Raw genomic sequence first — 287,739 nt, 5'->3', positions numbered from 1 at the left:
CTCCCAGGCCAAAGTTTGTCTGGGAGACTTGGGCTCCTGGTGAGATTCCTTTGTAACAAGGGCTTTCAGCCCTTTTAGAATCCTTGCAGTTTCCAGGTGTCATCAATGGTATTTATTGAGTGGTTACAGTGTGCAGAGCACAGTGAGAGACGGTACAGTACGTCACTAAGACTGTGAGCTCCATGCGGGACAGGGACTGTGCTTGACCTAATTGACTTGTACCTACCCCAGCGTTTAGAACAGGGTCTGACACATAGTATGTGCTTAACAGATGCCATTAAAAACAAACCCAGAATTGGCAGACACTTTCCCTGCCCACAGCAGTCATCTGAAGTCACCTATTTTTCCCACACATACCACCTTCTTTGACCCCCTATACAAGCAGATACAACCAGACTTTTAGTGAAAACTAGAGGAAGAGTAGGAAGGATCAGAGTTAGGCTGGGTTAATCTGGGAAGGCTTCAAGGGGATTATGCTTCTGGGGAAAGTTGAGGTTTGGCAAAGAGAAGTGGGAGGGCGTTCTGGGTTGGCCTAAAAGCATGAGTAATAGAACTGTGGTGACAGCATGTAAGTGCTCAACAAATACCATTGATTGATTGATTAATTGATTTGTAAACTATGCTCACGGAAAGGACGTTGTGGGGTAAGTTAAGGGAAGATGTGCCCAGGAAAGGAGAGCGGGGGGATTTTATTTGGCAAAGGGCCTGGAAGCCTAAGATCAGGAGCTTTAAATGGATTCAAAAGTGAATGCACTCACCTACTTTGGGTGCTTAATAAATACTACTGTAGCAGCTATTACTTCATCGGGATAGAACACGGGCCTGGGAGTCAGAAGGGCATGAGTTCTAATCCTGCCTCCACCACTTGTCTTAAATACATGTGCAAATGACTTGTGTGCAAATCACTGCCCTTCTCCGTGCTTCCTTACCTCATCTGTAAAATGGGGATTAAGACTGTGAGCCCGATGTGAGACAGTGACCGTGTCCAACCCAATTTGCTTGTGTCCCCCGCAGTGCTTAGTACAGTGCCTGGCACATAGTAAGTGCTTAGCAAATACCACGATTATTACTATTACTGTATCCCTATCCACATTTTCTTGAGGATTCTTGTGGATTACAGAGCAGTCTCCCGTCACAGTCTATAAACATCACTGATTGATGTGTTCCATTTTAAAGAGAGAGATCCCAAACCTTCCTCTGAGTCCTTGCTATGCTAGGCTATGTAACCACCCCACCTCCCTCTCAGAGGGATTTGGAGAGGCTTATGAATTTTCCACCAGCATCCTAGCCCTTCCGGACATAAAAAAACCAAGTCTTTCCTCCCAAGGGAACATTCTTGCGCTCACCAATCATCGTCCAGTTTGCTGGATAGCTCAGCTTTCTAAATATGCAAATATTGGAATAACCTCCAATCCTTGTGTCTCAATGTCATTTTTAACTGATCAAATTCAATGCTCAGTTCTACTGATTTTGTGACAAATGAATTACTCTTCTTGGTCTTTTAACAAATCCCCCCTGCATGACATTTTGCTTTCTCACTCCTACCAGTTTTTAGGTTAAAAAAGGTGGCTTAATGAAATGATCTCCCTCCTGCTATCTTTCCTGCCTGCTCGCAAGCTTGAAACTAAAGCAACTTTGTCACTTATAATCTAGGACACTGTATTCTGCTCTTTCCCCTCCAACAGAGCAGTCTCCTGTCACAAATCACTCTTTGTGGTCTGGCAGAAATTACACCCCAAACTCCCAGTTTGGCTATTAATGCCAATAATAGGCTATTAATAGTTTTCTATCAATTGAATGTTTACATGCTGGGCTGAGAGGGATGCTCTGTGTGTCTTTGCAGGTCTGTTTCAGAGCTGGCTTCTGAAGATGGAGAGGTTTGTGATTTGACCCAGAGCCAGACTGCTGATAAATGACTTACTGGACATTCAACTCTCCATCTTCATAAACAAACCCATTTCCACTGACTGCATGTTGATATCTCATAAAAGTACTTTAAGCATAAAAGTGAGAAACTGTGTATTTCACCAGAATAGAGCAGTAAAATGTTTAGAGTTGATGAATAAGACTGAAGTGTCTTCATCTTCAAAATAGCTCTAAAGGAACCCAGATTCAATGCATTTTGCCAGAGGCCACTTTGGAGGGCTTTATTAATTTTCTGAGAAATGCACAAGGAACCTTTTTAGAAAGAGAAATATTTCTTTTTTTCTCCAGGAGTGACAAAGGTGAAGCTAAAAGTACTCTGGAAATATGGGGAAAATATAAGCACCAGTTGAGCTAATTAGCCCCTCTGATTACGATTTTTTAAAATGCTTTGAATTTTTCTTTCCTTTCCTCTCAAGAATTCTGCATCAGATTTAATGACGTATTCTTAGTTCCCTCTAGCATCTCAATCCCTGCACGTTTTTACTCCCGGGATGACTGCTTATCAGCTTCAGTAATTACCAATAAATCTCTCAGTGCCAGAAATAATAGGTCTGAACTGCTCTGTGATGAGTAAAGAGGGTCATTGGCTCTTCTTCATTCATCTTGATAATCTTCATTGCTACGCAAACAGAATTATGACGTATTATCATAATTCAAGTACACGGCACACCCGGACTCCAGAAAAGCGTCTATCAAAATCAACTAAATGATTGGGGTGAACCAGGAAAGCAATAATACATTTTGTCTCTAAGAATAAGACGTGCTGATTCTGACCTAAGTGTGCCCTGAGAATGTGAGAAATAGAAAATGTATGTGCAAGTGTAAGTGTGTGTGTGTGTGTGAATGGTAATGAATCCCATTGTGGTCAGACAAGTTTAGCAGCATGTATAATCAGCAGTTATTTTTAATTGTTAACAGTACGTGTTAGCACAGAAGTTAATTGAGACCAGGAATCAAGAGTATATTTTAGCACGAATGATTTAAGTTCTCCTGATTTCTCCCTGTCTGGAATTTATGAACCTGTCTCAACACTCAAATCAACAAGATCCATTCGGGTGATAGAACCGTGGCGGAAATACTTCAGAATCGAGAGGACCTAGTTTCCAGACACTTTGAGTGTTTTTCATCTTGGTCTGGTTGGCGTGATGTTCTCATGGAAGGAAAATAAATGGCAGGCACCAGGAAGGTTTGCTGACTGCCAAAAACCTGACCGTGCCCCCTCTCCCCATCCAAAGTACATGGCACTGACTGATTTTGAAGAATATCTTATCTGTGAGAAAGCCAACCAGTGCAAACAATCTCTGTGGATATCCCTCCCAAACCCAAGGGAAACAAAACTCCTGAAGACTGGTTTCCCTGAGGATTACGTCAGCCTGCTAGGCTGCAGTTATTTTCAAAACCGAGCCATCTTAAAATCCAACCTAACAATTAAAGTCTTTCGATAGCATGACAGTTGGCCAGTTTTTCTAGAGATTGCTCAAAAGAGCTAGTTCCAAAAACATTTTTGCTTCTGATGAACCCCTCTTTTTCTCTTTAACACAAGCTATTATATTTTCTGGATTTCTTTAACTGTGTCTACAGTTCTTCCGTTCTGAACTTCTTTTGATTCTAGACTTCATAAGGTTCTGTAAGGTGTGTTGAGCATGTAGCCAGTTCTCAACAGTCACGGCAGTCACTGTTATTACTATTATTATCAGAATTATTACTACAGAGACTACTACTGTCCCTCTCCCCTGCCTGACCCGACTCCTTGGTTAAGGGGGCACTGGAAAAAGTGATAGAGAGATAGCTGGGCAATGCTTTTGGGGTACAAGCCGAGAAACAGCATGCATGGCTTCGTGGCAAGAGCCGGGCTTGGGCATCGGAGGAGGTGGGGTCTAATCCCAGCTCCTCCTCTTGCCTGCTGTGTGATCTTGGGCAAGCCACTTAACTTCTCTGGGCCTCCGATTTCTCATCTGCAAAATGGAGATTAAGACTGTGAGCAATAGGTGGGACAGGGTCCGTGTCCAACCTGATTATCTTGGATCTATCCCAGAGCTTTGTGCAGGCCCTGGGACATAGTAAGTGCAGTCCCGTATCTGCCACTTGTCAGCTGTGTGACTGTGGGCAAGACACTTCACTTCTCTGTGCCTCAGTTCCCTCATCTGTAAAATGGGGATTAAGACTGTGAGCCTCACGTGGGACAACCTGATTACCCTGTATCTACCCCAGTGCTTAGAACAGTGCTGTGCACATGGTAAGCACATAACAAATACCAACATTGGGAAGCAGCATGGCTCAGTGGAAAGAGCCCAGGTTTGGGAGTCAGAGGTCATGGGTTCGAATCCCGGCTCTGCCACTTGTCAGCTGGGTGACTGTGGGCAAGTCACTTAACTTCTCTGTGCCTCAGTTACCTCATCTGTAAAATGGGGATTAACTGTGAGCCTCACATGGGACAACCTGATTACCCTGTATCTACCCCAGCGCTTAGAACAGTGCTCTGCACATAGTAAGCACTAAACAAATACCAACATTATTATTAACACATACCATTTGAGAAAAAAGTTGTAATCATCAAACTTTGAGATTCCCCATTTTTTCCTTTCCTGTCTCATTCCATCCAAAGGTGAAGGTCTTAAAGATTGTAAGATAGCTAAAAGATAAAGAGGAGAAGGGAAAGCAAAATTCTGGATAATCCATGTTTCCCTACTCCTCAGGAATCTACCCATCTACCTCCGCATCAAGCAGAAGCTACTAATAATCTGCTTTAAAGCAATCAACTTGTCTCCTCCTATGTCACCTTTCTTAACTCCTACTACAGCCCAGCCCACACACTTCACTCCTCTAATGCTAACCTACTCATTGTATCTCGATCTCATCTATCTCGCCACCGACCTCTCGCCCACATCCTGCCTCTCGCCTGGAAGGTCCTCCCCCTTCCTAGACATATAATTACTCTCCCCACTTTCAAGGCTTTATTGAAGGCACATCTCATTCATTCAATCGTATTTATTGAATGATTACTGTCTGCAGAGCACTGTTCTAAGCACTTGGGAGAGTATGAGCCTTCCCTGAGTAAACCCTCATTTCCTCTTTTTCCACTCCCTTCTGTGTCGCCCTGATTTGCTCCCTTTATTCACCCTCCCTCAGCCCCTCAGCGTACGTATCCGGAATTTATTTATTTATAATAATGTCTGTCTCCCCCTTTAGACTGTAAGCCCGTCGTGGGCAGGGAATGGGTCTGTTATATTTTTGTGTTGTACTCCCCCAAGCACTTAGTACAGTGCTGTGCACATAGTAAGCACTCAATAAATATGACTGACTGATGGATTGATTAATCCACCAATTGAAATACGATTAGTAGTAGTCGTCGCCGTAATAGTATAATTTATTAAGTGCTTATTATGTAAAATGGGATTAAATACCTGTCTACTCTCCTGCTTAGACTGTGAGCCCCAGGTGGGACAGGCACTGTGTCCAATCTGATTATCCCATATCTACCTTAATGCTTAGAACAGTGCTTGACACAGAGTAACACTGGACAAATGCAAGGATAATAATAAAAATAGCAATAATAATGTGCAAAGCACCAGACTAAGAGTGGGGAAAAATATAAAGGTTGAAAAGCAGTGTGTCTAGTGGAAAGGGCACATGCCCGCTGTGTTACTTTGGGCAAGGATCTTAGCTTCTCTGTGCCTCAGTTTCCTCATCTGTAAAATGGTGATTCAATTCCCCCTCCTGCTTATACGGCGAGTCTCATACAAGACAGGGACTGTGTCCCACCTGATTATCTTGTATCTGCCCCGGCACTTGGTATATAACAAACGTTTCACAAATACCACAATTCTAATTATTACTCAGAATTCCCTCCACCTGGCAAATCCAGTCAGCCTTGTGGTCAGGTCACACTGGATCCAACTTGACTTCTGAGAAGGTAAGGGTGGGTGGTAGCGCTTGTACGTGGCGTTGCGTGTGCTGCTGAGACTTGTATGCTAGTGGGAGGGCTCAGGCTTTGACTCGTACGCACAGTCATGTGGGCTTGAGTGTGCAACGATACCACAGTTTGCCGCTCCTGCCTAGGCCAAACCGTTCCTCTCTGAAGAAGCTCAACTCAGGCAAAAGTTAGGAGATGGTAGCAAGGGGGGAGCCGATGGTTGGGAGGTCAGAGGGCTCATCCACATGGATGTTGAAGTCCCCGAGAATTACGATGGGAAAAAAGAAGGAGTAGGAAGTCAAAGAGAACATCAAAATCGGCAAGAAATGTGGAGGGGTGACCAGGAGGAGGGTAGATGATGGTCACTAGTATCTGTAGAAGGTGGTGGTCGGATGATGTGGGATTCAACAGAAGAAAAGGAGAGAGAAGGAAGGCTCCGCGATAAAACCAAAATGACACGGCATTTTTGTATACATCTGTTATTTATTTATTTATTTATTTATTTATTTATTTATTTATTTATGTATATTAATGTCTGTCTCCCCCTCTAGACTGTGAGCTCATGGTGGGCAGGGAATATGTCTGTTTATTGTTATATTGTACTCTCTCAACTTAGTACAGTCCTTTACACACAGTAAGTGCTCAATAAATACGATTGAATGAATAAATAAATGAACTGGAGAGGGAAGGGCAGAACGACTCCTTCCTTGCCTCCAGGATATGGGGGAGTGAGGGAAGGTGCCCACCCCCATCAAGAGAGAGAGGGAGGGGAGACAACGTCATCAGGCTAGAACCAGGTCTCAGTGGGGGTGAGGAGGAGAAGTCAGCATGCCAGTTTGGATGTTTATGGGCATCTCTGGAGACCAGAGAACAGATCGTTCTGGATTTGGGATTCGGCTGTTGCTCTCTTCTCAACGTACTAAAGGTTAGGAAGACTTCCAAGTCCCCAGCTCCGATCCAGGAAGGGAGGGGTGTGCAAATGAGGTGTTTGGGGTGCAGCTATGGTCTCGATGTGACTTGGGGTGGGGGGGTGGGGGGGCTCCAGCATTTTTTATGGTATTTAAGTGCTTATTATATGACAGGCACTGTACTAAGCGCTGGGGTAGATACAACTTAATCAGGTTGGTCACAGTCCATGTCCCACATGGGGCTCACAGTTTTAATCCCCATTTTACAGATAAGGAAACTGAGGCCCAGAGAAGTTAAGTGACTTCCAAGGCCACACAACAGAAAAGTGGTGGAGCTGGGATTAGAACCCAGGTCCTTCTGACTCCCAGGCCCGTGATCTATCCACTAGGCCATGCTGCCTCTCTGCACAACTTTCTTGTGCAGACTCCCCAGATCCTTCCATGGTTCAGAGTGATTCATTTGGTTCCTAGGCACTTTATGACCAAATTATATTGTCCTTCCTGTGCCCTCCAGGTGGTAGCTGGGATAGCCTAGAGAGGCTAGCAGGCCTTAACCCCCACCTAGAGATTGGGCGTGGGGGGGGACCCCAGAAGTTTCAGTACCCTCCCACTAAGGGAAAGCTAATTTTCAATGTCACTCACTCTCCTAGTAACATCAGCTGGGCCGCAGCCAATTGCAGGAGAAGATTTGGGACCAGGAGGAGGGGGCTGGTTAAGAAGAAGATTCCACGAATCCCAAGGAAGTAGAATCCCCATCTTGGGATCCGGAGGAAATGCCCAAGGCGTGGGGGGCTTCTTCAAAGAATCCTTGGGGAGCGAGCTGGGAGGCCTGGGGTAATAACTGTAGTATTTGTTAAATGCTTACTATGCGCCATGCACTGGGGTAGACAAAAGGTATAAGATTATCAGGTCTCATGAGGGGCTCACAGTCTAAGCAGGAAGGAGAAAAGTATTGAGTCTCCATTTTGCAGATGAGAGAACTGAGGCCCAGAGAAGTTAAGTGACTTGCCCAAGGTCACACAGCAGGTAAGTGGCAGAGCAGACTCCCAAGCCCTCGCTCTTTCCACTGAGTCACGCTGCTTCTGGGGAGTCACAGGACCTGGGTTCTAATCCCCCCTCTGCCACTTATCAGCTGTGTGACCTTGGGTAAGTCACTTAACTTCTCTGTACCTCAGTTACCTCATCTGTAAAATGGGGATTAAGACTGTGAACCCCACCTGAGACAACCTGATTACCTTGTACCCCTCCCCCCCCTGCTTAGAACACTGCTTGGCACATAGTAAGTGCTTAACAAATGCCATAATTATTATTATTATTCTCCAGAAGCAAGGTCTCCTGAGAAGGCAGTGATCAGCAGGGCAAACTGCCCAGGAAACCCTGTGGGTGTGGCAAACCACAGAAGAGTTAATATAAACTCCTTGTGGGCAGGAAGTACTCAGTTGTATTCTATTCTCCCAAACGCTCAGTACATGACTGGGCAACAGAAAGCACTCAGTGAATACCACCGATCGATTTCAAGGAAGTGGATTGGTTTTGGAAGGAGACTGCCCCTCCGATGAAGTTACAGTTTAGGGAAAGGTGATTGATCCCAGCTTCAGTCTAAGATAAGTTGTGCAACTAATGTTAATGTTAATTCTTTAAATAATTAAATATCGGTGATCTGGTCAAAGCCAGTGGTACCAATGGAATTCTGTGTGTGCTTATGTGTCTTTGTAACTCCTGAGCTTGGAAGAGATAGCCATCTCAGTCAGTCAATCGTATTTATTGAGCATTTACCGTGTGCCGAACACTGTACTGAGCGCTTGGAAGAGTACGATATAACAATGTAACAGACACATTTCCCTGCCCACGACGAGCTTACAGTCTAGAGGCTATGTTGGAGCTGAATGGGTGTTCACCTCTCCCTGAGCCACAGGAACCAACCCTGAGGGGTAAGGACTGCCTAGCTGGACTCCAGAGGCCGCCCCTCCTGCCTGGAGAGGGAAAGTCTGAGAGTTCCCATAGCTGCTGGGGGCAGCTACCTACCCGGACAGTCTCCGAGTCCTACCGAGCACGGGTCTCTTAGAAGATCTCTGCCTCTGCCGTTAAAAAGCTGAGGGCACTAGATCTGGTCTTTAAGGATCCGTGCTCACTGAGTCGCAGTAAAATGAATGCCCTCTGTGTTCTTGGGTTGGGAGGAGCGGCAAAACTCAGAAAGGAGAGTTTATTCTGCCAAAATACTTCTGTGTGTTCCCATTACCCGACTGCCGCCTGGGTTTCAGTGCATGATGTTTCTTGCACCTTCGTTTTCCCTCTCCTAAAGTAGCTTTGGGTTCTGCCATTCTGCCTTTTGATATTTGAGTTTCACTTTGTGCCCACTGGAAAACCGCTTGGACTACCAAAAGCCTCGGTGTTATCCACTGCCACCTTCTCACCCTGTTCTGTTAGCCAGGTGACCAGTTGGTTCAGGCCAGAGCCCTCCCACTCACTCCACCGTTATTTGGCATAATCTTGGAGGGGCTGGCTTCGGGCCAATAGGGAGGAGAGCACCACCCCCACCCTCTACTTCCAGAGGAGGCTGAGTAGGAGAAGCTTAGCCCTTTTGGAGTTGGCAAAGAACAAGTCAGGCAGGCCTGACTCCTGCCCTTGGAGACCAGCCAGGGCAAATTATGCTCCCTACCTTCTTTCTCTCCCTCCAAACTACCTGTGGGATCCAAAGGAAGGTTGGTGGGGGGTAATTTGGTCATGAACGTAATCCTGGATAATTTCAGCCTATCTCTGGGCTCCCCAAATAGCCAAACCAGGCCTACCACATGGTCTGCTGATCAGACTGACTTCTAGGTAGGTGGTCTGTTAATCAGTCTTGAAAACCACCAGGAGCTGTAAATAGTTACCTTGAAAACCTCTCCTTGGTATTTTAGGTTGTGATCTCTCCATTTGTGCTATTAATTAAATCCTGATTGTGTATCTCTCCTGTTTGGGGGTGTAATCGAAGTTTAATCATGGCCACCGGGGCTTGAAACTGCCCGATTAATGGGACTCTGGGATGAGTTTGTGAGTCCATACTTTCCCTTCGTACTTCTAAATACGAGAACGGCTGATCTCGGTTGTGGCTTACGGGTATGAGACAATACGATAATGATGACTGTAGCATTTGTTAAGCACCCACTATATGTCCAATTGCTGAACTGTCTTAATTGCCGAGCTAGATACAAGATGTTCAGGTCCCACTTGGGGCTCACGGTCTAAGCAGGAAGGGAGAACAGGCATTGAATCCCCATTTTGCGGATGAGGAAACTGAGTCACCGAGAAGTTAAGTGACTTGCTCAAGGTTCATTCAGTAGTATTTATTGAGTGCTTACTATGTGCAGAGCACTGTACTAAGCGCTTGGAATGTACAAGTCGGCAACAGATAGAGACAGTCCCTGCCGTTTGACGGGCTTACAGTCTAATCGGGGGAGACAGGCAGACAAGAACAATGGCAATAAATAGAGTCAAGGGGAAGAATATCTCATAAAAACAATGGCAACTAAATAGAATCAGGGTGATGTACATCTCATTAAACAAAATAAACAAAATAAATAGGGTGATAAAGATATATACAGTCGAATGGACAAGTACAGTGCTGAGGGGGTGGGAGGGGAGAGGAGGAGTAGGAGAGGGAAAGCAGGGAGAAGAGGGTTTAGCTGCGGAGAGGTGAAGGGGGGGGAGAGGGAGCAGAGGGACAAAGGGGGGGGCTCAGTCTGGGAAGGCCTCTTGGAGGAGGTGAGTTTTAAGTAGGGATTTGAAGAGGGGAAGAGAATTAGATTGTCTGAGGTGAGGAGGGAGGGCGTTCCAGGACCGCGGGAGGACGTGGCCCGGCGGTCGACGGCGGGATAGGCGAGACTGAGGGACGGTGAGGAGGTGAGCGGCAGAGGAGCGGAGCATGTGGGATGGGCAGTGGAAAGAGAGAAGGGAGGAGAGGTAGGAAGGGGCAAGGTGATGGAGAGCCTTGAAGCCTAGAATGAGGAGTTTTTGTTTGGAGCGGAGGTTGATAGGCAACCACTGGAGGTGTTTAAGAAGGGGAGTGATGTGCCCCGATCGTTTCTGCAGGAAGATGAGCCGGGCAGCGGAGTGAAGAATAGACCAGAGCGGGGCGAGAGAGGAGGAAGGGAGATCAGAGAGAAGGCTGACACAGTAGTCTAGCAGGGATATAACAAGAGCCCGTAGCAGTAAGGTAGCCGTTTGGGTGGAGAGGAAAGGATGGATCTTGGCAATATTGTAAAGGTGAAACCGGCAAGTCTCGATAACGGATAGGATGCGTGGGGTGAACGAGAGAGACGAGTCAAAGATGACACCGAGATTGCAGGCCCGAGAGACGGGAGGGATGGTCGTACCATCCACGGTGATAGGGAAGTCTGGGAGAGGACCGGGCTTGGGAGGGAAGATGAGGAGCTCAGTCTTGCTCATGTTGAGCTTTAGGTGGCGGGTCGACATCCAGGTGGAGACATCCCGGAGGCGGGAGGAGATGCGAGCCTGAAGGGAAGGGGAGAGGACCGGGGCAGAGATGTAGATCTGCGTGTCATCTGCGTAGAGATGGTAGTCAAAGCCGTGAGAGCGAATGAGTCATAAGACAGACGAATGGTGGAGGTGGAATTAGAACCTAGGTCCCGTATTCAGTCCAGACAGGGGAACCCTACTTCCTTGGGTTCTATCCAACACCTCCTCCTTAGCAGTATCTGGATGAGCCTGTGCCCGGACCCCAAGCCCTAAAAGGTCCCACACTTCCTGACCTACAGTATTTGGGATTGCTGCTGCTGCATAGGTCACTGAGGGGAGTGCTAGTGATCTGAACTCAGGCCGCAACAATCAATCAGTGGCATTTATCAATCATGTGCACAGCCCTGTGCTAAGCGCTTGGAAGAGTCAACTACAACAGAGTCGGTAGATACCTTCATTCCCTGTCGGCACGGTCTAGAGCAGGAGACCGACATTAAAATAAATTATGGCTATGGACATAAGGGCTGTAGGTGGGGCTGGGGAAAATCAAATAATAATCAATAATCCCAGCAGTGGTGAGGTGTATTGGGTAGATTGGTTGGGGTAATGGACAGTTCCTTGATTTGGTGTTTAAGACATTTAGATTTCGTTCCCACTTCCATGATTGATTCACTGAGTGGCTCTGCCTATCCGTTCTGTCTTCACTATCTGTGGCGAATCCATTCATCATCTCTGAAGACCCCGACACCGACAGGGGTTCATTTTCTCCTTGTGTCTGTGGATGAAAAGACCAAGAAGCAGTACCAGCCTCCCCCATACTGTGCCAACTCTGCCTGCTGAGCTGTTTTAGGAAGATGTTGACAGAGATAAAGCTGCCAGTCAACCCAGAAATGAAGCAGACAATGAAGTCTGATGTCTTAGCCAATTATTCATTTTTAAGCCACAAGAGCAAAGGAAAAAAAAATATTCACAAGATTCTCTGTGTCATTCTTCACTCTGGTTGGATCATCCGGCGACGGAGAGCAGTAATGGTATTTATTAAACGCTTCATGCACATCAAGCATTGTGCTAAACTCTGGAATAGATAAAATGCAGTCAGATCAGACAGAGCCCCTGTCCCTCATGGGGCTCACAGTCTGAGGAGGAGAGGGAATAGGTATTGAATCCCCATTTTACAGAGCAGGGAACTGAGGCATGGAAAATTTAAGTGACTTGCCCAAGGTCACACGTCAGGCAAGAGGCAGAGAGAGGTTTGCTAACAATAATAATAATAATATTTGTTAAATGCTTTCTACGTGCCAGGCACTGTACTAAATAATCAAGTTAGAGATGGTCCCTAACCCTCATTAGGCTCACGGTCTTAGGTAGAGGGAGCACAGGTAACGATTCCCCATTTTACAGATGAGGAAACTGAGGTCCTGAGAAGTTAAGTGACTTGCCCAAGTCACACAGCAGGCAAGTGGCAGAGCTGGGATTTCATTTAATACGGAGAGAAACGGGGAACCATTCTTTAGGAAGAATGGATATGAATGCCTGCCTGCCCATTGGAGGGAGGGTGAGGGGTGGTGGGAAGTTCACGCCGCTGAGAGTGCTGTGGTGGAGAGTGCTGTGGTGCTTGCAGTAATTCCATCATTTCAAATTATGATAATGCCTTACTTCCAGGAAGTGTGGGATTTTGAAAACTACCCTGAAGGCTTAACTCTATCTAGCCGAGGTCCCAGATTACCTTGGCAAAACTAGACCAGGGAAGGACCAATGGGAACTCGGAATAAAACTCGTCAAATCAGTTATTTCCATGCTGGCAGGCTAAAAATTTTCCAAGACGTAATGTGCCACATTTGAAAAATTTCATGCCTGAGTTGAAACAAGGAAAATTGCAACATTCAAATTCTTGATTCTGGAAGTCCTCTGCTTCATATGAATTTATAGCATTACTATATGAAAAACCCTTAGATGCATTTACTTCAAGACTGTGCAATGGAGCTGTCTTTTGGAACGGCATGTGTTGGCTCAGCGATGGCATCTCCATCTAATTTTCCTAAAGATAAATGGCTTTTTAAGATGCTATTAAACTTTGTCAGTGTTTTTTTCTAGTGTGACAGTGGGGTGGCAATGATTAAAAGAGATTGGAAAGCGGCTAGGAATTGCGATCCGGAGATTTGTTCAGATGTTCTCTAGTTTGGAAGCTAATGTGATCTGAGAGCATAGGGAAGCGATGTGGCCTAGTGGAAAGAACATGGGCCTGGGAATCAGGAAGCTTGGGTTCTAATTCCAGCTCTACCGTTTGCCTGCTGTGTGACCTTGGGCAAATCACTGAACTTTTATTTGTCTCAGCCTCCTCCTTTGTAAAATGGGGATGAGATACCTTCTCTCCTTCCTACTTTGATTGGGATCCATGAGACAGGAACTGGATCCAATCTGCTTATATTGTATCTACCCCAACACTTAGTGGATCAATCATATTTATTGTGTGTGCAGAGCACTGTACTAAGCGCTTGGGCGAGTATAATATAACAACAAACAGACACATTCCCTGCCCACAATGAGTTTACAGTCTAGAGAGGAAGACAGGCATTAATATACATAAATAAATTACAGATATGTATATAAGTGCTGCGGGGCTGGGGGGGGGGGGGGAATAGAGGGAGCAAGTCAGGGCGACGCAGAAGGGAGTGGGAGAAGAGGAAAGGAGGGCTTAGTCAGGGAAGGCCTCTTGGAGGAGATGTGCCTTCGATAAGGCTCTGAAGGGAGGGAGGGTCGTTGTCTGGCGGATATGAGGAGAGGGCGCTCCAGACCCGAGGTGGGACTTGGGCAAGAGGTCGGCGGCCAGATAGACGAGATGGGCCTTCAGGGAGGGGGTTAGCATTAGAAGAGTGAAGTGTGTGGGCTGGGTTGTAGTAGGAGAGTAGTGAGGTGAGGTAGGAGGAGGTGAGGTGATCGCTTTAAAGCCAATGTTGAGGAGTTTCTGTTCGATGTGGAGATGGATGAGCAATCACTGGAGGTTCTTGAGCAGTGAGTCCTTGGAGCATAGCGAGCATCTAACCACTACCATAGTATTATTACTATTAGGGCTACTAACGGGACCAAGGCAGTGATTACTGCACATTTAATAGTGAAATCTGAATCCAAGGAATTGTTCCAACTGCCCCCTCGGCCTGCCTCCGTTCCCGCTTACCCATCCCAACGGGGCAGTGGAAAGGAAGACTTCAGATCTGATTAACTCATATCTTTCACAGTGCTCAGAACAGTGCTTGGCACATAGTAAGCACTTAGAAAGCACCATGCCAAGAGCCAGGGCAGAGGGATTGATTGTAGGGGTGACGTGTTTGGTCCCACTCGCACTCTGGCATCTGACCAGCATGGTGAGTGGATAGAAAAAAAGGTCTGGGAGTCAGAAGGTCATAGGTTCGAATCATGGCTCTGCCACTTGTCTGCTGTGTGACCTTGAGCAAGTCATTCCACTTCTCTGTGCCTCAGTTACTTCATCTGTAAAATGGGAATAAAGACTGTAAGCCCCTGGTGGGACAGGGACTGTGTCCAACCTGATTTGCTTGTATCCACCTCAGTGCTTAATACAGTGCCTGGCACATAGTAAGCGCTTACAAATACCATTATTATTATTATGTCTGAGCAGGGGCACAGACAGCAATAAGTCAATAGATGAGCAGGAGGGCGGGAGCATGCACTGCCAAGTGACTAGCTAATAATTCTGGTATTTGTTAAGCACTTAGTATGTGCCAGTCACCGCTGAGGTAGGTACAAGACACAGTCCCTGTGCCACCTGGAGCTCACAGCCTAACTAGGAGGGGAAAACAGGTATTGAATCCCTGTTTTCCAGTTGAGGAAACAGGCCCAGAGAAGTGAAGTGACTTGCCCAAGGTCAGAGCAGTTTGAGGGTCTGAGGGTTTGTTTCATTGTGCCTTTAAAGCAGTTCTTTCGTCCACCTCTTCTGCCGTGACCCCATTTTGGCTCACCACAACTGACGGCTACTAAAAAAGTTCAGTCAACAGAAATCTCCCAGCTCGTAACATGGCTTCAGATCACAACAGAGCACAGCAGACATGAACCTTGATGCAAGACAGATAGAGGCCAGATGCAGGGAAAACAGCACCAACACCTCTGTGGTGTTTTCACTGACCTTCCAAAGTCATTTGATCCTTTAAGCACCCTCAGCCCCACAGCACTTAGATATGTATTTGCCATTTATAATAATCGTGGTATGTGTTTAACACTTACTGTGTGGCAAGCACTTTACAAAGCACTGAGGCTGATATAAGATAATCAGATCCCGCGTGGGGTTCACAGTCTAAGAAGGAGGGAGAACAGGTATTGAATCCCCATTTTGCAGATAAGGGAACTGAGTCACAGAGAACTTAAGTGACTTGCCCAAGGTCACACAGCAGGCAACTAGCAGAGTCGGGATTAGAACCCAGGTCATCTGACTCCTAGGCCTGTGCTCTTTCCACTAAGCCATGCTGCTTCTTCTGATGTCTGTCTTCCCCTCAAGACTGTAAGTTCTTTGTGGGCAGAGAAGGTGTCTACCAAATGCTTAGTACAATGCTCTGCACACAGTAAGAGCTCAATAAATTCCATTGATTTGAATCCAACATTAGAAATGGACTCTAGAAATTATTTAGCAAATTTACATTTATTTCATTTTCCCCTACTCTTACTACTACCAATTTATGGGTATTATTTCTCCTTCTCTCATTCTATGGATACACTTTATATCTGCCTATTTCATCCAGTATAGTTTATTCTCCTTGAAAGCAGGGATCATGGCTTTTACCTTGAGTATACTCTCCCAAGCTCCACACAGTAAGTGCCCTTTAGAATGGATGAGAGAACTCTCAATTTTCCTTAGATCTCTAAAATCAGTAGTCACAGCAACCCGAGAAAGTCTGGAATATCTATTTTTATTTAGAATATCCCAAGTGGCAGCCATCTTGGGAAGGGTGCTCTGCTCTCCGCTGCTCACCGCCATGAGACAATCGCTTACCTCACTGGCCATGTGAAGCCGGCCCTCCCTGTTGACAGGTACAGAGGAATCGCATCCATCCGCTCCAAATAAACTGGTGCTCATCTATTTCCCAAAGGGATACACAAATGGAGAAGAAAAATAGATGATTTTTTGTGAGGGAATTATGTCATCCTTTACATCTGACTGGACACCAGATAAGTCATAACTGTGGCCACATTTCTCATAAGATAGCTGAGGGTAATAGGTCAGGTGAGAGAAAAAGAAAGGAGGAGATTAATGGCATATGTTTGAGTTATTTCTCTCAATAATAGCAGCTCCTTTTCATCACTTGTCACATTTTTCTCTTCTGTCTTGAAGGGATTTTATTTCACTCAAGAAGGCACTTACAAAGGGCCCCATGCCAGGGGGATCAACCTCTCACTTGAAACCTGGGAACAGACTTGGGGCAGAGCTTTGAGACGGTGGAGCTTTGAGGGGATGCTCTGTGGGTCCAGATTTCCCAGCAGATTCCTCGCCTGGATCAGGGATGAGAGGAGTCTCAATCCAGCCCTGGAGCCCATCTGAGGTGAGAGGAGATCTCTGGGCTCTGAAGCTCGGCTAGGGCACTGCGGTCCGATGGCAGGGGACCAATTAAGAAGTGGCGCAGCCATCTTGACTCCACTCTCCGTTCTCGTCCGTCTCCGAGGGGAAGGGCCCCTAGCTTAGGCTGCCCCAGAAGCTGTCTCAGTGCCAATCCCCTGGGAACAATGGTCCTTCTCTTCCCTTTGGGGCTGGCACGTCTTGCTCCAAATGTGCAGCTTCGCTAGGAGTTGTAGATGAAAACACAACCTCCCATGCTACTGATACTAATAAGGGGCACTGGGGATTACTGAAACCAGAGACGTTCGAAAATCCTCATTTTAGTCATCTGTTTCAATCTTCTCCCCAGACGCCTCCCACTGACCTTTTCTGTTGTTGCTAACGGACCTTAAACTAGACTGATTTGAGTTTCAGCTGCTGCCAATAATTTCCTTAGCTACCCCTCAGTGAAGGAGGAGGTGAGCAGGAAGTGAAGAAACAGGCCTAAACCTACTCTAGATCAGGGTTTCTAAAATTTGGCCATCAAAACTGAAAAATTTCTATGTAGCCACTGGGAGACAAAGAAAAACCAGTAGTAATAATAGCAATAACGGTATTTGTCAAGTGCTTACTATGTTGCCGGGCACTGTACTAAGCGCTGGGGTGGATACAAACAAATTGGGTTGGACAAAGTCTCTGGCCCATGTGGGGCTCACGGTCTCAATCCCCATTTTACAGATGAGGGAACTGTGGCACAGAGAAGTACAGGCACAGAGACTTGCCCAAGGTCACACAGCAGACAGGTGGCAGAGCCGGCATTAGAACCCATGACCTTCTGACTCCCAGGCCCGGGCTCCATCCACTATGTAATAGAAGTAGTAGGTAGTAGTCGCAGCCGTCATTGACGCAGTCGTAGTAATTGTAATTGTAGTAATATTTATTCATGTTAATGTCTGTCTCCCCCCTAGACTGTAAACTCATTATGGGCAGGGAATGTGTCTATTAATTCTGTTGTACTGTACTCTCCTAAGCGCTTAGTACAGTGCCTTGCACATAGTTAAGTGCTCAATAAATACCATTGATCGATATCAATAGCATTTATTGAACATCCACTTGGTGAGGTGCTGCGTCTTCTTATGTGTCTGCACATAGTAAGCGCTCAATAAATACTACTGAATGAATGAATGAATAGTAGTAATATTTTTTTAATAATAATAATTGTGGTATTTGTTAAGTGCTTACTATGTGCTGAGCACTGTACTAAGCACTAGGGTGGATACTAGCCAATCGAGTTGGACACAGTCCCTGCCCCACGTGGGGTGCACAGCCTTGATCCCCATTTTACAGATGAGGGAACGGAGGCCCGGAGAAGTGAAGCCATTGCCCAAGGTCACACAGCAAACAAGTGGCGGAGCCGGGATTAGAACCCACAACCTTCTGACTCCCAGGCCCGAGCTCTATCCACTATGTCATGCGGTTCTTGTGGGGGATGCTGAACTAAGCACTGGGAAGAATAGGCAGGTGGGAATTAGACACAGTCCACAGCAGAATTGCAGCAGGGTACAGCGGCAGAAATGTGTAGTCAGGGCGTTCAACCTCCCCGCTTCTTCCAGCCCCAATTCCAGGAATCTTCCTTCTTCTTGGTCCAGCTGAAGGCCTGGTGCCGGATGCCTGTTGACAACTGAAAATTCACACAGGCCGCCAACACTAACAGCTACCAACTGCAACTCCGGAGAAGGAGCCGATTCTTTAAGCTGAGGAAGACCGATCTTGGGGAAATTGCTGTAAAGCACTTAAAATGATACTGAATTTCATGCTTTGGGGAAGGATATTTCAAACATTAATTATTTAGCATTTCCGAAAGTCTTGAGACAGGCAATTGGGAAACATTCAAGAACACCTTAAAATGTTGAGGATGAACGATAACCCTGGTAGTGATGGTTAAATAACGAATGAAAATAGCAGTCTGAATTCAATCGTGGTCAAATCCAAGTGTTAACATCTGGTTGGACTAATTCAGGCAGACAACTACGTGTTTGTTTTTCAGGTGCAGATAATCTGACAAACCGAAAGCAGACCCAGAAGACAAAAGGAAGGCCATGAGTGTCTATGTGATTTATCCAGTTTCCCCAGTGTGAGCCTGCAGCACTGGGTGGACTGATACTAATACTAAGAATAATAATAATTGTTCTTGTTAAGCACCTACTATATGCCAAGCACTGGGATAGGTACAAGCTAATCGGGTTGGACACAGTCCCTGACCCACATGAGGCTCACAGTCTGAGTAGGAGGGAGTGTATATCAATGATATTTACATAGCGCTTACTGTGTGCAGAGCGCTGTACTAAGCGCTTGGGAGAATACAGTACAACAGAGACGGTAGACGTGTTCTCTGCCCTCAGTGAGCTTTCAGTCTAGAGAATAATTTAACTTCCAATTTACAGATATGGAAACCGAGGCACAGAGAGTTAAGTGACTTCCTCAAAATCACTTAAGTGGCAGAACCGGAATTAGAGCCCAAGGTCTCTGACTCCCAGGCCCGTGCTCTTTCCACTTGGCCGTGCCGCCTCAGCTTTTCTCTGTCCATCCAGATCACCGGATCACCTCTGTCTTAGAAGCTTCTAACCTTTAATGGATTGGAAGAAAAGCAGAGGTAGGGAAGCAAGAATTCCCAGCACCGAGGTGGTCGTTCTCTTGCGGCAAATCAATGAGCCAGCCAGCGGTACGACCGCTCACATCACCCACCCGGACCCGTCACGTGCTCCAGCCAAGAATGACCGCTGTGGAGCCTGGAGCCGGTGGAATTCCAGCGGAGGAGCAGGTGGACAGCAACGGTTTCAATTATGCAGCAAAGCCTGTGTTCGAACTGAAAATGGGAAATGGCCTTGGCAGGCTCTGTGAGCGCACGGCCTCTGGCAAAGTCTAAAACGGCTCTATAATCACAGAGGAAGCAGGGCCGAAATGGGCCACGGGGGAGAATCGGTCGAGCTCTGTTCTACCCGCAGGGAACTCGTGAACTGCAGAAGTCATGGGAAAGACCTTGCCTTGCTGCAGATAAATGAAGTTCTATTTTTGTCAATCCCAGCGGGACCCGAGTATTGAAACAAAGGAGCTACGGGGGGCTCGTGCACAGAAGCCTGGTGGGCCAGATTGCTCCGTGTAATTTCCTGCTGCAGGAAAGAAGCAGAAGACGAGAGAGATGAGCTGCGTCAAGTCGACCTCCAGATGGGCCACCGTCTCCCAGCTGAAGAACAAGAGCGGGGCAGAGAGGACTCTTTGTGGGAGGAACAATGTGGAAACTGAGGCACAGAGAAGTGAAGTGACCTGCCGAATGTCACCCAGCAGGCAAGTAGCGGAACAGGGATTAGAACCCAGATCCTTCTGACTCCTGGGCCCGTGCTCTATCCACTAGGCCATGCTGCTTCTCCTTTTCTACCTCCCAACCAATCAGTGGTATTTATTGAGTGCTTACTCTGCTCAGAACATTGTGCTGAACACTTGGGAGAGTACAATACAATAGAGTAAGTCAGCAAGATCCTTGCCTTCAAGGAGTTTACAATCTAGAGGGGGAGATGGGCATTAAAATGGATTCCAGAGAGGGGAAGTAGCTCAAGGATGCCGAGAGGGTGAATGAAATAACCAACTATAAATGATGTTCTTTGAACTGTGCCTGCGACTGGCAAGCGAAACGATGCCCCACCTGCCTTTGCTGAGAGTTGAGTGTGTGTGTCTGTGTATGTGTGCGTGTTTGTGTGTGGTGGGTCGGTGTGTGTGCTTGTGGTTGGGGGGAGAGAATGGGTGTGCGGGAGGAAGTGGGGGCCCCAGAAATCATCCCACACCCGGTTTCTCAGCTCCGCCTATGTTCTGCTAGCGAGGCCGCTCTGCTCTAAACCAAGTGGCTGACAGAAGGAAATGTGAAGCATAATCAGGGTCTACAACAGGGGCCAGCCCACCCTCCTGGACTAATCAACAGCCCTCAGAATTCCGTCAGCCCATCCGCTGTCTCTGATTTATTTATTCTCTTCCTTTGCATCTGTATAAGTATATTTGATCACAGTCAAAGCAAACGTATTTGTTCTAACGACACTACTTGTCAATATTTTTTGTGTCTATCTCCCCTGTTAGTTTAAGCTCCCTGTGTGCTTCTGTTGTATATTCCAAGTGCTGAGTACAGTACATTTCATTCATTAGGCACTCCCCCTCCTCTTTCTCTTCTTTTTTTCAAATGGTATTTGTTAAAAAGCTTACTATGTGCCAGGCACCGTTCGGAGCTCCGGGTTAAGATGCAGCCTAATCACATTGGACACGGTCCATGTCCCACGTGGGGGTCACAGTCTTAATCCCCATTTTGCAGATGAGATAAGTGAGGGACAGATAAGCCAAGTGACTTGTTCAAGGTCACACAGCAGACAGGCAAATGGGGAGCTGGGATTAGAACCCAGTTTCTTTGACTCCCAAGCCTGGGCTCTTTCCACTAGGTCACGCTGCTTCTCTTCCTCTTTCTCTTCCTCTTCTTCCTCTTTTACCTCCTCTTCCTTCCCCTTCTGCTTCTCCTTCTTTTTTTCTACCTCCTCTTCCACCTTTTCTATGTGGTCCTCCTCCTCCAACTTCTCCCTCTCTTCCTCCTCTTCAAAATCATCTTTCTTCTGCTCCTTCCCCTCATTGCCCTCCACCTCCTCCTATCTCCTTTTTGACCTCCACTTCCCTCTCCTCCTGCTTTTCCTCCTTTCCTTCCTTCTCTTCCAGGTCTTCTTCCTCCTTCATATGCTCCTCCTTCTTCTCCTCCACTTCTCCCTCCTCTTCAATCAGTCAATCAATCATGTCACGGGGAAGACAGGATTTGGGTGGGAATATAAGGCGTTTAAGTTTGGGGTGTCAGTGGGACATCCGAGTAAAGATGGCCCCAAAGCAGGAGGAAATATGAGACTGCAGAAAACTTCCTTCTCTTCTTCTTTCCCTTCCTCATCCTCTTCCTCCCCCCTTATCTCTTCCTCTTCCTCCTCCTTTTCCTTTCCTCCTCTTACTTTCTTCCTCCAAATGAAAGAGGATGACAATGCATGGGTAAAACAATACCTTAAATAGTAAATTCAACCATCTGGGTATTCCTGAATAAGGCACACACAGGCACACACACACACACACACACACACACACACACACACACACACACACACACACACACACACACACACACACACACACACACACACACACACACACACACACACCCCCTTATAAACCATTTAATTCTTTGACCGGGGGATCCGAGGAAATGCGTTAGCTCCTTACTGCTGCAGTGAAGAGAATAGTAGAAGCTAATCCTGGGGTTTGGAAACTGTGCAAGAAATGCTTTTTCTTGAAGAAATTAACTCAAAAGTACATCCTTTGGATGGGAATAAAATAGGTTTCATATCTAAGGCCTATTTCCACTGCATCTACTCAACCAACCAGTTGGCCCAGGGGAGAGGTAAATGGCCCAGTCTAGCGGTAACAGCAGCAGCGTGGATTAGCGGGTAACTTGGGCAAGGCTCTCCCCTGGGCACTGGGGGGATGTCCAGGGAGAGGGAGTCAGCCCCGGCCCGGGGCCCACAAGGGACTCACCAGCGAAGGGATAGGGAGGGAGGACTAAAGGCAAGACGCACTGGGAAAGGTCAACAATTGGAATGAGTCAGACCAGGGAAAACAAATCAAGTGGAACAAATGACCGGCTCGAGAAACGGTGGTGTAACAACTCCTATTCAGTCTTTGGGTTCCTCCCAGCTTTGAGCAAACAGTTCTGCGTGAAAGTTGCCCACACTCTCCCCAGAGGTCAGAGTTTGGGGAGCTTCTCAAAGAACTGACAGGGAAACAAAGGGCCCTGTGATCCCAGCCCTATTTTTTTTATGGTATTTGTTAAGAGCTTACTATGGGCTAAGCACTGTTCTAAGTGCTGGGTTAGATACAAGGTAGCCAAGTTGTCCCATGCGGGGCTGACAGTCTTAATCCCCATTTTACAAATGAGGTAACTGAGGCCCAGTGACCTGCCCAAGGTCACACAGCAGACGAGTGGTGGAGCAGAGATTAGAACCCATGACTGTCTAACTCCCAGGCCCCTGTTCTATCCACTATGCCATGCACTTCCCTAATGATACCATCCATTGACTAGAAAGACCCAGTGTACTGGAAGAGCTGGATTGGTATAGTTTGATATAAAAATAATAATAATAATATTTAAGTATGTGCCAAACACTGTACTAAGCGCTGGAGTAGATACAAGAGAATAGGGTCCCAAGTGTGGATCACAGTCTAAATAGGAGGAAGACTAGGTACCCCATTTTGCAGATGAGGGAAGTGAGGCACAGAGAAATTGAGTGACTTGCCTAGGGTCACACAGCAGACAAGTGGTGGAGCTGGGATTAGAACCCAGGTCTTCTGACTCCCAGGCCCATATTCTTTCCATTAGGCCACAATGTTTTTGGTGGGTTTGAAATGTCATTACATTGGCCTTTCCCTTTATGGCCTGGATATCTTCTGTTGAGGTCCCCTTCCTTCGAATAAGAATTGTGGTATTTGTTGATTGCTTGCTATATAACAAGCCCTGTACTATAAACACTGGTGTAGATACAGGATATTCAGGTATCCTCATAGCCCAAGAAGAAAGGTAGTGAATCCCCATTTTGCAGATGAGGGAATTGAGGCAGTGATGAGAATGTTGGTATTTGTTAAGCGCTTACTATGTGCCGAGCACTGTTCTAAGCGCTGGGGTAGACACAGGGGAATCAGGATGTCCCACGTGGGGCTCACACTCTTCATCCCCATTTTACAGATGAGGTAACTGAGGCACAGAGAAGTTAAGTGACTTGCCCACAGTCACACAGCTGACAAGTGGCAGAGCTGGGATTTGAGCTCATGACCTCTGACTCCAAAGCCCGGGCTCTTTCCACTGAGCCACGCTGCTCCTCTAAAGTTAAGTGCCTTGCTGGTGGTCACACAGAGTGTATATGGCAGAGCAGGGATTAGAAGAATCCCTGCCACAACGGGTTTACAATCTAGAAGCGAGGAGACAGACATCAAAACAAGTAAACAGGCATCAATATAAATGAATAGAATGATAGATATGCACATATATACACAAGTGCTGTGGGGCGGGGGGCGGTGGTGGAGCAAAGGGAGTGAGTCGGGGTGACGCGGAGGAGAGGGGGAGCTGAGGAAAAGGGGGACTCAGTCTGGGAAGGCCTCTAGGAGGAGGTGAGCCTTCAGTAGGGCTTTGAAGGGGGGAAGTGTGATTGGCAGATTTGAGGAGGGATGTGGTTCCAGGCCAGAGGTAGGATGAGGCCCAGTGAGGAGGTTAGCGGCAGAGGAGAGGAGTGTGCGGGATGGGATGTAGATGGAGAGAAGGGAGGTGAGGTAAGAAGGGGCAAGGTGATGGAGAGCTTTGAAGCCCATAGTGAGGTGTTTTTGTTTGATACGGAGGTTGATAGGCAACCACTGGAGATTTTTGAGGCGGGGGGTGACATGCCCAGAACGTTTTTGTAGAAAGATAATTCGAGCACTAGAGTGAAGTATGGACCGAAGTGGGGAGAGACAGAAAGTTGGGAGGTCAGAAAGGAGGCTGATGCAGTAATCCAGTCGGGATAGGGTGAGTGATTGTGTACTAGCATTTTATTTTTCGGGGTCCATTAAAATGTGGATGGCATTGGATTGCCCATTGGCAATCTTGCCTGAGTTTTACGTGATCCTTGAAACCTTTAGGAGCCCTCTAAACTCACGACTGGGGGGCTTGCCAAGACGATATCCAACATCTCCTCTGCTAGGCTATAAACTCCTTGAGGGCAGGGATCGTGTCAATTTAACTCTATTGTACTCTGCCAATCTTGATCCTAGCCTATCTGGTATTGAACTTTGGACTAATGAACCTTGTTTGGTGAGGTGCGTTTGGGTTTTCATTAAATGCAATCACTTTTTAATGATAATAATAATTATGGTATTTGTTAAGCGCTTACTATGTGCTAAGCAGTGTTCTAAATGCAGGGGTAAATACAAGGTAATCAGGTTGTCCCATGTGGGGCTCACAGTTTTAATCCCCATTTTACAGATGAGGTAACTGAGGCACAGAGAAGTTAAGTGGCTTACCCACAGTCACACAGCAGACGAGTGGCAGAGTCAGGATTAGAACCTACTTCCTCTGACTTCCACGCCCGTGCTCTTTCCACTAAGCCATGCAGCTTCTTTTAAATGAGAGTCCCCACCCCTATATTTCTCTTCCCCTCTCCCTCTCTCTCTCTCTCCCCCTGTTCTGGCTTTTTCTCTCGGCTAAGAAGAGAAGAGTTTATTTACACTGAAGTGGAAAAAAGCAACAGAACATTGAGCTATCATTTGTTGGCTTTTGAAAAGTAATTTTCCATTGGAAAATTCTACTTTGGGCTCAAAACTATGTAGGGCAAACCAGCTTAAAGTGGCAGGGAAATGTTTGAAGGGTGGGCTGGCGAAGGCCAAACTTGAGTTTGGGGAGTATCGAGCCCCCAGTCCCACCTCATGACAGATAGCCTACAGGCTTTTCCAACTTCGTAGCTATGAATTATAGACTATAAATTATTTATTTATACATCTGTCTCCCCCTAGAGACTGGAAGCTCGTTGTGGGTAGGGAATGTGTCTACCAACTCTGTTGTACTCTTCCGAGTGTTTATTACAGTGCACATCGTAAGTACTCAGTAAATAGCACTGATTGATCGATTGACCCTCCCCATCCTCCTCCTCCTCTCCCCCTTGCTGCCCTCCCCATATCTGCAACCTGGTAGCCTCAAGCGAGCCATACAGTCCAGCCAGCATTCAAGGGGGCTCAAGGTGAGAAGGGCAGCAAAAGGTTACTGCAATCCCAGTCAGCAACTGTCAATCAAAAAGTTTCCTGGATTTCTCAGGCATCACCCAGAAAATATAATCTGCATGAACCCTGGCTGTGGTAGTTTACTGTTGTTTTCAGACCTATAATGGAAAGACACAAAAGACTAGCAACATACCCAGTTCTCAGAAGACCAAGAGTTTCGGGGCAGCATGGTCTAGTGGAAAGAGCACCAGTCTGGGATTCAGAAGACCAGAGTTCTAATCCCGGCTCCACCACTTGTCTGCTGTGTGACCTTGGGCAAGTCACTTAAATTCTCTGTGCCTCCGTTCCCTCTTCTGCAAAATGGGGATTCTTAGACTTAGACTCTGAGACTTGATTATCTTGTACCTACCCCAGTGCTTAGTACAGGGCTTGACACTTAGTAAGAGCTGAACAAATATCACAATTATTACCGTTATTATAATTATTATTATTATTATTCAAGATGCTAGCTCTCCACCAGGCAAACATGTTGAAGTCAGGGGAGCTGAGGGCAGTGACTTCACAGACGCTGGGTTGTCTGCCTGCTACTCACCCCTCAAGTGCTAGTTTGGAATCCAGGGTGAGGGTTGCCCAGGCTGATTTAGGACCCCAGAGGTATTTTCCACTCAAAAAAATCCTCTTCCAAAATGTCCCTTGTCCCTCACAGGCCCAGTCAGGAAAGTTCCTCCTCAGATCTCAACTTCAGAATCCTCGGCGGTGGTGATTCTACCCGGAATGAAACACGATGGCAGAAGAATTAAAGTTTAGTTCTTCAGAACTGGCTGTAGATCTTTCTGGAAGATCATTTTCAAACAGCTTGTTTCTCGTTATTTGGTTATGAACCAAAGTAGACTTGAATTATCATAAAGTTCCATTCAACAAAGACATTTCTATTGTTGTTGATAAGATTCAACTTCAGACTTTGGTACAGTGTGACTGTACGGATAGGAGATTGCCAAGAAATGGAAAAGAGAATATAAAGCTAAAAAATGATACTGGGTCTGATTCTTCTATGATATAAAACTTTTCCTAGTATAAATGATGTGTGTGTGTAAGAGGGTGGGATATTTGTAGGTTGATTAAGTCAAGAGACACAAGGAAAGCAGTGTGTTCCCCACATTCTGCAGTTAGGTTGACAAGATGCCCCAATTTGGATGGATTGTCTTGGAATTTCAGGCCACAATCTCTACTGGCCCCATCCTCATGACATTAAAGCACCTGTGCCACTGGTCAACTTTTGGGGAGGACCATGTGGCCTTCTGGAAAGAGCACTGACCTGGGTTCTAATCCCAGTTCCTCCACGTAACCTGCCATGTGACTTTGGGCAAGTCACTTAACTTCTTTGTGCCTCAGTTGCCTCAGCTACAAAAAGGGGATTCAATACCTGTTCTCCCTCCTACTTAAACTGTGAGCCCCATATGGGACCCGATTCTTCGGTATCTACCCCAGCGCTTAGTACCGTGCTTGGCTTGATGTTAAGCAGAATTAACATTAAAGACTTAATTTAGAAAAGACTTAACAAATACCAGTTATTACGTCAGCGGGGAGCCTGTGAAGCCTCGTCTCTGGAGTTTTAAGCACAGTATGTTGGGGAACTAGATGACTGCTGCTGGACCCTTCCTCCCCGCCCCCCTGTTTGGATGAGGGGGTGAAGCCCCCTCGAAAGGAAGCAGGGAGACACTACCCATCCTGCAACCTGAGGCTCTTGTCAACTGGCAGAGAGCATTCTGGGTATACAAGGTGACCTAGTTGGGCCGATACCCTGCCAACCAGCTTGCCTCGTCCATTCTATCTCTGCTCTGAACTGAAGCCAACTGGCTAGCTTCTCTAATGATAATAATAATGATAATTATGGTATTTGTTAAGAGCTTACTATGGGCCAGGCACTGGACTAAACGCTGGGGTGGATACAAACAAATCGGGTTGGACACAGTCCCTGTCTCCCATAGGGCTCACAGATTCAATCACCATTTTACAGATGAGGTAACTGAGGCCCCGAGAAGTGAAGTGACTTGCCCAAGGTCACACAGCAGACAACTGGCAGTGTAGGGATTAGAACTCATGATCTTACAGCAAAAAAGTGGCAGAGTCAGGATTAGAACCCATGACCTTCTGACTCTCAGGCCCGGGCCCTATCTACTACACAATGCTGCTTTTCTTCTTTTTTGGCAACAAAAACTTAGAAGCAGTCAGTTAGTTCCAACTTTGTGGAGAGCTGTTGAGTGGGGAGGCTGGGGGAACAGGGAGGAAGAGGAGCTGTGGTGGACTGATCACCAAAATTGTATTTATTGAGAACTTTCTGTGTGCAGGGCTTGGGAGGTTACAGTACAACAACGAGCCTACAATGAGCTTACAGTTTAGAGGGTCACCCTAAAAAGCACCGAGTAAAGCTCCCCTTTTTCTCCATTTCCACTCTCAGCTCTCACCGAACAGGTGGCTCTGTGGATACAAGGCCACCACCTTGCAAACCAAGGGCTGGCTTTTCCGTGGCTTCTCCGTTTGGGCAGGAAACAAGCGAGGCAATTGACCTCACCCTCTCTCTCGGGGTGCTGTCATTGGAAAAACCTGCTTCCTTTTCTTCCGGGACTGCTGCCCGAGGGAGCCAGGTGCTGACATCCCCCAAAGGAGAAGAGTCTAAGACGCTCCAACTGGTCCCTAAATGAATTAGCTCCTCTCTGCTTAAGGCAGAATTGGCTGATATCCAATAACAAAAGTCTCGGTACAAGAGGCAGGGTGCTCTCTTTCAGAGGAAAGCGACGTGGATTTTTGGAAAGGAAAGCTCACCCTGAGATTTGACTTTGCCCGGGGGTTCCACCCAGTGCAGGCAGATGGTCAAAACGTCTAATCAAGTACAAAGATCAAACTGGTTCTGGACGAATACAGCATGAAACTTCCCCCCGGGATATTTCTCCTCGCGTCGAGAATCACTTGCTCTCAATAACTCATGAGTGAAATCTGGGGCAGGTTGCCTCTCTTAATCTTCTTAATTTAGGAAAGTGGGAAATGGCTGGAGATAAAGCTTCTTAATTGAGAAGCAGCGTGGCTTAGTGGAAAGAGCATGGGCTTGGGAGTCAGAGATCTTGGGTTCTGATCCCGGCTCCACCACTTGTCAACTGTGCGACTTTGGACTTAACTTCTCTGTGCCTCATCTGTAAAATGGGGATTAAGACTGTGAGCTCCACGTGGGACAACCTGATTACCTTGTATCTACCCCAGCGCTTAGAACAGTGCTTGGCACATAGTAAGCGCTTAACAATTACCATCATCATTATTCTTATTACTGTCCTCGAAGAGAGACCTGATACAGAACATTTCTGGAACTCCCATTCTCTGTGTCTTTTAGAAAGCTGCTTCAAGCCAGCTCATTTCTTCAGCTTGCTTTTGGGACTCTCTGGGTTAATAATTATAATAATAATGATAATGTTATTTGTTAAGCACTTGCCTTGTGCCAAGCGCTGCTCTAAGCACTGAGCACTGTTCTAAGCGCTGGAGATTCAGTATCTGTGCTTCCTCCCATTTATAATATAAGTCCCATGTGGGACAAGGGGCCATATTCAACTTGATTATCGTGTACCTACTGTAGCACTTAGAAGAGTGCTTGCCACATAGTAAGCGCTTAACAAATACTAAAGTTATTAAGACTAAGCTCTTTCTTAGATAAAAGGGAGAAGCCTGTTAATCTCTGAGTTCAGTGAATCTCTGTTTGCAGAAAAACCTGACCTCTCCTAATGGGACTCCTGACTTTAGAAATGTAAGTCAGAAAACAGGACAGCTTTAGGGACTGAACAGCTTTAGGGACTCCTCCGGAGTCAATGATCCGTCAGATACATGAACCTCCCTGCTTTGTCACTTAGGCATTGCCCTGTTGGTCTAGACACAGAACATGGGCCTGGAAGTCAGAAGGACCTGGGTTCTAATCCGGCTCTGCCATTTGCATGGCATGTGACCTTGGTCACTTAACTTCTCTGTGCCTTGGTTCCCTCATCTGTAAAATGGGGATTAAGACTGTGAGCCCCATGTGGGACATGGACTGTGTCCAACCCTATTACCTTGAATCTACCCCAGGGCTTAGTACAGTGCCTGGCACATAGTAAGCGCTTAACAAATACCATTTAAAAAACTCAAAACAAAAACAACAACAAAAAAGTGTGAGCTCGTGGTGGGCAGGGAATGTGTCTGTTACATTGTTCTATTGTCCTCTCCCAAGCGCTTAGAACAGTGCTCGGCACAGAGTAAACTCTTGAAAAATACGAGTGAGTGATTGATCGATTTGTCTTGGCCTGGGCGCCCCTGGGTGACTGAAAGCTCCCGATTGCTCGCCGCTGACTCGGGCTGCTCTGCTCATCCACCGGATGAGGAGGAGACAAGTCCCTGGGGGAGATAGAGCTGTAGCCTTGCGTTCTGGTCCCATAGACGAGGCTCACAGGGCAAATGTTTCTTAATGTTCTCTACTGCTTGTAGCCCTGTCAGCTGAGCAGAATCAGGTCATCATCATCGACATCATCATCGTCCTCATCCTCGTCATCATCATCGCAATCATTATTATTTCTTCCATTTACTATCTTCTTAGTTTTTACAAAGGCCTGTTTTGGGGAAAGGGTCAAATCAGCTCTTTTAGACACCCTCCCTGGTCCATGGGGAGCTCACATTCTTTAGGTTTTTCTGACATGAATGTGTCCCTAAGATCCTAAAAATAATAATAGTAATGGTATCTGTTAAGCTCTTACTACGGACCAAGCATGGTAGTAAGCATTGGGTTAGAGACAAGAAAATTGTGTTGGACACAGTCCTCATCCCACATGGGACTCACAGTCTAAGGGGCAGGAGGAAGAACAGGTGTTTAATCTCCATTTTACAGATGAAGTAACCAAGGCACAGAGAAGGTAAATGGCTTGCCCAAGATGACAAGGCAGGTTAGTGGAAGAGCCAAAATTACAACCCAGGTTCTCTGGCTCCAAGGCTTGTGCTCTTTCCACTAGGCCAAGCTGTTTCTCTGTACTGTCCTGCCAAAATCAAGATGATTCCTCATTTGACTTTCACTCCACTTCCAAGCAAGGTTCTGGACTGCTTTTTGGACTTTCATGCCTTTTAGAGGTACAGGCTCCTGCAGGCTCTATGCTCCAACATAGAGTTCCAGATAAGTATTTTCTGCAGGAAAAACATACTGCAAAATGTTGAAAATGTATAATTTGATCAAGCTGTTATTTGAATCCAAATATTTGTTTATAGTTAGCTATGTCACTATGCCTTTGAGCTCAATATTTAGAAAATAAATGAAAACATTTAATCTGGCTATGCCTGTGAGAAAACCACAGCAAGGGAGTAATAATTCCCAGAACAGTTTGTGATTATCCCCTAAACCCTTAAAGATAATTTTCCCTTTCAATCTGCAGCACTGCTTTGGAGACATATTGCTTACCTTATATTCACTAAACTCCACTCATGCTGGTAAGAGATTATGTTATCTACAGCATAGCTCACCATTCCTCTTCGTTTAGCAGAACAATCCTGCACATTTGTAGACTGTTTAGTGAAATTAAAAAAAAAATCCTATAATAAAGATTGTCTTTGCTAAATTGATCTATCAGTTATTAAATGTAGGAGGAGAAAGAGGAGGCAAAGGAGAAGGAAAAGAAGAAGGAGAGGGAGGAGGAGGAGGAGATGGAGAAAGAGAAGGAGGAGGAGGAGTTGAAGGAAGAGGAGGAGGAGGATAGTGGTATTTTTCAAGTGCTTACTATGTGCCAAGCACTGTACTAAGTTCTGGGGTAATCAGGTCTCACATAGGGCTCACTCTCTAAATAGGAGGGAGAACAGGTATTGAATCCCCATTTTGCAGATGGGGAAAATGAGGCAGAGAGAAGGTAAGTGACTTGCCCTAGGTCACACAGCAGACAAGTGGCCACGCAGGATTAGAACCCAGATCCTCTGACTCTCAGACCCATGCTCTTTCCATTAGGCCATACTGCTTCTCGATGTTTAATATTTGCAGGGCACTGTACTAGGTGCTTGGAAAATTAAAGTACAATAGACTTGGTAGACGTGCTCCTTGCCCACACTCTAGGCGGGGAGACAGCCATTAAAATAAATTACAGATAGGGGAAATGGCAGAATATAAGGATATGTACATGAGTGTCATGGGGTGGAGGTAGGGTGAGTATCAAAGTATTTTAAGGGTTACAGACCCAAGTGAATCGGTGATACAGAAAGGAAGGTGAATAGGGTGGAGAAATGAGAGGTTAGTGTTAGGGAAAGCTTCCTGGAGGAGATATGCTTCTAACAGGACTTTGAAGATGAGGAGAGTGGCGATCCATCAGATATGAAGGGGGAGGGAGTTCGGGCCAGAGGGATCAGGCCTGAGCGAGGTACAGTGAGTAGGTTGGTGTTAGAGGAGCGAAGCGGGCAGGCTGGCTTGTAGTCGGAGATTAGGATGGAGAAAGCTGCAGGACGGGGACGGCTGATTGAGTGCCTTAAGGCAGATGGTAAGGAGTTTCCGTTTGATGTGGCGGTGGATGGGCAGCCACTGGAGGCTCTTGAGGAGTGGGGAGATGTCTATTTTTAGAAAAATGATACAGGCAGCAGAGTGATGTGGGGAGAGACAGGAGTCAGGGAGGTCAACAAGGAAGCTGATGCAATAGTCAAGGAGGAATATGATAAGTGCTTGGGTCGGCGGGGTAGCGGTTTGGATGGGGAGGAAGGGGGAAATTCTAGAGATGTTGTGAAGGTACAGCCGACAGAAGAAGGAAATGTGAGGCTGGAGAGAAGGAGAGAGATCAGGGCTGGAGATGCAGATTTGGGAATCATCCGAGTAGGGATGGCAGTTGAAGCCATGGGAGCAGATGAGTTCTCCAAAGGAGTGGATGTAGATGGAGAATAGAAGGGGACCCAAAACTGAGCCTTAAGGGACTTTCACAGTTAAAGGGTGGGAGACAGAGGAGGAGCCCGCAAAGGAGACTGAGGACGAGAGGCCAGGGGCTTAGGCGGAGAAGCAGGAGAGGCCAGCCTCAGTGAAGCTAAGGTTAGATCGTATTCTCAGGGTAAGGGGGCGGTTCACAGTGTCAAAGGCAGCTGAGAGTTCAAGAAGGATAAGCATGGAATAGTTCTAGCTAGCTAGCTTTTAGTAACCACATCAGCACAATTGAGTGCCTGCACTGCACTGCACTGCAGAGCACTGCACTGGGCACCTCCTGTCAGTAGAGCATTTCTGGATACTTATTAGGCACCGTGGAAACATGAAAAAGAAGTAAAATACATCATCCCCGCTCTCAAGGTTCTTGCAACCCAGTACGTGTCAGTAGTCACTAGATGGTGAGCTCCACTCGATCATTAATAAGCTCTCAAGAAATACCGTTGATTAACTGATTGAGTAGACGTACATATTCCATAGTTAAAAGGGAGAAAATAGATAAAAATAAGTGCAAGTAAATAAAGCATAGGACAAAGGAGGTCTAGAAACACTTAATTGAAACACCCGCTAATTCCAAACCGTTGCCCATGGAAACAGAAACAAAAAGTGGTTGGTTAACGAAACTTGCATGAACTGGATCCCACTTTCATTACAGTTTTGCAAGAGGAACACGTAGCACCTTATCCAATGAAACCAAGCTATTTTGTGGACAATGACAACTTAGGTCTCACACGGGTTACCGATAGGATTCCTCCTTCAAAGTGGTCTGTTGGATAAAGAACATTCAGTTCTGCCATAATACATATTTCCAATGCATGTTTTAGCTGATCAATCAATAGGATTTATCGAGTGTTTACTCTGGGCAGAGCGCTGTACTGAACGCATGGGAGAGTACAATGAAATTGAGTTGGCAGGCGCTATCCCTGCCCACAAGGAACTTACAGTCTAGAGGCTAGAATGCAATTGGAGAATTAGAGAATCTTCTCCTTGCAGCACAAGCTTGTTTGGGCTCTGCATGCTGTGTTATTGAAGAAAACATCTTTGCACACGCACATGGAACGATGAGAACTACAGTGTGAATTTCCCTTAATGTGAAGTTTAGTAAGCACACAAAGTTCTCATTAAAGGAGAATTGGTTTTATCCCACATGAGCCCTCATTTCCTGATCTGCTGCTTAGATTTTTTTAATTGAATTCGTTAAACTTCCACTGTTCCAGCTAACCCTACCACTAAACTATAGGACTGTAAACTACAACCCAATTAGGTTAGGTCGCATTTGACGTTAAACGTCTCTAATGCTTTACGTTCCGACGCATGCAATTTGTGCCCTGCTTGTGGGTTTATGTTTTTCCTGTAACTGTAAGCTTCTTGATCCATCATTGTATTTCCTGAGCGCTATACAAAGTGCTTGGGAGGGTACAATGTTGTCACAAGGAGTAGACAGTCTAGTAGGGGGAAAAGATAATACAATAAATTACAGACAGAGGAAGCAACAGAGCATAAGAATATGAATATAAGTGCTCTGGAGGTAAGGATAGAGTGTCAGAGTGCTTGAGGCTACGAATGCAAGTGCATAGGTGAAGCAGAAGGGAGGGAGAATGGGGTGGAGAAATGAGAGGTTAGGCAAGGAAGGCTTCCTGGTGGAGGAGTGATTTTAGTAAGGTTTTGAAGATGGAGAAAGTGGTGGTCTGTCAGATATGGTGTGGAAGGGAGCTCGTGGTAGGTAAGGAGAGCTTAAGCAAGGATTTGAGGTGAGAGAGAGAGAGAGAGAGAGATGAGATCAAGGCATGGTAAGTAGGTTGGTGTTCGAGGAGCAAATTGTACTGTCTGGGTTGAAGTGGGAGAGGAGTTTGGAGAAGCAGTTACCACCCAAACCCTGCCTGCCCCCTGACTTTCCCATCACTATAGACACAGCCATCATCTTTCCTGTCTCACAGTCCCTCAACTTTGGCATTATCTTTGACTCCTCTCTCTCACTCAATCCACATATTCAATCTATCACTAAATTCTGTCAGTTCAACCTTCACTACATCCCTAACATTCATCCTTTCCTCCACATCCAAACTGCTACCATGTTAATCCAAGCATTTATCCTAACCCACCTTGATTACTGTATCAGCCTCCTTGCTGACCTTCCTGCCTTCTATCTCTCCCTACTCCAGTCCATAATTCATTCTGCTGCCTGGATGATTTTTCTACAGAGACATTCAGTCCATCTTTCCCCACTCCTCAAGAACCTCCAGTGGTTGCCCATCCACCTCTGCATCAAACAGAAACTCCTTTTCATTGACTTTAAAGCACTCAATCGCTTTGCCCCCACTTACCTCAACTCCTACTCTCCTGCTACAACCTAGCCCTCACACTGCACTTCTCTAACGCCAACCTACTCGCTGTACCTCGATCTCATCTATCTTGCCACTGATCTCTTGCCCACATCCTGACTCTAGCCTGGAATGCCCTCCCTCTTCATATCTGACAGACATTTCCTCTCCCCACCTTCAAAGCCTTATTGAAGGCTTATCTCCTCCAAGAGGCCTTCCCTGACTAAACCGTCATTTCCTCTTCTCCCATTCCCTTTTGCATTGCCCTGATTTGTTCCCCTTATTCACTGCGCCCTCAGCCCCATAGCCCTTATGTATATGTCTGCAATTTATTCATTTGCATTAATGTCTGTCTCTCACATTAGACTGTAAACTCATCGTGGGCAGGGAATGCATCCTGTTATAGTGTTGCATCGTACTCTCCCAAGTGCTTAGTACAGTGTTCTGAACACAGCAAGTACTCAATAAATACAATTGATCGATTTATTGATAGGTGATGGTGGAGGTGATGATGGAGGTGATGATGGAGATGATTATCCTTCTCCCCTTGATTCCAGTGGTTTCACTTCCTGTTGCTCCCCTCCCAACTTTTCTCCTACCCATTTTGTATACTAGCTACTTTCCTCTTTCTCTTCCTCCATGCAAATCCCCCTTCCAGTTCCCTCTTTCAAATCCGGTCAAAGAACTCTCTCCTTTTAAAAAATCAAGAGCACAAGACCAACTAAAAGAGATTAATAGGGGGAAAAGGTCCACAAAAGTGTGTACCTCTGAAAATCAATTCTTTCTTGTCTAAAATAAAGTTTGGCTTGTTTGGAATTGCACGGATGACTGAGACACAGCCCTCAAAGGCTCAGTGTCATGTACTGAGACTTACTCAACGGGATCAAAATCACTTTGAGGTTGAGTTCACGAGCTAATGCTCAATTTTTTTATGGTATTAGTTAAGCGCTTACTATGTGCCAGGCATTGTACTAAGGGCTGGGGTAGATATAAGCTAGTCATGTTGGACACAATCTCCATCCCATATAGGGCTTACAGTCTTTATCCCCATTTCACAGATGAGGTAACTGAGGCACAGAGAAGTAAAGTGCCTTGCCCAAGGTCACCCAGCAGACAGGTGGCGAGTCGGGATTAGAAGCCAGGTCCTTCTGACTTCTAGGCCCGTGTGCTATCCACTAAGCTTCTCTATATAAATGAATAACTAAAATCTGGTTGGAGCTGAATGAAGACTTGGGGAAGTCAGCTTAGAATGGGTATCATTCTCTAATTGTACCCCATTCTGATGATGAAGATGATGACAATAGTAGTAGTATTTGATAATAATAATGTTGGTACTTGCTAAGCACTTACTATGTGCCAAACATTGTTCTAAGAGGGGGGAGATACAGCGTAATCAAGTTGTCCCTTGTGGGGCTCACAGTCTTAATCCCTATTTTACAGATGTGGGAACTGAGGCCCAGAGAAGTGAAGTGACTTGCTCAAAGTCACACAGCTGATAAGTGGCAGAGAACCCATGACCTCTGACTCCCATGCCCATGCTCTTTCCACTAAGCCACGCTGCTTCTTACTATGCACCGAGCACTTAGCTAAAACCAGGAGTAGATACAAGATAATCATATAAGACACAGTCCCAGGCACACATAGGTCTCTAGGTCTGGAGGACAGGTATTTAATTCTCATTTCACCGATTAGGAAACTGAGGTACAGACAGCAGGCAAATGACGGGATTAGAACCCAGCTCTCTTGACTCCCTTCTACCAGGTCACACTATACTTAATCAGTCAATCAATCAATCCTTGATCCCCTGATCAATGCTCAATCAATTCTTAATCAATGCTGGAACCCTCCCGTCCTCACCCTGCCCACCTTTCTCTTTACTTCTAATCCAGATTTTCTGTCTCCACTCCCCGGCAACTCTGTCTTTGCTTCTTAACTGAACCTCGGTCCCTGTCTCAGGACCCAGGGAGAGGCTAAAAAGGACATCCCAGGGAAAGGCTCAGCTGAAGAGACTGGGCCTACGTTTCAGAAATCCATTAGTAAGTTCTGCTCTGAGTCAGATCAAAGATCCATCAGCCCAGAACATTGACTCCAAAATTGCCGGCAGGCTGCTGAAATGGCTTGGCTATGATTACCTTGCTATCAACTCTAATAGCTATGATTGTACCCTCACTTTCCCCTCGTAGGTCTCCTGTCTGTGAATTTATCCAAACCTCTTTTGAACCTACTAATATTTTCTATCTGCACAACTTCCCATCGGAAAAAATATGCTTTTCCCTCACCTTGTAGAGTGCTTTCCTGTGTTTTTTTAAGCCTACTGCTCTCAAGCTTCAAAGAATGTTCCTTATCCCATGGTTTATTATTATTGTTGTTGTTGTTGTTGTTATTGTTATGGTATTTATTAACCTCCAGTGGTTGCCTATCAACCTCAGCACAAAACAAAAACTTCTCACTCTAGGCTTCGAGGCTCTCCATCACCTTGCCCCTTCCTACCTCTCCTCCCTTCTCTCTTTCCACTGCCCACCCCGCACGCTCCGCTCCTCTGCCGCCCACCTCCTCACCGTCCCCCGTTCTCGCCTATCCCGCCGTCGACCCCTGGGCCACATTCTCCCGCGGTCCTGGAACGCCCTCCCTCCTCACCTCCGCCAAACTAATTCTCTTCCCCTCTTCAAAACCCTACTTAAAGCTCACCTCCTCCAAGAGGCCTTCCCAGACTAAGCTCCCCTTTTCCCTCTGCTCCCTCTACCCCACCCCCTTCACCTCTCCTCAGCTAAGCCCTCTTTTCCCCCCTTTCCCTCTGCTCCTCCCCCTCTCCCTTCCCCTCCCCTCAGCACTGTACTCATCCGCTCAACTGTATATATTTTCATTACCCTATTTATTTTGTTAATGAGATGTACATCACCTTGATTCTGTTTATTTGCTATTGTTTTAATGAGATGTTCATCCCCTCGATTCTATTTATTGCTATCGTTCTTGTCTGTCCGTCTCCCCCGATTAGACTGTAAGCCCGTCAAAGGGCAGGGACTGTATCTGTTACCGATTTGTACATTCCAAGCGCTTAGTACAGTGCTCTGCACATAGTAAGCGCTCAATAAATACTATTGAATGAATGGATGAATGAATGAATGAATGAATGAATATTAAGTACTTACTCTGTGTCAAGCACTGTTGTAGCCACATGGGGCTCCCAATCTAAGTAGGAGGGAAAACAGGTACGGAATCTCCATTTTGCAGATGAGGGAACCTCTGTCACAGAGCTGTCAAGTGACTCGCCCAAGGTCACCCCACCCAGCAGGCAGATAGTGGCAGAGCTGGGACTCAAACCCAGGACCTCTGGTTCCCAGGACTGTACTCTTTCCACTAGGCCGTGCCACTCCTCCTCCTGTGGTTGTGAAATTTGGGAAACAATTCCTCATCGGCTCTGCCCACGGCTTCTAGGAATGCCTTTTACTATTCTAATCCAGTACTGAAACTAATATGACCAGAGCCCTCGTGCTCTCTTGTCTGCCCTGCCATGTTCTTTAGGCTTTTTCTTCTACGACTGATATGCCTGACCTTGAGAAATGTTTGGGTTAGGGTGGTCCGAGTAGATTCAGAGTTGGTTGGTGGGTTCAGAGTGTTGGTTTCACGGCCCGAAGCCTTTGACTTTTGAGTCGCCATTTACATTCTGGTCAGCAGTGACCCAAATCCAGTATATGACAATTCCACTTAATGACCTATAGTTCTTAACAGAAAATAGGCAAACCAGAAAAGATCCGTCAAGCGAACACTGTTGGAATCAAGCCTCACTGACGGAAAATAGAACATTCTCTTGCTGCCAGTTTGGGAGCTTTCAAATTACTCTTTAATGGAAGGAACTTGGTCACCATATTGTATAAGATGCATCTGTTTGAAATTCAGATCTAACTTTAAAATAGGTTGAACTGTACATACTGGAATAGATGCAGAGCATGATTACCCACCATGGATCTCTACTAAGTTCACAGTGACGGAACACTCTCTCCCCTCCAAGATTAAAAGTTTTTTTAATGGTATTTGTTAAGCGCTTACTACAGCGTGGCTCAGTGGAAGGAGTCCGGCCTTGGGAGTCAGTGGTCACGGGTTCGAATCCTGGCTCTGCCACTTGTCAGCTGAGTGACTGTGGGCAAGTCACTTAACTTTTCTGTGCCTCAGTGACCTCATCTGTAAAATGGGGATTAACTGTGAGCCTCACGTGGGACAACCTGATTACCCTGTTTCTCCCCCAGCACTTAGAACAGTGCTCTGCACATAGTAAGCGCTTAACAACTACCAACATTATTATTATTATTAACCAGGAACTATACTAAGTGCTGGGGTAGATACAAAATAATCAGGTTGGACACAGTCCCTGTCCCACATAGGGCTCCTGGTTTTAATCCCCATTATACAGATGAGAAAACTGAAGTACAGAGAAGTAAAGTGACTTGCCCAAGATCACACAGGAGACAAGCGGTGGAGCTGGGTTTAGAACCCAGGTCTCTGATTCTCAGATCCGTGCTCTTTCCATTAGGTTCATTCATTCATTCAATAGTATTTATTGAGCACTTACTATGTGCAGAGCACTGTACTCAGCGCTTGGAATGTACAAACCGGTAACAGATAGAGACAGTCCCTGCCCTTTGACGGGCTTACAGTCTAATCGGGGGAGACAGACAGACAAGAACAATAGCAATAAATAGAATCAAGGGGATGAATATCTCATTAAAACAATAGCAAATAAATGGAATCAAGACGATGTTTATTTCATTAACAAAATAAATAGGGTAATGAAAATATATACAGTTGAGTGGACGAGTACAGTGCTGAGGGGATGGGAAGGGAGAGGGGGAGGAGCAGAAGGAAATGGGGGGAAAAGAGGGTTTAGCTGCAGAGAGGTGAAGGGGTGGGGTAGAGGGAGCAGAGGGAAAAGGGGAGCTCAGTCTGGGAAGGCCTCTTGGAGGAGGTGAGCTTTAAGTAGGGTTTTGAAGAGGGGAAGAGAATTAGTTTGGCGGAGGTGAGGAGGGAGGGCGTTCCAGGACTGCGGGAGGACGTGGCCCAGGGGTCAATGGTGGGATAGGCGAGAACGGGGGACGATGAGGAGGTGGGCGGCAGAGGAGCGGAGCGTGCGGGGTGGGCAGTGGAAAGAGATAAGGGAGGAGAGGTAGGAGGGGGCAAGGTGAACAGCCACTGATCTGGCAAACACATCCCATCTCAGGGCCCTGGCTCCAGGGACTTCCAGTAACTCTGACTACTGGCTTCCAAGTGCTGCTTCCAGCTGGGTCCCCATTACTCAAAATTCACCTTTTGACTCTTGTTTACTTATTCAAATGAACACTGACGCAACCAACTTTTGACTGATTATCCAACTTGGGAATGACCTCGCTCTAGCGGAAGAAGCAGCAGAATTTAGCGGAAAAAGTCCTGGGAATCAGGAGATCTGGGTTCTAATCCAATTTGATTCCCATCCTCTCTCCTCTGTAGAACGGGAAGGGCACAGTGTCTGATTTCTATCTGTCCCAGCGCTTAGTACAGTGTTTGGCACATGATTAGTGCTTAACAAATGCTACAGTTTTTAGCACTTATGTGCTCAGCACATAGTAAGCGCTTAACAAATACCAACATTATTATTATTACTAGATCCTTTGCTCCTCATCTGTATGCCTTTACATCTTTTTATTGCTCATTAGCACCTTCAGAAGAAGGGCAGGGCGGGGTCCTCTAGACTGTAAACTCCTTATGGACATTCATTCATTCAATCATATATATTGAGCACTTACTGTGAGCAGAGCACTGTACTAAGCATTTAGGAGCATACAATATGGCAATAAATAGACACATTCCCTACCCACAACGAGTTTACAGTCTAGAGGAGGGATGTATCTATCAGGTCAGTGCTGCACACAGTACGTGCTCAATAAATGTCACTGATTGATTGACTGATTGAAATACGAGACGAAACTCCAACCTGTCCATTTGGCTCTTGCTAGCAGTTCTCTCCAGAAGTTTCAGTCTGGGTAGTTTGTAAATTTCTTTCTCCAAATTACTTCAAACCACTTTGTGTTCATGCTATCAAAAGGATTGAGAGCGGTCAAGGTCAACCAAGCCTGGACTGGGGATAAAGTTAGCCCTATTTTAGTTTTGTTCAATTTGGCCATTAGATGACCTAATCCATTCCAAATTCAGTGCCTTTCAAAGTAATCTCATCTCTATCAGAAGCCTTTTCTTGACTTGGTCTTTTTAGTGGAATGTGATTTTTTTTTATCATCTCTCATCAAAAACAGTCTCTGCATGGTATTTATTCAAAAAAAAACTCGACCCTCCTCTAGACCATGAGCTCATTGTGAGCAGGTAACGTGTCTGCTAATTCTGTGGTGTTGAACTCTCCCAAACACTTAGAACAGTGCTCTGCACATAATAAGCGCTCGATAAATAGCATTGATTGATTGATTGATTGATCTCTCCTCTACTCCTCTGAATGGCAGTATTTGAACTCATGACTCTGGGGGCAGTCTCCATCAACCAAGCTACCCAGACTTTGATTCAAGCCCAGGGAGTTTCACAACCACTAACTAGTTTGCATCCTGATAAGGAGAGTTCCAAGAATGCACCAGAAAACTATGGAGAACTGTGAACTAATAACTCATCAAAGATTCTCAGAGCCTTTCAAGAATTTGAGATTAAATTGGGAATTGTTGACTTCATAATGAATGACCACACGAACTTTGTTAAAGTCTTTCCTGCAAAATGAAAAGTAAATAATCAATCTGTTAATCATATTTTTGAGCACTTACTGTCTGCAGAGCTCTGTACTAAGCACTGGGGAGAGTACAGTGCAACAATATAACAGACTCATTCCCTGCCCACCATGAGTTTACAGTCTAGAGAGTGAGATAGACATTAATATAAATAAATAAAATTACAGGTACGTACATAAGGGCTGTGGGGCCGGTAGGGAGGATGAATAAAGGAAACGAGTCAAGGAGTCACAGAAGGGAGCGGGAAAAGAGTGCAATTTAATGGTTGAAAAGATGCAACTGGAGAGATCATAAATTGTGACGGAGTTTATGCTTTGTTGCTCCTGATTCAAGTGCTTAGTACAGTGCTCTGAACACAGTAAGTGCTCAATAAATATGACTGAATAAATGAATGAAAGGAGGGATCAGTCAAGGAAGGCCTCTTGGAGGAGATATGCCTTCAGTGAGGCTTTGAAGGTGGGGAGAATAATTGTCAGATATGAAGGGCTGGGGGGGGGGGGGGGGTGTTCCAGGCCAGAGGCCGGATGTGGGCGGAGGTGGGCAGTGAGAAGGACGAGATCAAGATACTGTGAGTAGGTTGGCATTAGAGAAGTCCAATGTGCAGGCTGGATTGTAGTAGGAGAGTAGTAAAATGGCAAAGTGATTGACTGCTTTAAAGCCAATAGTAAGGAGTTCTGTTTGAGGCCGAGGTGGATGGGGCAACCACTAGAAGTTCTTGCAGAGTGGGGAAACATGTCCTGAACAGTTTTGTAGAAAAGCGATATCCAGGCAGCAGACTGGAGTGGGGAGTTCTTGATCTGAGCTCGTCTCTAGACTGAGTTTATTGTGGTCAGGAAATGTGTCTGATGTTATATTGTATTCTCCCAAGCTCTTAGTAAAGTGCTTTGCACATGGTAGGCGCTCAATAAATACAATTGTATGAAGACATATTCCTTACCCACAGGAAGCTTACAGTCTGGAGGATAGCAAGAAGATTCAGAATTCTCTTTTTTCTCTCTGCCCTAATCTCAGTCCCCCAGGCAGTGGAATAACTAGATGTTTTTGACACCTGACCACTATGAACTGTCCCTTCTCTCCTGCCATATTATAAACTCTAAGCAAAAGCAGCTTGAGCTAAAGCTCTGCTGTCTCTCAGCCTGTACCCAAGGCATTCCTCCCTAGTTGTGTCACTGCTTTCAGGGATTCCCTATAGATTCACTAATTAATGATCATGTCTGAGGAGCCGCAGACTGTGAAATGTCAGGGGAGTTTCCATTGCAAACACAAATCCTGGCTCTGAACCAATTAGCTGAGGATGGGGTGAACTCCTCCTACTCTAATCATTAATGTAATCATGGCTATTATTGAGCTTTCAATCAATCATCAAACAATGGTATTTATTGAGTGCTTACTATGTATAGAGTATTGTACTAGGTGCTGGGGAGAGTATAAGACAATAGAGTTGGTAGAAACGTTCCCTGCCCATACAGTCTAAATTATGGATATATACATCAGTGCCCTGGGGCTGAGAGTGGGGTGAATATCAAGTGCTTAAAGGGTACAGATCCAGGTGTAGAGGCCATGCAAAAGGGAGAAGGAGGAGGGGAAATTGAGGGTTAGTCACACCTTGAAGGAGAAGCGATTTAATAAGAGTCTGAAGGTGGGAGAGAGTGGTGGTATGTCATATATACGAAGGGGGAGAGAGTTCCAGGCCAGGGTCAGGACGTGGGTGAGCGGTTAGTGGTGAGATTAGACAAGATCGAGGTGGAGCGAGTAGGTTGGCATTAGAGGAGCACAGTGGGCTGAGTTACAGTAGGAAATCAGTGAGGTAAAGTAGGAGGGGGAGAGCTCCTTGAGTGCTTTAAATTGAGTTGCTAATTGAGTTTTGGTCATTTATAGCCAGTGAAACTAGAGCAAAATTCTAGACTGATGAGGTTCGGGTGCTTGGTAAAATTAGGATCACACTTCAATGGCGAATAAAGTCTGAAACTTAATCAACAAAAGATTCTTTAAAGGGCATGATCAAATCAGTACTGAAAGTCTCCATTGTTTCATTTTGAAAAGTTCAATTCCTTTGCACACCCACTTAGCAAAACTTAATATCTAGGAAGACAGTATTGTCAATCTAAATTATGCTTTTCATTTGTTCAAATTTGTAAAATATCTTCTTTTTATGGTATTCATTAAGCGCTTACTACGTGCCAGGTATTTATAAACCCCATGGTGAAGAGTTTCTCTTTGATACAGAGGTGGATGGGCAACCCCTGGAGGTTATTGAGGAGTGGGGAAACATGGACTAAAAGGTTTTGTAGAAAAATGAATGGCACAACAGAGTGAAGTATGGAGTGGAGTGGGGAGAGACAAGATGCAGGGAGGTGAGCAAGAAGGCTGATGCAGTAATCAAAGTGGGTTAGGATAGTGCTTGGATTAATGTGATAGCAGTTTGGTTGGAGAGGATAAGGCTAATTTTATCTATGTTGTGAAGGTTGAACTGGTGGGATTTAGTGATAGTTTGAATATGTGAGTTGAATGAGAGAGAGGAGTCAAGGATAACGCCAAAATTACGGGCTTATGAGACAGGAAGGATGGTGGTGCTGTCTACAGTCATGGAAAAGTCACGGGGAGGACAGGGTTTGGGTGGGATGATAAGGAGCTCTGTTTTGGACATGTTAAGCTTGAGGTGACAGGAGCATATCCAGGTAGAGATGTCTTGAAGGCAGGAGGAAATATGGGACTGAGGAGAGAAAGAACAAAGGCCCAGGAGTCAGGGACCTGAGTTCTAATCCCAGCTCAGCCACTTGCCTGAAGAAGCAGCATGGCTCAGTGGAATGAGCACGGGCTTGGGAGTCAGAAGTCATGGGTTCGAATCCTGCCTCCGCCACTTGGCAGCTGTGTGGCTGTGGGCAAGTAATTTCTCCATGCCTCAGATACCTCATCTGTAAAATGAGGATGAAGACTGTGAGCCTCACGTGGGACAATCCGATCACCCTGTATCTCTCCCAGTGCTTAGAACAGTGCTCTGCACATAGTAAGTGCTTAAATACCAACATTATTATTATTATTATTAATAAACAGTATGGCATAGTGGACAGAGCACTGGCCTAGGAGTCAGAAGGTCATGGGTTCTAATCCCAGCTCTGCCACTTGTCTGCTGTGTGGCCTTGGTCAAGTCGCTTCACTTCCCTGTGCCTAAATTCCCTCATCTGTAAAGTGGGGATTAAGACTGTGAGCCCTATGCGAGACAGGGACTGTGTCCAACCCGATTCACTCGTATCCATCCCAGCGCTTAGTCCTGATTCTATTTATTTGCTATTGTTTTAATGAGATGTTCTTCCCCTTGATTCTATTTATTGCCATTGTTCTTGTCTGTCTCCCCCGATTAGACTGTAAACCCGTCAAAGGGCAGGGACTGTCTCTATCTGCTATCGATTTGTACATTTCAAGCGCTTAGTACGGTGCTCTGCACATAGTAAGTGCTCAATAAATACTATTGAATGAATGAATGAATGAATACAGTGCCTGGCACATAGCAAGCGCTTAATCAATACCGTAATTATTACTTAACTTCTCTGAGCTTCCGTTTCCTCATCTGTAAAATGGGGATTCAACACCTGTTCTTCTGTTTAGACCATGAGCCCCATGGTAGGACAGGGACTGTGTTGTACCTCATCACCTTATGTCTACTCCGACACTCAGTGCTTGGCACAAAGTAAGCACTTTACAGATAGCATTAAGATCTGTAGTAGTAATATAAATAATAATAACAAATGGTTTATGTGCTTATATGCCTGTGCCCAGTGTTGTATCTGATCAATCAATCAATCATATATACTGAACAGTTACTGTGTGCAGAGCACTGCACAAACTACAACTTGAGTTTTCCTTCACATGAGATTTTGAAAGACTACAACCCCTGTCTTAGGGGAGAAATGGGGCGGGGGTGGGGGGGGGAACTACTTCCATTCATTCCCTGAACTGCTCCAACATCTCTTGAAAATTTTTCTCGTCTTTGGAAAGTAACCATATATTTCTTTTATATGAAGCAGCGTGGCTCAGTGGAAAGAGCCTGGGTTTTGGAGTCAGAGGTCATGGGTTCGAATTCCACTTATGCCACTTAGCTGTGTGACTGTGGGCGAGTCACTTAACTTCTCTGTGCCTCAGTTACCTCATCTGTAAAATGGGGATTAACTGTGAACCTCACGTGGGACAACCTGATTACCCTGTATCTACCCCAGCGCTTAGAACATAGTAAGCGCTTAACAAATACCAACATTATTTTATGAACAGAAAAGGGGGGGTGGGGGCGTAGGAAATGAAAGACGTGCCCGAGAAGGGGAGAAAACTCAACCGAGCAAAGCGGTAAGTTGGTAGGTGCTTTCTGTTGAGAGAGAAGTGCAAGTATCGATCGCTTTGCGTAGGCTTCAAGGCTCTCCATCACCTCACCCCTTCCTACCTCTCCTCCCTTCTCTCTTTCCACTGCCCACCCCGCACGCTCCGCTCCTCTGCCACCCACCTCCTCACCGTCCCCCGGTCTCACCTATCCTGCCGTCGACCCCTGGGCCGCGTCCTCCCGCGGTCCCGGAACGCCCTCCCTCCTCACCTCCACCAAACTGATTCTCTTCCCCTCTTCAAATCCCTACTTAAAGCTCACCTCCTCCAAGAGGCCTTCCCAGACTGAGCTCCCCCCCTTTTTATCTCTGCTCCTTCTACTCCCCCCTTCACCTCTCCGCAGCTAAACCCTCTTCTCCCCCCTTTCCCTCTCTCGTCCCACCCCCTCAGCACTGTACTCGTCCGCTCAACTGTATATATCTTCATCACCCTATTTATTTTGTTTATTTTGTTCAGTGTGATGTACTTCACCCTGATTCTATTTATTTGCCATCGTTTTTATGAGATGTTCTTCCCCTTGACTCTATTTATCGCCATTGTTCTTGTCTGCCCGTCTCTCCCGATTAGACTGTAAGCCCGTCAAAGGGCAGGGACTGTCTCTATCTGTTGCCGACTTGTATATTCCAAGCGCTTAGTACAGTGCTCTGCACATAGTAAGCGCTCAATAAATACTATTGAATGAATGAATGCGTATTTCTGCGGACCAAAGAGGATGAAATACACGGTAATGGCCACACTGCTTCACTGGGTGGCGGCAGAGGGATTTCTGGGGCTTCTTGTGCACTCATTTGGCTCGCAAGGGTCTGGCGAGAAGTTGGGAAATTCAGCCCAGCCAAAGCATGACCTTGAAAGATTAACCTGACCCCAGGATGGAATTGCAGATTTGTTCGTTTGGCGCAAGGGTTTTTTAAATCCTGTGCTGGGCGTACGGCCCACACCGACATTTTCAACCGTGACTGTTAGGATCACCTGCTTCAGAAGGCCGGGCCGAGTCTGAAATGGCTTTTGCAGCACGGGGAGTAGATCGACTGCCGCTAATCCCCTAGGAATGCTCCCCCCTCCATTCAGTAGCCCCGAGAATTTGGAAGATCTAGAATCCCAGAATCCTTAGGTAAGAGCTAACAGCCCCGACTTAGCTAGCCTCAGGAGAGGCGAAACCCTAAATGACGATAAGAATGATAATAAATGGTATTTGTAAACAGTTTACTCTGTGCCAAGCGCTGTACTAAGCACTGGGGTAGACGCATGACGATCTGCTCAGACAAAGGCCCTCTCCCACGTGGGGTTCACAGCCTAAAATGGGAGGGAGAACAGATAAAGAGCAAAGAAAGAAGAGAGAAATTTGAAATCGCCTATGTGTCTGCACATCTCCTTCTCCTCAAGGAACTAAAAATAATGAATGTTCTTTTGCCTCCAGGGATCCCAGAAAGAAAATCGATATTAGCAGGGGAAGAGGGTAGGCGAGTCATTTTGAATTCCCCACCCTCAAAACCCCGGTTCATCGCAGACTGAAGGAGAGCGGTAGAAAAGACAAGGTGAAAAGAAGCAGCTCGTCTATTGTGCACAGTCCTAAGGAAAAGGAATATTATAAACATTATCCTCAACACTTTTCTGACCGCCCCCAGACTGCCTCTGCTGCAGGGTGAGGAACCCACTGCCGGGAATTACCTTGGCCCAATCTAAATTACCAATCTAAATTACCTAATGGACCTCCTAGTGAGATTGGGGGAAGCAGCAAGGAATCAAAGCAAAGCTGCGCAGTCATTTCCAGTGTATTTTCATCCAAGGCCCTTCCGTTTTGGGGTACGCTTGGGGAAAGAAGAGAAGCAGCGTGGCATGTATTTTCATGGAAGCCCATTCCATTTGCGGGAACGCTTAGGGAAAGAAGAGAAGCAGGGAGGTCTAGTGGAAAGCGCTTTGAGCACAGTAAGCTCTCAATAAATAGGATTGAATGAATGAATGAAAGAGCAAGGGCCAGCGTCAGAAATCCTGGGATTTCAGGCCAGAAATGCTGCTTGTTTGCCCGGGACCTTGTGCAAGTCACTAACTTCTCTGTGCCTTAGTTTCATCATCTGGAAAATAGGGGATGAAATATTTGTTCTCCCTCCCCCTTAGATTGTGGGTCTCATTCGGGACCGGGGCTGTGTCTAACCTGATCACCTTGTATCTATCTCAGTGCTTGGCACATTGCAAGAGCTTAACAAATATCACAGTTATTTTTATTAAGGAGCCATAAAGCCCTCTTTCTCTTCACTGGTCATAATGTAGCCCTTCAAGCCCAGCTTTCTGCACATCGACACCAAAGCTATTGTCCTATATTACGGGAGCAATTAGACACAACCTGGATCATAAGAGAATGTTTCCTTGTGTTTTAAAGATGGATATTGGAAGTAAATTATGCGGCACGTAAATAAGAGCAAGATAATAAGGTCCCACGTGGGGGCTCTAACTAGGAAGGAGCATAGATGAGGGAGCTGAAGCACAGAGAAGTTAAGTGTCTAGCCAAGGTCGTACAGCAGGTAAGTAACAGAGCCGGGACTGGAAGAACCCAGGTCCTCTGATTCCCACGTCCTTGCTCGTTCCACTAGTCATGCTGCTTCCCTAATTCTGTTAGGTTCTCGTCGATCAAATGACATTTGCTGTGAAAAAAAACCAACTGGATGGTTGATCTCACTTTTTATTTAATGAAAGAAAAAAATTAACTCTAAAAATATTTAGTGCTCCTGAAAAATATGTTCCCAGTGAATCTAAAGTATTCAGTTCATTATGGTCGGTCACAGGATGGCATTTTGGAAAAACTGAGTCAAAGCAAAGCAGGGAAGAGGAACAATTATTAACTACTCTGGACCGCTAATCATTTAATGGCGGACTTGTACCATTCAGTAGTTTAAAAGAGCTTGGTGGGACACTGATTCACAGATACTTTAGTGCTTCCCCAACCTCATGAGGGTCAAAGCCAAAGCAAATGAATAATCATGGTGGTACTTTCTGAGCACTGACTATGTGCCATGCATTGTACGAAGCGCTGGGGCTGTTGCTGTTGTTGTCTTATGCTGTCGAGTCATGTCCGACCCATAGCGACGCCATAGACACAGCTCTCCCGTAAGGCCCCACTTCCATCTGCAATCTTTCTGGTAGTGTATACGTAGAGTTTTCTTGATAAAAATATGGAAGTGGTTTACCACTGCCTCCTTCCGCACGGTAAAAGAGTCTCTGCCCTGGACTCTCTCCCGTGCCTCTGCTGCCCAGCACGGTGGAGTTCCGACTTGTAGCAGATTGGCTTCCACTCACTAGCCACTGCCCAAGCTAAGAATGGAATGGGTAGGCCTCTGCTTGACTCTCCCTCGTCACGACTACAGGTGCGACCCTGAGAGGGAAGCGCTGGGGTAGATACGAGATAATCATCTAGGACACCGTCCCTGTCCCACACGTGGCTCACAGTCTAAGAGGGAAGGAGATCAGGTATTGAACACTAATTTTACAGAGAAGTTAGGTGACTTGCCCAAGGTCACTCACCTCAGCAGGCCAATGGTGTCTTCGAGGAGGGTTGGGTGTTAGCCATCTTTGTAAAGCCCCAGGCAGCTCTTACGTACCCCCACACACCCCATCCCCACCACCCCCATCACGTGGCTCCCCGAGGTGACCACTTGCCCTGCAGACTGTCCAAAGGCAGCTCTGATTCTGTGGTTGCCCCGTGACCTAACCTAGTCACCTTTCTCAGCCTGCTTCACGAGGCTGTCCAGACCTGGCTGTGTGTGTTTAAAATTTTCTTCTCATGGTATCTGTTAAGTGTTTACTACGTATCAGGCATTGTATCAAGCACCGGGGTTGGTACAATAACGGGGTTGGACACAGTCCATGTGCCCCATTTACTTTTTTTTAGAGTATTTATTAAATGCTTACTATGTGTCTGGCACTTTTCTAAGGGTAGATATAAGGTAATCAGGTTGGTCACAGTCCCTGTCCCACATAAGGCTCACCGTCTTAATCCCCATTTTACAGATGAGGTGACTGAGGCACAGAGAAGTGAAGTGACCTGCCCAAGCTCACAGAGCACACAAACGGCAGAGTCGGAATTAGAAGAACCCAGTTCCTCTGAGTCCCAGACCCGGGCTCTAGCCGCTAGGCCACCCTGCTTCTCACGGTACTTTACTTTAGATGCCTAGTTAATGTGAATTTACTGCCTGATTATTGTTTAAAATAAGGTTGTGAGTCTTCTAAAGATGGATGTTGAGCATTATGGGTTTCATTTAGTTACAATAGAAGCTATGTCACCTGACTCCTTTCCAAATTTTAGAACAGTGCCCAGCACTTAGAACAATGCTTGGCACATAGTAAGCGCTTAACAAATACCATTATTATCATTATTTCCTCCTATTTAATGTCTGTCTCTCCTGAGAGACTGTGAGCTTCTTGAGGGCAGGGATCACTTCTGCAATCTCTATTCTGTTCTCCCAGGCAATTAGCACAGTGTCCTGCACATGGTAAGCACTCAGTAAGTATGATTGAATGAATGAATGAATGAAAGAGTAAGTGCTCAGTACAATCTACCGATTGACCAACTGATAAACACATGCTGAATTCCCATTCAGAATAACATCTCAGTTCTCTGGTTTGGAGTTCTTTAAATGAAAATCGTACCAATTTCCATTCCTATTTGCAGTGCCAGCCCCTGCCTAGTTTTGTGTAGGTAGCAAGGCTTGGCAGGACAGATTGGTCTGTTGTGTGTGTTTCTCAAGTCAACATTCTCTACCACGAAACCAAGTAGGGAAAAAAAAACAACTTTCAGTACCATCAGGGATTTTTCTTGGACAATTTGAATGAGATGAAAGTCTCTCTGCTGGCTTATGTAAAAAAAAAATTGGTTGGGATGGGCCAGCAGGAATTATCCAAAATCACAAGTCTGCCAATATCAGACAGACCACGGTTTGAGGAAGAGCCCTGATCTGAGTGGATTCTCCCAACATTAGACAGGCAGTGTTTTGGCTTCCAGTGACATTTCTGTCCCAACTTCATTCCCACAATGACCTCCTCCAGCTGCGAATTGCTTTAAGAAATATAGCCCCGGATGAACTGAGAAGTTATATACACGATCAATCAGTCGATCCAAGGCATTTATTGAGCACTTTCTGCGTGCAGAGCACTGTACTGAGTTCTTGGGAGAGTACAACAGAGAAAGAATACAGTTCCTACCTTTGAGGATCTTACAAATCTAGTGGGAGAGACAGACATTAAACTAAGTTACAGGTAGAGGGAGCAGCCCAGTATAATAGATTACAACTGTATGGAGGATATTCATGCATTCATTCATCCACTCAATCGTATTTACTGAGCACTTGTTGTGTGCAAAGCACTGTACTAAGCGCCTGGGAGAGCACACTATAACAACACACAGACACATTCCCTGCCCACAAGGAGCTCACAGTCTAGATGGGGAGAGGGAGAGGGAGAGGTTAAGAGCCCATTCTGGCATGGGAGGGAGTTCAATGAGTGAAGCAGTAGGGAGGGAAAAGAGTGTGAGGAGATGAGATTAGTCAGAGGGGTGATGTGATTTGAATAAGGCTTTGAAGGTGGGCAGAGTGGTGAACTGTTGGATATGAATGGGTAGGGAGTTCCAGGCCAGCGGGAGGATGTGGGTGAGGGGTCAGTGGTGCAAGAAGAGATCTAGGCACAATGAGTAAATTTGTTTTAGGGGAGTAAAGTGGGTGGGCTGGGTGGTAGTGAGAGAGGAATGAGGAATAGGTAGTCAAGTGCACTGTACTAAGTGCTTGGGAGAATACCAGACACATTCCCTGCCCACAATGAGCTTATAGACCAGAGGAGACTGTGGTTAGTAGGGAGAGAGCTGGGAGAGAGTCTTAAAGCTAATGGTAAGGAGTTTCTGCTCACATACCAGGCAAGGTGAAGAGTGTAGGAATGAGCCATTGAAAATTCAAAGTTTACAAATTAAATACAAACTACCGTGTGCGCTGAGGTGTGCTTTATGAATCTTTAGAGGTAATTAGCTAGATTTCTCTGAGACCATCCAGAGCCATCCTGGACAGAAACTAGACCGATACTTGTAGAGACCTATAATTACGCATGTGAAAACTAATTGGAGGCCTGTTCGTTCTGGCAGCATGAAACCTTCCAGCCCTGACAGTCTATTTTACTTATTTCATCTCAGGCATTAAACTTCAAGTCTAGTTGTAGTTACTTTCTGATAATCCTAAACTCCGTGCCCTTCGTTTCCTGCTTTCCCTCCCTCCAAAACTTAGATATAATAATTGAGCCCAACACCGTATTAAATGTTGGGGTAGAGACAAGAGAATCAGGTTGGATACAGTGCGTGTCCCACATTGCATTCACAGTCTAAAAGGGAGGAAGAACACGTAGGTCATCTCCATTTTACAGATGAGGCAACTGAGGCACAGAGAGGTTAAGTGACTTGTATGAGGTCACACGGCAGTCAATTGGCAGAGTCAGGATTAGAACCCAGGTCCTCTGACTCCCAGGCCTGGACTCTTTCCACTAGGCCACGCTGCTTCTCAGCTTCTCAGCTTCCCAGACTGAGCTCCTCTTCTCCCTCTACTCCCTCTACCACCCCCCCTTTACCTCTCTGCAGCTAAACCCTCTTTTCCCCCTTTCCCTCTGCTCCTCCACCTCTCCCTTCCCATCCCCACAGCACTGTACTCGTCCGCTCAACTGTATATATTTCCATTACCCTATTTATTTTGTTAATGAATTGTACATTGCCTTGATTCTATTTAGTTGCCATTGTTTTTACGAGATGTTCTTCCCCTTGACTCTATTTATTGCCATTGTTCTCGTCTGTCCGTCTCCCCCGATTAGACCGTAAGCCCGTCAAACGGCAGGGACTGTCTCTATCTGTTGCCGACCTGTTCATTCCAAGCGCTTAGTACAGTGCTCTGCACATAGTAAGCGCTCAATAAATACTATTGAATGAATGAATTCTCCAAGGATGGATTCCCGAAGCGCTGAAGTGACTGAGGACTGCCCCTGTTCATCTACTGCTTATCTACTTATTCAGTGCTCTTAATTTTTGATTGTTGAGTTTCAATTGCTCCCAATATTTGTAATTCATTTATCATCCTTGTGCCTACTTCCCCTCACTTAGATTGTTCGTTCACCCCCACTCCCCCGTGTTTGAATTGTCTATTTTGTATTTCTGCCAGTAGTTAGCACAGTGCCTGGCCTGAAGTAATAAAGCGATGATAATAATAATAATAATGCACTAATAAATAATAACAACAATAATATACATCCTTAGAGAAGCAGCATGGCGTAGCGGATAGAGCCCGGGCCTGGGAGTCAGAAGGTCATGGGTTCTAATTCTGACTCTGCCACCTGTCTGCTGTGTGACCTTGGGCAAATCATTTCACTTCTCTCAGCCTCAGTTACCTCATTTGTAAAATGGGGATCGAGACTGTGAGCCCCAGGTGGGACAGGGACTGTGTCCAAAACAATTCGCTTGTATCCACCCCGGCGCCAGGAACAATGCATGGCACATAGTAAGCACTTACTAAGTACCATAATTATTATCATTATCCTTCATATAAAGAAGCGGTGTGTCCTTGTGGAAAGAGCATGGTTCTGGGAGTCAGAGACTCTAACCCAGGCTCTGTCACTTGTCTGCCATGTGACCTTAGGCAAGTCACTTAACTTCTCTGTGCCTCAGTTCCCTCGTCTTCAAAATGGGAACTCAATAGCTGTTCTCCCGCTAACTTAGGCCGTGAGCCCCATGTGGGACCTGATTATCTTGTATCTACCCAGCACTTATTAAAGTGCTTGGTACATAATAAGTGCTTTACAAATATCACAATTATTGTTATTATTCTTTCTAGAAAATAAAACTACTGTCAGTGAAGTTCCCCAGTGGATACTCTATGTGGCTGAAGAAGTCCCTGGCAGCTCTGCTCTAATACCCTGACTTACATCCTTCTGTCATAATAATGATAATTATAATAATAATGATAATAATGGTATTAAGCATTTCTCATGTGCCAAATACTTAGATAAGAAGGTGTTTGGTTTATCTGTAAAATAGCATTTTCCAATTTCACCATGTTATTGAGCAGTCTCCTGTTATTTACATGATGGGAATGGACCAGGGGAGAGAGCTGGTGGATTTGGTGTGACAGGGGATGAGCTGGAGAAGAAGCCAAGGGAAAGGGAAAGGAGGAGGAGGAGGAGGAGGAGGAGAAGCAGTATGGCCTAATGGAAAGAGCATGGATCTGGGAGTCAGGAGGACCTGGATGCTGATCCCAGCTCTGCCACTTGTCTGCTGTGTGACCTTGGGGAAGTCGCTTCACTTCTCTGGGCCTCAGTTACCTCATCTACAAAATGGGAATTAATATTGCGAGCCCTTTGTGGGACGAGGACTGTATCCAACCTGATTAGCTTGTATAGTAATTCTGGTATTCATTAAACACTTACTGTGTACCAGATACTGTATTAAAAGCTGGGGTGGATACAAGCTCAGGGGGCTCACAATCTAAGAGTATTAATAGAAGTAGATGTAGTCATAGCAGCAGTGGTCTTTACAGGGCTCTTGAGAAATACAGAATAAAAAAGTGACATATCCCCTCCCCATAGGGAGCCTGTGCTATCAATTACCCTGTTCGCATTAGCAAACTGCTTATTTGAAAAAGGCATATGAAGAAATTGATTATGTCAATTCCCATAAAAACTACCCCAGAAAATTGAATGAAAGAAAACTCGAGGGAAAAATAAAGGCCAAAAGGGAGATTATACAGAATGGACCCAACATAATTAATTCCCATATCATTCTCACACCTCTAGGAAAGGATTACAGATAGCCATTTATGTGAGTTTGGGAACAGAGCAGATGCCTGAGCCTCCAATCCTAACTTCCTGCTCGGCCTTTTTGGTATTAGTTAAGTGTTTGCCGTGTGCTAAGCACTCGGATAGATGCCTGGGCATCAGGGGACCTGAGTTCTAACTTCGGTTCCGCCACTTGCCTGCTGTGGGATCTTGGGCAAGTCACTTGATTTTTGGGTGCCTCAGTTTTCTCATCTGTGAAAAGGGGAGTTAATTCCTGTTTTCCCTCCTCCTTACACTGTGAGTCTCATGTGGAACACACGTCGTATCCGGCCTGATTATCTTGTATTTGCCCCAAGACTTAGTACAGTGTGTGGCATATAATAAGTTCTTAACAAATACCATGATTATTATTATACAAGATAATCAGGTCAGACACAGTCCCTGTCCCACAGGGGGTTCGTAGACTAAGTAGGAGGAGGAGGTATTTAATCCCCATTTTACAGATGAGGAAACTGATGCCCAGAGAAGTTAAGTGACTTGCCCACAGTCACACAACAGACAAGCAGGAGAGTCAGGATTAGAATCCAGCTCCTCTAACTCCCAGGCCTGTGCTCTTTCCTCTAGGCCCCACTCCTTCCCATGGCCCACGGCTTGCCAGATATTAGTTCCGCTGTAATAGGTCTGTCCATATTCTTGACAGTGATAAGAAATTATTATTGAAGGGGGGCACGAATGCAATAGTGACAGTGTTTTTGCCTGAGGAGTCCTTTAATTGGTCACTTATGCCTTTGGATAAGTTGCAGACCCTAGCTTGTAATAGTTTGCAAATCCAATGACTGAAAACTGCCATTCTCCGGAATAAGTTTCCTCCAGCACTATTTACCGATGTATTACCCTTCATTCAATCAATCAATCAATTAATGGTGTTTATTATTTTATTTTAATTTATTTGTAATTTTTTATGTTAATGTCTGTCTCCGCACCTCTAGACTGTAAGCTCTTTGTGGGCAGGGAATGTGTCCATTTATTGTTGTACTGTACTCTCCCAAGCAGTTAGTACAGTGCTCTGCACACAGTAAGTGCTCAATGAATACGATCGAATGAATGTATCTACCCCCGCATTGGAACATAATAAGCTGTAAACAAATGCCACAATTATTATTACTAACCCAGTAACAGGGAAACCACGTGTATTGAACTTGGGAGTAGAGGAACAATGGAAAATTGGTATGTAACAGCTAAGGAGTACTCAAAGATGAGATCACTAGAATGCACCTTTTTATTCATTCGTTCATTTATTCAATCGTATTTACTGAGCACTTACTGTACGCAAAGCACCGTACTAAGCGTTTGGGAGAATACAATATAACAATAGACAGACACATTCCCTGCCCATAGTGAGCTCATAGTCTAAATGTGGGGTCTGTCCCCTTTCGCTAGCCATTTGGCTCACTTTCCAAGGGCTAGCTCTATAGCCTGTGGGGAAGGAAAGGAGGGGTCCTTTAACCTAGAAACCTTAAAAAGCGCAAGAAAAGACAAAGAGGGGGGAAACACACATTTCTTGATCCAGCTCCAGCCCAGCCCCCTCAGGGAGCAAGGCCAAACTCCGGATTCACCTGCAAAGGTCTCGCCTCAGCCTCCCAGCCTCTCAATTGCGGCATCTGCAACTCATTGAGAAGGCTCCGTTCCAAGGACGGAGTGTCCTTCCAATGCTTTTTTCAAATCCAAAAATAACGTATCAGTGATTTGATTTGGCTCCGGGTCTAAGGCCCCATTATGCAATTCCCTAACTTTTCGCCTCCCCTGCCCCCACCTTTGTGTATCTCTTTGCTGCCTTTTGCCTCCTTCCCTCCCTTCTCCTGGGGCTAGTGCCCCCTCTAGCTTTTTTTATTTTCCACAAAAGGATTCTGTGCTTCACACTGCCCTGCTAAAGGAGAAAAGGGCAGAGGGGGAAGGGGATCACAGGGCTCAGGGAGGAAATTCTCTGCCTGAGCCTCTGTGTACACACACACACTCACACACACAACCGGGGCGAAAGGATACATTCAGAAATGGAAGGAGAAATGTCAAGTGGAGAAGCAGCAGGGCCTAGAGAAAAAAGCATGAGCTTGGGAGTCAGAGGACCTGGGCTCTGATCCCAGCTTCCCAACTTGCCGGCTGGGTGACCTTGAACAAGTCATTTAATTTATCTGTGTCTCAGTTTCCCCATCTGTAAAATGGGGATTAAATGTTTGTTACCTCTTTGGATCGGGAGCCCCATGTGGTAAAGGGGCTATGTCCTATCTGATTATCTTAACTAATAATAATAATTGTAGTTATTTGTTAAGTGCCAAGCACTGTACTTAGCATGGAGGTAGATGCAAGATAATAAGGTTGCACACAACAATCTTCGTAAAAGGGAGAACAGCTATTGAATCCCCATTTTGCAGATGAGGTAACTGAAGCACCGAGAAACTAAGTGACTTGCACAAGTTCGCACAGCGGACACGTGGTGGAACCAGGATTAGAACCCAGGTCCTCTGACTCCCAGGCCCATGCTCTATCCACTAGGCCGTGTTGCTTCTCTAAACTTACTGCACTGCGGGACCAACTACCCCCTTGGCTAGTTTCAATCAAACATCAATTAACAGTAGTTGCCAACTGAGGGCAAATGTATCATACACACATTCCCTGCCCTCCAGGAGCTTACCCTTTAATTTGGAAGACAGACAAAAAAACATTCACAGACAGGAAAAGCAAGAGATAGAACAAGGATAAAGCTGGAAGTGTGAAAAGTGAATGTTGGGCTGACATGACTGGGGGGCTTGTGAACTAGTCCAGGGAGGTTTCTTGAAGAAGGTGGGATTTAGGAAGGACTTTGGGAATGGGGAAAGCTGGAATCTGTGGGGAGGGAATTCTAGGTTGGGGGAGCAGCATGAGTGGGAGGTCAGAGGCAGGAGAGGGGACAAGAAGATACAGTGAGAAGGATGTCTTTCATTCATTCACTCATTCATTCAATCATATTTATTGAGCACTTGCTGTATGCAGAGCACTGTACTAAGCGCTTGGGTTAGTGCAATACAACAATAAACGGACACATTCCCTGCCCACAATGAGCTTACAGTCTAGAGGAGGGGAGACAGACATCAATAAAAATAAATAAAATGACAGATATGTACATAAGTGCCGTGGGGCCGGGAGGGGAGAAGAGCAAAAGGAAGTCAGGGCGATGTGGAAGGGAGGGGAAGATGAGGAAAAGTGGGGCTTAACCTGGGAAAGCCTCTTGGAGGAGGCGTGTCTTCAATAAGTCTTTGAAGAGGGAGAGAGGCATTGTCGGACTTGAGGAGCGAGGGCATTCCAGGCCAGAGACAGGACGTGGGCTAGGGGTCGGCGGCGAGATCGGCGAGATGGAGGCACTTTGAGAAGGTTAGCATTAGAGAAGCGAAGTGTGGGGCCTGGGTTGTAGAAGGAGAAAAGTGAAGTGAAGTAGGGTTACCCGAACTAGCTGCTTTGTTTGTTTTTAGACTTCCTGGCAGCCAACTGTGCCGGACCTCCAGAATTCTGACTTCCAGATGAAATCCGAGAGCTGGAGAAATGGGTTGGACTCTTCCTAGAGCTTCAGTGGTAAGTCAGATTGGCAAGAGTGCCTCATTAACCAGGAAAACAAACAGGTGTCACTGTTATCGAGCCCAACAGATTTCTCCTGGCCAGACCGGTAAAAACTCACAGACCCATCCAATGTCCTATGCTATTTTTATTTCTGTCCAAATTCTCTATGACCATGAATTTATTTTGGACAGCACCGGGTTAGGCCAGATCCACGTTATTAATAGCTCACCAGGTCTCTTAGACGCCTTATTTCAGGGAGACAGCTTTTTACGGAAATGTTCACATCTGTTTTAGAAATAGTAGTAGTAATAGTATTTATTGAGCACTCACTGCATGCAATGTACTGTACTAAGTGCTCGGGAAAAAATAATAAAAGCACAAGACTCCTTTCCTGCCCACATTGAGTTTACTCTGATAAAAGACTAAGCTTTGTAGACAACACCATTAACCTCCCTGTCTCACGAGCCCATAACTTTGGCATTATCCTTGACTCGTTCCTCTCATCCAAACCACACATTCCATCTGTCACCAAATCCTGTCAGTTCTAGCTTCACGATATCTCCAGATCCGCCCTTCCCTCTCCATCTCAACTGCTACTATGGGATCCAAGCACTCATCATTTCCCGCCTTGATTACTGCATCAGCCTCCTCACCGACCTTCTTGCTTCCTGTTTCTCCCCTCTCCAGTCCACACTTCACTCTGCTGCCTGAATCATTTTTCTGAAAAACCAGATCTCCCCATTCCTCGAAAATCTCCAGTGGTTGCCTGTCCACCTCGGCATCAAACAGAAATTCCTTAACCTCGGCTTTAAGGCGCTCGATCAGCTATCCCCCTCCTGCCTAACCTCACTGATTTCCAATTATGACCTAACCCACATCCTGCCTTTGAACCCTTGACTAAGTTCTCCCTCAGACCTGGAACTCCCTCCCCCTTCATATCTGACAGTTCGCTACTCACTTTCTACACCCTCGTAAAATCGCATCTCCTCCAAGAGACCTTACCAGAATATGCCCTTTATTTCCCCTAGCTGTACTTCCCTTTGTGTCAACTATATATTTGAGTGGGTACCCCTTAAACACTTTGATACTCACCCCAGCCCTACAGTACTTATGTACATTATTACCCTATTTATTTTGTTAATGAGATGTACATCCCCTTGATTTTATTTATCTTGATAATGTTGTCTTGTTTTTGTTTTGTTCTGTTTTGCTCTGCTGTCTGTCTCCCCCTTCTAGACTGTGAGCCCGTTGTTGGGCAGGGATTGTCTCTATCTGTTGCCGAATTGTACATTCCAAGCACTTAGTACAGTGCTCAGCACACAGGAAGCGCTCAGTAAATACAATGGAATGAATTAATGAAATGAATGAATACCCCAGTGCTTAGAACAGTGCCTGGTACATACTAAGTGCTTAACAAATGCTATTAAAAAACAAAACCAAAAAAAAAAACCCAAACAAAAAACCTTTCTCTTCTCTACAGTTTTCTCCCAGGATTTGGTGCTCTTTCTAGGATTCTCCCTTTTACTTCATCTGCAGCTCTAACCCATTCCTCCCCCTCCCTCCTACCCCCAGGATAGCTCTCTGCCAGCTTTCTCCAGCTTTCTGGTCTCAACCCTTTCTCAAAGGCCCTAGACTTCCTGTTAATGCAACTTTGACCAATTTCCTGTCTTCTTCCCCTCGCTGTCCTGATTCCCACTGCCCACTCCTCCACAATTCACCCTAAAACCCTTAGACTGTGAGCCCTCTGAAGGACAGGGTCAGTGTTTAATTCCCCCCTGTATTCTCTCTGTCGGAGTTGAGTACAGTGATCTACACATAGTTCTGTGCTTAATAAATATTACTACACCTTGTCACACCTCCTAGATCATTTATCTTATTCTTAACTTCTTTTTTCCCCCCGTACCCTAGAGATCAATCAATATTTATTATACAATTATTATATGTGGAGCACTGTACTAACAACTTGGGATAATTCAATATAACAGAGATGACAGACATACTCCCCCATTGGGGGTTACAGTCGAGAGGAGGAGACAGTCAATGGTACAAATAAATAAATTATGGATTCATTCATTCAATCATTCAATCGTTTTTATTGAATGCTTACTGTGTGCAAAGCACTGTATTAAGCACTGGGAGAGTACAATGTAGCACATTCCTGCCCACAGCGAGCTCACAGTCTAGAGGATATGTACATAAGTGCTGTTGGGCTGAAAGTGGGGTGAATAACAAGTGCTTAAAGGGTACAGATCTAAATGCATAGGAGAGGTGGGGGCTGGGCGTGGGGGGGTAGGGGGCTTACTCAGGGAAGGCTTCTTGGAGGAGATGTGATTTTTAATATGGCTTTGAAGGTGGGGCGAATAGTTGTCTGTCGGATACGAAGAGGGAGGGAGTTCCAAGTCAGAAGGAGGATGTGGGAAGATGTGGGTGGTGAGATAGATGGGACGAAGTCCTTGAAACGGTCCTTTACTCTAACCCGGCTCTTCCTCCCCACTGCTCCTCCCCACCCCCACCGCCCCCTCCCACCAGCTCTCACCGGTCTCAGAACAGTGTCACCCCGTGGGAATGTTTGGGTTTGGGTGAAGTTTAAGTTGGCTTCATTTTCAGTTTCTGCACTTCAAACGTTTTACCCCACAAAACAGGCCTGTCCGGCTGAGGGGAAGACAGGCTGTGGCTCCCCAGCTAGCTACCAGACCGGGTCGCTTCATTTATTTTATAATAGGAACAGATTGTGTTGGATTAACTAGGACCTGAATCCTGTAAGAAAAATGCTCGATTCTCGTGATCGTGCCAAAAAATGTACTTTCGACAAGCACGTTCAGGTCCCAAACTGTATGGGATGGTGCATGTAAAAGCTATGTGGTATTTATAGACTGCCCTTTATTTTTAGTGTCTTGGGGAGCACAGTGACCTCCAGCCGCTTGGGGTAAATCAATCATCAATCAATCACTGGGTCCTTAGCAACTTTTGCATTAGAGGAGAGGGGAGGAGGTGAGGCTTGGTTGGAAATCAGCAATCTCCATGCAGAGAGTCTCCTTAACATAGGTTAGATTGCTACTCACTGTCTATAGCCTAGTTGCTATGCTAATATTACTCACTGGAGGAGGCAATATCACCAGGGCACTTGCTTTTTTAAAAAATAAATAATTTGATTGCCTGCTGTGGTTCTGAACTAATTCGGGGATGGTGTTTTAAGGGAGATCATTGGGAGATTGGAGAAAAAAAGTGAAAATAGAAAGGGAGAGAGAAAGAGATCCATCCAAATTCAAAGTCCATCCTACTGACAGTGAGATTTCATCACTGGGTGGGTGAAAAAACAGTCTCTTTCACTCTGAATACACAGAAGGGAATAAGATACCTTTCCCCTGGACCAATTAATAATAATAAGCGGTGGGGTGGAAACAAGCAGATCGGGTTGGACACAGTCCCTATTCCAGGTGGGGCTCACAGTCTCAATCCCCATTTTACAGATGAGGTAACTGAGGCACAGAGAAGGTAAGTGACTTGCCCAAGGTCACAAAGCAGACAAGTGGCAGGGGCAGCATTAGAAGGCATGACCTTCCGATTCCCAGGCCCGTGCTCTATCCACTACGTCATGCTGCTTCTAGATCAACCTATTATTATAAGAAGAAGAAGAATGGTGGCATTTCTTAGGCACTTACTATGTGCCAAGCACTGTTCTAAGTACTAGGGAATATGCCAAAACTGGCAAAAGAAAAACAAAACAACAGTTACATCAAGTCAGTGACATTCAATTATTTATTCAGCTCTTTAATCCTAACACGTTGGCATTGTCCCCTATTATGTCCTTGTTCTTCCTCCTGCATCCGCGGTCTGTAAATGATTCTCCCTCTGCTTGATTCCCCAGTTGCTAGTAAACCACTTGCGGAGAGGAGATGTGTATCTTGTTTCTGTTGTCCACTCCCAATCACTTACAGGGCTCTGTATTCAACAGGCACTCTAGAAATTTCACTGACTGATAGACTGTACTTTTCTGAGACAAAAGCAAAAACCCCACCTGCACTGCCTTTTCTCTAATGCTAAATCTCCAGAGTAACAGGAGGCTGTAAACACGGTACCATATCCTTGCAGGTGATCCAGAAGGATGAGATTCTCAGCATGGAACCCCTCATCAATCCAGGTGATTTTGTCTGTTTTCCAAACGCAGCCTGTCTTTTGTTCCTCTTGCTCAAGGGGTAGGGTGAAAGGTAACATACTGAGGCCTAATAGATGTTGGATCATATTCTCATTGATCTTGAAGTCTGTTCTTCCCCTCTTAGACTGTCAGTCCCTTGGGAACCAGCACCTGTTTTAATTCATTCATTCAATCGTATTTATTGGGCGCTTACTGTGTGCAGAGCACTGTGCTAAGCCCTTGGAAAGTACAACTCAGCAACAAATGGAGACAATCCCTGCCCACAACGGGCTCACAGTCTAGAAGATAATGATGGTATTTGTTAAGCGTTTACTATGCGCCAAGCACTGTTAATAATGTTGGTATTTGTTAAGCGCTTACTATGTGCAGAGCACTGTTCTAAGCGCTGGGGTAGACACAAGGGAATCAGGTTGTCCCACTTGGGGCTCACGGTCTTAATCCCCATTTTACAGATGAGGTTACTGAGGCACAGAGAAGTTAAGTGACTTGCCCACAGTCACACAGCTGACAAGTGGCAGAGCCGGGATTCGAACCCATGACCTCAGACTCCAAAGCCCGTGCTCTTTCCACTGAGCCACGCTGCTTCCTAAACGCTGGGGCAGATACAAGGTTATCAGGTTGTCCCACGTGGGGCTCACACTCTTAATCCCCATTTTACAGATGAGGTAACTGAGGCCCAGAGAAGTGAAGTGACTTGCCCAAAGTGGCACAGTTGACACGCGGCGGAGCCGGGATTAGAACCCACGACCTCTGACTCCCAAGCCCGTGCTCGTGCCACTATGCCACGCTGAGGAGTGTTCTTGTTTTGAATATACTTATCCCTGAACTTGGTAGAGTGCTTTGAACACTGAAAAACCTTTAATAAGTGTTAACTAATAATAATGAAAATGGGTGGAGAGGTCTGTCAGTGTGGGTCCACAGCTATTTGCTTCCATTAACTCCAGCCCATCTCCATGACTGTTAAAGTGAACATCTGAGGGAATTTCTCTCCCAAGCAGCGAGCAGTGTGACCTAGTGGAAAGCGCATGGGTCGGAGAGTCAGAGGACCTGGGTTCTAATCCCGGTTCTGTCAGTTGCTTGCTGTGTGACCTCAGGCAAGTCATGTAACTTCTCTGGACCCCAGTTATCTCAACTGTAAAATGGGGATTAAATCCTCCTCCTTCCAACTTAGATTGGGAGCTCCATATGGAACAGGAATTGTGTCCAACCTGATAAACTTGTATCTACCCATGCTTAGAACAGTGCTCGACACATGGTGAGCACCTAACAGATACCATAAATTTTTTTGTTTTAAAGAGGGGTGGGTGAAATGTGCTTCTGTGAAAAATGGCAAAATTGTTTCAATTGGATCGTAACTTGAAAAGCCATCAGTGATGACACTTACTTGAAAGTCCTTTTGCAAAGGATTACAAACATCCCAGTGCCCGAACTGTGAAGAGATAAAATAAATTGAATGTTTGGGGCCGAAACTTTTCTCTACAAAATGGTACCAGCTGGAAACGACTAGGATCCTTCCAGTGATGGATAACTTGTTCCAGAGCTTGTTTCTAATTTCATTAGGCAGAACAATTTATGATGACTGTGTAGGAAAATGACAAAAGGCTTAGCTGGAATAAAATGAATGTCCCCTGTCACAGAAAACACAATGATGGAATAGGGCTTCTTTAACCACTCTCCATACTGAGGGAGCAAGGGAAAGTTATAATTTGAAAAATAAAATATAGATTAGCCAAACAAAAGAGATAGATATTGTTTTGGGGGTGACTATCTTGTTAAATTGTAGATCTAGAAATAGAAGCCAGAGTGTTGAGCCATCTGTGCTTTCACTAAGATTAAATGCTCCCTCTAGCTGATTCAGTATTTAATGCTTCTCTCTTTTTCAATTTCCCTGTGCAAGGTAAAATCAAAGCTGAGCAGAGGAATGCTCTGAGCATCAACCTTCCATCTCGACTAAGCTCCCAGGTTCTCCTCTACTCAGACTATGCAACTTGCCTGCTGTGTGACCTTGGGCAAGTCGCTGAACTTCTCTGTGCCTCGGTTTCCTCATCTGTAAAGTAGGGATTCGATCCCTGTTCTCCCTCCTACTTAGCGAGTCCCGTGTTGGGTAGGGACTGTGTCAGACATGATTACCTGGAAGCAGCGTGGCTCAGTGGAAAGAGCACAGGCTTTGGGGTCAGAGATCATGAGTTCGAATCCCAGCTCTGCCACTTGTCAGCTGTGTGACTGTGGGCAAGTCACTTAACTTCTCTGTGCCTCAGTGACCTCATCTGTAAAATGGGGATTAAGACTGTGAGCCCCACGTGGGACAACCTGATTCCCCTGTGTCTACCCCAGCGCTTAGAACAGTGCTCTGCACATAGTAAGCACTTAACAAATACCAACATAATTATTATTATTATTATTATTACCCCAGCAGTTCCACCAAGCTGGCTGAGGCCTCATGCATTGCTGGAGCTGATTTTGGGGTGACATTCTGGAAGACCAGACCAGCTGGAAGTGGAGTCGGGTTGAGACTCACGACCTTCGAGCCTGACTACGGCCCTCTAAGCCCCTGTTTCCCAGTATCTGCTATCTCGACCTGCAATTATAAATCGATCTACGCTTGCGAAAGGTCTACGTCCTCTAATGCCTGACTCACTACCCTGAGCCCTAAGAGGCTCACAGGAGGTTCCCAAAAGGTTCCTCTTCCTCTTTGTGTTGCCGCTTAGAACACAGAGACTCCACTGAAGTGTACCGTACACCCGTTTGCCCATCTTCTTCTACCTACTGTTGCTGACATTAACTCTGGTGAGTTTGGGGGATTCTCCCCCGACCCCCGATGGGTCCCTGACAGAGTGCGTGTGTGTCTGCACGTCTGTGTCTGGAGAGTGGGAACGTACGGTGTATCTGAGACCGACTAAGGGGAAGGGGCCCTTAGCAGTGAGGGTTTGTGGCCAAAGAGCCCCCCCGGCAGGAGTTTTCTAAGGAGGGTTGGAAAGCCCCTGGGGGCAACTGTTGTGACTTATCTGGCCCCTGCCTGGTGGTCAGTGAAGCTACTGCATAGGATCAGCCTGATGCTGCTGTCACGCCGTCTGGCTGTAATTGTGTTTTATCCATGATTCCCGTCGGAATTTAGCAAGGCGCTGCACCCCTGCCTGTCTATGAGTGGCACGGGGCATGCGCTTACTGCGTGCCGAGTACTTTTCTAAGCGCTGGGGTCCTTCTGTCATCTTACGCCGTCGAGTCGTGTCCGACCCACAGCGACGCCGTAGACACACGGGAGTCAATCGGCTCGCCCCCTCCCTCCTTTCTCACTTTGCTAACTTCCTACTTCAACCCAGTCTGCGCACTTCACTCCTCCGATGCCGACCTACTCACTCTACCTCAATTTTGTCCATCTCACTACCGATCCCTTGCCCGTGTCCTGCCATTTTGGGAACTCACCTTTAAAGCCTTATTTAAAATCACGTCTCCAAGAGGCCTTCCCCAACCTAAGCCCTCTTCTCCCCAGCTCCCTCTCCGTCTGTGTCGTCTATGCACTTGGATCTGTACTATTTCAGCATTCGATATTCACTTCACCCTCAACCCCGCAGCACTTATATACACATATTTTTTATATTAATGTCTGTCTTCCCTTGTAGACAGTAAACTCGTCGTGGGCGAGAGACACGTCTACCAACTCCGTTATAACGTACTCTCCCAAATGCTCGATACGGTGTTCGGCACACCGTAAGCGCTCGATAAATACCACCGATAGACCGATCGATTCCAAAAAATAAGCAAAATCTCAACACGTGTCAGTTACCCCAGGAAACATAAGACTCTACAGAATGGGGAGAAGGGAAATCCTCCAATTATAAAAGAAAAAAAAGTAGATGACAAAATTTTAAATGCCCTCGCTTTGCATCTATCTCATTCCAAAATGCCTATCAAGTATTTTGGCATCGGAGTTTGAACTGACACTTCATTTCACAGATTTTCAAAATCAAATAAAGTGTCAGAATCAGATTGAATTCAAACATCCGACTCCAGCGGAGGGTGAAGTGGTTGGCTCCGGAAGCAGCACGGATTAGTGGATGGAGTACAGGCCTGGAAGTCCAAAGGACCCCTGCTCTAAATCCACCCCTGCCACAGACCTGCTGTGTGGCCTTGGGAAAGTCAGTTGACTTCTCTGGGCCTCAGTTACCTCATCTGTAAAATGGAGCTTAAGACTGCGAGCCCCATGTGGGACAGGGGCTGCGTCCGACCCGATCAACCTGTATCTACCCCAGCGCTTAGAACGGCGCTTGGCAAATAGTCAGCGCTTGACAAGTACCATAATTATAATTAAGCCCGTCAAAGGGCAGGGACTGTCTCTATCTGTTACCGATTTGTCCATTCCAAGCGCTTAGTACAGTGCTCTGCACATAGTAAGCGCTCAATAAATATTATTGAATGAATAATGAGAAGCAGCGTGGCTCAGTGGAAAGAGCCCGGGCTTGGGAGTCAGAGGTCATGGGCTCGAATCCCACCTCTGCCACTTGTCAGCTGTGCGACTGTGGGCCAGTCACTTCTCTGGGCCTCAGTTCCCTCATCTGTAAAATGGGGGTGAAGACTGGGAGCCTCATATGGGACAACCTGATTACCCTGTATACCCCAGCGCTTAGAACAGTGCTCTGCACATAATAAGTGCCTAACGAATACCAACATTATAGAGAAGCAGCGTGGCTCAGTGAAAAGAGCCCGGGCTTGGGAGTCAGAGGTCATGGGTTCGACTCCCGGCTCTGCCACTTGTCAGCTGTGCGACTTTGGGCAAGTCACTTCACTTCTCCGTGCCTCAGTTCCCTCATCTGTAAAATGGGGATGAAGACTGGGAGCCTCACGTGGGGTAACCTGATTAGCCTGTATCTACCCCAGCGCTCACCACATAGTAAGCGCTTAACGAATACCAACATTATTATTATTATTCTAGGCGGAGTTTATCTTAGCGGGGCCCGTCCCCGAAGGTGCGGGGTTGGCGTGGGTGGGGTTTGGCTCCGGGAGGTTCTGGGCGGGGCCGGGCAGTCCCGTGAGGGGAGAGGTGGGGGGTTGGAGGCTCCGGCAGCGATGACGGCGGTGGGGGCGGTCGCTCGGCGCGGGTGGCGGCGGCTGCTGCTGCTGCACCGGAGCCCCGGGAGGAGGTAAGCGCCGGAGCCGATCACCTCCGGGAACCCCCCTCTCCCCCGGCCCGCCGCTCCCATCGGTCGATCGATCGATGGGGGGCGAGTCCGAGTGGGAGTGGCGAGAGCAGGAAGCCCTCCGAGAGTTTCCGTTGGCGCCGGGGAATGGCCGCGGGCCGGAACTGGCCCTCCCTCAGCCTGGCTCCTAATTTCGGCCTAGTCACTTGTTGGCTGGGAAACCTTGGGTAAGTCACTTCCCCGGGCCTCCGTCGCCTCATCCCTTTCCTTGGAGAAGCCGCGGGGCTCAATGGAAAGAGCCCGGGCTTGGCAGCCAGAGGTCGTGGGTTCAATCATTCATAGTATTTATTGAGCGCTTACTATGTGCAGAGCACTGGACTGAGCGCTCGGAATGGACAAAGTACATCACCTTGATTCTGTTTATTGCTAGTGTTTTAATGAGATGTACATCCCCTCGATTCTATTTATTGCTATTGTTTTTGTCCGTCTCCCCCGATTAGACTGTGAGCCCGTCAGTGGGCAGGGACTCTCTGTCTGTTGCCGATTTGTATTCATTCATTCAATAGTATTCATTGAGCGCTTACTGTGTGCAGAGCACTGTACTAAGCTCTTGGAATGGACAGTTGCTATTGTTTTTGTCTGTCTCCCCCGATTAGACTGTAAGCCCGTCAATGGGCAGGGACTGTCTCTGTTGCCGATTTGTATTCATTCATTCATTCAATAGTATTTATTGAGCGCTTACTATGTGCAGAGTACTGTACTGAGCGCTTGGAATGTACAAATCGGCTTGTATTCATTTGGATTTGGATTTGTATTCATTCATTCAATAGGATTTATTGAGCGCTTACTATGTGCAGAGCACTGTACTAAGAGCTTGAAATGTACAAATCGGCAACAGATAGAGACAGTCCCTGCCCATTGACGGGCTTACAGTCTAATCGGGAGAGACAGACAAAAACAATAGCAATAAATAGAATCGAGGGGATGTGCATCTCATTAACAAAATAAATAGGGTAATAAAAATATATACAAATGAGCGGACGAGCACAGTGCCGAGGGGAGGGGAAGGGAGAGGGGGAGGAGCAGAGGGAAAAGGGAGGAAAAGGGGGCTTAGCTGAGGAGAGGTGGGGGGGGGAAGAGAGGGAGCAGAGGGAAAAGGGGAAGCTCAGTCTGGGAAGGCCTCTTGGAGGAGGTGAGCTCTCAGTAGAGCTTTGAAGATGGGTTCGAATCCCCACTCTGCCACCTGTCAGCTGTGTGACGGTGGGCAAGTCACTTCACTGGGCCTCAATGACCTCATCTGTCAAATGGGGATGAAGACTGTGAGCCTCACGTGGGACAACCTGATGACCCTGTATCTACCCCCGCGCTTAGAACAGTGCTCTGCACATAGTAAGTGCTTAATAAATGCCAACATTATTATTATTACAATTACAGCAAGTTCCCCATTTTCCGTGCCAGCGTTTCGGGATTGCCCTACGGCTGTTTCTGCCATTGAGCCCGTCATTGGGCAGGAATGGTCTCTATCTGTTGCTGAATTGTACATTCCAAGTGCTTAGTACAGTGCTCTGCACATAGTAAGCGCTCAAATACTATTGAATGAATGAATGAAAATTATCAAGGTCACATTAACTTCTAACCCTGTCTTCTGAGACAGCACCTCCCAATCCAGTGCCCTAGGCAAACTTAATATCCTCAATTTCTTCATTATTTTCTTCTGTTCTCCATCTACAACCACTCCCTCAAAGAAGTCATTTGCTCCTGTGGCTTCAGCTACCATCTGTGTGGATGATTCCCAAATCTACAGATCCAGCCTTGATCTCTGTCCTTTTCTGCAGTCTTACATCTCCTCTTGCTTTCAGGGCATCTCTACTTGGCTGTCCCCCTGAAACCTCACCTTTAAACATGTTCAAAGCAGAACTCCTCATCTTCCCACCCAGACCCTGTTCTCCCTGCCAATTTCCTATCGCTGCAGACAGCACCATTATCATCCCTGTCTCACAAGACCACAACCTTAGGGTTATCCTCGACTCATCCCCCTCCTTCGACCCACATACTCAATCTGTCACAAAGTCCTGTCATTTCCACCTTCAATAAGATTGCTAAAATCCACCCTTTCCTCTTCATCCAGACTGCTGCCATGCTGATCGAAACACTTACTGTATCCTACCTTGACTACTGCATCAGCCTCCTTGCTGACCCCCTGCCTCCTTTCCCCTCTAGTTCTTGCTTCATTCTCCTGCCCAGGTCATTTTTTGAAAAGGCCCTTCAGTTCACATTCCCCTTTTCCTCAAGAGCCCATCCACCTCCACATCAAACAAAAACTCCTTACAATCGGTCAGTGGTATTTATTGAGCACTTATGTGTGGAGCACTGTACTAAGCTTCTAGGAGAGTACAGTACAACAGAATTAGCAGATACCTTCCCTGTCCCTAACGATCATCTTTAAGGCACTCAATCATCTATCTTCTCCCATTTTACCTTGCTGATTTCCTCATACAACACGGCCTGGACATTTTGCTCCTCTAATGCCAGTCTCCTCACTGTACCTCCATTTCCTCTATTTTCACTGCCAATCCTCCTTGCCCATATCTGGGCTGGGAGTCAGAAGATCGTGGGTTCTAATCCCCGCTCCGCCACTTGTCTGCTGTGTGACTTTGGGCAAGTCATTTTACTTCTCTGTGCCTCAGTTACCGCATCTGTAAAATGGGGATTGGGACTGTGAGCCCTACATGGTACAGGGATTGTATCCAACCTGATTTGCTTGTATCGCCGCCCCCCCCCCCCCCAGCACTTAGTACAGTGCCTGGCACATAGTAAGCGCTTAACAAATACCATAATTATTACTATTATATCTTCTCTGGAGCGTGGAACCCCCTCCCCCTTCATATACAGCAGACCATCACTCTCCCGGCTTTCACAGCCCTCATAAAATCACATCTCTTCGGAGAGACCTTCCCTGATTAGCACTCATTTCCCCTACCCGCCCTGTCCTCGAATGACCTGTGCACTTGGCCGTGTACCCCTTAACCACTTTGATACTCACCTTGTCTCCATGGTACTTATGTACATATTCTTATACTCTGCGATTTCCCCTGTCTGTGATTTATTTCAATGTCTATCTGCCCCTAAAGAGTCTAAGCCTCTTGTGGGCAGGGAGTGTGTCTACCAACTCTATTGTATTGCACGTTTCCAAGCGCTCAATAAATGCCCTCGATTGACTGATCGATTGTATTTAGTCCCGGGAGGTTGGCAACCAGCCACAGAGATCAAAAAGTCAGGCATATGTGACAGCAGATAGTTTTGCTCAGCTCAGAACACAAAATCGTGATGATTTACCCTGGAGACCCTCTGACTCGCAAGTCTTCTCCTCTTCCCCAGTTATCTTTTTTGTACCTCTCTGGTCTAACCGAGCGGCACGACTCGGGGAACTCTCCGGGCAGTTGCAACTTCCTGAAACTGGGCAGCCCTTTAGCTGGAACCTCTCTTTATCAGTCTGTTTTCAGCCTTGCCACTTGGACCTTGCCCTGCCCCTGCTAAGTCTATCTGCCTGTCAGCCTTGGCCGGGCGGGGGGAGGGGTTAAGTAAAGTTTAGATTTGCGCTGCCAGGCCCACCGTGGGGTCCTTGGTTCAAAAACCTGGTGCTAGGGCTCCCGACCGAGCCGTCATCCCCTTTCTGAACTTTCTGGCCTTGGGGACTCCAGCAGGACGGGGGCCTGGACCAGTAGGGCTGAGCCTCTGGCTCACAGTAGCCAGGCAGCCGAGCCCCATTACACACCCTCGCTTGCCAGCCCGACCTGTTTCCTATGAGCAAAGTAAACTTAGTTTAAAACAAAGTCAGTTGTATTTATTGAGCACTTACTGTGGGCAGAGCACTCTACTAAGCACTTGGGAGAGTACGCTATAACAATATAGTCATCTTGAGCAAGCTGCCAAGAGCCCGCCAGGCATCCCATTTGGCCTTGTTGACAGAATCAAGCATCTCTGGCTTTGGGGAATTGAAGGATCCTTCATCAGCGTAAGGCACTTAATCGCTTATGACTGCGATTCAGGTAATAATAATATTTTATGTGCAAAGACCATGGGTGAAGTCAGTCCATACTTTTCCTCTCTCTTCCCCACTCCCACATCCACGCGCTCATTCTTTTTGACCGTTCTCAGCCTTTTTTCAAAATCTACCCCTCCCCACACCAGTGCCTCTGATCCTATCCCCTTCGTACCTTCTGAAAACACCTGGTCCGACTCTTGACTCTACTTGGCCCTCGTGACCAGCTGCTCACTGCTCACTCTCTTGTGGCCCTTTGCCCTCTGCCTTCAAACACACTCACGTCTCCCAAATCCCAAAAAATGTCTCAATCTCACTGCACCTCCCAGCCATCACCCAGTAAATAGGAGGGAGAACAGGGAGAACATCCCATTTTGCAGATGAGGGAACTGAGGCACAGAGAAATTAAGTTGACTTGCCCAAGATCACACAGCAGGCAAGCAGCCGAGCTGGAATTAGGACCCAGGTCCTCTGATTCCCAGGCCCGTGCTTTTCCCACTAAGCCTCGCTGCTCCTCTCCAAAGCTTCTCAATGTCCTAAAACGTGCCGAGGCCGTGGCTGCCGCTGCTTAAATCCGCCGCCGTGGCCCCACGTGCCCAGGTTGGACCGGGATTTTGCCATGGGAAGGCGACTGCACTTCTCAGTAGTTTCACATGGCAGGCCGATGGAAATCAAGATTTTTAAAAACTCCGTGTGAAGAGTTCCTTTGTAGAGACACCACACTGTAGTATGCTGTGGGATGTGGACACTGTGGATAGAGCCCGGGCCTGGGAATCAGAAAGACCTGGGTTCTAATTCCGTCTCCGCCACCTACCTGTCTGCCATGTGACCTTGGACGAGTCACATCATTCATTCATTCATTCATTCAGCCGCATTTATTGAGCGCTTACTGTATGCAGAGAACTGTACTGAGCGCTTGGAAAGATTCGGCAACAGATAGAGACAATCCCTACCCAACAATGGGCTCTTTGTCTGTGCCGCAGTAAAATGGGGATTAAGACTGTGAGCCCCACATGAGACGAGGACTCTGTCCAACCTGATTAACTTCTATCTACCCCAGCACTTAGTAAAGTGCCTGCTACATAGTAAGTTCTTAACAAATACCATTTAAAAAAAAAACCCAACAACAAAAAGTGTGGTTAGGGGAGGGGGCAGGGGAAGCCGGGAATGTAGGCCCAGAACTTGTAAATTTTTGTTTTGTTTTTTTCTGTGCCCTTTGTTCTCTTCTTGGCCAACTCTGAGGCCATGGGTTTGCTTGATGGCTTTGGAATGAATAGCTCCATCAGCATTTTGGAGTTAGTGCCAAATTCTCTTAAAGGTTAATCTCCATTTGTTTTAATTACCCACCTACAGAAGCAGAAACCTGCAGTTTTTCCTTTTCTCTTCATACTTCTGTTCAGGCAGTTCTCAGATTCACAATTCCATTTTAAATGGAAATAATGAGGGATTGAGTAATAATAATTTTGGTATTTGTTAAGCCCTTACTGTGTGCCAGTCACTCTACTAACTGCTGGGGTAGATACAAATTTATCAGGTTGGACACAGACCCTGCCCCAAGTAGGGCTCCCAGTCTTAATCCCCATTTTACAGGTAAGGTAACTGAGGCACAGAAAAATGAAGTGACTTGCCCAAGGTCACACAGCTGAGAAATGGCAGAGCTGGGATTAGAACCCAGGTCCTTCTGACTCCCGGGCCCGTGTTCTATCCACTTGGCCATGCTGCTTTTTCAATCAAAGCCGAATACCCGATTTTTACCCAGAGGAGATAATCAATTATAGAAGACTGTAACCACACTAATGTATTGTATCTATATGGTAAAGAGTAATCATTCTGATTTAAAAATTACATAAAAAGTTAAAAACAGAGTAAAGAACTGCAGTACAGCAAAATTACATTCATTCATTCATTCATTCAATAGTATTTATTGAGCGCTTACTATGTGCAGAGCACTGTACTAAGCGCTTGGGATGAACAAGTCGGCAACAGATAGAGACAGTCCCTGCCGTTTGACGGGCTTACGGTCTAATCGGGGGAGACGGACGGACAAGAACAATGGCACTAAACAGCGTCAAGGGGAAGAACATCTCATAAAAACAATGGCAACTAAATAGAATCAAGGCGATGTACAATTCATTAACAAAATAAATAGGGTAACGAAAATATATACAGTTGAGCGGACGGGTACAGTGCTGTGGGGATGGGAAGGGAGAGGTGGAGGAGCAGAGGGAAAAGGGGAAAATGAGGCTTGTACATCAACCTATCTACAATAAAGCTGAAAATCTTTTTTTAACCCAAAAATGGACTACAGGATGCCTCTGTGTGGATATGACTTCCTCCTTAAATGTCCCTTTATTTCTCCTCACAGATTGTTTCCCCACAGCTCCCGTGTGTCCCCCCGCACCTCCCACACCCCACTGAATCCACTATCTTTGCTCTTTCCTCACAGCTTCCTCTCTCCTCACCCTCCTGGCAAGACTTCTTTTGAGTTGCACACAGTTGTACACAACCAGCCTCCCTCCTGCGCAAGATCGCCACAGAAATCAGCCCCCGGCTGGGCCGAAGGGAGGGAGCCATGGCGGAAGGGGCAGGACCATGAGCAGAGGGGAATGTGTTCAGATGTTCAGTGGGGGAGAGATGGTGGGAAAGTTTAAAGAGTGCGGGAGGGAACAGAATTGGTTATGGGGGGTTACGATCCCCAGGTGGGGTCCGCCAGGGTGGGTGGTCAGGTCCACCCTTCCTCCGATGAAGTCCTACACTGCCATAGGCAACAGATGGACCTAATGTCTTGTTGGAGGCCAGGGCTGTAAAGAACTGCGTGTGAAGCCAAAACAAGATATTTAGAGACGTCAGAGGTACAATTCATCAGAACTCCTCAAAAAAAGAAAAAGGGCCACCCAATTGGTTTCCGTATCGATTGATAATCTCGTTGTGGGCAGGGAACGTGTCTGCTAAATCTGTTGTTTTGTACTCTCTCCCAAGCGCTCAGTAGAGTGCTTTACATACGGTAAGCCCTCAGTAAATATCACCGATTGATCGATAATCTACAAACTAGATTGGCATCATCCAATTGACAGTATGTTTTTCAGAGCAGTAACGAAGTGGATGCATATTATCCATAAGCAAATGGCATTTTTAAAGAATATTGAGTAGTAATTAGAAACCCTTCTGAAAATTGTTTTGTCTCCGTGTTTGCAGGTCTCTTCAGGCTGCCTGTTTTCCAATACGTCAAATGCATACAAGTGGAACCGCGATGCAGGTCAGTCAAGAAGACTTTGAAAAGGCCAAAGATCAAGTAAAGCTCTTGAAGAAGGACCCTGGAAGTGAAGTGAAGCTGAAACTCTACGCATTGTTTAAGCAGGTACAGGCAAACCCCCTGGCTCCTAATGACCACAGTATATACAGTGCTACTTGCTGATGTACTAATAATAATGATACTCGTAAGTGCTTACTGTGTGCCAAGCACTGTACTAAGCTTTGGGGCAGATATAAGATAATCAGGTTTGGACAGAGTCCCTGTCCCACATGAGGCTCACAGTCTAAGCAGAAGAGAGAACAGGTATAGAATCCCCATTTTACAAATGAGGAAACAGGTCCAGAGAAGTTGTGACTTGCCCAAGATCCCACAGTAGGCAAGTGCCAGAGCTGGGATTAGAACCATGCTCTTTCTACTAGGCCACCCTGCCGTGAAACTTGCCCAACATTATGCCCAATCGCTGTGGAAAAATCACATTTCTCTCCACTCTCTCCCCGTCTCGTGCCATTCCGTTCCACCTCTGCCCAGTTCTCAGTAGTTCAAGACTACTGACTTGGCACCCGTCTTCCTCCATCTTCCCCCCTGCACTTTTTGTTTTTTTGTTTTCTGCGGTTTCTTTGTTGTTTTTTCATAAAAACCCGTGACGCGGTACCTTAATCAGGCTGCTGTGATAAGCAGCCGTTCCCCTCCCTCCCAGGTTTTGTGCTCAGTATTCATTCGTTTAGTCGTATTTATTGAGCGCTTACTGGGTGCAGAGCACTGTACTAAGTGCTTGAGAGAGTACAGGGTAACAGTAAACGGATACGTTCCCTGCCCGCGATGAGATTGCAGTCTACAGTCATCACTGAGATGGGAGTTCGGTCCATTCCTTCAGCTGCAGTCGGGGGGGTCGGGGGGAACCAAGCGGGGACCTTCAGGGTAGCCGCAGAGGCGACAGACACCGGGCACTGAAGGCTAGGGATCGCAGCTGGGCAGTGAGGGAGGAGGGTCAAGCAGAGCCACCAAGCAGGCCCCTGAAGTAAGCAGGCAGGGCCGGGATCCAAGAGTCCGGCCACCCGGAGGTTGTGATTACAGCTGTGCTCGGATAGTGCTGAAGTTGCAGTCGGGGAATAGAAGGCATGGACATTTTACAAATTAAGAGCGAAGGGCTCCTGCAGAGGGTGCGGTTTCAGAGCAGCTTCAAAGCCCGGGAGAGCTGTTCTGTCAGATTCAGAGTTGGAAGGGAGTGTCAGGCAGGAGAAAGGGCGTGAGCCAGAGATCAGCAGCAGTCCAGGGGACAAGAACGAGGCATGTTAGCTTGAGAAGAACAAAGAGCACAAGCTGGGGGGTTGTGGGAGAAGAAAGTGGATAGGTAGAGCCAATCAGTCAATGGTATTTATTGAGCGTTTACCGTGTGCAGAGCACTGTACTAAGCGCTTGGGAAGTACAATATAACTGAGTTGGCAGACGTGTTCCCTGCCCACAAGGAGCTTACAGATAATGATGATGGTGTGTGATAATACTATGTGTCAGGCACTGTTCTAAACGCTGGGATAGATACAAGATAATTGGGTTGGACACAGTCCCCGTCCCACCCAGGGTTCACAGTCTTTCTCCCCATTTTACAGATGAGGGAACTGAGAAGTGAAGTGACTTGCTCAGGGTCACACAGAAGACCAGTGGCGGAGCAGGGATTAGAACCCATGACCTTCTGACTCCTAGGCCTGTGCTCTATCCACTAGGCACTTACAGCCAGTGTTCAGGAGTTTGGGCTCAGTGGGATGGGTGGTCATTAGGGGTTTTGGAGGAGTAGGGAAATGTGCAAAAGCAATTTTAGAAAAATCACCTGGGTAGCAGAGTAAAGTATAACCTGGAGAGAGGAGAGAATGGAGGCAGCGGCCAATCAATCAGTGGCATTTATTGAGCGCTTACTGTATGCAGAGCACTATACAGAGCACTTGGGAGAGTGCAGTATCACAGAGTTGGTAGACACGTTCCTCGCCCATAACGAGCTTGCAGTCTGGAGGGAGGCTGATGCAGGAGTCCGGCTGGGCCTGACGAGGGCCTGGGTCAGCACGGTGGCAGTTGGAATGGAGAGAAGGGGCAGATCCTGGAAATGTTTTCGAGGGAAAATCCACAGGATTTGGCAACAAACCGAATATGGAAGTGGAACAAGAGGGCAGTGCCACAGTAGCGGGCTTCAGAAATGGGAAGGAGGGTAGTGTTATCAGCTGGGATGGGGAAGTCAGGTGGAGGAGAGGATTTGGGAGGGAAGATGAGGAGTTCAGCCTTGGACAGATGGATCTTGAGGTGATGCCAGAGCGTCCACGCAGAGATCAATCAATCAATTGTATTTATTAAGCGCTTACTGTGTGTGGAGCACTGTATTAAGAGTTCAGTATAAAGCAGAGTTGGTAGGCATGTTCCCCGCCCACAGCGAGTTTACAGTGTAGAGAGGGAGACAGGCATTAATATAAATTCAATAAATTACTGAGAGGTACATAAGTGCTGTGGGGCTGAGGGAGGGGTGAATAAAGGGTGAAAATTCAAGTTCAAAGACGACACAGAATGAGTGGGAGAAGAGGAAATGAGAGTTTAGTCGGGGAAGGCTTCTTGGAGGAGAAGTGCTTTTAATAAGCTTTGGAAGGTGGGGGATTCATTCAGTCCCATTTACTGAGTGCTTACTGTGTTCAGAGCACTGTACTAAGCGCTTGGAAGGTACAGTTCAGCAACAAAGAGAGACAATCCCTGCCCACAACGGGCTCACAGCCTAGAAAGCTGTAGGAGGTGAGGAGGGAGGGCATTCCAGGCCAGAGGCAGGTCATGGACAAGAGGTCGGTGGCGCGATGGACGAGATCGAGGTACGGGGAGTAGGTCCTTGGTGACCTTAGGGAGAGCGGTCAGAGGGGAGTGAAAAGGGCTGAAACCAGGTCACAGAGGGTCCAGAAGAGAGATGGAGGAGAGGAAGTGGGAGCAGTGGAGGTATACAACCCATTCCAGGAGTTTGGGTGGCAGAGGGACAGGGGAAATTGAGCGATAGCTGGAAGGTGCAGTGGGATTGAGGTTTTTTGTTTCTTTTTTTTTAAGAAATGGGAGCCGTGAGTGTGTTTGAAGGCAGGGGGCGAAGAGCCACGAGAGAGTGAGCAGCTGGTCACGAGGGCCAAGTGCAGTCAAGAGAGGGAACAAATGTTTTCAGAACATACGGAGGGACGGGATCAGAGGCACCGGTGGGGGAGGGGGTAGACTTTGAGAGGCGGCCAAGGGCGAGAGCGAGGATGTGGGGGTAGGGAGGAGAGAGGAAGAATGTTGATTGAATTCATCCTCGTTCTTTGCACGTATCTGAATTGACGGTCACAGGTAACTAACTGCCTTGGGCTTCTTACAGGCTACCGAAGGGTCCTGCAATACCCCAAAGCCAGGAATGCTCGACTTTGTCAACAAGGCCAAATGGGATGCTTGGCGTGCTCTTGGCAGCTTGCCCAAGGTGAATATAACTTTACTGAACTCATAGTCATGCCCGGCTGTATTTTAAGCTCAAGAAGTTAATAGGTGAGGATTCTGTTGTAGCTCTCCTTGCTAACTGACCACTTCCCTTCAGTCTCCTTGGCTGGCTCCTACCTGTCTCCTCGCCAGTTAGCTATGGGGGTCCCTGAAGCGGGAGGGAGTGCAGTGCTTCCTCTCTGCTGTTGTGCCACCACTGCGACACACGGTCATCGGGGTCCAGGGGGCGGAGGGGGGTGGGAGAACCAAGAGAAGCTCCAGCTTGCCCTACCATTGAGTGGAGATGGCGGAGACCCCCATCCAGCCCATAGAGGCCGAGGAGTGGAGCCGCCATCTTGACTCCTCCCTCGGCCCACTTCTGGCTCAAAGGGGCAGGGTTGGTGAACAAGCTACTTCTTGCCCAGAAAGCAGCATGGCCTAGTGGATAGAGCACGGCCCTGGGAAGAGGAAGACCAGATTAACTGTTAACTCCTCACCATTGGCTTTAAAGTTCTTAATCACCTTGCTATTATTATCATCTCTACCTCACCTCGCTACTCTCCTAATCCAACCCAGCCCACACACTTCACTCCTCTAACGCTAACTCTCTCACTGTACCTCGATCTCGTCTATCTCACCACCCACCCCTTGCCTACATCCTGCCTCTGGCCTGGAATGCCCTCCCTCCTCATATCCGATAGACAATTACTCTCCCCTCCTTTCAAAGCCTTACTGAAGGCACACCTCCTCCAAGAGGCCTTCCCTGACTGAGCCCTCCTTTCCCCTTCTCCCACTCCCTTCTGCGTTGCCCTGACTCGCTCCCTTTATTCATCCCCCCTCCGAGCCCCAGAGCACATGTGCTCATATCCATAATTTATATGTTTACATTAATATCTGTCTCCCCCTCTAGACGGTGAGCTCATTGTGGGCGGGGAGTGTTTCTGTTCATTGTTAGATCGTACTCTCCCAAGCACTTTGTACAGTGCTTTGCACACAGTAAGCACTCAATAAATACAATCGAATGAATGAATGGGTTCTAATCCCAGCTCTGCTACATGTCTGCTGTGTGACCATGGGTAAGTCTCTTAACTTCTCTGTGCCTCAGTTTCCTCATCTGTAAAATGAGGATTGAGACTGTGAGCCCTATGTGGCACAGGGACTGCATCCAACCTTATTAGCTTGTATCTACCCCAGCATTGCCCACATGGAGCTGTGTCCACCCACAGAGAAATAATAATAACAGAGATATTTGTTAAGCACTTACTATATGCCAAGCCCTGTGCTAAGGGCTGTGCTAGATACAATACAATCACATCAGACACAGCCACTATCTCACATAAGGGTCCCAGCCTAAGGGGGATGGAGAAGAAGAATTGAATCCCCATTTTGCAGATGAGAGAACTGAGGCCCAGGAAAGTTAAGGGACTTACCCAAGGTCACACAGCAAGCAAAGTGGCAGAGCCGGAAAGAGAACTCAAGTCTCCTGACTCCCAGCCCTGTGCTCTTTTTTCCCAGCTCTGTGCCACGCTCCTTCTCCACGTAGAGAGTGGAGAACCACCCTTGATCCAGTGCTCTGTACACAGAAAGCATGCAGTAAATACCATTGATTGGTCTGGTAGCATATGACCAGTGAGATATGGCTCTCAAGCTATAAAACTCCCAACCTCTGCTTTTGGGGAAATCTAAATGCCAGTTTGCCGGGCTTGTCATGCTGCTGGTTTGGCTCCTAGGAGTCGGCCTGTTGATCTGCCGATCTTTGCCACTGGAGCGGTTCTTCCAGCCCCAGGCAACTGGAGAGCGGGATTGGGGGAGCCTGTCAAGCCTTTGGCTGCAAGTCTCCCGAGTAGCTCTGCCTTCTGATCTTCCCGACAGTGACATCCCTGGGAGAAGCTGGGGGGGGGTGGTAGGAGTAATGGAGTGAGAGGTTAAAGGTGAGCAGAACTCATGGAATGAGAGAAGCCAGGGTTGAAGGTGGGTTCCAAGTGCTTAGTAATAATACTAATAATAACGATGGTATTGGTTAAGTACTTACTATGTGCCAGTCACTGTTCCATGCGCTGGGGTAGATACAAGATAATCGGGGTGGACAAAGTCCATGCCCCACATAGAGCTCACAGTCTTAATCCCCATTTTACAGATGAGGGAACCGAGGCACAGAGAGGTTAAGTGACTTGCCCAAAGTCACACAGCAGAGTCGTGGAGGATCTGGGATTAGAACCCATGACCTTCTGACTCCCAGGCCCTTGCTCTATCCTCTAGGCCATGCTGCTTCTCAACACTGCTTAGTATAGCGTGGCTGTGCCGCACAGTAAATGTTCAATAAATACCCTTGATTGATTGGAAACAAATTCTCCTTTCCCACATGCCTGTTAATTCTGGGCTTAAACACATGTCAACCCATTTGTATTAATAATAATAACAAAAATTGTGGGATTTAAGATCTTACTATGTGCCAAGCACTGTACTAAGCACTGGGGTAGATATAAAGTAATCAGCTCCCACTGAGGCTCACAGTTTAAGTAGGAGGAAGAACAGGTATTGAATCCCCATTTTGCAGATTAGGGAAGTGAGGCACAGAGAATTAAGCGACCTGCCCAAGGTCACACAGCAGAGTAATGGCGGAGCTGGGATTAGAACCCAGGCCCTCCGACTCCCAGGCTCATGGTCTTTCCTCTAGGCCACGCTGCTTCCATAGAGGTTTAGAAATCTCTGTGAAAAGTTTGAGACCTCGAGAATTTGAACCCCTACCTCTCTTTCACGCATGAGTTCCGCAGAAGCAACTTCATGATTCACGGTGTCTTCCATGAATGAACGTAGCTACTGCATTACGTGAGGTTTCATTGTACTGGGGAAAAGTAAATTAGCAGTTGAGTGAATTTGTGCTTTGTTGCTGTGTGGCAGGCTGGAGCTTCAAATTACCTGCGTTGGCTTCTGCCTGTTGCAGTTACCTTTTAAAATCTATCACCTCGTACGCTGGTACAATGATGGGGCAAACAGGCCCTCTCTCCCGTATCAGTATTCAAGGAACACTAAGTACATTGAGGACATTGTTTAGTGATTAATCCCTATAATGTTTCCGTGAAGAAATTGGAGATAGGTATTAAAGGGGGAGGAAATGGCCCAAGTTCCCAGAAACCAGGTCGTCTTGCCCTTAAACCAGTGATTCTGACATGTTCTCATTCTACAAATCCTCTCCTCTGTCCCCGCCACCTGTTGAACCTTCTCAGCCACGCTAGGAAGGGGCCGAGGTTTCCGTGCTTACGACAGAATGGAAGGAGGCTTAAAGGGTAGGAATGCTGCGGGGTGGGTGGGAGAGTTGAGAAAGAGGAGCCGGACGAGGGCAGAGAGTATCCGGGGGAGATTGATCAGCTGGCAAGAAGCAACTGGAGCAGCGACCGTAGTGTCTTGCAGTGACGATGTATTGAGCGGTTCCCTAATACTCTGAAGGAGGGATTGCCCCCTCCGATGTGGCTAAAATCGCCGCCGGGAAGATGTACAGGAAAATCGGTGATGGAGCTTCCCGCTGTAACCTCTGGACGAGGCTTGACTCAAGAATAATAATAATTATCGTATTTGTTAAGCACTTACTAGGTGCCAGTTACTGTACTAAGCACTGGGTTAGATACAAGCTAATCAGTTTGGACACAGTTCGTGTCCTACATGGGGCTCACAGTCTTAATCCCCATTTTACAGGTGAGGTGATGAGGCACAGAGAAGCTATGAGATTTGCCCAAGGCCGCACAGCGGACATGTGGCGGAGCCGGGATTAGAACCCAGGTCCTTCTGACTCCCTGCCCCCTGCTCTATCCACTAGGCCGTGCTGCTTCCCATTCAACCCCAACATTCAATCTTTCACCAAATCCTGTCAATTCAACCTTCACAGCATGGCTTAAATCCCCTTTTCTCTCCAACCACATTAATCCAGGGACCTATCCTATTCCTCCCGGATTACCGCATCAACCTCTTTGCTGACCTCCCTGCCTCCTGTCTCTCCCCACTCCAGTCCATTCTTCACTCTGCTGCCCAGCTCATTTTTCTACAGAACCTTTCAGTTCATGTTTCCCTCCTCCTCAAGAACCTCCAGTGGTTGCCCATCCTCCTCCTCATCAAACAGAAACTCCTTTCCGTCAGCTTTAAAACACTCAGCCACCTTCCCTCTCCCACCTTTACCTCACCGCTCTTCCGACTACAATCCAGCCCGCACATTTCGCTCCTCTAATGCCAACCTACTCACTGTACCTCGATCGTGTCTATCTCGCCACCAACCCCTCTCCCACATCCTGCCTCGGATCTGGAACCCCCTCCCTCTTCATCTCTGACAGGCATTCACCCCATCCATCTTCAAAGCCTTATTAAAAGCATATCTCCTCCAAGAGGCCTTCTTCGACTCAACCCTCATTTCCTCTTCTCCCACTCCTTTCTGCTTCACCCTTGGATTTGCACCCTTTATTCACCCCTCCCTCAACCCCGTAACACTTATATATGTATCCCTAGTTCACTTATTAGGGATTCACCGTAATCCTTAATTCATGTCTGTTTCTCCCTCTAGACTATAAGCTCGCTGTGGGCAGTGAACACGTCTACCGACTCTGCTATATTATACTTTTCCCAGTGCTTGGTACAGTGCCATGCGCACAGTAAGCACTCAGTAAATATGCTTGCTTGATTGATTCTTTGGTCTTCCTCTCTTCAGGAGAATGCCAGGCAAAATTATGTCGATTTAGTATCCAGTCTGGTGTCTTCAGAGTCCCCGCAGCAGGCGAAGCAACCATCCGGAGGTGAACATCAGCAGTATGAGACCTTAAGGGTCACCACCGAAAACAATATCACCAAGATCATTTTAAACCGCCCTGAGAGGAAAAACGCTATCAGCACTCAGGTAAGCAGGTGATGTCTGACTGGAAAGGTGGTCTTTCTTCCACCAAGCAAGTTCTTCACCATCTTCAAATAGCCAGATGCTATGGCCTTATAAGACGTCGCTTTGTTCCCACTATGGAAAGTGCCGTTTCTGGAGGGAAGCGTCTCCTTGGTACCCGGTGGTAACCGACCAAACCTGGTAACAGTTGTGGAGGTGCAATTTTGGTTCAGTGCACAGAGCCTGCCTGATCTAAACGGGTCATAGAGTTTCAGACAGCGTTTCTTCCTTCGCAAAATAAGATGACTCCAGACCTCCAGGGACTCTGGATTATTGTTGGTGGGGGCCAGAAGGAAAGTGGCCTTATGGAAGTTCCTGGAATCTAGACCAAGTGCTAAGAAGGCGCCACACAGTCAGTAGCCTTTGACCCAGCCTCAAGAATCACTTGGTTCCCACCCTGAGAATGCCTTTCACTTCCCCATCACCAGAAAAGCTGGAGCGTATGAGCAGTCTTACAGTCAGGGGCTCCCATTTGAGCCTGGTCAGGTCCGACAGAAATGCTGGGGAAATGCATTAGCTCTTTCAGATCACTTCTCTAGAACATTCCAAGGGGCAGAGGGCTGTCTTCCATCCCAGGGATAGTCGATGAATCGATCAGTGGTATTTATTGAGCACTTACTGGGTGCAGAATCAATCAGTCGATGGTATTTATTGAACACTTACTGTGTGCAGAGCAATGTGCTAAGCACTTGGGACAGTATGATATAACAGAGTTGATAGACACGTTCCATGCCCACAATGAGCTTATAGTCTGAGGGGAGAGCACTTTACTAAGTGTTTGGAAGAGTACAGTGCTATTGAGTTGGTAATAATAATAATTAGAATAATTATGGTATTTGCTAAGGGCTTACTATATGCCAGGCACTGTACTCAAAACTGGGATGGATACAAGCAAATCGGGTTGGACACAGTCCCTGTCCCAGGTGGGGCTCACAATCTCAATCCCCATTTTACGGATGAGGTAACTGAGGCACCAGAGAAGTTAAGTGACTTGCCTAAGGTGACACAGCAGACAAGTAGCGGAGCCGGGATTAGAACCCATGACCTTCTGACCCCCAGGCCCATGCTGATCTCTGCCCCCATGGAGTTTACAGTCTACAGGGGGAGACCGACATTATTAAAATCAATTACAGATAGAGGCTACGGTAGAGTATATGTCCGTATGCTCTGTGGGGGAGGGGTATCGATGATAGCCATTTTGGGGAGTTCCAAGAGGTTGTGCCTGGCTTGGGTTGAGCTGGGCTGTTTCTCGAATGCTGCCTTAGTCTCTCAAATCTCATATCATGAGAGCAAACCCCAAATGGCTTTTAGCAGTTATTGGATGTCAGCTCAGTGCTTGGGGGTTTATGGACCCTAACATCAGTTTAGGGCTCCAGCCCATTGGGCTCACGACCTTCATTTCAGCAGTCAGGGGCACAAGCGAAGGGGATATTTGGAATGCCCTGGGGAAGACACAAAAAACAAATGTGCTTTGAGTGCTTTGACTTTAGATTCTCTATGTGATTTGGTCGTGGTCTCCCTTAAACCTAGATCGACTCCAAAAACACTTCACAAAATGAGCCTACTCCTTTATCTAGTTTGTTAAAACTGACATATTAGTTTCGAAAGTTGCCCATTCAGCACCCTTATAGATAGCTTCCCTCTCGGGTCTGGCCCAGGGCCACGTGACGTTAATCACCGAATAAATGTTTCTTGAAAGTGTTCATCATTAGGAGTGTGATTCTCAATGATGTTTCCCATTGTTTCTCTTAGAACATGAGTCTGTTTCTCAGTAGTTCTTACTGAGTGTCCGTTGTGTGCGGAACACTATACTAGGCGCTTGAGTTAGAAGACACGGTCCCGGCCCTCAAAGAGCTTGCATTCAGGGGGGAGAGACAGACACAAAATAAGTGAGGAAGAGGAGAATGGGAAGAGGGGTATGTGGAGGGGTAGAGGCTGTAAATTTATATTTTCTATTTACCCTCTCATTCAGATGTATGAAGAACTAATATTAGCCCTTGAAGCTGCAGGCAAGGATGACTCGGCCATTGCTGTTTTAACAGGTAGACCCTGTATTCTGTGGAGGTCCTTAATCGTGAATTTTAAATGAGCCGTGAGAATAATTTGAACTGTTACTTGCTGATAGGCCTTTCCTGCTTCCCACTGGTGGGCAGATGCAGTCAGACCGTTTCCTCTCTAAGAGATCACCCATCTGCCAATCGGCACATCTGATTTGTAAATTGTCAACTCGGATCTTCCTTTTCAGCAGATTCCACCACCACCACCACCCTACAGGGACTGCCCGGTTCAGAGAGGGGGCTCTGTGTGAGGTGAAAAGGTATTGACTCTGAGGGATTCGGTAGACATTACGGCAAAAATCTTGGCTCAGTGTGAGTTAGGTAACTCCAGTTGTGCCGTACCTATGTAAACATAGAAAAGTGAAATCTAGAATCTCTTCCGGCCCTGCTTTTGGCACAGTGGAAAGGTACTGCTCTGGGGATTGGGTCACCTGAGTTCTAATCCCCAGTTGGACCTGGACATTTTGCAGCACGCTCATGACACCCCTGCCTGCTTCTTTGCTTGTTGCCCTCCGTGCCCCTTGCGAGAACGTGACCGGCTGGGCCGAAAGAAGTTGAGGTCAGCCTCCTTGATGACCGCCTAGCCTCCTGCCTCTCCCCACTCCAGTCCATACTTCACTCTGCTGCCCAGATCATTTTTCTACAAAAATGTTCAGTACGTGTCACCCCACTCCTCAAAAAACTCCAGTGGCTGCCCATCCACCTCCACATCAAACAAAAACTCCTCACCATTGTCTTGAAAGCAGTCCTTCACCTTGCCCCCTCCTACCTCACCTCGCTACTCTTCCTACAACCTAGCCCACACACTTTGCTCTTCTAATGCTAACCTTCTCACTGTGCCTCGATCTCCCCTATCTCAACGCCAAGCCCTCGCCCACATCCCACCTGGAGCACCCTCCTTCCTCAAACCCGACAGACAATTACTCTCCTCCGTTTCAAAGCCTTATTGAAGGTGCATTTTCTCCAGGCGGCCTTCCCTGACTAAGCCCCCCTGACTATGCACAAATCTCCATCACCAACACCAGGCTCTTTGCAGCTCTGCAATCTTCTATTTCCTCTGGTCTCCAGGGAGTTAAGTTCTGGACGAACCCTAGGTTAAGGAAAACAGGCCTTGACAGAGGCCACGAGTATAACCTTAAACCCTGTCTTCCCGTATTATATTCTTGTTCTTCTCTTGTTCCTGCTGCTTGTAGATCATTCATGTCTGCCCGTCTTCCCCCATTGGACTGTAAACTCCTCAAAGGCCGAATAGATGGGTCTTGTTCCTGCAGTACTCCTCCGAGCACTTATTAGTCCTGTGCTCGATGCTCAGGCACCCCATTGATCGATTGATTGTGCGACTTTTGTGTGTGTGATATTTACTGTCTTTCTATTTTAATGCTATAGGATTTTTTGATTTTATGACTTTTAACAAAATTCAAGGTAATTGGATATTTTGCCTACATCAGATGATATTAGTCCACAAAAAGGGAAATGAAGCATCAAATTTCTTTTGGAGAAGGAACCCGTAAGCTGCAGGGACGATGTTTTACTACATAGAGAATTCCCCTAGAGATCATTTTATTTATTTTATATTGTGCCACTCTGCCAAAGAGTTAAAGACTGTAATCGATAAAATGGATGCCACAGCTTTGTTTTGGGTCCTGAAATAATTTTGCGGTAAAGGTAGTTTTCATGGGTTGCAGGAAATGGTGACTACTACAGCAGTGGGAATGACCTGAATAATTTTATGAACGTTTCACCGGACAAAATTGAGCAGAAGGCTAAAGACGGCGCTGTCCTGCTCAAGTAAGACTTTGACATTTACTGATTTTATGCCCGTGAACTCGCTTCTAATCACCAGTTACGTAACTGCACAAAAGTTCAGTATCGTATTTTCTCTGGCAGTAAAATTTTGTGGGGAGGTTTGGGGATGACTCTTGCTTCTTCCACCTCATAATTTGAACTTCTGGGGCATCAGATTGCATGGGTAGATTATATGACTGAAAGTTAGAGGACCTGGGTTCTAATACCGGTCACCACTTGCCTCTTGTGTGATCATGGCCAAGTCATTTAACTTCTCCATGCCTCAGTTTCCTCATCTATAAAATGAAGGATTACATACCTGTTCCCGCTTCCCCTTAGACCATGAGCCCTATGTGAGACAGGGACCGTGTCCAATCAGATTAAACAGAATCTACCTCAGAGTTTAGCACAGTACTTGGCATATAATAATCACGTAAGTGCCATTATTTTTTTTATTCATTATCTTTATCATATTCGTGGTGGCCGCACTTTATCTTTGAGAACTATTAATTGCTTTGGGCACATTACCGATGCGATTTGAAAATTGTGGTGGGTGTGGCCAGACCATCGCCACGCCTCAAGGTCAGAGACGATGGAATTTAGAAAATCCTCATCCAAGCTGATGAAACTGTGAGCTGTGTTGCCTCGTAAGGAACTGTGTAGGTTCCTAAACTCAGCCAGGTCTGATGTTCCTTTAAACTGTCGGGCCAGGTAATTTTGATCTACCGCTCATCCTGATCGACGCATGACCATTTCCTAGCTCAGTGGAAGTAAAATGTACTTGAGATCGAATTTTTCAATCAAAAGACTTTAGTCAAAACAAAACCACCACCCCCCAGTCCCCGCCCAACAATCAAGAAGAAGAACCAGAGGGACGTAGGTTCAAAACCAGAGCACCAGCCGAGCCGTTGGCCGGATTACCGGAGCCAGGCACCTCCGAGATGAGGGTTGAGTCCCGTCGAGCTTTGCGCTGGGAGGCTCGCACGGTATACCGCTCCAGAGCCGAAGGACAGAAAACCCTTCCTTCACTCCACTCTAGGGTCCTCTGGCTTAAGGCTCAGGATGATCCAACTGAAGCATAACCCCTAAGCCAGAGTGGGACCTGATTAGGGGTGGAACTTCCAACATCTCCAACTTTTCCCTCCAGTAACCCATTTTGGACTTAGTTTCCATGAATTTTACTAAATTGTCCTTGAACTGATTGACAGGGTTCCTCGCTATGACATTTGCTTGCAAAGGGTACTCACTCGTAAAAATAGTATTCATAATAAAAATAATGATAATTGCGGTATTTGTTAAGTGCCTACTAGCTGCCAAACGTTGAGGCGTAGACACTAAAATCAGATCAGAGACCCTGTCCCACATGGGGCTCACCCTATAAGAGGGAAAGATTCATTCATTCAATCAATCATATTTATTGAACACTTACTGTGTGGAAAGTACTGTTCTAAGCACTTGGGAGAATACAATATAACAAACAGAGGCATTCCCTGCCCACAACGAGCTCACAGTCTAGAGTTGGGGAGACAGACATGAATATACATACATGAAGTAAATAAATTACAGATATATACAGATATATACATATGTGCTGTAGGGATGGAACGGAGAATGAAAGAATGGAGCAAGTCAGGGCAACGCAAAAAGGAGTGGGAGAAGAACAGTCTTAATCCCCATTTTATACAAGAGTAAACGGAGGCACTGAGAAGTTAAGTGGTGTGCCCAAGCGGGCAACTAGCAAAGCTGGGATTAGAACCAGGTTCTTTGCAACAAGTTTGCATTCACGAAGCCCTTTCCAGGGGACTGTGGACAGACTGGTAAGCATGCAAATACTGGGGTGGAGAGCTCAATCAATCAAGCAGTTTGAGCACTTACTCTGTGCAGAACATTGTATTTAGCACTTGGGAGAGCTCAATAGGGTTAGTAGACGTGATCCCTGCCCTCAAGAAGTTTTCAGTGTAATGGGGGAGACAGACATTAAAATAAACCGCAGGTAGTGGAGAGCAACAGAGTATAAAGCTATTTAGATAAGTGCTATGAGATGTCAGAGGTGGAAGATAATCTGCCTGCTTTTGGTAATGGGAGAGAGAGAGAGGGAAAATTGGCTCACATACTTAGCACCTGTGTGTCTCCCAAATGCTAGTTTGTTTTTTTTAAGCAGTAAACTCAGTAACAAAGGGACTGAGATACAATAGTATATTCATTTTTTTCTCTCTCTTTCTTTAGGAATTTTGTGGGCCATTTTATCGATTTCCCAAAGCCACTGATTGCAGTGGTGAATGGTCCAGCCGTGGGAATCCCGGTTACCCTTCTGGGGCTGTTTGACATCGTATATGCCACTGACAGGGTAAGTTCAACTACAGGTAGGAGAAAGAAGAATGATGACACATAGATGGTGGGCTCGAAGTAGACCAAACTGGAACACCTCAAAAGAGTGAATCTGTGTGGAAATGTGCCAGATATTTTATGGCCTCTCGATATAAACCAGGGAAAGGTCTGGAAAAGGGAACTGTTAGTGACCGTATGCTAAGCAGATGGTGTAAGGGCATTTGATTCGATCAACAAATCAATCAGTGGTATTTACTGAGTGTTTACTATATGCAGAGCACTGTATTAAGTGCTTGGGAGAGTACGGTACAACAGAATTAGCAGACACGTTCCCTGCCCGTGACGAACTTACAGTCTACAGGGGGAGACAGACATTAATATAAATAAATAATGTATAAGTGCAGGACCTATCAATCAGTCATATTTATTAAGTGCTTCCTGTGTGCAGGGCACTGTACTAAGTACTTTTAGAACAGTGCTTGGCACATAGTGCTTAAATACCAACATTATTATTATTACTTGGGAGAGTACAATATAACAGAGTTGGTAGACACGTTCCCTGTCCACAAGGAGCTTACAGTCTACAGTAATTACAGTTTACGTGAAAATCGCTTTGGCACACTTTCACCAAATTTCCCGAAGAAAGGACCGTGTGGCGGTGTGGTGCCTGAAAACAATTGAGTTTGCTGCTTACCAAGGGCTCCAAGAGACCGTTTGGTCTGTCATTCATTCATTCATTCAATAGTATTTATTGAGCGCTTACTATGTGCAGAGCACTGTACTAAGCGCTTGGAATGAACAAGTCGTCAACAGATAGAGACAGTCCCTGCCGTTTGACGGGCTTACAGTCTAATCGGGGGAGACGGACAGACAAGAACAATGGCAATAAACAGCGTCAAGGGGAAGAACATCTCGTAAAAACAATGGCAACTAAATAGAATCAAGGCGATGTACAATTCATTAACAAAATAAATAGGGTAACGAAAATATATACAGTTGAGCGGACGAGTACAGTGCTGTGGGGATGGGAAGGGAGAGGTGGAGGAGTAGAGGGAAAAGGGGAAAATGAGGCTTTAGCTGCGGAGAGGTAAAGGGGGGATGGCAGAGGGAGTAGAGGGGGAAGAGGAGCTCAGTCTGGGAACGCCTCTTGGAGGAGGTGATTTTTAAGTAGGGTTTTGAAGAGGGAAAGAGAATCAGTTTGGCGGAGGTGAGGAGGGAGGGCGTTCCGGGTCCGCGGGAGGACGTGACCCAGGGGTCGACGGCGGGATAGGCGAGACCGAGGGACGGTGAGGAGGTGGGCGGCAGAGGAGCGGAGCGTGCAGAGTGGGCGGTAGAAAGAGAGAAGGGAGGAGAGGTAGGAAGGGGCAAGGTGATGTAGAGCCTTGAAGCCTAGAGTGAGGAGTTTTTGTTTGGAGCGGAGGTCGATAGGCAACCACTGGAGTTGTTTAAGAAGGGGAGTGACATGCCCAGATCGTTTCTGCAGGAAGATGAGCCGGGCAACAGAGTGAAGAATAGACCGGAGCGGGGCGAGAGAGGAGGAAGGGAGGTCAGAGAGAAGGCTGACACAGTAGTCTAGCCGGGATATAACGAGAGCCCGTAATAGTAAGGTAGCCGTTTGGGTGGAGAGGAAAGGGCGGATCTTGGGGTCTTCTCTTTCCTCCAGGGAACTAAATGATTACCTTGTGTCATTCAGAGAGTTAGTTTATAAGTTGGCACTTTGTTCCAAGAGACTATTTTATTCTACCTAACCATTTCAGGATCCGGCCCTGAATGTATTCTGTATTGCGGTAATCTATTTCTCCAGTGTATTGCGAGGTGCTTTACTGGTCCTAAATAATGGGAGTAGTTCAGGACTCGCCGTCATTTAGGAACGATAAAACACCTCCGGGAAGGTAGGGTCATATATCAGCTTCTGGACTAATGGCCTGATGGCTAATGTGCAGCAATCCTTTATTGGAGATTATTTCAGTAGTTCCCTATGCACACTCCCTGTGGGTCGTGTAAGAATACTCCCATAAAGGGAATATTAAGACGAAAATCCGACTGAACATCTCCAATGTGGAATCAGCCTAATTGTAGAAACTTCAGTCGATTCAATTCAATCAATTCAGTCGTATTTATTGAGCACTTACTGTGTGCAAAGCACTGTGCTAAGTGCTTGGGAGAATACAATATGACAATAAACAGACACATTCCCTGCCCACAACGAGCGTACAGTCTAGAGGGGGAGACAGACATTAATATAAATAAATGACAGATAGGTACATTAGTCCTGTGGGGCTGGGAGGGGGGATGAATAAAGGGAGCAAGTCAGGGCAACGCAGAAGGGAGTGGGAGAAGAGGAAAGGAGGGCTTAGTCAGGGAAGGCCTCATGGAGGAGATGGGCCTTCAATAAGGCTTTGAAGTCGTGGGGAGACTAATTGTTGGAACTCCAGAAACTTAGTATTGCTTGAAGATCATTTTAAAATATAGTGTTGCAGCATGTGGAATGCAAAATCGTCCCATAATTGCACCTTCTTTCCCCCCTCCAGTTCTGTATAATTCAGCAACACATCGCCTCCCTCCAGGTTTTAGTTATTTTGTTCATTTTATTCTCTAGCTGGCTTTTTCAATGGCTTCCAACCCTTTTGTATTGTACTCTCCCAACCGCTTAGTACAGTGCTCTACATGCAGTAAAGCATGCAATAAATAACCTGTACTTGATTCTCAGTGGAGTTTGGGGGGGTAAAAAAATGGGCTTAGAGGAAACCTCGATTTTTTTAAATGTTGCAAACTTTTAGGAATAAAGGTAGGTATTTGCCAAAATATCTACATATTTTGACCGCTGATCAGAAGGCAGCCTCTAAGTGCATCATCAGAACGCAGGGCAAGGGAGATTCTTGGGATTGCAGCATCCAGAGGGCAGGCCATTTTACGGGATTAAATATATCGATTATGTGGTAACTGTAGAAAAATAATCTTCAGGGAACAATGAACACTCACTGCCCGTGGCTTCAAATATAATCAGTCTAGAATAACTGCCAGGCTGGTCACAACCACTAAGAAAATATTGTCCCCCACAGCAAACGCCCTCTGGTTATGTTCATATCCAACCACTGTGGTTAGAAACAACTAACGGGATCTTCCGCTTATCCTGCCAGTAGGTTCTAGTAATAGAGCATTTATTGAGCACCCGCTTGGTGTGGTTCCCTGTACTAGGCGCTTGGGAAGTACAGAATAACGACGTGTCACGTTCCCTGCCCACAAGGAACACATACTTGGGAGAGGTGGTATATTTCCTAGTGCCTTCTCCCTGTACCCTTCAGAAAGGGAACACTGTCTTCTCTAAAAAGACCCAGAAAAGAAACCATCCAGTTAGAGTTGTTGTATGTCACTGAAAGTGAATTTTCATTTTTATCCTCAGAAGCACCAGCCTACCTGCATTTCAAGCACTTTTTGACCTAAGATTTTTATATGCAGCACAAACGAGAGATAGTTTGTAAATTATTTTTTGACTTTTGTGGACTAAATTCTAATGGAAAACAGCACTTAGAACAGTGCTTGGAACATAATAAGCACTTAACAAATACCATCATTATTATTTAAAAATAGTCCTTTAAGAAACAATTTGGAGAAATCTGGTGTAGTAGAAATTGAAATGTAAGAATTTTTTTTGAAGTACAATTTAGGGAGGGGCTGAAGAAATCCAGTGATTTCCAAGAATATGCTTCTCTGTCAAGAATATCTATTAAACTCCCATGTGCACAACTTGGGAGAATACGATATAAATAAAAAAAAAAAAACCACGGTCCCTGCCCTTAAGGAATTTACCATCTAATGAGAGAGGGGTTGCAGCAGGCAGGCTCAATTATTTCAGAAATCCCGGGAGCAAGAGGGGAAAGATTCCTAAGAGCAAGGGTCTGGAAAGATTCATAAATGAGTGGACTGTTAGCTGAAATAACTGTATCCTTCAGTTCTGAGAGGGGGTAGCTGGGGATGGACATGACCAAGAAGCACCTGGTATTTGAAACCAAATTTTCAAAATCCCTATTCATTTCTTAGAATGATGTGGTTTTGTTTTGGCAGGCCACATTTCACACCCCATTTAGTGCCCTGGGCCAGAGTCCAGAAGGATGCTCTTCCTACACCTTTCCTAAGATCATGGGCTCAGCCAAGGTAGGTGTTACGGCCTATGGAGAAATCAAACATCAAGAAACACCCACCCATCCCAAAAGAACTCTTGCCCGCGGTCAGTATGCCGGGCGAAGTGGCAGGGAGATCCAGGGAATTGGCGATTTCCATTCCAGAGCTCCAGACCTCCTGGGGTAGATATTCTCAGGTCTCCAGGACGCGGCTTGAGAAACTCTTCCGAGCTCCCCACCCCCGTCCCAAGCCCTTGGTTTCCAGTGTGGGCTCCCGGGATTCTGCTTGGTAGCCCCACTTGTCAAAAGAAGGGCTCTCCCTTTCAAAGCCGTGGCTTCCTACTTGTTCCAGGCCTCCAGCTGGATTCTCCAGGAGCCCAGCAGTCCACCCTGGCCAGCTCCATTGCTTTTCCGGTTAGCCAGGGGTGAGCTCACCGACCCACTTCCTCAGGAAAGCAACACACGGAGCCTAGTGAGGTGGTCGCTGATGCCCCTCCCCAGTTGCGGGGAGGGGGCGGGGAGGGTCTCACCCTGTGGGCCGCTAGGCCAGGCTGAGGAGCATCGTGGCGTAGTGGAAAGAGCACGGGCCTGGGAGTTCTAATCCCGGCTCTGCCACTTGTCTGCTGTGTGACCTCAGGCAAGTTAGTTCACTTCTCTGGGCCTCAGTTACCTCATCTAAAATGGGGATTAAGACTGGGAACCCAGTGTGTCCAACCCGATTACCTTGTAGCTACCCCAGCGCTTAGAACAGCACTTGACACAAAGTGTTTAACAAATGCCATCATCGTCACGTCTAAATTCCTTCTTGGGTCGTCCAACCCCGCGGCATAACGAAGCTTTGCATTTCATCGAGCCGACGACTCATTCTTGCTTTTTGGTTCAGGCAAAAGAAATGCTGATTTTCGGCAAGAAGTTGACTGCCCAGGAAGCGTGGGCTAACGGACTTGTAACGGAAGTATTTCCCGACAGCACGTTTAAGGAAGAGGTCTGGGCCAGACTGAAGGCCTTCGCCAGCCTCCCCAGAAACGTGAGTATTCCTGGTTTGGCTTGTAAGGGTCAGTGAAGAAAATGTACTAGTAATGGTATTTATTAAGGTATTTATTTAATAGTATTTATTAGAGAAGCAGCGTGGCCTAGCGGAGAGAGCACGAGGCTGGGAGTAAGAAGTACTTCTCTGTGCCTCAGTCACCTCATCTGTGAAATGGGATTAAGATTGTGAGCCCCATGTGGGACGTGGACTGTGTCCAACCTGATTGGCTTGTATCTACTCCAGCACTTACTAAAGTGTCGGGCACATAGTAAGCACTAAAACTGTTTAAAAAAAAACCAAAGTGCTTACTGTGTACATGTATGCAGGGAACTGTACTGAGCACTACCCTAAGAAGGAAGAAGTGAGCTTAAGGAAGTAAGTAGGGTTTAGGTTGATGTGAAACCCTTAAGTGTTAGACTAGGAGCCTTATGGGGGCCAGGGACTGTGTATGACCTGATTAACTTGTATCTATCCCAGTGCTTAGAACGGTGCTTATCACATAGTAAGTGCTTAACAAATACCATAATAATAGATGGAACTAAGGGTTCCAGGCTTGAATTGCCTATGAGAATCAAGATATCTGCTCTCAAGGACCGTTCAGAACTAGGGAACAGGTTACTCCCAAAATAATAATAATAATGTTGGTATTTGTTAAGCACTTACTACTACTTATACTTTGTGTGCATTTGAAAATGACCTTAGAGTATACCCATTCTTCCCTCATCGATTCTCAGGTAAGGAAAATAATAATAATAATAATGTTGGTATTTGTTAAGCGCTTACTATGTGCAGAGCACTGTTCTAAGCACTGGGGTAGATACAGGGTAATCAGGTTGTCCCACGTGAGGTTCACAGTCTTAATCCCCATTTTACAGATGAGGTAACTGAGGCACAGAGAAGTGAAGTGACTTGCCCATAGTCACACAGCTGACAAGTGGCAGAGCTGGGATTCGAACTCACGACCTCTGACTCCCAAGCCCGTTCTCTTTCCACTGAGCCACTGCTTCTCTTGGAAAACCTGCTTCTCAAGGAAAACCTTGAGTGAATATAGAAGAACGGGGTAGAGGATCTGCAGTTGGCATATCTCATCTGAGAGGAAGGTGGGGAAAGTAACGGCATAAACCCTGATATCAGCTCTTAAATCCCGCTTTCCTTTTTGTATCCACCCTGATTGTAACAGCCCTAAAGGACAGTTTTATATTGTGCTTGACCTTCACTCTAATTCTGCATGGGCTGTGCATTCTAGTGTGAGGTGGGACCTGCTTAGAAAGTCAGTCAGTCAATCAGTGATATTTATTGATTGCTTACTAGGTGAAGAGCACTGTATAAGGCATTGGGAGAGTAATAGAAATAATAACAACTGGTATTTGTTAAGCACTTACTGTGTGCCAGGCACTGTACTAAGCGCTGGGATGGATACCAGCAAATCGGGTTGGACAAACTGCCCCACGTGGGGCTCACAGTCTCAATCCCCATTTTACAGACGAGGTAACTGAGGCACAGAGAAGTGAAGTGACTTGCCCAAGGTCACACAGCGGACAAGTGCAACAGAGTTGGCAGACACGTTCCCTGCCCACAATGAGCTTACAGTGTAGAAAGGGAGACAGACATTAATTTAAATGAATAATTCATTATATAATAATAATTATGGTACTTGTTAAGCACTTACTATGTGCCAAGCACTGTCCTAAACCCTGAGGTTTAAGCAAGGTGGACACAGTCCCTGTCCCGTATTGGGCTCACATTCTTAATCCCCATTTTTTAGAGATGAGGTAATTGAGGCCCAGAGAAGTTAAGTGACTTGCCCAAGGTCACAAAGCAGACAAATAGTGGAGCCAGGACTAGAACCCATGACCTTCTGACTCGCAGGCCCGGGCTCTATCTACTACGCCATGCTGCTGCTTATCTTTTATACATAAATATTTAATACATAATTTCAAGATGCATACATAAATTTTGTGGGGTTGAGGGTGGGGCAGATACCAACTGTCACAGATCCAAGTGCAAGAAAATCCAAAGTAAACATTATATAACATCTCAACTAATAATCAGTGTCATTCGGTAGAATTTGTAGAGTACTTACCCTGTGCAAAGCACTGCACTAGGTGCAAAGGAGAGTAAAACACAATCCCTGCCCTCAAGGACTTTACCTAAATGTTGGAATTAGCTTACTATGGGCTTTTGCTTGGAACATTTAAAATCAGAATTATTGGTAAGCAGCGTGGCCTAGAGGAAGAAGCACGGGCCTGGGAGTCAGAGGACCTGAGTTCTAATCTCTGCTCTCCCACTTGCTTCCTGGGTGACCTCGGGTAAGTCGCTTATCTCCCCTGTGCCTCAGTTTCCTCAGCTCTTAAAATGGGAATTCAGTACCTGTTCTCCCTCATACCGACTGTGAGCCCCATGTGGGGCAGGGATTGTGTCCAACCTGATTAACTTCAAATGTTTCCTAACCAGAGGGGTGATACGCACCAGCCCACAAATTGGCCTGCTCAAACTGGCGTCCCAGGGCCAGTGTAAGTGGAAGCTCAAATCCTGAACAAAGTTAAATTCTTCAATAGAATTCCCATTTTGGAGTAAATTCCTTTTTTTTTTTTTCCCTGAGGCTTTTGCAGAATACGGTATTAAACATAACAAATACATTGTACTTTTTTTTTTCTTTACTGGTATTTGCTAAGCGCTTGCTATGTGCCAGGCATTGTACTATCTTGTACTGTAGATACAAGATACAGTCCCTATCCCACATAGGGCTCACAGTCCTAATCCCCATTTGACAAATAAGGTAACTGAGGCATGGATAAGTGAAGTTGTGACTTGCCCAAGGTCGCACGGCAGACAAGTGGCGAAGCCGGGATTAGAGCCCAGGTCCTCTGACTCCCAGGCCTGTGCTCTTTCCTCGAGGTCACGCAGTTCCTTCAGTGTGTTGGTGTTCCCCCCCCCCCCCCCGGGGAGCCACATTAAGGTGACGAAATGCAGGGCAGTGACTTGGAGAGAGTGACAGTGAGAGGTGAGTGATGAGCCACGGGCTCCATAAGCATACTCAAAGGGAGGTGCATTTGCCTAAATCCTAAAAGAGAGGTAACTCAGCTTGCTTTCTCTTCCTGGAGGCTCATCCAGGCCCCGTGTATTTGCGATGAGGCATTGAGGCTAGCTTGGGGTCAACAAAGAAGCAGGAGACGAGGAAATTATGGCACACACCTGTCCTCACTAGATGTTATTTTGGGTTTTGTTTTCACCAGGCCATGAGAATTTCTAAACAGCTGATGCGAAGTGTGGACAGAGAGAAGCTTCACGCTGTTAATAGCCAAGAGTGCCAGATCCTTGAGGAAAGGTGGCTGTCGGATGAATGCATGACCGCGATTATGAACTTCTTCTCAAAAAGCTCAAAACTCTAATTTTTGGCGTAATGAATACGAAATCTTCCAGAAACTACAGTTGATTGCTCCTGTTGGTAAATCCCAGTGGTCTTTTTGTCAGTGTTATGAATTTGTTACAGCTACTGTATTAACTCCGGACCCAGATAAATAATTACCTAACAGTCTTCAGGAGTAAATTGAAGGTTTGGATTCTCTGGGCTAATGACGAAGAATTTTGTATCGGTTCATGAATTTGTGGTGCCAGGAACACTGCAAACTCTTGCCTAGGATATTTGCCGGAAAGGTGGACACGGCTTTACACGCTGAAACCAGCTCCTTGAACACAACTAGAGCTGTGTGCTGCCCCAAGATGGTTATCGACTCTACTGGTCCAAATTTAGACAGTTCCCAGATAACCGTATGCTGGTCCTGTCTGGGCATCAGGTTCCTTGTCGGCCATCTACCGTGGAGGGAAGGAAGGAGACGACACCAAAAAAATATATAAGAAAAAGCTTTAGATGTTATATATTCAATTAAACTGTTTGACTTTCCATGCGTTGAGGGAAGGGGAAGATAAGAGACCACAGTATTTCTGGCCACCCGGTGCCAGGGTCTGGCACTGACCATATCGCTCAGTCGATAGTTTGCTGAGCACCTACTGGTTATAGAGCACTGCACTGAGAGTTTAGGAGCATACAACTGAGAGTAAGAGAGTCTCTACCCTCAAGAATTTCCAGCCTAATGGGGATGACAGATGGACCGTTCAGAAAACGCTAAGGTTGATGATAAAAGTATGGAAGGGTCAATAAATAACAGTAAGTTAATATTATAACAACAATGGTACTTGTGAAGCGTTTACTATGTGCCAAGCACTGTTATAAGCGCTGGAGTAGATACAAGTCAATCAGGTTAGACACAGACCCTGTCTGTCTGCTGTGTTACCCTGGGCAAGTCACTTCACTTCTCTGGGCCTCAGTTACCTCATTTGTAAAATGGGAATTAAGACCGTGAGCCCCAACGCGATTTGCCGGTATCCACCCCAGCCTGGCACACAGTAAGTGCTTAAATACCACAGTTATTATCATTATTGTTGCTATTCCCACATGGGGCTCACTCTTAATCCTAGTTCCAACTCTGTCACGTGCCTACTGAGTGACTTGGGGCCGGTCACTTAACTTCTCAATGCCTCAGTCTCCTCAACTGTAAAATGGGAATAAGGTACCCGCTCTCCCTCCCGCTCAGAGTGTGAGCCCCACGTGGGACGGGGCTGTGTCCGATCTGCTTATGTTGTCTCTCCCCTGTGCTCGGTACAGTGCTTGGCATATAATAAGCATGTTAACAAATTGCTTCAATTACAGTGTTGCAAATATACCTAAGTGCGAATCATACCGATCAATCAGTGGTATTTATCGAGTGCTTGATATGCACAGAGCGCTGTACCACGTGCTCGGGAGAGTACAATATAAAAAGCAGCGTGGGCTAGGGGGAAGGACATGGGCCTGAGAACCGAGGAGCTGCATTCTAACCCCAGCTCTGCCACTTGCCTGCTGCGTGACCTTGGGCAAGCGTCTCCTGGCCCACTGTTCACCTCTGGACTCAAAATGGCGGAGAGGAGAGGAGCCCATCCTCACCCTCCCCGTCAGGACCCGTGCTGAGCGACCACCTTCCGAGTCACAAAACGGGGCCTCCTCTCCCTTCCACCAGGCTTCCAGCAGGCATTCGTGCAACGAAACGAGTTGTGGAAATCAAACCGCAGGAGCTGCGGAGAGTCTCGTGCCTGCCCCACTTCATCCCTTGCCTTGCCCTACCTTTCTGCAGAGACAAACAAGTGGGCCCTAAAGCCAACGCAAATCATAACTGATAAACATATTTAGCCAATAAATACAATTTACGACTAATTATATTTTACATGTGGCACCCTTTGGGAATCTGTAGTGCTGTAAAACCTGGGCTTGAGCGCCTGCCAAATTCTCCAGAAGAGATATACTCAACCATCTGGAACTCTACACCCTCAGAAAATCTGTTCACAGCACGGTCTCGGGCTGGATCCTGGCTTTTGTGCTTCCTGATTTATTTATTTAGCACAGAATTTGGAGGGAACCTGCCAAGAGCCAGCGGTTCTAATACCGGATCTTACCGTTGTGTTTCATCCCTTTGCGCCTGCCCGTTTGTCTCTGATTGACGTAGAGCGGTCCCCTGGGAGGTGGCCGTATCGAAAGTGAATGAAGGCCACCTGCCCGTGGGCTGGCTACCACAGAACTGAAATGAGTATCGTTGGCTAAATCCAGGATTATCACCCCCTCTTCTAATTGGAACACAAACATAGTCAAAATCAACATTGATTTCCAGCTTGCGCCGATAATCATTTCCATCCAAAAGTTCGAATGTCTCTTGGAAGGTAGTTAAAAGTACTCTCAACACAATCCCCTGTAATATAATACCACGTGCAATTGCCTATTGACCTAACCAATCAATCGGTGGTACTTAGCAAGTGCTTACTATCCTCAGAGCCCTCTTACTAAGCGCTTGGGAGAGTACAGTACAACAATTAGCAGACAAGATCCCTGCCCGTAACAATCTTACTGTCTAGAATCAATCAATGGTATTTACTGAGTGCTTACGCTATGCCGAACGCTGTACTAAGCGCTTGGGAAAGTACGATACGATAAACTTGGTAGACAACCCTGCTGGCAAAGACCTTACAGATTAGAGGGAAATCCACTAGCTCCCTTAAAACAGCTTACTTTCTCCTAAAGCCCAACCCAATTAGCTTGTATCTATCCCAGCGTTTAGTACAGTGCCTGACACATGGTAAGCGCTTAACAAATACAATTATTATTAAAGGCTTGTGATTTAAAAAAAAAAAAAGTCCAGAGGATGGGAATTTGATGACCATCACGTCACATTGCCGCTGCTCTCCGATGAGCCGAGTGTTTGTGGGTCACCGTCGCCGGTCATTAAGATCCAGTTTGGGGATCCTACTTTCCCTCTCGCTACGAGCCGGGGTTAAACACACCAGCCACATCTGGCCGTTTACAATGCAAGTTTCTCTATTCGGTCATTCGTGTTCACAGTATCAGAGAAGCGGGAACGTACACAGAAGGACAGGATCGCTAATACTCAACACACAGGCTCGTTAAAGCCGCTCATAGCCACTTCCTTTATCAGGAAGACACTCGTAAGAACACGACCCAGTGGCCCAACTCACCTAGTTATCTAGTAGGCTAGCATCGTGTTGTGGTATTTAAGCGCTTTCTATGTGCCAGGCACTGTACAAATTGGGTCGGACACAGTCCTTGTCCCATGTGGGGCTCATAGTCTCAATCCCCATTTTACAGATGAGGTAACTGAGAAGCGAAGTGACTTGCCCAAGGTCACACAGCAGACAAGTGGTGGAGTGGGGATTAGAACCCAAGACCTTCTGACTCCCAGGCCCATGCTCTATCCATTAGGCCACGCTGCTTCTCTAGTTTTCAGAATAAAAGTCATGACTATCAGGCCCAAGCCGCCAGGCTCTTCTAGGTCCAAACGCGCTAATCGCGGAAACAATTTTATCAGGGAGCACCGGGTCCTTGGGGGACATAGCTCTGCATGCTCCGGCCCAAAGAGGGACACTTAGTTCTATTCTAGGCTAACGGCGGGAGATGGCCAGGGTCCTAGTGGGTTCCTCATGGCGTTCCCAGCCTTGGCCATCACAGAGCTGGCGTCCCACACTCGGGGTAGGGGTGAACGTCGGCACTCCGACCCGCTACCAAGAGCTGTCCCCTGGGTGCCGATCTTTATAGGCTGTCTGGCCCATCTAGACTCTTCAGTTGGGTGACGTGCCATAGGGGCGTGCTCGACTAATCAGGACGGGCGTAGTCGAATACCACCTTTTTGGGGACCCTCTCTCTCATTATCAGCACTGCCAGCCTAATGTCACCCACCTCCCTCCCCCCGGCTCTGTCGACAACACATCACTTTCCATTTTCTGGGGATCCTGTATTTCTGTCAGCAATACGCTACCAGTCGAGCCCGGCCCAATACATCCACCTTGTGGGAACTGAGATTCAAAACAAGGGAAATAAGCCGTTGGAAATGAGCTGATGAGAAAACTACAGAAAGGGAGGAAAATGAGCAATACAAAAAGCTACAGGTGAGCATTCGTTCTTGAAGCAACTGGAATTCAGAAGAAAATGGAGGCGAAATGAAAAGAAGAATGATCAAGTGTTTAGAATAAACCAATACTGACCTAGCTGCTGGTAAAATTAACTTCCCTAATGGTGGATTTCCTATGTTCTTTCAGGAAAAGAATGCCTGATCAACAGAAAGCTGGAAGTAAGTCATCTTTTGAGATGACGGAGCAAAAATCCAGTGCTTAGAACAGTGCTGGAGTAAGTGCTTAAGAAATACGATCATCATCATCAGAGACATTAATCAGATCTCAAGGGCTACCCTAATTAGATTCTCAACAGAGAACTCAAGCTCTGGGACTGCCAATAATAAATACCATTGATTGATTGGTTGCCATAAGAAGTCAGGACTCAGCACTCATGAAGCTGGGGCATTTTGATTGGGCTTTTTTAACTTGGTGTCCCGTAGGAAGAAGCCTGGCAGAATACACAAATTAAAAACAGAGATGAGAGGGTTTCCTCCTGTCTTCTCTTGGGTTGAAGGGTAGAAGAACTGTTTCGTCTAGCTTTATAGCCCTCATTTGATGATTTGTCTAAGTGACCTGCCAAATTCCCCAGTGTCCCAGCCTCCAAATCACTCCATCCATCACTCGGTGATGCTTATTGAGTGCTTACTGTATGCAGAGCTTAATAAATACGGTGAATGGAGCAAGCACACTCTTACTTCAGTGAGTCTGCCAATTCTCCTCCTCCAGAATCCCCAGTGGTTACCCATCCACCTCCATAACAAGCAAAAGCTCCTCTCCGTTGGCTTTAAAGCAGTCCATCACCTCGCTCCCTCCTACCTCACCTCGCTTCTCTCCTCCTACAACCCAGCCCCCATACTTTGCTCCTCTGGTGGTAACCTTCTCACTGGCCCCTCATCTCACCTGTCTCGCCGCCGACCCCTCGCCCGCATCCTGCCTCTGGCCTGGAACGCCCTCCCTCCTCAAATCCGACAATGACTCTCCCCCCGTTCAAAGCCTTATTGAAGGCCCATCTCCTCCAAGAGGCCTTCCCAGACTAAGCCCCACCTTTCCCCATCTCCCACTCCCTTCCGTGTCGCCCTGACTAGCAAGTCAAATGGCAGAGGCAGGATTAGAACCCACACTTGCTGTGTGCAGAGTCCTGCACTAAATCATTCATTCATATCACCCCTTGGATTTCAAAGGCTTCAGTGACTTAAGGGTTTCTCACCATACTGCTCTAGAACAGGAAGGGGCAGATATGATTTATACCCATTTCACAAGTGCTAAAACAGCTGTGAAAACTGAACTGGGGGCAGAGCAGGATCGAGAACTAGGTTTCTTTACTCCTGGCCAAGTGTTTTTATGTCAGACGATGCCAAACAGAGCGGGAATAAGTTTCCATATCTCCCTACCAACACTCGAAGAAAAACATCTAGAGTCCTGCTATTCCCCGCTGATTCCAGAAACCAACAGTGGCCCACAAGCCTCTCTCCTCAGGCCCACCCCCAACAAAGGGCAATCCAACGATTCTAACTAGGCAGGCAAAAATTTCATCCTTATCTAGATTGAAAACAGCCGGCCCCTCGGGCTCCATCAAGACAGAAACCATCCTGATTTTAGTGATGACTCCTACCGCCGAGAACACAACTTTTTTTTTTTTTGCTTATTTCAAGGAAGTTTATGCTAAATTGGCAGGCGGTTGCCCTGGTGAAGTTAAGAGAAGGAAATCAAATGCCAGGGATGCGCAAGGATTGCAAGAATAAGGGGCTTTTCCCTTTCGACAGAGCCAAGGACAGGAACTGGGCTTTTTCCCACAGTCCCTTTCACCAGCAAAAAACACGTCCTTTCTTTAACCCTAGCCCTGAGCCTGGACGACTTGAGACTTTACTTCCCTGAAGAGAGGGAGCTGGACCAGACGACCTCTCCGCTGTCCCTTTCAGTTCTATAAGTCTATGGAAAGTGTCACGGATCCTCCGAAAGAAAGGAAATCTTACTTGACAACTAGAGTTGACATGGGAGTTTCCTTTATCTGTTTCATCTCCAACTTGATTTCTCTCTTCTCCTCAGACGTGTTGTCAGAAGGGGCTCTTTGCCAGAGGGCCAACTGACTTGGCAGTGGAGTTAGATAAATGTCACTTGGCAGCTGCTCTTTTATTAGAAGTTTTTCCAAGGAAGGGTACATAAAACCTAAACGAAAGGATTGAAGAAACATGAAGCTAACGGTCTTATGTGTTGTCTATGAATACAAATGGTCGGGTTGCAAATTGCAGGTGAGTTGTTAAAAGAAATCATCTGGGGACATTCATGGAGTGTGAATGTTGTGGAGGAAGAATCGATAGGATTTGGAGACAGACCGATTACGGGGCTGGAAAGAGAGGCCGGAGTCAAGGATAATGCCTAATCCATTTCGGAGGGATACAGTAAATGCGTCAGAAGGTCACGGGTTCTAATCCCAACTCCGCCACTTGCCTGCTATTTGACCTTGGGCAAATCACTAAACTTGTCTCTGCCTCAGTTACCTCATCTCTAAAATGGGGATTAAGACCGTGAGCCCCATAGGGGACGGGGACTGTGTCCAACCTGATTGCCTAATATCTTACCCCCAGCACTTAGAACAGTGCTTGGCACATAGTAAGCGCTTAACAAATACCGGTATTATTACTGTCATTATTATTATTATTGACCAAACTGACTCTCCAACCATCCTTGTGTGGAAGTAGAGGGCAGGTAATAAAGAATCAAACAATCATATTTACTGAGTGCTTACTGTGCCAAGCTCTGTCTTAAATGCTTGGGAGAGTATAATATAACAGAGCTGATAGAGATGTTCCCTGCACACAAGGAGTTTACAGGCTAGAGGAATGACAGCATGGCCTAGTGGAAAGAGCACGGGACTGGGAGTCGGAGGATCTGTGTTTTAATCCCAGCTCTTCCAATTTCTTGCTGTGTGACCTTCGGCAAGTTCCTTAACTTCTCTGCACCTCAGTTACCTCATATGTAAAATGAGGATTATGTTCCTCCCTTCCAATTTTACTGTGAGCCCCATGTGGTACAGGGACTGTATCCAACCTGATAAACGTGTATCTATCCCAGTACTTAGAACACTGCTTGGCACATAGTAAACACTTAACAAATCCTATGAAAAAATTAAAAAGGCAGGAGCATCACCGTTTTATCAGCCCCCATCCCTTGAAGGCTTTTAAGGGATTCCTTGGCCTCAAGCTCTCCCCACTCACCATCAAACCCCACCCCCTGCAGGAGCAGAGGGTTGGCAAAAAAGGAGAAATAGAAAAAGGGAGAAATTTCTGGATGGACATTTTCCATCTAATGAATGTGAGGGGGTGAGGGGAGGGAAAAGAAAAGGAGGAGGTGGGCCGCTCCGCTCCGCTGAATATTTAACGGAAAAGTGTCCGTGCGTCTTTTCCCTGTCTGGATCGTGAGCTCCTTGTGGGTAGGGACTGTCCGTTACTCGATATTCTCTGTAGATCTCCAAACATTCAGTTCAGAGTTGACGCTTTCTAAGTGCTCAGATGAGAACTGGTAGTGATGACGGTGACAAGCATGATGAGAGTTAGGCCTCAAACCAGGACTCCCCTAGCCAAAACACAAAGGCAGAGCATGAACAAAGACAGACCACATATAATGCACTTATTTTTCCCACTCATTTATTCACCTATTCGTCTTCCGTATCAGGTTCTTCTTGGAGTCAAATACTGTGCTTGAGTGTTGGCATCGACCCACGAGCTTGACGCCGGGAGGGCGATACCAGTAACTTCGTCTCCGCTCTCCGGCCCCATACCAGGGCTGAGCTATTTAAAGCAATCAATGGTATTTATCAATCGATCAATCGATCGATCAATTCATCAAGCTCTTGCTGTGTGCACTAAGAGCTTATTTAAAGCCCGGTGTCCCCTTTAACAAAACAATAATAATAATAATGGCATTTGTTTAAGCGCTTATGTGCCAGGCACTGTACTAAGCCCTGGGGTGGGTACAGACCAGTTGGGTTGGACACAGTCCCTGTCCCACATGGGGCTCAGAGTCTTAATCCCCATTTTACAGATGAGGTAAATGAGGCACAGAGAAGTGAAGCCCAAGGTCACCCAGCAGACAAGTGTCAGAACTGGAATTAGAACCCATGACCTTCTGACTACCAGTTCCATGCTCTATCCACTACCATCACAATGGCGAAGGCCGAGCAATCACATTTATTAAGCACTTAATGTGTGCAGAGCACACATCGATCGATCTTGTCTATCTAGCTGCTGAACTTTCGCCCACATCCTGCCTCTGGCTTCTTCATATCTGAAAGACAATTACTCTCCCCACCTTCAAAGCCTTATTAAAGGCACATCTCCTCCAAGAGGCCTTCCCTCACTAAGCCCTCCTTTCCTCTTCTCCCACTCCCTTCTGGGTCACCCTGACTTGCTCCCTTTATTCACCCCTCCCCTCAGCCCCACGGAACTTATGTACATATCCGTAATTTATTTATTTATATTAATGTCTGTCTCCCCCTCTAGACTACAGGCTCTCTGTGGGCAGGGAATGTGTCTACCAACTCTGTTATATCGTTATATTGCACTCTCCCAAACACTTAGTACAGTGCTCTGCACACAGTAAGCACTCAGTTAATATAACTGATTGAGGAGAGGTGGGCTCGAGTCCCAACTCTGCCACTGTCCTTGGGCATGTCACTTAACCTCACCAGGCCTCAGTTTCCTCATCTGTAAAATGGTGATCCCTGCATGGAATAGGGACTGTGTCTGATCTCATAACCTTGTGTCTATCTCAGCACTTGGCCTATAGTTAAGAGCTTAATAAACGCTAAAAATATCATAAATGAACATCCAAGAATCGTGGCCTAGTGGTAAGAGCACGGACTTAGGGGTCAGAAGACCTGGATTCTAATCCCGACTCCGCTACATGTCTTCTGTGTGACCTTGGGTAAGTCACTTAACCGCTCTGTGCTTCAATTTCCCTATTTGTAAAATGGGAACTTTTCATTCTCTATAGATGGTGAGCCCCGTGTGGGACAGGGACTGATTAACCTGATTATCTTGTATCTACCGCAGTGCTTGACACATAGTAATAATAATATGTTGGTATTTGTTAAGCGCTTACTATGTGCAGAGCACTGTTCTAAGCGCTGGGGTAGATACAGGGTAATCAGTTTGTCCCACGTGAGGCTCACAGTTAATCCCCATTTTACAGATGAGGTGACTGAGGCACAGAGAAGTGAAGTGACTTGCCCACAGTCACACAGCTGACAAGTGGCAGATCCGGGAGTCGAACCCATGATCTCTGACTCCGAAGCCCAGGCTCTTTCCACAGAGCCATGCTGCTAAATGCTTGAGTTCGAATCCCAGCTCTGCCACTTGTCAGCTGTGTGACTGTGGGCAAGTCACTTAACTTCTCTATGCCTCAGTTACCTCATCTGTCAAATGGGGATTAACTGTGAGCCTCACGTGGGAGAACCTGATTACCCTGTATCTACCCCAACCTACCAATCTACCGCTTAAATACCAACATTATTATTATTAACAGATACACGTTATGATTGTTATTATTATAGGGGGGAGCAAACCCCTCAAAACAGGTAAAACTCCCCTCAAAGAGAAAAGCATCATCCTCCGTTCTCAAGTTCTTAATGACTTCCGCTCTGAGTCTGTGATTTAGTCTAAGAGTGTCAGAGGCCGGCAGTTCTCAGCAATGAGGCTTCAAGTAAATGCTTCACCGGAGGATCCCAAAACTAGCTGCACAGCCAACATGGACCAGGACCAGATAGAGACCAAAATCTCTAGGCGGGCAGCCTCTGTCTTCTGCCCAGGGTCCTAGAAACTTTTGCTAACATCATTCATCTCAGCCACCCGATTCACTTTATAAACTGGCTTCAAAACTCAGTCAACATTTCTGAAAAGCAAGGATTCTGGCAACAAGACTCAGAAGACTTTTCCAGCACAGTTAAAGGAAAAACAAAGAGTGTGACCTGATTACCTAGTAATTACCTCAGTGCTTAGAAAAGTGCCTGACACATAATAAGCGCTTAACATATACCATAAAAAGCCTCCTTTCCCCTTCAAATCTGACGGACCACCGCTTTCTCCATCTGCAAAGCCCTACTAAAATCCTCGTCTCCTCCGGGAAGCCCTCCCTGATTCATCTCTCATTTCCTCACCCTTTTTTCCCTCTCCCCCTTTCACTTTACCTATGTGCTTGCGCCTGTACCACTTTGATACCCTACTCCATTCCTAGATCACTAATATAAATATTCTAAAAAACTGCTGCTTCTCCTATCTGTAATTGATTTTATCATCTGTCTCCCCCACTAGATTGTAAGCTCCTCCAGGGCAGGGATCACATCTACCGACTCTATTGTATTCCCTCAAGCGCTTAGTATACTGTCCTCTGCATACAGTAAGCCTCAATAAATTCCCCTGATTGACTGACTGTTTGAGGGCAAATAAGGGATAGGGTACGAGGGGAAGCTTCGGACCATGGGTTGAAGGGGTGTCATTCTTACTAAGCACATTGTGAACCTCAAACCTCTAAACCTCAAACCTTTCACAGCATCCTCTTTGCTAATGTAGGTAGAGAGTTCACTCTTCAGAGGATCACGCAGGTGTCCTTGAAACAGGGAGAGCTCCTTGTAGATGTGACGCATCTCTTCATCCCGCTCATAGCTGTTCAATTTCTGATACAAGGATATTGGCGGCAAGTCTAGAGCGGCTCTGACGTCCACGCCCATGATTTTGGCCCATTGAGTCATGGGGGATTCAGCAGGCAGAAATTGGAATAAGCAGCCCTCATTGTTCATCCCCCTACACTCCCTTCCTCCCCTGTTCTGACCAAAGCGAGGAAAGAAGAGCTTGCTCTGCTTTTGCAGCATTCCAAGAGTCACAATGGGGCAGGTCAAGGAGGGGAATCCAGCCCCTTCCGTCCCCCACGCCCCCTCAAGCACTTCTCTGAAGACTAGCGCGAGTCCAGTGATCAGCCGATCGATCGATAGGATCTATGGAGCACCTACGGAGGACTGTACTAAGCCCTTGGGAGGGGACAATACCAATAGAGTTGGTTGACACAATCTCTGCGCGAGTTCCAGTTCACAGTTAACCTTCCAGGCATTATGTATAGTTGCTCTTCACTCTAGAAGGAGATGGTGAAACTCACATAGCATCGTGAACTTCATTGTGAAATTCACAGTGCTGAATCCGCAGTCCTGGCTATATCGCCTACACAGAAAAGCTGAAAGTCGATGACCCGCTTGGTTGCAGCACGTAATATTGTTCCCTTTTACCTCCATGTCTCTTGATCCTTGCAAAACCTCCTCTCAAAAAGAGCGGCTCTTTTCTCGGTGCATATTGGTCTCGCCTTTTTTTTTTCTTATGACATTTGTTACGTGCTTACTAATAATCATAATGTTGGTATTTGTTAAGCGCTTACTATGTGCCAAGCACTGTTCCGCTATGTGGCGGGCACTGTACTAAGCACTGGAATAGATACAGGATAATCATGTTGGACACAGGTCTCGCAATCTAAATCCCCATTTGACAGAGGAGGGAACTGAGGAGCAGAGAGGTTAAGCGATTTGCCCGAGGTCACGCAGCAGGCGAGTGGCAGAGACGGGATCAGGACCCAGGTCCTCTGACTCCCAGGCCCGTGCTATTTCTGTTAGACCGTGCTGCTACAGTCATTAGCAAGTCTTCTCGGGCACGAGCCTCTAGGACGCCATCGTGGCTCAGCGGCAAGAGCACGAGCTTGGGACTCAGAGGTCATGGGTTCGAATCCCAGCTCTGCCACTTGTCAACTGTGTGACTGTGGGCAAGTCGCTTAACTTCTCTGTGCCTCAGTACCTCATCTGTAAAATGGAGATTAAGACTGTGAGCCCCACCTGGGACAACCTGATTACCTTGTATCCACCCCAAGGTTTAGAACAGTGCTTGGCATATAGTAAGCGCTTAACAAATACCATCATCATCATCATCACTTGCATTCAGGTCTCTTCTTGCATCATCCATCACGGTTGTGAGAAATCAACTGAGTGGGCCTACTCCCACTACACATCCCTGTTTGACTGCCACGCGGGGGCGGGGAATGGATCGGACAGGGCGCCCTCGGCTCTGAAGTGGCCAGTCAGGTCATCGTGAGCTAGTTTCAGAACTACGATGAAGTTTTTCGAGTCAGTCACAATGAATAAGCAATTTTCAGTCATGCCAAATAGAGAGAAGCAGTGTGGCCTAGTGGAAAAAGCACGGGCTCGGGAGTCAGAAGGACCTGGGATCTAATCCCAGCTCCGCCGCTCGTTTGCTGTGTGACCTTGGACACGTCGCTTCACCTCTTTGGGCCTCAGTTTATCTCAGTTATAAGCTAATCCTCACCTATGAATCGACGTCTTATCGCGGCAGGAGTTTACGTACGCTGATGAAGCTTACAGTTATACCTTAATGGAAAGGTCTAAGCCGAAGCAGCAGACAAAACCGATCCACCTGTTGATTCACCTGTGATGAAGTCAATTCACCTATGCTGGGCAGCAGCGGCATGGGAAAGAGTTAAAGGCGAATGACCGAGTGGTCAAAATGTTGATCAAAGACAACGGCAGAGCCTCGGATTTTACTGCGCAGAAGAAGGCCGTGGTAAACCACTTCCATGCTTTTACCAAGAAAACTCTACGGATACAACAGAACGACTTTTTGACAGCAGATGGGACGTTCCCAAGACGGCGTGTCCGTGGAGTCGCTGGGGTCGGAAACGACTCGACGGCATTTGAAGAGAAAACTAATCGGGTTGGACAGTCCCTGTTCCACATGGGGCTCACAGTCTCAATCCCTGCTTTATTAAGTGCTGTGGGGGCGAGATAATAGTAATAATAATTATGGTATGTGTTAAGTGCCCAGCACCGTTCTAAGAGCCGGGGTAGGTACTCGGTAATCAGGTTGGACACAGTCCCTGTCCCACATGGGCTCACAGTCTTTATCCCCATTTTACAGATGAGGTAACTGAGGCACAGATAAGTTAAGTGACTTGCCCAAGATCACCAAGCAGACAAGTGGCGGAGCCAGGATTAGAACCCATGACCTCTGAGTCCCAAGCCCGTGAGCAAGGAGCAAGGGTTTGCCTTCAAGAAAGATCACTTCTCTGCAGATAACCACTCATACACACTAAAAAATATAATCTACTTAGCTGGCCCCACCGTCAACTCTGCTCAGGGTGCCTGCAGATCAGTCAGGTAAACTAGAGGCTTTGCAGGTCTCTCCTCGTAGGGCGGCCGCCTCACTATCTCCTCGGGGGGACCGTTCCTTACTGTGTGCGAGGCGCTGTACTAAGCCCTGGGGTGGATCCAAGCAAATCGGGTTGGACACGGTCCCTGTCTCACGTGGGGCTCCCGGTCTCAATCCCCATTTGACAGGTGAGGTGACTGAGGCACAGAGAAGTAAAGTGACTCACCCAAGGTCACGCAGAAGACTAGTGACAAAGCCAGCATTAGAAACCAAGACCTCTGACTCCCAAGCCCGGGCTTTCCACTACACCATGCTGCTTTTCACGGTGAGGCCCTGATAGCTGTTCTCTGTTTCTTGCTTACTTTACAAACCAACAGTACCCAGAAGACTCACCCGCACACACATCATATGTTGTCCGTCCCCCCCCCCCCCAAAAAAAACCCCACCACACACGCTGTGCTAAATACATCTTTTTGATGACATTCTAGATGGACTCAAGAAGAGGGCAGCACAGCCAACTAGGAATGGTAAGTGGAAAGAACTGTTTCAAGTAGCCAGCTCAGTCTAGGGGAACAAATGGGAGTTTCTTAGAAGATGTAATTACGGTTGATAAATCTCTGAGGAGAATGCTCGGGAACCCGGAGTCTAGTCTTCCCCGGCAACAAAAGAGGAGAAAGCACAGGTGGAGGAACTGAGGAAAAGAGGGTCTTGCCGACGAAAATATCTTTTCCTTTCCATAGTTATTGAGATAATAATATTAATGGTATTTGTTTAGACCGTGAGCCCATCGTTGGGCAGGGCTTGTCTCTATCTGTTGCTGAATTGTACATTCCAAGTGCTTAGTACGGTGCCCTGCACATAGTAAGCGCTCAATAAATATGACGAATTTGTTGAGCGCTATGTGCCAAGCACTGTTCTAAGTAAGGTAAGGTAATCAGGTTGTCAGGGCTCAGTCTTAATCCCCATTTGACAGGTGAGGTAACGGAGGCACAGAGAAGTTAAGTGACTTGCCCAAAGTCACACAGCTGATAAGCGGCAGAGCTGGGATTAGAACACACGACCTCTGACTCCCAAGCCTATATTCTTGCCACTAAGGCACTCTGCGTCCCATAATATAACATCTGATAGAAATTACATCCCTGTGACTTGAAGAGGAGAGCCATAGGGAGCGACTACAAATCTAAACGACTGTAAATAGAAATATCAATAACACTTTGAGATACCCTTATTAGAAACAAGCACCTGAAGCGGCTAATGTGTGTTAGATTTAAATTCGTACCTTCCCATTTCTTGGGAATTAAAACAAAAACTAGAAAAAGAAATGTTTCCATCCAAACATTTATTTTATAATGGAATAATTCCCCCTGATATTAGGACAGCCTGGAAAGCTTGAATCTTTATGAAATCTGGCTAATTGAAACAGCATTTCTCCCATAGAAATTGCCCCTTAGTATTTATCCATGTCCCCTCTCAGGATGGCATCTGGAGAGTTTCCAGTCCTCTACCAGCCTCGGCTACGGGAGAGAGAGTCAAGCAGAGGCCTGTCCATCCCATTCCTAGCTTGGGCAGTGGCTAGCGAGCGGAAGGCCATCTGCTACAAGTCAAAACTCACCCGTGCCGGGCAGCAGCGGCACAGGAGAGAGTCGAGGGCGGAGTCTCGAGTTTACTGCGCGGAAGGCGGCAACGGTAAACCACTTCCATATCTTTACCAAGAAAACTCTAGGGATCCACTACCAGAACGATTGCAGATGGAGAGCGGGGCGTTCTGGGAGACATGTGTCCATGGTCTCGCTACGGGTCAGAAACGACTCGACGGCATAAGACAATTTGTCCATGTGAATTCGAACTTTTTGTTTACAAAGAAAATGATCTGGAATAGAAAAAAGAAAATTAGATTTCCATATCTTAGATCTTCTGCATCTAATAATGGCAATAATAATAGTATTTACTAAGCACATACAATCAATGGTATTTATTTAGCACTTACTAAGTACAGAGAGCTGCATTAAGTGCTTAGGAGACTCCTCAAGGAGTTTTCCAAGCACTGCATTAAATAGTGGAGTAGATTCATTGCCATTGGATGGAACACGATCCCTATCCTGAATGAGGTTCACAGCCTAAGGTGACTCCATTTAGCAGGAAATTTGGGCCAACGGTCTAGTTCTTTTGGCCACTCTCTATCAGGCCTTCCTCCTAAGGCCAGAAAGGGAGGGGCCGGCCACGAGGGACATCCTACCTCATGGAGGGTGAACCTGCCATACCCCCAACTTCTTCGGGGGTCCTCCCCACCTGTGCCAACCAAAAACCAGACTTTCCCATATGACTTCTTTTTTTATGGTCTTTGTTAAGCACTTACTATGGTCCAGGCACTCTTCTAAATACTGGAAATCCAACCTTATTAACTTGCATCTACCCCAAGGCTTGGAACAGTGTTTGGCACATAAAAAGTGCTTCATAAATACCATTTTAAAAAAATACCTAGTTCCACTCTTCAAGACCACAAAGCCAGTGTCGCTAAAAGCGACAGATGGTAGGGTTTAGGAAATAAAGTGCTCTTTGATTCCAGATAACAGGACCATTCTAAATGACCCCACCCTAATTTTCAATAAGAGGTTGGAGGATTAGCGGGGAGGAGAGTTTAGCAAGAACGAGATGCATATGAACAAGCAACCCTAAAAAATGAAAATTCGGAAACCAGGCGTATTTCTGTAAATTGCTTCGATAGTGTTTTCAGATTCAAGGTTGACGTTCTTATCAACAGTTCATGGAGAATGTTTTAAATCTATGGCACAGGGAAAGAGCAAGCTTTTAATGAAGACTGTGAGCCCCATGTGACAGGGATTGTGCTCGGTAATAAAATTATGGTATTTGTTAAGCGTTTACTAGGTGCCAAGCACTGTACTAAGATAATCAGGTTGGACGCAGTCCCTGGCCCCCATAAGGCTTTATCTTGTAGTACCTAGTAAGCGCTCACTAAATAGCAAAACAGCTCACAGTATTCCAATTCAGGAACATTAAAATTACTAGTTCATTTTTTATTAAATAACCAATTAGCATTTGGCTCATCTCAACGATACAGGAAATCACTTTGGTTTGAAAGTAAAAAACTGCATTTTTTGAAGTTTTTCCTACAGGTTTTTACTGGCCTGCTCTTCACCCCCGGCATCGACTAACCATTACTCGGAGCGGTAGTTAGTAATAGTATTTATGAAGCACTTCTTTGCACAGAGAACACAATGTACCTAAGGGCTGGGAAAGAATACACAGGTGGGACTTCCACACAGGCCTATCCAAGGGGCTCACAATCTATGGATATAAATGAGGGGAGAGGAGGCTGGAAAAAGACACATCAGGAGCGGTGAAATAATAAAAGACTCAAGCCCCAAAGAAGACAAAGGCATTGAGGTGGTGGGGCATTTTAAGAGTGAGATTTGTGGGGAGAGGGCAGGGCGAAGACGGACATGAGAGGGAGCGGGGGGTGAGGAGAAAGGGGGAGAGAATTTGGCCGTTGGTGGTCGCAGAGCCTGGAGGCTCTGGGCTGGGAAACCACATGGAGCTCCACCTCACCCCCAGAGGGACCCCAACTTCCGTGCAGATCGAGAGTGAGGCAAGGGGATGACATCCCCTTATGGGGACCCAGGGCGAGAGGTGCCGCTAGCCCGACCACCGATCCTGGAGAGTTGACGGGGACCCTCCAGGCACCGTATGCGCTTCTCATGGATTAGTTCCAGAATCCACCGTGAATCAACCACCAAGTAAAAACCACACCTTAGTGTCTTCCTGGTGCCCCTCTTCCCTTCCCTTAGGGGCCTCTTGGCCCCTGGAGAACACTCCGGACACGGGCCCCTTCCACCCCACCCAGCATTCGGGGTGAGGAGCCGACGCAGCCCACCACTCAAGCCCTATGCCGCTGCCGTCAGGCGGGGGATAGGAATACGTCACCGGGCCTCAGCTTTGACCCCAACAGCCTGCTAGAGGACCGGATCCCGGCCCCTAACGGAGGGAGCCGGCCTGCTTTGACTTGGCCAAGTCCCCTCTCGCCAGCATGGCGCCTTCCCTCCCGTGGGTACCTCCGTCCCCGTACCAGTTACCTGTCTGCCCTCATCGCTGAGAGGAGGCACGGCTTCGGGCCGGACGCCTGTGCAGTCTGAGAGGACAGTCTGAGAGGTTGAATCCAGGAGTCCACAGGAGGAGGGGTGGGACGGGTCAGAGCCAAACGGAAGCAAGGGACACCTCCCCTCCCACTCCCGGACTGCAACCCAACGTCTTCCCCATTCAGAAGGTGGGCTTCGAGTCGCTGACCGAAAAGCAGCGGTGGGTGGGCAGGGACCGAAGAAGGCAGGAGCAGCTGAGGGAGAAATTCTCTGTTTTGGCGGGAGGTAGGACAGAATCGGGGTGGGGGATGAGGAAAGCAGCTTAAAACCGAGGCCCCTTCCATCGCACCTTCTCTGCTCTGACTCCCTCCATCCCCAAGTTCCAACCCAAACTCAAACCGGCAGGCCGGGAAACAACCTCATCAAATAAAACGATAAGTCAGAACACCAATCCGATGTGAAGGAAGAAACAGGCCGGCAGATGGGTACAAGAAAGATTTTATTAAGAGATCCTTTAACCACGCAGGGACTTCTTCTACACCTTACAATTTACGGATGCCACGAAAGAGCTCAAGTTATGTCTTCTGTATTCTCAGATACATCAGGCTCCCATGTCGATCAAAAAATGTGAAAAGTCCTTCAGGAGCAGACACTTACCCTGGGGTAAGGGAAAAAGATGGAGAAATCTAAAGATAACATAGCGACAAAGTCGAACAGAGTGATCGCAAAGATGCTTGCAAAAAAAAAAAAAAAAAAAAAAAGGTCACTCATTCAGCACGTTACGGCATGACATACAAACACGTGAACGAACTTTTAGCTACGATTTCCAGGAAACAAATTACTAAGGAAAAATACATTTCACTCAGAGAACAGCCAGGTGTGAAATTCGGGACTCTGGCCGGTTGCGTGTGCACGTGTATCATCCGGACGGTAGAATTTACATATCGCGGGCTCAACTCTCATAAAAACGCATCTCCACTTTTACATATAACATTCCTGTTTACGAACAAGAACCCCGTGGACCGTGGAGGAGTGAGGTGAACATCTCGGGCGCCTCGCGCTTAACATTTTTCACCCGGAGAGCCTTCACTGCTGTTCTAAATTAGATCTCGTAGTCAGTTGCTTTGTTTTATTCCGAAGATAGCTTCTTCAGCATCTACAAAGCAACTGAACCGCTAAGTCAGTGTTCTGGGTATGAAGTCATAGTAATTGTAGGGGGGAAAAGGCTCCGGAGAGCAAACTGGCCTAAGTCAAGTCCAACGCCAGATCTCCCACCCTCCTCTGCCACGAACTGCCCCAAGTCAGTACTGCCAAAATGTTGCAGGCTTGGAGAATTCTCTACGCTTCCTTTATCATTTTTATCTCAGGGCCGTTGAGACGGTGTGGCACTGTGAGAGGTCATCTTGGAGACGGGCGGAGGGGGAGGAAGGTGCAGAGAAGAGGCAAAGGGGATCGACCAGACTGGCGCGGGCTTAAAGAGGGGCCCGCCCTCACGAAGCCAAGAGCGCCGTGCCAGATACGCACACCTCTGCTTCCCAGTCACTCGGTGACAACACCCTCTCTTGGCCGGGGTCCTGTAGGGCCCTCGTCCGGGCGGCGGTAGAGGAACGAAAACAGGTGGCGCTCTTCAAGCTTCGGACAGCGTGAAGATGCCGACGAGGCACGACCTCGAAGGGGCGGTGTCGAAGAATATGGCGAAAAAGGCCAATTGGAGGAGGGAGCGTTGACTGGACACGGTAGTTCTGCCAGCCGCCATTCCCTCAAACAACACTGAGCCAAAGGAGAATTTAAATTCAAGGCTATTCGCGTTGGTTTTGGTGGGCGCCGTTTCCTTATCCGCTCTGACACGGCTGACCGCTCCCGAATTCCTTCTAGTGTACTCTTTAAGCCCCCGAATGGCCCGTTTCCATTTTAAAAGGAAAAAAAAAACTTCTTTAACCAAAAAATCACCAAGAACGCCCTCCTGCTACAATTTACTGAAAGCAGAAACTCCATAACCATAACACATGACTACCACGGTGACAGTATTCTCACGTGTCATCGATATTACCAACACATCAACGAGATCTAAAATCTAAGTGCTGTAGACCAAGAGATTAGACTTAACTAAATGACTATTTCATATCTTTTATAGAGTAGAAACCTGAGCTTATGTCTTCTGGAGGTCATCATCTTCTTTTCAGCTGCACCTACAACACAAAGAACAAGTAAACGAGCAACTTTATGCCATTTTAAAACAGTTTACAAAGCTCTGTAGGCATTAGATGAATCGTTCTAGTGAAGTGGATGTTACTGCATTACAGTATTCTTATATCATGATGTAAAAAATGGCGCCACAAACTAGCAGAAGCAGTAATTACTAAATCTGAAGAAAATCCCCCCGAAACCAAAACCCAGCCCCTAAAACTGAGGTATGCTAGTGTCAACGTGCGGCAAACTCCAGAGGGGAAGTTTATGAACTATTACTCGCTTTTTGAGAGTATACAAGCTGCATTCCTGTTGGCTCTACGTAATAGAGGTATTACTTGGAAGTAATGTATTCATATTGTTTAAAAGAGAAAAATCCTTAGGAGACAGGTTGAAGGGATGTTAAAACATCGCCCGTGCCCTGCCTGTTTGCGGTTTATTCATTTCATCTCCTTGATAGGGCCCTCCCCATCAGCAAAATGCCTGCTATTCTCATTTTCCATCCATGACTGCATCAAGTGTGCATGCTTGTTGCAATTATGTGCCTAGACGAACGGAAAAAAATCCCATTGACTATTTTAAGTCTCTCTAAACCAGAAAAACACAGCCTTTTAAAAAAAAAAAAATATTTAAAAAAAAAAGTGAGAGATTCGATATACCTGCCGGGCCAAACAAATAATGTTTCATTGTACTGCCCGGCAGAAGCAAAATGACTGCGACCTTTGGCTCTCATCCTTTATGTTACTATACGAACGCAGAAATGAACATTTCCGGTTTCCTCATGTTGCAAAAAAATCAAACCAATTCAAATGATCGTTTTAACTTGTTTATCTACACATGCTGTCAGAAATAACCTTGTGAGGAAGGTGAAGGTGGTGTCTCAGCAATCAGACCCCCAGGAGAAGGCGGTGAGTGGCCTGTGCCCAGCTTTCCTTTTTCTCTTTCAGCACCATCAAAAGGAAAAGTGAGAGAACAGCACAAACATTAGTTAAACTCTGAATTCACTTCTACATAACCTATAGGAATAACTGCACTACAACGAAAGCAGACAGTAGCTGTAGGGCTTTACGATGAAATATCTGGGGGGAAGGAGGGGGAGGTCATCTAAATTAACATAGCCTGACATCAATCTGTGGCATCATTTACATCCTTAATAATCCGTTTAGCTAAAGGATATCTCAGAGAAAAAAAAAGTGAAAGGTTGCTTTCAACCCTTTATTGGATTACCTGACTTACCAGCACTGAAGACAAAAACTTTTAAAGATGGCTACAAATGCCTTGTTCACAAAAGACTTTATTATCTAATGATGCATACTGAAAACATACAGAAATCTGCATGGTCCACTTTACATGCAGCAGAACAATCTTCACTTTACAATAAGTGAGTGTCAACTGTTTTATGCAATAGACAACACTTTCAAGTCACATTTCTTATTAAAGAAAAAGCTTCATTTACAAAAGAAATAAAAGGTAAAGAAGCAATTACCGCTTTTAAAAAGCAGCTGCTTTGTTCAAGAGTGGAAGGTTTATGCCTGTATTGAAAGACAACATGATCACAAATAATGAAAACAATGAACAAATGAAAACACTCTTTCCGTAAAGCAGTACATTTTCAAAATGACATACAAAGAGTTAAAAACTTAATGTCGTCTAGCTAACTTTTTAGACAGGAGGACTTTCAGAAGGAGGAGGTCCTGACATTCGTAATTAGTAAATGAAAATCCCGTAAGCATTTACGTATTAGTTGGGAACCGGAGGTAACAAAACGTATCCAAAGTCTATATAGCCGGTCGATTTAAAAAAATTTAAAGTAAGAAGAAACAGTACACTGAAGGTGCTCTAGATCCACCAAGTGTGCCCTCTCCCCAATCTTAAACATGATTAACAAGAACCGAGGTTGTAACCACGCCACAGTTGCAATGGCAAAGAATAAAAAAACAGAAAAATGAAAGAAAAGGTGGGGGCGCGGGGGGGGGGGGGGGGGAAGGGGAAAAAAAAGAAAGATAATAAAACAGAGGATTCAGCTATCCGACATGCAGGGAGTTCTGCCGCCAAACTACCGTCCCTCATTGTGCCAGCTGTTCCGGTAAAATAACATCTTAAAACATCAGTGATGTGGATGGTTTAGCTTACCTTCAGTGTACTGAAAGTTGTACACAACCTGCTTTAAAAGGAGACCATCCCTGCGGGCAGAGCAAGAAGGAACAGGCCCCCTTCGGCACTGACTACACCAAGGGCACGCTGCTGTGGCCTGCGCGCACACACACACCTAGGAAAATGTGAATATAAACAGCATTTATGCTGGCCATTTTCTCAGAGACCAAACTGAAGCCGTGTCGGCTCAAAACAAATCAACCACCCGGTATTACTGTTCTTTGCATCACAGAGCCTTGGTTTTCATGGGAACTGCGACCATACACGGTAGCATTGCACTTTGTGCGGTCTTGGCAATTAAAACAGTTCTACAGGGAAACTCTCACACAGAGACACAAACGGAGCGACTGACATTTCGAAAAGAAATGTCAGCCTGCGGGTTAATTCGACTAGATCATGCTTCCTCAATTGGCAGGGAAAAAATATTTATAGGTTTATATACATTAATAAACGGCTGGGACATCATCGCTTCAGTCTTTGAACTTTAATTTACTCAAACCCTTGGAGCTTCTTCATCTCATTTAAATTTTTTCCTGGATGAAGGCATGCTGCAGAGCCTGGTTGATGCTGATCCGTTTAGCCGGGTCCAACATTAGGATCTGGTCCAACAAGTCCTTGAGCTGGTGTACTTTTTTACGCTGGTCTTCGGGGAGCCGCTGGCACCCGATCAGGTCAGCCAACAGGTCCTTGGTTGGATTAATGGTGCTCATGACAGTCACTTTCTCCTAAAAGACACGTTTCAGAGCGCCACCGTCATTTACGGCCCGATCTACCGCTGGAATACAAACACACAAATCCGGTGCCGATCTTTCGCTGGCTAAAGCACGAAGACTTGCCTAAAATCTCTCCTGGATGCCTACTTCCTGCAAACTCAACCTGGGCTTCCGGGGCACAAGTGCTTCATTTGGCATACGGAAAAGCCGAACCGAGGGTTTTAGGATAATATAAAAGATTATCACTCAACCTCGCTCAGCAGGCTTTCTGTCCTGCTTCACCCATCTATCGACTGAAATACGAGAAGATACTCTAAAAGACTTTTACAAGTCAGAGTGGCCTACGACAATCCCTCCTCGGAAATAATTTTCTAGGATTCATAACCCTAACGCAAGAAGCAGCGTGGTCTAGTGGATAGGGCACAGCTCTGGGAGTCAGAATGACCCGGGTTCTGATCCCAGCTCCGCCACTCGTCGGCTGGGTGACCTTGGGCAAGTCACTTAACTTCGCTGTGCCTCAGTTATCTCATCTCTAAAGTGGGGATCAAGACTGTGAGCCCCACATGAGACATGGACCGTGCCCCATCTGATGAGCTTGTTCCTTACCCCAGCGTTCGGTACAGTGCCTAGCATATAGTAAGCACTTAAATACCATTCACAGAAAAACAAGAACATGAAAAACTCACCTCGCCAAAAATGCTGTTTGTCTCTACCTCCAACTTAATTTCAAACACCACACCACATAATTCTCTAGAGAGGATTTGTGTATCGTTCTCTCCGGTAAATAACAGAATCCCTGTTTGCACAAACACTAGACTCAAATCATAATGGAGCTAAAACGATGAGTTAGGGAAGTGATGGTTTTATTACTCTCCAGTCTCGGCTCCTATAAACTGCCATCGTTTATACACAAATCACAGAACGCGGATTTAAACTTGGCTAGCCCCGTGCATTTAAAATACTTACCCTTTCTGTCACTTTATCTACTTCTATATACATGAAGTTGAGATTTTGATCAAAATGCTGATCTTTGAACACCCCTTTACGTATCATCTGAAAGAGAAAGGAAAATCCTCTTATTTTAAAAGAAGGTAGGCTTAGCCTGGCCATTTCAAGCGTCTGCCGGCCGTACGCATACCAACGCTGAGGCGGGCAGCTTGCCAACCGCCAAGTAGGAAGGCCGCCGCGAGAGCAAATGGCGACAGGCTGGATTCGCTAGGGCAGACTGGGCCGTGAGGGAGCGCGAGCTTAGTTTAGCAGCTAGAGCTCCTTTCCCTTATCTCCTCCTCCTACCGCTACGACCCTGCCTAAGCACTTGGACCTATTCCACCTTATAAAGCTGGTCCTCACCGCCCCCAGGTATGTACATATCCTTACGCTCTCTCGTTCCCCCTATCAGTAACTCATTTTACTCTCCCTCTCCAGCCCAGACAGGAAGCACCTTGTGGGCAGGGACTGTCTACTGACTCTAGTGGCTTGTTCTCTCCCAAGTGCCTAGATCAGTGCTCAGCACCCAGTAAGAGCTCGATAAACGACACTGACCGTCTTGTTTCCGGGGTCCCCAGATTTCTCACCTTTGCCGGAAGCTCCGCAAGAAAAGGAGCAGCAGTAGCAAGTAAGAATAGAAACCAGGGCCACCTCACGGATGGTTCCAGCCACAGCAGCTGGGATAACCGAAACGGAAGCTGACGACGCACCGCTGCTGCTTCTTTCCATGCAAGGAAATCATCTACGGGGATGACTGATCTGCTCCTCTCCCAGAAGTAGCACAGACAATCCCGTTCGTTGTGAAATAAAAACCCTTCAAAAAAGCCACTGCAAGTGCTGCATCTAGACCAGCTTAGTGAACACAATGGTTTTTGCAGCCTCTCATTCGCTGATGCCACTGAGTGAACGGATTTTTATTTTAGAAAGGTCAATGTGGGCGTTCACCTCTGTATTCAGAAATCAGTAAGGCAACTAATCCAAGAGATTTTAGACAGTAGGAGAATTTTTCAAGGGAAAAAAAAGTTTACACTTTAAGAGTTCTTCTCCAGACTTTAGGGAGCTTTATGAAATCTTAAAGTATAGTCGCAACAAACCTGTACGAATGCAAAACCTTTCAACCTAATCTTTCAAAAATCTAATGAACTGGTCCTGCTTAACAGACTTCAGGAAATCAGCCTGTACACACCCATTTGTTTCCCTCCTCAAATCTGCTGACACTGAGACCGAGCAGTTTCTAGCTGTTCTAGCTGCGTGAAGCTGGTAGCGCCAGCAGGGATGGCAAGCCCCAGGGTAAAGAAGCCAATGGGTACCGGTAACCTCCAGTCAATTTTAACCCATTTAAATGCCGGCATGCCCCGTACCTTTTAGCAGGATGGGAGGCCACCTGGACCTGGATCAGCTTGGTACCAACCCCTCAAAACCCACAAGAGGGGCTGAACCCACGCACAGCTTGGCTATACACCTCGACACCCTCCCCAACAATCGCATCTGCCTCCGTTGTAGCTATTCCGTCGTCTATCCCTCTTTCAGCTCTCTTTCCCCAAAACTCATTACCCAGTTTCAGAAACGTATTCGCCACAAGGGCTCTACCCTCCTCATGGTGCTGATCAACCCCTGGGAGACCATAAGGGAAGAGGAGGAAGGAATCCAGCAATGGGAGAATCAGGTTATACACGCACACACAGTGCTGAATCTAAGCCGCCCTCATGTCGAGTAAAACCCAGGCCTCGTACTGCTGTTTCTGCCTTTCAGTTTGACTTTTCCCCAGAGGAAGGGCTGAAGGTGCAAATTTAAATGGCATAAGGGAAGAGAGGGAGGGGAAGAAATTTCAAGGGGGTGGGGGTGAGGGGGGAGACTGTGGACTAGTTAGGTCCCCGGTGGAAACTGCTACTTGAAGATTAGGGGTTCAGTAGTGACAGAAGGAACCTACAGCCACACTCCTTGCACCGAGGTTGGGGCGGGGGTCTAATTTCTTCTGACAACTACTGGCAGGGTCCTTCATCTGTAGGCTCGTTCTGCTGGCCCTACACATCATGAAGAAGCTGCGCGCGCAGATTTCTTACCTTATTCGGCATTTTCCCCTTCAGGTCCATGGCAAGTTTCAACATATGATTATTTGTTTTGCCAGGAAATAGTATTTTTCCAGTATAAAGTTCATAAAGGGTGCAGCCTACAGACCACATATCTATACCATAGTCATAGCTTTTACCTATAACTGAAATCAGAAAGAGAACGTGATCAGTTTCTACCCTCAAAGAATGATTCAGATCAAACCAGTACGCCTAAACTCACTTAAGATCATGCAGCAGAAAGAACGGATAACAAAATCGCTCCGTGCTGTTGATCTCTTTTCCCATTTCCCACGTTTGGTCGAGGTGCTAACGGGCAGAGATCGGCGAGGGAAACCAAAATACCAGTTTGTAATGAGACCGTATATCACCGAGAGTCGGGTATTAAGGTTGCAGGTTGTCCCACACTTGTTGCAGTCCCCCTATTTGGGGCTGAGTGGTGAAGGGAAGAAAAAAGAGGGCAAGTAAAGTGGGGTCGTACGGGAGGGGAAGGAGTAGAGGGAATAGCCGGTAGCAGTGGTGTGGATTCTGCTGACCGTCTGGTCCCACGGGGAATACGCTCCTGCCTCAACCTCGTCACTCCAGCTTCCATGGATCTCCGGGGCTATCTCGGGGGGACCGGGACAAGGAGAGCTAGGCGCTTGGCAAGGAGGAGACAGGCACTGGCTATGGTGTCACCTCTTGTCCCCCGTCGGCAGGACGCCTAATGCCCACTCTTAAGCCTCAGAGCTCCTTAGGGGACAGGGACTATGTCTTACCTGATTCCTTTGTGCTTAACCCAGCATTCAGCACAGTGCTTCAGCAGAGTGAATACTTAAGTCTATAATTATAATTATGATTACTTTGGGTGATAGCTGGTAAAAGCCACCCACCTTGCCTAAAAAGTGTTGAAGGCAAAGCCAGTAGCTTCCCTCCCCACTGACTAGAGATTTCTCACCAGTTATGAGAATTGGCCCTTTCTTCATTAAAAAGCCAGGACAGTTGATGAATCTCCAAAGAATGCTGCTTCTACAGTATCTACGGACAGTAACTTCTCCTCTTCCCTCCCAAATCCTCTCCTCCAATTTTCCCATTGCAGCTGACGACCCATTTCCCCCATTTCTCAAACTCATAACCATGGTGTTACCCTGGGCTCCTCTCTCTCTTTCAACTCCCATATTCAGTCTGTCACCAAACCCTGTCGTTTTTTTCCCCCACAACAGTCACACTCCACTTTCCCCGCCACCCCTCCAAAGTTTGCTCATTTCCCTCCACAACCTATCTGGTGATCTTAAGGCCCTCGATCAAGTCTCGCATGACTACTCAGTCCACTTTCCCCTCTCCACTTCCCAGGTCGCGCAGTGATCTCCTCTGGAGCCAATCTACTCACAGTGCTTCACTCTTCTCTCTCTCTCACATCTGAATCCTTGCTCAAGTCTGCCCTCCTCAACTCCGGCCCTTCTCACCACTGATCTCCCCCCATCTTGCTGAAATCATCTCTCCTCCTCCAGGAAGCCTTCCCAGTTTAATTGAAATCTCTCCACTCAAGTGCCACTTTAGCGTTTCTTCACCACCCAGCACTCCCCTGTAGAGTCCCACCTTCATATGCCACTAACTCCTATCTGTAATTTATCTTTGAGCTACCTCCCTGTTAGTTCCTTGAGGCTAGGGATCATGTCTACTAATTCTACTATACTCTCCCAGCTGCTTAATTCAGAGTTGTGCACAAAGCAGGGGACCGATGCTTCCGAAAGAACATTTTATGATACTCACTTATTTCAGGAGCACGATAAAATCTACTGACGAGATATGGAGTAATGTCATTATCTGCAACATGTGAGGCCGACCCAAAATCACAGAGCTTTAAAATGGTTTTTGATTCATTCACCTACAAAATATTAAAGAGATTGCACTGAGCACATGGAAAGTTTAAGATCACCAGTACGGTGAAGTTACCCAGGCTAGCAAAACAACTAGCTTACGAAAAGTGTCAGTTTTCAGGCAACTTTTGATTCTGCCTCTACAATTCTGACACTTCCATCTGGTCTACAGCCTACACTACTCTGCCTGTTTAAAATGAAGAAAACCTTCATTGAGGCGAAATAGGCTTTTTGAAGAACACTTCTCACAAGATGCTGCCTTCCTAATTAGAAGAAAACTCTGTAACAATCATAAACTTTAAAACGTTGAATAGTTTAACTGACGTGAATATGCATTACTAAATCAGATTCCACATATCTTGTGATGGCGGCAGAAGGATGGTTTCCACCAAAAGATGCTGATAATTTACCAAATGCAGCAAGGGCAACGATGGACCAAATCAGGGAAAGTGAAACCTCTCACACGGATGCCAGATATTAAGGAAAAAAATATTCAAATTACACATGACCAAAAGAGACCGATAAAAACGTTTATCGTTGGTACTCTTTTAAATAGTTTTTCAACTCATACAGCAATGACGATATCGGCTGATAAAGGCTACAAATTACTCCCAATTACAAGCCATTCCACAGGCAGCACTTTGTGCAAGATGTAACATGAGCTTTAAAATTCCAGGGCCCCTTCCCCTCTGCAAAAGAGATTCACTCACTCACTCTGAGTTGGGATTTGAGGCTACTCTTCGTACCTCACCAAAGAGTAACAGCTACATCATTATCTCAGCTAACACTGGTCTATCAATCGTTCCTTGTCACATCAGAATTGGTCAAAAACTAGTCAAGGTTAATCCTGGAAAAAAAAGATTTTTTATTCTCAAGCACCCTCCCACCCCCATTTTGCACTTTTGAACGAATGGAAAGTGGAGACAAAGCTCAAACCAGATATACAGCAAAACCTCTCACAGCACAACACGCTCTCAGGTAGAATTCCGTCAAGACAGACATAAACTATCAATCCCCAGGAAATCAAAGAGGTTGCCTGGATAAAAGAGTAGGAATAGTAATGGAAGTCGCAGTAATTCTGAGTGCAAAGCACCGTACCAGGTGCTGGGAAAGAATACACCAGTGGCTATTAGAAACGGTCCCTGGCTGTCAAGAGGCTCACAGTGTGTAAGAATATAAGCTAAGGATGGGGGGCCGGGGACGGCCGCTTAAGGAGAAATGAAACAATGAATACGGAAACGTCAAAGACGAATAGACAAAACAAAAAGAGAGCAGTGGAGGTACTTTGGCTGGAGGAGAATTCCAGGTTTTGGGTCTCAGAGTCACACCTATGGCCACAGTGCAACACAACACATTTTGTTTTTCACTTACCAAGATGTTGTCCGGTTTGATATCGGCATGAAGGATGTTGCATCTTTTAAGGAGTTTCAATGCCAGGAATAACTGCTGACTGTAGGACCGTACGGCTTTTATGTGGAGCCCAACATCCTTACCATACTTCTTCAGTACCTCTCGTAAATTCATGCTTTTAGACAAGAGGGGATGAAATTAGCAGAGGAAAGGTGCGTTGTAAACACAGGATGGAATACTTTCTAAACGAACATTCCAACACGTTGGCAAGAGCCTTATCAGAATTAAGAAATCATTAGTAGTGAATTAGAGATTTTCCACCTTAGTGCCCTCAAAAACGCTCTAATTATTACAAAATAGGCAAATTACGATTCTTAGTCTGATGTCCTGAGGTTTAAATCCAGTCCGGCACAAGTTGAATATTCATTCTTTTGTATTTACTGAGTACTTACTGTGTTGCAAAGCACCGTACTAAGCGTTTGGGAGAGTACACTATAACAATAAACAGACATCCCCCACCCGCAAGCTTACAGTCTAGAAACGAGTTTGCAGTCTAGAACACACACTAAACCAAAAACTTGGGGATCACATAAATATTCTCCCGTCTCAAGACTAAGACTCAGTGTCTTAGCCTATTCCAGCACCAGTTCCTCTACCCTCATCCTCCACTCTATGTTAAAGAGAACAAGTGTGCACCTGCAGCCAAATTAAAGAAAAAACCAAAAAAACCTGTAGGTGTGGTTAAGACCGCACACATGTGCTTCCCTCACTGAAGTGTAGTGCAGTTAAAATAAAAGCATGAAATGACTTAGGGAATAACGTAGAAAATGGGAAATTTTAGTACTATGTCACTCGAAAGAGCACCCAATAAAACACTGTCATTTCCCACCTCTCCCCGTTCGTCACCTTACCTGAGAGGCTCAAATACAAGACAGAGATGCTGCTTGTGGTAAAAGTGACGGAAGAGACGCAGGCAATGAAACTTATCGTCAGGGTCGGCGTCATTAAGCTTTTTCAAAAACTCCAGTTCTTTCAAACCAGTTTTCTGCCTAGAAACGAAAAGGACAATTTAGGCCAAACAGTGACGTAGCGAGAATTTACACAGTACTTCTCATTAAATAAAAAAAAAAACAAAAAACAAAACTGGCTTCTGAATTAATAAACACTGGGCTCTAGACAGAGAAGAGACCCTTCCAGATAGTCCACACGTAGAGAAACTGAGGTTTACTTGAACCTGAAATGCCTCTATTTGAATCACGTGAAGTCAAATTAACGCTATTTAGGCATACTTGTACACGCCGGTTCAGAAATTTGTTCTGTGGCATGGCTTACATTAGCTCATTATTTCTGATGATTTTTACTGCGACTTCTTGATTGGCTCTCGCCATATCTCTGGCTCGCACTACGTTACTGAAGACGCCCTGCCCGGTGTAACCATAGACGTTGTAACGCTTATCGAGGACTTCGCCGATGTTCACACCTGAAGGAGGAAAGGAAGAGATTACAAAACTGAATCCCGAACTTGATGTCAGAGAACCAGAATATTAATGAGAGATAGTTTTCAAATCGCCTAAGCCAGTAAGAAATGAGCAAACACAGTGCAGTCACTTAAAAATTGTGTCAAATCTCTGCCACGTGCCCAGCTGGGGGAATCGCGGAGCATCAACACCCGGCTGCCTTTGTCACTATCTCTTTCATAAATGAAGTTAGAAGTCGCATGCCCACTTCAGCCCATTACATGAAATGTTTCTGCTGCTCTATCACTGCTGATGACTTTAACATTGAGTAGGGAAGAAATGTGCTCACTGAAGTGCTTCCAAATGGAGTCTTGCATGACATATACTGCACGAATGGCATCCAAGTTCCTTGCACGCTGTTTTTCTTGGTTTCAGATCAAGGCGAGCATGTGGACGTACCCCTTCCTTCCTTCTGGAGGAAGATCATGGCTGAAAATAACTTTGGATAGGTTTTAATTTTACATCAAGAGTTTAATCCGTTTTGTTTCTGTGACACCACTGGGCAGCTCAATCAGATATTACAGTGTGGGATCATGCAGCCGCTGGATGTGCCACACTTTTTAAGTGATGGCACTGTGGTATAACGCTACTGTAGCTCTTTCCGACCAGGTCCTCTAACTTCAGATGGAACTGCAAATTAGTAAGAAAGACACACTTACGATAGTAGCCTTCTGCATCAGTCCAATTATCCCTAAGGTTAGGATTCTCTTTGAAATCCTTTCCAATGCCAGCCGCCCGAAGTCGAGCACTCTGAAAGAGAACGTCATAGAAAACATGATTGCCCAAATCCCTCGCGAGCCTGGCCCACTCCCACTCCCGGCCCATTTCCTGGTCGTGTACCTCCTCAGATTTCACACCCGCATTTCCAGGCCCCTCTGCTTTGGGGGCGGGGGAACGTGTCGGTCGACTCGGCTGTATCGTACTCTCCCGACCGCTTAGTACGGTACTCCGCACACAGTAAGAGCTCAATAAGTGCCGTTGATTAATACTGCATTCTGCAGCCCCTTACACAACGCCTGGCGGGGCTACATTTTCAGGGTTAGAGAGGGGAGAGTTTTCTGCTAGGTCTGTTCCAATCGATATTCAAAAATGCCACTTTCCGGGACGAAAGGATCAAAGAAACTTACGTCAAAGTACGCAGCAAACATGTCGTCAGATTCTGTGAACATGTCAGGAGCCAAGAGTTTCTTCTGAGCCGAACCTTTAAAAAAAAAAAGTCACGTTAGACTCAGTTTCTCCTGCGACATCAGGGTTGCATTCTTGATGAAACACGTGGTAGGGAAAGCTAGTTTATGATATGCCTGTCTTGTCTAATGCTGCGAGGGGGTACACTACTTTTTCCAACATCACATCGCATTCTAATGGAATGCATTATTAATAATAGTGGTCTTCGTTAAGGATTTACTATGTACCGAGCACTGTCCTATGCATCGTTGTAGGTACAAGATTATCAAATCAGACATTATCCTGGCTTCACATAGGGCTGGCTCACAGTCTGAGGACAGGTATTCCATCTCCTTTTTATAGCTGAAGAAACTGAGACACAGAGAAGTTAAATATCTTGCCCAAGGCCATGGGGAAGACAAGTGGTCAGGCTAGAATTGGAACTGGGTTTTCTGACTCCCAGCCCTGAACTCTTGTCAGACCTGTTATTGGTAGTAGTGAGGAGTGAAAACACGAGGGAATTTCACATTTACTCATTTTCTGAGGGGAGATTTAATATATTGCAAATGTCCTGAGGACAAAAAGAAAAAAATGTTCTTTTCTGTTAGATATGAAAAATTTAAACCGTTGGTGAAAATGATAGGGAATATTATACAAAACCATCTCCCACACAGCCCTAAAAATTGGAAGTCCCATTATATTTTAAATACTTTCTTGCCGATTTCCCAAGAACTTTCCCCAATATTAATCCTTCTATTGGATGGAAGACAATAGCAGTGAATTTAGAGTTCACACTGACATTTAGAAACAGTCTCCAGATACAGGAGATGGGGGAAATTTTATTTCATGAGTATTAACTGCTAATAATGACTACATCTTCCAATCACCCCAAGAATCCCTTCCCTCCTACATTGTTTTTTTTTTTTAAAAAAAAAGGATGCAGAATCTAAATAGAGCCACACAGCGAAAACATATTTCACTTTACCATTGTTCTGTTCGACGGTCATGAGATTGTGCTTGGCTTTTACAGAGTCCTCAAAGGTGTCGACGTTCTCCCGTTCGTATTCTTTAACATCAGCAGCTACACGTTCCAGAATGTCGTCTGGGGAGGGTGAACGTGTTCGGGTGCTGCTCTGTGGGCTGCTTGGCTCAGACGGCATAGACAGATTGCTATCCTCAGCAAGGTATTTATATTTCTGCAAAGATAAACCAGTACATTTTTCTCAGTATAACAGATGTTTGCCTGCCGATTCCTCTGTCCGCCTTCTCCTCAAATCACCGAAGCTCTTCTGGGACGTGGCGCTTGCCTCGGCCACGGCAGGGGGAAATTGCCAGGACTACAGTAAACCACTGGATGGGAGCTTGGCTGTAGCTCGCAAGGCCATCGACTGTGGCTGGCGGCGCGGGGTGGGAAGGCCGGAGGAAAACGCCGGTTCTTTCTGCTTTCATCACTGGGTATCCCCCGCTGTCACGTATATGTCGTTTCTACTCAAAAAGCTTGAAAAATTATCTTTTTATACTTGTATTTATAATTGTACTTACCTGTACAATTGCTTGCCTCTGCATTCTTCTTTGCTCTATTACAGCCTCCTCATCTTCTTCCTCCACATCGAAGTCTTCAAGGCTGCAAGATTTTACAATTTTGTGGTTGTGATTTCAATCAACCATATTTATTCATTCATTCAATAGTATTTAGTGAGCGCTTACTGAGCGCAAAGCACTGTACTAAGCGCTTGGGAGAGGACGAATACCAGTTGGTAGACTTATTTCTTGCTTACAGTGAGCTTAAAGTCTGGAGCAATTTCATAATTTTACAGTCCTTAAAGCAAGCACTTTAATAAACACATTAAATAAAAGCTGGCTGAGTTTATGCTTATCCACTGAATTCCAATTTTCGGTGGACAAAGAGGAAAACGTTCATTCTCTACTTCACTCTTATACCTTCTGACTACCTATAAAACTCCAGGGGATAGTCAGGAAGCTTAACCCCAAGTGTGCCCATCTGAAAACTATTCTAGGAAAGATAGATGAAGAGGCAAACACCACAAGCGTGCATACTAAGACTTTTGCTAATTGAGTCTTACAGTATCCTTCTGTAATACCTAAACTCCTTGCAGGCAGGGATCACGTCTACCAACTCTATTATAGTGTACTTTCCCCCCCAAGCACTTTCTACAGTGCTCTGCACGCAGTAAGGATTCAATAAATACTATTAATTGATTGATCGACTGATTCTGCTTCAATTATATGCCTGAAAGACCATGGAATTTAGAGTCAGGACAACTAGGCTCTAGTCCCGGCTCTGCCAGTGACCTGCAGGATGACCCTGGGGAATCTCTCCGGTATTCAGGTGTATCACCGAATTTCAAGGTACCAGCTAACTACATTTGTACATAAATAATAATAATGTTGGTATTTGTTAAGCGCTTACTATGTGCAGAGCACTGTTCTAAGCGCTGGGGTAGATACAGGGTAATCAGGTTGTCCCACGTGAGGCTCACAGTCTTCATCCCCATTTTACAGATGAGGTCACTGAGGCACAGAGAAGTGAAGTGACTTGCCCACAGTCACCCAGCTGACAAGTGGCAGAGCCGGGATTTGAAACCATGACCTCTGACTCCCAAGCCCGGGCTCTTTCCACTGAGCCATGCTGCTTCTCCTAAATACCAGTCAACCAACCACATTTATTGAGTGCTTACTCTGTGCAGAGCACTGTACTAAAGCACTTGGGAGAGTACAATGTAACAGGGTTGGTAGACATGCTCCCTGGCCATAACGACCTTAGTCTAGAGGGATTAATTAATTGGAATAATTTAAGTGGAATAACTCCTAATCAAATCAGAGCTTCCTTGGAGTTTGAATTGACTCTTAGAAAAGTATTCTTACTTCTCATCAGATGAAGATTCTTGCTCCGCTTTCATTCCCTCAGAAAGGCTTCCTTTAAATTTGTCTTCTTTTACTTTGCTTCTACTTCTTCGTCTTCGCCCGCCCCGTGAGCGAGACCTCCTCCTCAGACGAGATCTACTCCTACGACTTCTGTCCCTGTTGAGGGAAAAGTATGTCCGGTTATGAAAAGGAAACAGACAGATGACATTAAATTGGGACCTCTAGCAACTGCAGTGAGTTTTTCCCACCCTCCCTTTGTAATCTCCAATTCGACGCCAACACGGAATACTTGTGAAAGGACGAAGAATCTTCAGAGTGCGGAATAAGGTTTGTTACTAATGAATCAAACGACTTTTTCCAATTGAGAAACATCTGTTCCAGTTAACACTTCATTAAGAAAAGACGATTTAAAGCGACGCAGTTATACCTTCGCCGAGGAGATCTGCTTCTCCTTCTTGGAGACCTGCTGCGCCTGAGTGGGGATCGAGATCGTCTTCGGATGGGCGATCTACTGACTCTTCTTCTGGTTGGAGACCATCTACTGATTGGGCTGACATCTTTTGATCTTTCTCGTCTACTGAGGATATCCTCTCTCGGTCGAGTTCTTAAAAAATGACCCAGTGAAAAGTCAACACCCACATGAAACTAATTAAATTCAACTCCCCCTGAAAGCTTACAGTAAATTGCTCAAGAAAACGGCCTCCTCTTATGAAAACTTATGCGTGTGTAAAACGTAAGCAGAATTAAGATAGGTTAATATCGTGCTGATGCATTCACGTGCTTCAGTTAATGCATCCACATTCATTCAATAGTATTTATTGAGCGCTTACTATGTGCAGAGCACTGTACTAAGCGCTTGGACATCATACGTCTGAAAATTCAGATAAATAAATTCTCAGTTTTGCCAGCGCATGTGCTTTCACTACGTGTTGGGATAAAACAGCAGAATTAAAGAGCATCCTTCCTACACTCCTTGAATCTGGACACAGCACAGTGTGATGCTTATGTGTGCAGAGCACTGTACTAAGTGCTTGGGAGAGTATGAAACAAAAGAATTAAGAAATACAAGGGGAGCCGCATGGCTTAGTAGAAAGACCATGGACCTACGAGTCAGAGGACCTGAGTTCTAATCCTGGCTCCACCCCAAACCTATGTGACCTTGAGCAAACCACTTAACTTCTCCACGCCTCAATTCCCTCATCCGCACAGTGTGGATTCGATATCCGTTCTGAGAGTCACGTGTGATCTGATTACCTTGTATCTACTTCAGTGCTTAATACAGTGCTTGGCACATAGTAAGCTCTTAAATTTCATAATTATCACTATTACTACAACTCAAGTTTTCCTTAAACTGGGGCTCTACGAAAACTCGATCACAGCATTATAAAATGGACAATAAAATCCTAGTACTCCAGAACTCCTCCTTCCAGAAACATCCCTTCTCTCAAATATGTAGGGCGACAGGTGGGGAGAGAGAGCCCTGGTTTTCTGGATTTATTCAATTTAGTGTTTTATTTTGAGCGGGCCAAAAATGAGAAGGATAGAGAGGAAGAGAGGCTTTAAGGATTCACAGGCAACAGAGCAAAAGACTCTGAGAAGCAACACGGCCTAGTGGAAAGAGCATGGGCTTGGGATTCAGAGGACCTGGGTTCCAATCGCAGCTCTGCCAACTGCTTGCTATGTGACCTTGGGCGAGTCACTGAATTTCCTCTGTGCCCGAGTTCTCCCTCCTATTTAGACCGTGAGCCCCACGTGGGACAGGGACTGTGTCCAACCTAATTGACCTACAACGGCATTTAACATGCAGTAAGTGCTCAACAAACGCTATTTTAAAAAAAAGCGTTCAAGCACCTTCTGGACTTCTGTTCTTTGGGAAGACTGTACATCTAGAAGGTACTTTCTGCTGAAGATTTACTTATAAAATATTAATTCGGCATGTAAGGGCTGTCTGTTCTGAGGCGGTTAGGGTTAAAGCACACCAATTGGCTGGGTGGCAAGCTGTCCCCCAAGATCTGCCCGGCCCACAGAAGCACACTCCGGGCCTCGCAGGGGAGAGGCCGCTACCAAGCAATCCACGGAAGGGGGCTGATTCTCAAGCTAACCAATTCACTGCGCCTCATTCTCATCTTTCTCCAACCCAGATCTTACTCACCTCCCCGCCGCCTGGAATTCCCTCCTGCTTCAGCCCATCAATAGGTGGTATTTGCCGAGCACAACAAAACAGAGTTGAGAGACACAATCCTGGCCCCCAGGACCACTGCACCCTCCATTTTCAGAGCACTTGTGAAACTGCACCACCTCCAGGAGGCTTTCTCTGGTTGATTTTCAATTTCCCCACCTGCCACTTCAGCACACTTGCACCACCTAAGTATCCCCTCCCTGCGATACTTATCTAAACACACACTCCTTCCTTCTCGCTGCATCGTATTTTAGCGTCTCCTATTTTGTTAGACTATAAACTCCTTAATGGCAGCATTCTGCCCACCACCCGTTCGTCCAGTGCTCTACACACAGTAGGTGCTCAACTAATACTTCAGATAGATCGATTCCTTCCAGACACCCCACGGGAGCAGGAAGGTGGCCGAAAGTCAGGCCACTCTCCCCAGCTACCCTCCTTTGCGGCTACCGTTCAGTGAGCAAGAGCCTCGCCCGTGGTTGGGCTTACTCCCACTTCTTTCTGCTGTTGTCCTTTGGGACCCCTCTAGACTGAAGGCTTGGTGTGGGCAGGGAACATGTCTACCAACTCTGTTGTACTGTATTCCCAAGAGCTTAGCAGAGGGCTCTGCCAGCAGTAAGTGCTCAATAAATAGCACTGACTGACTAGGATGACAAATTCCTGGTGAAGACCTTAACCAATTGGTCAGCCGCTAAAGCTCTCGGTCGGGGGAGGGAAAGAGGGAAAAACAGAAGAGGAAAACGGAAATGAAAAGGAAGGAAGAACAGACAATAGGAGGTAGAGGGGGAAAGAGAAGAGATTTCAAGGCAGTAAAAAGAACAGATGAGAGGGACCTAGGGAGGACCACAGAAAAAAGACAAAGCAGAAAGGAGAGTGGATAAGTGAGCAACAAGGAGAAGATGAAGGGGAAATGAGAGACAAATTGATACAGGAGTAGATGGACAGAGACTGAGCAACACAGAAAGGAAAAGACAGAAGAATCAGAGGAGGGAAAAGGGAGAATAGTAAAGGGAAATGAGAGTGATGAGAGTGATGCAATGGGAGAAAAAGGAAAGATGACAAAAGTTAAAAGGATCAGAGTACCGTGCTCTATTTGAGTTCAGATAGATTTCTGCCAGTTGTTTTTTAAACAGTTTAGCAATTAATCCACTCATGAATATATTTCAAGTATAACTAAGAGGGGAAGAAGCCTTGATTAGAGTAGGCTCAGAACCTTAATCTCCAACATGACCTAGTGGAAAGAGCATGAGACTGGGAGTCAGAGGATCTGGGTCCTAATCTTGGCTCTGGCACTGGCCCTCTGTGTGACCTTGGACAAGTTTAGTTCTCTGTGTGCCTGTTTCCCCAACTGTAAAATGGGGATTCAGTGCTTGTTCTCCCTCCCCCATAGACTGCGAGCCTCGAGTGGGCCTAAGACTGTGTCTGACCTGATTATACGCTATCTACCCCAGCGCTTAATACAGTGCTCGGCACAGTGCTTAACAAGCACCATTACCGTCCTTAGTGTGAATCCCTTAGAAATGAAAATTCAACAGAAAACTAGTTCTTGAGTGCAGGACCTGCCAGCTGTCAGATCAAAAGCACAGCACTTGTGTATATTTGGACATGTCTATCATTCTATTTACTTATATCGATGCCTGTTTACTTGTTTTGATGTCTGTCTCTCCCCCCCCCCCCCCAGGTCTAGACTGTAAACCCGGTGTGGGCAGGGATTGTCCCTCTCTATTGCTGAACTGTTCTTTCCAAGCTCTTAGTACAATGCTCTGCACACAGTAAGCGCTCAATAAATACGACTGAATGAATGAACATCAGTCTCCAGAGGCCAAACTTTGATAGTTATTACATGAGTGGAGAATCTTTTTAAATGCAATTAGCAATTACTGACTAAATAATAAAAAAGGGTGTGAACTAAGCTTCAACACGATACATACTGTATGATAAACTCAATAAGCACGTAGAGCCAACGGAAAAAAAAAATCCAGGATAAGGCCGAGAAAGACACTCGGTGATGCATGTGGAATAAGAGGAGCTAGGAGGGATGAAAAAGGTAAACTGAAATCTGCTATTCTAAAATTGGAGGGCTGCATTCTGGCACAACCTTACGCTAAGGCAAACTGGCACCGAATTGCCCGTGGTCCCGATGCCATGGGTACAAGTGGTTTCCTCTGACACTGCAGCAGCTTGGATCCCCACAGGCTCACGCCGTCTGACAGATCTTCCCCAACTCCCCAGCAACTTCCTGCAAGCTTTCTCGCAGGCTCGGTGGGAACGTTTTGTACTTTTGAGAGTTAGACCGGTGGCATGGCCTAGTGGAAAGAGCCCAGGCCTGGGAATCGGAGGACCCAAGATCTAAACCCAGCTCTACTACTTGCCTGCTGCGTGACCTTGGGCACGTCCCTTAACTTCTCTAGGCCTCAGTTACTTCTTCTGTTCTCCCTCCCACTTAGACCTTGAGTCCCGGGTAGGGACTGTGTCCGACGTGATTATCTTGCATCTTGTCCCGGACTTAATAGAGGGCTCCTTTCAAAAAAAAAAAAAAAGGTATTTCTTAACCCTTACTATGTGCCAAGCACTGTACTAAGCACTGGAGTGAATACAAGCAAATCGGGTCAGGGACAGTCCCTGTCCCACGTGGGACTTGCAGTCTCAATCCCCATGTGACAGATGAGGTAACTGAGGCACAGAGAAGTGAAGCGACTTGCCCAAGGTCACAGAGCAGACACGTGGCGGAGCTGGGATTAGGACCCAGGTCCTCCCGCCTTCCAGGCCCACGCTCCGTCCCACATAGTAAGTGCTCAACAGATACCACACTTAAAATTACCTTGGGGAAGAAAGGCGCTTCCTCTCTGGTTCTCGGCGTTTTCTTTCTAACGAGCGACTCCTGACTCTTCTTCCGGGAGACTGGGTTCGAGAAGGCGATTTGCTCTGTTTCGACCTGCGATCGTTTAAGAGAGGGGACCGGCTTCGTCTCAATTTGTCACGCTGTTTCGGCGATGAACTTCTTCCTTTAGGACTGCGACCTGGCCTTCTACTAGGGGACCGGTTTTCCTTCCCCGAAGAGGCATCCTTAGAGGGCGATTTCAGCGGCTTCTTTTCCTTCTCCGTCTCAGACCTCTTGGATTTTCGGTCTTTGGATCGTGACCGCCTATCTTTGGATTTGCTTCTTAATTCTGTTGGGGATTTGGATTTTTTGCCACGATCTCGAGTCTTGCTTTCGTTTACAACTGGGGATTTTTTGCGATCTTTTGACTTTGCTTTGTCTTCTGTTTTAAGTTTTTCTTCCATGGGAGATTTGGCTTTTCCAATTTTCTCTTGCGATCGCCTTTTAAGTAGAGGAGATTTGGATTTACTCGTCTGATCTAGAGACTTGCTTCTTTTGGATGGACTTTTTGACTTTTTCCTTTCCTTAGACTTACTTCGCGTAGTTTTTTCTTTGATTCCTTCCACACTGCCCTTACTTTTCTTTTTATCAGATCTGTGTCTAGTCCGTTCTTTTGACCTACTTTTACTTCGTTTTTTGGAGCCCGTTTTATTGTCCACAAGTTCAAGTTTCCCCTTAACGTTTGATGACCTAGTGGTGGGTCTATTTCCATTTCTTGCCTTTTCGTGGATTTCTCCCTCCTCTTCTGAACCTGATTCGTAACCCTGTAAAATCAGTCCCATCCCAGATTGGACCTTGCCTTCCATTAATTCATTATCAAGCTCAGCTTTGATTAGAGCTCTTTGTTTCTCTAAATCTTCTAGCAAAGCTAAGTCATCAATTTTAGTTCTTTTTACTGCTGGCGATATACCTTCTTTGTCAGAGGCATCAATAGCCTCTTTCCGTTTATGTTTCTTGTGTTTATGCTTGTGTTTGTGTTTTTTGTCCTTATCTTCTTCTGAAGAATGTTTATGTTTCTTATGTTTACTTCGGTGTTTGTGCTTCTTTTTTTTGTGACGGCTATGTTTGTTTTGCGATTGCTCCTCCTCTGATATTTCTCCATTTTCTTCATTGATACTTTTTTCTGAAGTGTCGGCATCTTCGGTCCTGCAAATTAATCAAAACACACTTTTTTTACAACTAAGTTGGGCATGAAAGACAGCTCGAAGCACAACGCAAAAGGTGGTAACGCCAACCACTTTCAGGCCAAAGGGAATTTACTACTGGAGGTGAGTCCACGGATCTACGGCGCTTACTGGGTGCCTGAAGAGAAAGCATTTACAAGTCCTCTTTGTACCATCAGTGAAAGGCCTGGTCCCCCTGCCCCGGAGTTTACGTTCAACACACCCTACAAGTGCCCCCCCCCCCCCCCCCAAAATCCTTTAAATCAGTTTATTCTGGGGTATGCGATTTGAAGTAAATCCCTAGGAGTACTTCAGAGTAGAATAAGGGGTATAACTAAGAGATCAGCAGCAGCAGCTTCCATGACTGAGCTGCTTTTGTTGGTCTCCCTCAAAGGGAAAGAAGATGGGAAGCCAAAGCAGGTAGTGAAACAACCAGAATAATTTCTCTCTTCACCTGCTCCACACATTTGACTATGGAAAACAAATTTCTTTTCAGAAAGTCCACACATCTAAAACAGCCCTAGGTAAAGAAAATTTAGAGATGAGTAATACAGCCAAGATACTGAAGTTGGGGAAACTAAACTGCCGATACTGATAAACATTCTAATATTACAGATCTGGGGCAGCAACTTCTCATTTTGCTTCCTACAGGTGGCCAAAATATGCACTGGGTCACTTGCAAAATAACCCTTCCACGGGAAATCTGATTAAGGTAATAGGCGAAAGAGTAAAAAATACTTGATTTCAATACACCTATTTCTTAAATCGCACATACTTAACAACTAAATGCAATCAAATATTTGGAAACTACTACATTTTCTTTAAAAAAGATTCCAATTTTCCATTATTTCTACTTTTCTTCTTTTACCACTAGAACAATCTATAGATCAGTCGTATTTATTGAGCACCAACTGTGTGCAGAACACTGTACTAAGCGCTTGGGAGAGTACAGAGACGGTAGACACATTCCCGCCCTACAAGCTCACAGTTTAGAGGACAGAAGAACCAATTTTGAGGGGTAAGTATTGATTTCAACCCTTCATTTGGTTCAAGAACTGTATTTTTCACAGGAAAAAGCACTTAAAACATTCCCTCACTTTAGTTAGAGAAGCAATACGGCCTAGTGGAAAGGGCAAGGGCCTGGGAGCCAAAGGACCTGGGTTCTAATCCTGGCTCTGCAGTGTGACCTTGGGCAAGTCGCTTAAGATCTTCATGTGTAAAATAGGAACAGGGCGCCCAGTCTTAACACCTTGTATCTGCCCTTAGCACAGTAATGGCACATAGTTAAGGGCTTAACAAATAGCACAAGACTAAAATATCTCCAAATACCGCATACAGATTCAAAAATAAAACAAAAAAACACCTCTTTTATAAAGTTCCTTCAAAGCACTGACTGGAAAATAGCTGCTTAAAAAAAAATACACAAAACTCAGAACTTTCCAAAAATAGAATGTTCTCAATTATCTTCAATAATGTAGGGGCAAGGATCATGTGGAAAAAAAAAATCATCTCCATAGATAATCCACTAGTTGCCTTCCTCCTGAACTATTCTCGGACACAGGAGCTTTAGAAGAAAATTTAAGTAGCATGACGTTCATCTCTCCCGAAGTCGTGGAAGGGAAAAATAAACAAATTACCAAAAGATCATTCGTTCAGCCGTATTTAATGAGCACTTACTGCGTGCAGAGTGCCGTAATAAGTGCTTGGAAAGTACAATTCAGCAAAAAAAGAGAATCCCTGCCCACACCGGGTTTACAGTCTGGGGGGGGGTGGGGTGGAGACAGACATGGACACAAGTAAACAAGCATCAACATAAATAAATAGAAGTTTAGATCTATACATATATACACAAGTGCTGTAGGGCCGGGAGAGGGGAAGAAGAGCAAAGGGAGCGAGTCGGGGTGACGCAGAAGGGAGGGGGAGCTATAAGAGGAAGGATAAGATGCCTATGAAAATCACACGTCAGACAAGTCGTAAACAAAATCTACAGAACAGAAAGGACAATCTTAGAAACCAATACGTGTCTGTAAGTCTGCAGTCTCACATTTCTTAGACACTGAGCCCTGTGAGGGACCAAGACAGTGTCTGATCTGACTCTTGTAGCTAAAATCTTTGACAGATAAGTACTTGAAAACTCCATAAGCCACAAAGAAATTAAAGAAAAATTAAGCATCGCTAAATGGCGTTTTTGAGGGCTTGAAAAATAAACTGCTTAAAAAAAAGTTTCCTTTCCAAACTATTTTGTATTACAGAGATAGCTGGAAAGTTTTGGCCACGTAGAGCAGTCCATATCAAGTAGACACAATGTCATTCATCTTGCTAATTCGGAAACAAATTTTTAGATGCAACTCATGCAAAGCATTTTGTAACATAAAGCAGCATGTCCTAGTGGAAGGAGCATGGGCCTAGAAGTCAGAGGATGTGGGTTCTAATACCAGCTCCTCCACGTGTCTGCTGACTTGACCTTGAGCAAGTCATCACTTCATCTCTCTGGGCCTGTTACCTCATCTGTAAAATGAGGATTGAGACTAAGTCCCATGAGGGACAAGGGCTGTGTCCAACCCAATTTGTTTGCATCCACTCCAACACTTAGTACAGTGCCTGGCGCATAGTAAGAGCTTAAACACCACAATTATTACGCAGCATCCACTCTAGCATTTAGTACAGTGCTTAGCACATAATAAGTGCCTAAATACCTCAGTTGTTCCTTTTTCTTCGAGACTAAGTTCGCTGTGGGCAGGGAATGTGTCTGTTTATTGCTGTATTGTACTCTCCCAAGCGCTTGGTACAGTACTCTGCACACAGTAAGCACTCAATAAATACGACTGGTGAATGCACTTGAGCTATAATTGATCAAAGACCCAGCTTTACAAGGATATTCTATTTAGAGAGAGGATTAAGACACTGAAGAGGATTTTGAAAACACTAGACAAGACTAGAAATTAATCCTCACTTTCTTCAGGGTTTAGAGTGGGGGGAAAAAAAAGGGGGACCAGGATAACAGATCAAGGTTAATAGCATGGAAAAGGTAATGCTGAAAAACCAACTGCAGGCTCCTGAACATTTTCACAGATTCTGTGTGAAAAAGGAGAACATCCCATTTGAAGTACAGTTGTAATCCTTTCATTAAATACTCAGCTATTCAGAAGAAAGGCATGCCCTACATCCAAGATATATTAATTTAAAGGATAACTTCCCAACTGCATGCGATGACAGGCTTTTGTCATCTGCGGTAATTCTAGGGAATGGGTCATTTCTTGAAGTGCAATCCTCTCTGTCCCTCTGACCAGAAACGTGTCTGTTACATTGTACTGTCACGAGTGCTAAATACAGTGCTCTGCACCCAGTAAGCATTCAATAAATACAACTGGACTTGACCGGCCCTCATCCTCGATGCAGAGAAAATAAGGACAGGTTGGGATGAAACTTTTCCCCAGCAAACGAGGATGTGAAAACTGCCAAAACACCGTCAGTTCAGCGTTCCCACATCCGCTTGCTTTTTCTACTTCTGATTCCATTTATATGTTACCTCTGACCCGGTGAGCGCGAACGGTGCTTTCTTTTACTGAATATGCATCTGTCCCTCAGATTTGAAGACAGCTCTGACAGCGAAGTGCGCGCCTGCTCATGCATGTGAGCCTAAAAAAGGGCAATAAGGGATCCACAGTTCCAGGGGTACTGGGCACCCAAAAGTTTCTGCTCTGTGCTGTGTTACTTTAACGTTCTTCGTTCACAGTGACTTGGGCGGTTTTATCTTTCGCCTCGCTGCCTCTCTTTCCAGAAGAATCGTTGGCACAGAGAGCCCCGCCCTTCTGGATGGCAATACGCCCACCTTTTCTTGACCGGGGAGACCTAAGTGCAAGTCAGGAAATCTGGGTTCTAGCCCTAGCTCTGCCACCGGTTTGCCGTGCGACCTTGGGCAAGTCGTTTAACCTTTCGGGATCTCCATTTTCCTCCTTGCCAAGTGGCAGAAAATTCCCGCTCTCCCACCTCGGACCGTGCGTCCAATCTGATCATCTCGTCTCCACCCCATTGTTCGCCGCAGAGTCGGGGCCTAAATTCCATAATGGCTTCGTTATCGGTATTACACGGAGATTCTCCGGACGATTGGCCTCGGACCTGCGACCCGGCATCGGGAAGATCAAACGCTCGGGGGAAAGGGGGGACTTGAAAGAATACCCCCTTCGGCCCTGGAGTTCACCCGAACGGGACGGAAAGGCAGCCAAAGGGGGCCTTTTGCCAACGCGGTGACGAAAGCCGCACTCGGAAACGAGCGGCTCCGGGGGTGGGGGGGGGGGTGGGGGGCTACGATGGAGTTCCCGGCCAACTGGACCTCGGTGAGAGTGTTCGAACTTCCACCGAGACGCTGTGCGGTTCCTAGGCCCTCCCGATGTTTTCAACACTTCGGCCGAGTGGAGGTGAAGCTACGTTTCCAAGAGACACGGTCGACTGCCCACGTCTGCCTTTTAACGGGTCCGGACACCTGTTGTTTTTAGACCGCTTTAGCCCACCCCGCCCACCCACGCGGCTGCCTCGATTTCTTCTTTCTTTCCCTCCATCTCTCTCTCTCTCTCTCTCCCTGGCGGCTTTCGGGGCTCAGCTGCCTGGACGGGGGCGGCTTCGGCGAGGTTTCCGGGCGGCGAAGGACGAGGGCCTCGGACGGCGCGCGGCCCGACACACACACGCGCGCGCGCGCCGCCACCCCGCACCTCGAGGAGGCCGCCCGCGCCTGCGCCTCGCACTTCCCCGGGCACCGGCGCACGTCAGGCCCGGCGGCCTCCGGGCCCCAGGCGCCTCGCGCTCCGGCTGCGGGCGGAAGGAGAGCCGCCGAGCCGCCCCGGCCCACCTCCCCGCCCCACAGCGGATCCCGGGCCGGTGCGGGAGGCGGTCTTAAGTTCTTCCCCCGCGCTGGGGCCGATGTCCCACATCGGGGGGCGCCGTCCGCCCCCTCTCTCCCCACAGGGCCCGCCGCCCGCCGCTGGAATCACTTACTCGGGAGGTTCCCGCGGCTGCTGGGGCTCTGCGGCGGCCATTTTGAACTTCCCGACTCCTCGTTGGCGGCGGCGGCGGCGACTGCCGGGATGGGGTCGGCGGCGCGCATGCGCCGTGGCAGAGGCGGGGAGTCCGCTCCGGAGTCCGGATATACCTTTCCTCCGGGAGCGGGGCGGGGGGCGAGGCAGCAACCCGGCACTTCCGGCGGTCTTCGTCGCTGCCGGGCGCTCACCTGTGCGGTGCCTGCTGCAAACCTAGCTCCGGGCCGAGGCCCCAGCGCGGGAGGGTCCACCTCTCCCTTCTGAATCACTGTTACCTCACAGGCGCCCCGCCCAGATCGATTATGCCATAGAGACCGTTGACTGGCTGAGGGCCCCTCGTTATTTTCAGGGAGAGAACGTGCAGGAGATTCTGTTCCAGAGACACACTGTCGTCGTCAGCAGTAAGAGCAGCTCGGAACTGAAGGGCAACGTGTTGTTTAGGCAACAGAAGGTTGAGGTTAAGGAAAGAAGCACTTGGCCAACCCCGCCTCCGTGACCCTATCAGCCTCCCTGCTGACCTCTCCGTCTCCTGTCTCTCCGCGCTCCAGTCCATAGTGGGCATTCTCCCGTCCGGATCGTTTTTCTACAGAAACGTTCGGCCCGTGTTTCTCTCCTGCCCTCCCCGCCCCCCCCAGATCTGGTCCGCCTCACCGCGGACATCTCGCCCAGGTCCCGCCTCTGACCTGGGACGCCCTTCACCTTCATTTCCCCAACTTCAAAGCCTTCACGAAGGTACATCTCCAAGAGGCCTTCCCCGACTAAGATTTCCTTTCCTTTTCTTCCTCGCCTTTCTTCATCCCTTGCCCCACAGCACCGATGTACCTGTCATTTATTTTTACTAATGTCCTTCTTCCCCTCTAGACTGTAAGCTCACTGTGGGCAGGGCATGCGTCTGTTATTACCCCGTATTCTCTCCAGCACTTAGCACAATACTCTGCACACAGAAAGCACTCAATAAATATGATCGATTGAGTCGGTGCCTGCATTAGGAATACCAGATGGAGGTTCTGGTTTTAAACAGGCCGGGTGGGAGAGGGTTGCTTACCTTACTTACCGCTCTTCAGCTTTACTTAAGGACATGACCTCCATGCCCTTCTGCCAGCTTCCAGTCCAGGAAAATGGGGGAGAGGGCAGAGGGGCAATTATTGGGGAAGTCTAGTTAACTCCCTGCCCTGCCACTCCTGGAGTCCCCTGGGTGCAGATTCCACACATTTTACATTTCCGTTTCTCTCTGAAACCAGCACCTCGGTGAAAGTGAAATTGCCATTATTTCGCACTCACTTAGGATCGTGGTAGGACATTCCTTCCCCTTCTTAATCATTATGAGAAGCAACGTGGCTCAGTGGAAAGAGCCCGGGCTTGGGAGTCGGAGGTCCTGGGTTCGAATCCCAGCTCTGCCATTTGTCAGCTGTGTGACTGTGGGTAAGTCACTTAACTTCTCTGTGCCTCAGTGACCTCATCTGTAAAATGGGAATTAACTGTGAGCCTCACGTGGGACAACCTGATTACCCTGGATCTACCCCAGCGCTTAGAACAGTGCTCTGCACATAGTAAGCGCTTAACAAATACCAACATTATTATTTCTACCTGAGCAGTCTTTCGCCCAAATCGTAAAGGGAGGAAAGCACCCGCGTAACTACTCGAGAGACCCTCGATCGATCGATCGCCCTACTGTAGCATCATGGAGAAAATGTGCAGGCGATTCTGTTCCACAGCCACACTGTCAACAGCAGTGAGGGTCTCACGTGACAGTAGGGTACGAACTGGATCCAGGCAATGGGAGGGTAAAAGTGTAGTAAGCCATTTCCCCTTTTATGGATTCCTCCACTGGCCTAAGGCTCAGAAAGGAGGGCTTTGGGGGAATCATAGCTCCTGGCTGGTGCGATGAAGAGTCTGAGTACTTAACATTTTTCACCATATTCCTTTTTTCAGCGGTACCTGACAAGCGCTTACTATGGCGCAGGCACTGGACACAAATCAGGTTGGACACAGTCTCTGTTCCACCTGGGGTCCACAGTCTCACGAGGGAGAACCGGGGTTGATTTACAGTTTACAGTTGAGGAAGTTGAGGCGCAGAGGAGTTAAGGGACTCGCCCAAGGTCACACTGGAGGTAAGTGGCGGAGATGGGATTAAAACCCAGGTCGTCTACCTCCCAGGCCCATGCTCTCTTTCTTCTAGGCCATGCTGCTCCCTTCATGAGCTACAAGTGTCACTCTTATTTGGCACCTACTCTCCCTAGGGGCCTTTGTGATTGTATTTGGTAAACACTAACCATGTACCGGCAGGGTGTGGCGGATAAGACACGGGAGCCAGGTCATGGGTTCTGATCCAGGCTCTGCCTCTTCCGTGTGAACTTGGGCAAGTCGCCTCACTTCTCTGTGCCTCAGTTACCTCCTGTGTAAAATGGGGATTGAGACTGAGCCCCACGTGGGGCGGGGACCGCGTCCAACCCGATCGGCTTGTATCCGCCCCAGTGCTCGGCACACAGTAAGCACTTAACGAATCGCGGTATTATGATTATCATTATCGCCAGGCACTAGACTAAGCTCTGGGGTGGGTGCAAGTTAATGAGGTTGGACTCAGTCCATGCCCCTCGTGGGGCTCACAGGTGATTTTACAGGTGAGGATATGGAGGTGTGGAGCAGTGAAATGACTCTGCCCGGGGTCTCAGGCGGGCACGTGGTGGAGCAGTGATTTGAACCCAGATCCTCAGGCTCCCGGCCCTGTGCTCTTTCCACTAAGCCACAGTGTTTCTCCCTACCCTTGCATCATCTCTACGATCTACCCGTGCCTCCCCATCCAAAGCGGCTATCAGAGGGAGCCAAGCACTCATCCTCTCCCGCCTGGAATACCGGACCATTCATTCAATAGTATTTACTGAGTGCTATGTGCAAAGCACTGTACTAAACGCTCGGAATGTACAATCGGCAACCGACAGAGACCATCCCTGCCCACTGACGGGCTCACTGCCTCCTGCCTCTCCCCACTCCAAGCCCACCTTTCTCACTCTGCCGCCCCGATCGTTTCTCGACCAAAACATCGAGGGCTCGTCTCCCCACTCCTCGGGCAACTCCGTCTCAAAAGAAAAACTCGTCATCCTTGACTTTAAAGCCCTCCGTCACCTTCCCCCCTGCCATCTCCTCTACAGAAGCGGCGTGGCTCAGTGGAAAGAGCCCGGGCTTGGGAGTCGGAGGTCTTGGGTTCGAATCCCAGCTCTGCCACTTGTCAGCTGTGTGACTGTGGACAAGTCACTTCACTTCTCTGGGCCTCAGTGACCTCATCTGTCAAATGGGGATGAAGACTGTGAGCCTCACATGGGACAACCTAATTACCCTGTATCCACCCCAGCACTTAGAACAGTGCTCTGCACATGGTAAGCGCTTAACAAATACCAACATTATTATCTCCTCTAGAGAAGCAGTGTGGCTCAGTGGAAAGAGCCCGGGCTTTGGAGTCAGAGGTCATGGGTTCGAATCCCGGCTCTGCCACTTAGATGTGTGACTGTGGGCGAGTCACTTCACTTCTCTGTGTCTCAGTTCCCTCATCTGTCAAATGGGGATGAAGACTGTGGGCCTCACGCGGGACAACCTGATGACCCCGTATCTACCCCAGCGCTTAGAAATAGTAAGCGCTTAAACAAATACCAACATTACTATCATCTCACCTTGCCACTCTTCCTACCTCAACCCGGCCCGCCCACTCGGCTCCTCTAATGCCCCCCCTCCCCACCGGGCCTGCGGCTCGTCCGTCAGGCCGCCGACCCCTCGCCCACGTCCCGCCTCTGGCCTGGAACGACCGCTCTCCGCACTTTCGAAGCCCATCTCGTCTAGGTTGCCTCAGACCCAGCCCCCCCTTGGCCGACCTGCCGTCTCCTCGCCCCCCCTCCTCCCCTCCGCCCCGCCGCTGCTGAACGTATCCTTCCCCCGCCATCTTCTCCTCTCCGGGCCGTATCTTAATGTCCGCCTACGGAGTGGGTCGCGCGAACACGCGCAGCGCGCGAGGAAAGGCGTGGTCGGGGCGGGACTGAGGAGCAGGGCGACTTCCGGTGGGCGCCGCGAGGGCCGAGCGGAAGTAGAAGCGGCGAGGGGCGGGGGGCGGGCTGAGGTGAGGTAAGGTGGGGGCGGGCGGGCGGCCTTCCAGCGGCCGGGGTCGGCGGCCCTTGCCGCCGCGCGTCCGAGCGAGTCCGGCCCGGTGCTTCCCCCTCCGCGCTTGGGGAAACCGAGGCAAGTGAAGGCAGCAGGCCCGGGGGCCCGCTTCCTGCGCCGCGCGCCGACTGGCCTCGCCCCCGAACTCCGAGTGTTCCTTAGAATACACTTTGAGAAGAGAAGCTGAGAGGGCTTGCGACACGGTTAGTGCCAAAGAATAATGAGCATGATAACCACCATTATCCTCGTTATTATTATTATTAAAGGCAGGCTCTTTTCCTGGCCCCCACTTGCAAAATACTAAGAGCAGCGGGCACGTGAAGGGAACCTAAAGCGAGACCCCGGCACCGTTCGGGTTTTCGTGTCTGTGTGTGTTGGGCTTGTTTGTTTAACCGGTCCTCCTTTTGTTGACGTTCTAGAATTTCCTCTGAGGCTTCTTTTAGTGCTCTGTGTTAGCGTGGCTCAGTGGAAAGAGCCCGGCCTTGAGAGTCAGAGGTCGTGGGTTCGAATCCCGACCCCGCCGCTTGCCAGCTGCGTGACTTTGGGCAAGTCTCTTCACTTCTCTGGGCCGCAGTTCCCTCATCTGTAAAATGGGGATTAAAACTGTGAGCCCCACGTGGGACAACCTGATCACCTTGTATATCCCAACGCTCAGAACAGTGTTTGGCACATAGTAAGCGCTTAACAAATGCCACTGTTTATTTTATTTATGTATTTTAGGGGCGATTTTTGCCTTTCCGTTAACCGGTCAGTTGAAGTACTATTTCAGCACAAGGTAACGCGTTACCTGTTGGGGGAGTATTTCGAAAGCCTCCCCCACTCCGATAAACTCTGTTGTATGTTAATCCGATTCCCCCGAACGGCTGATAGAGTAGGAGGGAAAACCCACTCAAAGGTAATGGGAAAATGCTGAATTCTCACCGTGGGTAGGGAACGCGCCTACCAACTCTGTTATGTTGTACTCTCCCGAGTGCTTAACGCAGTGCTCCGCACACGGTTAAGCACTCAATAAGTACCGTTGCTAGATTGTCCGTTTGAAGGGGGTAAAAGGCGATTTGCATTTATGGTTGGTAGGAATTGGAAAGCAGGAAAATGCAGGCTTGCGAAAGCAGGGCCTGGAATCAAGGTAGACTGTAAAGATGTTGTGGGCAGGGAACGTGTCTACTCCCGTTGTCATCAATCAGTCATATTTATCGAGCACTTACTGCGTGCAGGGTTCATCTGTAAAATGGGGATTAACTGTGAGCCTCACATGGGACAACCTGATTACCCTGCATCTCCCCCAGCGCTTAGAACAATGCTCTGCACATAGTAAGTGCTTAACAAATACCCACATTGTTATTACTCTCCCAAGAGCCTTGTACAGTGCCCTCAATAAACGCTCAGTAAATACGATCGATTGATGAAAGCGGGAAAGACAGCAACAGAGTGGCTCTTCAACAACTGACAGTGAAAGTTCCGATTTCTTTTTCAAATTTTTGGCAGGGAACCCTGCACTGACTGTTTCAGACCAAAGACATGCTCTTTCAACTCCTCTGAGACAGTTTCGGTACAACCATTTCCAAATGATCACATATTTATAGTTGTTGAATGCCTGCAAAGCATTAGTTTCCTGTATTGCAAGAAGATAGGAGGAAAAAGCCGAGGATCGATGTGATCATTTGCTATAAGGGCTTAGGAATTCATTCAGTCGTATTTATTAAGCACTTACCGTGTGCAGAGCGCTGCACTAAGCGCTGGGAATCTGGCGGCGATCTAGTAATGGAAGGAGCCCGGGCTAGGGAGTCAGAGGTTGTGGGTTCTAATCCCGGCTCTGTCACTTATCAGCCATGTGACTTGGGGCAAGTCACTTAACTTCTCTAGGCCTCAGTTCCCTCGCCTGTAAAATGGGGATGAAGTCTGTGGGCCCTACGTGGGACACCCTGATTACCTTGTACTACCGTAGCACTTAGTGCTTTGCACATAGTAAGCGTTTAAAAAATGCCATCATTATTATTACTATTATTTTCATCAACCAAAGCGGATGTCTTTTTCTCCTTTATTCAGAATGTCCAGGAACACCAGCGCTGGTCTTACTGCAGAACCTTCCTGGGGCATTTATTCTAAAAGTTATCGAACCTTTTGTAACTCTGTCCTTTCCGCTCGGAGGCCTGCACAGCCGAACTTGAAAATGAATGAACTCAAAGGCAAATCCCAGTACATTCCGCCGGTGACCTTACATTTGCGTGAGGAAATCACGACTTCCAAACTCTATTCTTCAGCAGCCGAAGGGTTTGAAGCCCAAATTGCCAGCCTGGTGGAGATGTTCCTGGTGGAAGTGTACAGGTGCAAGCTCTGCCAGTTCACCAGCAGCATAAAGAAGAAAATCCGGACTCATATGGCTAACATTCACGAACGGGACGGGATCCATCCGAGCTCGGAAATAAGCACGGATCCCGAGGAAAACGACTCCTTCGGCGTTGGCGATGACGAGGTCGGCCAAGAAAACAAGGAGAACGAAGAGACCCTGGAGAAAATGTCTTTCCTTCTGCCGATGTACAGAATGCTTCGGAACATGAGTCCCAAGTGCTGTGCCGTGAACCTGGAGAGCCCCCCCGGCAGCCCCCCGGGACCCCCGGCTTGTCAGGCCGACCCCCTGTTCGAAGAAGACGCTGGGAAATTTCAACTCGTCGAGTCCTGCCCCGTGGCCTCGGACCCTAGCCCCTTCTCCGAGGGCCTCGCTGACTCTGCCGAAAGTAAGGAAGATGAGGAAGCCCAGTCTGAGCATCTCATGTCTCTCGGTTTGTGCCGCATTTCTCGGGTCAAGTCTCAAGCCTCAGGGGTGGGGCTGAAAGGGCCTGGCCTGGGCTCGAGGCAGGAAGCTGGTAAAGGTCTGAAACCAAGTAGAGCCGATGGCAGTGCCTCAGCTCAGCCTCTGAAAGACATTTACCCTTTCAAAGGCGGAGAGGAAAGGCGACTGCTCCATTTGTGCTCCTCCTGTGACTGTGAATTCAAATCCAAAGCCGCACTTAAAATCCACGTGAAATGTCATAACAGAGACCGAGGCTTCAATTGCGTTCATTGTAATTGCTACGTGACCGAATGGAACTTAATGGAAAAGCATCTACAAACGCACAAGCAGATCAAAGGGAGCTATCGGTGCCCGGCCTGTGAAAAAGTTTTCGTCACACAGAGCGCCCGGAGGATGCACAAGGATTGTCACGGGAGAAAGCCCGATCTTTTTCAGTGCACGAAGTGTTCCTGTTTTTACGAAACAGAGCATTTGCGAAATCTCCACATGTCTTGTCATTACGATGACGTATTTAAGTGCCCGCACTGTGAGTTCACCGGTGAGTGTTCCATCTTAGCGTTCGCACCTTCCTCGTAAACATTTCGGTGACCTCGTACTCTAGGAGTTATTAAAACGAAAGGCCATCCTTCACACACGTGGATGGGTGAGCGTCTGGAATTCGTTCTCACAGACCATCGGCCCAAAATGCCAGGAACTGTTAGAGGGGCTTGCGTTGTCCAGAGTGGGTAGCTGTTGGGAAAGTTAGAGAGAGAGAGAAAAGTTAGAGAAGGTAGATGGTGGGTCCTTAACTGTGAGGTTTGAAGGCAACTACCAACAAATGGTTCCTTTGAGAATTCCAGTGCCACTGTTGAAGAGAAAATACTGGGCTGGGAGAACTCAGATCAGACTCAGTGGTGGCATTTCTTAGATGCTTTTGACTCTCAGCGGTGTTCCCTAGTAGGATTATTTATGAGAGACAGTATGGCTTGGGAGATTAGGGCACAGGACTGAGCGTCTCGATCCCGTCTGTCACACCGCCGACCCCTTGCCCGCGTCCAGCCTCTGGCCTGGAACGCCCTCCCTCCTCAAATCTGACAGACAATTTACTCTCCCTTCCTTACCTCATCTGTAAAATGGGGAGTTGAGACTGTGAGCCCCACGTGGGTCAGGGACTGTGTCTAACCCAATTTGCTCGTATCCGCTCCAGTGCCCTAGTACAGTACCTGGCACATAGTAAGCGCTTAACAGATACCACAAGTATTATTATTATCTCCTCCAGGAGGTCTTCCGTGACGCAGCCCCCTTTGCCTCTTCTCCAACTCCTTTCTGCGTCACCCTGACCTGATCCAATTGTTCATCCCCCCGTTCCCAGCCCCACAGGACTTATGTACATATCTGTCATTTACTTACATTGTCTTTCTCCCTCCACTCCCCCCCAGAATGTAAGCTTGCAGGCAGAGAATGTGTCTTTATAGGGATATGGGACTCTCCCAGGTGCTTAGTACAGTACTCTGCACACAGTAAGCGCTCAGTAAATATGAAAGAATAGGCCTGGCTCTGCCACCATCCTGCTGTGTGACCATGGGCAAGTCACTTAATCTCTCTCTGCCATAGTTTCTTCATCTGTAAAATGGGGGAAATAAGCAGGTTTCCTTCACTCTAGACTGTGAACACCATGTTGGACGGGGACTGTGTCCAATCTGATTATTTCGTGCCCATAAATGATTAATGAATCCAATAAAAATAGCAGTCACCCTCTCCAGGCTTCTTATTACCAGAAGCCGTAGATGTGGGAAATCCGGTTTTCAGTACCCATTTTGCAGCCTATTGCAGTAATTTTTTTCTATTTTTCATTTTGAAGATAGTATGAACTTAGAACGTCTATAGTTTCGCTTAAATCAACTGGCGAGGTCGACTCAGCGAGAATTCCCAGAAGGAGATTAGGCGAATGTTCTGCGGAAGCCTCTCTGATGTCCGTTCCTTACCGTTGCCTCCGATTCAGAACACCGTATGGGCTAAATCGGGCCTGCCGGTCCAAAGTCAAATCTCAGGACTCCCAGCCTGAAGGGTCGGGACAACCTTTGGGAACTGGACTCTCTGTTCATGGACCTCCCTTCCAGAGGTTTGACTTTGGGCCCTGGGGAGTGAATTTACCGCCCAATCCAGCCCTCCCTCGGTCAGAGGGCTGCTGCTCTGTTTGTTGGGTGAAACCAGATGTTCCTTTAGGTAGTCAGCTCTGGAAGGACAGAGTCTCCCCTCTAGACCGTAAGCTCCTTACGGGCAGGGAATATGTCTGCCAACTCTGTACCGTACGCTCCCAAGTGCTTAGTACAGTGCTCTGCACCCAGCAGGTGCTCAATCGATGCCAATGATTGATCAGTTGACAGAAAGGAAGGGCAACTCAAATCTGACTGATGGGAAGACGGAGGGGAAGACCGAGGCTGATCTGTGCTCTGCGCATAGAAAGTGCTCAATAAATACCATTCGTGGTCTAGAATGAGGTTATGCAACAGAGTTCAATTTCATATCTTGGAGCCATTAATTCCGTCTGTGAGTTCTGTGGTTAAACTACGAAAGCTTCGGTCTTGTGGTTTGTGAGCAGCAGAAGTCTAGATGTGTAGTAAGTGAGGACCCACTTAATTCAGTGGTCTGTTATTCTACAAATATATACACAGTGCCAGATGCTATAAAAGGAAACTTTCTGGTTGTCATTAAGCAAAAACGTTTAGAAAATGTATCAAATGACTCCTCATTCTGAAAGGTTGTAATCATGAGAGTTTTCCTTTCAACTCATAGTATTATCGATTCTAGACAATAATGCATCCTTCTGATTGCTCTTTCAAACAGATAAAGAGTGGACCAGGGTTCACAAGCATCTGAATACCCATGACCCCAATGCAAAACTACATTCGTGCACCGATGGTGAAATGAAATTCTTCCGAATGTGAGTGACCTTGATATTTGCAATAATTTTGCGTGGTTTTCATTTAATTTTATGCAAAACCAAATTTCATCCACATCGTGTATGCTGGAAGGGATCCAAGAGCAAATCTGTTCTGGTAGTTATTGGTTTGGGGTTATTTCTGTGGAAACTTTAGGATTAAAATCAGGGTCCATCATCAGTAGTAGAAAAAGAAGCCAATTCTCTCCTGCTTTGGGAGGATTATGTGTCCCATCACAGAGCAGAGAAGTTACGTTGTTAGGATGCTTGTCTTTTCTGGAACCATTCTTTTTGCTGAAAATCCTAGAAAAGAAATAGGAGAAGTAGCATGGCCTAGCGGGAAGAGCCCGCTACTCCTTGGTTTTGTTTTTTCTCTTTAATGGGAAGACACCTGCATTTACCAAGTCACTTTAAAGCACAGGAAAATGAAACTAAAACCGAACAAGAGTTCCCTTTCAGAACCATCTAGACTGTAAGCTTCTCAAGGGCAGGAAACACATCTACTAACTCGGTTATATTGAACTGTCTTAATCACTTAATTCGGTGCTCTGCAGAGAGTAAGCCCTCAACAAATACAAGCGATTGAGTCCAGGCCTGGGAGTCAGAGGACCTGGGTTCTAATCCTGGCTCTGCCACTTGCGTGCTGTGACTTGCTGTCATCTAACTTCCTGGTGCCACAGTCTCTTCATCTGTAAAGTGGGGATTAAATACCTCTTCTCCCCGCTACTTAGACTGTGAATCCCATATGGGACAGAGACTGTGTCCAGCCTGATTATCTCGTGACTTCCCCAGCGCTTAGTACAGTGTTGGCCACGTAGTAAGCGCTTAATAAATGCCACAATAATAATAATTATTATCAATACTAAGTCATCTGGTCATCTGGTTTCTCTTATGTGAAGATAGATGTCCATTTTTTTTCCTTACCATTTGCCACATTCCCTGCAAGGGAACTCTTGGTTCCCATCATTCCACACGTTTCCTTTTTGCTTTTCATTTCCTCTTAAAAATGCGATTTCTCCCAGAATCAAATTCTGGGTTACAGAAAGAGTACCGTGAATTAGAACTCCCTTGGTTCTAGCCCTTTTTTAATCTTATTTCAAGAGGCTGTGAAGCTCCTCCATGACTCAGTTCCATATCCATGAATTTGATAGATCAGACATTTGAACTTTATTCCAGTTCTTAAAACAATATATAGCTTTTGCACAAAATTTCCTTTTCCCTGATCTAATTATTTTGTATTCTCTGGATTTGGGCACTCTTCAGGAGAAAGTCCTCAAAGCCAAAAGGAACTCTCCGCTGCTTGAGTCGAAAAAGAAAGGCTACTGGATTGAAGGGTGGGGAGGGGCGGAGACCGAAGAAACAGAAACTGGATTATCCTCTTAAACATATAAAATTCCATCAGTAACGGACACTTTCATTTTGGGGGGTTTTTAGCCCCGTCTGGTTTATTAAATTCACATTTGATGAAAGTGGCACTCCTCAGACTCTCAGAACTGTTCCCGGCAGGAATTTGCAGAGAAATGGATCCCAATATCTATTCTGGTCTTTTTTTTTTTTCTCCTCAGTTTGTCATCTCTCTCAAAGGAAGAAAAAGATTCAGCTGATTATTTTCCGAAGCCTAGATTTAGATTGTAATTTCCAATTCTTCCGCCGGGGCCGAAACATTTGATCAGGTGTGGGGATGTATAATTGGTGAAGAGAGCTGAGATTCAGATCTTTCCCCGTTTTCATCGGTGTCTTCCTTGGTCAGGTTATTTAACTTGTCTAGTCAATCCATCAGTGGAATTTACTGAACGCCTACTGAGTCCCTAGACGGGTTTCCAGCATCTTGTTAGTATCATCACAGCGTTTCCGTGTGGCCTCCTGGAGAATCTTTGATTAAATCTGAGTCTCTGGGCCGCGTGAACGGCCCAGCCCCATTGTCGTCGACGCGAGACGTGTTTCGCGTCCAAAACGTATGCTTCTGATGTTCATGGCCCGAACGTTTGGACTGAATCATGCCTTTCGGGTCCTGTCTGTTTCCTTCCCATCCATTCAGGACGGAGCAAAAGGAGCCCATGTCCAAACCCAAGGACGGACGGCCCTTTCTTTGTTCCCTGTGCGGGCAGGCGTTCAAGGGCAGACGTCAGCTGAGCAGGCATCACAAACGTGCACATCAAAAGCCAAGTGTAAAGGAAAGGAAAAAAAGAAGGAAAGCTGAGGGTGGCCTCATTTTTTCAGCCCCAGAAGCCACAGCCAGAAGCAGGACAAACGCCGAAGAATATGTCTGCAACATTTGTAACAGGTATCGTGGGTTTTTACGGCTAATCATCGTCTGGGTTGTTTTAGGTTCTTTTTTTTCTGCTTGGCACTGGATCCGTCCTAATGATTTAGGGAGGTGGGCTAGTTTTAGTCATCATTCACTGGAGGCCCAAAATCGCCTGGGTTATTTTAGGGCCAAAGTGGACTTTACCCTGTAATCCTTTAGGTTTTTCAGTCGAAGGACGTAGTTGTGATGCTTCGGTTCTCCCAGGGGACGAGTATCTGCATCGTAGATGGAGTCTTAGAAACAGCGGATCCTGCGTGCAGTCGAGATTACCGATCTGGGTCAAGATAATGCACCATTAAGATAATGCAGTCCTCAATTCCTTCTCCACTTGTCCACTGCATAAAAGCGGATCTAGAGAAGCAGCGGGGCCCAGTGGAAAGAGCCCGGGCCTGGGAGTCAGAGTTCCTGGGTTCTAATCCCGGCTCTGTCACTTGCCTGCTCTGTGACCTTGAACAAGTCACTTCCCTTCTTTGTGCTTCAGTGTCCTCATCTGGACATAATGCCTGTTCTCCCTCACCCATAGACAGTGAGCCCCTGCGTGGCTTAGTGGAAAGAGCAAGGGCTCGGGAGTCAGAGGTTGTGGGTTCTAATCCCGGCTCCGCCACTTGTCAGCTCTGTGACTTTGGGCAAGTCACTTAACTTCTGTGTGACTCAGTGACCTGGACCTACATCAGCTCAGCCCAACCGTGAGTGACGTGTGGATCGCTGGGTTCCGTGTGACAGCCGGGAATCCCCAGCTTGGCCCTCCTTCTTCCTCCCTGCCGCTTCAAGCCCCATAACGAGAAGGGCAGAGGAGCGTACGTCTTGGCGAGGCTTTTAGAATAAGTCTCAGGAGCTCTCCTTCCCACCTCATACCTTCCGGAAGAGGCTGGGAACTGGAGATGAGCTTGGCTCGGGTGGGCGAGGGCGCCTTGATTCCTTCCCTCCCTGACCCTGGACTTGGAGCCGGAGACGGCCCATCCATTCGTGGGGTGGAAGGCCTTATCCTGGAACTCTTCCCGCATTGGATTTTAGCCTTAAGTAGAACCTCTGTGGGGTTTGTCCACAAGCCCAATTGTTTCTTAAAATTCGAGGCTGTCACTCCAAAATCTCAACTAGAAATTCCCGACCAAACTCCGCACTTGACCGGGACTCGATCCGAGGCTGCCTTAGCCATTTTGGAAATCCCGTTGTGAATTTTGGACGAGAGAAGTACCACCTCACATCCTTAATCGAGAGCTAAGAAGCTCAGTTTTTCCTATGCTCTGTTATTGTGGAATTGTAGCTTTGGAGCTGGGCTTCCAGTTGGTTGCCCCAGAAGTTATTTCTGATCTTTATTATGGCAATTTAGCCTCTTTTTCGGGGGCGTCCTTAGCATATGTCTGCAGTGGGAAACGGATGGAGAAGTGCAAGCCAAAAAAAAAAAAAGAGAAAATGTCATCTTTCATCCAAGGACTTGAAAGCGTTTGCAGAGGATGAGCACCGCCCTCCCCACCTCAGAGGAAGGGTTATGGAGCGTTCAGCCTGGACCCTGACTGAGCCCACCTTTCCTCTTCTCCCACTCCCTTCTGCGTCACCCTGACTTGCTGCCTTTATTCATCCCCCCCTCCCAGCCCCGCAACACTTATGTACTTATCTGTAATGAATTTATATAAATGCCCGTCTACCCCTCTAGACTGTAAGCTCACTGTGGGCAGGGAATGTCTGTTTACTGTTGTATTGGACTCTCCCAAGTGCTTAGTACAGTGCTCTGCACACAGTAAGTGCTCAGTCAATACAATTGACTGACCGAAGAGCACTCCCCACTCCTCACTGAACTTTTCCTTCTGCGGGCCAGGATCTTTCCCCTCCCCCGGCCACTCTGGAGTAGGACCGGGCGGCTGCTTGAATAGGTGATGGTCTCCCCGCCAAAGCGGTCACCAGGGTGAGCCCCTGGCTGCCATTTCCAGGTCACCTCTTGGAGACACGTTAGAAGTGATTCATAGGCAGTCAGAGGGAATCAGGTGCACGTAAAAGAGGAATAAATGGAATCCTCTTCCCTTAGCCTTCCCTCCTCCCCTGGAAAGTAATATTTTGGGACATGAGCTGGCTGTATCTACCCCAGCACTTAAAATGGTACCTGACACACAGTAATAATCGCTTAAAAATACTATAATAATAAAATATTACATTGCAGATGGGGAAACAGGAAAGTGTATCTTCTCCCACAACATAAAAGACCCCATAATCCTTTCCCCTCCTAGTTTGCCCCTTGAATCCTCTCAAGTAACATATTCACTGGGCCTCGTTCTCGCGTCCCGCGACTGACTTTCCTCATGCCCTCCCACAGGTTGGAACTCCCTCCTCCATCACATCCGGCAGACCCCCTGCTCCCTTCATTTTCTAATCACATCTCCTCCAGGAAGCCCTCCCTGGTTGATCCCTTACCTTCTCACTCTCTATCCCCTCCAACTGCCATATTTCTGAATCACCCGAGTATTTGGGTGACCCGTCACCTCCCACCTGCCCATATACAGTCTCCTGTACGTATCGTTGCAGTCTACTGCTTCGCACCGTCTGTAATTTATCTTCATGTCCGTCTCCCCCATTAGTCTGTAAGCTTCTCGAAGGCAGGAATCATGTCTGTTGTACTCTCCCAACTGTTTGGTCCGGCACACCGTTCAGTGCTCTGCACGAGAAGCAACATGGGCCCGGGAGTCGGAAGGACCTGGGTTCTAATTCCGGCTCTGCCCCTTGTCTGCTGGGTGTCCTTGGGCAAGTCACTTCACTTCTTTGTGCCTCAGTTACCTTCATCTGTAAAATGGGGATTGAGTCTGCGAGCCCTGTGTGGAACAGGGACTGTGTCTGATCAATTCATTTTTTCTTCCCCTGCTTGACACACAGTAACCATTTAGCAAATTAAAAAAAAAAGGATTAGTCACTCAATAAGTACTCTTGATTGACTAGGCCATTCTCCCCCCCCCCCCCTTTTTTTTTTTGTTCAAGTGATACATGTGAAGTGCTTAGTATGTGTCAGGCACTGTTTTAAGCCCTGGGGTAGATATACTGTTATCAGGTTGGACACAATCCATGTCCCAAATGGGTCTCGCAGTCTTCATCCCCGTTTTACAGAGGAGGTAACTGAGGCCCGGGGAAGTGAAATGACTTGCCCGAGGTCAACAAAAGAGAATTGGCTGAGCGGGGACTAGCTCTGCCACTTGTCAGCTGTGTGACTTTGGGCAAGTCACTTCACTTCCCTGGGCCTAAATTCCCTCATCTGTCAAATGGGGATGAAGATTGTGTGCCCCGCGGGGGACAGCCTGGTGACCTTGTGTCCCCCCAGCGCTTAGAGCAGTGCTCGGCACGTAGTAAGCGCTTAACAAATGCCATCGTTATTATTATTCTGTCTCCTGGATCCGTGCTCCGTGCAGCTCCACGTACCCTGTAAGCTGTTGAGCTGAACGCTACTCACGTAGCTGACTTCCCCCTTCTTTCTTTTTGAGATCCAGAAGGTGGCAGCAGATGGTCAATAAAATTATTTCTCCCTCCTTCTGTGTGCTCACTTTATAAGTTAAATCTTTTATTATTATTATTATTATTATTCAGAGACCCCTGTTAATTTAAATACATTTTTATAATGGAATAGAAGAAAATGACAAAGAAAGACGATCCCCTCGTTTTTCTAAGTGTCTTTTAAGGTCTTCTGGGGTTTAGCAGCATGGCCTAGTAGAAAGAACAGGACATCAGGATGGGCAGCAACACCCCTTGGGCGGGGTTTTCTACCTTGTTCTTTAGGTGATTAAACCCACTCACCCCACTAAAGGAGTAGCTTTATCTTGTTTTCAGGTACTCCTGGAGAACAAAGTGAGTACAAACTCAAAAGGCATTGAAGATGCCCCCTGTTCTCTGCAGTGCTATCTGTGAAGGACTTTGGTAGAGTAGCCGGTCACTGGAATCTGAAAGGAATTCTTTGCCGGCTTTTGTTCCTCCCGAAATCACTCCTTTGTGCAAGTCGCTGTCCATCTCTGTGCAGTTCACTTTCTAATAATTTGCTTACCTAAGCGCCTTAGCGCAGCGTGGCTCAGTGGAAAGAGCACGGGTTTGGGAGTCCGAGGTCGTGGGTTCTAATCCCGGCTCCGCCACTTGTCAGCTGTGTGACTTTGGGCAAGAGATTTAACGCCTCAGTTACCTCGCCTGTAAAATGGGGATTGAGACTGTGAGCCCCACGTGGGACACCCTGATTACCTTGTATCTACTCCAGCGTTTAGAACAGTGCTTGGCATATAGTAAGCGCTTAACAAATACCATTATTATTATTATCCTTATTATTTAGAAAACAGGTTTGAAAGAGCCGAACTTTAACATCTTCTGTTGAAGAAATAAACTGCATAGCCCATTTCTTTGGTAAAGTTTTTCAGAATATTTGAATTAAAAGGAATTTAAATTATTTGTATAGCGAGAACCACTAGATTGCGCAAGGTTTATCTGTTCATCATTGGAATGTAACAAAACTATTTGGGAGTCCAAGGAAACTCTTGCCTTACAATTAAGCTTATCGAAGGAGATTTATGTGTAGGGAAACGTTTTTGATTAAAAAGAACACTTTGAATTCATAATGTTTTTCTGTTTAAAATTCAACCTAATTTCCATATAATTTCATTTACTCCGTGAGGTAGTGAGGAACCAATCTTGTTCTCTTCATTTTTGGCGAAGGGAGGGCGGAGACAAGCTCGTTATTAGCACAGTGGGAGAAGGAGGTAGAGCCACGAACCCAGAACCTTCTGTGACCTTGTTTGCTGAGGGAGCTATTCATACGGCACTGGGGATGGGTGACCCAGTACCCTGTTTTGGTTGTCTAAACCCTATGTCCCAGGTTCTAGGAACAACTCAACTGATCACCCGAGACCTCAGCAGCTCCCCGCCCCACCCCCACCCCAAAACACACACCAAGCTGCTCTCAGAGATGGCTTTGAAGCTTCAGAATTTTTTTAAAAAATACGAATGTTTACATAAGTGCTGTGGGGATGAGAGTGGGTTGAATATTAAACGCTTAAAGGGTATAAATCCAAGCGCAACAGTGAGGCAGAAGGGAGAGGGAGTAGGGGAAATGAGAGCTTAATCGGGAAAGATCTCTTGGAGAAGATGTGATCTTAATAAGGCTCATTTGAAGATGGGGAGAGTAGCGCTTAGTACAGTGTTTGGCACATAATAAGCCCTTAACAAACACCATTATTATTGTTATGTGAAAAGGGAGGGAGTTCTAGACCAGTGGGAGGATGTGGGTGAGGGGTCGGTGGCAAGATAGACAAGGTCAAGCCACACTGAGGTAAATTGACATTAGAGGATCGAAGCGAGTGGGATATAAGGCAGTGAGGTAAGACGGGGCACGGTAAGTTTGAAATGTCAGTGGAATGTCCACGTAGAAATGTCCTGAAGGCAGGAGGAAATTTGAGATTGCAGAGGAGAGAGGTCGGGGCTGGAGATGCAGCTTTGGGAATCATCCGCAAAGAGATGTTAATTGAACATGGGAGCGAGGGAACTCTCTAAGGGAGTGGGTGGAGATGGAGAATAAAAAGGGGACCCAGAACTGAACCTTGAGGGAATCCCAAAGTTAGAGGGTGGAAGGCAGTGAAGAAGACCGAGAATGAACAGGCAGAGAGGAGGAGAACCAGGAGAGGATGGTGTCCTTCAAGCCAATGTTAGGTAGTGTTTCCAGGGCAAGGGACGGTCCACAGATTATTTTTTTTTATGGCATTTGTTAAGCACTTAGTATGAGCCAAGCACTGGTTTTCCCAGAAGGAAGTCATTGGTGACTGTAGAGAGGGCAGTTTCTGTGGAGTGAAGCTGCCCCATCTCATCCTCTTCCAAAAAGGGAAAAAACTCACCAGGCACAGGGGAACTACAGGACTCTTGCAGGAGTGGGAGAGGACAGGAAACGTGGCTAAGAGGGTTGAATCTACCAGGCTCTCCTTACCAGAGAGCAGGGCCTGCATGGAGGTGGATGGTAAGGCGGGTCCGGTGAGGAGAAGAGGGTAGATCAACCATCTAGCTGCCCTCTGATGATCCCGCTGCCGTGCACTGCCTCCAATAACGCCTGTGGATGGCATTCTGTTGTGGACCCAGGGAGGGGGTGATTCCAACCCGATTTATGCAGCAAGATGGTGACTGATGATTCTCCGTAGCTGTTCTGTGCATTTTTTTTTACGGTATTTGTCCAGCGCTTCCTATGTTCTGAGCGCCAGGGTAGGTACAAGTTAATCAGGTCAGACACTGCCCGTCCCACATGGGGCTCTCAGTCCAAGTAAGAGGGAGAACAGGGATTGAATTCCCATTTGCAGATGAGGAAACTGAGGCACAGAGAAGGTAAGTGACTTGTCCATGGTCACAGAGTAGCCGAGTGGTGGAGCCAAGTGGTTATTATTAATAATATGAATAATAACCAGGTCCTCTGCTTCCCAGCCCCCAACTTTATCCACTAGGCCACGCTGCTTCCCCATTCATATTCTAAATAAGCTTCATCGGTACCTAAGGTGGATAACAGCTCCTGGAGCACAGTTGGAAATTCTTAGTCACTCCTCTCCCTCACACTGTATTGGTCTTTGAAATAGCTACCTCGAAGTCAGTAAGGAATCAAAGCACTCTAACTTTCTGATTCTATAAAGGAGAGAAGTTACCCTCCCAGAAAAGTGTCTGTGGTTAAACAGCTGACTGTCACTAGACCGTGTTAAAGCCTGTTTCCTCTCTGGCAGGAAATGCTCCTCTAAATTGGCCCTACAGAGACATATGGGAATACATGCAGGAGTCAAGCCCTTTCATTGCCATCACTGTGACTACAAAACCAGATTAAAGGCTTCTCTGATACAGCACATGCGGGTCCACACTGGTAAGTGTACCGCCTCCGCCCGTTCTTTCGGACCGGCCTTTGGCCGGAACCTGGTCCCGTGGCATCCGTCTCCCACTGGGTCCACCGTGATTACGTGACTTGGTGAGCCGGGTTTGTCGACCCTCGTGGCCGAGGTGGGCCCCGGACCCCTGAGGAACGGCCCAGCCCCGGAACGGCCGAGGAAGCCCGGCCGTCCCGCCGGCCGCCCCGTGATGTGTGGCAGAGCACTGGCCGTTGAGAGCACGGTACCAGTTTCCCGTTACTTGGTCTCCAGGGACTGGGGTGGCTTGAGGGACGAAGGATGGGGGACGGAGGAGTGGCCTCAGGAGGATAGGAAATAATAATGATGATGATACTTGTTAAGCATTTAGTGTGTAACAAGCACTGTTCTAAGCACTGGAGTAGATACATGTTGATCAGGTCGGACACGGTCCCTGTCCTACGTGGGGCTCACACTCTTAATCCCATTTTACAGATGAGGTAACTGAGGCACAGAGAAGTTAAGTGACTTACCGAAGGTCACGCAGCAGACCTGCGGCGGAGCCGACCTTAGAACCCAGGTCCCTCTGATTCCCAGGCCTAGAGATTGGAGTTCACTGGAAGGAAGGAGGGATCTGGAGTGTGTTTGGGGGGTTGGGAGGGAAGCTTAAGGGAAGCAGCGTGGCCTCACGAATAGAACCCGAGCCTGGGGGTCTGAGGACCTGGGTTCCAATCCCAGCTCCGCCACTTACCTGCTGCGTGACCCTGGGCAAGTCACTTGACGTCTCTGGACCAGAGTTTCCTCATCAGTATAATGGAGCTTAAATTCCTGTTCTGCCTCCCTCTTGGCCCGCCAGCCCCAAATGGACAGGGACTGTCCAATCTGCTTACGTCATAGCAGTCCCGTTGCTTAGTACATCTGCGTTACACATCGTAAGAGCTTCACAAATTTGACACTAATCATTTGTTTGTAAATATGAAAGGGAATGTTTCAGGAAGAGTTGAGAAACTATTTGGAGTCATGTTTGTCGATCTCTCTTTCGCATCTGTCATTCACTCGTATTTGAGCGCTTACTGTGTGCGGGGCACTGTGCTAAGTGCTTGGGAGAATACAGTTCAACAATATAACAGACACATTCCCTGCCCACAATGAGCTTAAAGTCTAGAGGGAGAGAGAGACATTACTGGCTTAACAAATGTCACAATTACTATTATTATTATTTCAACAATAAGGAGTGAGGTTCCGTACCCACAATGAACTCACAGTCTGGGGTGGGGGGAGATAAATAAAATTACATATCTGTACATATCCTCCTATACGTACCTATCTTCCAATATATACATAGGAGGTGAAGATAGAGCCCTCTCGCCCCCCCCCCCCCCACCAACCTTCCTCTTTACCACCACTCACCCTGGCACAAGAGAGCGTTGACACTATCCAGATTTGCCTGGCATTCAGCTATTGTTTCAAACCAGGTTGAGCCCCAACTAAGTCACTTCCCCATGACACCTAACCGAAGAAGAGTGCTCAGTTTGGCCTCACACTCCGGGATTGAATTGTCCGGTTTTTCAACCCAGCAACTAATCGATCGGTGGTATTTATCGTCGACCTGCTGCATGCAGATCACTGTACCAACTACCTGGGAGAGTCCAGTGCATAGAGTTGGTAGACACAGTCCCAGCCCACAAGGAGCTTACAGTCTAGAGGACTGTACCCCACCAAAAACCAGCCTCTGAGTAATGGCCAACAGTCGACTCTCTAATAACACCCAGGAGTTTCGTTCTTGGCATCGTGAGAAGGAAAGGTCGTGTCGAAGTGAGCTCACATGACTGTTTCTTCGGACATCTTGTTGTGTTTTATCCGGACAGACTGGCCTTGTTGAAAGAACTTTCCCCAATTCCCCAGCTGTATCCTTTCCAAAACGTGTAGGAAAAATCCGCATTAGAAAGATGATTGTACTTAAAAATTAAACTCAATTTTTTTATTTCTAAGGTAGCTCGAAAGTGTCTTCATAAAATAAGTTTTGCATGGTGGAAAAAATGTAGCATTTCCTATTTCGGAGCTTTTTTTCCATCGTCTTCATGTCTGTGGAAAGCTAGAGTTACTTAGGTCTGGTTCATTCATTCATTTAATCGTATTTGTTGAGTGCTTACTGTGTGCAGAGCACTGTTCTTACAGTGACATTCCCTTCCCACAATGAGCTCATAGTCTAGAGCTGGTTCAGTCCAGCTCTTGGGCTTTTTAATTTTGTTTGAGGTCTGAGTATAGAAGCCACATTTCCATGGTTGCAGCTGGATTCCTTTCCTTACTGTGCACCCCCCCCCCAAAAAAAAAAACCCAAAACAAACAAACCCCCAAAACACCCCTCCCCCAAAAACCCCCACAAAGGACTCTGAATCATAATTCCTGGATTACCACACAGATGTCTTGTGGGCGTATCTGCATATGGGACTGTTGGATGTGATCCACGTATGATGCATTTAATTCCTTGACTAAATTTCAGATTTTTTTTTAACAGGGTTGATTTGCTGTAGAAGAATAAGGATTAGTTAATGGTCTTCCTGGAGCCCAGAGCGACTTATTTATGTAGTGGTATAGTAATGGAAGAAACAGGAATATCAGGGTAACATACTAGCAGCTTCAGACAGCACTTGCCTACCTGAGCGAATGGAGAATTGGTGATTTATTCTGAAGGGATTGACATGCACTTGGCTGCAGCAGTGGGCCTTCCATCAACTGGGAAAACTAGCGTGTTTTCCCTTGCGACAGCCACTCGGTTATTAGTGGTTGATTCAGTGAGATGGGGGTGGTTTTGCCTATAAGAGATATGAATATTGCAACTTTCCCTTTAAGGGACGCAGCGTGGCCTAGTGGATAGAGCACGGACCTGGGAATCAGAAGGACCTGGGTTCTAATCCCAGCTTTGCCACTTGTCTGCTGTGTGTCCTTGTACAAGTTCGTTCATTCAGTCGTGTTTATTGAGCGCTTAATGTGTGCAAAGCACTGTAGTAAGCACTTGGGAGAGTACAATAAAACAACAGACACATTCCCTGCCCACAACGAGCTCACAGTTTAGAGGAGGAGGCAGACATTAATATAAATATAAATAGATTGCAGATATATACATTTGTGCTGTGGGGCTGGGTCGGGGGGAGATGAATGAAGGGAGAAGAGGAGAGGAGGGCTTAGTCAGGGAAGGCTTCTTGGAGAAGATGTGCCTTCAATAAGGCTTTGAAGTTGGGGAGAGCAATTATCTGTCTCATATGAGGAGGGAGGGCGTTCCAGGCCAGAGGCAAGATGAGGGCGAGAGGTCAGGGGTGAGATAGACGGGATCGAGGCAGAGCGAGAAGGTTAGCGTTAGAGGAGCGAAGTGTGCGGGTTGAGTTGTAGTAGGTGAGTAGCGAGGTGAGGCAGAAGGGGGCAAGGTGAGCGAGTGCTTTTAAAGCCAATGGTGAGGAGTTTTTGTTTGATGCAAGTCACTTTGCTTCTCTGGGCCTCAGCGACCTCATCTGTAAAATGGGGATTGAGACTGAGAGCCCCATGTGGGACAGGGACTGTGTCCAACCCAATTAGCTTGTATCTATCCCAGCGCTTAGTACAGTGCCTGGCACATAGTAAGCACTTAACAAATACCACTGTTGTTGTTCTCCAAGACTTTCAGTCCAGTACACAGAAGTGATCTACTTAATCCTCAGGGAACGATAAACTCAGCCCTAGATGTGTGTTTAGCTGTCTCCCTCCTCTCCTCACCACCCCTCTGTTCAAACCACTCAGCGCCAGCCATAGGTTCTCGGGGATCAGGGTGACTGCAAGTTCTGTGGCTCCACCTGCTCTGAGGAGAGGTAGAATGAACAGGGGGGAAACTCGATCAGAAGAAGCCGCCTTCAGTCAGGCGTAGGGAGGCCGAGTCTGAGGAGCTGGAGTCGGCACCCTGGATTACGTGATACCCCCGTTTTGCCAAAGAGGGCTCAGAGAGGAAGAACCGAGGCTTAGTGTGTCTGTATGTCTCGCCAAGAATCGTCCTACAGAATCGATGGCGAACTTGGAATAGATTCAGATCTTTTTCACTCATAGTCCAGTACTCTTTCCACTAGATGTTATTTCTTGGACAGTGTATTTCTCTAAGGAACTCGAAGAATTAATATTTGCTCAGAGCTGCGACCGATAATTTTGCCTCAGGCTTCAGCCAGGCAAATTCTTTTTGAATTGTTGGAAAAGCCAAGTAGGGGTGGGGCTGGAGAGCGGTGCGACAGCAGGTGGTTTCCTCTTTACGCCCCGTCCCTCCCTCTTCTAATCCCATCCCAACCCCCTTGCCCCTACCCCATTTGGGGCTTCAATCTTTCCTTTCATACCAACTCTGATATATTGTACTTTCCCAAGCACCCAATACAGTGCTTTGCACACAGTAAGCACTCAATAAATTTGATTGACTGATCGATCCTTCCTATCACAGCGGTTATGACTGTCCTTCAAAAACAGAAAATTGCAAAAGACTCCCAGAGCCAGAGCCCCTTTGTGGTTATTTCTAATAACCACCTAGAATGGCAACTGGTCCTCAGTTATCCTATAATCCATCTTGTGCCCCTAAAATCCACAAAATGATACAGATTTGTGAAAACAGTCCTGTAGCTCATTAATCTTGCCATACATCATAGGTGAACTATCAGTGGCATGTTTAAATATGAAGGACAACCCTCTCTCAATACTTATATATACATACACATATAGATAGATATAGATATAAATGCGATTGATTCTGAGGTGGGGAGGGACAGTAGCCCTCAAGGATGTAGGAATTGAGTCATACAGGGGCTTAGAGTCTTAGGTTTGGAAGGGATCTTGAAGTCCTGTGACCCTCACAGTTAAGTATTGGGAGGGACACTGACCATTCCCTACCTCGTATTTTAAAACTCTGTCCATCATCGTACCCCTTAAGAGGAAAGAGTAACCTGGTCTTAACAGAGTTGATAGTGAAGGAACTGTTATTCAAAGTCTGTACCTCTGGTAACTGGCATGAAAGAGCCCTCGGCTGCAGTAGTTTTTAACATTCATGATTAAGATTCCTTTTCGAAAGCTGAATGCCATTTATAATAGTAAAAGGAAAATGCAGGGCAGAATCCTTTCAGAACAGAAACGTGAATAAACCTTTGATCTTCAGATTTAAGTCAGGCAGATTCAACTTTGGCTTTCAAAACCATTGTATACCATTTCATTCCTGCACTCCAGTGATAAACAAGACAACAAATCCACCCGTTTACTGTTCCAAAAGGATGGGGCTCAAACAACAATGTCAGAAAAGATGTAATTTATTTAGAAATTCTTATCTTCTTTTGTATTCGGTTTCTCTGGTATTCTGCCCACGTGAAGAGAAGATGGATGTAATTACATTCTGGCTGTTTTCTTTTTGTTTGTGTGAAACCCAAAATCATATTGAAATCCAGGGGAAAAAATTGTGACTTATGCTTAGTAACCAAGAGTCAAATTTTGGGGAAAAAGAAACAGACCTCTTTGTTCACCCAGTGTAGAAGTGCAGTATGAAACATGCATGATTAATTTGACCAGTACCACAGAACTTTCCAGGGTAGTTTCCATTTTTAAAGAGATAACTAAGTTCATCTCCTTACATTGTTATTGAATGATGCTTTTTTTTTGCTTAGGATTTAGGGCTTTGTTGACTTTACCTGCCAAAATGTGCTCCTCTCTATGTATGGTCTTATTTCTCTGCCACTGTCCTCTTTTTTGCCACAGTTAACATTGGAAAATAAGATGGGTGCGCCGTCTAGGTCCTGGAGTGCTGTTAGTCTACCAGCGGTAAAGCTACACTAGCTTGGAATAACAATAATAATAATGCATTTGTTAAGTGTCTATGTCAGGCACTGTACTAAGCACCGGGGGCAGGGGGAATACAAGCAAATTGGGTTGGACACAGTCTCTCTCCCACATCGGGCTCACAGTCATTCATTCATTCGATCGTATTTATTGAGCACTTACTGTGCACAGAGCACTGAACTAAATGCTTGGAAGAGTACAATACAATAAGCAGATACTTTCCCTTCCCACAATGAGTTTATAGGCTAGAAGTTTACAGTCTAGACATTAATATAACTGTTCTTAATCTCCATTTTACAGATGAGGTAACTGAGACACAGAGAAGTGAAATGACTTACCCAAGGCCACCCAGCAGGGAGGTGGCAGGTCCCCTGACTCTGCTCTTCCCAGTAGGCCATGCTGAAACTGGGGTGGGGGCGGCGAACTGTAAGCAAGAAGGCAATTATTAAAGATCCGGCGAAATACAAACTCAAAATGATGCAGGAGATATTACTTATGCAGATTTAATCTGTGTGTGCAATGTGGATTTCAGATACCCCAGACTGGGGTGTAGCCATCAGGAATGGAATGGCTCTTTTAGGGCAGAGGCGTCAGGAAGTTGGTGATAGCAAGAGAAGGAAATAAAAATAGCAGTAAGAACTGCAGAGAGCAAATGGAATAGCACAGCACAAGAGAATCTTCATGTGTTCGTTATGGAAAGGATTAGCAGTCACATAGAGGGCTTTTCAGCCATGCTAGAGGACATGAATAAAATCTCCCACCATCTGGTTCATCGTCTTCAAACCCCTAGGACCGCTAAATACTTATTCCTTCAATGCGGTGGTTTTACTGCCAATATTTTGTTTCCCTTATTGATTTGTTTCTGAGAAGTTGCTCTACCGACCCCTCCGCGGCACTGGTGTGAAATCAGAGTCTCGGGAATAAGGGACTTATCAACTCTCCTCTTTCACTCAACCCAGATATTCAGTCTGTCACCAAATCCTGGTGGTTCTGTCTGCACAAAATAGCTAAAATTTGCCCTTTGTTCTCCATCTAAACTGTTACCAAATTGATCCGATCGCTTATCCTATCCTGCCTTGACTACTGCACCAGCCTCCTTGCTGACCCTTCACTCTGTTGCTTGCATCATTTTTCTAAAAAAAAAAATATATCATTCAGTCCACATCGCTCCACTCCTCAAGAACCTCCAGTGGGTTGCCCATCCGCCTCCACGTCAGTCGGAGACTCCTTACCGTCGGGCTTTAAAGCTTTCATTCAGCTCTCCCCCTCCCACCTTACCTCGCTGATTTCCTCCGACAACCCAGCCCGCACGGTTTAATCCTCTATCCTGTTCTCGGTACCTCGATCTCACCGCTGACCCCCTGGCCCACATCCTCCCTCTGGCCCGGAACCCCCTCCCCGCTTCGTATACGACAGTCCGCCACTCTACCGGCCTTCCAAGTCTTCCTCAAACCACATCTCCTCCAAGAGGCCTACCCCAACTAAGCCCTTATTTTCCCTATACATCCCTTCGGCATCTCCTATACATTTGGATCTGTACCTTTTAAGCACTTGATGTGCACCCCACTTTCAGCCCCGCGGCACTTACGTGCATATCTGTAATTTTATTTTAATGTCTGTCTCCCCCTCTAGACCGAAAGCTCCACGTGGGTAGAGAACTTGTCTACCAACTCTGTTGTAGGCCCGTAAGCTTTTAGTACCGTGTCCCGGACACAGTCAGCGCTCACTGGTTGATTGCCCATCGGGTCAGATACAGTAAACAGATTAAGGCCGTGGAACCGAAACTCTTCTCCAACTGGCGGGTAGGCTTTAAAAGATCTGTTTTGAGCACCAGCACGATGGGTGAACCGTTGTTCATTCATTTATTCGGTCATATTTATTGAGTGCTTACTGTGTGCAGAACACTGTACTAAATGCTTGGGAGAGTATAATACAACAATAAACAGACACATTCATATTCCCTGCTCCGACGTGGGACAGGGACCGTGTCCAACCCAGTCTGCTTGTATCCACCCCAGCTCTTAGTACAGTGCCTGGCACGTAGTTAAGCGTTTAACAAATACCATAATAATAATACTTGAGGTGTTTGGAAGCAGCGTGGCTTAGTGGAAAGAGTACAGGCCTGGGAATCAGGGAACCTGGGTTCTAATCCCAGCTCCACCACTTGCTGGCAGCGTGACTTTGGGCCACTCACTGAACTTCTGGGCCTCAGTTTCCTCATCTGTAAAATGGGGCTTAAATGCCTATTCTCATTCCAACTTAGACTGTGAGCCCCACGACGGACAGGGCTAGCGTCCAAACTAATTATCTTGTATCTGCCCCAGGGCTTAGTCACAATGCTTGGCACATAGTCGGCACCTAGCAAGAACCACAATCATCGTTATTAATTATTGTTCCCTTCTCTGCAGGGGATGCCGTGAGTTGGGGGTGGGGGACTGGGAAAATGGACAAGTTAGCTTTTTAAAGCCCCTTCCCGCCTTTTGCATCGGTGATTCTCTCAAGACCAACCCACGTAAGAACTCTGATTACCCATCGCTAAATCTTCATTCCTTCGATAAATCGGTTTTACCCCCAGCGGAGCCACCTCCACAACGGGCTCCCTCTGCGGCTCCGGGTCAACGCTCCAGTGTTTGCTTTCTGTACTTTGGACAGGTGAGAAGCCTTTCAAGTGTGAAGTCTGCCCTTACGCCTCAATCGATGCAAGTTCCCTGCGCAGGCATTTCAGGACGCACACCCGGGAGAGGCCAAACAAATGCCAGCTTTGTTCGTACAGTTGGTAAGTGAAAATGTCGCCCACAGCCACTCCGGGGAAACGACGAGTCATTAGCGGGGGATCGTGCCCCTCTGAGTGTTTAAAAACCAAATAAGAACCCCAGAAATCTGTCCAGGGAGCAAGGTCATGAGATTTAAAAATTCCCACGAGCCACTGGGTAAAGCTAATGAATATTCCCTCTGTGGCAGTGGAATGTTTTTGCCATTTTCATAGCAGGAATCCACTTCATTCTTGTTGCTTCTCCTAAGGCTAAACTCATTAGCAATATTGAAGGGAGTAACTGGAATATAAATATTCTCTAAGGCAAAGAGAGATTTCTCAGGGCGGTTGCCAGCTGTTACTCACCTGCTGTGGAATGAAGAGATTGACCAAGCATTTTTCTCCGTTCTCTTTGCAAGAGAAGGGGGAAATCATGGTTGCGGAGCGTGCGGCCTTACGCTGACTCTCGCAAGGCTCTCTCCCGCCAGACTTTGCCTTTGAGGAGTGAGAGTTTTCCCAAAGTCTAGCAGTTTGGGAGTATTTTTCTGACGACCTTATCTGTCTCATGAGCATTTTGCCCAGTTTAGGCTGTGCATTCTAATGCCGGTTTCTGGTCAGGCACCCGTCGATTGGCGGTTTCAGTAATGTGTCCTCTCCCAAGTAGATATTTTCGGAGATAAGGTTTGACTCTGAGGAACCCATAAGAGTTTTGTAGATTCTAAATAGCCTCTGGAAAGCCCTTGCTGGGGAGGTGGACAGGAGGAGAAACACACATGCTCACTCAAGCTCCCAGAGCAGAAAAACAAGGTTTACTAACAGAGGGCGTAGAGTGGTAGTATTTATTGAGCGCTTACCTTGTGCAGAGCACTTCTCTAAGCGCTTGGGAGAGTGCAGTGTAGCAGAATTGGTAGACACGTTCCCTGCCCCCAAGGATCTGTGAACTTTGGACATTTGATATTCGCCCCAGCCCCAACTCCACAGAACATTTATACATCTCTTTAAATTACATATTATAGATTATATTAAGGTCCATCTCCCCCTCTAGACGGTAAGCTCATTATGGGCAGGGAACGTGTCTGCTAATTCGTGTGCATCGTACTCTCCCAAGCGCTTAGTACATACAGTTCTCTGCACTCAATAAGCACTCAATAAGTATCGATTGAAGGGAGAAGTTTTTTTATACTTCCTGGGTTCGCTTTTCCCTCGCTCCTTTCTCAGGAAGGAGGAGTGCAAAGCCTTCTTCCACAGACCAACCAGGGCCAGTAATAATCCCAGTATTCATTGAATGCTTCCTAGGCATCAAGCACTGCGATAAACGCTGGGGTGGAGATAATCAGGTCAGCCGAGGAAACATCTGCCTGGTGCAGCACCTAGAATGCATCGATGGCTGTGTTAGCAGCGCGGCTTAGTGGAAAGACCACGGGCTTGAGAGTCAGAGGATGTGGGTTCTAATGCCGGCTCTGCCACTTGTATGCTATGTGACTTTGGGCAAGCAACTTAACTTCTCTGTGCCTCACTTACCTCATCTGTAAAATGGGGATTAAAACCGTGAGCCCCACCTGGGGCAACCTGATTATATCTATCCCAGCACTTGGAACTGTGCTTGGCACATAGTAAGCGCTTAACAAATGCTGTCTTACGCTTTCGAGTCGTGTCCGACCCACAGTGACGCCATGGACACATCTCTCCCAGAACACCCACCTCCATCTGTAATCATTCTGGTAGGGTATCCCTAGAATTTTCTTGGTAAAAAGTGGTAAAAGCAGTTTACCATTGCCTCCTTCCGCTCAGTAAACCCGAGTCTCTGCCCTCGACTCTCTCCCGTGCCGCTGCTGCCCGGCACGGGTGAGTTGTGACTTGTAGCAGATGGCCTTCTGCTCGCTAGCCACTGCCCAAGCTAGGAATGGATTGGGTAGGCCTCTGCTTGACTCGCCCTTCCGTAGTCGAGGCTGGTAGAGGACTGGAAACTCTCCAGGTGCGACCCTGAGAGCTTAACCATAATACCATTAGTATTATTCTCCTTGTTGATTGGGGTCCAAGGGAAGAATCCTACCCCAAGTGCTTAGTACATGTATATGTATATATCTGTAACTTATTTCTTTACATTAATGTCTGTCTCCCCCTCTAGACTGTGAGTTCGTTGTGGGCAGAGAATATTTCTGTCTGTTATAGTGTACTCTCCCAAGCGCTTAGTACAGTGCTCTGCATCGCCCTTTCGGAAACGTGGCTCTCTCCCGAAGACACGGTCTCCGCCGCCGCTCTCTCCAGCGGAGGCCTCTCCTTCTCCCACTCCCCCAGACTCACCGGTAAGGGAGGAGGCGTCGGCTTCCTCCTCTCGCCCCGTTGCCGCTTCCGCACTATCCCTCCTCCCCCCCCCCTTCCCCTCCTTCGAAGCCCATATCATTCGCCTCTACCACCCACTCCAGTTACTTGTCGCCGTCATCTACCGCCCTCCCGGTCCCACCTCCGACTTCTTCAACCACCTTGACCCCTTTCTCACCTTCCTTCTCTCCTTCTCTCTGCCCACTCTGATCCTCGGAGACTTCAACATCCATACGGATGTACCCGACGACTCCTCTGCCGCCCGCCTGCTATCCCTCCTCGACTCTGCCGACCTCCTCCTCCACCATACCGCGCCCACTCACCGACTCGGTCACACCCTCGATCTCGTCATCTCCTACCGCTGCACTATCTCCTCCCTCACCGACTCTGAAATCCCTCTCTCTGACCATAACCTTCTCACCTGCCTCATCTCTCACATTCCCTCCCCCTGCAAATCTTCGCTACTGCCCCACAGAGACCTCCGCTCTCTCGATCCCATCCGTCTTTCCAATAGCATCTCTCCTCACCTTGCCGCCCTGTCCTCTCTTCCCACTCTCGACGATCAGGTCTCCGCTCTCAACTCCACCCTCTCTACTCATCTCGACTCTCTCGCCCCCCTTTCCCTCCGCCGCTCTCGCTCCACTAACCCACAGCCCTGGATCACCTCCTCCGTCCGCCTCCTACGCTCCTATGCTCGAGCTGCTGAGCGCTGCTGGCGAAAGTCCAAGCACCAAGCCGACCTCACACACTTCAAATTTATCCTTTCCTGCCTTAACTCTGCCCTCTCCTCCGCCAGGCAAAGCTTCTTCTCCTCCCTCATCGACACCCATGCCCGTCACCCCCGCCGATTGTTCCGGACCTTTAACTCTCTCCTTAGGCCCCCTGTTCCTCCCCCTCCCCCATCTCTCACCCCCAATGATCTGGCCACCTATTTCCTCACGAAAATCAACACGATCAGGTCTGAGCTCCCCAAAGTCACCCCTCCGCCTCTCCCCTCCCCCCCAACCCCCTCCCCTACTTTCCCATCCTTCCCTGCAGTATCCTCAGAGGAGATCTCCTCCCTCCTCGCAAGTGCCACCCCCTCCACCTGCGCCTCGGACCCCATTCCCTCTCACCTTCTTAAAACCATCGCCCCTGCCCTCCTCCCTTCCTTAACTTCTATTTTTAACCACTCAATCTCCAAGGGCTCCTTCCCCTCTGCCTTCAAACACGCCCACGTCTCCCCCATCCTAAAAAAACCCGCTCTTGACCCCACTTCCCCCTCCAGTTATCGTCCTATCTCCCTACTACCCTTCCTTTCCAAAATCCTAGAACGAGTCGTCTACAATCGATGCCTAGAATTCCTTAACTCCCATTCTCTCCTAGACCCCCTCCGATCTGGCTTCCGTCCCCTCCACTCTACCGAGACTGCTCTCTCTAAGGTCACCCATGACCTCCTTCTTGCCAAATCCAATGGCTCCTACTCCATTCTGATCCTCCTTGACCTCTCTGCTGCCTTTGACACTGTCGACCATCCCCTCCTCCTCCATACCTTACCTCACCTTGGCTTCACGGACTCCGTCCTCTCCCGGTTCTCCTCTTACCTCTCTGGCCGATCATTCTCGGTCTCCTTCGCTGGAGCCTCCTCCCCCTCCCATCCTTTAACTGTTGGAGTTCCTCAAGGGTCAGTTCTTGGCCCTCTTCTGTTCTCCATTTACACTCACTCCCTCGGTGAACTCATTCGCTCTCAGGGCTTTGACTACCATCTCTACGCAGATGACACGCAGATCTACATCTCCGCCCCGTCCTCTCCCCCTCCCTTCAGGCTCGCATCTCCTCCTGCCTCCGGGACGTCTCCACCTGGATGTCTGCCCGCCACCTAAAACTCAACATGAGCAAGACTGAGCTCCTCATCTTCCCTCCCAAACCCGGTCCTCTCCCAGACTTCTCTATCACCGTGGATGGCACGACCATCCTTCCCGTCTCTCGGGCCCGCAATCTCGGTGTCATCCTTGACTCGTCCCTCTCGTTCACCCCACGCATCCTGTCCGTTACCGAGACCTGCCTGTTTCACCTCTACAATATCGCCAAGATCCGCCCTTTCCTTTCCACCCAAACGGCTACCTTACTATTACGGGCTCTCGTTATATCCCGGCTAGACTACTGTGGCAGCCTTCTCTCTGACCTCCCTTCCTCCTCTCTCGCCCCGCTCCGGTCTATTCTTCACTCCGCTGCCCGGCTCATCTTCCTGCAGAAACGATCTGGGCATGTCACTCCCCTTCTTAAACAACTCCAGTGGTTGCCTATCGACCTCCACTCCAAACAAAAACTCCTCACTCTAGGCTTCAAGGCTCTCCATCACCTTTCCCCTTCCTACCTCTCCTCCCTTCTCTCTTTCTACCGCCCACCCCACACGCTCCGCTCCTCTGCCGCCCACCTCCTCACCGTCCCTCGGTCTCGCCTATCCCGCCGTCGACCCCTGGGTCACGTCCTCTCGCGGTCCCGGAACGCCCTCCCTCCTCACCTCCGCCAAACTGATTCTCTTTCCCTCTTCAAAACCCTACTTAAAAATCACCTCCTCCAAGAGGCGTTCCCAGACTGAGCTCCTCTTCCCCCTCTACTCCCTCTGCCATCCCCCTTTACCTCTCCGCAGCTAAAGCCTCATTTTCCCCTTTTCCCTCTGCTCCTCCATCTCTCCCTTCCCATCCCCACAGCACTGTACTCGTCCGCTCAACTGTATATATTTTCGTTACCCTATTTATTTTGTTAATGAATTATACATCGCCTCGATTCTATTTAGTTGCCATCGGTTTTTACGAGATGTTCTTCCCCTTGACGCTGTTTATTGCCATTGTTCTCGTCTGTCTGTCTCCCCCGATTAGACTGTAAGCCCGTCAAATGGCAGGGACTGTCTCTATCTATTGCCGACTTGTTCATCCCAAGCGCTTAGTACAGTGCTCTGCACATAGTAAGCGCTCAATAAATACTATTGAATGAATGAATGAAAGCAGGCACTCCATAGATACGATTGAACGAGCGAATGATCTGCACACAGTAAGCATTCAGTCAGTTCCATTGTTGGAGTGGAGGGCTTTTGCAGAAATGCACCCCACATAGTCTAGGAAGACTGTGTGTTTTCATTTATTTGCTGATCAATAGTGTATATTGAAGGTAGGGACCACCACTCTCCCCACCTTCAAAGCCTTATTAAAATCCCATCTCCTCCAAGAGGCCTCCCCTGACCAACCTCTCATCTCCCCTACTCCCTCTCCCTTCTGTGTCACCCTTGCACTCGGATCTCTACCCTTTATTCACCCCACCCTCAGCACCACAGCATTTATGTTCATGTCCTGATTTATTTTAATGCCTATCTTTCCCACCCACCTCTTGCCCCTAAGCTCCTCGTGGGCAGGAAGCGTGTCTGCCAACTCTGTTTTATCCTACTCTTGCAAGTGCTTAGTACAGTGCGCTACACCGTAAGCACTAAGTAAATACCATCGGTTGCTGAAATGCCATGGGTTGAGCGCCTGCGTGGATGTGTACAGTAAAGTGCTCATGAGAGTAAAATAAAGGTAAACGACATCCCCTTGGGGAGTTTGCAGTTCAGCAGGGGAAACATATTAAAATGATTCACTAGTAGAGGAAAATGAGATTGGAAAGCTGGAGAGCTGGCTAGATAGGTACTGACAGAGAGTACAGAAGATAATATGTGCAAAAGAACTAGAGGTGGTTGGGTGTGTGTGTCTAAGGCCCGAGGTGGTCATTGGGAGGACATGATCTGGGAAGGGTCTCTTGGAAGAGGGGGGTTTTCCAGGAGGATTTGGAAGATGGGGAGAGCTGTGATCTGGTAGATTTGGGAGGGGAAGGAGTCCTAGGAAGGAGAGGAGGGTGGAGGAATGGGATGGAAACCGGAGAGTGGAGAACGAGGCCCGGTGCGAATGTAAGTTGGGGAGTAGTGGGAGAAGAGAGTGGATAAGAAAAGGTGAGACAGAGGATAGCGTGCCTTGCAGCCACTGGTCTGTTTTATTTCAGCTAATTCTTTTCCGTGTGTTTTCATCAGAGTTAATTATGTATTTGACCCACATTTCAAGCATTTCTTAAGTTGGTTTAGTGGACGCCACGCTGGGCCTCTCAAAAATGAGCAGCTTCTTGATGTACTGTACTGATAATACCTACCGATGATCACACTAGTCTTACAGGGCGTATTCAGTGGCCAGCCTAGTGCCAGACTGTGAAAAGTTAGGAGCCAGCCCATGGTTCTTGCATCTCCCGATTCATTGGTGTTAGTGTCAGGGAAATCCTACACGGACTCAGGAGAGATGGACCAGGTTACACCTTCGGAATCTTCCGTCTCTCATTTCCGCGAAGCCAGAAAATTCTAAGCGAACCAAGTGGCGGCTTTGCTGGGCCCTCCCCCAGTCTATGTTAGACTGACCGTTTGAAGTCATAATTATTGAACTAGTAACTGGCCCTTGGGGAGAAGTGTGGCTATCACCCGAAGGTCACCTCTGTCAGAATGCACACACGTAACATTGTGGTTGCAACTACAGAAGACAGAGAGTGTTCAGACAGTTTCCGGATGTGGCTTTCCAAAGGGTAAGTGGCCACGTTTAGGAGCCGTCGGTCAATCAGTCGTATTTATTGAGTGCTTACCGTGTGCGGAGCGCTGTACTAAGCGCTTGGGAGAGTACAGTGTAACAGAGTTGGTAGACACATTCCCTGCCCACAACGAGCTTACGGCCTAGAGGGGAACAGCAAGCAACCCACTCAAGAGACTTCGATTTGGGATCGCTGCACGTCCTCTTTCGTCAGCGTATGTTTTTCCGACACATTTTTCATAGAGCCGTGGTAGGGAATTAGAGCCTCTTTGTCTGCTCTGTGACCTTGGGCGAGTCACTTAACTTCTCTGGGCCTCAGTTACCGCATCTGTAAATGAGGATTAAAACTGGAGGCTCCACGTGGGACAACCCGATTACCTCGTATCTACCCCAGCGCTTAGAACAGTGCTCGGCACAGAGTAAGCGCTTAACAAATACCATAATTTTCATTACTATTTTTATTATTACCCTTCCGACAAAGCGGCACCTATCTGGATAGAACACGTGATGATGTCCGAAGAAACGGCCACGCACAAGAGCAAGGTGTCGGTCGAGGCAGGAGAACTGGGATGTGTATTTGCTTTATTGAGATGTCTGTCAGGAGTGGGGCCTCTGTGGGCCAGGGACTGTGTCCAACCCGATATGCTCGTATCCACCCCAGCGCTTAGTACAGTGCCCGGCACGTAGTATAAGCGCTTAAAAAGTACCATAGTGATTATAAGAACTGGGGGGGGGCGGGGTGACTACTTTCCAGAGCCACCTTTGGGAGACCTTCCTAATAAATTCCTATTCCGTTTTCGCCCGTGACAGCATCCAGAAGAAGAGCCTGGATCTCCACGTTCGGCGCCACCACACAGGAGAGGCATTCTCCTGTAGTTTTTGTTGCTATTCCTCCCCCGACAAACAACTCCTCCGGAAACACACGAAGAAACACCACCTCGGCGTGGAGACCCCCTCGACCAACGGCCAGCCGAACCCCGGCCTCAAACCGTTTCCCGGGGATCTCTAGAATCTGCGATCGGGGTCTCCTGCCAGAGGTGCTAGTCCCAAAGGATACTACCGCAGCCGCTCGCGTCAAAGATTGGGTCTTCTGCAACCGGTCCTCACCGAGACGACCAAGTAGGCTATCTCCGGGCAGAAGAGAAGGAGCAGGACGGGGTCAGGCTGGACGTTTCTCCTCTTCACCCACCGCATGTGAATTTATCCCTTTTGGCTTGGAGCTTCTTAGCATGATCTAGATCCTAACGTGTGGGGAGGGCCCGAGCATACCGCTCTAAGCTTTCCGATAACTCCGGGCTTCTGCAGGTTTCCATGCTGCCTCATAGAAATGCCAGGCTGGGCTTTCCGGATCCCAGCCCGAAAAACAGAAACAGGGAGGCGTCTCGGCACGCTGATCAAGTTAAATAGGCACTCTAGAACCTCTGACAGATAGCATTCTTCTCGGTTGTTATTTATAGCGGGCAGGTGACCGCCCCCCCCTCCCCTTCCCCCCAGGTCTTGACTGTCAGGTGGTGAAACAATAACTGCAGAAAATGTGTTGAAATGTAACATCCAATAAATGGGCTTTCAGAACTTCAGTGGCCTCGAGCAATGGTCTTGCATATTTCAGGCTTCATCCGACCCCACAGAAACACACGGACAGGTTTTAGGTCCGTTAAGAAAGGTATTTCTGAAACCAGGTATTTATTTGACTGATAAAAGAATCCCTGATCTGTTGCAGCCACCGTTGACTCTGGTGAACTTACACCGTGGCTAATTCGAAACAATAAAGGGGAAGGCACACTCGGTCCGCACCATTAGCCTGGAACCTAAATTGGACAGAATTCAGGTCTCAGTGGTATCTGTTGGGTTCATTTTGAGGGCGGGACATTAAACAAGGCTCTTGGGAAAGTACACCAGAAGCCAATCTCAGGTTTTCTGCCATCAAGGTGCTGACAACCTAATAGGAGAGATAGGCAGTTATATGTTATTTACAAAGAGTGGGTGCAGAGGAAGAACAAAGAAATAGCAAAGTCCTATGATGTCAGGATGAAATACTTGAATACATAGCCGGATGTTGTTGTTGTCCTATATTGGCAAGTCGGGTCCTACCCATAGCGATGCCATAAAAACATCTCTCCCAGAACGCCCCGCTTCCATCTGCAATCGTTCTGGTAGTGTATCTACGGAGTTTTCTTGGTAAAAATATGGAAGTGGTTTACCACTGCCTCCTTCCGCGCAGTTAACGAGCCCTCGACTCTCTCCCGTGCCGCTGCTGCCCAGTACAGGTGAGTTTTGGCTTGTAGGAGGTTGCCTTCCACTCGCTAGCCACAGCCCAAGCTAGGAATGGAATGGATATGCCTCTGCCTGACTCTCCCTTCTATAGTCGTGGCCGGTAGAGGACTGGAAACTCTCCACGTGTGACCCTGAGAGGGGAGAGCTTGGATGAGAAGCATAAATGCTGAAGGAGCCTTTTGCCTAAATAAAATACCCTTGTCTATCCCTATAAACACCATCCCGAGTGGATCACCAGAACGAAGTCCAGTGGTGTTTCCTTTCTTTCACTCCCAGCATAGTCCTCTGAAAGGGATGAGAGCCTTCACCCCCACATTCAACTAGAAGGACATTTTCCACCTTCCCCAAAGCAAAACCTAGTCCCCCTGAATAATAATATAATGATGGTATTCGTTAATCGCTTACTATGTACCAAGCACTGTTCCAAGCACTGGGATAGATACAAGGGAATCAGGTTGTCCCACGTGGGGCTCACAGTCTTAATCCCCATTTTACAGATGAGGTAACTGAGGCACAGAGAAGTTAAGTGGCTTGCCTAAAGTCACACAGCTGACAAAGGGCAGAGCTGGGATTAGTACCCACGACACTTGACTCCCAAGCCCGGTGCCTTTGAGACTCCAACAATTCTTGAGCCCAGCTCAGCATGGAAATCAAAAAGAGTTAAACTACTGGCCTTAATGAGCCTGCAGGGTTGCGTGGAAGAACTTAGAGGGCCGAAATCCAAGCCAGAGAAACATTCTTACTTGATGCTTCAACTTGAACTCATGAGTCTCATGGAGAAAGGGGGAGGAAGGAAAGATGTAGACAGAATATTTTTGGCTAGATATTGGGATTGACGCCATTGAGGCCTAAGGGGAAATGATCACCGCACTCTCCACCCTCAGGGCTTTATTAAAATCACATCTCTATATTGCCAATGCCATTGGATCTCTACCCTTTAAGCACTTGATATTTACCTCACCCTCAGCCCCGCAGCACTCACGTACATATCTGTAATTTATTATAACGTATCATGCAGCGTGGCTTAGTGGAAAGAGCCTGGGCTTGGGAGTCAGTGGTCGTGGGTTCTAATCCTGGCTCCACTACTTGTCAGCTGTGTGACTTTGGGCAAGTCACTTACCTTCTCTGTGCCTCAGTTACCTCATCTGTAAAAAGGGGATTAAGACTGTGAGCCCCACGTGGGACAGCCCGATTACCTTGTATCTACCCCAGTGCTTAGAACAGTGCTCAGCACATAGTAAGCGCTTAAATACCATCATTATTATCATTATTATTGGACTATAAGCTCCTTGTGGGCGAGGAACATGTCTACCATCTCTGTTGTATTGAACTCTCCCAATCAGTACAGTGCTCTGCTCACAGTTAAGTGCTCAATACATACCACTGATTGATTGAACAAATGGGAGTGTGGGAAAGGTCACGGAAAGGAATGAGGATGACATTAAATATCCAACTTGAAGAGAAGCCATTCGTACTGGGAGTAGTTTCTGTCGCTAGAGCAACCTTCTTTAAACCTTGGAGTAAATCATGAACAATACCGCCTTGTAGGAAAACACTCGATCAGATTTTGGTTTCAAGGTGGTATAACCTCATTTCCACAGGCTTGGAGACTTCACAGAGGATTGTTCGGTTCGCAGCAGTATTTATTGCTTTATAGAAAGCATTCGAGCATTCATCTTAACTACTGCATTCTTCTTGAGAAGTTCAGAGCTGGTTACGGGCCACCGAGATGTCAACATTATTTCTCCATCCTTATTGACTCCCATGCCCATTGCCCTCACCAGTTGTTTCAGACATTTATCTCCCCGCCCCGCCCTTTCAACTCTCCCACATCTTTCTCAACAGTATCTCAAGATCTCCAGCCTCCTCTCAAAATCCACCCCCTCCACCTGCGCCTCAGACCCCATCTCTTCACACCTCATCAATCGCTTAGTACAGTGCTTTGCACACGGTAAGTATTCGATAAATATGTCTGAGGGAATGAAGGAAAGCACTTATCCCCTCCTTCTACCCGCCCTGACCACTATCTTCAACTGTTCACTCTCCAATGGATTCTTCCCCCACTGCTTTCACACATGTGCATATCTCACCAATCCTAAAACAAAACCCTTCCTTGACCCCATCTCTCTCTTACCGATCCTTTCCAAACTCCTTGAGTGAGCTGTCTACACCCACTGCCTCTGCTTCCTCTCCAATTCTCTCCTCCACCCTAATTTTCTCAAGTCATCACGCCCAATTTAGTCTCCATACCCAAACTACCTTCCCTGGACAACTAAATTGACGCCCTCAACACCACCTTCTCTCCTGAACTCACTCCCTAGTCTCGTTCCACTAGCCCATAGTCCTGGTTTACCTCCATGGTCTGCTTCCTTTGATCCTGTCTTCTGCCCCCTCCCCTCTGCCAAACCTCTCTTCTCAAAGGTCACCAGTGATCTCCTTCTTGCCAAATTCAACAACCTCAACTCCATCCTAATCCTTCTTGACCTCTCAGCTGCTTCCGACACTATGGACCACCACCCCCTTCTCCTGGAAACATTATCCAACCTTAGCCTCACTGACAATGTCCTCTCCTGATTCTCCTTCTATCTTATTGGGTGCTTATTCTCAGGTTCTTTCATCTTCCTCACACTCTCTAATTGGAGTCGCTGAAGGCTCAATTCTGGGTTCCTTTTTGTGTTCTCCACCTATGCTCTCTTCTTTGGAGAAATAATTTGCTCCCATGGCTTCAGCTGCCATCTCTAGGTGGATGATTGGATGATTCCAACCTACCTCTCCAGCCCTGCTCTCTCTCCTTCTCTGTGGTCTCGAATTGCCTCCTGCCTTCAAGACATCTCTACTTGGATGTCCTCCCGTCACCTCAAACTTAACATGTCTAAAATAGAACCCCTTATCTTCCCACCCTGTCCTCCACCTGACTTTCCCATCACTATAGACAGCACCACCATCCTCTCTGTCTCACAAGCCCATCTATAATCCTCGACTTGTCTCTCTCACTCAACCCACATATTCAATCTGCCACCAAATCCTCTCAGTTCAACCTTCACAACATTGCGAAAATCCACCCTTTTCCTCTCCATCCAAACTACTCCCGTGTTAATCCAACCAGTTATCCTATCTTGCCTTGATTCTGCCTCAGTCTCCTGTCTGACCTCCCAGCCTCCCGTCTCTCTCCACTCCAGTCCATACTTCACTCTGCTGCCCAGATTGTTTTTCTACAAAACCACTCAGTCCATATTTCCTCACTCCTTAAGAACCTCCAGTGGTTGCCCATCCACCTACGCATCAAACAGAAACTCCTCACCATAAACTTTTAAGCTCTCAACCGCCTTGCCCCCTCCTACTTTACCTACCTGATTTCCGACTACAACCCACCCCACACCCTTTTCTCCTCTAATGCCACCCACTCACTGCACCTCAGTCTCGTCTATATCTCCGCCGACCACATCCTGCCCACATCCTGCCTCTGGCCTGAAACACCATCCCTCTGACTATCAGTGATACTGACTATCACTCTCTCCACTTTGAAAGCTTCATCAAAAGCACATCTCCTCCAAGAGGCCTTCCCCAACTAAGCCCTCATTTCCTCTTCTCTTACTCCCTTCTGCATCATCCTTGCACTTGGGTCTGCTCCTTTTATTCACTCCTCCCTCAGCCCCACACCACTTATGTACATATCTGTAATTTATTTATATTAGTGTCTGTCTCCCCGCCTAGACTGGAAGCTCACTGTGGGCAGGGAACGTGTCTACCAACTCTGTTATATTGTACTCTCCCAAGTGCTAAGTACAGTGCTCTGCACACATTTGCGCTCAATAAATATAACTGATTGATTGGCTGACTGGTTATGTGACTTGTTCATTCCAAGCGCTTAGTACAGTGCTCTGCACATAGTAGGCGCTCAATAAATACTATTGAATGAATGAATGAATGAATGACTAAAGCTGAGCTTGTTGGCTGGGTCCCGGCAGATCACCAACAGTGTCCTTCTCCTCTTGACTAACAAGGATCTGTGTACAACCGTAAGTGCTTAACAGATACCATTACTTTACTACTATTTTTATTAACATTTCCTTTCCACAAGGAGCTTATAGCCTAACAAGGAAGGCAGATATAAAATGATTTACAGAGCCATCAAAATGAATAATTGAATGCAAAGCAGAATAAGTAGCTACATACAAGTGCTAAGCATGGGTGTCTGCAAGTACATAAGTGTTAGAGAGGGCTGATGGTTTTATGTGACTTGAAGTGCTGGGAGAAAGTAGGTTGGAGGAGGTGGACTTGGAATATGGAGAGGACTGGGGTCTGTTGGATTTAGGGAGGGAGGGAATTCCCGAGTAGGGGAAACAGTGTGAGTGAGGGGATGGAGACGGGAGAGGCAAGAGTTAGGCTACTGAGGGAGGAAAGAAGAGACCTGTCTGAGAAGAAGCGGGTGAAAAGAGCGGAAGTGTAAGGTGAGATGAGCTAGAGCGTTTTGAAGCCAGTTGTGAGGAGTTTGGGTTTGATGTGGAGGGACACTGTGAGGTAGTTGAGTGTTTTGAGAAGCAGGGAGACAACGACTCCCTTTCTGAAAGACAGTGATAGGCTATTTACCACCCATGCTTGCCTCCCCGAGCACTGTTGCTGGAGTTCATGAGGTCATGTCTATAAAAGTCACCGAACGCTTCTGAAGTGAAGTGTGTAGCAGCTTGAGAAAGCAACCACTTTTCCAAAGTTGGTTCTTCTGTGGGGAAATTGCCAGGTTCGAAAGATCCAATTCCTCAAGACATTGTGATCACTGTAATTACATGGTGATCTCACTGTGGTTCCTCCTTCCCTGCCATTTGATAAGCAGTTCGAAAGTGATGCTGTTGAATCTCTTTTAAGGAGCCCTAAACTATGTCTGAGGCAAGTCCAGGTGGAAGTTAGCTATTATCACTAGGGCTGCAATTTGGTGAAAACATAAAACAACCTGCTAACAGTAAAGTAGTGGATTCCACCTCACAGCTCCAGTGGACTGGGCGATAACAGGGAGAGCCAAATTGAATTGGGCAAACTCCAATGAAGAGGGCAGAAGAAATGCCTTAGGGACACGTAAATAAACTGCAAACAAGGAGCATCTTTCCATGGGCTGCTGAGAAACCAGAACAGAAGACAGTCCTGGTATTGCTTGTACCCACCCCAGTGCTTAGTACAGTGTCTGGCACAAAGTAAGCACTTAACAAATACCATAATAATAATAATAATTATTATTATTACTGGCCCAAAATATAGTCAATGGAACCAAAGCACAAGGCCTCTTCCTCCTCCCACAGGGAGGAACTGAGCGTCCTGGGAGATTCCCCTCCAGACTGTCAGCTTGTTGTGGGCAGGGCATGTGTCTACCAACTCTGTTATATTGTTGCAGCGTACTCTCCCAAGCGCTTAGGACAGTACTCTGTACACAGTAAGCACTCAGGAAATACGATTGATTCCAGCAAACTCTGAAAAATCTGGACGTTTTTACATTTTTACTTGTAAAATTCTTTCTGTGTCACTTAGGGATTATGCCTTTTGGGCACATTAAGGCAATGACTTCCAATCGTTGTGTTCTCCTGCTGTGTAAAAAGCTTTTTCATAGTTTAAAATATCGGGGCCTTCTGGCTGAAATAAGTCTTTTCTTTTGAGATGTTGTTTACAAGCTCACTCTGTCCAATTCTTCCTATAGATGAGAAATCATCCACTCCACACTGAAGTGTTCAAAAGCTCAAAGAATAATGGGGGAGGCTATTATACAGCGATATGTAAAACCAAATCCTGACTTCCGTTTGACCCTGAAACCAGTAAATGGAACATGTGTTTAATAACAAAATGAGAGCTTGTGGGATTTTTTTTTAATTTAAAAATTAAATTTCTTTAGTAATTCTCAGTATTCCTTTTTTCACTTTCTCCCAGAAGGAGAAAGATAAACGTAGACATCATATAGACATGAGAAGCAGTGTGGCCTGGTGGAAAGTGCACAGGCCTGGGAGTCAGAGAACCTGGGTTCTAATCCCAGTTTAGCCACTTTTTTATACATCTAAAGATATTTGTTAAGCACCTACTATATTCCAGGCAGTGTATTAAGCACTGGAGTAAGATATAAATTAATCAAACTGGACACTGGACACTTGCCCAGGTCCCACAGCAAGCAAAGTGGCAGAGCCGGGGTTAGAAGCCAGGTCCTTCTGACTCCCAGGCCCATGTTCTATCCACTAGGCCACTGTGCTTCTCTGCTCATCTGCCGTGTGACCTTGGGCAAGTCACTAAACTTCTCTGTACCTCAGTTACAAGGGCTCCTTCCCCTCTGCCTTCAAACATGCCCACGTCTCCCCCATCCTAAAAAAACCCGCTCTTGACCCCACTTCCCCCTCCAGTTATCGTCCTATCTCCCTACTACCCTTCCTTTCCAAAATCTTAGAACGAGTCGTCTACAATCGATGCCTAGAATTCCTTAACTCCCATTCTCTCCTAGACCCCCTCCAATCTGGCTTCCGTCCCCTCCACTCTACCGAGACTGCTCTCTCTAAGGTCACCCATGACCTCCTTCTTGCCAAATCCAATGGCTCCTACTCCATTCTGATCCTCCTTGACCTCTCTGCTGCCTTTGACACTGTCGACCATCCCCTCCTCCTCCATACCTTATCTCACCTTGGCTTCACGGACTCTGTCCTCTCCTGGTTCTCCTCTTACCTCTCTGGCCGATCATTCTCGGTCTCCTACGCTGGAGCCTCCTCCCCCTCCCATCCTTTAACTGTTGGAGTTCCTCAAGGGTCAGTTCTTGGCCCTCTTCTGTTCTCCATTTACACTCACTCCCTCGGTGAACTCATTCGCTCTCAGGGCTTTGACTACCATCTCTACGCAGATGACACGCAGATCTACATCTCCGCCCCTGTCCTCTCCCCCTCCCTTCGGGCTCGCATCTCCTCCTGCCTCCGGGACGTCTCCACCTGGATGTCGGCCCGCCACCTAAAACTCAACATGAGCAAGACTGAGCTCCTCATCTTCCCTCCCAAGCCCGGTCCGCTCCCAGACTTCTCCGTCACCGTGGATGGCACGACCATCCTTCCCGTCCCGCAGGCCCGCAATCTCGGTGTCATCCTTGACTCGTCCCTCTCGTTCACACATCCTATCCGTTACCAAGACCTGCCGGTTTCACCTCTACAATATCGCCAAGATCCGCCCTTTCCTTTCCACCCAAACGGCTACCTTACTATTACGGGCTCTCGTTATATCCCGGCTAGACTACTGTGTCAGCCTTCTCTCTGACCTCCCTTCCTCCTCTCTCGCCCCGCTCCGGTCTATTCTTCACTCCGCTGCCCGGCTCATCTTCCTGCAGAAACGATCTGGGCATGTCACTCCCCTTCTTAAACAACTCCAGTGGTTGCCTATCGACCTCCGCTGCAAACAAAAACTCCTCACTCTAGGCTTCGAGGCTCTCCATCACCTTGCCCCTTCCTACCTCTCCTCCCTTCTCTCTTTCTACCACCCACCCCGCACGCTCCGCTCCTCTGCCGCCCACCTCCTCGCCGTCCCTCGGTCTCGCCTATCCCGCCGTCGACCCCTGGGTCACGTCCTCCCGCGGTCCTGGAACGCCCTCCCTCCTCACCTCCGCCAAACTGATTCTCTTTCCCTCTTCAAAACTTTACTTAAAAATCACCTCCTCCAAGAGGCCTTCCCAGACTGAGCTCCTCTTCCCCCTCTACTCCCTCTGCCATCCCCCCTTTACCTCTCCGCAGCTAAAGCCTCATTTTCCCCTTTTCCCTCTGCTCCTCCACCTCTCCCTTCCCATCCCCACAGCACTGTACTCGTCCGCTCAACTGTATATATTTTCGTTACCCTATTTATTTTGTTAATGAATTGTACATCGCCTTGATTCTATTTAGTTGCCATTGTTTTTACGAGATGTTCTTCCCCTTGACGCTGTTTAGTGCCATTGTTCTCGTCTGTCCGTCTCCCCCGATTAGACTGTAAGCCCGTCAAACGGCCGGGACTGTCTCTATCTGTTGCCGACTTGTTCATCCCAAGCGCTTAGTACAGTGCTCTGCACATAGTAAGCGCTCAATAAATACTATTGAATGAAGTTACCTCTTTGTAAAATGGGGATTAAGACTGTGAGCCCCACGTGAAACATGATGATGATGATGTTGGTATTTGTTAAGCGCTTACTATGTGCAGAGCACTGTTCTAAGCGCTGGGGGAGATACAGGGTAATCAGGTTGTCCACGTGAGGCTCACAGTTAATCCCCATTTTACAGATGAGGTAACTGAGGCACAGAGAAGTTAAGTGACTCGCCCACAGTCACACAGCTGACAAGTGGCAGAGTCGGGAGTCGAACCCATGACCTCTGACTCCAAAGCCCAGGCTCTTTCCACTGAGCCACGCTGCTTCCCTGGTTAACTTGTATCTAGTTTGTAACTACCCCAGCACTTAGTTGGGATATAATAAGTTCTAACGAATACCATTTAAAAAAAACAAACCATCACCACCTTGTCACATCTCGTTTTGGCCTAATTAAAACCTTTGACTTTAAACTCCTGTGAGAGACCAAAAAAATTTCTCTTTGTATGATGATGGAGTACAAGTTTTTGCTCTGAGGAAATGAGAGTAAGTGTACACCCACAAGATATAGTTCACCTCATTTGTTCAAAATATCCCAGAGTATTTTGATGAGTAACTAGATACAGCACCCAGTTGCATATCTCGGGTAGTTTCAAGGTCACACAGCGCTCAGGTAACCGTGGAAAGAATGACTGGAATGCAGTCTTCCTTTATTTACATATGTACATTTTTAAATTGGAGTTCAAACTTCTATCACTCTAAATAAAGACCATGTAAATAAGTCATTGTTTGATGGTATTTTCAATCAATCAGTCAATCAGTCCATCCATCAGTGGTATTTATTGAACACTCTATTAAGTATTTGGGCAAGGCATTCACTGCCCAAGAGGAGGGGAAGACAGACAGGGGGAGACAGACATCTGAATAAATTACTGATGGGGGGATGAGAGAGTGAGGAACATCATCATTATCATCATCCATGGTATTTATTGAGTGCTTACCGTGTGCAGAGGACTCTACTAAGCGTTTAGGAGAGTACAATACGGAGAAGCAGCGTGGCTCAGTGGAAAGAGCCTGGGCTTCGGAGTCAGAGGTCATGAGTTCGACTCCCGGCTCTGCCACTTGTCAGCTGTGTGACTGTGGGCAAGTCACTTAACTTCTCTGTGCCTCAGTTCCCTCATCTGTAAAATGGGGATTAAAAGTGTGTGAGCCCCACGTGGGACAACCTGATTACCCTGTATCTCTCCCAGTGCTTAGAAGGCACCTAGTAAGCGCTTAACAAATACCAACGTTATTATTAATACAACAGACTTGGTAGACGTGTTCCCTTCCCACTATGAACTCAAAGTCTAGAGATAGAGGCAGTACGGCCTAATGGGAGTCAGAAGGACCACGGTTCTGAGCCCAGCTCCTCCAATTTACCTGCTGTGCGAACTTGGGCAGGTCACTTAACTTGTCTGTACCTCAGTTAGCTCATCTGTTAAATGGGGATTGAGACCCCGAACCCTACGTGGGACAGGGACCGTGTCCAATCTGATTTGCTTGTTTCTACCCCAGCACTTGGGGTACAGTGCCGGGCACTCAGTAATCGCTCAACAAATACCATTTAAAAAAGAAAAGAAGAGCCGTGGAGTGGAGTTAGGGATGGGGTGACTCACAAGTTCTTAAGAGAAGCAGCAGTAATAATAATAAGAATAATGTTGGTATTTGTTAAGCGCTTACTATGCGCCAAGCACTGTTTTAAGCGCTGGGGTAGATGCAAGGTAATCAGGTTGTCCCACGTGGGGCTTACAGTCTTCATCCCCATTTTTATTCATTCATTCATTCAATAGTATTTACTGAACGCTTACTATGTGCAGAGCACTGTACTAAGCGCTTGGAATGTACAATTTGGCAACAGATAGGGACGATCTCTGCCCATTGACGGGCTTACAGTCTAATCGGGGGGAACTGAGGCCCAGAGAAGTTATGTGACTTGCCCAAGGTCACACAGCAGAAGAGCAAGTATCAGAACCGGGATTAGAACCCAGGTCCTCTGACTCCCAGTCTCATGCTCTTTACACTAGGCCACGCTGTTTCTGGGGCTGCAGAGCCTGCGAGCTGGGGCCAGATTGGGGCCAGGGCAAGGGACGGTTGTGGGGGGATCTGGATCAGATGGTGTAGGGGGACGAGGGTTTGGAAGGATTGCAGCCTGTAGACCCCCCCGCCCCCTTTCCTTGAGAAGCAGCGTGGCTCAGTGGAAAGAGCACGGGCGTAGGAGTCAGAGGTCATGGGTTCTAATCCCGGCTCCACCACTTGTCAGCCGTGTGACTTTGGGCAGGTTACTTAACTTCTCGGTGCCTCAGTTACCTCATCTGGAAAATGGGGATTAAGACTGTGAGACCTGCATGGGACCTGATTACCCTGTATCTACCCCAGCGCTTAGAACAGTGCTCGGCACATAGTAAGCGCTTAACAAGTACCAACATTATTATTATTACTTCCTGCCACTGCCCCCCACCCCCGACCCCAGTTCCTGGGCTCTGCAGCAGGAGCAGAAAAGCGAAAAAGGGGAGAAAACTGGGGAAAAGGCTGGGGGCGGGGGGTGATTGGAGAGAGAGAGCCCTGGCCGATCCACAGGCACAGAAAACCGAGTACTAATCACGTCAATCAAAAGTGACCGTTCTTATTCCCATTTTCCTTCTCCATCCTCCAAGGTGGCTCCAGAGGATGGCTCTAGACATTTTAAGACCCCTCAGGTAACACATGAAGAAGCAATGTGGCCTGGGGATAGAGCACAGCCCTGGGCGTCAGAAAGACCTAGGTTCTAATCCTGACTCTACCACTTGTCTGCTGGGTGACCTCGGGCTAGTCACTTCACCTCTCTGCACCTCAGTTACCTCATCGGCAAAGTGGGGATTAAGACGGTGAGCCCCACGTGGGACACGGACTGTGCCTGACCTGATTAGTTTGAATCTACCCCAGCTCTGGCACATAGTAATCGCTTATCGAGTGCCATCCAAAAAAATCATGGGATGTAATTTCATAATCAAATAATAGTCATGTTTAGTTTACTAATGAAAGATTCAGAAAAACAATAAAAGCATGTATCCTTTATATTGCCATATCCATATAGAAATAAAATTGAAGAAAATCAAACTAACAGAAAATGTGAACGTTAGCAGCCTGGGACCAATTTTGATGATTTCTGCAACCACTGAATCAAGTTTTTCTGCCCACATTCTTGGATCTGTCCCATTTACAAAAGAAATTTCCATGAATTTCCAACCCTCTACAATATTTTCCTCTCTTTATTTATTATTTCACCCTCAATTGCTTTCTCAACTTGGCTTGAACTTGGTTTTTTGAATATATCTCTTTTTTATTATTTCTGGACTTTGTGTTGAAATATTGGCATAACCACTCTCAATTTTTTCACCTCCCTTTCTCTTTCTGTTCATATAACAAAATAACCTCTTTTTAACCAATATTTTATCACCAATATTTTCTTTTTGATAAGCCTAAAGAGATGCAGCTTGGCCTAGGGGAAAGATCCGGAGGCCTTGGAGTCAGAGGATCTGGATTATTATTATTAATAATAATAATAATAATGTTGGTATTTTTTAAGCTCTTACTATGTGCCAAGCACTGTTCTAAGCGCTGGGGTAGATACAAGGTAATCAGGTTGTCCCATGTGGGGCTCACTGTCTTAATCCCCATTTTACAGATAAGGGAACTGAGGTACAGAGAAGTTAAGTGATTTGCCCAAGATCATACAGCAGACAAGTGGCGGAGCCTGAATTAGAACCCATGTCCTCTGACTCCCAAGCCCGTGCTCTTTCCACTAAGCCATGCTGCTTCTCTAAAACCAGATCTGTCTGCTTGTCTGCTGTGTGACCTTGGGCAAGTTACTTAACTTCTCTGTGCCTCAGTGTTCTGAGCTGTAAAATGGGGATTTAATACCTGGTCTCCCTCCTACTTACACCGTGAGATCCATGTTGGAAAGAAACTTGTGTCTGAACTAATTAACTTCTATCTACCCCAGCATTTAGAATAAGTGTTTGACCCATAGTAAGCATTTAGCAAATAACATTATTATTATCACAATTAACCAGATTGATCATAAGCCTATTTGAGGACTATAGTTACGTCACTAATAAATATTGGCAAAACATCACTTATAAAAACACTTTTTCTGTTTTATTAAGATATTTATAAATACTTCCTGTGTGCCAAACCCTGGGCTAAGCACAGGGCTAGTTACAACATTATTAATAATAATAATGATAATAATGACGATATTTGTTAACCGCTTACTATGTACCAAGCACTGTTCTGAGAGCTGGGGTAGATACAAGGTAATCAGGTTGTCCTGCATGGAACGCACAGTCTTCATCCCCATTTTACAGATGAGGTAACTGAGGTACAGAGAAGTAAAGTGGCTTGCCCAAGCTCACACAACAGATAGGTGAACTGCCCCAGAAGGGACTCGCAGACTAAGAGCAGGTATCTTATCCCCAGCCTTCTCTCTGATCTCCCTTCCTCCTCTCTCGCCCCACTCCAGTCTATTCTTCACTCCGCTGCCTGGCTCATCTTCCTGCAGAAACGCTCTGGGCCTGTCACTCCCCTTCTTAAACGCCAGTGGTTGCCTATCCACCTCCGCTCCAAACAAAAACTCCTCACTCTAGGCTTCGAGGCTCTCCATCACCTTGCCTCTTCATACCTCTCCTCCCTTCTCTCTTCCTACTGCCCACCCCGCACACTCTGCTCCTCTGCCGCCCACCTCCTCACCATCCCTCGGTCTCGCCCATCCCGCCGTCCACCCCTGGGCCACGTCCTCCCGCGGTCCTGGAACGCCCTCCCTCCTCACCTCCGTCAATCTAATTCTCTTCCCCTCTTCAAATCCCTACTTAAAGCTCACCTCCTCCAAGAGGCCTTCCCAGACTAAGCTCCCCTTTTCCCTCTGCTCCCTCTACCCTTCCCCTTCACCTCTCCGCAGCTAAACCCTCTTCTCCCCCCTTTCCCTCTCCTCCCCCTCTCCCGTCCCACCCCCTCAGCACTGTACTCGTCCGCTCCACTGTATATATCTTTATCACCCTATTTATTTTGTTTAATGAGATGTACATCACCCTGATTCTATTTATTTGCCATTGTTTTTATATGTTCTTCCCCTTGACTCTATTTATTGTCATTGTTCTTGTCTGCCTGTCTCCCCCGATTAGACCGTAAGCCTGTCAAAGGGCAGGGATTGTCTCTATCTGTTGCCGATTTGTACATTCCAAGCGCTTAGTACAGTGCTCTGCACATAGTAAGCGCTCAATAAATACTATTGAATGAATGAATGAATGAATGAATTTTACGATGAGAAAATGAAGGTGGTTAAGTATCTTTGCCCTTTGCAGGCTAGAGGCAGAGTTTGAACTAGAACCCAGGTTTTCTAGCTCCCACCACTAGGCCATGTTGATTTCTTTCACTGTCTCAATGCTTTACATCATTCATTGCTCACCTTGCTTTACATAGTTAAGGAAGAGCCTTCGACTTCAGAGATTGCTTTCTCGACTCTTTTCTTTCTGAACAATATCAATTTGATTTTCGCCATCTAAATGGGGAAGGGGCCCCCGGGGAGGACAGGCATATGGGGAAAGAAATAAGATCTATTCAGTAAAAACAGCATTTCAACGGCATTGTCATTAAAGGAGTGAAGTGTGCAGACTGGATTGTAGTAGGAAACCAGCAAGGAAAAGTAGAAAGGGGAGAGCTGATTGAATGCTTTAAAGCTGATGGAGGGCAGGAAGCAGGTGGGTGTGAAGTTTGAGCGATGGAGTAGTATACATTAAAGGCTTTCATAGCCCCCTTGGGTCCATTTGGTTTATAAGCATAATCATAATGGTATTTATTAAGCATTTAGGTGCCAAACCCTGGGATAGATAAAATGTAAGTAGATCAATCAGTCCTGAGTATTTATTGAGCACTTGCTGAGTGCAGAGCACTGTTCTAAGCCCTTAGGAGAGTATAATAAAGTTAGTAATAATAGTATTTGTTAAGCACTTACTATGTGCCAAACACTGTTCTCAACTCTGGGATAGATACAAGGTAATCAGGTTGAGACTCACAGTCTTTTAATCCCCATTTTACAGATGAGGGAACTGAGGCATAGAGAAGTGAAGTGACTTGTCTACGGTCACCCGGCAGACAAGTGGTGGAGCGGGATTAGAACCCACGTCCTTTTACTCCCAAGCCCGGGCTCTTGCCACTAGACCATGCTGCTTCTCATGGGGCTCACAGTCTTAATCCCCATTTTATTGGACTCCTTTACTCCCCTCTAGACTCTAGGCTTGTCGTGGGCAGGGAACATGTCTACCAGCTCTGTTCTATTGTAAAGGCTTAGTCCAGTGCTTTGCACTCAGTAAGTGCTCAGTAAATACCATTGATTGTTAATTAGGTTGCGGGCCCCTGGAGGGCCAGGGACCGTGGCTAATTTTCAGCCTCAAACTTTTCCCCAGGGCTTTGTACAGAGCCCTGCACACGGGAAATGTACTATTATTAGTTCTATATGCCACTAGAACAATAATATAGAGATGTTTCTCTAGGACATTCACAAACACTACATGGAAATAAAGGAGTAAAGAACCTCTCTCCAGGCTCTTAACCTTCATGTTTCAAACGTTTTCGTCTGGAGAACCGAAAACAAGGAGACGCTGTCAGCATGAAAACAGTGAGGAACTCTTGAGCAAGGTTCCGATGCTGTCTGAACTTCAGGAACTATGGCAGAGATTAAAATTTCTTTTCTTCACAGGCAGCTCCTTTGGGGAGCGCTCGGACTCACAATCTTTTATATTTCTGCACTTGGGTCTAAATTTCAATACTTCAATAGTGTGTATCTACAGCAGGCTGCATTTCCTGAAAGCGAGGAGAGAAAGAGTGTCAGACCAACTGTGTTCACTGTTAACCTTGATAACATTGATAACAGTGTCCCTGTCCACATCTTTTTTTTTAACTCTGGGCCTCAGTTACCTCCTCTGGAAAATGGGGATTAAGATCGTGAGCCCCATGTGGGACATGGGCTGCATCCAACTCGATTAGCTTGTATCTACCTTAGTGCTTAGTACAGGGCATTGGCTCATAGTCAGTGCATAAAAGGAGCATTAAAAAAACAATCCCTTTGAGTCACCCATTAATTTTTTTTTACTAGCCACCAATCACGTAAGCCATTAAGATGACAAATTGGGCAAAACCGACTCAGTGCAACATAGAGACCGGTCCCAAGTTTCCCATTGCCATTCTCTGTTTACCAAAGAGAAAATTGCCGAGCTTAAATTCAACCGGAGATAAATTAAATTTTCTTGTATTAAACATACATATTTAAAACAGCTGCAGCTCTCTCAGTAACTGGCTGACATGTCGATTTAGAAAAAAATTGGAAACAGTAAGGCGTCTTCGTCATTCTCGTTTGCTATACAACACTGTCCGATAAGGACAGTGAATGTAATGTACGTCTGCCCTGCTAGGGAACATTGTAGCAGTTGTTTTCATCCTTTCTCAACCTGTTTCGTTCTTCCGGAGAGAGAAGACATTTTCTTCAAGGCAGCACCCCCTCAGAGTGAGAATTAACCGTGCCCAAACCCAATCTGAACTCCCTTCAAATAATAATAAAAAAAAATTCCCTCCTGCCCCCATCTACTCAAAAGCCTGTGAGCTTGAATTCTCTGCCTGACCGTTCTTGGCTGGAGTTTAACTAAAGAAACCACAGGAACCAAGCAAAGGCTGCGTTGCTGGCTGAGCTGAGGCAGGATTTCTGCAGCACTTAAAGAGGGATAAGCGTATTCTGCGGCGTGTAAAACAAAGCAACAATTTCCTATTTCTACATGTGCCGAGAATGAGGAACTTCATATCTTCCTCTTGGCTGCGAAGGCATTTTAAAAAAAATAATCAATGGACGAAAAAGTCATTTTCAGAAGGAGTGGAGCCGGGAGAAGCAGCGTGGCCTAGTGGAAAGAGTAAGGGCCTGGGTGTCACAAGGCCTGGATACTAATCCCGGCTCTACCATTTGTCTGCTGAGTGACCTTGTGTAAGTCACTTCTTGCCTTTTCTGTCCCTCGATCTCCTCATCTGTAAAATGGGGATTCGATACCTGTTCTTCTTCCTACCTAGACTGGAAGCCCCATGGGGGACAGGGGCTGGGTCTAATCTCATAACCTTGGATCTATTTCACCTCTTAGTACAGTACTTGGCACATAGTAACAACAGTAATGACAATAATAATGGTAATTATTATTATCATCATCGTGTCTTATGCTGTCGAGTTGTCCGACCCATAGAGGCTCCATGGACACATCTCTCCCAGCACGCCCCGCTCTCCATCTGCAATCGTTCTGGTAGTGTATCCATAGAGTTTTCTTGGTAAAAATGTGGAAGTGGTTTACCATTGCCTTCTTCCGCACAGTATACCTGAGTCTCTGCTCTCGACTCTCTCCCATGCCTCTGCTGCCCAGCACGGGTGAGTTTTGACGTGTAGCAGATGGCCTTCCACTCGCTAGCCACTGACCAAGCTAGGAATGAAATGGGTATGCCTCTGCTTGACTCTCCCTCCCATAGTCGAGACTGGTAGGGAACTGGAAACTCTCCAGGTGCCATCCTGAGAGGGGTATCATCATCATCATCTTCATCATCATCCCTCTAGACTGTAAGCTTTTTGTGGACAGGGAATGTGTCTACTAACTCTGTTACGTTGTTGTACTCTCCCAAGTATTAAGTACAGTGCTCTGCACAGAGTAAGTGCTCAATGTGACTGATTGATTAAACAGCAGGGTGGATAGCAGTTTCTGGTGAGAAGTTTGCTAATTACTGTATCGCTTGGCCCCCCCCAACCCTGCAGTACCTCTTAAGCAGCTGCTCAAAGAGGCTCAAGAGTTAGATTCTACAGCGATAGACGAGATGATGATAATAACAATTACCGTTTGTCTACTGAGTGACCTTGGCCAAGTCACTTCTTGCCTTTTCTGTCCCTCGATCTCCTCATCTGTAAAATGGTGATTCAATACATGTGACTAGATGGTGGAATCAATCCACGAATGGATGATGATGATGGTATTTGTTAAGCGCTTACTATGTGCCAAGCTCTGTTCTAAGTGCTGATTACAAGGTAATCAGGGTGTCCCTCCATTTTACAGGTGAGAGAAGTGAGGCACAGAGGAGTTAAGTGACTTGCCCAAAGTCACACAGCTGACTAGGGGCGGAGGCGGCATTCGAACCCACGCCCTCTGACTCCCAAGCCCGTGCTCTTTCCACTAAGCCGTGCTGCTGGATGGGAGAGAGGCTAGCAGGTGAAATTCTTCAACGTTTGCTCTTCTTCACTGGCAACAGGAAAAAGGAGCTCATCTCCTTTTCTGAATGTTTTTGGTAGGGCTTGTCCAAATTGTTTTTCCTTACACGTCCAGCCAACAAGATCGCCTACCTCCTTTCAGCAAACCCAGACAAACTGAGCAGGAGGTACCAGTGACCTTGCAGTTTTCCTAGATCCCCGCTCTCCAACCTGGTTCCAGAACAAATCCTTATTCATCTCTATTTTCTACCTTCTTCCCCCTGAAAACCTCCCCTCCCTCTCTTTTTTGCCTTTTTTTTCCCTGAAGCTGTTTTCGGAAATGAGATTTGCCTGAACAAACAGTAAGGTCCCCCCTTCTCCCCTCAAAAAAAAAAAAAAAGGCTGGGAGCTAGAAGAAGACTGAAAAACGGTAAGACTGTGAAAAACAGTTTAAAACAGCAGGAGGCAACCTTAAGTGAGCTTAGTGCTCAAAGCCCGGTTTAATAAATCGATGGTATTTATTGAGCGCTTACTGGGTGTAAAGTTCTGTACTAAGTGCTTGGGAGAGTACAGTAAAACAGAGTTGGTAGACATGTCTCCTGCCCACAAGAAGCTTACGGTCTAAAGATGAGCGTCTATGGAAAGCGTCCTGATGTCCCGTCCCCGCCCGCTGACTCTAGCTTATTATTATTATAATAATAACAATAATGGTATTTGTTAAGCGCTTACTATGTGCCAAGCACTGTTCTAAGTACTGGAAAAGATCTTGATGCATCGGCCAGGAATCGAACCCGGGCCTCCCTCGTGGCAGGCGAGAATTCTACCACTGATGGGCAGGGAACGAGTCTGCTAATTCTGTTGTACTCTCCCAAGCACTTAGTACAATGTTTGGCGCTCAATAAATACCATCAATTGATTGATCAGTTGACCGATCTACACAGTTACATATCTCAGCGACATTGGGAAGGGGATGTGTCTACCAACTCGGTTGTATTGTACTCTCTCCCGAGCGCCTAGTACAGTGCTTAGTACAGTAAGTGTTCACTAAATACCATTCACTGACTGAAGTAGAAAAACATGAATATCAAAGGAGTGTCAGATTTCATTTTGGTATGAATATGAGGGCCTGGCTTTGAAACTGGCTACACGGTTGTGTCCCAGTGCTGCCCTCATTTATTCAGTTGTATTTATTTAGCGCTTACTGAGCCTCCTGTTTGGGGCTCCACATTATTCCATTGTTGGCATGGCAGAATGATGGTATTTTAATGATGGTATTTTGTTAAGCACTAACTGTATGCCAGGCACTGTACTAAGCGCTGGGGTGGATACAAGCAAATTGGGTTGGACACAGTCCTTGTCCCACGTGGGGCTCACAGTCTTTATCCCCATTTTACAGATAAGGTCACTGAGGCACAGAGAAGTGAAGTGACTTGCCAAAGGTCACACAGCTGGTAAATGAAGGAGCCGGGATTAGAACCCATGACCTCTGACTCCCAAATCCAGGCACTTTCCACTAAGCCACGCTGCTTCTCGCTTCTGCACCAACTCTTGGTTGGTATTACCTAGATAATAAACCATAAACATTAAATGGGAGAGGTACCATTTAGGTGGCTGGTTTAGAACTGCCTTTTCTACACAATTCCCCATATGATTTCCATTTTTACAGGACTACACAAGCTTTGTCAAAACTACCTTAATATATTGTTAGATTCTTAGTAGGAGCTGCAATGGAAAGTTGTACACAAAGGCAAAGCTTGCGGAGGGAATTTAGGGGAATTCAGTTTTAAAGGCTTGTGTTTTTCTGTAGTTAATATAGATGCAGCCACGTACCTTAATTGATAAAACAGATTCGTTGGCTGATGGTAGAGAAACAAATATTTTGGACCGGTATGAAGTTTGAGCTTCCCTCTTGGCTCTTTTAGCCTCCATATGCATTCTCGACTAAAGCTTCTCTCTCCACATGATCCATCTTGAGTAAATTTCTCCTGCTAATGGAATCCGTTTCTGCGCCTGGCCTTGATAATCCATTCCCAGCTCCTGTGGTTTTCATTTCCACCTCTTTGGGGCTTTCCTGCAGCTTTCTGCTCCTTGTCACTACTACTCTACTGCTTTGACATCTCCCTAATAATAGTTGCGGTATTCGTTAAGCTCCTACTACTATGTCCCGTAGGGGCTAACAGTCTTAATCCCCATTTTACAGATGAGATAAGTGAATCGCAGAGAAGCTAAGTGACTTGCCCAAAGTCACACAGCAGACAAGCGGCGCAGCCGGGATTAGAACCCAGGTCTTCTGGCTTCCAGGCCCGTGCTCTTTCCACTGAGCCACCCTGCTTCTCATCCCAGAGCCAAGTTCCGACTACTTCCGGCATACTTCAAGCCGGGGTTCCAAGTCCCATATGGAAAAGTCATTCAAGTCTAACAGACTTTCCTTCTAACTTTCCTGCCTTTCTGTTCATTAAATCTCACTATGACCCTTCTTTGGTTACGGTATGTGACACTCTTTCTATCTATGGCCTTTTGTTTATCTAGGCATAAAATTAAAAAAAAATCTTTTCATAAACACATATAAACAAAGTATAGCAGTACCATTAGGAAAGATCCCATGAGGTTGCCGTGTTACTACCATATATGGTGTCTGTAAAAACAGCAATTCAAAATCGATGTTCAGGATGGGAACGGAGCATTAGTGAAGTGAAAGGGAACAATAATAATAATAATAATGATGGAATTTGTTAAGCGCTTACTATGCGTCAAGCACTGTTGGACCCAGTCCCTTTCCCACATGGGGCTCACAGTCTTACTCCCCACTTTCCACAGATGAGGAAACTGAGGCAGAGAGAAGATGTGACTTGTCCAAGGCCACACAGCAGACAAGTGGCGGAGCTGGGATGAGAGCCCAGGCCTCTCTGACTCCCAGGCCCGTGCTCTATCCCCTAGGCCCTGCTGTTTCCCATGACCATGGTGCTTTTGGTATGATCATTTTTCTACATGTTGCCTTTTTTTCTCTGTCCTGTACTGCCCAAAGAGTCAGGAGTGAGACTGACCCAAACACTGTGAAACTGAACAGAATAAAGTTAAGGAGGAAAGAAACCTTTTTAAGGCCCAAGAATGCAAAAATGGCTAGACAGCAAAGCATAGATTAAGCAGTACAAAAGGATCTGCCAGAGATCTTTTCATTTAGCATGCCTCTCTCATGGATATGTAGAAATGGAACTGAATATACAGAAATGTAAATACTTTTTCTTGCCTTGTTGTTTAACAATAGTGATAATCACCCCCATGAGTTCGTTATTTCAGTCATGTGGAAAACAGACATTTCACAGCACAGGGAATTAAATTCGTTGTCAAATATCAATATACTCCAAGCATTTCACGAGCACATAAAAGTTGCCATAGCGCTGCCCTCATTTAACATTTTCACCCCCTCTTTCTGCTTCCCAGAGCCATGTGTGGTCTTGCCAAGGATATGTGGACAGCAACCCAAGCCAAGAGCTTTTATGCATCAACAAGTAAGATAGACAGTCCTTACCCGGTACCACAGCAACTCTGAAGAGTAAAATGGCTGGCGACCTCCCAACACACATAGAGGATTCCTGACAAAATGGCAAAATGAGAAGCAGCGTGACCTGGCGGAGAGAGCACGGGCCTGGAAGTCAGAGAACCTGGTTTCTAATCCCGCCTCTGCCGCTTGTCTGCTGTGTGACCTTGGGCAAGTCGCTTAACTTCTTCGTGCCTCAATTACCTCATCCGTAAAATGGGGATTAAATCCTTCTCCCTCCAGCTTAGATTGTGAGCCCTGGGTGAGACAGGGACTGTGTCCAACCTGAATATCTACCCCAGTGTTTAGCACAATGACAGGCATATACTAAGCGCTTAACGGGTACCTTAAAAACCAACAAACAAGAAAACAAATATATGCAGGTCAAGAATCTCCGTCGACTAATGGAGATTTGGCCACCCGTTGTTGGGTAGGGATTGTCTCTGTTGCTGAATTGTACTTTCCAAGTGCTTAGTACAGTGCTCTGCACACAGTAAGTGCTCCGCACACAGTAAGTGCTCAATAAATACGGTTGAATATGGCCCTTTAAGACACAGATCCCCTTCCACCATATGAAAGTTGTGATGGGCAAGGAACGTGTCTACTAATTCTTTCCCAAGTACAGTGCTCTGCACAGAGTAAATGTGATTGATTGATTGATGAAGGCCAGGTATTCATCCCACCCCCGCAGTAATTCAAGGTGGCAAACATGAAGGGAGAGTCATAACTTCAAAACCTAAGCCTTCCCCAAGTGCTTAGTAATAATAATAATAATCGTGCTATTTGTTAAGCGCTTACTATGTGCCAGGCACTGTACTAAGCCCTGGGCTGGATACAAGCAGACCGGGTTGGACACAGTCCCTGTCCCACATGGGGCTCACGGTCTCAATCCCCCTTTTACAGATGAGGTAACTGAGGCCCAGAAAAGTGAAGTGGCTTGCCCAAGGTCACACAGCAAGATAACACAGTAGGCAAGTGGCAGAGTAGGGATATGAACCCTGGCCCTCTGACTCCCAGGCCCGGGCACCGTCCACTAGGCAACACTGCTTTTTTTCAAGAGAGTAACCATCCACCAGGGATGATCACAGTGCTTAATTATGTATCTGGTTTGGAACAAAACGTTACCTGCATCTGAACAAAGTTGAAAATGATGAGTCCCGGTAGAATTTTAGTTTTCCTTTCTAACATTACTAAGTTGCGAGGCAGGAATGGAGAAAACAAAATTGGAAGGGTCTGAGTCTCCTTGTCTGCCTGGAAGCAACCTTGAAGAATGAAGCCCCATTCTGAGCTGGGATTTTGTCCGGCAACAGTGATATCACGGGAAGAAATTCAAGGTCAACAATGTGTACCCATGAAAATGTTGCAACTTGCAAACCCAAGTGGAGTTGAATAGACCTTTTTATGCATTCTGTTCACAGCTGGTCTAAGGAGAGGGCTTTGAGAATGTGAAAAGCAATTTTAACTCCCAGGCAAAAACATCAAGTAGAGGTATCAGAACAGATAACACATTAACTGCCCCCTATTTTTTTTCCAAAGCTTTGGCAAAGATTTTTAGACTTCTTAGCTAAGGATTATTAATGACAATAATAATGGTACTCATTGTTAAGCACATATTCAGTACAAACACTGTACTAAGCCCCGAGGTAGATATTATTATTCAAGGTAACAAGGTTGGATAATCAGGTCCCTGTGTCACTTGACGCTCACAGTCTAATGGACTGGAATTTAGCTTTTCGCATTACCATTCCTGAGACTTTTTTTATGGTATTTATTAAGCACACACTATGTTTTTCGTTTTGTTTTTTATGGTATTTGTTAAGCAATTACTACGTGCCAGGCACTGTACTAAGCACTGGGGTAGATACAGATATTCAGTGGGATTTATTCCTCATCCATGGCATTCCTTGAGTGCTCACTGTGTGCAGAGCACTGTACTAAGCATTTGAGGGAGTACCATGGCTTACGGCGGAGCATGGGTCTGGAAGTCAGAAGGACCTGGGTTCTAATCCCGGCTCCGCTACTCGTCTGCTGTGTGACCTTGGGCAAGTCAATTTGTTGCTGAATTGTACTTTCCAAGCACTTAGTGAGTAAGCGCTCAATAAATACGATTGAATGAATGAATGAATGAAAGTTACTTCACTGTGCCTCAGTTACCTCATTTATAAAATGGGGATTGAAACTGTGAGCCCCATGTGGGTCATGGACTGAGTCCAACCTGATTAACTTGTATCTCTACGTTGGCTAGGGCAAACTCCTGTAGCCCTTATGGAAATATCTGTTACATGCTTAGAGAAGCAGTGTGGCCTAGAGCATGGGCCTGGGAGTTAGAAGACATGGGTTCTAATCCCGACTTGCCATTTGTCTGCTGTGTGATCTAGAGCAGGTTGTTTAACTTCTCTGTTCCTCAGTTCCTTCATCTGCAAAATGGGGATTCAATACCTGTTCTCCCTCTTATTTAGACCGTGAGCCCCGACAGGGACCTAGTTACCTTGAACTACCCCAGTTCTTGACACATAGTAAGTGCTTAACTATTATTATTACTCTATTATTTAAACACAAACTCATGTACATATGCTCTTTTTCTTCTTTCTCCTACCTGTAATTTATGATTGATTTATTGATTGGCTGATCAATCGATTGCAACCCAGGCCTTCAGATTCACAGATCAGTGTTCTTTCCGCTAAACTACCGCAGGGCTCCAGTAATCTACTAACATTCTGACATTCCAAACCTTTTCTATCCTGGGTTTTTCTAGTATTATAATAAAAATGATGATGGCATTTGTGAAGCACTTACTACATGCCAGGCACTGTACTAAGCACTGGGGAGGATACAAGCAAATTGGGTCCCTAACCCGTGTGGGGCTCACAGTCTCCCTCCCCATTTTACAGATGAGATAACTGAGGCCCAGAGAAGTAAAATGATTTGCCCAAGGACACAGAGCAGACAAAGTGGCAGAGCCGGGATCGGAACCCATGACTTTCTGACTCTATTCACTACATCATGCGGTTCTGAGTCTCCACACTCAATTTTCTGTAAACCTTTCTGACTACCACCGTGAATGGGTCCAAGGGAGTCAGAGGTTCTAGGCTTTAATCCCGGCTCCGCCACTTGTCTACTGCGTGAACTTCGGCAAGTCACTTAACTTCTCTGGGCCTCAGTTACCTCATCCGTAAAATGGGGATTAAGGCTGTGAGCCCCACGTGAAATGTGAATTGTCCGACCTGATTAGTTTAAATCCACCCCTGCTTAGTAGAGTGCCTGGCACATAGTAAGTGTTTAACAGATACCATTAAAAAAAAAAAATGAAGCAGGCTGCAACAGGGATAGGGTTGTGCTTCCCTCTTATCGCCTCAGTACGTCATTAGTGTTAGATGGGGAACGAATTGTAACTCTTTAAATTTGTCTATCATCAGTTTACTGGCAAAAGTAACAGTGAGTATTAAGCATTTACAGTTACTGGAAAAATAACTGTTGGCCATCTCATTTTTTCCCACAAAAATTAGAGTGTTAAATGAAAAAGGACTAGATGAAGGATAGTTTCCCAAGGGAAATAATGAAGAGTATGTTAATATGTTGCCATGATGCAAAAAATGATCCAAGCAATATAAGAAAACACACAATAAATATAGTTAACACTATTAAATAGCCATGAGATATGGACCGATATTAAATATTGGGAATTATTTATTATTAATAACGATGGTATTTAAGCGCTTACTATGTGCCAAGCACTGTTCTAAGTGCTGGGCACTGTTCTAAGCACTGGATGTATTTATGTAAATGTCCGTTTCCCCCTCTAGGCTGTAAGCTCACCCTGGGCAGGGGACGTGGTTACCTAGTCTCTCCGAAGAGCTTAGTACAGTGCTCTGCACACCGTAAGCACTCAGTAAATACCATCATCATCTCCATCATCATCATCATCATCAATGGTATTTATTGAGCACTTACGGTGTGCAGAGCACTGAACTAAATGCTTAGGAAAGTATGATACCACAGAGCTGGTAGACACATTCCCATACCATTGGTGCCATGCCAATTGATTGATTGATCGATGAATTCAAACAATTAAGTAACATAATAACTGTGGTATTGGTTGAGCACTTAGTATGTGTCAAGCACTGTTCTAATTTCCTTGACCCCCATAGGGCTCATAGTAGGAGAAACAAAAGACATTGAATCCCCATTTTGCAGATGAGGTAACTGAGGCACAGAGAATCGAAGTGACTTGCCCAAGGTCACATAACAGACAAGTGGCAGAGCTGGGATTAGAACCCATGACCTTCTGACTCCCAGGCCTGTGCTCTATCCAGTATGCTACGCTGCTTCTCCGTGGAACCAGTGAGCCGATAACCGATAACCGGAGACCCAAGTATCTGCTTTATGCTGAATAGGAGTGGGGCCCATCCAAGCCACGAGAGCAGAATAAATGACATAATAATAACTGTGGTATTTTTTAAGTGCCTACTATGTGCCAGGCACTGTGCTGAGCACTGGGGTGCATACAGCAAAGCGGGTTGGACACAGTTCCAGTCCCATGTGGGGCTCATGATCTCAATCCCCATTTTGCAGATGAGGTAACTGAGGCCCAGAGAATTGAAGTGACTTGCCCAAGGTCACATAGCAGACAAGGGGCAGAGCTGGGATTAGAACCCATGACCTTCTGGCTCCCAGACCTGCGCTCTATCCACTACGCCATGTAACGGAAGCACAGTTTGAAGTAATGTGACGTAGCAATGGATTTGGGGAGACCATTGCAGCAGATAGATCAGCCTGGTGGGCAGCGCTTAGGGAAGGGGCGGCTCTCATCTAGTGGAAGGTCAGGATACCAAAATGGAGGCTCTAAGGCAATGACAGGCCCCGTGTGAGCCAAACTCACTGGAATAGCAATGATTGATATTGCCGGCCAGGTTTGGCAAGGGATACCTTTCATACATCAATCCCACTCCATTGAACAGTTCTTACTGGATGGAAACTTTTGACATGTCTGAAAAGATGAATCTGATGTAAACGAATGGAAGAATGCCTGAAGCATGATCACATTTCCCTCCGATTTAAAATCTGCTTCCAAGATATTTCGTAAAGCGGAAGAGAATTTCAAGACCTTTAATCTTCACGGAAGACAGGTTAAAGTTTATATGATATTTGGCTTGACATATCCTTTCAAACGATAAAACAATGAGCATCCTAAGACACTGGAATTCTCTCACCTCATAAAGTTTTTGAGAAGTTGTTAAGGCTAGTACGGGATCACGGAGGGAACGGCCAAGGCGGGACCAAAAAAAAAAAAGTCCCAAATACTGGTATTATTACTAATAATAATGGTAGTAATAATAATTATGGTATATGTCAAGTGTTTATTTTGTGTCAAGCTCTGGAATAGATATAGGATAATCTGACAGATGAGGCACAGAGAAATCACGTGACGCCCCAAACCACACAGCAGGTAAGTGGCAGGACCAAGATTAGGACCCAAGTTTCCTAATCATTCAATTCAGTCGTATTTATTTAGCACTTACTGTGCGCAGGGCAGTGTACTAAGCTCTTGGAAAGTACAGTACAGCAATAAAGAGAATCCCTGCCCACAAGGAGGGCGGGAGAGAGACATCAGAACAAGTGATACCCCCTCCTATTCTCTATCCATTAGAAAATGCTGTTTCTATCTTCACACCTTTGCTAAAATCCACCCTTTCCTCTCCATCCCCCCTGCTACATTGATCCAAACATTCATTCATTCATTCAATAGTATTTATTGAGCGCTTACTATGTGCATAGCACCGTACTAAGCGCTTGGAATGTACAATTCGGCAACAGATAGGGACAATCCCTGCCCATCGACGGGATTGTCACTTACACTTACTCTATCCCTCCTTGGCTACTGTATCTGCCTCCTGGCTGATCTCCCTGCCTCCTGCTGCACGGATCACTTGCCCAAGGTCACATAGCAGACAAGTGGCAGAGCTGGGATTAGGACCCATGACCTTCTGGCTCCCAGGCCTGTGCTCTGTCCACTAATAATGTTGGTATTTGTTAAGCGCTTACTATGTGCAGAGCACTGTTCTAAGCACTGGGGGAGATACAGGGTCATCAGGTTGTCCCACGTGAGGCTCACGGTCTTAATCCTCATTTTACAGATGAGGTAACTGAGGCACAGAGAAGTTAAGTGACTTGCCCACAGTCACACATCTGACAAGTGGCAGAGCTAGGATTCGAACCCATGACTTCTGACTCCCAAGCCCGTGCTCTTTCCACTGAGCCACGCTGCTTCTCTAGCCACTAGGCCGTGCTGCAGTGAGGCGTTTATAGTTTCATAGAGACAAACAGTCAAAAATGTATTCATCCATCATCATCATCATCAGTAGTATTTATTGAGAGCGGACTATGTGCAGAGCGCTGTACTAAGCGCTTGGGAGGATACAATACAACAGAATGGGCAGATACGTTCCTTGTCCACAATGAGCTTACAGTCTAGAGGGGACTAGACATTCATGCATTCAACATGAATGTGGATGTATAAATATTTTAATTTCAGGAATGAGTGAAGGGAGAAGAGCGGGTTTGAGATTTTTATGGTGGATTGGAGTATAGCTCAATTAAGTGGAAAAATCTTCCTGCAAGAAGTAGGTTTAAAGGAAGGGAGGGATGTGATGCAGGCAACTGGAGTCAGGAAATTGTTTTGGGCATAATAAACAGACTCATAGTTAATAATGTTGCTATTTGTTAAGCGCTTACTATGTGCAGAGCACTGTTCTAAGCGCTGGGGTAGATACAGGGTAATCAGGTTGTCCCACGTGAGGCTCACAGTCTTCATCCCCATTTTGCAGATGAGGTAACTGAGGCACAGAGAAACCAAGTGACTTGCCCACAGTCACACAGCTGACAAGTGGCGGAGCTGGGATTCGAACCCATGACCTTTGACTCCCAAGCCCGGCCTCTTTCCACTGAACCATGCTGCTTCTCAATCATAGCTGCTTCATAGTTCAGTCAATCAATCAATCAATGGTAGTTATTGAGCACTTTCTGTGTGCAAAGCATTGTAATGAGCACTTGGGAGACTACGGCAAAACAGAGTTAGTAGACACGACCCCTGCTGAAAAGGCACTTTATTGATATTCTATTCTTAATCTTCTAAAGCAGAAAATGCTCGTATCTCTAGGGTTGTGGTGGTATATATGTAAAGGCACTATAATCCAATCTCTACACATGCTTGGTTCATAATTATACTTTGTTGACTCCAGTATCATAAACGTATGTGCAAAATTGCAGCCAAAAGCCATCTGTTAACAATATTCCAGAGACTTCTAAGAAAACATTTCTTGTTGAGCATCTGAGTGATGAGATTGCTAAAGTAAAGGAAGAATCTTTCTGACGTCTCTGTGGAGAGATACTAGTGTTGTTGATTCTTCTGTTATCAGATATTAGAGCCATCATTCATGGTCCACAAAAGTGCTTTTGGCCTATTTCCAGACAGCACTTGGGGAATTTGCTTTTTCTCTCTTTTACTTTATGCGGCTTAGAAAAATCTGCAAAGAGCTAGACCCGTCAGGTGTGCCTGGGTCTAAAGGTCTAAAATGAAACGGGGTCAGAACATTTGGGAAAGAACTGTTCTTACTAACTTAAGGCTGGGCCCTGCAAATTTTGAAATAACATTTGAAAACAAAAAAGACGTGGTTTCCAAAAGCAACGCCACCCAGCCTCAGTCTCACCATTCCTGCCCCAAGATGCAGTACCCGGATGATATCGATCAATCAATCAGTTGTATTTATTGAGCGCTTACCGTTTGCAGAGCGCCGTACTGAGTGTTTGGGAAAATACAGTGTAACACCGTTCCCTGCCCTCAGAGAACATGGTTTCTAACAAGTCTAGAGGAGAATTTGAATCAATCAAATATTAGGAAAGATAAATAGTAAACGGTCCTCTTGAGAGCATTTGCCAATAGAATACATAATTGTCAAAGAATGCAAAATATGAGCTCTACAGATTATTTTCCTGCAGTCCCATATTTGCTCTCTCAGTTCATTTTATAATTTTGTTCCCAACATTTCTCACATACCAGAAAGCGTTGGGAAATCAGGGGCATTCATTTCATCATTCAAGTTATATTTAGAGACACTTAAAATGAACAAATGAAAGAAAATTCAAAAATTGTTTGTAAAATGGCCCAGCAGCAGATCGGTTGTCCTTGGGAGAATCAACTTTGGTTACTGAAATGAATAACTTGACTATGTTGGGGCAACTGGTGGTTTTGAGATGTAGGAAATACAAAGGTTCAAGTCTATACTAGGGAAATTCCATCTGGGTGGATGCAGATCACTTGAAAGTTAATTAACACACTAACTGGAGGGAGGGGTTCACACTTTGATGATGGTAGTCAGGTGTTTTTCAAACTTGCCAATAGATAAATCCTCTGCAGCTAGAGGGGATTTCAGAGAATTAGTGTGGTCTAGTCGAAAGAGTGGACATGGCTTTTGATCTCAGCTCTGCCACAGCCTTCAGTGTGATCTTGGGTAAGTCACTTAACTTCTCTCTTATCTTATCTGTAAAAGGGGATTAAGACTGTGAGACCCATGTGGGACAGGAAATATGTCCAATCTGATTATTTTGTAACGAGGCCAGCACTTAAAACAGTGCCTAACATATAGTAAATGCTTAACAGATATCGTTTAAAAAAGCCCTTAACAAATTGCAAGGAGCTTTGCCAGTGTTTAGTGGTTCTGCGTGTGAGCGTGTAGTATCGTTCTCCCATAGAGAACTTTTTGGGCTTCCCTTACTGAGGTTTAGGCATCTGGAGCTGCTGAGAAGGATGTTTTAGTCCTATGGGACTAGGCTGTCTCTGTCACTCTGTCATCACTTGCTGCCTCCATCATCAGTCAAGAGGCTGATCTAAGACAGGCCAGCTGAGCTGTTGATATTTTGGTGATGGCAGTGGATCTGGAATGGGGATTCCAGGGGATTCATCCTCACTGGTTCTGGGCTAGGGCAATGAGGCAATAAGAAGTTAAATGACTTGCCCAAGGTCTCCCGACTCCCAGGTCCATGCTCTTTCCACCAGGCTATTCTGCTTCTCTCCAGGCCATGCTGCATCTCTTTCTTTTTGACCTTGGGGTAGTTTTCCCCTTGAAAAGAGGTGGGTTTTTTTTTTTGTTTTTAAGGAGTTCTTCCTGGAAAAGTTACCTCCAACATTTACAGGGAGAGTCTGGTGACCTACTGAAAAAGACTATGGCTACATTTTAATCTGAACAGATGAGGATATCACTTTCAAAAACAATTCCTAGGCAGTTTGTTTTTGAGCTTCTATAATAGGATGAAAATAACTTCTTATAATGACCAACCTCTTCCTGAATGATATAATAAAGTGATCAATCATAGTCTATCACCTCTTTTCTCTCTCTGCCTCCCTCTCACTCAGTTCTATTTTGAATTCCATCTCCCCTCCTCACTGCCTTCTTGGCTGTTTTCAGAGCTGAGATGTCAAAGGACACATGCCTCTTCTCTCATTTCTTGTTTGCGTTGCAATGTAATGTGGCGGGTGAAGAGGGTTCAAGGTTCAGCGAGCTTGCAAGACATCATTCATTTCAGGTGATTCAAAGGGAGAAGGAGGATACGGCCAACTGGAGATTTATCGCTTTTGTCATCAATGAGAGGGAATGGCACAACCCAACATGTGACTGAGGGTGCAACCCTTGACATTTAATGGGCTGACATAAATCCCTCTGTGTAAACTGATACACACCTGTTTTATATTAGGCCGCCCAGAAAAAGAAACAAACCGAGAGAACAGTATCTGGAGCAAATTTTTATTTGGGATTAGAGCCCAGGTCCTCTGACTCCCAGGTCCATTCTCTTTCCCCTAGGCCAAGCTGTGGAATCTATTAAGCATTTACTACTTGCCAAGCACTGGGATGGATACAACACAGACAGGTCTGACACAGTCCCTAACCCACAAGGGATACTGAAGTGAAGACACTTGCCCAATGTCACCCAGCCAGCAAGTGTCAGAGGCCCAATTAGAACCAACCAATCAATCAAAAAATGCTATTTATTGAGCACTCACTGTGAATTTATTGAGCACTTCTGACTCCCAGGGCTGTGTTCTTTCCCTTAGGTTCTGCCGCTTCTCCAAACACTCCCAGGTACAGTCCTGTGCCGCTCTCAACCCCGTTTTTTTTTTTTTTTTAAATGATGTTTGTTAAGTGCTTACTATGTGCCAGGCACTGTTCTCAGCACTGGGGTAGATACGAGGTAATCTAGTTGTACACAGGCCCTGTCCCTCATGGGGTTCACAGTCTTAATCCCCATTTTACAGATGAGGTAACTGAGGCCTGGAGAATTCCTCCCCCCTTCCAGCCCCATTGCTCAAGCTTCCTAAGAAAGAGCCAATAGGAATCTAGACAGGGATGCAAAGATGTAGTAGATCATTTTGTTTCTCTTTCAGAAATCCAACACAGGATGAAGCTCACCCCCCAGAAAAGAAGTCTATTATTAATATTAAAATAACAGAAGTATATGTTTAGCACTTACTATATACTAAACAGGGACCTTCGCTCATTCAACCATATTTTTTGAGCACATATGGTGTGCAAAGCACTGTACTAAGCACTTGGGTAAATGCAATACAATCTTAGACACATTCCCTGCCCACAATGAGCTCATAGTCTAGAGGGGAAGACAGACAACATGAATAAATTATAACTGTGTACACAAGTGCTGTGGGGCTGGGAGGGGGGATGAATAAAGGGAGCAAATCAAGAGGAAGCAGAGGGGAGTGGGAGAAGAGGAAAGGAGGGCTTAGTCAGAGAAGGCCTCTTGGAGGAGATGTGCCTTCAATATGGCTTTGAAGGGGGGAGACCTCAGGAATGGGATAGGTATGAGATAATCAGGTCGGACGAGCATCCGGGGTTCCGGGGCTGAGGGAAGTCTGTCTCCTCCCCTGGAGGAGAGCAGTGGTCCCGGGTCACTAGAGATGTTGCCCACAGGAGGCCAAGGGAGAGGTGGGGGTCTCTGGGCCAGGCCACACCATTTCATGCAGCCTATGAGCCAGATTCCCGCCATCCATGGAGCCAGGATGGCCCCCCAAAGCTACAAGCTGCCCCCCACTGGCAGAATCAGCGACCCCCCCACCCCCACCCCACCCCAACCAGCACACTCCCACCCTAGTGGCAGTGTAGGTGCAATTAGTGGGGGGCAAGGGCTCACGTGGGGTGGCCACATCTCCCCAAGGAGCTTTCCTTACACATGGCTTTTTTGTAAAAATTTTGCAAACCCCAAACTGGGGAGAGGCTATTATGCAAGGCGGTGCAAGGAAGGAAATTTGTCCCTTCCCTCGGGGGGTGACAGAGAGGTTTCTGGGAAGAGGAGAATTGTGCTCTCCCCAGCTCAGAGCAGGATGCCATCCCTCCCCACCCCACGACCTGACATGGGTTTTGGCTGCAGTGCTCGGAGGTAAGGGTCGGGGCGGGGGGCTTCTGTGGGCCGAGTGGTGGGTTTCCTCCCCTCCCCACAGCCCCCGTGGGAGTCTCCAGAGAAGGTGGGTGCCAAAGAGGCAGGAGCCCCTCTCTGGGCGGAATGGGGCATGGTCTCTGATCCAAATGCCTCAGGGTCAGGCTTCTGAGTGGCATGGATTTGGTCCATCTGGTGCTGCCCTCTGGGCCCTAGTGACCCTGAGGCTTCCCAAGCCCCCCGGGGACCTCCAAGGCAGGAGACTTTGTGTGTACCTGGGGGGAGGGGTGGGCTGGAGGAGGCAGGGCCTGTCAGGGTTTACGGGTGACAGGGACCAGGGAACGATCTGCCAGCAGCGATAGGCCGGACGGGAGCCCAGTGGTCCGTGCTTTCTCCCACGGCTGCTAGGTCTTCTGGTGGTGGTGCTAGGGCTGGGATCGGCACCACACGTCATAGAGGGCTCGCTGTCCGTCGCCCCCACCCCCATCACCCCCCAACCTTAGCCTAAGACCCTGGACAACAACTAGAAATGCCTGCCCTTCTCCCACCCTTCCCACTTTCATAATTGGCTTGAGAAACAGCATGGCTTAGTGGAGAGAGACCACGGGCTCGAGAGTCAGAAAGACCTGGGTTCTAATCCTAGCTCTGCCAATTGGTTGCCGTGTGACCTTGGGCAACTCACTTTGTTTCTCTGTGCCTCAGTTTCCTCAATTGAGAAGCGGCGTGGCTCAGTGGAAAGAGCACGGGCTTTGGAGTCAGAGGTCATGGGTTCGAATCCCGGCTCGACCACTTGTCAGCTGTGTGACTTTGGGCAAGTCACTTAACTTCTCGGTGCCTCAGTTACCTCATCTGTAAAATGGGGATTAAAAGTGTGAGCCCCACGTGGGACCACCTGATTCCTCTGTGTCTACCCCAGTGCTTAGAACAGTTCTCGGCACATAGTAAGCGCTTAACAAATACCAACATTTTTTTTTTCAATTGTAAAATGGGGATTCAATCCCTGTTCTCCCTCCTACTTAGACTGTGAGCCCCATGTGGGACAGAGACCACAGCCGGCTTAATTAACTTGTACCTATCTCAGTGCTCAGAACAGTGTTTGGCATATAGTAAGTGTTTAACAAATACCATAAAAAGAAAAAAAAGAATCACAGTTGACTCCAAGAAGAGCAAACATGGCTCCTGAACCACAGCAAAACCCTTGCTATAGAAGAATGAGGAAGAATGCAGTCTGAGGAAAACCCAGCATTTTCCATATAGCTGCTCAGCTTTTAGGAATTTTAACCTTTCCCGCTTTCATTTTAAGAAACCAAGTCAATTGGCGGTCAAACAAGGCAAGGCAAAAGCCTGTGACACAATGGCTTTCTTTGTTTTTGTAACTCAGAATAGCTCTTCTCCCTCCCCCAGATTGGAAGGAAATCTTGCTCCTGGACTCCAACCAACTGTGCCAAGATTCAATCTGAATGAGTTTGAATTTCAGAATCATCACTGCCAAGTTCAGTCGATCGATCAACAGTATTCATTGAGCATGATGCGCTTGGAAAAGTACAGTGCAGTAGAGTAGGTAGATGCCTTCTCTGCCCACAAGGAGCTTGTAATCTAGACCCTAAATCGATCAATCAATCAGTGGTATTTATTGAGTACTTACTGTATCTAGATCACTGTACTAAGTGCTTGGGAGAGGACAGAACAAGAGAGTTGGCTTTCAGCCTAGAGTAGGGCTTACAGTCTAAAGTAAATTCCAAATTGTGGGGAAAGCAACAGAATGTAAGGATCTATAAACTCCTCGTGTGCAGGGAACATGTCTACCAACTTGGGTTGTACTGTCCCAAGTGCTTAGTACAGTGATTAGCTCATTAAATACCACTGATTGATTCATCTGAACACAAGTCCCAGGGTGGAATGAGGGCTTAAACAGTGCTGAACCCACAGCATGATATAGATATTATACAGATTATGAATTATTTATTCATATTAATACCCATCTCCCCCTCTCGACTATAAGCTCGTTGTGGACAGGGAACGTGTCTACTGACTCAATTGTATTGTACTCTCCCAAGAGCTTAGTACAATGCTCTGCACATAGTAAGTGCTCAATCATTGCCACTGATTAAATACCATTGATTGATGGGCCTATATTTCAAATCTTTCTCCTTTTGATGGAAGACTCCACCCTTTGGTGCCATCATCCTGATGCTAATCCCAGAAGCCTCTCTGGTTCTGTCTCCAAACAGGCCGAGAGTCAGCGTTACCCTCAGCCTCTCCGTGCCGTGACTGAGCAATTCAATGCAGAACACCTGCAGAGGAGTTGGTTCCGCCATTTATTTGCAAAGCAGTGTTGAAGAAAGAGGTGAAATCTTCACTTTCTTGACAACACTTGTCTAAGATAAGACGCCTCGACTACTATGCCTCCTAATATTTGTAATATTCATTGAGCACTCACTATGTGCCACACGCTAAAAAAATACAAGATCATCAGATCAGACACAGACCCTGTTCCATCAGGAGCTTCGGTTTCTAAGTAGGCAAGAGAACAGGCACTGATTCCCATTTTGCAGATGAGGAAACTGAGGTTTGGAGAAGTTAAGTGACTGTAAGCCTGTTGTAGGCAGGGTCTGTATCTATTATTTTATTGTACTCTCCCAAGCGCTTAGTACAGTGCTCTGCACACAGTAAGTGCTGAATAAATACAATAGAATGAATGAACTTGTTCAAGGTCACATAGCAGACAAGTGGAATTAGACTTCAGGTCCCCAAACTCAGGCCCGTGCTCTTTCTACTAGCCACACTGCTGTACAGTCTATAAGGTCATTTTCTTTTCATAATGACAAGGAGTGAGAATCTCTTGATGATCCGCTGAAGAAAGAGAGAAAACTAGAGAAAAAGATAGAGTCGTGGTAATAGTATTTATAAAATATTTACTGTGTTCAGAACACTATTAAGTAGTGGAAGAGAATACACAGGTGGGAACTGGACATGGTCTTTGTCCCTTGGGAGGGCTCACCATCTAGAGAGAGAGAGAGAGAGAGTGCGTGAGCGAGCCCCACGCAGAAGAGGGACTGTGTCTAATTAGATTATCGTGTATCTACCACAGTATATGGTATATAAGTTCCTAATAAATGCCACCATCATCTTTATGTCTGGTAGAAATGTACAGGTAACTCACCGCCCATATTTCTATTTATTTATATTAAAGCGTGTTTACTTGTTTTGATGTGCATTTATCTATAATTCTATTTATTTATATTGGTGTTATTGATGCCTGTTTACTTGTTTTGATGTCTGTCTCTCCCCTTCTGGACTAAAAGCCCGTTGTGGGCAGGGATTGTCTCTATTGCTGAATTGTACTTTCCAAGCGCTTAGTACAGTGCTCTGTAAACATTAAGCGCTCAATAAATACGATTGAATGAATGAATGAATGAGCCCCTTGTTTCAGAGCAGAGGCAGCAGTCTAATTCTGCAAACCCTGGACTTCTAGGGAAAATCTCCCCTTCACAGAAAGTCCGCCCACCCAGAGCGTACTCTGGACAAGCCTCGACAAGGAAACCGCACAATCACATTTTTATAAAGAAATGAAAATGGAGGGAATTAACACCCTTTCCACGTTTCTTAGCTAACAGAACTCAATAACTCTCCTCAGCTCTCAATGCGGGCTGGATTCATTCTAGTTAAGAGTCACTTCTGCCTGTCTCCCTCATCTTCTTGAGGGTAGGAAAGATGGGTCTTGCTTCTCAATATTAGAACTGGGCTAAGCATTCAGTAGGTGTTTGGTGAATACCTAATCAATCAAAGATATTTATTGAGTGCTTAGTGAGCGGAACATTATACTTAGTGTCTGAGAGAGTTCAATACACCAGACTTGTAGAGAAGCAGCGTGGCTCAGTGGAAAGAGCACGGGCTTTGGAGTCACAGGTCATGGGTTCAGATCCCGGCTCTGCCACTTGTCAGCTGTGTGACTGCGGGCAAGTCACTTAACTTCTCTGTGCCTCAGTTACCTCATCTGTAAAATGGGGATTAAGACTGTGAGCCCCACGTGGGACAACCTGATTCCCCTGTGTCTACCCCAGCGCTTAGAACAGTGTTCTGCACATAGTAAGCGCTTAACAAATGCCAACATTATTATTATTATTATTACAGGGTGCTTGCAGTCTAGAGGGGAAGATAGGCATTAAAATTAATTACAGATATATCAATCAACTGTATTTACTGAGCGCTTACTGGGTGCAGAGCACTGTACTATGCGCTTGGGAGAGTACACCGTAACAATATACCAGACACATTCCCTGCCTACAACGAGCTTACAGCACTTATGTGGGGCTGAGTGTGGGGTGAATATCAAGTGCTTAAAGGATACAGTTCTAAGTGCGTAGGTGAGGCAAAAGGGAGAGAGAATAGGGGAAATTAGGGCTTACATTGGGGAAGGCTGTCTGAGGGAGATGTGACCTTACTAAGGTGGGGAGAGCGGTGGTCTGTCATATATGAAGGGGGAGGAAATTCCATTTAGAGTTCTGAAGCACGTAAAAGAACTTTCCTCTTTCTGAATAAGCGAATGTATTTATCTCTATAATCCCATATTTCCCCTCTCTGTAACGGATTGTAAAGTGAGTCTACTCCTTTAGACTCTAAGCTCCTCGTGGGCAGAGATTGTATCCATTAACTCGACTGAGTTGTCTTCCAAGCTCTTAGTACAGTGTGCTACACACAGTATCCAACTCAGTAAACATCACCAATTCATTGTTTAAGACGCCTTCTTTTTTCTTTTCCTAAAAGGGCAGTACCAACCTTCTGGAGCAATTCATTTATCTAAAAATATGCATTCCCAGTACAGGCCAGTCAGAAAAGCAACAACTGACTTTTCATTTCCCATCCGATACATTTTTCTGTCATTTGTTCCCGGCAGAAATGAACATATCAGAAATGTTAAAATCTTCAAAAATAGAAATTGGATTTTGTTTCCCACAGTTGAAACTCCAGGAAGGATTATCTTTGTTGGTTTTTTATGTTGAGAACCCTTTAGGTAGCAAATATGAATTATACATTGCTTAAAGAAAGACAGGATAGGCTAATTCCCAAGCTCCCAGGTGTGAGAAGAGGAGATAAATTATAGTGGCATCACTGTAGTGTCACTTTAGCTTAAGGTTTGTCACTGTTTCTCCGGTAAATCCAGTTTTTTAAGGGCTATTTCATTAGTGGGAGAGGATTTGTTTGGATTTCCAAGGTCTCAGGAGAAGAGCTGGCTTTTCTTTTTTCCAGTTATAATCAGTTTAAGGGGGAAAAGGCAAGACCCTTAGATATTGTCATTTCTTCTTACTGCAAATCAAATTGGATGTGATATCTGCCCCATAGGAAAGTGGTAGAATATCTTAATTATCTTCAGACATTTGGTCACCCTTCTAAATATCATAAAGCAGCACTCCTTTTCTCCTTTGTTTTTTATTGCCAATTGGTGCCATTTCTCAGTATGGATTTCTAAATAGGAGAATGGAATCCAGAAGGCCACTGAATCAGTCAAGGGTTTTTATTGAGCACTTACTGTGTAAACATCAGTGTACTAAGCGCTTGGGAGAGTACAATATAACCGAGTTGGTAGACTTTTTTTTCTGGTGTTTGTTAGGCATTTACTGTATGCCAGGAACTGTACTAAGCTAATCCACTGTACTAAGTGGATACAAACTAATCAGGTTGGACACAGTCCCTGCCCCACATAGGGCTCACACTCTTAATCCCTGTTTTACCGATGAGGAAACTGAGGCCCAGAGAAGTTAAGTGACTTGCCCAAGGTCAAAGAGCAGACAAGTGGCTAAGCCGGGCTGAGATAAGAGATTCTTTTGGGGGGGGGTGTGGGGGGGTGACATGCCCAGAGCGTTTCTGTGGAAAGATAATCCGGGCACCAGAGTGAAGTATAGACTGAAGTGGGGGAGAGACAGGAGATTGAGAGTTCAGAAAGGATGCTGATGCAGTAATCCAGTCGGGATAGGATGACTGTACTAACAAAATCTAACCTAGATTTTGGGGATGGTTTTGTGTGGGGGGAGTGGTGTTTATTAAGCATGTATTATGTGCTAAGTACTGTACTGAGCACCAGAGTAGATAAGTGGCAATCAGATCAGACAAAATTCTGGTTCCACTTGACTCCCAATCTAAGGAATGAGGAGAGCAAGTAAATATCTTTACCCTCTAGATGGGAGGGAGATTTCAAAATCAACTCCTTCGCTTGACAGCTTCTCTTGACTCTTGAGGTCAGATCTGCTCCCCCAGGCAGGTGACTAACCTGTGACTCATAACAAATATTTACTTTTTTTGTTACTTCATCTACGGTGCTTTACCTCTGGTCTAGTAATGCTAATGACAATAAAAGTCCAGTTTAAGCTAAAGGTCCTCAGGTCAAAGTGCAAACATCAACTCTGAGTTGTTGCAGTGCCAGACTTTCAGTGCCCAGCTGATAGCCTGGGGAAACTGAAGATATAGAAAGCCGGTATCTGAGCAGGGCTTTCTAAAGTAATAATAATAGGAATTGCTCTAGGTGGAATTTCTCTGTGGAAAGTGAAGGAAAGTGAAGAAAGAAGCAGTGTGGTTTAGTGGAAAGAGCATGGGCTTGGGAGTCAGAGGTTGTGGGTTCTAATCCTGACTCTGCCACTTAGCTGTGTGACTTTGAGCAAGTCACTTCACTTCTCTGTGCCTCAGTTACCTCATCTGTAAAATGGGCATTAAGACTGTGAGCCCCACGTGGCACAACCTGACTGCCTTGGATTTATCCCAGCGCTTAGAACAGTGCTCGGCATATAGTAAGCGCTTAACAGACACCATTATTATTATTATTATCTTCTCCTGCATTTCTCACTAAAAGTTGGAATCTTAAAGGCATTTGGTATGGGAAGCTGGGTGGTGCCTCATGAATTTAACAATCGGTGCTCATGTGTAATAGGTGTGAGCCCTCTGACTCTTGAAAAATTCTCATTGGTTTAGCCCCAAGGACTTGTTAGGCCATCCTATTTGACCTCTGCCCTTCTATCATCAGTGATGGGTGCAACTCAGTGTATGATGTACTAATCATGGGAGAGACTCACATACACAACCATTACGCATGCATCCGTACACTAGACCTTTGTGTTGCAGCAAATAAAGCCAGACTTTGCCCCGGGTCTTCCAGATAGACCCCTCTGGAGGAGAAGATCTGGGGGGTCTGGAAGTTGGGTATAGAAAGAGCACGAGCCTGGGAGACAGAGGACGTGGATTTTAATCCCAGCTCCGCCACTTGCCTTCTGTGTGACCTTCTCTGTGCCTCAGTTCCCTCATCTGCAAAATGGGGATTCAATATCTGTTCTCCCTTCTACTTGGGCTAACAGCCCCATGTGGGACCTGATTATCTTGTGTCTACACCAGTGCTTAGTATAGTGCTTGGCACATAGTAAGTACTTAACAAATATTATTATTGCAATAGTTTCATATAATTATAATAATAATTAGAGATTGATCTCTGGTCAAAAAATGATCCTTATTTTTCCTTTCCTTGCTGTGCCAACTCTAACCCTCCCCCCCATTTCAATGGGGATTCAGATCAACCTCTTTGAGTGTTTAATGACAAATTCAGTGAAGACAAAAATACAAGCTAGTATATGTGTGCATGTGATTCTTTGACAGATGATGCAGTATCTCAGTTGGAAATACTTTGCAGATGCTTTTAGACTGAAACCAGCATAGCTTGGCCCAAACAACAACAGTTTAACTCCAGAAATTGTTAAATGAAGCCAGATCGGTTTTGACTTCTTTCTTCCTTCCTTTCTTTTTCTCTCTCTATGCCTTGCATTCTTCTATGTGTTCTTCCGTTCTCTCAATCTCTTTTCTCTCTTTCTCAAGAGAACACGTGTCCAGTTTTCTCAAGGAAAAAGGAAAGTAAGCACTTTGTGTTTTCATTGCTCTTGGCACAACCTACTCCACTTCCAAACATTTATGGAACAGGGAAATGAGCTCCCAGTCAAATGATAAAAGCTGATGTGATTCATGAGCCGGATTCAGGAGGGAAACAGGAAAAGAAAGGGGCTGAGTGTTTGGGGTGGTGATATCATCACTTGGGCATCCTGTCCCAGGGCCTGGAAAAATGCAGTTTTCATTGCCGCGAACCCTCGAGAGAGGTGGGAGCCAGAGGTTCTTTAGTTCCTTGGCAAACAGAGAACAAATGACCTTAGTCTTGGAAGCTTTCTGTAGAACTAGTCAGGGGTGAAATACGTGGTATGAAGTGATACAGCCAAGAAGACCCTTCTTGGAAGAATCGAGGGAGAGGAAAATTCTCCAGTCGAAAAACAAACCAATGGGTAAACACTCTGTAAACTCAGACTTTTTTTCTGCGGTATTTGTTGAGCATTATGTGTCAAGCACTGTTCTAAGCACTGGGGTAGATACAAGTTAACCAGGCCCGTTACAGTCCCTGTTCCCCATGGTGCTCTCGGTCAGAGCAGGGAGGAGAATGGGTATTTATTTCCCCTTTTGCAGTTGAGGAAACTGAGTTCCGAAGAAGTGAAGTGACCTGCCCAAGTTCCCACAGCAGGCAAGTGGCAGAGGCAGGATTAGAACCCATGCCCTCTGACTCCCGGGCCTGTGCTTTATCCATGGGGCCAAGCTGCTTCCCACTGGGCCAAGCCCCTCATTCTTTTGTCCTTTTTATCATACCCGAAGTTTCTGTTCTCCCTCCCTCTTAGACTGTGAACCCTGTGTGTGGGACCGGGACTATGTCTGCTAGGATGGTATTGTACCTACCCCAGTGCTTGGCACATAGTAAGCACTTAAAGAATGCCACAATCCTTATTATTCATGAGTTTCAAGGCTGCAAAACAGGAAATGGTCCCTATAAAGCTTAGTACAGTATTCTGCACACAGTAAACACTAAATATAATCCATTACCTATGCCACCCTCAAGCATCCCGTCTCCTCCAAGAGACCTCCCCCGACTAAGCCCTCATTTCCCCTACTCTCTCTCCCTTCTGTGTTAGCCTCACGTTTAGATTTGTATCCTTTATTCACCCCTCTCTCAGCTCCACAGCAGTGTTAATACCTGTAATTTATTTATCCATATTAGTGTCTGTTTCTCCCTCTAAACTGTAAGCTCCTTGTGGGCAGGGAACAGGTATAACCAACTCTTGCATAGAGTAAGTGCTCAATAGATAAGATTCATTGATTGAAGTGGGCAACTACCCCTGGCTCGTGCAGCCCCAGGTCAACCAGAAGGCACTGAGCTCTTGAAACATTTATTTTCCAGAAGGTCGCAATAGTAATTGTTGTATTTGTTAAGCGCTTACTATGTGCCAGGTACTCTACTAAGTTCTGGAGGGAATACAAGCAAATTGGATTGGACACAGTCCCTGTCCCACCCGGAGTTCACAGTCCTAATCCCCATTTTCCAGATGAGGTCACTGAGGCACAGAGAATTGAAGTGACTTGCCCAAGGTCACATAGCAGACAAATAGCAGAGATGGGATTAGAACCCATGACCTACTGACTCCCAGGCCCTGGCTCTACCTCGTAGACCACACTGCTTCTAAGAGACCGTTGTGAAACTCATCTGCCCGTCTTTACTAAATTTATACGAGAAGCAATAATAACGGCACCTAAATAGACCAACAGAAAACAAGCAGCTTGAAGCAGTGAAGCGGCTTGTTATCGTCCTCAGCTATAGAAATTTGCTTCGATGCAAACATAGACGAGCCCAGAGCTGGTTTGTCTTATTTCCTGTTTCGCTTCCATCAGCACCCCTCTTTGCATACACAGTTGTGAACTCAATTCTGCTGTTGTGTTGGGGCAGCTGCTTCATGCTGCCCAACTGATTGCTTTGTCTGGGAGAATATGCAACTCACAGCCTGCAGGAGTGTTCCAGAATCTTGGAACCCCTGAATAGCAGAGATGAAAAGAGCCAATGACTAAACTCTCCAGTAGGGATGGAGGCCTTATTAGATTTTTTTTTAAAGTGCTCACTACATGCCAGGCACTGTATTAAGTGCTGGAGTATATACAAGCTCATCACAGTCCATGTCCCGCAGAGGGGTCACATTCTTAATCCCCATTTTACAGATGAGATAACTGGGGCCCAGAGAAGTGAAGTGGCTTGCCTAAGGTCACACAGCAGGCAAGTGGAGGAACTGGGATAAGAACCCAGGTCCTCTGACTCCCAGGCCCGTGCTTTAATCAATCGTTCAATCAATCAGTGGTATTTATTGAGCGCTTACTGTGTGCCGAGCACTATACTAAGCACCTGGGAGAGAACAATGTAACAGTCTAACAGAGTTGGTAGTAATAATAACAATGGCATTTGTTAAGTGTTTACTATGTTCCAGGCACTGTTCTAAGCCCTGGGGTAGACACAAGATAATGGGGTTGGACACAGTCCCTGTTCCACATAGGGCTCACAGTCTTAATCCTCAGATTAACAGATGAGGGAACTGAGGCACAGACAAGTTAAGTGACTTGCCCAAGGTCACACAGTATACAAGTGGTGGAAAGGGGATTAGAACCCAGGTCCTTGTGACTCCCAGGCCCGTGCTCTATCCACTAGGCCAGGCTGCTTGGTAGACACGTTCCCTGCCCACCGGGGAGTTTACAGTCTAGAGGATGAGCTTACAGTCTAGACCACACTGCTTCTCTCTTTCTCTTTGATGGCAAAGAGCTCTGTCTCGGGGAATAAATAATCTTCAGGGTAGCTCCTCCGGATTCTCCTCAAATTTCAGTCTGGCTCGGGGTCTTGCTGCATGGAGCCCTGACAGGCTGACAATCCTAGATGCCAGGGGACCTGGATTCTAACCCTGTCTCTGCCGCCTGCCTGCTGTGTGACCTTGGAAGAATCACATAACTTCTCTGTGCCTCAGTTTTCTCATCTGTAATATGGAGATAAAATACCTGTTCTCCCTCCTTTAGATGGTGAGCTCCGTGTGGGACGGGGCCGTGTCTGATCCACTTTTCTTTTTTGTACCCCAGTGCTTATACGGTGCTGGGCGTATAGTAACCGCCTAACAAACCCCATTATCATTAGGATCATTTTCATTGTCCAAGAGTGCTCTGAGGGAACAAGTCCTCTCATATAACACTCCCCCGACCCCCCACTCCCGATCCATGAGCAGACGGAGTATCAATTTAGAGCAAGGGGAAGGTGAGCAAGAAAGAATTATTGTTCTGTTAGGATTCAAGCTTGTGTTTACCAACAGAATTTCATTAAGTGCATCTAAATGCCAGAAAAATCTCCAGCCTATAAACTACTCACCTAGCACAAACTGTTATTGGCCCAGGGTGAGTAGGTATGTGACTCTGCAACATTTTTTGCCATAGCAAGTCAACGGTGAAGAATGCTGGTTTTATTTATTTATTTTTTTTATTACCTGTATTGATATTTACAGGAGGTGTAGCCTAAGTGGAGGAAGGCAGACAGGTACATTTTGTATTTGTCTACAAGCCTGCTACAAACTGCCTCCTCCCTTGATGAAATAACCACTGCTCTTAGAGTCAACGGAGGTTTCGTTAACAGCTAGAGTAACACTACGAGCCAAATGAGCGGGGAGAAAAACAATAAACAGGCCCATCCTCCACTGGATTCTCTGCCACCCTCCAGCCTCGGCTCGGCACACGTTTCAGGCTTTGAAAATAGCAGCTGGAGCCCTGCGAGGGAGGCAGGGGAGAAAAATGGCAGAGATAGAACGCTTGCCTGACACTTCGCCACCCCCACCCTCCAAACACACACACATCTTTTTCCGTTTTCTCCCCTCAAGCTCTGAGAGGGGCATGAAGAAGGAAGGGAGGTGGGCAAAGATGGAGAGAGGAGAGGTAGAAAAAAAGAGGGGGATGTTATGGAGGTGAGGTTCAGGAGTTAAAAAAAAAAACAAAAACAAAAACAAAAACAAAAACCACATTTGTTTCCACAGACCTTGAGGGCTCGATTTATTTAGAGGGTGGAAGAGTTGACATCACAGAATTCAGGAGGAGCAGAGGAAAGCCAATCCTCATTTGCCTTGGCTAGAAAATTGCCTTTTTACCTCGTGCAAATAAATCTGGTGTCTACATTTCTCCCCAAACTATAGTGAGTTTATTCCACAGAGTTTATCACTGAAAGGTTTATAAAACATATGAGGTTTTCCCAATTTGAATCAGGGTAAAAGAGTGTTCTGAAAAGACTGCTCAGTTCTGGAAAATGTAGCCTGCTGCAGGGTGGAGGTTTAATCAATTAATCAATAGTATTTACTGAGCATCTACTGGGTGAAGAGCACTATTAATAGCACTTGGGAGCATACGTTAAGAAGTGAAGCAACATGGCCTAGTGAAAAGAGCCCAGCCCTGAGGGTCAGAGGACCTGGGTTCTAATCCTGGCTCAGCCACACGTCTGCTATGTGTTCTTGGGTTAGTCACATAATTTCCCTGGGCCTCAGTTACCGCCTCTTTAAAATGGGGTTTAAGACCCTGAACTACAGGCTGCTTTTTCCACTAGGCCTGAGAGGAGATTGGGAATTTGGTGTGACGGGAGAAAGTGGATAAGGAGGAGGGAGGAAACCATTTTAAAGCCAATGGTCTTGAGTTCTGTTGATGTGGAGAGGAATGGACAACCACTGGAGGTTTTTGAAGAGTGGAGAGATGTGTACAGTGCAACATTTTGGAAGAATGAGCTAGGCAGCTGAGTGAAATAGGGACTGAAGAAGAGAGAGGCTGGAGGCAGGGAGTTCACGGAGGAAGCTGATGCGATAGGCTGAGATATGACGAGTGCCCGGATCTTTTGTATGGAGAGGAATGGACAGATTCTGAAAGTGTTGTGGAAGAACCAACAGGATTTGGTTACACACTGAATATGGGAGTTGAAAGAGAAGGGACAGTGAAGGATTATGTCATTTCTTCAAAGATGGGAGGGCGGGGGGGAACTTGAGGGCAGTGATATAGATTCGCAGTCATCCCCTTAGAGGAGATAATCGAAGCCAAGGAAATGGACGAACAGTGTGGCCTAGTGAATAGAGCACAGGCCTGGGAGTCAGAAGGACCTGGGTTATAATCCTGACTCCACCACTTGCCTGCTCTGTGACCTTGGACAAGACACTTAACTTCTCTATGACTCAGTTACCTCATCTGTAAAATGGGGGCTAAGATGTGAACCCTATGTGGACAGGAACAGTGTCCAACCTGATTTGCATGTATCCATCCCAAGGTTCCGGGACATAGTAAACGCTTAACAAATGCCACTATTATTATTATAACTCTATGAAACAGTGAGAATGAAGTGAGAATAGAAGGGGACCCAAAATGGAACCTCGAGGGTCACCCACAGTTGGGGGGTGGGAGGCAGAAGGAAGAGCCAGGGAAAGAGATTGAGAAAGGTTGACCAGAGACGTAAGATGAGAACCCGGAAAGAACTGCATCAGTGAAACTGGCGTCTTCCCTTCCCCTAATAGTCAGTGGACCTAGGTTCTAATCCCGGCTCTGTCACCTGCCTGCTGGGTGACCTCGGGCAAGTCACTTACCTCTAACTCTGTGCCTCGGTTTCCCTATTGGTACAATGGGGATTAAATACCCGTTCTCCCTCCTATTTAGATTGTGAGCCCAATGAGGGACAGGGATGAGGTCCGACCTGATCATCTTGAACCTACCTCAGCGCTGAGTACAGTGCTTGGCACATAATAATAATAATGTTGGTATTTGTTAAGCGCTTACTATGTGCAGAGCATTGTTCTAAGCGCAGGGGTAGATACAGGGTAATCAGGTTGTCCCACGTGAGGCTCACGGTCTTAATCCTCATTTTACAGATGAGGGAACTGAGGCACAGAGAAATTCAGTGATTTGCCCACAGTCACACAGCTGACCAGTGGCACTTAACAAATGCCACGATTATTATTAGATGGAAGACAACATTTAATTTCCTTCTTCTGGAGAAACTGCTAGTGGGTGAGAGGGGAGATATAGAGAGGGATTTTGCCATTAGTTTCTAGAGGACTGTGGAATCATTAAAAGGGACAGAATATTCTAATTTACAGCTGGCCAACTGACTCCTCACTCCCACTACCGCCTGGATACTGAAGGCCTGACATGAAAGCAAAATAAAAGAAATGACTCACAGAGAGGAAATCTCTGGCATGAGGAAGATTTAAAACAAAGTTAATTAATACTTTGCTTATTGTTGTTGTGGGTATGAATCCAGATTGCAGCAATCCAGTTGATGTTAAGCAGCATTAATGCCACTGGAAAATTTCAGATTTGGGGGAAATTTTCAGAGTTGACATTCTGATACCAGTAAATGGTCTCAAACTCATCACTGCCAGTATCATTTATAAAAGCACCCAATGCTATATACATACAGAGGTGTTTTGTTTTTCGAGAGCCACAAGATTAGAACACAAACCACTTGGGTTCTACAGACCTAGGCAAGCAGCTATTTTTAAATACTGTATACAAAACATTATGAAAGCAACTTTTGTTCTAGAGATGTTGGTAATGAGGCCCTTTGCTCTGTCGATCAATCGGGGTATTCGCTGAGTGCCTTCTGAGTCTGTAGTGGCATTTGAGGGAGTTCAACAGAAACAAGGAGCTCCCAGCCTAAGGGGCGGGACTGACCCCCCCCCCCCCAATTTTGTTCACAGATAGTATGAGTTGACAAGCAGCGTGGCCCAGTGGAAAGCGCATGAGCCTGGGAGGCAGAGGACCCGAGTTCTAATTCCTGCTCTTCCAATTGTTTCCTGGGTGACCGTGGGCAAATCACTTAGCTTCTCTGGGCCTAAATTTCCTCAACTGTAAAATGGGGATTATATACCCATTCTCCCTCTTATTGAGGACCTGCATGGCTTAGCGGATAGATCATGGGCCTGGGAGTTAGAAGGTCATGGGTTCTAATCCCGGCTCCACCACTTGTCTGCTGTGTGACCTTGGGCAAGTCATTTCACTTCTCTGGGCCTCAGTTCATCATCTGTAAAGTGGGGATTGAGACTGTGAGCCCCATGTGGGAGAGAGACTAAGTCCAAACTAATTAACCTGTACCTCCCCCAGCCCAAACAGTGGTTGACACATAGTAAGTGCTTTACAAATATCATTGGAAAAAAAAAAGTACAAAGATATACTAGGCAGTTATTCAGCCACACCAGAATATAAGTAATTAAATATGCAGATAATAATACACATATGTGCATAAGTACCGAAACATACATATATGAAATATTCAAGGGCCAAGTTTGGCTGTTGGTTTCATTCATTCGATCATATTGTTGAGTGCTTACTGTGTGCAAAGCACTGTACTAAGCGCTTGGGAGAGTATAATATAACAACAGACACATTCCCTGCCCACAGTGAGCTTAGTTTGACATGACTGTGGGGTTGTGATTTATTCAGAGAAAGTTTCCTGAAGAAGGAAGGCCTTTAAGGAAATCTGAAGATGGGGAAAGCTATGATCTGGCAGATTTGGGGTGGGAGAAGGAGTTCCTGGTTGTGAGACAACATGAGTGACTCATCGGAGGTGGAAGAGTACAGTTAGAAGGTGAGCTTGGAAAGACAGAAGAATGTGACTTGGGGCATTGCAGGACCCTGTACTAAGCCCTTGGGAGAGCACAATACAACAGTTAGTAGACATGTTCCCTGCCCACAGTGAGCTTACAGTCTAGAGGATCCCAGCTCTGTCACATACCTGCTGTGCGTGTGATTTTAGACAACTTATTTAACTTCTCTATGTCTCAGCCTCATCTGATAAATGGGGACAAAATAGTTGTTCTCCCTTCCCCTTAGACTGTGAGCTCCATGTGGGATATAAACTATGTTTGACCTGCTTATTTTATATCTTCCAGTGCTTAGTATGGTGCTTGGCACATAGGAAGTGCTTAACAAATACCACAATAATAATAATTGATATTATTATTATTAAAGATCTTGAGAAGTTTCCCTTTGGTCTCCATCAGGTTTAGGCAGGGAAGGAACAGTCAAAGCCAGGATGATTTAGCCAGTCATTATCCAGTGCATAATTAGTTAGAATTTAGGGGAAAAACCACTGAAATTGATGACCAGGGATTTTCAACTTCAGCCCTAACAGCACGCCATGGAAAAGAAGTCCCAAAGCAACCCTGAGCACAACAGTAAAGACAAGCAAAAAGGCATAAAAAAGCATAAAAGAGAGAGTTCCTTGGCCCCAGTGGAGGGAAGAGGAAGGGTATTCCAGGCCCACTCCTTTCTACTGGAATGTTTGCATAATTTTCCTTCTGTTTGATTCCCCTCTAAGACCCACGCTTGGCTGATGGAGAAGCAGTTTCCCTTTTCAGAAAGGAAATTAACATCGCAGCCAAGGTATGAAAAATAGACACAGGCACATGGTGTGATTGCATTTTTCTGGAATGGTGCTTGATGCTTCTGTGTTTGTAAATGTCCCAAAGGCCTCCTGAATCAAGGAGGCCCCTCTGAAAGCTGCTCATTCTCTACACATTAGAGCACTTGTGTTTGCTCATTCCAGTTTCCAGCAGGGACAAAATCAGAAGTAGTTGAACATTTATGATCTATGTCTGGCATCTTTTCTGAGGTCTTAACCAGCTAACTGCAAGGAAATTCCCCCCACCAACTTCAGGCAGCTCCACGGTGCTCTGGAGGTCCTGTCAGGCTTCTCGGTTTGAAATCGATAAAGGAGAGCGAGGGGTGAGGGGCAGAAGAGAGTGTGAGTTCCCCGTCTCCTCAGAGATGAGGGAGATTTCCGAGGTCAAAGGGCCTTCTAGAAGGAAACAGGGCTTCCTCTCCACAGAACAGGATGCAGCTGGGTTTTTGGCTGAGAGCCTGGGGGTCTGTTGTCCCGGGGAACCACCCAAAACAGTTCTCGCTGCCGAGCCCCTGGAGTCCCCACTTAGACTGTAAGCTGCTTTGGACAGGAACCTACCAACTCTGTTGTACTTTCCCAAGTGCTTCGTACAGGGCTCTGCACATGGTAAGCACTCTATAAATACCACTGATTGGTTGATGTTTGCTCCCGTCAGCGGAACCAGTCGACACCTCTATCCTAAGGCCAGGCTCAGTCTGAGGTGAGGGTGAGGTGGACGACATAGGTCCCTGCTTTGTGTCTTCCCGGGATTGGTCCTCTCCAATCAATCAATCCATCAGTCGTTGGGATTTATTGAGTGCTTACTGTGTGCAGAGAACTGTACTAAACACTTGGGAGACTACAATACAACGGAGCTGGTAGACATGTCCCCTGCTCACAACAAGTTTGCAGTCTAGAGGTGGAGACAGACATTTTTATAAGTAAATAATTTAGAATATCTAATTTATATACATGGACAGAAGTGCTGTGGGGCTAAGGGTGGGCCAAATACCAGATGCCAAAAGCGTACGGATCCAGTGCATAGATGACAAAGAAGGGAGAGGGAGTCAGGAAATGAGGACTTAATTCGGGGGAAATCACCATCATGAACAAGTGAGACTGATAGCCCAGGTTCCACTGTCTTATGTCTCTCCAGGTCACCTGATCAGTCCATCAATCAGTGGCATCATAAAGTGCTTACTATTTTTAAAATGGTATTTATTAAGTGCTAACTACGTGCCAGGCTCTGTACACCGTAGTGGGGTAGAAACAGGTTAGTAAGGTTGGACACAGTCCCTAATCCCACATAGGGTTTACAGTCTTAATCCCCATTTTACAGATGACGTAACTGAGGCACAGAGAAGTGAAGTGACTTGCCCAGGTTTACACAACAAACAAATGGCAGAGCCGGGATTAGAACCAGAGTCCTTCTGCCCTCCAGGCCCATGTTCTATCCACCGGGCTATGCAGTTTCTCAAAGTACCCCCATGCTATCTCCAAAGTATTCACTGGCGGCCCAGCTCCCACCCGAGAGCTGTAAAACCTGACTTCTGGACCACCCAGCTGGCTTGCCTGGCTGTAGTGCGCACAGATCTGTTAATAATAATAATAATAATAATAATGTTGGTATTTGTTAGGCGCTTACTATGTGCCGAGCACTGTTCTAAGCGCTGGGGTAGACATAGGGGAATCAGGTTGTCCCACGTGGGGCTCACAGTCTTAATCCCCATTTTACAGATGAGGGAACTGAGGCACCGAGAAGTTAAGTGACTTGCCCAAAGTCACACAGCTGGCAAGGGGCAGAGCCGGGGTTCGAACCCATGACCTCTGACTCCAAAGCCCGTGCTCTTTCCAGTGAGCCACGCTGCTTCTCTGTTCTTGGGGAGAGTAGCTCAGCCAACCCTCTTCATGGACCTGGGAGTTTTTACCTCCCATTCTCCAGACCTGGAAGTTAATATCAATCAGCCAATCAATCAATCAGTTGTATTTAATGAGAGCCAACTGTGTGCAGAGCACTGTGCTAAGCCCCTGGGAGAGTACACTAGAGTGAGTAGGCTTGGGTCCCTGCACCTAAAAAGCCCACAGTCTAATGGGTGAGGGAAGCAATCAAGTGTAAGACTGTGAGAGCCCTGTGAGGGATAGGGGAGCATGGCCTAGTGGATAGAGCAAGGGCCTGGGAGTCAGAACGACCTGGCTTCTCATCCCGGCTCTACCACTTCTCCGTTGTGTGACTCTGGGCAAGTCCCTTCACTTCTCTTTGTCTAGTTACCCCATCTGTAAAATGGAGATTAAGACTGTGAGGCCCATTTGGTACAGGGGCTGTGACCAACCTTATTGGCTTGTATCCACCCCATCGCTTGGTAGAGTGCCTGGCACATAGTAAGCGCTTAACAAATGCTACTATTTCCATTACTACTATTACATATTTTAGTGCTGTGGGGGTGGGGAAAGGAGGGGGGAGTACCCAAGTCCTTATAGACACATCTTTACATTGTATATTATAAATTAATTGTTTATGTTAACGTCTGTCTCCCCCTCCCCACGGTAAACTCATTATGAGTAGGGAACATGTCATCTAATTCTGTTGTATCGTACTCTCTCAGGTGCTTCGTATAGTGCTCCGCACATAGTAAGCACTCAGTAAATAACACTGATTGGTTGATTAGGGGGTGGGATGGGGGCGTGAGGCAATAGGGAGGAAAAATAGTGTGGGAGATGAGAGTTTTGTCAAGGAGAGCTTCCTGAAGGAGATAAGATTTTAGGGGGGCTATGAAGAAGGGTGACGCATGACCTAAAGTAGTAAGTTGGTTAGTATTAGAGGAGCAAAGTAGGTGTGAACCAGTGTGGTGGTAGTTTTAGGAGGGAACAATTATGGAGATGTGGAGATAGAAGTGACAGGATTTAGTGAATGACAGAAGTCACTGTTCCCTTTGTAGAGGACTTCGGGCCAAAGCTGAACGAAGGCATAGGCTGATTTAATCCCAGTAACGATAACTCAGTCAACACTGAGTAACCACAGGGGTAGAGCACGGAGCTAGGGGTCTTTTGCCAGTTTCTACCTCTTATCTAAGCTCATCTAGTCTAAGTTGACTGGACTGCTGGATTTCAAAATGGAAAGCTTGGCTGGCTGAAGTCCTGAATTTCTGACCTCCCTGCCTCCTGTCTCTCTGATCTCCGGCCACTGTGCTTCCCGGATCGTTTTTCTAAAAGTACAGTGCCTGGTACATAGTGAGCACTTAATAAATACCATAATTTTACTAAAAGAGCATTAAGGACACATCTCCTCACTCAATCGTGTTGATTTAACGTTTACTGTGTGCAGAGCACTGTACTAAGTGCCAGGGAAAGTATAATCCAACAGCTTTGATAGATACATTCCCTGCCCACAGTGAGCTTACAGTCTAGAGGGGGATACAGACAGTAATGTAAATAAATAATTTACAGATATGTCCAAATGCATAGACTCGTCAAGAACCTCCAGTGGTTGCCCATCCACTGCCACATCAAACAGAAACTCCTTACCAGTGATTTTAAAGGACTCAATCATCTCTCCCCCTCCTACCTAACTTTACTAATCTCCTACTACAACACATTCCATACACTTGGCTCCTCTAATGTTATTTACTCTCTGTTCCTTGATCTTGTCTATCTCACTATCAACCCCTTTCCCAAGTCTTCCTTCTGACATGGAACTCCTTCCCCCTCCATATAATGCAGACCATCCTCTCCCGACCTTCAAAGTCTTATTAGAATCACATCAAGCTGCTAATAATAATAATTGTGGTATTTATTAAGTGCTTACTATGCACCAAGCACTCTACTAAGTCCTGAGGTAGATCAAAATAATCAGGTCAGATGCAGTCACTGTCCCATATGGGGCTCACACTCTAAAGGAGGGAGAATAGATACTGAATCTCTGTTTGACAGATGAGAAAAGTGAACACCAAGAAATTAAGTGAGTTAAATCACACATCAGGCTAGTAGTAGAGTGGGATTAGAACCCAGGTTCTCTGATTCTTACACCCAGTCTCATGTATTTTCCACTAGACCATGCTGCTTCTCATGTGATACTTCTGATTCTTCCTACCTCTCGCTTCATGTATTTACATCCTTTAAACTCTGTTTTATGTGAATGTTTTCCCTCCAGATTGGCTTCATACATCTGTCTTTAAAGTAACCTTGAAAGGGTCCAAATATAATCAACCCATTTTACAGAGGAGAAAACTGAACCCCAAGAGATTTAACACATACCCCATATCATCCAGGCAGCCAGGGTGGCAAAAATATTCCAAACCATTAACAAGCTGTAAAAACTTTTCTGCTCATTCTCTCTCCATATTGTAGATCTAGAAGATTACATTTGCCTATATTGGTCAGTGCTCAGGGTTTTCAGTTTTCAGTTGAAGTGTATTGATTGCTGCCTCTCTCCATTCCTGCTATTCCAATCTGTATACGTTTTTCAGTCTTAATTCCAACTACCAACTCTCATAACATTCACTTTCTAAGGAAGAATCATTTCATACAGACCCACATACTCATGTTCATCAGGAAAGTGATTCCAAGGTCTAAACCTTTGACAAGTCCTGTAGAAGTCAAACCAGACCCACAAGAAACGTGGAAGCAGTGTGACCAGAGGAGCTGGGTGCTAATCTTGTCTCCGCCAGTTGCCTGCCGTGCGACCTTGGGAAAGTCACTTAACCTTTCTGTGCCTCATTTTCTTCAACTGCAAAGTGGGGATTCAACACCTGTTCTCCTTCCTACTGTGAGCCCCAGGTGGGACGTGATTATCTTGTATCTACCCCAGCACTCAGTACAGTGCTTTTCACACAGTGAGCTCTTCACAAATTAAAAAAAAGAAGATTCAAAATTCAAAAACCCAATTTTCCTCTCTCATTTGGATAAAGAGAAAAGACCAAATTCCTCATTACACAACAGGGTTGAGTCACTTGGTGAGAGCAGCGCTTTGGGCTTCAGAAAGGAAATTCTGACTATGGTGGCTGCATCATTAGGGACATTTTGTGCAGCCACAAATCATACAACAGATGGAAGTTTTGCTTCCTTTACTTTCCTAGAAAGAAGTAGGCAATAACCATTATATATATAAAACAGTTTGCAGATAAAAAATAATACGATTTCAAGTCCCATCATTCAACGCCTCTTTGTCCAAATCTCCCTTTGACCTTCAGCTGGTGGCCTATTCCCACACTGAAGTCCAGAGACCCTCAGCCATCTTGGAAGGACTCCAAATTCCACATTTCTGCCTCCCCAGGATTGTCCTACAGGCAGATTTGTGGAACTCTGGTTTGAGGAGGAGAGGAAAATAATGATAATTATGGTATTTGTTAAGCCCTTACTATGTGCCAAGCACTGGTTTAAGTGCTGGAGTACATACAAAATCATCAGCCTGGCATACTGGATAGAGCACGGTCCTGGGAGTCAGAAGGTCATGGGTTCTAATTCCGGTTCGTGAACTTGTCTACTGTGTGGCCTTGGGCAAGTCACTTCACTTCTCTGTGCCTAAGCTACCTCATCTGTAAAATGGGGATTGAGACTGTGAGCCCCACGCGGGCCAGGGACTGTGTCCAACCCGATTTGCTTGTGTCCACCCCAGTGCTTAGTACAGTGCATGGCACATAGTAAGTGCTTAATAAATACCATAATTATTATTATTAATATCAGGCCCCTCGTGGGGCTCACATTATAAGTAGGAGGGAGGACAGGTAGTACAAGTACCTGAAACATAGTAAACATTTAACAAATACCATAAAAAAAAAATGGTTCAAGAAGCAGGCTCAAAAACAGAGATGGACTTGGGAAGGGGAAGCAAGCTCTCTGTGGGGTCTGACGTCGGGGAGTGGTCTCCTTGCTCATGACAAGATAAGTCACGGGAAGCCAAAAGCACGCCAAGCCATGAGGCAATCGCTCCTCGGTGCCAGAATGACCCTAACTGGACTGCAAGGAGGTTCCTAGATATTGTGTATGTGTGTGGATGTGTTGCTCCCAGTTCCATGTCCGGGGGAGGGACACAGCCTCACCTCTTGAAATGCCCCTCACCTTCCAAACTGGAAGCCGGGGCTAGGAGTTTCCAGGGACCAATGGGCCAGGGGATATTTCCTTCTTTCTGGAGGCTGGCAGGAGCTTTGGGAGAATGAGGAGAAGGAAAAGAAAGCAAAATTGTAGGGGTGGAGAGCAGATAGGCTCAAATCTCTCTTTCTCCTTTTTCTCTTCCTTTGCCTTTCTTATCCCACAACTTCTCTCCCTCTGTATGAATCTCCTCCCTGCCCTATGTTTCTCTCCAGCTCAGCTCTTTCTCTTCCAGCTCCTGTCCTCTTCGCCCTCTCCCCTCACAGCTCAACCTTCGTTTCCTCTGCACTACTAGAGGAGTCAAAGGAGCACGGGCCTACTAATCAAAGGACCTGGGTTCTAATTCCAGATCTGCCAGTTGCCTATTGTGTGACCTTGAGCAGGTCCCTTAGCTTCTCTGTGCCTCCATTTCCTCATCTATAAAATGGGAGTTCAGTGCTTGTTCTCCCTCCTGTTTAGGCTTGTGAGCCCCATGTGGGACAGGGACTGTGTCCAACCTGATTAACTCATGCGCTTAGAATAGTGTTTGACACATAATAAGCGCTTAATAAATATAATAATAATAATAATGACTACTCCCGACTCACCCTAGGTGTCCCCTGGCCCACCGTCGACTCCTAGCCCACGTCCTACCTCTGGCCTGGAATGCCCTCTCTCCTCACATCTGCCAAACTAGCACACTTCCCCCATTCAAAGCCCTACTGAAAGCTCACCTCTTCCAGGAGGCTTTCCCAGATTGAGCCCCCTTTTTCCTCTGCTCCTCCTCTCCACCACCCCTACTCCTTCCCTCTGCTGTACCACCCTCTCTGCCCCACAGCACTTGTGTATGTATGTACATATTATTCCATTTTATTAATGATGTGTACATAGCTATAATTCTATTTATTTATATTGATGCTATTGATGCCTGTCTACTTGTTTTGTTTTGGTTTCCGTCTCCCCCCTCCTAGACTGTGACCGTTGTTGGGTAGGGAGTGTCTCTATTTGTTGCCAAATTGTACTTTCCAAGCGCTTAGTACAGTGCTCTGCACAGAGTAAGAGATTGAATGAATGAATGAACAAACACTCTCTCTAGCCAGTCCACTCTCCCTCTAAAACCACATCTTTCTGTTTGTCCCCCTTCACCTCACCCTCGTTGTCTTTCTTCTTGTCCCAGAAATGAGTTGGGAGTAGAGACCAATCTTTTCATGGCGGGTTGGGAATTGAGGATGAACTGACCCCACGTCCACTCCTGGTAATCTCCTGGGCTCTCCTGGGCTCGCCTTGAGATAACTCACCGATGCGAAGAATCCTGTAGCTTTCGGTACCCCGTTTGGTTAGCAGTTGTTTGCTGGCTTCTCCTACAGTCTGTACGGAGACCTGACCCTCCTTCCCTTATCTGAAAGACGGAGCTTACCAGGAAGACCTTCCTTGACAAATTATCTCTTCTTCCCATCAAATGCACTCCATCCTCTTGGCAGATGAGAATGTCCTCTTTATCAGCAAACATCTCTGTCACACCCAGAACCTAACCTTTCACCTCTCAAACATGAGACTCTGGTGTCTGAAGTTGATCCCGCACCCTACACTTAATAATAATAATAATGGTGTTTAAGTGCTTACTAGGTGTCAAGCATTGTTCTAAGTGCTGGGGTAGATACAAACTAATCAGATTGGACAAAGTCTATGTCCCACTTGGGGCTCACAGTCTTAATCCCCATTTTACAAATGAGGTAACTGAGATCCAGAGAATTCATTGAATCGTATTTCATTCAATCATACTTATTGAGCGCTTACTGTGTGCAGAGTACTGTACTAAGCGCTTGCACTGTACTAAGAACTTGAGAAGTCAAGTGACTTGCCCAAGGTCTCACAGCAGACAAGTGTCAGAGCCTGGATTAGAACCCATGTTCTTCTGACTCCCAAACTCGTTCTCTATCCAGTAGTTGATGCTGAACCACACTTCACTCTGGCCCACTGAACCTTGCTTGGATCTTATTGACTTTAGAAATGAGCAAATCTCAATTGTTTAAACTAGGGTTTAGCTTGACTCCTTCATCCAGCTGTTTTCATTTTGTTTGTCTACGGTCAGGGAAACCAGGCTCTCCCTTCTCATCCAGGAGCTAACTATCATATGGGACATGGGACAACAGCCATGGGAATAAATGTTGGCTAAAAGAGGAAAAAGAGACCGATAGTTACATGGGAAGAGCGGAAAAGGCAGTTTGAGCAGCATGGCCTAGTGAAAACAGCACAGACCCGGGAGTCAGAGGACGTGGATTCTCAATCCCACCCTGCCAGTTGCCTACTGTATGACTTCTGTTTAACTTCTTTGTGCCTCAGTTTCCTCATCTGTAAAATGAGGATTCAATACCCATTTTTTCTATTTAGACTGTAAGCCCCATGTGGGACAGGGACTATGTCCAACTTGATCATCTTTTATCTGCCTCAGTGCTTAGAACAGTAGTTGACACATAGTAAGTGCTTAGTAGATACCAAAAATAATAATACTGTAACACCAGTCCCCCCGAAGCCCTGACCCCCAGCCCATCTCCTTTTCCTTCCACCTACACTTAATAAATACAATTGAATGAATTATGGGTTTCCTGGTGAAAAACCTTGCAGGCCTGAAACCCACCCCCATCCCAGCATTCGTGAGGCCCACGTCAGCCAGTACATCACTTACCACCCCAGTTATACCCAACTCCCACTAGAAAGCCAAATGAATATCTCTCTCCCTGTCAGTTCTGGAGGGGACCGTCCTGTTCCTCAGATCCTCTGAGTCTTCACTGGGATCGGGGCTGGAATGTGTGACCACAGCTGCTTTTGGGTTGAGACTGATCTAGTATAATCTTCTTTCCAGGTTCCACTCTGCCTGGGAGGGTTTGTAAGACTGTCAGGTGGAAGCCTGTGGCTCATTTGTCCCTTGGCAATCGACTGGGGCGATGGGCGCCCAACAGCATTTTAGCAAAATGATCCAGGCGGTGGAGGAAATTATGAACTGGAGAGGGAAGAAGCTGGAGGCAGAGAAGTCAGCAAGGGGGGTGGTGCAGTAGTAGAGTTGGGATATGACAAGCGGTCGAACCATGTGGTAGCAATTTGGAAGGAGTGAATTTTGGAGATGTCGCGAAGCTAGAATGGATGACGGAAGGGGAGAGATGAGTCTAATATAGCCATCCTGTTCATTGAAACCAAATAACTCTTATCAAGTCACTCTACTTTTGCTGCTCTTTCATTTCCTCCTTTGCCTCACAGCAGGGGAGTACAACTTTGGAGCAATGGTTTTCTACTGGAAGTTGGAGAAGAACTGTCGTCAGCAGTCTGACAGACAGCGTGATAAACCACATCTGCTTCTCGGATGTGCCTTCTTTGGGGTTTTGTGACTTTTTATCTTGAAATGGGAAATGGATTCTGTGAAGGCTGTCGGTTGGGAGTTTCCTGGAGTGGCACAATGTTGGCCAGGAAGGACTTCTGCACACGTTCTGAAATAGAATGGGAAGCGAGAGCCCAGGAGAACCAGTTTATAGCTTCCTTTGCTCTCAACAGTTTTTCCCATCAGTTCTACTATGGGAATCGATCATTCAGTGGTATTTACTGAGCACTTACTGTGTGCAGAGCGCTTGGGAGAGTGCAACAAAACGGAGTTGGTAGATACATTCCTTGTCCACATCAAGCTAGAGAAGCAGCATGGCTCAGTGGAAAGCGCACGGGCTTGGGAGTCAGAGGTCATGGGTTCTAATCTCGGCTCTGCCACTTGTCAGCTGTGTGACTTTGGGCAAGTGACTCAACTTCTCTGTGCCTCAGTTCCCTCATCTGTAAAATGAGGATTAAGACTGTGAGTCCCACGTGCGACAACCTGATTACCTTGTATCCCCCTGTGCTTAGAACAGTGCGTGGCGCAAAGTAAGCACTTAACAAACACCATTTTTATTGTTATTATTATTATTATTACATACCTTATACCTTACAACTGGGACACTCTGGAGTTCCCATCATCATCTTGTGTGGATGTTTGTCTAGTTTAGAATTTTTTAATTAACCAAGGAGGTTTTTGGCTTAGATGGGAATTGTATCTGGCTAATTGTTGGCAGTCTTATAAATGTTAAAAGATGGCAGTGTGAGTTTTTCTACTAATCACTTGCAGTGCCAGACTTTATTCCGGCCCCTGAGATGAGTCACCGTATTTGAGTTCCCTGTTGCTTTTCAATAGGAGAGGGAGAGAACTGAGAAGGAAAATCTAAGCTTCTGATTTCTTTCCTCTCCTGCCTCTTGGTAAGATTTTTGTCTTGATTTCATGTCAGGAGGTAAGAAGAAAGGAGGGGGAGAAGAGGACAGTTTGGCTAGTATAGTAATTAAATCCCGAAAATTAGGTTTTAATATTATGAGACAAAAAAAAATCCCCTGACCCTGAAACTCCCTGCTACTCTCTCTTAATTCTTAGTACTCTAAAAATGATAGTCTCAAAGAAAAAGAGGTTTTTTAACAGAATTTTTTTAACAAATATTATGTGACCAATACTGTACTAAGTGCTGGGGTAGCTACAAGTTAATCGGGTTGGACACAGGCCCTGTCCCACATGGAGCTCACAGTCTTTGAGGTAACTGAGGCCCAGAGAAGTTAAGTGACTTGCCCAGGGTCACACAGCAGACAAGTGTCAGAGCCTGGAGTAGAACCCAGGTCCTCTGCCTCCCAGGCCCATGCTCTTTCTAGAAGACTGCTATGGTGTCCCATCTGCTCAGTTGCCGGGAACACTGAACTGAGCCCCAACAGAAGACACATTCAGGTCTTGAAGCATTTTAGCCGTTCCATTAGCATAATCTCTCAACCATACCATCAGTGAGGCCCTGGGATGCAGTCAGCTCGCCAACTTCGAGTCAGTGCTCACAGAAATCTGCCTTCACCGGGTGGGAGACATGAGGAAAATGGCTGGCGACAGAAGATACGAATGGCTGCCGCGTGGTGACCTGAGAGTGGGTCCATCCGAGCCGGGAGAGCCGATTAATTGAACTAAAGATGCAATGAAGCACATTTTCAAACAATGTGACCTGGCAGTGAACTGGGAATGTCTAAAAATGAAGGATGCCCATTATGCTAAATTCTGTTAAATGACCAGTTGAACTGTTACAAGAAAGATTCATTACAACGAAGAAAGTCCGTAAACTCTTGAGGGTGGGGATTATGTCTACAGATTGTATCGTATTGTAGTGTACCTAGTAATAGTATTTCTGAAATGCTTCATTGTGCAGAGCACTGTGCTAAACGTTGGAAAAGAATACACAGTTGGGAATTAGACAGAGTCCCGGCCTCTCAGGGATCTCACAATCGAAGAGTACAAGTGGGGAGAAGGGATTTGAGACAGACGCATGAGGAATGATGAAATGCTAAAATCACAATCAAATACACAAAGTAGGCTTGAAGTTCAGGACACACCCGTAGCCATAACAACCACTCCAGCAACCACCAGTCTTCCCTTTGTTTTATGGACGACTCCTGGGAGGGCATGCACGGGAGTGGTTATCATGGTGCTTTTCTCAGCAAGGGTAGAGGAGTCTGACAGCACAAGGGAGCAGATTTTATCCCTGACCTTGGGCACAAGGAGCATCCCTGGGGCAGGGATACAGCACTTTAGTACAGTGTCCTCCACACAATAAGTGCTCAATAAGGAGATCACTGATTAACTGATTCATCCCCGAACTGGTTTCCCACCTCTTGACATGGTGTTGTGGATAGAGCACGGGCCTGGGAGTCAGAAGGTCATGGGTTCTAATCCCAGATCCATCTCTTGGCTGCTGTGTGCCTTTGGGAAAGTTACTTAACTTCTCTGACCCTCAGTTACCTCATCTGTAAAAAATGGGGATTAAGAGTGTGAGCCCAATCTGGGACAGGAACTGTGTCCAGCCTGATTAATTTGTATCGATCCCAGTGCTTAGAACAGTGCTTGGCACATAGTAAGTGCTTAACAAGTACCATTAGTATTTTTATATACAGAGCTCTTTTTCCTAAGGGGGAGAGACTCTGACCTGCTTGTTCTCAGTGGAATATGGAAACACTTAGATCTCATGAATAAAATGGATGACTGGAGGCCTGGAAGATCATATCAGCCAGAAATAACCACATGGTTGGACGATGTAGCTCTGCATATATTAAAAAGACTAAATGTTGATGTTTAACCCCTCACCATATTTTGAGAAGAGTGAGTTTATCTTGGAAAGGGAGTAGAGCAAAGGAGTGTAACAAAGATCATCAAAATGCTTAAAAAAAAAAAGTCTTTTCCTGCCCCTTGCTAACCTCCCTGCTCGTTATTTTTATTTCAAACTGTCAATAAATGGTATTGATTGAGGGTTTACTGTGTGTGGGACACTGAACTAATGCAATAGAGTCGGTCGACAAGATCCTTGTCTTCTCGCCTAGGTCCTGCCTCTGATCTGGAGTGCCCTCCCTCCTCATATCCACTGACAATGACTCTCTCCCCGTTCAAAGCCTTATGGAAGGCATGTCTCTTCCAAGAGGCCTTCCCTGACCAAGCCCTCCCTTTCCTCTTCTCCCACTCCCTTCTGCGTCACCCTTCCCCCTCCCCCCAGCCTCACAGCACTTATGTGTTGTCTAATGCTGTCGAGTCGTCTCCGACCCATAGCCACGCGACGGGCACATCTCTCCCAGAACGCCCCACCTCCATCTGCAATCGGTCCGGTAGTGTATCCATAGAGTTTACTTGGTAAAAATACGGAAATGGTTTACCATCGCCTCCTTCCGCGCAGTAAACCTGAGTCTCCGCCCTCTATTCTCTCCCATGCCGCTGCTGCCCGGCATGGGTGAGTTTTGACTTGTAGCATATTGCCTTCCACTCTTTAGCCATTGCCCAAGCTAGGAATGGAATGGGTAGGCCTCTGCTTGACTCTCCCTCCCATAATAGCCGAAACTGGTGTAGAGTACTGGAAACTCTCCAGGTGCGACCCTGAGAGGGGCAGCACTTATGTACATATCCGTCATTTATCTATTTATATTAATGTCTGTCTCCCCCTCTAGACTGTAAGCTAGTTGTGGGCAGGGAATGTGTCTGTTGTATTGCTGCGTCGTACTCTCTAAAACGCTCAGCACAGTGCCCTGAGCACAGACTGATTCATTGGTTGATTGATCCAGGAGCTTACAATCTACTAGAAGCACTGAGATGATGGCAAGAGCTAGATTGGTTCAGTTCAATAAAGAGAAAGATGGGGAGAAACATGATAGCAATATAATTTAATCTCCATTTTACAGGTGAGGAAACTGAGGCATATGGAAGTTAAATGACTTGCCCAAGGTTACCCTGCGGACCATTGGAGGATTAGAACTCAGGCTGCCTGACCCCCAAGTCTGTGGACTCTCCACTAGGCCACACTGTTTACAATTAGGAAAGCACCTTTCTACTCCCCATCTGCTTTCAGGTGGGTGAAATGCTGCTTTGATGGACACAAAAGGGGTTTTTGTTTAACTTTTAAACCATGATAATGGTAATTATTATCCCCTAACTTTTCTGCAAGCCACTTAACTTTTCTGTGCCTCAGTTACCTCACCTGTAAAATGGGGAGTAAGAGTGTGGGCCCCATGTGGGACAACCTGATTACCTTGTATCTACCCCAGAGCTTAGAACAGTGCTTGGCACATAGTAAGCACTTAACAAATACCATAATAACAATAATTATTATTACTAAGCACTGGGACAGACACAATACAGTCCCTGTCCCATATGGGGTTCACAGATTTGTTTTGGACTGACATTTCCTTGGAACAATAATGGCAAGACACTGTGACCTTTCTTTGTCAGTGACCAATCGCATTACATAATGTGGCAAGTCTCATCTCTACATATGCGTAAACAAAAGTCCAGGTATCATGTCCGATCTGATTATCCTCTATCTATCCCACTGCTGAATCCCCACAGGGAAGGATTTTTTCTCTAGAAGAAGTGCCGCAATACAGGAAGTGTGCTCATTGCCCTTAATTTGCTCCAGTTGCTCTTTCACAAGAGAAGAAAAAAAACATCACAAAATGCTCATAAGCTTCTCTTGACGTTTTATAAATGGTCTCTGTTAAGCATTTACCATGTGCCATGCTCTGTGCTAGGCGCTGGGGTAAGGCAAAGCTAATCAGGTTGGGCTCCTAGTCCTAATCCCCATTTACAGATGAGGGAACTGAGGCCCAGAGAAATGAAGTGACTTGCCCAAGGTCACACTGCAGACAAAGGGCAGAGCTCGGATTAGAATCCAGATCCTTCTGTCTTCCAGGCCTGGACTCTATCTGGACTCTAGACTTCTTGCAGTTTCTGTGGCCTGGTCACAGAGTGAACCAGAGAGTCTAAACAAAGCGGCCACTGTAAAACTGAATCAACATCACTGAGGAATGCAAATTCAGCAAACCACTGGAGCCAGAAAATAAACTGTGTACATTGCACGTAAAAGAAATAATGCAGGTTGATGGCAAGTTGCTGCCTCTGGGTCTTCTGATTGGCTTGGAGAGGTTTCCAGGTGATGGAATGGACAAGGAGGGCTGCTCCCCTATAACCTTCACCCTCCTGCCTTCCCCAGGGGCAAGATTGCAACCAAAACGACTCTGAGGTTGGAGGTGGGGAGGAGGGAGAAAGATGCTTCACTCAAAGGACGTTTCGGAAGCAAGGGTTTCATGAGCTATCCGGAAAAAAAATCCAAGAAAATGTCCCAAGATGGCTGCATAGTGAGCCAAACACAGAAGAGAGGCATTTCGGGTAGGCCAATTCAGCTAGAGCCTCTGCAGGGCAGACAGGAGAGGTAGCCACACCGGCACGACTCAGCCTGGCAGGTCCATCCAGGGAAGACCGCCAAGCCTGCTACCACCCCTTGTGTCCAGGTGGACTGTGGGGAAGAAGATGGCCATGGCCCTCTATCTTCCTCCTCGATTTCCTTTTTCTCCCTCCCGTCTCCTATCTTCCCTTCCACCCTTTCTGTATTCTCTACTCGGGCCCCATCCTCTTTACTGCCGCTCCCGTCCCAAAGAGAAGCATAACAAGAAGCAGCGTAAAACTCTTGTACCAGCAGGGATTAGCAGTTGCTGCTGCACTTAATATCTCCACTTCCTTCCCTGAATCAGGTGAAGGAGACCGATTGCCCTTCACTCAGTAAATAGAGCCCAACTGAAAAGCAATAAAGTGACAATATGGGAAAGCAAACTTGTAAGCTCTGAGCATCTTGCCTAATAAATGTTCTATGTATTAATACTCTACCATTCCCCTATCCATAATTTATTTTAATGCCTGTTTCCCCCTGTGGCCTACAAACTCCTTGAGGGGAGGGATTACATCTACCAATTCTATTGTATTGCATTCTCCCAAGCACTTCGTATAGTGCTCTGCACACAGTAAGCACTCAATAAATACGACTGATTGATTGATGGATTGAAGGAGGTCCGATTGAAGCTTCGGGGGCCCTGAACTGGGAGAAATTGAACCCCTTTTGGGACAAAATTCCCAAAACATTCCAAAGATCGCTCAATCAATGTGATTTTAGGAGGGTTTTGAAGATGAGGAGAACACAGGTATGTTGGATGTGAAGGAGGAGGGAATGCCAGGCAGGAGGGAGGATGTGAGCAAGAGGCTGACAGTAAAAGAGATGAAATTGAGCAGGTTGGCATTAGAGGACTTGACAAATATGTACAAAAATGCTCTTGGGGAGGGAGAGACATACATGATTTGAAGGAGCACTGAAGAAAGTGTTTGAAAATTGATTTTATTCCAAATTCAATACAAAAAATGAATAAAATGGGGGAAGAGAATTGGGGCTTTGGCAACTAACTTGCTTCTCTCTCTCCCCCTCACTCTTAATCAGGCTAATGGCCAGCCTCCCACTCCTGGACAGATTGTTGGAGATTAACTTCCCACAAGAAGGGTCACTGGGCTAAATCTTGCACCAATGAGAAGGCTCCTAGCCACTGGCCTTTCCCTGCTGTGCTGACTCGTGTAGCCCTAGGTTCTCTCTTAAGATTTGGGAGCTGAACAGGGAGCACTGACCAGGGATTGCTGCAGCCGTGAAGCTCCGAAGGGGGTGGGATGGCACGTTGTCCCTGCCTGTGTTGGGGTAGCCTCTGTCCTCCTATGCCTTCTGCTTGCTGGAAAGAGGAAGGGTTGGAGACTCCTCGTTCTCTCTTGGGCAAATGCTGAGTGTTTACTGTCCTTAGGCGCTTCTTGCTGATTCAAAGGGACTGTGGTAGCTATTAGGAAGAGTGGAAATTGTTTATCAAAACAGCCAGAGGGTTGATCTATCTCCTGATGTTCAAGTTTAATGGGAATGCACTGAACTGTGGGGAGATCTCATAGGTCAAATTCTGAAAACAGTAAAAGTGAAAACAATCTTCTGGACAGGCGAACATTTATCAGGTGCAAAAATGACTAGAGAAAGCCACCTGCCTTTTCCTCAGTACTTGTTTTTCTCATAGGAAAGTGTGAAGAGACAATTAGGATATCAAATTAAAAGAGGGGATCACTTTGTAACATGAATCTTGAATGAGGGAATTTAATCTCCATCTGCTGAGGCTTAGCAGGAGTGTATGGTATTTGCTAAGTGCCAACCATGTGTCAAGCACTGTTTTAAGGTTGAGGTAAAACAAGGTAATCAGGCTGGATGCAGTCCTCGTCCCACATACTGCTCACAATCTAGGTAGGAGGGAGAACGGGTATTGAATTCCCACTTTTCCAGTTAAGGAAACCAAGGCCCAGAGAAGTTAAGTGACTTGCCCCAAGTCACACAGCAGGCAACTGTCAGAGCTGGGATTAGAACCCAGGTCCTCCGACTCCCAAGCTCAGGGCTCTTTCCCCTAGGTCACGCTGCTTCCCCGCTATCTCATTCTGCTACAGGGCTGTAGTCTCTGTCCACTGCCCCAAATCGCCTCCCACCAAATAAAAGTCTGCAGTGGTTTGTTTCTTTGCATTTATTGATTTATTTCTTGAACAAACCAATAAGGTACTTTGGGATCTTTAATTTCCCTCCCTTTAATAATAATAATTGTGACATTTGTTAAGTCCTTATCATGTGCTAAGTGTTGAACTAAGAGCTGGGAAAGATACAAGATAATTAGGTCAGAGACAGTCCCTGTCCGACATTGGGCTCCCAGTCTAAGGGGAAGAGAGGACAGGTAGTAAATCCCCATTTTACAGATGAGGAAACTGAGGCACAGATCAGATAACTTGATTTGCCCAAGGTCACCCAGGAGGCAGAGCTGAGATTAGAACCCAACTCCTCTGACTGCCAGGCTCTATCCACTAGGCCGTGCTGCTTCAGACACCCACCCCTCTGCCTTCCGGTCCTACAGCCCAGACCAGACCGAGACTCTGGGCTGCCGGACCAGGGGCCCAGAGGGTCCGGCAGAGCTGATGGCAGAGCGGGGGGGGGGGGGCTATGCACGTAGGAGCGGTGTTTCCTGTTGCTCCTGTGAGGGGTTTCTTGGTGTGGGGAGGCTGGAGCCCCCCTCCCCTGAGACTGCAGCTTGGCAAAGGGCAAGCGCAAGCGGGTGCTGAGTTGGAAAGCCAGGTCATCCTGTGTTAAGGGAAGAGGGGAGCGAATCCAGCTCCATGGCATCACCATGACTATGCCCTGGGGAGTGCCTTCCAGTCCTTCTCTGGCCCACCCCCCCCAATGCCTAGCACCTACCCCATCTTCCCCGGGCCCAGCGGGCCTCCAGGTGCTGCCTGGGGCCCGACTTAGCGGTCTAGGTGACAGTCCTCCCTGCTTTGCCATGTGGCTAGTGCCACGTGGTGATGTTACAAGGTGCGCCCATGATGCCATCAGTTCACCCAGTGAGCGGGGAAGGGGGCCTCTTCCCTCACAGGAACTGTGTCTAATGCCCACCTGTGTATTCTCTCCCAGTGCTAGAACAGTGCTCTGTGCACTGTGAATGCTTGAAAAATATCATTACTACTCAGGGCACAAGCCAAGATTAGGCTGGCTCTTTTGACAGTGACTCAGAATTAGAAGGCTTTGAGAAAGCTTAAGTGTCCTTGTCTTCCCAAGGGGCAAAACCCTCTTGTTCTCCATACATATCCGACTCATTCTGGAGAACCAAGAATCCACAGAAACTACAAGCAAGGTATTTCTGAGTCTCTGTGAGACTAATTTTTAGGTTGTTGGGGTTTTTTTTTTGGGGGGGGAACGGTGTTTTATGGTATTTGTTAAGCACTTACTATGTGCCAGGCATGGTAATAAGCAATGGGGTACATACAAGCTTATCAACTTGGACACAGTCCCTGTCCCACATGGGGCTCACACTTTTACTCCCCATTTTACAGATGAGGGAACTGAAGCACAGAGAAGTTAAGTGACTTGCCCAAGGTCACACCACAGACAAGTAGCAGAGCCAGGGTTAGAACCCAGGTCCTTCTGAGTCCCTGACTTGTGCTCTATCTACCAGGCAATCCTGCCTAAGGTTTGTAAGGTTTTCTGGAATACTGGAAGCAGGGTAACTAAGAATGGAAATAAATGTGATGCAGAGACTGATGTTGGGAGTTAAATATAGTTCAAAAGAGAGGGTTTGTGTTTGCTCTTTCCCGACAGTTCCTGCCACGTTCCAAAAACTGTTGACTTTAGACCAAGGGCGGTGCTTGGGAGAGGAGAATGGACATTTCAAAACCCCCTAAATTGCAAGTGTTTGTGGGGGGAGCCAGCCTTCTGGGAAGCAAGGGGTCCTCAAATAGAGGAGCAATCCATGGTTCCGAAGGACATTCTAGAAAGCACCTTCCTGGGAAAGTTTTGATCAATGAGATGAGTCCGAAAGCAAAACTCATGAAAGACGGAGGTCCAACTCAGCCGATGACTGAATGGTGGTGACTATGGCATTTGGTAGGTGCTTACCATGTGTCAAGCACTGTTCTAAACACTGGGTAGATACAAGTCAGTCAGCTCAGACATGGTCCCAGTCCCACGAGGGTGCTAAGTGAGAAGGAGAACAGGTATTGAATCGCCATTTTACAGATGAGGAAACTGAGGCACAAAGAACTGAAGTGACTTGTCCAAGGTCTCACAGCAGGCAAGGAGCAGTACCGCAATTAGAACCAAGGTCCTCTCTCTTTCCATTTAGCCTCACTGCCTCTCTAGATCTTTGTTATGTACCAGCTGAACCTGTAGACATGTGGTGGGCCTAAGTTTAATCCTGTAATTATAACCAATATTGTATTTTTCAAAGAAGGCAGAAATGCAGTGGGTATTTAACTTAAATGCTCTAGTACGTGTGATAATCACTGTTTACTTCTACAGCGTGTATGCAGGCACGCTGAGTCATTTATGCTTGTTTTGACATGCAGGGTTTGAAGTAGTCAACGTTGAAGATCAGAGTTTCATTACGTGTTCCGGAGGATCGGTTATGACATGAATCAGTGCAATTTGTCATATATTGCCATCCTGCTTCTCATGCTAATTTTAAAATCGGGAAGGAGGGGTTTGGCTTCGCATAGCCCATGCTATAAGGAAGAAAATGACATAAAAGTCCAGCAACCAAGGCCGCGATGCAGATAGAATGACTAACATTTAAGATGACTAGAGATTTGCTGAATTTCCATATGTTTAACCAGACGGCACTGCTCCTCCTCTGGAAGTGGAAAAATCAAGAGAAAATGCAAAATGGCTTTTAATCAGTCAATAAATCGATTGTATTTTTTGAATGCTTACTGTGTGCAGAGCATCGTGTGCAGAACATCATACTAAGCCCTTGGGAGAATACAGTATAACAGAGTTGGCAGATGCATTCCTTGCCCACAACATGCTTATAGTCTAGAGGGGGAGTTAGAAATTAATATAAATAAATGAATTACAGATATGTACAAAGTGCAGTGGGGCTAAGGGTGGGGTGAATAAACCCCAGTGCAAGGATGACCCAGAAGGGAGTGGAAGAAAAAGAAACGAGAATTTAGGGAAGGCCTCTTGGAGGAGATATGCTTTTAATAAGACTTTGTAGGTGGGGAGGGGGATCATCTGTCAGATATGAACAGGAAGGGAGTTCCAGGCCAGAGGCGGGGGTCGGCGGCGAGATAGATGAGATTGAGGTACAGGGAGTAGGCTGGTATCAGAGGAGCAAAGTGTGTCGGCTGGATTGTAGTAGGAAATCAGAGAGGAGGGGGGCAACCTGATTGAGTGCTTTAAAGCCATTGGTAAGGAGTTTCTGTTTGATGCGGAGGTAATAATAATAATAATGTTGGTATTTGTTAAGTGCTTACTATGTACAGAGCACTGTTCTAAGCGCTGGGGTAGATATAGGGCGTCTGGGCAACCACTGGAGGTTCTTGAGGAGTGGGGAAACATGGACTGGACATTTTTGTAGAAAAATGAACTGGGCAGCAGAGTGGGGAGAGACAGGAGGGAGGAAGGACAGCAAGGAGGTTGATGCAGTAATCGAGGCGGGATAGGATGAGTGCTTGGATTAACGTGGTAGCAGTTCGGATGGAGACGAAAGGGTGCATTTTAGCAATATGGTGAAGGTTGAACCGACAGGATATGGTGACGGATGGTGCGCTGAATGAGAGACAGAAGTCGAGGATGACGCCAAGGATGCTGGCGTATCCCCGAGTGCATTTCTTCGGGGGGGGGGGGACGACTCCTGCTCCTCTCCCTTACTTCAGAGCCACTGCGTCCCCTTCCTGTCCAAAGGGATATGGGTGTTTTTTTTAAATGGTATTTAAGTACTTTGTGCAGGCTCTGGACTAAGCGCTGGGGTAGAGACCGACTAATCAAATCAGACACAGTCCGTATCCAACACGGGGCTTGCAAATCTTTAATTGCGCCTCCACTACCAATACTCATATTGCACCCCCTCTCCTCCGCCCACCCTTCTGATAATGTTCCCCCACCACCCCCGCATCGTCCTAGGCCTCCGGCCCCTCTGACGTTGGGTCTGAAGAGGGAGCTGCTTCACGGGGTGCCTATCAGAAACCAGCCCTCCCTGCCTGCTGTTGATTGCTTTACTGGCCAACTTCACTGATTGATTGATTGAATTTGAGGAGAGAAGAGTGGAGAAAAAAAGCTTTCTCTGAATTCCCCTCATCAAGAGCCCAGAACTCAACCAAGCAATGGCATTTATTGTGGGCTTACTTTGTACTTAGTGTGTGGGAGAGTACGATGTGTCTACCGGCACTTAGTACAGTGCCGGGCACACAGTAAGCGCTCAATAAATACAATTGACTATGATATAACAGATTTGATAGACATGTTTCCTGCCCAAAAGGAGCTTAGGTTCTAGAGAAGCAGCGTGGCTCAGTGGAAAGAGCACGGGCTTGGGAGTCGGAGGTCATGGGTTCTAATCCCAGCTCCGCCACTTGTCAGCTGTATGACTGGGCAAGTCATTCAACTTCTCTGTGCCTCAGTTACCTCATCTGTAAAATGGGGATTAAGACTGTTAGCCCCACTTAGGACAACCTGATGACCTTGTGTCTACCCCAGCACTTAGAACAGTGCTTTGCACATAGTAAGCACTTAACAAAAACCATCGTTAGTATTACTATTATTAGAGGAAGACAGTAACAAGTAACTGCAGTAAGAGAGCTCTGCTTAGCCATTCAGTATCCATTCAGATTCGCCACTCTAAACCCGGCCTGAGAAAAGACTAAGGTCACCCATGACCTCCTTCTTGCCAAATCCAATGGCTCCTACTCCATTCTAATCCTCCTTGACCTCTCTGCTGCCTTTGACACTGTCGACCATCCCCTCCTCCATACCTTATCTCACCTTGGCTTCACGGACTCTGTCCTCTCCTGGTTCTCCTCTCACCTCTCTGGCCGGTCATTCTCGGTCTCCTTCGCTGGAGCCTCCTCCCCCTCCCATCCTTTAACTGTTGGAGTTCCTCAAGGGTCAGTTCTTGGCCCTCTTCTGTTCTCCATTTACACTCACTCCCTCGGTGAACTCATTCGCTCTCACGGCTTTGACTACCATCTCTACGCAGATGACACGCAGATCTACATCTCCGCCCCTGTCCTCTCCCCCTCCCTTCAGGCTCGCATCTCCTCCCGCCTCCGGGACGTCTCCACCTGGATGTCGGCCCGCCACCTAAAACTCAACATGAGCAAGACTGAGCTCCTCATCTTCCCTCCCAAACCCGGTCTTCTCCCAGACTTCTCTATCACCGTGGATGGCACGACCATCCTTCCCGTCTCTCAGGCCCGCGATCTCGGTGTCATCCTTGACTCGTCCCTCTCGTTCACCCCACACATCCTATCCTTTACCAAGACCTGCCGGTTTCACCTCTACAATATCGCCAAGATCCGCCCTTTCCTCTCCACCCAAACGGCTACCTTACTGTTACGGGCTCTCGTTATATCCCGGCTAGACTACTGTGTCAGCCTTCTCTCTGACCTCCCTTCCTCCTCTCTCGCCCCGCTCCGGTCTATTCTTCACTCCGCTGCCCGGCTCATCTTCCCGCAGAAACGATCTGGGCATGTCACTCCCCTTCTTAAACAACTCCAGTGGTTGCCTATCGACCTCCGCTCCAAACAAAAACTCCTCACTCTAGGCTTCAAGGCTCTCCATCACCTTGCCCCTTCCTACCTCTCCTCCCTTCTCTCTTTCTACCGCCCACCCCGCACGCTCCGCTCCTCTGCCGCCCACCTCCTCGCCGTCCCTCGGTCTCGCCTATCCAGCCGTCGACCCCCGGGTCACGTCCTCCCGCGGTCCCGGAACGCCCTCCCTCCTCACCTCCGCCAAACTGATTCTCATTCCCTCTTCAAAACCCTACTTAAAAATCACCTCCTCCAAGAGGCGTTCCCAGACTGAGCTCCTCTTCCCCCTCTACTCCCTCTGCCATCCCCCCTTTACCTCTCCGCAGCTAAAACCTCATTTTCCCCTTTTCCCTCTGCTCCTCCACCTCTCCCTTCCCATCCCCACAGCACTGTACTCGTCCGCTCAACTGTATATATTTTCGTTACCCTATTTATTTTGTTAATGAATTGTACATCGCCTTGATTCTATTTAGTTGCCATTGTTTTTACGAGATGTTCTTCCCCTTGATGCTGTTTATTGCCATTGTTCTTGTCTGTCCGTCTCCCCCGATTAGACTGTAAGCCCGTCAAACGGCCGGGACTGTCTCTATCTGTTGCCGACTTGTTCATCCCAAGCGCTTAGTACAGTGCTCTGCACATAGTAAGCGCTCAATAAATACTATTGAATGAATGAATGAATGAATGAAAAGACAATTCAGCTACTTACCCTGGACCTCTCTCCCCTAAATAACTAGAATAATAATAATTGTGGTATTGTTAAGTGCTTACTATGTGCCAGGCACTGTACTAAGCACTGAGGGGGATGCAAGCAAATCGGGTTCCACACTGGGCTCTCCCAAAACGCCCCACCTCCACCTGCAATCGTTTTGATAGTGTATCCATAGAGTTTTCTGGGCAAAAATTCGGCATCGATTTACCATCACCTCCTTCCGTGCAGTAAAGCTGAGTCTCCACCCTCGACTCTCTCTCGTGCCGCTGCTGCCCAGCACAGGTGAGTTTTGACTCGTAGCAGATGGCCTTCCGCTCGCTAGCCACTGCCCAAGCCAGGAATGGAATGGGTAGACCTCTGCTTGACTCTCCCTCCTGTAGTCGAGACTGGTAGAGGACTGGAAACTCTCCAAGTGTGACACTGAGAGGTGTACCCTTCTCTTCTCTACTTTCTCCAAATCCTTATTAAAATGTGGTGAGCAAATTAGCCCAATTTAGGGTTCACTCAGCACAGAGTTTAACAGAAGGATTATTTCCTAACTCTTGGAAAGTCTTACCTAAATGCACCCCAATAGCATGCTGGCTTTTCATATGGTGGTACCACATTACTGATGTCTATTAAGTTTTTTGGGCCACTATGACCCCTTCCCTCCATGATTCTTTTCTGCTTATGTCTTGATAGTCTTTCCACAGCGAGTAGCTGTGTTGCTTTTTTCCCCCTTTATTAGTAGATATAACAGAATGGCATCTGAATTTTAACGAGGATTCCAGAGACTCTACCAAGCTACTCTAGCAGAAAAGTTCCAGAACTCCTAAAACAAAGCTCACTTTCTACTTAGTTATGGCATGCTCAACCAGTGACTCACTCATTGAGCACTTGCTATGAGCTGTGAATAGATTCATCATCTATTAGCCTGAAGGAAGTTTGATACTTGCAACAAGACAGTTGTTAAATCATTGCTTCATTAGAACAAACCCTTAGTGGCTGAACGTAACCTACAGTCACTTAGTGGAAGACACTGATCCAGCAAATCCAACTGCTAATGTGTTTAATTACCATAAATGGAAACTGAGAGCAAACTCAACTCTAGTCAAGGGAAGTAACGATATGTGGCCTAGTGGAGAGAGCATGGGCTTGGAGTCAGAGGACCCATGTTCTAATTCCGGCTCCACCGCATGCCTGCCATATGATCTTGGACAAGTCACTGAACCTCTCCATGACTCGGTTTCCTCAACGGTAAAAAGGGGATTCGAAAACTGTTCTCCTTCCCCTCTTAGCCCTCTGGAGGGACAACTATTGTTTCCAATCTGCTTGTCTTGTACCCCAGTGCTTCACACGGTGCTTGGCACATAGAGAGTGCTTAACAAAGTGCTTACCACAGTTATTATTATTAATACCAACAGGTATCAGTGCTCTCTTCTAGGCATGGCAGTAGGAAGAGTGGAGTGAGGCAGTGTCCTACTTTTCCTTCTAAACATGAAGAAGGAAGGAGGAGGAGCTTCAGGGGAGATGAAGTGGGATAATAATAATAGTGGCATTTATTAAGTGCTTACTATGTGCCGGACGCTTGTTCTAAGCTCTGGGGTGGATACAAGTAAATCGGGCTGGACACAGTCCCTGTCCCACATGGGGCTCACAATCTCAATCCCCATTTTACAGATGAGGTAACTGAGATACAGAGAAGTGAAGTGACTTGCCCAAGGTCACACAGCAGATGAGCGGCAGACCCGGGATTAGAACCTAGGTCCTTCTGAGTCCTGGGCCCGTGCTCTATCTGCTAAACCACTGCTACTTCTTGGGAGTGGTTGAAAGGATTCAGCAAAGAGCCCTTGGCTGTAAACTCACTGTGGGCAAAGAACTCTGTTGTATTGTACTCTTCCAAGCACTTAGTACAGTGCTCTGCAAATAGTAAGAGCTTAATAAATAACAATGATGGTGATGATGATGATGATGATGATGATTACTTGAGAGCCTGTTGGAGACCTGGGATATGCAAGCCTGCATAAAACAACTACTTTCCCGGGACAGCTGTTATTGAGAAGCAGTGTGGCCTAGTAGAAAGAATGAGGGCTTGGGAGTCAGAGGACCTGGGTTCTATTCCCAGTTGCACCACTTGTCTGCTGTATGACCTTGGGCAAGTCACTTAACTTCTCAAATCAGTGCCTCAGTTTTCCCATCTGTAAAATGGGGATATAGATTGGGAGCCCCATGTGAGTCATGGACCGTGTCCAACCTGATTAACTTGTATGTACCCCAGCGCTTAGTACACAGTAGACTAAGTTGTAGTGCTTAGTAAACACTTAAGAGATACCGTTAAAAAAAGTAATTTAACCTACCTGTGCCTCAGTATTCCCATCTGTAAAATGGGGATTAAGACTGTGAGCCCTACGTGAGACAGGGATTGTGACCAACTCGATTATCTTGCGTCTACCCCAGCGTAGAGTGCTTGGTTCGTAGCACTTAACAAATACCATAAAAGAACAACAACAGCTGTAAATTTTGGGGGATGGTGTTAGCAACTGTGAGGTGAGAGTCATCTCAAGGTGGGGTCCAGTTCCCAAAAGTCAAGGACAGAGATGTGAGGGGTGGGGAAATAGGGAGGCGGAGATCAACTAGGAAAGCATCCTAGACTTGAATCAGATTTGGTTTAGCTATTCTCTTCCCTACTTTAAACTCTTCCTTTCTTTCCGGGGTTCTTCCCAGCCAGGATAGTCCCATGTCCACCAATTCTGTTATATTGAACTCTCCGAAGCACTTAGCACAGTGCTCTGTATAGAATAAGCACACAATAAATGATTGATTAAAAGCTCACCACTGAAAGGAATTCTTCTCGAAGAACCTAGCCTGGAAGGAGCAATAAAAGCAGTCCATCCCTACAAACTTTCTGTTTCTTGCTCCTTTATATTCTAGGATATATGGACAATCAAATCATTGTGACCAAAAATATCTTGAAGAAAGTTATCCAAAATGGTAAATATTCCCCCCCCCTCATAGAGAAGCAGCATGGCTCAGTGGAAAGAGCATGGGCTTGGGAGCCAGACGTCATGGGTTTGAATCCCGGCTCCGCCACCTGTCAGCTGTGTGACTGTGGGCAAGTCACTTCACTTCTCTGGGCCTCAGTTCCCTCATCTGTAAAATGGGGATTAAGACTGTGAGCCTCACGTGGGACAACCTGATTACCCTGTATCTCCCCCAGCGCTTAGAACAGTGCTCTGCACATAGTAAGCGCTTAACAAATACCAACATTATTATTATTGCTTCTAAGAGCCATTCAGATAAACCTTTTAGTGAGTTTTACTAAGTTCTTACTTCCCAATTTGAAATTGTAACCCAAAACCTTCTATGAAGGTTTTCATTCAATCTTATTTATCGAGTGCTTACTGTGTGCAGAGCACTGTACTAAGCGCTTGGGAGAGTACAATAACAAACAGACACATTCCTTGCCACAACGAGCTTAGTGTCTAGAGGATGAGCTTGTGTTCATGAAAGCTATCTTTTACCTGTTTAGGGCAAAGGTATGGAAGTTTCTGGCATACCTTTTCTGAGCACCTTTTATCCACACTGAAGAAAATAAGATAGGAAAGATAATTTTCCCTCGGAAAGACTATTGATTGAGTTATTCATTGTTCTGTTCCTTCATAATTATCGATCTCAGAAAAGTTATTTTGGTTCCCAGGAAAACACTTCGGAATAGCCAAAACTCTAGAAATCCAGAGGATGGGTTAGGTTCTTGGTTATGGAGAACTTTCAAAGACCCCAGGAAAAAATGGGGCAATGTCTCATTCATATAGTGATTTGAGACTCTCAAAGAGGAAAGTAGTTTTAGGGGAGCACAATGTCATGGCTGCCTCTACACTCCCCTTACAGAATTTTAATATAATTCTTGCCAAATCCTATGATTGAAATGAGCTTGCATATAAAGGGGTTTTTATAATATTTTTCTCATTTAGGATGCACAGATACTCTATATGTAAATGAATGCTTTTAAGACTTTCTTGGGGCACACATTTTCTTACCATTATGCCATGAAATGTAATGGTTGGCTGGGCTGACCGATTTAGAGGCACAAATTTAAAATAATTGACTGGTGGCACACCCATAGTTTAAGAAATATATCATGTAAGCAACCAGATGAGAAGCTCAGTTCCCAGACTATATATTTAAAATGTTGAATCGAAGTCAAAGGCCCCATGAGAGATAGGGACGGGGACTGAGTCTGAGCTGATTTCCTTGCATCTAACCCAGCGTTTAGTATAGAGCTTGGCACAAAAGTATGCACTTAGCAAATGCCACTATTATTATTGTTACTATTATTGCCTTTACCCTTTCAGGAACAGGGAGTATTACATAGATGTGTTCTTATTTAAATATGAGGAATGCCTTTCCAGGAATGCCAAGGAGAAATAGGGAATAAACATAACTATAAGAAAAAGGATGAAAAGTGCTATTTAACTACAGGGTCTCTGTCGAAAAAGAAAAAAAAAAAATTACAGGCACAGATTCTCACTTGCCTGCCGGGAAGTCGAGCCTTCTTCCCTGACTCTCCGGCTATGCTGAATTCAGATTACCCCGCCATAGCCTAGTTTCCTGCAAATGAACTTCCCCAGCTCCTCCTCCGTTTAACAGACAGGACACTAGAGATGCGAATTGCGTGGCAGCAATAAAGTGAAGGGGAGGAAAAAGACTAGAGTTATCACCTTCAACTTCCAGATCCATATCTTTGGGGGTTAGACTCAATTATGGTAAATCCACTACAGGAACAGATAGTGGTTTTACAGCAACTTTCCAGGACGGTGCTTTACTTGACAGTTTCGGTGGATGTATTTCTGGGGTATTTTCTAAATGAAAAGTTGACACATTTCTTTCTTAAAAAGAATACGATTTGAAGTTTATATTATTTGCTGGTTCCTAAACCCACATTTTCACATGTATTGGGGGACTTTTTCCGGGAATCAAACTATAATCTTACTAACTCCAGGAATCAACATATTAATGTTTTCTAAAGACAAATCGCAGGATGTTGCTTACGACCAATTAGCTAAACTGTAGCATGCCGACAACATTTTGTGCTGCAGAAGTCGTGTTTATGACTTGGTTTTGTGACCTTGTGGACATGGAAAAGATATTTTCTCCCAACAAATGAATCAGTGCAGAAATAAACAGTCTGATGTCTGTGTGGCTTAAGAAAAGCACCGTTCTATAGTTAGCAATTGTCACATGCATCAGGATTCAGCCGGCGTGGTCACTCAATAAAACGTTAAATCACAACATATCTAGAGTTGGCGGTGACTATAACTAGGACTTGGTGACTCCTGCATTTTTCCTGCTAAATATCTCTTTAAGTTAGAGGGGGAGGATATAATTAAGACCTTTATAGTGTCGTCAACCCCCCTCCCCCCAAGAAAACAAGCAATCAACTTCTGGAAACCAGAGCTTCTCCGTAGCTCTACATGCAAGGACTTTCAAATTAAAAAGATCACAGTGTGAATACCGACAACCTAGTCCTTGCAAGTTTCCCGAAGGAAGTGTCTATTGTGATGAAGAAATAGCCACAGGTAAATTCTCCAGACTGTGATTGCTGTTGCTTGCTTTGCCATTCTGTGGGGTGCAGTGCTATTGCCAGAAGATAATTTATATTTTTCCTAATCAGCTAAAGGAATGAGAAAAGGAATTAGCACAAATGAGAATCTATCAAAAAATGAAAATACAGTTGTTTAATTGAGGAAAATAGCGGCATGATTTGCATCTGAATCTGCAATTACAAAACTGAGAAATCACAATATACCAATTGATAGTTTACAACTCCCCCCCCCCAAAAAAACTGCACAAAGTTACAGTATCATCCAGCGATCTCACTTCCTGAGGATGTGGTTTCTTAAAAGGTTGTCATAAAAACTGGTATGAAAAAGGGTCTTCTTCTGGTTTTGTTTTAACTTTGGAGAACTTGGGAGACCACCGTGAACTGAAATAAGAGAAGGGGCTACAAAAAGTCCCGTTTTGGATGAAAAAAAGTGGCAGAGTCGGGTCCTGGGCCCTTCCCCCTGGGCCATGATGCCACTCTATACTTTTGTGTGTTTTAACATAGCACAAGACCCACCCTGACTTCCAGGCAGAAGACCTGGATTCTAGTCCTGGCCCCCTCACTCGCCTATGTGACCTTGAGCTAGTCACAACTTCTTTGGTCTCAGTTTCCTCATCTGTAAAATGTTCCCCCTCCTACTTAGACTGTGAGCCCGATGAGGGAGAGGGATTATGTCTGATCTGATTATTTTGTGTCCACCCCAGTGCTTAGGACATAGTAGGTGCTTAATAAATTGCATTATTATCATTATGAATAATACCAACCTAGTTGTTCACAGTCCATAGACTGTGAGCTCATGTGGGCAGGCAATGTCACTGTTTATTGTTGTATTGTACTTTCCCAAGCGCTTAGTACATTGCTTTGCCCACAGTAAGTGCTTAATAAATACCATTGAATGGATACTGCATTTTGGAGGAAAAGACCATTGGCATTTGTACATACAGATGTAAGAAGGACAACAGCCACCCCCATCCCTCATCTCCTACATTTGCACTTCTCCAGTCTCAACTTCACTGGCCAAGCTTTCCTTTGTTTCAAAAGATACGGATGCCTTTTTCTCTGAAACACATTGGGTCCTTTTCTCTCAGCAGCCAGCTGCAGTTTCCTTGAAAGTTCTGCTCCTTCCCCCGTTCTTCCCCCATCCCAGCTCAAGGCCCAAAATACTCTCCTCACACCATGCTTTCTGAGTTGGGCCAGCTGAGGCCAGGCCGGGGACCATGTCCCTTGTGTTTTGGCTGTCTGAGGGAGAAAGTCTCCAGGGAGGAAGGGGATCCATTTTTATCTTCTCCCGATAAGTGTCAGAACCATTCGCCGTATCACCCATTGCGAAAGGTACTTGACGTACGAAAAACAACTCACCGGACTCGGACACTTGTACCTGCTCTGGGCACTTTCCCAAATCTAGATTAACAAAACGTTATGTCTGGGCAGATTAAGCATTTAGGCGTAAACCCGGCCAAAGGGGAAAACAAGGGAGGGGAGTGAAGGGAATGTTTTCTGACCTCTGTGTGAGAGGGCACATTTCAGATGACCTGTTGGATACCAAGGGAAAAATTGATTCCAATAACTGTGAAGAATTTAGAGCTAGAACATCCCCAGAGGTGGGCACAGAGGGGACAAAATCTCTATCTCCACCCATATCTTTTCTCTTCCCCCTCCCAGAAAAGTTGGTACCCCAGAACCCTCACTAGCCCGCCATACTCTCTGTCTCTGGCTACCGGAATCCTAACACTAGGACAAAGAACTCCAGAATCCCTGACCACACAGGTTTGACTATAAGCATTGTGGCCTTTGTCAAGCACTTACTGTGGGCCAAGCACTGTACTAAACGCTGGGGGTAGATACACAATTGTCGGGTTGGATACAGTCCCTGTCCCTCATGGGGCTCACATTCGAAAGGACTATGCCCTGCTACACGCTATGTCATGCTCCTTTTGAGGATGCAAGACTTTGGATTGCATGGGTCTAATGCTACAGTTGCTGAGTGGGTATGTGTGTTAGTGGGGGGGGGGGGGGAGGAGGGTATGCATGTGTGAGAGAGACAGAGTTCCAAGGGGCCCAAGGACTACATGTTATCACCCGAAGTCCCAGAAAATTGGGAGGTTTAAGTGCCTTAGAAGAAGCAAAAACAAAGTTCATATGTTCAATTTTCTCCCCTGCTTAGGGGGAGGACAGTCAGTGTTTAGCACTCATCAGCACTCCTGAGCATCTGTGGGTGGGGAGGTGATACGGTGTCACCCGCCGTGAGCCCAAAATAAGGAGAGCTCCTGGGCACCTTGTTAGGGGCAAGTTAGAGGCAGCTCAGAGTACTTTCTGGGGAGCCGGAGGGGAGGGGGGAAGGGGTGTCGCCGCTGCTGCTGCCATCGGCGTGGTCCCTGCCAAGAGGCTCACTGAGGAGAGACGGAGTGGGTGGATGGGTCGATCATTCTCTGCTTGAAGCCGACATCTGTAAACTTCAAAGGGCGACTGAAAGGGGCAGAGGAGCCAAATCCCAGGAGGACGAAAGGGGTGACATCCCCCCACCTCCCCTGGAAATAAGGCTCGTGTCCCTATTCGATTTGCAGAACAACATCCTCTCAATTCCCACAGTCATGGCCTTTCCTGACTAATCTCTCATCTCCCAGCCCTATATTCCTTCCACCTTCCACTTCAGCACTTTCTTGTTATCTAAGCACTTGGGTATTCATCCCACTCCCTGTTGAACTTTGCTCTTATCTTTAGACTCTATCACTTCCTTCTACTTGGCACTTGTCTCTCCTGCTAGACTGTGAATTCCTCGAGGGCAGGGATTGTGTATACTTATTCTCGTATTCTCTAAAATGCTTAGTACAGTGCTCCGCACAGAGTAAGAATTCAATCAATCGGATCGAGTGATTTAACGCCCCTGATCTGGGCTCTATAACTACCTCCCACATGGAATATTTCTCCAGCCTTTCCCAATTCCAGTCCACAGGACACGGTAGTCACGGTGATATGCATTTTTTTCTTAGGGGAAAAGGCACAAGGATTTTAACTCTATCGATGCTGCCCCTCTCCCCGTCAGAAGGAGCCTTGTCTCTCCTTCTCGTCCACCTCTCGCCCCGGGATGGCAGAGTGTGGCCGAGGCCGGCGCCGGCCACATTTCTCATCGTCCGTGGGCTTCAGGAAGGAGCATGAGACGTCCTGACCGCAGCCCACCTCAGTCCAACCCAGTCCTCCGCCCAGCAGGCCTGCGGGGGAAGGGGCACCGAGGACCAGGCAAGATTGCAGGCAAGGGGCAATGGGGCTGAAGCCACTGCTGCTCACTATGTTGTCCTCTCCCAAGTACTTAATACAGCGCTCTGCACACAGTAAGCGCTCCATTAATACTATTGATGGATGGCGATGCCATTTCTGTGAATCTTTGATATGGCTGTTTGTCCAGCGGGACTAGCTGGCAATAGGACAGACTTCTGGTCTTCTCTCTCTGGGATTAAGCTCCTCAGCGAGAGTCAGGTGGGTCACCCAGCTCAATGGGCAACTGCGAAATCGATCGATCGATCAGTGGTATTTATTGAGTGCTCGCTGTGTGCAGAGCACTGTACTAAGCGCTCGGGAGAGTATGACACTACAGAGTTGGTAGAAAGAAGCTAGCGATTACCCCTCCCTTCTTTCCTGAAGGCGGGGCAGGAAACGGGGGTTTTGGGGGTGGTAGGCAGGAGTCCCATTAGAGGAGCACCCTACACCAGCCGCCTGCTAGGATGATCTCCGACTCGCTCAGAGCACTTGGAGAGCTGGAGACGGAAACCCTCTCAAAAATCTGTATACTGCATTCCATCTGTAGAAGCAGCGTGGCTTAGTGGAAAGAGCACGGGCTTCGGAGTCAGGGGTCGTGGGTTCTAATTCCCACTCCTCCACTTGTCTGCTCTGTGACTTTGGACAAGTCACTCAACTTCTCTGTGCCTCAGTTACCTCAGTTGAAATGGGGACTAAGAACGTGAGCCCCACGTGAGGCAACCTGATTACCTATCTACCCCAGCGCTTAGAACAGTGCTCGGCACACAGTAAGCGTTTAACGAATACCATCCTCATCTGTATTCTCTCTCTCTCCCTCCACCCACATGTCGTTTCTCCATCCGCGTGCATACGTAGTAGAAACAAGATGCATTTTCACGCCGCGGGGTCACCTCGGCAGCCCCTCGTTGCGGAGGCTACCGTTCTCATGGTTGTTGGTCTCGGCGGCTTGGCTTTGAGGAGTTTGAGGCCCGATCGGAATGTGCCCCAAGACGCCCGCCACGGGGTGACACGTGTCAGGGAGGAGGCTTTGGGTTTTCTCCGTCGGCGGGCTACGGGGGGAGGGGGTGGGGGAGGCAAAGCGAACTGTCCGGGAGGGGAACCGGGGTGTCCGGTGTCTCCTTCTCCCCTCGGCGCTCCCCACCCCCGGCCCCGCGCCGCCCGCACCCCGCAACGCTCCGGGACCGGCCGGGCGGGGCGGGAGCTGGACAGAGCCACAGGGAGGGGCGGACGCCGGGGAAAGTCTACCGCGACTCCAGGAGGGAGAGCGAGAGGGATGGCCCGCCGGCGGTCGGGTCCCGCCCGGTCCCGCCGGCAGGGAGGCTGAACCCAAGCCCCCGGTCCGGTGGTCCGCTCCGGTCCGGTCCGGCCCGGCTCTCCCCGCGGCCCCGTTCTTCTCTCTCTCCGCCCCGGCCCGGCCCCGGCTTCTCCCCTCCCCTCCCCTCCCTTCCCCTCCCCTCCCGTTCCCTCCCCTCCCGTCCCCTCCGCTCGGCTCCGCTCGGCTCTCCCACCGACGCTTTGCCCCGTCACCAACTCCGGGGGCCGGGGGTTCCGCGGATAGGGTTGGGGGCCTCGTCGTCTCCCAACGCCGCTGGGCAGGACGACCTTGGGGGCGGGGGGGGGAGGCGGCGGAGAGAGAGCGTGTGTGTGTGTGAGTGAGTGGGTGCGTGTCAGTGGGTGGGGCGGCAGGACTGACCCTAGGGGAGGGAGGAAAGGGAGGTGGGCGGGGCGGGGCAGGGCGAGGAAGGAAGGGGCTCCTCCGGGACGGGGGCTGGCAACGGAGCGGAGGAAGCCCGGCCCCTACTCCCCGCCCCACCCCGCACACAGACGCTCTCCCCCGGGGCGGACACGCACACACACACACACACACACACACACGCAAGCTCCCCCGGAGTGTCACAGCGGAGGGACAGTCCGTACCGCTGACCCTCCACCGATCCAGGCCGGGAGAAGAAGTTTCCTTAAGAGCCGGCGGCCCCGCCCCAGTGCGGGGAGAAGGCGGCGGCGGGGGTCTCCCCGGCCCCGGAGTGCCGGAGCCCCGCCGGGGGAGGGAGGCCCCCGGCCCGCGCTCGGCCTCCTGCGGGGCCCCCTCCACGCCTCGGCGCGGGGGGCGCGGGGGGCGCGGGGGCCGGGCCGGGGCATGTGCGGGCCGCGCGGGCATGGCGTCGGCCGTGTTTGAGGGCACCTCCCTGGTGAACATGTTCGTGCGGGACTGCTGGGTGAACGGCACCCGGCGGCTCATCGTCAACGGCCGGGGCGACGAGGAGGAGTTCTTCGAGATCCGCACCGAGTGGTCGGACCGCAGCGTCCTCTACCTGCACCGCAGCCAGGCGGACCTGGGCCGCCTCCTCCGCCGCCTCCGGGACTCCTTCCCCGACGACCGGCCCCAGCCGGCCCGCTCCCCGCTGCTTCGAGGTTTGGGGCGCTCCGCGAGGATGCGGCGGGCGGGAGGCGAGGCCGCGGGGGGGAGAGGAGGGGAGAGGAGAGAGGATCGCCGAGGTCCGCCCAGACCGAGCCCGGGGCCACGCTCGGGGCCCGGGGAGAAAGAAAGAGGACCGGCCGGACGGCCCGCGCAAACCCGGGGGAGGGGGTACGATGCCACGCCGCGATGAAAAGGTCCTGTCGGGTCGTGGCTGGGGGAGAGAGGGGAGGGAGTCATCCTGGCCCTCCCCTTCCTCGATCCTTACTATCTGTTATGATTCACGAGTAATCGTAACCGGGGAGGAGGAGGAGGAGGACATCGGCGGTATTCGTTCGGCGCTCACTCCGCGCCGGGCACCGTACGAAGCGCCGGGGTGGACAGCAGCAGATCGGGTCGGACGCGGCCCGCGGCCCGCGGCCCCCGGCGGACTCACGGTCTCGACCCCCATTTTACCGAGCGGGGAACCGAGGCCCAGGGAACTGAAACGACCTGCCCGAGGGGCCACGGCAGACGAGGGGCGGGGGCGGGATTAGAACCCAGGCCCTTTGGGCTCCCGGGCCCGGGCTCTCTCCACCCTCCCGGGCTGCGCCTACCGGGCGCTAAACGCTCAGGAGGGCTTGAAGTCAATGCCCCTGCCCTCCAGGAGTTTGCGGTCCCACCCAGCCCTCCGTCCGGTGGACGTTTTCCCTGTTCGTTCGTTCGTTCGTTCGATCGTGTTTATTGAGCGCTTACTGTGTGCAGAGCACTGTACTAAGCGCTCGTGGCTAGTCCAAGAGGGAAAGGGAGCGGGACTGCGATCGGGGAGAGGGGGGGAGCAGCTGGGTAAAGGAGAGGTTGAGGCACGAGTTAGAGCCCAAGAGCCGACTCGAGTTTGGCAAGTAAGAAGGTGAGTTTTCAACCGTTCAGGAAAGAGAACGCCGATCGAGGCTCGGAAATGGGGACGAGCAGGCGGTAACCTGGCCTTTTTGAAACTGCCATTTCCTCAGTATGAATTGCCGAGGGAGGGGACTGGGGTTGGTGTGTGAGAGGGATGGCGATGACCCCAGAGGTGACCCGCCCCCTCCTTCTCCTCCTCCTCTTCCAAAACTTGAAGGTTTAGTCGTTTTCTCCGAAGCCAAGGGCCGACCCTTCCTCTTTCCTTGCTACGGCTGACTGTAAAGTCTCCAGTGGGGAGGAAGGAAGGGATAGAGAAAGAGCACTCGGTAGAAATCTGGGGAGGTGGAAAGGGAGAGCCATCTCACCCCAAAAAATCGTGGAAGAGGGCCGTGACGGGATGCAGTTTTACTGTTTGCAATCGTTCTGCACATCCTCTGGGTATGGGTGTGTGTGTGTGGGTGTGAGAGAGGGAGAGAGAGATATGAGGGAGGCAAGATAAACCTAATACCTCTCCTGCCCTCTTACCTCTGGATGATCACATGGGCAGGGAGGGTCCTGATGCCTAAAATCCTAGATCACGCTGAAAGCTGACGTCGGGCAATAGTGACAAATGAGTCCTCCAAATTGGTGATGTCAGAATGCCAGTCCATCAAGCCAGTCCGCAAACCCCACCTGACTTGGGAGTTGCAAATACTCCCGCCAACTTTCTCCTAAAGGCACTCGGAGTCTCTTCACCACCATTCGTGCCAACTCCTCGGAACCTCGGGACTGATCTGAACTCCCGGTGGTCTTTCCTTTTTTTAGAAAACTACCCGCCTTCTGTGCTTCTCCAATTTCCCTTGCCAGACTTGAGGGGAAGATGGAGATGAAAATAAATTACAGATAGGGTAAATGGAAGAGTATAGGGATATGCGCCTAAATGTTGTGAGGCAGAGGATGGGGTGAATATCAAGTGCTTAAGGGGGTACAGATCCAAGTGCGGAGGTGATACAGAATGGAGGGCAAATAGGGGAAATAAGGGCTTAGTCAGGGAAGACCTCTTGAAGGTGAGATTTATTTTTTTTTTTTAAGGAGAGTTTTGTGGGTGGGGAGAGTGGTGGTCTGTTGGCTATGAAGGGGGAGGGAGTCATTTTTCCATTTTTCGATCTGACTACTCAGAACAGCTAAGGCTTCCCTGTACCTCCCCAGCCCTGCCTTAAAACTCCAGGGGACCCCGAAGTAGGCTCGGTGTTCGGGGTCGGCAGAAGGGAACTCAAAGGCGATTTTTTTCCTCACCCACTCGCATTGCACACAGCATGGTTGCATTTTGTTGCATGCGCAGGGAGAAGTCACCCTTCACTGACCCTGCTAATAGCTTCATCAGAAATTGTTTATAAATTCTCTCACAAGTATCCAGGCTAGGAATGAGGGGCAGCACCTTCATAATGGGCTCTAGGCTCCATTTGAGTACAGGAATGTACTGAGAAGAGATGGAACATTCCACCCCCCTTCCCCCACCACACACAAGAGGTGGTCTTTCCCCCTGCAAATGAAGGAACAGATACCTTGAATGGCTACCAGTTCTCTCTGGACCTGACGTGTCTTCCATGGAGCCACCTACTGATCAATCAATCCATCAGTAGTATTTGTAAATCACATACTGTGTGCCGAGCGTTGTGGTGAGTGTTTGGCAGGGTACAATAGTTCTAATTAGTAGGCAAGATCCATGTTTCAAGGAGCTAAAGCAGATACCTCAGTTAATGGGGGAAGTGAAAAACACATGCCTCACCAAGAAATCACAAGGCTGAACAGAAGAGTAGACACTTAAGTTCTACAAAATGGATGGTTTTTAAAGAACTCCTTATTTTTGCCACCACTAATCCATTATTTAGCATCACCAGCCAGAGAAGCAGTGGGGTCTAGTGGATAGAGCGCCAACCTGGGAGTCAGAAGGATCTAGGTTCTAATGCCTACTCCGCCTCTTGAGCAAGTCCCGTCACTTCTCTGGGTCTCAGTTCCCTCATCTGTAAAATGGGGATTAAGACTGTGAGCCCCAAGTAGGACATGGACCGTGCCTAACCTGATGAGTTTGTATCTACCGCTTTGCCTTACACATAGCAAGCACTTAATTACCTTTAAAAAAAAAAAACTGGCCTCAAGGGGCATTGGTGCATCTTTTCAGGTCCTGGGTTCTAATCCTAGCTCTGCTACCTGTCTGCTGTGTGGCCTTGGGCAAGTCATTTAACTTCTCTGTGCCTCAGTTACCTCATCTATAAAATGGTGATAAGGGTGTGAGCTCCATGTAGGTCGGGGGCTGTTTCCAATCTGGTCAACTTGTGTCTGCCCCAACGCTTAGAACAATGCATGGCACGTAGCAAGCGCTTAATAAGTACCATTATCATTATTATTATTATTATCCCCTCTTCCCACTTCTTCCCCCATTTCAAAGACAGGTTTGAACCTGGAAGTCCACAGTTCTGAAATGTGCCATCCAAATTTTTTGATTGGCCGCTTCTGGATTAGGCTAGCTCTGCCCTAGGCTACATTGTCTCATTTCTGAGGGCAGCGTCGATAGCTTTCTGAAGGACACTGCTGCCTAGTTCCAGAACTAAATGCTTCCAAGAGTCAAAAATATCCCCGTCTAAAATCTCCCTTGGTCTTTCGATGTTCTAGTTAAGTCTATTTTACTGAACTTAATGAAAACAATCGTTTTTGTCCAATGATTCTCAAAGATACAGAGAATTTTACGTCTTGCATTTATGGCGTGGAAATAAAGGGCTGAATTTAGACCCCCGTCAATATGAGGTTAGGGTGGCAATCAGAGAAAATGCTTAAAGGTTGAACATGGTCATATCTCATCAGTGACATTCTTTTTAGTAATAAATAATGCACACAGGGAGTTTTTCAAAGCCTCCATCCAGGTGAAGACAGCCCCATATGTTATCGACTCTAATTTACACGCTGCTCGGTGCAGCTCTAACTGGGATAATAGAAATTTGACGTTCGGGCCTCAAAAGGTGTAGGGAGTTTGTGTTCTGTTGAGGGGATTCTGCAGGAACAACTTAGCAGTTTCCATTGGAAGCAGATGTCCCCGGGCCAGTGTAGATAAATACACTGCTTCTATTGTGCCATTTCCCGTTGTGGAGATGTTGACAGTTCATTAATAGAGCTTGCCTAAACATCTGGCAGACAAAGGGCATGCCTCTGAATTATCAAGCATCTAGCATTGCTGTCTAACCCACATTAAGTATTTATTTACCTTGTTTTTAGGTTTGATTTCTCAATCAGTGGTATTTATTCAGCACTTACATGTGTGCAGACTGCTGTACTAAGTGCTTGAGTGAATACAGTATAACGGAGTTGATAGACACGTTCCCTGCCTGCTTAGGAGCTTACAGTCTAGAGGATGAGCTTAGAGTCTAGAATCTTACAGTTTTCCTTTAACAGATACTCCATTTCTGAATGGTAAAGGGCACGGTTGGGTTCTTTTTTCCAGTTTTTTTTGGTACCCTAGTGGTGTCCTCTTTTAAAACTGTTGCAGGAAGGTTATGTCTTATCAGCAAAACATTTTCATTGATGAATGATACTACTTGGAAGCCAGGAGTAAAGTTGCTGAATCCAAGAGATTTCTCTCCCCAGCTGCCTCTATTTCGGCTCACTTCAACTCGATGTCAGTATAGTTTCAACAGCAAGATTACAATTTTGTCCCGAGCGGAGAATTTCCTTCATACTCTCACATCAGCAGATGTTTTTCTTCCACAACCTTTTATTTTTTTTTTTGGATGATTTGCCTTTCCGGGTCAGATCGATCAAAATAATTACCATCATCATCAATCATCAGGGGTATTTACTGAGGGCTTACTCTGTGCAGAGCACGTATTAAGCGCTTGGGGAAAAGACTATGCAAGAGTTGGCGGATACATTCCCTGTCCACCATAATCTTACAGTCTACAGGGGGAGACAGACATTAATGTAAATAAATAATTTCAATATATAATTTATAGATATGAATGCTCCCTATTGAGTGCTTCCTTTGGGCAGAGCACTGAACTAAGTGCTTGGGGGGTATAATAAAATAATAATAATAACTGTATTTGTTAAGGGCTATGTGCCAAGCACTGTACTGAGCACTGGGGTGTATGCAAGCAAATCAGTTTGGACACAGTTCCTGCCTCAAAGGGGCTCAGTCTCAATCCCCACTTTACAGATGAGGTGACTGAGGCCCAGAGAAGTGAAGTGACTTGCCCAGGGTCAAACAGCAGACAAGTGGCAGAGCCTGAATTAGAACCCATGACTCCCAGGTCCTTATCCACTACGTCATGCTACTTCCATATAAAGACTGCTTCAGCTCCTTTAAGATATGCTGTTTAGTTGCCCTGGGTTCTCAAGGTCCTGCTTAACGATGGAGATAATGATGAAGCCAATGGTAAATAGTAGGTCAGTGAGATCAGAAAGGATTATGTCCAGGTAAAGATTGTGTGCATCAACAGGTAAAGTTCTTGCAAGGACTTGGTTCTCCAAGAACTTAGAGAAGCAGCAAGCCTAGTAGAAAGAGCATGGGCCAGAGAGTCAGAGGATCTGGGTTCTGATCTTGACTCTGCCATTTGCCTGCTGTGTGACCTTGGGTTTAATGTCTCTTTGCCTCAGTTTCCTTATTTGTAAAATGGAGATTAATTCCTACTCCCACCTTCTTGACTGTGAGATCCACCTGGGACAGGGACTTTGTCCATCCTGATTATCTTGCATTGACCCCAGCGCTTTGTAAAGGGCTTGGTCTGTAGTAAGTGCTTATCAGGGCCCATTTAAAAAAAGAAGAAAGAGGGGAAAAAAACCAAAACAGTCCCAGTTCTGGAACTCAGCCCCTGCCTAGGCTGGACTTGAGCCCAGGAGTGAGAATCTGTACCCTGGCTAAATATTGAGTGGGTTTGACTTTTTTTTTTATGGTATTTGTTTAACATTGACTATGGGTCAAACACTGTTCTAAGCACTAGGGTAGGTACAAGTTAATCAGGCTGGACGTGGTCCCTGACCCCCGTGGGACTCACAGTCTAAGTAGAAGGGAGAACAGGTACTGAATCCCCATTATACGGTTGAGAAAACTGAGCCCCAGAGAAGTTAAGTGACTTGCTCAAGGTCACACAGCAAGCATTTGGCAAAGCCAGGTGTGGAACCCAGCTCCTCCAACTTGCAGGTTCATGCTCATTCCACTAGCTACAGTGCTTCTTACAGAACTAAGTACTGACTTTTTGGTGAGGCACAGGTCTGTCCTGCATGCTCCTGTGGAGGTTCTCCTGGGGTGTTGGGACTTGAATGACAGAGAGTACAGAGAAACTTAAAAATAATTTGGGTATTTGTTAATAATTATCCAGTTAATAATGGCATTTATTGAGCCCAACTTTGGGTCAAATACTGCTCTAAGCAGATCCTCTGACTCCCAGGCTCATGCTCTGTCCACTAGGCCATATTTTGAGATACGGAGAGTAGGTTGATGTTAGTAGAGTGAAGTGTGTATGCTAGATTGTAGTAGGAAATCAGCGAGGTAAGGCATGAGGGGGAGAGAGGTTGTGTGCTCTATAGCCAATGGCAAGAAGTTTGTTTGATGTGGAGTTGGATAGGCAACCACTGGAAGTTTTTAAGGAGTGGAGAAATATGGACTGAATTTTTTTTTCCAGGAAAAATGATCTAGGCAGCAGAGCAAAGCGTGGTTTGGAGTGGGAAGAGACAGGAGGCTGGGAGGTCAGCGAGGAGACTGATGCAGTAATCAAGGCGGGTTAAGATAAGTGCTCGGATCAGCGTAGTAGCAGTTGGGATGGAAAGCAGCACAGTTTAGTGGATAAAGCACGGGCCTGGGAGTCAGAAGGACACGGGTTCTTATTCCAAGCTCCACCACGTGTCTGTTGTATGACCTTGGGCAAGTCACTTAACTTCTCTGGGCCTCAGTTACCTCATCTGTGAAATGAGGATTAATCTGTTAATCCGTATAATTTTAACACTTAAAAATGATCTCTAATTCAGAAATTGGTCTTTGCTAATCAGGAGGTAAATGCATATCTACTGAGTGCCCAGAGCGAATAGAGCTTTGTACTCAGCCAGCACTATGAAGACTAGAGTCCTGGGAGCCAAGTCCGGCCTGCCACTGTTTGCATAATAATCACTGTGGTAATTGTTATGTGCTTATTATGTATCAGCAATGTACTAAACGCAGGGGTAGATGGAATCTAATCAGCTTGGACCCAATTCCTTTCCCACAGTCCCTGACCCTGTCTGAATGGGAGGGAGAACTGATCATTTAATCACCATTTTACAGATAAGGAAACTGAGTTAAGTGACTTGCCCAAGGTCACTCAGCAGCCAAATGGTGGAGCCGGGATAATAATGTTGGTATTTGTTAAGCACTTACTATGTGCAGAGCACTGTTCTAAGCGCTGGGGTAGACACAGGGGAATCAAGTTGTCCCACATGGGGCTCACAGTCTTCATCCCCATTTTACAGATGAGGTAACTGAGGCACAGAGAAGTTAAGTGACTTGCCCACAGTGACACAGCTGACAAGTGGCAGAGCTGGGATTTGAACCCATGACCTCTGACTCCAAAGCCCCTGCTCTTTCCACTGAGCCACGCTGCTTCTCTGTTAGAACCCAGGTCCTTCTGATGCCCAGGGCTGTATGCTTTCCACTGGGCCATGCTGGAATTAAGAAAGAGGACCCAGTCCTCGCCTTCCCCGCTCTCACCACTGGTCTTGTGTCTTCTCTGTGTCTCAGTTTCATGTAAATTGGGGACTATGTGGAGCCCTATATGGGACAGGGGACTGTGTCTGACCTGATTATCTTGAATCGACCCTAGCGCTGAGCACAACAAATACCGTAGTTATTATCGTTATCATCATCATCCTTGTCCTCTGCACTTCTGTTCCTACCCGTCAGCTTTGGTGGAATCGGGTTGGTAGGCACCAAGCCGGAGAGAGGGCTGGTTACTGGTACTGGGCGGGTCTGAGGAGGGAGAGAGATGGAGAGATGGGGAGAGATGGAGGTCACCCTGGCTTTGCCCAAAAGTCATGGTCCCGTTCACGCCTCGGAGTAGATAGGTGATGCCTTGCATGTTTCCAGGACTGTTTGCTTTATTTTGTTTTTAATCTTGACTTACTCTTTCGTTTCTAGGGCTAATTGCCATCAAGGATGCTCACGATATAGAAGCTAGGCTTAATGAAGTGGAGAAGCTCCTCAAGACTATTATAAGCATGCCATGGAAAGTGAGTATTATCGCCACCTTAATTATTGGAGCAAAAGGGATTTCTCCCCTGCTGGTATAAGTCAATTAAAAGAAAACTCCCACCTCTCTGAGGCATCCAGCCTACTCCCTCACTAGTGAAAGTCAGGGGCCCAGGGATGGTTACTTGGTGTCTCTGGGATCATTGAGGAGGAGCTGTCCTGTGGTGGTTTTGCATCCTCCCCACAGGGTAGAATGGGCAATCAGTGGTATTTATTGAGTGCTTACTATGTGATGATGATGATGATGTTGGTATTTATTAAGCGTTTACTATGTGCCGAGCACTGTTCTAAGCGCTGGGGGAGATACAGGGTAATCAGGTCGTCCCACGTGAGGCTCGCAGTTAATCCCCATTTTACAGATGAGGAAACTGAGGCACAGAGAAGTTAAGTGACTCGCCCACAGTCACGCAGCTGACAAGTGGCAGAGCTGGGAGTCGAACCCATGACCTCTGACTCCGCTCCGAAGCCCAGGCTCTTTTCCACTGAGCCACGCTGCTTCCCAGCGTGTACAGCAGAGCACTGTACTAAGCACAGAATTAGTGGACACGTTTCCTGCCCATGATGAGTGTGGCAGCGCCTACTTTGTGCAGAGCACTGTACTAAGCTTTGGGAGAGTACGATACGAGATAATTCGTGGGACCTGGGACATAGCAATCAGTGGTGTTCATTGAATGCTTATACTGTGTGCAGAGCACTGTACTAAGCACTTGGGAGAACACAGTCCAACAGAGTTGGTAGACACGTTCCCTTGCCCACGGTGAGCTTACTGTCCAGAGGACATGCACTAGGTTTGCATGCCTGCCCTCGAGATGGCCACCCTCTCCTTGTGCTGGGTGCCAAAGGGAGAGCAGTGTTCGCTTGAGCTCGAGAGCTCTGTGGGTGAAGATGATTTTGGATGGGGATAGCACCTTCTAAATGCAATTTTGACAAACGCTTTAAGCTCTCAAGCCCTGTTTTCTGGTGGTGTCAGGTTATTGAGCAGACTTATAAAACTGATAAAGTGGGAAAGGCATAACCACCCAGGAGACCAGTTGGATTGAGCAGTCCTCTAGACTGTAAGCTCATAGTGGACAAGGAATGTGCCAGTTTATTGTTGTATTATACTCTCCCAAGCGTGTAGTACAATGCTCTGTACACAGTAAGTGCTCAGGAAATACAACTGAACGAACATCTTAGAACTTGGGTTAATAATAATAATTATTATTATGGTACTTGTTAAGGGTTTACTATGTGCCAAGCACTGTTCTAAGCACTGATTACAAGCAAATTAATCAGGTTGGACACAGTCCCTCTCACTCACAGGGTGCACAGTCTTAACACATTATAGATCGATGGTATTTATTGAACACGTACTGCAGCGTGGAGAAGCAGCGTGGCTCAGTGGAAAGAGCACGGGCTTTGGAGTCAGGGCTCATGAGTTCGAATCCCAGCTCTGCCACTTGTCAGCTGTGTGACTGTGGGCAAGTCACTTCATTTCTCTATGCCTCAGTTCCCTCACCTGTAAAATGGTGATTAAGACTGTGAGCCCCACGTGGGACAACCTGATTCCCCTGTGTTTACCCCAGAGCTTAGAACAGTGCTCTGCACATAGTAAGTGCTTAACAAATACCAACATAAGTCACTTCACCTCTCTGGACCTCAGTTACCTCATTTGGAAAATGGGGATTTAAGACTGTGAGCCCTATGTGGGACAGGGACTGGGTCCAAACCAATTAGCTTCTTTCTACCTCAGCGCTTAGCACCGTCTGGCACATCGGAAGTGCTTAACAAATTCCATTTAAATAAAAAGCGGACAATGACAAGGAGCCCAGGGTCCATTCCCCCCGCCCCCGCCGCCCCCCCCCCCCCCCCCCGCCCCAACCCTATCTCTAATGTATTTTACTATCTGTCTTTCCCATTATAAGATTATAAGATCTGTGAGGGTCAGGGATTGTGTTTACCAACTCTATAGTATTGTACTCTGTCCCAAGCACTTAATAACATGTCCTCATGTCCTGCACCTGCCATGTAAGCACTCCATAAATCCCTTTGATGGATTGATTGATGGATTGAACTTTGCTTGGAATTGAATTCTTCAATTTCTCTCCAGTATTCCAGGTCAGAAGTTGTCCTTACCTTCTTTGAAAGATCTCCTCTCGATCAAGTATTAAAAAACGATAACGTTCACAAAATTCAACCAAGTTTTCAAAGTCCCATCAAAATCTCAGGTAAGAAATAGAGTGACTGTATTTTTTAAATCGCCATTATTTAACAGAACCTATCAGATGTTTCTTATGCTTAGATGTTTATTAAATGCATTCACTATTTTCCAGTTTGGAAACTCTTGTGTCAGTTGAATTTGACCACCAGATCTTTTTCTCCCCTCAATCAATGGTGTATTATCTCAATGTGGCTAATTAAATGATTGGTCAAGGGGGTGGAATGGGCCTTTGTATGAGTAGGAATTCATTACTGGCTATTTGGAACTGGAAAAAGTCCTACTGGAGAAGCAGCATGGCGTAGTAGATAGAGCACTGACCTGGGAATCAGAAGGACCTCTAATCCTCACTCTACCACTTATCTGCTGTGTGACCTTGAGCAAGACATTTCACTTCTCTGTCCCTCAGTTACCTCATTTGTAAAATAGGGATTAAGACCGTGAGCCCCAGCTGGGACAGGGATTGTATCCAACCTGATTCACTGGTATCCACCCCAGCGTATAGTACAGAGTCAGGCACATAGTAAGCGCTTAACAAATGCCACAATCATTATTGTTATTACTGAAAAATCATCCTTGCAGGAAATTCTGTGAGCCTGCTTTGTAGATCTTTGGACATCAGTCAGACGTATTGCTGCAGATTGCAATTCCAATAGGGTTATTCAAGGCACAGCGTGTGAAGGATTCCAACCATCTCTTTGTCAAGTTCTGCATCTTAACTCTTGTTTTACATTTTAGCTTTATTCACGAGGTTTGTTTTTAAACTCTTAAATTGTATAGGCAAAGAGAAGCAAAGGACTTGAGGTTCTTATCCTCACTAGGCTAAAAAATTGCTTTGGAAGGAAAGACATTTTGGGGTGAGGGACAGCTGCGTTATCTAGATTGACTGTCTTGGTGTCGCCTATTTAGTGTGGCCTAAGTGGAAATCATAATGATGGTATTTGTGGAAAGAGCCCAGGCCTGAGAATCAGAGGAACTGGATTCTAATCCTGACTCTGCCAGTTGCCCGCTGTGTGATCTTAGGCAAGACACTTGTCATCTACAGACTAATAATAATCATAATACTTAAGTGCTTATAATGCATCAAGTACTGTTTCACAGCACTTTTATATAATTTATTTATGCTGATGTCTGTCTTTCCCTCTAGACTGTAAGCTCATTGCGGGCAGGGAACGTTTCTACCTACTCTGTTATATTGTACTCTCCCAAGTGCTTAGTACAGTGCTCTGTACACAGTAAGCGTTCAGTAAGTACGATTGACTGACTGACCACTTCTCCTTAGCCTTGTTTCCTTTTTCCTTCTTGCGAGTTGTGAGGCATGAGAGACCCCAGGTAAGAAAGCTTGAGAAGCAGGCTCCTCATACCAAATAAACACAGGCTAGTTGGAATGTATATAATACCGTTGTCACTTACGAGGCTCCCCTATATATAAATCTCTAAGCTATATTCTCCCTACTGCTGGATGTGAATTTAAACTCCCTTTCTTTTCCCAGTATTCACTTCTCCATTCAAACTGGGTTAATAGAGAATCCTGGTCCACTGTGATCAGACCTATCTGGCCACAAACACCGAGATAACCTTAAGCAGAAGTAGTGGGTTCTTCCCCCCCAGTTTATTGAGTAATTATGTCACTTAGGCCATGAGCCTCATGTGGGACAGAGACTGTGTCCAACTTGATTACCTGGTATCTACCCGAGCAGCGAGAACAGTGCTTGACATATAGTAAGCGTTTAACAAATATTATTGCCTATCTATATTAGATATTATAGTAATATACAATCGATTGATGCCCCATATTAATATATATTATATTATCATAATGATAAGAAGTAAAATGATAGTTATGAATGATAATTAAAATGTTTGGAAAGATGTATAAATCAATTTCCAAATTTTATCATTATTATTAATAATAATCAATTGGAAATTGATTTATGTATCCTTCTAAGTAACGTATTCCAAAACAAGCAATTGAAACAAACTAAATGGACAACTAAAAAGAAACCACATAAGTTCTACTTCCATTTCATGGGCTCTAGTCACAGAAACAAAATGCGTATTAGGAGAAGTAGTGCAACCTAGTGGAAAGAGCACAGGCCTGAGAATCAGGGGATCTGGGCTCCACTCCTGGCCCTGCCACTTGTCTGTTGTTCCACCCTGGACAATAATAACAATCGCCATAATAATAATCACTCTTCCTTTTTGTTTTGCTGGATATTCCTGGTCCACTAAGCCTCGACTCTTCTAGACCAAACTTTCTCCTGAGAAATCAGTGAACGTTCAGATGTGTCAGGGTGGATTTTGTCTTTCTGAGTCCGGTTGATAGGGGATAAATTTGTTTCCACTAGGTGGTGGTATATTTTCATACTTGGAGCCAATTTCCCTGTTGTCAAAAGGGAGACTGCATTAGAATTAACATATGGAGTCATTCCTACTGTGGAGACAATGCTAGCCAAACAAGACCCACTTTCTCATCCTTTCATCATCCTCTCTTAACCACCAACTTCAGCCTTCCGCAGGTAGAACCTACTACAGAAGCAGCATGGCCTAGTGGATGATAATAATTTAATAATTTTGGTATTTGTTAAACGCTTACTATGTGCCAAGCACTGTTCTAAGCACTGGGTAGATAGAAGGTAATCAGATTGTCCCACGGGGGGCTCTCATCTCCATTTTCCGGATGAGGGAACTGAGGCACAGAGAAGCGAAATGACTTGCCCAAAGTCACCCAGCTGATAAGTGGCAGAGCCGGGATTAGAACCCACGACCTCTGCCTCCCAAGCCCGTGCTCTTACCACCGAGCCAAGCTGCTTCTCTGGGAGTCGGAAGGACCTGGGTTCTAATCCCGACTCCGCCACTTGTCTGCTGTGTGATCTGGAGCAGATCACTTAATTTCTCTGGGCCTCAGTTGCCTCATCTGTAAAATGGGGATTAACCCCGAGAGCCCCTTTGGGGACACGGTCTGTGACCAAACGGATTTGCTTGTAGATGCCCCAGCGCTTAGTGCGGTGCTTGGCGCATAGTGAGCGCTTAACGAATGCCATTGAAATAGAGAGAAAATGCGGAACTGAAGGGGCCTAATCTTGTTCTAAATTAGCTTTCCAAAAGGACTTTATTTTGTAATTGGTGACTCCACTAGGGGGCGATAACTCGTCGCCTCTGGAAAAAACTGAAGCGGCAACACTGTGGCAAAATTGGGGGTCACATTTGGGTAGCCCAGTGATAGCCAAGCCTCATGACCTAGCCAGTCAGCCGCCGAAAGTATTTGGAAACAAAGCGACCAGCTGCTAAATGAAATCAAATATAAAAAGAAAGCAGAAATTCGAAAGGGAGATGCTGAGACTTTAACGTTGTCACCAGTCGTATGAAGACCGTTCCTCTGATTTGTCAGCTACCTTTCGTGCAATGTACTTGCTTTGGGATTAATTTGCAATTCAAGTGTGATTGAAAAAAGGACGGTGAGGACAACTTCAGTACCTGTAAGATTTGGTTCCAACCGAAGACATTTCTTTAAGGTAAAAAAGAAAATAAAACTAGGAACTGGTAATAGCTTGAAAATCAAGGTGTTCTAAGCACAGGGGTAGGTACAAGGTAATCAGGTTGGACACAGCTCATGTCCCACATGGGGTTCACGGTCGCAATCCCCATTTTACAGATGAGGTAACTGAGGCCCGGAGAAGTTAAGTGACTTGCCCAAGGTCACACAACAGACAAGTGGAGGAGCCGGGAGTAGTAAGTACTCAGGTCCTTCTGACTCCCAGGGCTATGCTCTATCCACTAGGTCACAGTGCTCCTCCCTCACTAAGCCCTCATCCCCCACCTATATTCCCTCCCTAATGCATTGCCCAAATCTCCCTTAGGTACATTCCATATCCCCACACCACTTATGTACATATCCTTTTACTAATTCACTTCCCTGACTGGCAATTTATTTGAATGTCGGTCTTCCCCTCTTGACTGTGAGCTCCTTGAATGCAGAGATTGTGTTGACTTACTCTAACGTTCTCTCCCAAGTGCTTAGTAAAGTGCTCTGCAGAGAGTAAGAGATTGATTAGAACCCAAGCCTCCTGACTTCTAGGCCTGCAGACTTTCTACTGGACCAAGAGACCCATCTGCAGTCTGCCTCTGGCCATGTCCAAAATCAGGGCTCCCAGGCAGGGATATGTGCTCAGTTGGGCCACAAGGTCAGACAAGGGGCCAGAAGTACGAAGGAAGACCCGCACTTCCACCCTCTAAAGAGTCACAGAGGGTTTGCCTGCCGAGTTAGCACAACCCTCCTTCACTCTCTCCCCTACTCTAAGGAGAGAGAATTGACTACTCGGGAGTAACTCGTGTGTGGCCTTCCACACCATGCGGTGCATTACAGAACCGGCCTGACCAGAAATGTTGCATTCTCATTTTGAAAGTACAGCAGCAGCTAATTTTCACTGACATTTTTAGAGATTTAAAATGTTTGAGAAAGTTTGCCCCCAGATCTGGCTTCATCCCTTTCAAGTGAGCATGCCTTAGTGGATAGAGCACTGGCCTGGGAGCCAGAAGAGAATCTAGGTTCTAATCCCAACCCCTCCATTTGTCTGCTGTGTGACCTTGGGGAAGTCACTTCACTTACTTCAGTTACTTCATCTATAAAATGGGAATGAAGAACGTGAGCCCCAGGTGGGACAGGGACTGTGTCCAACCTCTTTAGCCTGTATGTACCCCAGTGCTTAGTATAGTGGTTGAAAAATTTAACAAATACCATCATTATTAAGTGAGGACTTCATACACTAAATGGTTCTTTAAAGAATCAGTCGATCGATGGTGTTTATTGAACACTTTCTACATGCAGAGCACCGTACTTGGGAGAGTATGATGCAACAGAGTTGGTGGACATGTTCCCTGGTCACAAGCAGCTCACAGTCTAGAGGGGAAGATGGACATTAAAATAAATTATCAATACGTATATAAAAGGGCTGAGGGTGGAGTGATTTACAAGCATCGCAGAGGGAGAAGGAATAGGGGAAAAAGAGGGCTTAGTTGGGGAAGGCCTCTTGGAGAGATGTGATTTTAATAAGGCTTTGAAGGTGGGGAGAGCGATCGTCTGTCGGATATGAAGGGGGAGGGCAAGGGGGAGGGCGTTCCAGGCCAGAGGCAGGACGTGGGCGATTAGTTGGCGATGAGATAGAATCGAACTGTTCACACCCTATGAAGTATTTGCTTAGAAACATTTAGAAAACCCTGAGGCTTGTTTTTAACTTGGAAGTCCTTTTTCAACAAGCCAATGGGGGAAATGTCAGCTTGTCGCTGAGAGATTTCCAGAGACAAACAGACGCAAATCAATATTAATAGGAACAGTGAAAAGAATTTTACGTCTGTGCTTCCATAAAATTTTGAAACCTTAGAAAGGGAATCTGTTTGATTAAGATGTAATTAATTATTTTTCAAGGAACTTGGTAATTTAATGCTCTGTTATTTTAAATCAGTTTAAGCTGCTGAATTTAACCTTGGTGAGCAGCTTTCCATTTCTCTTTTCCCACTTAAAGTTTTGTTCTATTTGTTGTTTTTAAATTCAGATTTTCAATTTGGCCACATTGTCTTTTAATTCACTATCAAATGGTGAATCAACTGGAGGTGCGTGGGAGTTTTGTGGGGAGAAGAAATGTAGCCTAGGGGAAAGAGTCAGGATCTGAGTTCTAATCCCAGTTTTGCCACTTGCCTGCTGTGTGACCTTGGGCAAGTCACTTAACTTCTCTGGGCCTCTGTTTCCTCATCTGTATAATGAGGATTAAATCCTGTACTCTCTCCCCCTTAGACAGTGAGCCCAGTGTAGGACAGGGACTGTGTTTGACCTAATTATCTTATATCTACCCCGGCTCTTAGCGAAAGGAGCCTACAGTCTAGTGGGATGGATTCTTGTTGTGCGAATGGGCTGATTCTACTTTAAGACTCTGTTTCCAACAGCCATCTTTCATTCCATTCTTCACCCTCCAGAAAACACTAAATAAATAGCACTGATTGATTGATGTAGGACAGAGACTGTGTTCTAACTGATTACGTTATATCTACCCCAATGCTTATTACATAATTGGATGCAGAGTAAGCCCTTACTAGATATCGCATGTATTATTAGCCTAAGAATCGTGGTGCTTCTTTTGGTTCACACTTTTTGATGCTACTAAATTGGAAGGTCTCACAGCAGACCAGTGAAATGTCGACATCCGCAGATGAAAAGTGGAAAAAAAGTTAAGCCATTATCTGGCGAACCTGATAGATGTAGTAATGATAATAATAATAATAGTGGTATTTGTTAAACACTTTCTATGTAACAAGCACTGTACTAAGCACTGGGGTAGATACAAGCTAATCGGGTTGGACACAATCCCTATCCCACTTATGGCGCACACTCATAATCCCCATTTTACAGATGTGGAAAGCGAGGCACAGAGAAGCTGAGTGCCTTGCCTATGGTCACACAGCAGTCAAGTTGGGGAGCTGAGACACCTGTCCTTGTGACTTCCAGGCCCTTGCTCTATCCACTAGACCATGGCTGCAATGAGAATTATTCAAACCCCTCACCCAAATTTTCCTCAACAGCAGGTGAAATGTCTTTCCTGGCTTATTTGGGTAATTTTTTTCAACTCTCCATCTCATCTAACCTGAGTAGGACAGTCCTCCCCCGGCTCCCAAAAATAAAGAACCTGGGAAGTTTTATCCTACAGAATAAGTAACAGATAGCCAAATGGTTCAGCATTTGGAAATGCGGGCTAATGCATCGAAGAGAGAGTGGATCCAAAATGACATTAAGTGGAAAGACAGGAAGTTAGGTTATAAATGAAGGACAATAAATGATATATTTGTTTTCAGTATGGTGTGGCAACGAGATCTCTAAAGCTATTTTGCGTTGGATGTTTCCCTGCAGGGAGTCTCGAGGGAGGAGCTAACCCCTCCTTATAGAGCTGGATGACTATCTGGAATTCTGGGCTCTTTTCCAGGCATATCATTAGAGATGAAATGCCAGTGGCTTATAGACATTTAGAGAGTTTAAACACAGCAAGGGAGAGAGCTATTCATGGCCGTCAGATCTGTTATTAGGGAATGATGGAAACTGTCACTTGGGAAATTTAGGGCTGAGACAGACACAATAGAAAGAATACTGTAATTCTAGAAAGTGTTTGGGAGATAGAATTGATCCCGTCCTGCCCCGTGGATGAATTAGATGACATAATAACTCTTTCTCATTGTATTCAAGTCAATGTGACACAACGCTCTTTTAGTGCATGCTTTTGCCAACTAAATCAAATGGCACATTAGGAGAGTATCATCCTTCATTAGCCTTGACGACCTCAAATCTTCACTCACCACCTCCCACCCGGCCCCCACGTAAGTAGAAGAAACTACCCTGGGTGGGGCACGTGAGGAGAATGAGTCACTGCAGGATACCCAAACAGCCACTGTAAGGAGAGCCTACATTGGGAAACCAAAAGCCAGGAGGGCAGAGGAAGTGTTTGAAGAAGCGGGGAAAACAAAGCCTCGGACGGCAGAGAATTGCTGAGGATAGACCTGCATGGCGCACTGCCATCTAAAAGAGAGTGGCTCTCTGAGCAAGTTTCACAAGGAGGCAAAAGAGAAAACACCAGGCACTGCAAACATGAAGCACCACTCGGAAACAAGGGACAACGTTTTGCGTGTCCACTGTGGCCGGGACCGTGGGTTCCGCATTGACCTTCTCAGCCACACCCGTAGTCGTAGGTGAACTTCTTCGCCAACGGTGTCTTCTGCAAACAGCTCTATATAGAGGGAACTGGGCTGATGTAGTATGGAAGTTGGGCGTCACCTCCTTTTCTGTAGGGGATATTGCCGAATGGATGTTGTTGAACTGGGTGTGATAGGCTGCCTTAGACTGCGTAGGGATCATAGCCAGGTGAAGAGCAGGGATGTCCACAGCTAAATTCTTCTTAGGCGGTTGTTCATTGTGCTCCACTCTTCCTGAGGAATGTACTTACCCCTGCTCCTAACGGCATTTATATGTAGTTGCTGGGCTAAGCCAACCAGGGAGGCATCTGGTGATATAGGGTCATTCTTCTGACTGAGTGGGTTGCATTCTAAGAGAATGGACACGGCTAGTCCTTAGCGAATAAACCAGGTCACCATTTCCCTCCCCAGGCTTCGGGGTCGAGGTTCAGCGTGGTTCCATCCTTTCCATTTGGGTTAGTTATGATCCAACTCAGGGCCCCACCTTATGGTGTCATTTGGGCTCCAGGAGTCCAAAAAGACCTCAGCACCCCATGGAAATCTTTCGGTCTTGAGCTCAACAAGCCAGATGCCCTGTTCCTTTGGTCAGGCTTAGGGTGGGGACCTCTGGACCGTTCTGAGGTCCGCAGAACATCTCCCTTGGCCCCGCCCACCACGGGAACTCGGAACCCAGGCCACTCTCCCCAGGAGTGATGGGATCAGACCAGTGGATACCTCTGGAAGGATAGGTTCTGATCTGAATTCCAGAGATTTGGGGCAAAATCACACATTCTTCTATCCCGCAGGGAATCAGAAGCCAGTAAAGTTTTGCTGGGCATTTCTAGCCCCTGCTCAGGCCATAAGCAAAGTCTACTGAGGCAAGATCAGGAGGAAGCCCTTCTACCCTTCTAGGGAGTGCTAACATCCCACCAAACTCCTAAGGGAGATATAACACTCACGGTGACAATAAAACAAGCCACAAAACAAACCCCCCAAACTAGAATGACCGACTCATCCAAACTCACTTTATGGCTTTAATTTCAGGCAGACAGTGCCCTTCTGCAGGAGCTGATTATTTACTGGACCCTTTTTCTTTACAGAAATCATGCGGTCTAATGGATTCTGTTTAGCTAATACGGAAACAATTGTGATTGACCACAGTATTCCAAACGGGAAAGACAAGCACTTGGATGCAGAGTCGACGGAACACTTGTAAGTACTTTGGTTTGCGTGTAGGTCTGTTGGTAAAGAAACATATTGCTCATTAAAGCCAGATCAGTCCCAGTGAAATGGAAAGGCCAGATCCTAGAGGACTGCCCTGGCGAGAGAAATAATCTCCAATGATTCGCAAAGAAGCCTTTAATACCCGATGTCCTTCCTACTTAGACCGTGAGCCCTCTGTGGACAGGAACTGTGTCCAATCCACTTGTCTTGTATATACCTCAGAACTTGGAACAGTAACTGCTTAACAAATACCACCATTATTGCTATTTAGAATGTTCCCCATTCCCAAAGATAACATAGCGAGGGAGGAATCTTGTATGCATACAGCAGATGATTGAAAGTTTCAGTTTACCCCTGCCAGAACTTCTCAAGGTAACAGGTCTTCCTCCTCTCTTGAAAGACTTGATTCCTTTTAAATTTGTTCTAGGCCAGTAGGGAAAGCGACTCCAGGGTCAAACGGTAGCCTGGGAAATCCAGGTACAGTCCATTCTGCCTCGAACTTGTGTTTTTGGCCTTAGGCAAGTTACTTAAGCGTCCTGGTGTCTGAATTTCTCCATTTGAAACGTGAGGATGATGGAATGACATCCTAGGAAATACAGTGGCATTCCCAGAAGGGTTTCACTCCGACTCAAACTTGGAGCTAAGGGCACTAGCCATAAATTTCATGGGAGTAAGATGAAGAGGCCGGCTCAAGAGAGATGGTCTTGAAATAGGTAGGAGCTAACTGAACGGTTGTAGCAGTAGTAATCATAATATGGTACTTGTTAAGCACTCACTATCTGTCAAGAACTGTTCTGATTGCTCAGGTAGATACAGATTCATCATAGCAGACACAGTTCCTGTCCATACGGGGGCTCTCAGTCTAAGTACTGGCGGAATGGGTATTTTATCCCCATTTTACAGTTGATACTGAGGCATAGGACAATGAAGCGACTTGCCCGAGGTCAAGCAGGCAAATGGCAGAGCTGGAATTAGAACCCAGGTCCTCTTATTTACAGGCCTGTGCTCTTCCCACAAGGCCATACTGCTTCCCTTAGTCTTTACTAAGTGCCTTCTGTGGCTCAAGCACTTTACTAAATACTGGGAAAAAAAATACCCGTGAGGGAATAGAGATAATAATGATGATGGTATTTGTTAAGCACTTACTATGTGCCAGGAACTGTACTGAGCGCTGGGGTAGGTACAAGATAATCAGGTTGGACACAGCCCCTGTCCCACAAAGGGCTCACAGTCTTAATCGCCATTTTACATATGAGGTAACTCAGGCCCAGAGAAGTGAGGTGACATGCTCAAGGTCACACAGCAGACAAGTGGTGGAGGTGGGATTAGAACCCAGATCCTCTCGACTCCGAGGACACCCTGGTCATCCAGTGTCCAGACACAATCTCAGCTTCTGAAGTTCTAAGCTGCACATTTAAGCTGCAATTTGAATCCCTCACAACCTCCTGGGCGCAGGTCATGTTGGGTGTGAAAGCTCTAGTGGGAGGTCAGGAGGGGAGCAGCAGAGGGGTACAAAAGCACAGGGGCCAGGAGAAGAGGAAAAGGGTTTAGAGAAGCAGCGTGGCCTAGCACGACCCATGAAGTCAGAAGGACCTGGGTTCTAATCCTGTCTCCACCACTTGTCTGTTGTTTGACTTTGGGCAAGTCACTTCACTTCTCTGTGTCTCAGTTCCCTCAACTGTGCAATGGGAATTAAGACTGTGAGCCCCATGTGGGACATGGACTGTGTTCAACCTGATTAACATGTACCTACTCCAGCATTTTAGTACAGTGCCTGGCACATAGTAAGTGCTTAACAATACCATAAAACAAATGAAAAAAAAAAGTGTGACAGGGAGCACACTGAGAATCTGTCCCCACATTGTAGCAAAAGTCACTGAGCTCTCGGAGATGTGGTTTGGGGTGGAAATGCCACATCGTGCAGTCAATGGGATACATTTCTATCTCCTTTACCTTTCTGCACCCCTCTCCCTCCCTCTCCATTTCCATCCTGGTGCCAGCTGAGCCAGCTTCAGGCGGTAAGCAAGGCAAGCAGCTGCTTTGGGTGTGCTCGTCAGACTGTCAGGGTGTCCACCAGGCAGTCTCAGAACCCCAACACCGCTCCCCCGTCCCCAACCCAGACATATGTGCGGCTTCTTCCTTCTGTTTTTCACTTGGACCTCCACTCTCTCACCCTCTAGAATAGAGGATTATTTTTCAAATCACTGGGAAGCTTCTCCCTCCCTGTACATGCCTAGAGAAGCAGAATTGCCTAGTGGATAGAGCCCGGGCTTGGGAGTCAGAGGACGTGGATTCTAATCCCGGCTCTGCCACTTGTCTGCTGTGTGACTTTGGGCAAGTGGCTTCACTTCTCTGTGCCTTAGTTACCTCATCTGTGAAATGGGAAGTAAGACTGTGAGCCCCACGTGGGACAACCTGATTACCGTGTATCTACCCCAGCACTTAGAACAGCGCTTGGCACATAGTAAGTGCTTAACAAATACCATAGTTATTATTATTACTTCCCCACCCCTCCTACTTACCCGGGTGGTGGGCAGTGATTCAACTCTGTCCCTTTGTCCAGGAATGAATCTCTCAATCGGTCTATCAATGGTATTTATTGAGTGCTTACCATATGCAGAGCACCATACTGAGCACTTGGGAGAGTACAGTAGAACAGATCTGGTAGATGCTTCCCTGCCCACAGTGAGCTTACAGTCTAGGCGTGAGTTAACAGTCTAGGTTAAATTCAGCTCTCTCAGCCCATGCGTTTCCTTGGGGCCAGTGAGGTTCTCATCCCTACCATGCTATTCATCTTGATCGTGAATCCATGTTCCCCTCCCTCCCCCAACTCCTGAACCTGACTCCGGTTCCACACCTCTACTCTTGTTCGATTTCAGGTTTGAGAATGGCAGTGAGTTTACCTCAGAGCTGGAGGACAGCGATGACCCAGCAGCTTACGTCACCAATCTGTCCTACTACCATCTCGTCCCCTTTGAGACAGATATTTTGGACTGAGGCCACTGGGGTCGCCATCCAGCCTGCGGCCAAGCCTTTCCGGACGGGTTCTGCCTCAGTCCCACAGCTTCCAATTCTACTGACACCAGCTTTGAATCCAGTGTTGGGGCTTAGCCCTTCCTTGGGATTCAGAACGCATCTTATGGTACCAGTCGCTTCGAAGACAATGAAACAGAGAGGCTCACTTCCATTTCAGCATATTCTTCAGGCCTAGGGGAAGTACCATAATAACCACGGCAATCACAGACTGCAGCCTGCTATTTTCATAATGATATCTGAACACCCACTGGGTGGAGCGGCTGTACTAAGCGCTTGGGAAAGTACAACGGAAAGAAGAGACACATTCCCTGTCCGCAAGGAGCTTAACACTCTAATGAGGGTGATGGACATAACGAATATTTACAATGGCTTCCATATTGCCACTCGGTGAACTGTACCTTCACCCCACCCGAGCAGCTGCTGCTTCTTCCCCAGTGTGCTAGGTATCACAGGAACCTGCAGGAAACACCCACACTGCCTCCATTCATCTACATTAAGCGTCTTTCTCTTTCCCAATTCCTCCAATTTCTGACAGGAGGAACGGTCTGCCCCTTGAATGACTCTGGTCAAGTGTTCAGGGAATTTGAAGATAGATTCCGACCAACTTTCAGATTCTGGAGATTCAAAGGGAAAAGGAATTCATCCAATCATCAGTGGCTTCAGGATTTTCCTGGGAACCAAGTTATTTTTTTTTTCCAGTTTGGATGCATTTAAGCTTTGTTACCACCTGATAGCAGGATACAGAAGGATAGTCAACCCATGGGATGTCTTTTCTAGAGGAGAAAAGGAGTTGGCATATAAGATTGGACCAAGAGCAAGTCAGACCAGAAAACAAAATTCCATTCCAGGCTAACAGCATCTGATCAGCCCCTCCACATGAGGAATAATGACTTATTGAACTCCCACTGAGCAGTCTGCTGTTTGTCAAGTATTTCAATCAACTAATTGCCATAATTAATCTGAAAGGAGGGAAACAGGAGAGTGTCTTGAGCAGGTTGCCTGCGTGTTAATGGTGCTTTTGACTGGGAGACTATTCTAGTGTTCATCCCTCTCTATAAGCCTTTCATTGTTCAGTGTGTACTAACCACAAGTATTTGCTCGTGTAAATAATGAGAGTAAATTATTGAATCCTAATTCTTTTACACAACTGTTTTAAAATCTATTTTAATGAAATGTATTACTCTCCTAAAATATATTTAAGATACTGCAGTTTAAAGACACGTTTCCTTTTTTTCTTCTCTTTATTTGTGGGGCGGGGCAGGAGGGCTGTCCAGGAAGAAAGCGCCTCTCCAATGCTAACACAGTGTCCTCCTTGACTTCTCTGATGGGGAGTGGGAAATGCTATGTCCACACTGCCCTACTGGGAATGAGAGTTCCAATTCATTGGATATGAACTGGGGAATTTTTTTTTCCTTTTCCCCTTTCCTTCCTGGTAAGCCACAGGAAACTTTTCCTTTGCTCCAAAAGCACAGCAGCCTAGATTTCCTCCAATTTGATCTCCCAGCCATGTTTCCTGTTTCCCTTGTTCCGCTTCCAGAGCGATTATAGGCAGTCCGAGAAAGCTGACCAAAAGACCTCAGCCGAAGAGCAGAAACTGAACTCGGGCATGAAAAAAAAAAACAAAAACCTTTTTCTTTGGTTTGTGCCACATGTGTGATGGTGGGAGAGAGTCTATATGGTACATTCTTTCCAAGTTAATCACTCCCTTTATATTCTCTCTTTCTTCTGGTCTCTTTAAACCTCCATGGCAGTCCCCCGAGTGCCCCACAGTATTTCTGTAAATACCCTTATACTTTACTGTAATTTACCCTATTCATAATCTATTTCACTGTCTGTCTCCACCTGTCAACTGGAAGCTTGTGGACAGCGATCGTGCCTACCAACTCTATTTGTTTTCTACTCTCCTAGGTATGCCCTCTGCACACAGTAAGTGCTCAGTAAATACATTAATGATACTGATGATGCTAATCGTGTTGTTGCATTTTTTCCGTGACTTACACTTTGGGGGCAGCAAATAATTATGAGAAATCTAGCGATAGGGATGGCCATTCTGAAAAGATGTTGCCCTGTTGACCAAAATGTGCACCATTATTAATTGCACTGAGTAGCAGTG

At 46.7% G+C, this 287,739-nt stretch overlaps 5 protein-coding genes and 3 non-coding genes across 18 annotated transcripts; 4 read left to right on the top strand and 4 right to left on the bottom strand.

The window, feature by feature from the left end:
* The first annotated feature begins 65,151 nt into the window (after positions 1 to 65,151).
* ECI2 (enoyl-CoA delta isomerase 2) lies at positions 65,152 to 98,154 on the top strand. 3 transcript variants are annotated; one of them, XM_029053707.2, is made up of 10 exons: positions 65,152 to 65,248; positions 74,834 to 74,996; positions 78,256 to 78,354; positions 83,044 to 83,229; positions 85,238 to 85,307; positions 87,008 to 87,110; positions 89,334 to 89,454; positions 93,501 to 93,590; positions 94,440 to 94,583; positions 97,823 to 98,154. In XM_029053707.2, the coding sequence occupies exons 2-10, from the start codon at positions 74,868 to 74,870 to the stop codon at positions 97,976 to 97,978; spliced, it is 1,098 nt and encodes a 365-aa protein (XP_028909540.1). In that variant the 5' UTR covers positions 65,152 to 65,248; positions 74,834 to 74,867; the 3' UTR covers positions 97,979 to 98,154. The 3 variants fall into 3 exon arrangements, with proteins under 3 accessions (XP_028909540.1, XP_028909539.1, XP_028909538.1); XM_029053706.2 differs by lacking the exon at positions 65,152 to 65,248 and adding an exon at positions 67,480 to 67,599 and having other exon boundaries at positions 97,823 to 97,978; XM_029053705.2 differs by lacking the exon at positions 65,152 to 65,248 and adding an exon at positions 67,611 to 67,823.
* CX3H6orf201 (chromosome X3 C6orf201 homolog) lies at positions 98,014 to 108,913 on the bottom strand. The gene is made up of 3 exons (XM_007669090.3): positions 108,618 to 108,913; positions 104,054 to 104,246; positions 98,014 to 98,399 (listed from the first exon to the last, which is right to left on the bottom strand). The coding sequence occupies exons 1-3, from the start codon at positions 108,871 to 108,873 to the stop codon at positions 98,159 to 98,161; spliced, it is 690 nt and encodes a 229-aa protein (XP_007667280.1). The 5' UTR covers positions 108,874 to 108,913; the 3' UTR covers positions 98,014 to 98,158.
* A 3,825-nt stretch (positions 108,914 to 112,738) lies between these two features.
* Positions 112,739 to 112,876, top strand: LOC114807720. The gene has a single exon (XR_003755795.1). It is a non-coding gene; the product is annotated as a small nucleolar RNA SNORA7 (small nucleolar RNA).
* A 2,973-nt stretch (positions 112,877 to 115,849) lies between these two features.
* Positions 115,850 to 143,574, bottom strand: PRPF4B (pre-mRNA processing factor 4B). 8 transcript variants are annotated; one of them, XM_039910607.1, is made up of 19 exons: positions 142,004 to 142,122; positions 137,252 to 138,457; positions 132,682 to 132,858; positions 132,255 to 132,410; positions 130,911 to 130,992; positions 130,354 to 130,564; positions 129,332 to 129,405; positions 128,864 to 128,954; positions 128,020 to 128,167; positions 127,599 to 127,736; positions 126,709 to 126,862; positions 125,231 to 125,345; positions 123,473 to 123,624; positions 121,389 to 121,475; positions 119,689 to 120,434; positions 119,042 to 119,087; positions 118,410 to 118,495; positions 117,512 to 117,557; positions 115,851 to 116,026 (listed from the first exon to the last, which is right to left on the bottom strand). In XM_039910607.1, exons 1-15 carry the CDS (start codon positions 142,105 to 142,107, stop codon positions 120,231 to 120,233), a joined length of 3,099 nt encoding a protein of 1,032 aa, XP_039766541.1. In that variant the 5' UTR covers positions 142,108 to 142,122; the 3' UTR covers positions 115,851 to 116,026; positions 117,512 to 117,557; positions 118,410 to 118,495; positions 119,042 to 119,087; positions 119,689 to 120,230. The 8 variants fall into 8 exon arrangements, with proteins under 8 accessions (XP_039766538.1, XP_039766541.1, XP_039766542.1 ...); XM_039910608.1 differs by having other exon boundaries at positions 118,410 to 119,087; positions 119,689 to 119,824; positions 120,152 to 120,434; XM_039910604.1 differs by having other exon boundaries at positions 115,850 to 116,026; positions 119,042 to 120,434.
* A 4,061-nt stretch (positions 143,575 to 147,635) lies between these two features.
* On the top strand, positions 147,636 to 179,550 carry LOC100079925 (zinc finger protein 606-like). Of its 2 annotated transcripts, XM_029054001.2 has the most exons (7): positions 147,636 to 147,856; positions 149,700 to 150,982; positions 153,271 to 153,367; positions 155,403 to 155,648; positions 162,380 to 162,513; positions 170,975 to 171,098; positions 178,784 to 179,550. In XM_029054001.2, the coding sequence occupies exons 2-7, from the start codon at positions 149,701 to 149,703 to the stop codon at positions 178,980 to 178,982; spliced, it is 2,082 nt and encodes a 693-aa protein (XP_028909834.1). In that variant the 5' UTR covers positions 147,636 to 147,856; position 149,700; the 3' UTR covers positions 178,983 to 179,550. The 2 variants fall into 2 exon arrangements, with proteins under 2 accessions (XP_028909834.1, XP_028909835.1); XM_029054002.1 differs by lacking the exon at positions 155,403 to 155,648 and having other exon boundaries at positions 147,637 to 147,856.
* Positions 179,551 to 196,789: 17,239 nt separating this feature from the next.
* Positions 196,790 to 196,927, bottom strand: LOC114807769. Its single transcript, XR_003755842.1, has one exon. It is a non-coding gene; the product is annotated as a small nucleolar RNA SNORA7 (small nucleolar RNA).
* Positions 196,928 to 252,374: 55,447 nt separating this feature from the next.
* On the bottom strand, positions 252,375 to 252,512 carry LOC114807728. Its single transcript, XR_003755803.1, has one exon. It is a non-coding gene; the product is annotated as a small nucleolar RNA SNORA7 (small nucleolar RNA).
* Positions 252,513 to 263,025: 10,513 nt separating this feature from the next.
* PXDC1 (PX domain containing 1) lies at positions 263,026 to 286,846 on the top strand. Its single transcript, XM_001508343.5, has 5 exons — positions 263,026 to 263,330; positions 271,349 to 271,440; positions 273,549 to 273,666; positions 282,467 to 282,578; positions 285,470 to 286,846. Exons 1-5 carry the CDS (start codon positions 263,075 to 263,077, stop codon positions 285,585 to 285,587), a joined length of 696 nt encoding a protein of 231 aa, XP_001508393.1. The 5' UTR covers positions 263,026 to 263,074; the 3' UTR covers positions 285,588 to 286,846.
* The last annotated feature ends 893 nt before the right edge of the window (positions 286,847 to 287,739 follow it).

The sequence above is a fragment of the Ornithorhynchus anatinus genome, chromosome X3, assembly GCF_004115215.2.
Source record: "Ornithorhynchus anatinus isolate Pmale09 chromosome X3, mOrnAna1.pri.v4, whole genome shotgun sequence".
Taxonomy (NCBI): domain Eukaryota; kingdom Metazoa; phylum Chordata; class Mammalia; order Monotremata; family Ornithorhynchidae; genus Ornithorhynchus; species Ornithorhynchus anatinus.
This window is presented reverse-complemented; position numbering and strand designations above follow the sequence as displayed.

Coding starts and splice junctions, on each gene's coding strand:
- LOC100079925 (XM_029054001.2), top strand. CDS start 149,701: ATGTCCAGGAACACCAGCGCTGGTCTTACTGCAGAACCTTCCTGGGGC. Junction 150,983..153,270: donor CCCGCACTGTGAGTTCACCG/GTGAGTGTTCCA, acceptor TCTTTCAAACAG/ATAAAGAGTGGACCAGGGTT. Junction 153,368..155,402: donor GAAATGAAATTCTTCCGAAT/GTGAGTGACCTT, acceptor CCATCCATTCAG/GACGGAGCAAAAGGAGCCCA.
- PRPF4B (XM_039910604.1), bottom strand. CDS start 142,107: ATGCATGAGCAGGCGCGCACTTCGCTGTCAGAGCTGTCTTCAAATCTG. Junction 138,458..142,003: donor TCGCGCTCACCGGGTCAGAG/GTAACATATAAA, acceptor ATTAATTTGCAG/GACCGAAGATGCCGACACTT. Junction 129,406..130,353: donor GACCGTCGAACAGAACAATG/GTAAAGTGAAAT, acceptor TTTTTTTTAAAG/GTTCGGCTCAGAAGAAACTC.
- PXDC1 (XM_001508343.5), top strand. CDS start 263,075: ATGGCGTCGGCCGTGTTTGAGGGCACCTCCCTGGTGAACATGTTCGTG. Junction 271,441..273,548: donor TTATAAGCATGCCATGGAAA/GTGAGTATTATC, acceptor ATTTCTCTCCAG/TATTCCAGGTCAGAAGTTGT. Junction 282,579..285,469: donor GCAGAGTCGACGGAACACTT/GTAAGTACTTTG, acceptor GTTCGATTTCAG/GTTTGAGAATGGCAGTGAGT.
- CX3H6orf201 (XM_007669090.3), bottom strand. CDS start 108,873: ATGAACAATGAGGGCTGCTTATTCCAATTTCTGCCTGCTGAATCCCCC. Junction 104,247..108,617: donor CAAAGAGGATGCTGTGAAAG/GTTTGAGGTTTA, acceptor CCTTTCGTTTAG/GTTTTATGTACCCTTCCTTG. Junction 98,400..104,053: donor ATGTCAACTCTAGTTGTCAA/GTAAGATTTCCT, acceptor CCTCCACGGTAG/ATGGCCGACAAGGAACCTGA.
- ECI2 (XM_029053705.2), top strand. CDS start 67,744: ATGGCCGCGGGCCGGAACTGGCCCTCCCTCAGCCTGGCTCCTAATTTC. Junction 74,997..78,255: donor TCTACGCATTGTTTAAGCAG/GTACAGGCAAAC, acceptor GGCTTCTTACAG/GCTACCGAAGGGTCCTGCAA. Junction 83,230..85,237: donor AAAACGCTATCAGCACTCAG/GTAAGCAGGTGA, acceptor CCTCTCATTCAG/ATGTATGAAGAACTAATATT.